Source organism: Erinaceus europaeus, chromosome 7, assembly GCF_950295315.1.
Source record: "Erinaceus europaeus chromosome 7, mEriEur2.1, whole genome shotgun sequence".
Taxonomy (NCBI): Eukaryota; Metazoa; Chordata; class Mammalia; order Eulipotyphla; family Erinaceidae; genus Erinaceus; species Erinaceus europaeus.
In genome coordinates, this window is record NC_080168.1 from 70,845,252 (window position 1) to 71,133,609 (window position 288,358).

Consider the following 288,358-nt stretch of genomic DNA (forward strand, 5'->3'; position numbering starts at 1 on the left):
GGCCTCCAGGAGCAGTGGACTCATGATGCAGGCACTGAGCCCCAGCAATAACCCTGGAGGCAAAAAAAAAAAAAAGATGCATCTGTGACTGTCCCACCTCAGTTTTCTGAGATGATAAATCTCAAGCACACACAAATTCATAAAAGCTAAAACAAATTCAAAGCTTTCCATGCTTGTTTCAGCTTTCCATGCTTGTTTCAAAAGTATTCAGCTTTGAGTCGAATTCTTATGCTTCAGGGAAAAAACAAGCATTGTGATAAAAAAATAATAATAATAAGACTCTCTTCGAACCTAACTAGTAAAGACACTATTGTCGTTATGTTTCTTATGTAGTTGCTATATGAAAAAAAAAAAAAAAAAGACTTATTCAACACCTGAGTCTTGAATAGGACACAAGAGATTCAATGCATATGTTCACACCCTACCGATATATTAAGATATTAAATTTAGTAAATGTAAACCAATCAGGGTTGAGGAGATAGTGTAATGGTTCTACAAAAGGCTTTCCTGCTTGAGGCTCTGAGGTCCCAGGCTCAATTCCCAGTGCCAGAGTTGAATAGTGTTCTGGTAAAATAAATAAGTAAATATTCTAAAAAAATAAATAAATAAAATCAAGTTAATCAAATTATCTAGAGAAAGAGTCTTCATGGCTCAAACTTGAGTTTCTTTCATTGGCTGAGGCCAACAAGGCCAACTCCACAAACTCTGACACAAACTCTGAGCTGCACCCAAACTGAGAGGCTTCAGACAGGTGGGAGAGAGCCACCTCTACCCTCACTGCCCCTGAGCCCAGGTTACTCTGAGGTCACTACCTAGTCCAGGGACCTGAAAGTATATGACTTCCTCAACCACATCCCTCCCCAAGTGCCAGCTTTTCAGTCATGGCATTCAAACTTGGGGTGGTGGAGCCAGGAGACTTCTCACTAGTAGGTGGTGTCTGGGGGGCTCCAAGGATGGTAGAGTGGTGCCATAGTATCTCCCCTCTCTCAGCACCATGGACAGCACCCAGGGAGCTCCATGGATGGTGGAGCAATGCTGTGGAGTCTCTCCTCTCTCAGCACCATGGACAGCACCCAGGGAGCTCCATGGATGGTGGAGCAATGCTGTGGAGTCTCTCCTCTCTCAGCACCATGGACAGCACCCAGGGAGCTCCATGGATGGTGGAGTGCTGCTATGGGATCTCACCCTCCTCTCCTTCCCTCTCTAAAATGATTTTAAAAAACATTGGGCTGGGGGTGGTAAAAGCAGTTCAGTTATCGGCTAGCAGCACTGAACATCTCTTACAGAAAGTGTGCAGCCAACCAACCGCCTTTGGGAATTCTCTTCACCTAAACCCTCCGCCATCACACAGGACAGAAACCGCCTTCTGTTTGTCCTTCTAGAAGATTCCAGGTCATCCTGCAGGCAGGACCTAGGGGAAGCCACAGCTCTGTTTATCTGAGGTGACAGTGGTTTAAGGAGACCCGCTGCTGATCTCCCTGGCTCTGTCAGGCTGCTTGTCATGAGGACACAGAGGTCAGTGTGGCCTTCTGTCAGCCCGGCCCTCTTAGGCGACATGAGCCCCACTCCCAGCCACACCGGCGCTAAAGTCCCTGGCCCTGAATGGTCATTGTTGCTCAATGAGATTAGCCCCAACTGCTGCACATGGCCCCCTCCATGACAAGGCTCCTGTGTCATTGTGGCCATTAGTGAAGGCTACTGGGAGACCCAAGATTTCCGGGGGGTAGCCTGCCCCCCTCGTGTGGAACAGCAGGGGCCCCGCTAATTTCCAAGCACCCAGCCATTAGGAGAGTGGAGCCCTCATTAGAGGCTTGGCCCTCTCAACTCCAATTACGCGGGGATAATAACAAGACAGCCACACACTCAGCCTCTGTGGGCTCCCACCCGCTCAGGCCTGAGCTCAGTGACTACTATCACAGAAATCAGTACCCCAGCTCCCTAAACTGGACTGTCCTTTCCCTGTCACCAGCCCCCAGAGCTCAGGTCATATGTAGTGAAAGGCAAAGCATGGGGCAGCAAAGACAGCATAATGGTTATGAAGAAGACTTTCTTTTTTTTATTTTTTTAAATATTTATTTATTTTCCCTTTTGTTGCCCTTGTTGTTGTTTTATTATTGTTGTAGTTTTTATTGTTATTGCTACTGATGTCGTCATTGTTGGATAGGACAGAGAGAAATGGAGAGAGGAGGGGAAGACAGAGAGAGGGAGAGAAAGACACCTGCAGACCTGCTTCACCTCTTGTGAAGCTACTCCCCTGCAGGTGGGGAGCTGGGGCTCAAACCAAGATCCTTATGCCAGACTTGCGCTTCACACCACATGCACTTAACCCGCTGCACTACCACCCGACTCCCCCGGAGAAGACTTTCACACCTGAGACTCTCAGATCTCAGGTTCAGTCCCCAGCAACATCTTAAGCCAGAGCTCAGCAGTACTCTGGTAAGAGAAGGGGAAAGAGGAAGGAGGAGGGAAGGAGATGAGAGGGAACGGGGAGGAGGAGAGGGGAAAGGAAGGGAAAGAGAGAGAGAGAGAGAGAGAGAGAGAGAGAGGCAAAATACTCCCAACTGCATTTGAAACTTTCAGAGACATAGGATAAAGTCACGTAGAAAGTTTGGTTGTACAGGTCCTGGAACATGATGACAGAGGAGGACGGGGTGGAGGGTGTATGAAATGTTATGCTTGTACAAACTATTTCATTTTACTGTTGACTATAAACTATTAATCCCCCAATAAAGAAATTAAAAAAGAAAAAAAAGTTTGGTTGTGATTTACTTGTTCATTTGTTTCCTAGTTTTTCTCTATCTTATGAGGAGAAAGAAAATCTTCCAGTAAAACAAGCCAACATCTCAGGGGATATGGTTACATAAGTTGTGGAGAAGTTTTTTTCGTTTTGTTTTGTTTTGGTTTTTGGTTTTGTTTTTTGTTTTAAATGGGAGAGATAAAAACACAGAACACCATTTAGTTCTAGCATCTAGCATCTGTACTGGGAATTGAACCTGGGACCTCAGGCATTCAGGTCCTCGTTCTGATGCTAAGCTATCTCCTAGTCCCTCTTTTTTGTTTGTTTGTTTGTTTTCACTTTTTTGTTGTTGCCTGCTTTTGATTTTTCTTTTCTTTTTTTTTTCCTTTTTTCTGTTATACTTGATAGGACAGAACAGAGAGAAATTGAGGGGAAAGAGAGGGAGAGAGAAAGATAGACTGCCTGCAGACATGCTTCACTGCTCCTGAAGGTGGGAAGTGGGGGCTCAAACTCAGCTCCTGGTGCGTGGTGATATGTGCACTTAACTGGGTGCTTCCAGCACTCAACCCCCTTGATTTTTTTTTTTTTTTTTTGCTTGTTTTGGTTATCACCAGGGTTTCATTGCTTAGGCCCACTTTTTCAGATAAAGATAGAAAAACTGAGAGAAAGACATTAGAGCATACTTCAGAGTGTAAGCTCATGTGTATGACACAAGTAGGTTTGACTTCCTTCAGAGTGTAGGTTCATGTGTATGAACTACCTTGCCAGTCCTTACATATTTGGCAAAGATTTCTTTTTATGTGCACATAATCAGAAGCTTTAATATCTCTTGCCTTTGCAGAAAACCTGAAGAACTTAAAGCCGACCTGAATATTGCTTCTCCCTGTGTCATCCTTAGGAGCAAAAAGTCAGTGGTGGAGAAGCCACAAGGGAGAGGGAATCAGTTCCCAGCAAAGCAGAGGGTTCCACCAGTCTCCTTTAGAACCTGGTCACCTGTTCTTAGTGTATCACACTGCCAGGTAGGGCAGTGGCGCTGGCCACCAAAACTGCTTCCCTTTGCTTTTATCTGGTGCCATTAAAACTTAATTTGGGAAGTTGGGCAGTTAGTGCAGAGGTTAAGCGCACATGGCGCAAAGCGCAAGGACCAGCAAAAGGATCCCGGTTCCAGCCCCCGGCTCCCTACCTGCAGGGAAGTTGCTTCACAGGCGGTGAAGCAGGTCTGCAGGTGTCTCTCTTTCTCTCCCCCTCTGTCTTCCCCTCCTCGCTCCATTTCTCTCTGTCCTATCCAACAACAATGACATCAGTAGCAACAATAATAATAACTACAACAACAATAAAAAAACAACAAGGGCAACAAAAGGGAATAAATAAATAATTTTTTTAAATCTTTTTAAAAACTTAATTTGTTATGGACCAGCAAGATAACTCACCTGGCTAGTGCACCATGAGTATATCCCAGGTTGAAGCCTATCACCCCCACTGCACTGGAGGAAGCTTTGGTGCTGGGGTGTCTTTCTCTCTGTCTTTTGTTCTTCTTTGTTTGTTCCAGATTTATTTATTCATCTATGATAAAAAGACCTACAATGCTGTGGATTGAACAGAGGACCTCATGCTTGAGAATCTAACACTCTATCCACTGTGCCATCTACCGAACCCACTTTTTCTCTTTTCTTTCTTTCTTTATTTTAGGTAGGAGAGTGAAAGAGGCCAAAGCTTCCTCTAGTGCAGTGAGGGCTTGAACCTTAGCCACTCACATGGCAAAGCAGTATACTATCCAAGGGAGCTATTCTGCCTGGTTCTTAACCATTTATTTTATATTTTCTTTTTTTTTTTCTTTTTCCTCCTCCAGGGTTATTGCTGGGCTGGGTGCCTGCACCATGAATCCACCGCTCCTGGAGGCCATTTTTTTTCCCCCTTTTGTTGCCCTTGTTGTAGCTTCGTTGTGGTTATTATTATTGCCCTTGTTGACGCAATTCGTTGTTGGATAGGACAGAGAGAAATGGAGAGAGGAGGGGAAGATAGAGAAGGGGAGAGAAAGATAGACACCTGCAGACCTGCTTCACCGCCTGTGAAGCGACTCCCCAGCAGGTGGGGAGCCGGGGGCTCGAACCAGGATCCTTACGCCGGTCCCTGCGCTTTGCGCCACATGCGCTTAACCCACTGCGCCACCGCCCGACCCCCTATTTTATATTTTCTAATGCAGTGCCTGGGCTTCCTACATACCTGATCTCAACGTTTCCAGGCCAACTTTTTTTTTCTTCTTTTTCAGATAGGCAAAGAAGATGGAGAGAGACAGAGAGAGACTAAAGCACCACTCCACTACCCAGGAAGCATCACTCATGCTTGTGGTGTTCCCAGGTGGTGCCAGGGCTCAAACCCAAGGCATACTATCTTGGGAGTGAACAACCTCCTGGCCCCATTGTATTATTTCAAGTGAATCACCCGCTTCTCTTCTGTACTGTGTAAGCACTCTTCCAAATGTGCAGATATGGATCAGGGTGGGGGAGGCTGGCTGTTGCTTACTGCCAGATCTTATTCATAAATGCTAAGGAAGGAGATCATTTTTACAAATAATCCAAACTACAAAGAATTCACACAAGCCCACCCCTACCCCCTAGACAAATACAGCCTGCACAATGCCGATGTCCTCTACTCATGGAGTCTAATACAGCTGTCAAATGGGTGTGAAGACAGCAACAACACAAGTCACTCTTTTGTTTCTGGGACGCCCTAGGGAAAATGCAAATTGATTACAAGTAGAAAAGAAAAAAGGAAGGAATATGGCGCCCCCTTGTGGACAGAGTCCACTGAAACACTTGAGAATAGCACTCAGGCCATTAAGTCAAAGAAAGCCCTGTGTGTCACCATGGCTCACAAGTCCTGATAGCAGCCTAGCTCAATTCAGGCCCTTTGGGGACACAGCAAAGCCTCCTAACCCTTGGGGCCACATGGCCAATGAAAGAGGTCCTGCACATCAATTTGATCTTCCCAATGTGGAAAAGAGAGCAGCATCTAGATGAATGACCCGTGTCTTCAGAGACCAACAGTGTTGCTCTGCTGTTCAGGAATGTACCAGGCAAGCACTGGACTGTAGCATTTAATTACAGCAGAACTAGGAGTGCTTAGGGCTTTGTATGGCTTAGACTCCACATGCTCTGAGGACAGAGACCAGTTCCCCTGTTGACTATTTAGCTCATAACTAGATGACACACAAACACACTCCATTCCAGCAGCCCAGAAAGTGGAAGGTAGCATAATAGATAAAGACTTGAGCTTTCCAGCATGAGGTCCTGAGTTCCAGCCCCAGCATTGCATGTGCCAGAAGGATGCTCTGGTTCCCTCTCTTTCCACCCTTTCAAAAATAAATCAATCAACCACTGACATCAAACTGAAAAGCTTCTACACAGCAAAAGGAACCATCACCAAGACAGAAAGACATCCTACAGAATGGGAGAAGATGTCTCTGTGCCATACATCAAACAAAGAGCTAATAACCAAGTTACATAAAGAACTTACAGAGTTCAGTAACAAAAATAAAGAAATAAGGGTGGGAGTTGGGAGGTAGCAAACAGTCCAAGTGTCCTATAACAGATGGTTAAAAAAAGTTATGGCATCTATACCAATAGAGTACTACACAGCTGTAATAAATGGCAATATGGAAGGAACTAGAGGGTATCGTGTTGAGTGAGATAAACCAGGAGAAGGATGAATAACAGATGAGCTCACCCACTGAAGGGCTCTAAGAAACCAAGCAAAGGACAATGTAGGATGATTCCTCAGTGGACTACAGTCTGTCACAGCAGATTTGGGGACTCAGAAAGAGGAAGGGAGAAGCACTAGGGGGAGGCTGGGGATCTAAGTTTCTGTGGTGGAATAAGATAATGGTTTGGTAGAAGGTGAAATGTGGGAGTCAGGCGGTAGCGCAGCAGGTTAAGCGCACATGCATGGCACAAAGCTCAAGAACCGGAATAAGGATCCCAGTAAGAGCCCCCATCTCCCCCACCTGCAGGGGAAGCAGGTCTACAGGTGTCTAGCTTTCTCTCTCCCTCTCTGTCTTCCCCTCCTCTCTCCATTTCTCTCTGTCATATCCAACAACAATGACACCAATAACAATAATAACAACAAGGGCAACAAAAGGGAATAAATAAGTAAATAATTTTTTTAAAGGTGAAATGTACTGACACCTATCTTGAGGAAATATGGACAACAACAATCCTATAAATCAACATTTCCTCAATAAAGCAATATTGGATAGTTGGAAAAACAAATTCCATTCCATTGAGTGAGCTTGGCTTGCTCAAAGTAGCAACGAGAGCCAGAGAATCAGCACATGTCCATGGTAACAGGAGGTACCAAAAATTATGATGAAGGTTGCAAGAAGTTTTCTTATGGCCAGTCACGGTGGTGGTGGTGGGGGGGAAACAGGCCAGAAGAGAAAGAGGTGAGGGGTGGCTAAGTCCTCTGAGGCTGATGTCTGGCATGTTCACCAAATGCAGATGGCCAGGCTCTGTGCCCAGGTCTCTGACTCAATAGATCTGGTGAAGGTCCAAGGGTGTGAATTTCTCCCCTGTGCTCATAGCTGCACTGTTCACAATACCCAAACTATGAAGTCAACATAAACAAAAACAGACAAAAGACTGGGTAAAGAAGTTATGGGAGGGGAGGGAGGCAGGCAGTAGCACACTCAGTTAAGCACACATATTACCATGCGCAAGGACCAGGTTCAAGCCCTTCTCCCTACCTGTAGAAAGGGGGATGCTTCGCAAGCTGTGAAGCAGGTGTTTTTCTTTCTCCCTCCCTCTCTACCTCTCCCTCACTCTCAATTTCTCTGTCCAATCAAATAAAAAATAGAAAGCAGTTTTTAAAAGAACAAATGGCCACTGTGAGTGGAGGATTCATAGTGCCGGCACGAAACCCCATCAATAGCCTGGGCATCAAGTAAAGAAAAATGTATGGGTTATCCATGCAATGGAATACTACTCTGCAATAAAGAAAGATAATATTGTGTCCATCAGAACAATAAAGGGAACTGGTGGAGATATAGCATAATGGTTATGCAAAGAAACTTTCACGCCTGAGGCTCTAAAGTCCCAGGTTCAATCCCCCACACCGCCATAAGCCAGAGCTGAGCAGTGCTCTGATTAAAAAAAAAAAAAAAAAAACAATAAAGGGAACTGGAAGTAATTATGCTAAGCAAAATAAGGAGATGAAAAACCAGATGGTTTTGCTCACATGTGGAATATAGATCAATGAAATACGTGATCCAGGAAGGTCAAAGAAGAATGAATACAAGCCTAAGTTCACCAAGACACACAATAGTTTTTGTTTATTTTTTATTTTTCTATTAGATAGGACAGAAAGATGAAGAGGGGTGGGGGAGTTTAAAAGGAAGAAAGAGAGATACCTACAGCACTACTTCACCACTCATGAAGCTTCCTCCCTGCAGGTGGGAACCTGGGGCTTGAACCCAGATCCTTGCACACAGTAATGTGTGTACTCAACTGTATGCACCACCACTTAGCCCCTAAGATACAGGATAATTAAAATGATAGACATCAAAGACAAAAAGAGGATTCTGAAGGCCACTAGACAAAAAGCAGAAGTCACCTGTAAGATAATTTTTTTCAATGTCTTTTATTGGGGGATTAATGGTTTACAGTAAAATACAATAGTTTGTACATGCATAACATTTCCACACAATACAACCCCCACTAGGTCCTCCTCTGCCACCATATTCCAGGACTTGAACCCTCCCCACAACCACCCCAAAGTCTTTTACTTTGGTGCAGTATGCCAACTCCAGTCCAGGTCCTGCTTAATGTTTTCCTTTCTGATTTTGTTTTTTCAAATTCTGTCTATGAGTGAGATCATCCTATAATCATTCTTCTGTTTCTGACTTCTCTCACTTAACATGATTCCTTCAAGCTCATCCAAGATGAGGTGAAGAAGATGAATTCACCATTTTTAATAGCTGAGTAGTATTCCATTATGTATATATACCACAGCTTACTCAGTCACTCACCTGATGTTGGACATCTAGGTTGCTTCTAGGGTTTGGCTATTACAAATTGTGCTGCTCTCAGTCTTTTTTAAGAAGAAATGTGATATGTTCCTGTGGCCATGAATAGTACTGCTCAAACTTTTGGAGAGTATTGAGACATTGAATGAATGACTCTTGGAGTCTTCCCTTTTGTTTTGCCTTATTTGAAACCTTATTTGCCTTTATTATAGAGAGGGAAGGGAGAGAAAGAAAGAAAGAAAGAAAGATACCTGCAGCATGATTTCACCACTTGTGAAGCTTTCCCCCCCCCCCCCGCAGGTGAGGGCTTTAACCTGGGCCCTTGCACATAGTAACAAATTGTGCTGCTATGAACATAGGCATACACAAATCTTTTTGGATGGGTGTGTTTTGTTCCTCAGGATATATCCCCAGGAGAGGAATCTCAGGGTCATAGGGTAGGTCCACTTCTAGCCCTTTAAGATAAATTTTATAAGACTATCAGTTGATTAGTCAATAAATTCTAAAGCAGGGGGTGGAGAATGTCCAGCCCACTGGCCCTAACAAGTAGCAAATGGTCTGGCCCTGCCAAGGCAACCATAGGCAGGACTCAAAATTCAATACATCTTTTTTCATATCAATACTAAGTACTCTTCCCCCACGACCACCACCAAAGCACTACTCAGCTCTGGTTTATGGGGGGGGGGGGAGAGAAGGGCTTGAATTTGGAGCTTTTGATGTCTCAGGCATGAAAGTCTTTTGCATAGCTCTTATCCTGTCTCCCTCACCCCAAGTGCTATCTTTTAAGTTGATGGCCTCTAGAATCGTGTTATAAATATCAAAATAGCCATTGGCAGTAGAAAGGCTCCCCACCCCAGCTCTAAAGATATAGAAAAGGAAAAAGACCTCTTATCCTGGGGAGATGGCATAACAGTTATGCAAATTGTTCTCATACCTGAGGCTCTGAGCTCCCAGGGTCAGTCCCTAACAGCATCAGAAGCTAGAAATGAGCAGTGCTCTGGTAAAATAAATAAATAAGTAAATAAATAAATAGATAATTTTTAAAATTTATTTTCCCTTTTGTTGCCCTTGTTTAGTTATTATTGTTTTTATTATTGATGTCGTTGTTGTTAGATAGGATAGAAATGGAGAGGAGGGGAAGACAGAGGGGGAGAGAAAGATAGACACTTGCAGACCTGCTTCACCATCTGTGAAGCGACTACCCTGCAGGTGGGGAGCTGGGGGCTCGAACCGGGATCCTTAAGCTGGTCCTTGCGCTTTGTGCCACGTGCGCTTAACCCTCTACGCTACCGCCCGACTCCCAATAAATAAATATTTTATCCTGCTAGGTTATTAGTCAAGTTTGAAGGAGGAATGACGATCTCTTCAAACAAGCAACAGCTAAAGGAATTCATTACAGCTAAATGACCTGCAAGAAATACTAAAGAAACTTTAAGAGAGGAGAAGGGAAGGGAAGAGGAGAGGGGGAGGGGAGAGAAGAGAGAGAAGAGAAGCGAAGAGGAGGGGAGGGGAGGGGAGGAGAGGGGAGGGGAGGGGAGGGAAGGGAAGAGGAGAGAAGAGAAAGGATCTGGGTAATGGCCTACCTGATTGAGCACACATATTACAGACCACAAGGACCTAGGTTCAAGCCCCTAGTCCCCACCAGCAGGGGCGGGTTTCATAAGTGGTGAAACTATACTGCAGGTGTCTTTCTCCTTCTCTAACTCCTCCTTCCCTCTCAATTTCTCTGTCTCTATAAAAAAAAAAAAAAACATATATATATATATAGATAGATACAGATACAGATACAGATACAGATATATAGATATTTTAAAGAGAAAGAAAGAAAACATAAAAAGGCCATACCCTTAGGGGAAAACTAATCACATCAAGGAAAAAAAACAAAGTTCAAGAAAGGCTCAGACAGCAGAAATAAGGTTTACAATGGAGATAGGGGGTGCAGTGTAGGGGGATGATGGTCCAATGGACTTGGTGCAGAGATTTTGATGCATTGATGGAGCTGGCTAACACATTTGAGGAGGTAAGAAATTGTACTTTTAAACATATTTAGGCTTGTAAACCAAAATTACCTCAAAAACAAATTTAAAATGTTAATTTTGAAAAAGTAAAATCTTTATCCAGAAGAAAGTACCTAACATTCAGCATCAAATCAGCAAGTCTGAGTTATATCACTAGATTCATTACAAAAACTCAGTCTCTGGGGTCATTTTATTTCCTTTGTAAAATGAGAAAGTTGAAAAAATTATTCTAATTCTAAAATTATATAATCCCTTTAAATTTGAAAGTCTCTCTCCCCCGCCTCCCCCCTCACCCCCCCCCCCCCCAGCACTGCTCAGCATTGGCTCATGGTGAACCTAGGACCTCTGGAACCTCAGGCATGAAAGTCTGACACATCAATCACAATGTCATTTCTCCAGAGGGGGGAAAACATGCCAGATTTCACCTTATCCTATCACTAACTCAAGTTTCTTTTAAAAAGTTGTTTTCTGGGTATTTTTTTTTTTATTTTTTACTTACTTCTTTGATAGAGACGGAGAGAAATTGAGGGGGAAGGGTGAGATAAGAAAGAGACTTCCAAACTGCTACACCATTTTCAAATCTTTCCCCATATAGGTAGAGACTGGGGGCTTGAACCCAGCTCCTTGCACATTTTAACATGTGTGCTCAACCAGGTGCACCACCACCAGGCCTTAGCTCAAGTTTCTGTATCCAATAGATCTTGCTTTTATTATGTATGTATCAGCCAAGTAATTGCTCACTGGAAATCAGTTGCCTGGGGAGGATTAGATTTCCAAAGAGCATAAAATTGACTTTTGAGCAACATGAGTACAATTAGACATGGTTTTTCTTGCGAACTGGTGACATTGTTAAGATAAATGTTCTTTCTTAAAGTTTTCTTAAAAGCAGTTCCTTCTCTCAAGCTTATTTTGTTGCAAGAATGTAGTATAAGATACAAATAACAGGGGCCAGGTGGTGTCTCACCTGGGAGAGGGCACACATTACCATGTATAGGTTCAAGTCCCTGACCCTGCTTGCAGGGTGGAGAGGCCAGGGAGGGAAGTTTCATGAGCAGTGGAGCAGAGCTGCATGTGCCTTCTCTTTGTCTTTCTCCTTCTGTCTATCTCTCACCCTCTATAAAAAAATTATTTCAGTAATGATGGAATCATGCAGATACCAAGCTTCAGAAATAACCCTGGGAGGGCAGGGGTAGAAAGCATAATGGTTATGCAAAGAGACTTGTGCCTGAGGCTCCAAAATATCTGGTTCAGTCACCTGCACCACCATAAACCAGAGCTGAGCAGTGCTCTGGTAAAATATATATATATATATATATATATATATATATATATATTAATTAATTTAATTAAAAATAAAAAACTGCTACTGCAGAAATATCCCTGGGGACAAAAATAAATAAATAATATGCAAATAACATAATGAATGTTCATCAGCTGCTTCTGTTATGAGTAGTTTGGGAGGTAGCCTAAAGTTCTCTGTGGATTTTCTTTCTTTTTATTTTATTTGATAGGACAGAAAGAAATTGAGAGGGGGGCAGAGAGAGAGAGAGAGAGACCTTCAGCATTCCTACAGCACTCATGAAGTCTTCCCCCCCACTCCCCCAGCAGATACTGTAGGTGGGGAGTGGGAGGTCAAACCCAGGTCCTGGTTACATGTGTGCTCAATCAGATGCTCAGACCCTCTCAATAGATTTTTTTATTAGTGATTTGATAATGATTAACAAGATTGTAAGATAACAGGGGTACAAATTCCATGCAGTTCCCACCACTAGAGTTCCACATTCCATCCCCTCCACTGGAAACTACCTTCTTTTTCTCCTTCTACTTCTCCTCTTCCTCCTCCTCCTCCTCCTCCTTCTCCTCCTTCTTCGTCTTTTAATTGTCTTCAGGGTTATCACTGGGTCTCGATGCCAGCACTACAAATGGCTCCTGGCAGCCATTCCTCCCCTTTTTTTCTATTTTAATCTTCATTTGACAGAACACACAGAGAAACTGAGGGGATGAAGAGAGGGAGGGAGAAAGACACCTGCAGAACTGCTTCACCACTCATGAAGCATCCTCACTGCAGGTGGGGAGTAGGGGCTTGAACCCAGATCTTTGTGCATGATTATATGTGCACTTAACTGAGTGAACCACTGCCCGGCCCCCAAGCTTTCCTATTGTTTATCCCTCTGGGAGTATGGACAAAAATTCTTAATGGGATGCAGAAGGTGGAAGGTCAAGCTTCTGTAACTGCTTCTCTGCTGGACATGGGCATAGGCAGGATGATCCATATTCCCAACCTGTTTCTATCTTTCCCTAGTGGGGTTGGGCTCTGGGGAGGTGGGGTTCCAGGACACAGTGGTGAGGTCATCTTCCCAGGGAAGTCAAGATGGCATCATGATAGAATCCGCAACTTGGTGACTGAAAGGCCCTCTCTGTGGATTTTCCAACCACAAAGGGGATAGTGCCCCTCACTCCCCCATTGCTCAGGAGTCATCTGTGTTCTGCTTAGTGCAACTACTTAGTTCCACTGAATGACTTTCTCCCAGAGCTCCACAGTTGAGATGGCAGCCTGAAATGTGACAGTTCCAGGACTACTTGTCCAATATCTCTGAGACTCAACCTGTCAAGCACAGTCAGTGACTTAATCTCCTGGGGCTTCTGTGAAGATTGACTGAGCTTCTTCTATGCGGTAATCATTACATCTGTGCCAGCAACATGGTGTCACTTGTATTGGTCATTAAAAAAAATTCATGGGGCCAGGTGGTGGTGCACCTCGTTGAGCGCACATTACAGTGCACAAGGACCCGGGTTCAAGCCCCTGGTCCCCACATGCATAGGGAAAGCTTCATGAGTGGTGAAGCAGGGCTGCAGATGTCTCTCTGTGGCTCTCCCTGTCTATCAACCCCTTCCCTCTCAATTTCTGACTGTCTCTATCTGATATATAAATAAAGATAATAATTTTTTTTTAATTCACTTAGGGGGTTCAAGTGGTAGTGCACCTGGTTGAACACACATGTTACCATGAGCAAGGACCTGGGTTCAAGCTCCTAGTCCCCGCCTGCTGAAGTTTCACAAGTGGTGAAATAGTGCTAGAGATATTTCTTCATCTCTCCCTCTCTACCTCCCCACCTCTCTCAATTTCTCTCTGTCCTATCAAAACAAAATATAATAAATAATAATTTAAAAATAAAATAAAAATTCATTTATTTTATGAAAGAGACAAGAGACCCAAGCACTGCTCAGTTCTGGTATATATGGTGACAGGCATGGAACCTGGGGCCTTAGGTTTCCAAGTCTTATTCTAACGCATGACAACTGAGCTATCACACCTGTCAATGTCCACCATGTTTTTTTCATCATATTTTAGTTCTAGAAGAAAATTTTTAATTTATGCTAGTTTGTTCTACAATGCATTTGCAGAATTCCATATTAAAAGTCATCATGAAAGTCATCATGAAAAGTCATCATGAAAGTCTTACAATTTTGAGTTGAATTAAGTAGTCATTTAAAAATAAAATTCACTTCCAGAGAATTCATACTTACCTATTTCTGTATATAATGTTCAAAAGGCTCATCTCTCTCACCACTAGGACAAATATTAGAATAATAATACTTTTCCTTTTTATTCACATCACACTTCTTTTCCCAGAGTTTGATGTATTTTTCATAAGTGTTTTCTTTAAATAGCTCACCTACAGGAAATAATCCTGGTTAAAACATGATGTGTTTTATAGGAAACAATAATTACAATGTAGCTTTACAACCTTAAACTTTATTGAGGGTTAAAGTACATACACTTTGTCATTTTCAGTATTATTTTTAAAAGCATCACATTTTAAGATAAAAATTTACTATTAATTATTATTATTAGCAATAATAATTATAATTATAATCATTAGTCCATGGCAGCTGTTCAGAGGAATCAGAGACTCAATAACTTCTCCAAACTTAGTAGTATTTTATGCATCCTATAATTTTTAAATACTGAAAATAGACTTAAATACTGATAATTCTACATTCATTTAGTTAATACTAGTGTGATGTAATAGATTTCTCTCCTACTTAAGCCATTTCTTCCAGTTTTACATATAGCAATTATTCAAAACTCTGTAGTAAGTCATACCAGAGCTGGAGTAAAATAGCCTAATTAACATTCTTAACCCTAGTGTGTGTGTCTGCTTCCTAAAAAGTATTGTGTGTACAATATCTATAAATGTTCTTATTATGGGGCTGGTGAGACACTATAATGGTTCTGCAAAAGTCTTTCATACCTGAGGCTCTGAGGTCCCAGGTTCAATCCAAAGCAGAACTGAGCAAGATTCTGGTCTTTTGCTCTCTGTGTCTTTCTCTCTCTGTATGTGTCTGATTAAAATAAACAAAATAAATTTATTTTAATTTTTTATTTGTAATTATTAGTAGTAGTTTATAAGATTGTAAATAAGCACAAGATTACAGTGTAAGGTAAATATCACACCCACCACCAAAGTTCTGTATCCCCACCCTCCCAAAAATAACGACCACAGTTCTCACAAGTCTTAGAATTTGTTTGCTTCCGGTTTTTTTGTTCTTCCCCAAGTTCATGTGTATCAGAGCTCAAGATTCCACTTATAGTTAATCTGGTAGTTGTCTCATCTCTTTTACTTATTTCGCTAAGCATAATCACCTCCAGCTCCAACCATTTTGTCCCAAAGGACACAACATCATCTTTTTTGATTGCAGAATAGTATTCCTGTTGACATATAATTTTGTAAATCAATATTAAATCACTATTAATTTTTTTAAAAAAGAATGATAGTCTATTTCTTTGCCAATTGTCGAATTGCTCTGGATAAAACTTTTAATATTAAATTAAATAGTAGTAGTTAGAGTAAGCAGCTTTTATCTTGTTCTAATTTTAAAGACTAAATTTTCAGGTTTTTTTCACCACTGACTATAACATTAGGTGTAGGTTTAGAATTTATGTCCATTATCATATTAAGTTATACTCCTGCCATTCCCGTTTTACTGAGAGTTTATAACATGAAGTGCTGAGTCTTGTCAAATGCTCATTTAGCACCTATTACTGTTACATGCATTTTGTCTTTCTTTTTATTAATGTGGTGTTTTGGACTGACTCACTGCATTTACAGAACCATCTTTATGTCCCTGGAATAAGCCCCACTTGATTATGCTGTATTTTTTTTAATTCAAGTTGCTAATGTTCTTATTGAGAATGTTATAGAATTTCTATCCCTACTTCTTACCACAATTTCAAGTGGGAACTCTGTGTTATCTGATATAACTGTAGCCGCCTTTTCAAAGGTATCATTTGCTTGTAAGATTGTTTTCCCACCATAACTTTGAGCCCATATTTGTCTTGTAAGCTATCAGCAGATTTTCTAGTTAATCATCATGGTGTACCCTCCCCCCACCCCCCTCCTACAGCCCCAAGAAAGCTGTAGTTAATTATGCCAAACAAAATCGTGTAGACAATTTAAATTCATGTTTTCAACAGGCCTTCCACCTCTAGGTCTACTCCCATTTTACATGGCTCTTCAAATTATCTATATTCTTCAGCATGGAATTCCTATCTTCAGGTATGTGGGAAATCTATACCTTCCCACTTACGGGGGCGGGGACGGGGGAGGGGGGGCTGCAAAAGTGAGATGCTTGTGTGCTAGCGCCACCTATTGCTGAAAAATATATGAGACTGTCTCTTGCGGTTGGGATTTGAGATTAGTAGTAGTGGCTTTAAATCTGGAATGAAATGGTAGTTATACTGACACTTTTTCTTTTTAAATTAAAGGGGGGAGTCGGGCGGTGGCGCACCGGGTTAAGTGTACACAGTACAAGCGCAAGGACCCAGGCAAGAATCCGGGTTGGAGACCTCGCTTTCCACCTATGGGGGGATGCCTCACAAGCAGGGAAGCAGATCTGCACCTCTATCCTCTCCCTCTCTCTCCCTCTCTCCCCGTCTCCCCCTCTCCTTCTCTCTCGTTCTATCTCCCCTTTCCCTCTCAATTTCTCTGTCTCTATTCAATAAAATGGAAAAAATGGCCACCAGCAGCAGTAGGTTCATGGTGCCGGCACTGAGCCCCAGTGATATCCTATTGAATCATAGAACCAGAATTTTATTTTTTATCTCTTAAAAAACACTACCATGGTAGAAGATCGGAATATTTTGTATAAATAGGGCCATAAAAGAATATTCAGGGCTGGGGAGATAGTATAGCAAGTTATGCAAAAGACTTTCTTTCATACCTGAGACTCCAAAGTCCTAGATTCAGTCCCCAGCACCACCATAAACCATAGCTGAGCAGTGCTCTGTGTGTGTGTATGTGTTTCTCAGCATCTCACTCATTAAAATAATAAGAATAAATAGGGCTAGAATGATAATGTAGTGGTTATGCAAAAAGAGCTTTATGCCTGAGGCATAAAAGGTCTTAAATTCAATCCCCCACACCATTATAAGCCAGAGATGAGTAGTGCTCTGGTATTTTAAAAAATAATATAAATAAATATTTAGTTGGACTAAATTTATAATAATAGTGTAAGCTCATATTCCTAGAATATAAATGTGGTTAAGATTTGATTTTTTTAATTATATTTATTTATTTTTGCATAGAGACAGAAATCCAGAGAGAAGGGGAGGAGATAGAGGTGAAGAGAGACACCTGTAGACCTTCTTCACCACTAGTGAAGCTCCTCCCACCTCCCCCAGGTTCTTGCATGTTACCATGTGCACTCCACAGAGTGAGTCACCACCCAGCTCCAAGATTCAATTTTTTATTAAATATTTTATTTATTTATTAATGAGAGGAAAAGGAGAGAGAGAAAGAACCAGACATCATTCTGGTACATGTGCTGCCAGGGATTAAACTCAGAACCTCATGCTTGAGAGACCAACGTTTTATCCACTGTGCCACCTCCTGGACCACCCAAGATTAAATTTTTTAATTAGCTAAATAATTAAGTAGACATTTATCTGTAAATGAGATCATCGGTGTCAATTTAAACCTTTTTTTGTTGTCCCCTGATAGAGACAGAAAAGTAGGGGCCAGGTGGTAACACACCTAGTTGAGCACACACATGTGCAAGGACCTGGGTTCAAATCTCCAGTCCCCACCTTCAGAGGGGAAGTTTGACAAGTGAAGTGATGCTGTAGGTATCTTCTCTCTCTCTCCCTCTCTACCTCTCCCTTCCTTTTCAATTTGTCTGTATCCAAAATTAATAAAAATAAAATAAATAATTAAAAAATAAATTTAGGGAGTGGGGTGGTGGCACAGTGGATTAAGCTTATGTGGCGCGAAGCACAAGGACCAGCATGAGGATCCCGGGGTCTAGCCCCTGGTTCCCCATCTGCAGGGGAGTCACTTCACAGGTGGTGAAGCAGGTCTGCAGGTGTCGATCTTTCTCTGCCCCTCTTTCTTCCCCTCCTCTTGCTATTTCTCTCTGTTCTATCAACAACTACGACATCAATGACAACAACAATAATAACTACAACAACAATAAAAAACAACAAAGGCAACAAAAGGGAAAATAAATAAATATTTTAAAAAATAAAATAAATTTAAAAGAAAGACTTTTAAAAAGAGAGAAACAGAGGGGAAGAGTCACTTGCAGCACTGCTTCACCACTCGTAAAGCTTCACCCCTGAAGGTGGAGACCTGGAGCCTAAACCCAGGTCCTCAGGCATGTGCATGAGCACATGTGTGTTCAGCCAGGTGCACCACTGCCCAACTCCTCAGTTTAAATGTGAAGGTATTTAATATTGCTACAAGTCTCCAACTATAATAACAGAAGTGCATATTGACAATTTCTTCCCATTTAAGTTCCAAGATTTGGTTGAAAATACAATTTTAAGGCTATAATTTCAAAACAAAGCTTCTCATTATGGCTGCCTTCAGAATTCATACACAACAAAACAACCAAGGAATGCTTCCATTCTTAATCTCCACATCCAGGAGCTTCAAATGTTTAGGAAGAAAAAGTGAGGGGATTGGGATTTTTAGAAAAGATGAAAAGACTCTCAGGTTGTTAACAAATCTTCATAAAGCTCTAGCTTCTAATGGAGCTGGGAACTGAACCTGGGACCCCCAGATATAAAGGTTTTTGCAGGGGGTCGGGCGGTGGCGCAGTGGGTTAAGCACATGTGGCGCAAAGTGCAAGGACCGGCATAAGGATCCCTGATCGAGCCCCCAGCTCCCCACCTGCAGGGGAGTCGCTTCACAGATGGTGAAGCAGGTCTGCAGGTGTCTATCTTTCTCTCCCCCTCTCTGTCTTCCCCTCCTCTCTCCATTTCTCTCTGTCTTATCCAGCAACGAACAACATCAACAATGGCAATAATAATAACCACAAAGAGGCTACAACAACAAGGGCAACAAAAGGGAAAAATTTTTTTAAATTTTTTAAAAAGTAGTAATAGTAGGGACTGCCCCATTCTCTGAAGGGAGGCTGGGTCAGTCTACTCTCCCACTCGAGGAAGGCTAGTTCTGGAATGAGTGTAGCCTAGAATGTTCCCAGCTGTGACCATGAACTGCAAGATCAAACTAACAGGGACTCAGAGGTTACACAGTCTCCTGTGCTAAATTTGAATATATATGGGTCCTAGGTCAGATCAAAGGGGTAAACAGTTAATTGTATTTATATGTTTTTATCATGTTTGGGAGCTGCTCTGTGCCCTAATCCAACTTTCAAGCCCTATTCTTAACTCTGACACTATCTTCACAGACAATTTTTTAGTCCACCTCCATGTTAGCTAGTAAGCTCAAGCAAAAATTACAAGTCATGGGACCCTAGAAACATAACTAAAATAGGCTTCCTAGCTTCTTTCTACCCTAAGATCCCTATTCTCATCTGGTCTCTTCCTACCTTTTGGTTCCTTTTTATTACACATTTTGTCCTGCTTTATATCTTACTGCCTTTCAGTCACCAACCTGCAGATGCAGCTCTGATTCCATCTTGAACTCCTTTAGCAGATGACCTCACCAGTGTGTCCTAGAGCCTTACATCTCCAGAGCCCTACACCACTAGGGAAAGACAGAAACATGTTGGGGGTATAGATCAACATGCCAACATCCATGTCTAACAAAGAAGTAATTACAGAAGCCAAAACTCCTTCCTTCTGTTCTCCAAAAAGAATTTTGGTCCATAGTCCCAGAGGAGAAGAAATATTAGGAGATGACCAGAGACCCTGAAACCCAATGCCATCAATACCTAGAGAGAGAAGAGGGAAAAAAGAAGGACATTCAGAAGTAGTCATAGGTATAGGTATGACTTAGAAAGGAAGAAAAGGCAGGACCATAGAATGGACAAATATAGAAATAACAGTCAACCCATATCTGTGATTTTGGGAGAGCCTTTGCAGTTTCCAACGGAGATAATGGGGACACAGAACTCTAGTGGTGGGACTGGTGGAACTGATACCTTTGTTATCTCATCATTCTATGAATCAATATTAAATTATTAATAATAAATAAATTAAATTAACCCAGAGCATTCAACAATGAGCCTTGATAAAATCCTTCAATAGGAAGAATTCCTTCAACCAATAACTAATTCTTTAAACAAATACTTGGGGTGAGGGGTGGGAACACAAATTTAACAGGATTAGAATGAAGGGTTTAAGCCAATTAGTTGAATTAAAATGCAGTTGCCAGCAGGCATACAGAATTGCCCCCAACCTTCTTCTCTGACTGGTTCTCAGAATGCTGACTCTAGGTTGTTTGGAAAAGATCAACTGTCCCAATGCATTTGTAACCTCCTAGGGGATATGCAAATGTCATTTGGAAGCCCTTTGATCACTTAATATATTTCTCCTTTGCTTTGGGGCTCAAAGAGAAGGGGTGACAGAGTGGCCTGGAAAGGGAAGGAAGGAGAGAGGAGAATGGAGGTTGAGTAGAGGGGGCAGGAGGGCAGAGAAGGCAGAGACAGCAACTTGAAAGGACCAGAGTGATTTACAATCTGTTGGGTGTCCAGGGTGCCCATCACCCTGCCCTAAGGGCCTGGGTCATCTTTGATCTTCCTCACAGCTCATCCCATCTGCTCCCTGGAGGAGTTGGAAAGACCAGGGGGTGTTGGAGAGATCTCATTCCTTCAGAGATGTCATTCCTTCTGCATTCAGTGTAATCCCACTTCCCTGCACCTTTTACTGGGGCTGGAAAATCAGTGGCATGGATATAGATTGATGAATATAGATACTTAAAGAAGTTGTTGTGGGGTAAACTGAGTCCTCCAAAGGAAAAAAAAAATGTGCAGGGTACAGTCCCCAGGGCTGGTGGTTGCAAAAGGGAAACAAAGTCTTTGCAGATAGAATCCAGTTTAGATGAGATCACACCACATGAACTCGAATCCTCAGCCAATGGTCGTGAGCTTGTAAGAGGGAGAAGAGAAGATCTAGGCAGAGCAGCACTGACACACACAGAGGGCACCCAGCCAGGTGCTAAGAGAACCAGAGATGGAAGAGGTACACAGCCAGTGGATAGAGAGTCACCATCAGCCATAAGAAGGTAAGAAGAAGGACCCCCAGGGCCAACTTGGCCCCGCTGAGTCCTTAACTGCAAGCTTCTTTATTTTTAAAGCTTTACTTAGTGAAGCTGGAAAGTGATGCATTCCAGTAGAACACACATATTATTACTATGTGCCAGGACCAAGGTTCAAACCTCTGGTCCTCACCTATGGGAGTAAAGATTTATAAGTAATGAAACAATGTTGCAGGTGTCTCTCTTTCTCTCCCTCCTGTGTATCTCCCTTCCCCTCTGTGTCTATCCAGAAAAGAAAAGAAGAGAAGAGAGGAGAGGGGAGAGAGGAGGGGGGAGGGGAGGGGAGGGGAGGGGAGGGGGAGGGGAGGGGAGAGGAGAGGGGAGGGGAGGGGAGGGGAGGGGAGGGGAGGGGAGAAGAGGGGAGGGGAGGGGAGGGGAGGGGAGGAGAGGGGAGGGGAGGAGAGGGGAGGGGAGGAGAGGAGAGGAAAAGGGAAGAAGTCTGTTAGGAGCAGTTGACTTGCTGTGCAGTCACTGAGCCCCAGAGATAACCCTGGTGCAAAAAAAAAAAATCTATTCCATTTTTTTTAAATAACAAGCTCAGTTTTCTTTTTTTTTAATATTTATTTAATTTATTTATTTATTTATTCCCTTTTGTTGCCCTTGTTTTATTGTTGTAGTTATTATTGTTGTTGTCGTTGTTGGATCGGACAGAGAGAAATGGAGAGAGGAGGGGAAGACAGAGAGGAGGAGAGAAAGACAGACACCTGCAGACCTACTTCACCGCCTGTGAAGCAACTCCCCTGCAGGTGGGGAGCCGGGGTTCGAACCGGGATCCTTATGCCGGTCCTTGCACTTTGCGCCACCTGCGCTTAACCCGCTGCGCTACAGCCCGACTCCCTCCATTTTTATTTTAAGAGCTGGAGAACAAAAGACCAGGGCTCTCCCACATAGGGACAGCAGAAATTGAACCTGAGCCTTCTAGAGTCTTGGGCCTGCAAGAAGTGTGGTCTAGCATTGATCTCCAATCTCTCACTGTAAGATCTCAGAGAGGATAGGTTTCTGTTATTTTAAGCCACTCTGTGTTGGGGCAGAAATCCTAAGTAAACCAGGCAGAGACTAAGAATGCTGAGTAATCACAGGGGATCTCAGACTCCAGATATGGCACAATGGATACAGCACTGAACTCTCAAGCATCAAGTCCTGAGTTCAACCCCTGCTACTATGTGTGTCAGAGGGATGCTGGGCATCTCTCTCTGTCTCTGTCTCTCTCTCTCTCTCGTCAGTTAAGCAATAAATAAAACAGTGGGTTAAGCGCACATGGCGCAAAGCGCAAGGACTGTCATAAGGATCCCGGTTCCAGCCCCCAGCTCCCCACCTGCAAGGGTGTTGCTTCACAGGTGGTGAAGCAGGTCTGCTGGTGTCTATCTTTCTCTCCCCCTCTCTGTCTTGCCCTTCTCTCTCCATTTCTCTCTGTCCTATCCAAAAACAACGACATGAATAGCAACAATAGTAATAACCACAACAGTGATAAAAACAACCAAGGTAACAAAAGGGAAAAAATGGCCTTCAGGAGTAGTGGATTCGTGGTGCAGTCACCAAGCCCCAGCAATAACCCTGGAGGCAAAAAAAAAAAAAAAGGAAGGAAGGAAGAAAGACAGGAAATCTTATCAGGTTTCTCATGTCACAGAAGAAGGCTCTAAGAGTTCTCTCCCCCTGAGAAACAAGTGAATCTATTTCACCCAGAATGCTAAGCAACATGGTTTGCTATACTTAGAAAATATTGGGATCAGGTGATAGCACATGCTACAATTGTTGGATGCACATGTTACAATGTGTGAAGACTTGGGTTCAAGCTCCTGGTCCAACCTGTAGGGGGTAAATTTCACAAGAAGTGAAGCGATGCTAAAGGTGTCTCTCTTTCTCCCTATCTCCCCCTTCCCTCTTAATTTCTCTCTAAAATAAGGCATTTAAAAAGAAAATATTTGCTAATCGATTGCACCACTGGAGGGGATAGGATACGGAGATCTGGTGGTGGGAATTGTGTGGAGTTGTACTCCTCTTATCCTATGGTTTTGTCAGTGTTTCCTTTTTATAAATAAAATTTAAAAAATTAAAAAAATTAAAAATAAATAAAAAATAATAAAATATTTTGTAATATAAATTCTAGCTGTATAGTCTCTTATTCATGTTTAAAGTCTCAAGAAGAAAGAAGCTATTACTGAAGAGAAGAAAGCAGAAGAGCCAATTGGTGGCTGGCACCAATGTTTATTAAGTAGTTGATGAATGAATGAATGAATGAATGAATGAATGAATGAATGAAGAATCATTTTTTAAAACAACCTTCAGCAAAAGGCACATGTTACATATGCAAAGATCATTGTTTAAGCTCACAGTCCCAACCTGCAGAGGGGAAGCAAAAGCATCTCTCCTTCTGTCTGTCACCATCTATCAAAGAAAATGGTCACTAGGTATGGTGGTGTCCAGTAGGCACTGAGCCCCATTGATGAGCCCAGTAACAAAAAAAAAAAGTTATCATCAGGCATAAATGCAGAACTTCTGTTTCTTATCCCTAAGCACCGGAGCAAGGAGCTTTTAAAAACTCAGCCAAGTGACACAAAAATATGTCTTCCACCAGAGAGCCACAAAAAAAAAGTTTGCAGAACACAAATACATACAATGAAAGCTTCCCAGGCACTGCCAAAAGCACTTTATGCTCCAGGAAATAAAAATGTTTCTCCCCACACAAAACAGAACTTGAACTAGAGTTAGTGTACTGCACCAAAGTAAAAGACTGGGGGGGGGGGGGGGGGCAGGTCCTGGGACATGATGGCAAAGAAGGACCTAGTGGGGATTGAAAAGTGAGAAATGTTATGCATGTACAAACCATTGTGTTTTACTGTCAAATTTAGACTTTCTAGCTTCTTTTCAACCTGAAATCCCTATTCTCATCTGGTCTACTCCAACTTTTTGTTTTCTTTTTATTAAACATTTTAAAACATATTTTGTTATTTATTTATTACTGGATAGTGATAGAAATTGAGAGGGGAGGGGAGATAGAGAGGGAGAGATACAGAGAGATAGCTGCAGCCCAGCTTCACCACTCATGAAGTTTTCCCCCTGCAGATAAGGACCATGGGCTCCTTTATTAAACATTTTGTCCTGCTTTATATCTTACTGCCTTTTAGCCATCAACTTGCATATGCAGCTATGATTCCATCTTGAACTCCCTGAGCAGATGACCTCACCAGTGTGTCCTGGAACCTCACCTCTCCAGAGCTGTACACCACTAGGGAAAGATAGAAATAGGCTAGGGATATGAACTGACCTGCCAATGCTCATGTCCAGTAGAGAAGCAATTACAGAAGCCAGACCTCCTACCTTCTGCTCTCCAAACAGAATTTTTGTCCATACTCCCAGGGGAGAAGAAATGTTAGGGGAAGATGACCAGAGTTATTTAAAATACAATGCCATCAGGACTTGGAAAGAGAAAAGAAAAAAAAAGGAAAGATATACAGAAGTAGTAATAGGTGCAGGTAGGACTTAAAAGGAAGAAGAAAAAGAAAAAAAAAAGGAAGGGAAGGCAGGACCATAGAAAAATGGGCAAAGATACATAAACATAGATAGATAGTTATATAAATAATAGTCAACCCATATCTGTGATTTTGGGAGAGCTGCTGCAGTTTCCAGTGGAGGGAATAGAGACAGAGAATTCTCCTGGTGGGAAAAATGCGGAATTATACCCCTGTTGTCTTATAATTTTGTAAATCAATATTAAATTACTGATAAAAAGTAAATAAAATTTTAAAAATTGCCAGGCAGCCCATTAATTATAAGAAAATATTTACACATCACACATCAGACAAATGATTGATGCCAAACATCTATAAAGAACTGGTACGGGGTGGGAGGGCAAGCGGTAGTGCAGCAGGTTAAGCACACCTGGTTATATTCATAACAGCTTAATGCAAAACAGCCCAAACTTGGAAGCAACTCGGGTGCCCAGTGATAGACGATTAGCTAAGAAAGTTGTGAGATATATATATATATATATATATATATATATATATATATATATATATATATTACTCAGCTGTTAAAATAGTGAAATCATTTCTTTTGCCTCATCTTGGAAGGAGCTTAAAGGAATTATGTAAAGTGAGATAAGCCATAAATAAATAAATAAATAAATACTGGATGATCTCACTTATAAGCAGAACTTAAGAAACAAGGACAGAAGGGGGAAAACTCAAAGTAAAGCTCAGATTGGGTGGGTTGTATTGCCCTAAAGCAAAAGATTCTGAGAAAGGAGGCAGAGAAGGAGGGAGTGGAAAGAAGGATTTGGGATGTTCGTGCATGATGGTGGAAAAGGACCTAAGCGTGGTCTGGGAGGTGGCACAGTGGTTAAAGCAATGGACTCTCAGGCATGAGGCCCCAAGTTCAATTCCCAGAAGCACATATACCAGAGTGATGTCTGGTTCTTTCTCTCTCTCTGCCTCGCTTCTTCATGAATAAATAAATACAACATTAAAAAAGGAAAGAAGGAAGGCAGGAAGGAAGGAAGGAAGAAAAGGATGTAAGCTAGAGGTGAGTGTTTTTCAGACACCTGTCATGAGGAGATGAAAAAAACTGTACCCATGTGTCAGCAACTGTCCTATAAGCCATTAAGCCCCCCACCCCAACCCCCAATAAGGAGGAGAGGAGAGCAGAAGACAGTGGAGGGACAGGAGGCAAGGTGAAAATAAAGAATGTGAAGCCCTTACAATCCTCAAATCCAGTGGCTTTGTACAATCAGAATTCTTTAAATTGCTGTGTCCTAGAGACTTGAGAAGGGCTTTGTTTAGACGCCTGCCTTTCAGAGAAAGTGGGGGGTTCCTTGAAGACTTTGTGCTTTACTTAAACGAAAACATGCTTGCAAGTTCATAAATGTCAACCTGCAGAGGCAACAAATCAAGCTATAATTAAAAGGGAGGGAGCCTTTTACACACACACACACACATCTTATTTTACCTCAGTATAAATACCAGAGAGCACAAGAGATGACAGGAATATGGAAAGCATATCTCTATGTTTCCTGCTATGTGTTTACTGAACAGGTTGGAAGAAGATAGTTATAACCATTATCTTACTATATTATTTCTATTTTCTATCATTTTATTGGGGGGAGGTTAATGGACTAAAGTACAGTTGTTGACACGGGGAAACAATTTCTCATCTTCCTATGACAGGTGTCTGCAAAACACTCTTACCTCCAACCTGGGTCCTTTCCCACCATCATGCACCAGGACCCCTTGGCCCTCTGCACTTCCTCCCTTCCCCTCTCTCCCCAGAGTCCTTTGCTTTGGGCAAATACACCAGCCTTACTATATTCCAGTATCTTTTCAAACTGCTCCACACAGGGATGGAAGTGAGGCCTGTAAAAATAACTCAAAATTCCTATGTCAAGTGGAGCGTGAAGATTTGGTTTAATTTTCAAAACCATTCCGGGTAGTTCTATGGCCTTAAAAAAAAAAAAAAAAAAAAAGTGGTTCTCATTTTACTCCATTACAGTTCTGACAGCTGCAGGAGGCGTTCTAAAATGTATCAACTGGGATCTGCAATTTAGAATTCTGATCTCAGAGGGAAAGCAGGTTTGAAGAGTGGCCCACAGGCTCGGAAAAAAAGGATTCAGAATCTTGATAAGTCTTCTCAAAGGCAGAAGAACTGTGAAATTTTAACAAAAGGCAGCCAGCTCCCTCAAACCCACCCTCCAAAAATGCTTCAGATCCACACTATACAACTTAATACTTTCCATGCTGTGTTATGTGTGGATCTACTGACTTTACTTCTGAATTTCACGTGCTCTGGACACATGTCTAACCATGTATAAGAAAGACACTTTATACAAACAAATTCAGAGAAACATGAGTGTTCAGAAATAAGCAGATATTATACCCACTTCCACAGTGTCAAATATGTTTCCTAGAAATTCACCCAGAAGAACCGTGCATTCTAGGGCCTGGTGGGTGGCTCACCTGGTAGAGTGCATGTTGTTAGCATGTACGAGAACCTGGATTCAAGTCCCCTGACCACACCTGCAGGAGAAGCTTCACAAGTGTTGGAGTGGTGCTGCGGGTGTCTCTCACATGTTTTTCTCTCCATCTCTCTCTTTTTTTCCCCTCCAGTCACTGGGGCTGGGTGCTGGCACTACAAATCCACCACTATGTGGTGGCTGCTTCTGGCGGCCTTTTTTAATCTTTTCATAGGACAGGACACAGAGAATTGAGAGGGGAGGGGAAGAGAGAGATAGAGAAGGGGAAAATAGACACCTGCAGACCTGCTTCACCGCTTGTGAAGTGACCCTCCTGCAGGTAAGGAGAGGAAGCAAAAACCCAGGTCATTGCTCATTTCCTTCTACATAAGTACTATGTGCATAACTGGTTGTGCCACATCCTCACTCCCTCTCCATCACTATCTCTCTGTCTCCCACCCTCTATCAAAAAAGAAACTAATGTCCCAGAGGTAGCGCAGTGGATAAAGCATTGGACTCTCAAGCATGAGGTTCTGAATTCAATCCCCGGCAGCACATGTACCAGAGTGATATCTGGTTCTTTCTCTCTCTCTCCTCCTATCTTTCTCATAAAAGAATAAATATTTTTTAAAAAAGAAGAAGAAAAAGAAAAAAGAAAACAAAGGGGATCAGGCAGTAGTGCATCGGGCTAAGTGAACATCGTGCAAAGTGCAAAGGACCAACATAAAGATCCCAGTTCAAGCCCCTGGATCCCCACCTGCAGGGGGTTCGCTTCACAAGCAGTGAAGCAGGTCTGCAGGTGTCTATCTTTCTCTTCCCCTCTCTGTCTTTCCCTCCTCTCTCGATTTTTCTCTGTCCTATCCAACAACAATGACATCAATAATAACAATAATAATCACAACAACAATAAAAAAGACTACTATGAACAATGTTCGGGGGAGGGGGCAAAGGTAAATAGCATAATGTTTGTGCAAAGAGACTCTCATGTCTGAGGCTCCAAAGTCCCTGGTTCAGTCCCCACCACAACCACCGTAAGCCAGAGCTGAGCAATGCTCTGGTAAAACAAAGACAAAACAAACAAACAAACAAAAACAGTACAGACAGCAAGCCCCAGCAATAACCTGGGTGACAGAGGATAGGAGAAGGGAGGGAAGGGGAGAAGAGGAGAGGGGAGAAGAGAAGAGGGGAGAAGAGGAGAGGAGAAAAGAATTATGCTTTCAAGCTCACTTTCTCTTTCCACTGCCACAGACAACTCTTTGAACATAGAGATTTTGTTTTTCCTTAATCTGCAGGTGTCTCTCTGTCTCTCTCCCTCTCTATCTCCCCCTTCACTTTTAATTTCTCTCTGTCCTGTCAAATAAAAGAATGGAAGGAGGGCAAGGAAATGGCCATTGTGAACAGTGGATTCACTGTGCAGGCATGGAGCCCCAGTGGAAATTTTTTAAATAATTTTAATTAAAAATTATATATATATATATATATTTCCATATTTTTTAACAAGACAGTATGGTGGCACAAGAAAATAAAGATAAGAAATCAGAATACCTCACTTGCAGGAGGGTCGCTTCATTCTCTCCCACTCTCTGTCTTCCCCTCCTCTCTCCATTTCTCTCTGTTCTATCCAACAACAGTGACAACAATGATAAACAACAAGGACAACAAAAGGGGAAAAAATAGCCTCCAGGAGCAGTGGATTCGTAGTGCAGACACTGAGCCCCAGCGATAACTCTAGAGGGGAAAAAAATCAGAATAATATATACAACAAATATAGACAATGTATATAAGACTAATGTATAAGACCAGGAGATAATTCATTGTATACATTATGTACCTTATTATACATGAGACCCTGGGTTCAAATCCCCAGCACCACATGGGAGCAAAAAGGGAAACTCATAGATGACAGAGTAGTGCTGTGGTTTATCTTTCTTTCTCTCTCTGTATCTCTGTATGTGAAACAAACGACAACAACAACAGGAAAAAAAAAAAGCCTAAAAAGACAACCTGGGAGCAGTGGACTTTCACATATCGAGGCTCCAGTATAGTTATCACCAAAAAGAAAAAAAAGATCATAATAATGTACTAGACAGAAGACACAACATTGCCACTGGGGGGAAAATATGATCAGTTTTGAGCAAAGAAGGCATACCTGGTGAGAGATGTTTCATTGTTACTGGAACAAAGACACATTCCCCCCACCCCCAGGAATACTAGCATATAAGCCAGGTTGGGAAAACAACATAGGGTTATGCAAGAGACTTTCATGCCTGAGACTCTGAGGCCCAAGGTTCAACCCCCAACACCACTCAAAGTCACAGCTGAGCAGTGCTCTGGGAAAAAAATTAAATAGCAGATAACCAGGGAATTAAGCAAAAGTCCTGACAATTTGTTGTTATACTCAATCACAAGATCTCCATAGCTTAACACAAGGTCTAAGTAAAAAAAGAAAGCTCAGCATCACTTGTTATTAGCAAAATGCACAGTAAAACCAGAATGAGATACTGCCTCACATTACTTGGATGCAAGTAAGAATGCCCTATATTAAAAAGATTGGAAACAACAGTGTCAAAGATATGGAGAAAGGGGTGCTCTGCTACATTGCTGGTGAGAGTAAAAACTGGTGAAGCCCTGTTGAAAGACTGTATGGAGAGTGCTTAAATAAATAAAAATGGAATTGCCTTATGATCCAGCAATACCACTCTTAGGCATTTATCCAAAGGACATATACACACCTATGTTCATAGCTGCATTATTCACAATAGCCTAAGAATGGAAGCAGCCTAAATTCCCACTGACATATGACTGGCTAAATAAATTGAACATATGTGAGGTGCACAGTCCAGGTTGGAGCCTGGTGCCTATAATACACTGCAGGAAGTTTTGATGTTGTGATCTTTTCCCTTCTCTCTGTCTCTATTTCTCTCTAACTGAAAAGGTCTACCTGAAAGGTGAAGCCCCAGATACAACAAAAAATAAAGGGATAAATACAAAATAAAATAAGTGAATAAGAAACTCTCTCAGGACCCAGGGTACCTTCAGATCAGAGAAGAACATCTCCGGGTTGCAGACCATGTGTCAGTCAAGACAGGTGGCCAAGGACTTCCACAGGCGGGGCTATGGAGCAGAAGCAGCTGTGTTTCTCTCCTCTCCTCTCCCAGGTCAACTAGGAATGCCAAAGGAGATCACCTGAGACCACAACAATACAGGACTGGAACAACTTCAGGAACCCACCAAATCAACAGTGAGTGCAAACACAAGTGACTCATGGCCAGAGAGGAGCCTAAGGAGAAACTGAGTGGCTGTTAACAGTACAGCAGTTTACCAGTTGAGGCACCACCTCCAGTCTGTTGTTGTTCTCCTGATGAGAACATGGTGAATAATTGCCTCAGAACATACAGACTATAAACGGTACTTGTTCAGAAACTCATAGGGCCCAGCAGTGCTGCCTGGCTTGGCAGAGAAGCTGAATTGAGCCTGGAGCTTTGGATCCTTGGGGTGTGAGAGTCTCTTTGCATACCACCGTATTATCTCTCCCCCACTCTGTTTTATCTCTTGGTCAAGAGTGAGTTACTAAGCTAAGAAGCCTACTTATAGTTTAAAAGCCTTCAGGCTCCCATAGCCTATATGGAAAAAAAAAAAAAAAAGAGCTAAAGAGGTGTTAACAGCACTGTGCTCCAACTCAGGGATTAAAATAATATTGAAAAAACTGTTAATTACCACAACTGTGAACTCTCTAAGTACCTTTCTTTGACACAAGTCAATTCAGGCAAGTGTGATCAGTAATTGTAAAAGTACTGAGAAAGAGACCTCATAACATACTATATAGAATAGTTAAACCAATAAGAAGAAATATAGGAGAAATGAACCAGGACAAAAGTCCAGCTAGAAGCCTCCCAAAGGCTGAAGCACAGAATAACGAGGTCAACATCCAAATGTTACTTAAGGAAATAGGAGTCAGGAAGAGTTTGAAAGAACTGTCATCAGAAATGCAGAAACAACAAATGAGACTTTGGAAGAAAACACTAATTATCACAAGGTTATTAGAGAGCTGAAAGCTGAAATAGCTGAGCTAAGAACACAACTAACTGAACAAGCTAAAACAGTATCGCAACAGGGTAACAAAATAAATGAAAAACAGAAAACATTAGAAGGGAGAGAGAATGGAATAAATGAGACTGAAAACAGAATTAGCAAGATCGAGAATAAATTACAGAAAACTAAGAAATAAGTAATACATCTCAAAAACAGATTAAGAGATACTGAAAACAACAACAGAGACATATGGGATGACTTCAAACGAAATAATATACACATTATTGGCTTACCAGAGGAAGAAAGAAAAGGAGGGGAAGAAAGCATTCTTCAGGACATAAGTGCTGAGAACTTCTCTAGTCTAGACAACATAAAAGACATAAAGGTTCAAGAAGCCCAGAGGGTCCCAAACAGAATTAACCCAGACTTAAAGACACCAAGACACATCATATTTAGAATGAAAAGTAATAAGGATAAAGAAAGGATCCTGACAGCTGCAAGAGAAAAACAAAGAGTCACCCACAGAGGAAAACCCATAAGCTTAGAAGTGGACTTCTCCACACAAACACTACAGGCCAGAAGAGAATGGCAAGATATCTATCAAGTGCTCAATGAGAAAGGCTTTCAACCAAGACTACTGTATACTGCTAGACTGTCATTCAGACTAGATGGAGGCATAGAAACCTTCTCAGACAAGCAACAGTTGAAAGAATCAACTATCACCAAGACTGTCCTGTAAGAAGTTTTGAAAGGTCTTCTATAAACATCCAGATCATCATAAATAGGACATATATCAGAACACTCTAAAAATCTATAATAATGGCACTAAAATATATTCAATCTATGATATCAATAAATGTCAATAGCCTGAATTCACCTATTAAAATACACAGAGTAAGGAGTCAGGCAGTAGTGCAGAAAGAGTGAACAAAATCGACAAACCTTTAGCCAGACTCACAAAACAAAAAAGGGAGAAGACCCAAATAAATCAGATACTAAATGAAAGAGGAGATATCACAACAGACACCTCAGAAATTCAACATACCATGCCACCCAGCTAGAGAACCTGGAAGGAATGGACAATTTCCTAGATACCTACCAAATTCCAAAACTAAGTCAAGAGGAAGTGGATAACATGAACAGGCCCATCACAGCTAATGAAATTGAAACAGTTATCAAAAATCTCCCCAAAAATAAAAGTCCTGGACCAGATGGTTTGACAAATGAATTCTAAAAAACCTTCAAAGAAGAACTAATACCTCTACTTTTAAAAGTCTTCCAGAAGATTGAAGACACTGGAATACTCCTTGCCAGCTTCTATGAAGCCAACATCACCTTGATACCAAAAGCAGACAGGGACACAAACAAAAAAGAAAACTACAGACCAATATCTCTGATGAACATAGATGCTAAAATACTGAACAAAATTCTAGCCAACCGGATACAGCAGTATATCAAAAAGATTGTCCATCCTGACCGAGTGGGGTTTATCCCAGGCATGCAAGGTTGGTTTAATATATGTATATCAATCAAGGTGATCCACCACATCAACAAAAGCAAGACCAAAAATCACATGGTCATATCAATAGATGCAGAGAAAGCCTTTCACAAAATACAACATCCCTTTATGATCAAAACACTACAAAAAATGGGAATAGATGGAAAATTCCTGAAGATAGTGGAGTCTATATATAGCAAACCTACAGCCAACATCATACTCAATGGTGAAAAACTGGAAGCATTTCCACTCAGATCAGGTACTAGACAGGGCTGCCCACTATCACCATTACTATTCAACATAGTGTTGGAAGTTCTTGCCATAGCAATCAGGCAGGAGCAAGGAATTAAAGGGATACAGATTGGAAGAGAAGAAGTCAAACTCTCCTTATTTACAGATGACATGATAGTATACATGGAAAAACCTAAGGAATCCAGCAAGAAGCTTTTGGAGATCATCAGGAAATACAGTAAGGTGTCAGGCTACAAAATTAACATTCAAAAGTCAGTGGCATTCCTCTATGCAAACACTAAGAAGAAATTGAAATCCAGAAATCAATTCCTTTTACTATAGCAACAAAAACAATAAAATATCTAGGAGTAAATCTAACCAAGGAAGTGAAAGACTTGTATACTGAAAATTATGAGTCACTACTCAAAGAAATTGAAAAAGACACAAAGAAGTGGAAAGATGTTCCATGTTCATGGGTTGGAAGAATTAACATCATCAAAATGAATATATTACCCAGAGCCATCTACAAATTTAATGCTATCCCCATCAAGATCCCAAGCACATTTTTTAGAATAGAACAAATGCTATAAATGTTTATTTGGAACCAGAAAAGACCTAGAATTGCCAAAACAATCTTGAGAAAAAAGAACAGAACCGGAGGCATCACACTCCCAGAACTCAAACTGTATTATAGGACCATTGTCATCAAAACTGCTTGGTACTCGAACATGAATAGACACACTGACCAGTGGAATAGAATTGAGAGCCCAGAAATGAGGCCCCACACCTATGAACATCTAATCTTTGACAAAGGGGCCCAGACTATTACATGGGGAAAGCAGAGTCTCTTCAACAAATGGTGTTGGAAAAAATGGGTTGAAACATGCAGAAGAATGAAACTGAACCACTGTATTTCACCAAATACAAAAGTAAATTCCAAGTGGATCAAGAACTTGGATGTTAGACCAGAAACTATCCGATACTTAGAAGAAAATATTGGCAGAACTCTTTTCCGCATAAATTTTAAAGACATTTTCAATGAAACGAATCCAATTACAAAAAAGACTAAAGCAAGTTTAAACCTATGGGACTACATCAAATTAAAAAGCTTCTTCACAGCAAAAGAAACCACTACCCAAACCAAGAGACCCCTCACAGAATGGGAGAAGATCTTTACATGCCATACATCAGATAAGAGTTTAATAACCAACAAATATAAAGAGCTTGCCAGACTCAACAACAAGACAATAAACAAACCCATCCAAAAATGGGGGGAGGACATGGACAGAATATTCACCACAGAAGAAATCCAAAAGGCCGAGAAACACATGAAAAAATGCTCCAAGTCTCTGATTGTCAGAGAAATGCAAATCAAGACAACAATGAGATATCACTTCACTCCTGTGAGAATGTCATCCATCAGAAAAGGTAACAGCAGCAAATGCTGTAGAGGGTGTGGGGTCAAAGGAACCCTCCTACACTGCTGGTGGGAATGTCAATTGGTCCAACCTCTGTGGAGAACAGTCTGGAGAACTCTCAGAAGGCTAGAAATGGACCTACCCTATGACCTTGCAACTCCTCTCCTGGGGATATATCCTAAGGAACCCAATACATCCATCTACACATATGTTCTTGGCAGCACAATTTGTAATAGCCAAAACCTGTAAGCAACCCAAGTGTCCAACAACAGATGAGTGGCTGAGCAAGTTGTGGTATATATACACAATGGAATACTACTCAGCTGTAAAAAATGGTGACTTCACCGTTTTCAGCCGATCTTGGATGGACCTTGAAAAATTCATGTTGAGTGAAATAAGTCAGAAACAGAAGGATGAATATGGGATGATCTCACTCTCAGGCAGAAGTTGAAAAACAAGATCAGAAAAGAAAACACAAGTAGAACCTGAAATGGAATTGGCATATTGCACCAAAGTAAAAGACTCTGGGGTGGGTGGATGGGGAGAATACAGATCCATGAAAGATGATAAATGACATAATGGAGGTTGTATTGTTAAATGGGAAACTGGTGAATGTTATACATGTACAAACTATTGTATTTACTGTTGAATGTAAAACATTAATTCCTCAATAAATAAATAAATAAACATCTTCAATGAAACAAATCCAATTACAAAGGAGACTAAGGCAAGTATAAACCTATGGGACTACATCAAATTAAAAAGTTTCTGCACAGCAAAAGAAACCATTACCCAAACAAAGATACCACTCACAGAATGGGAGACATAAGATAAGAGACTAATACCAAAATATACAGAGATCACCAAACTCAGCAACAAGAAAACAAATGACCCCATCCAAATATAGGGAGAGGATATAAACAGAATACTCACCACAGAAGAGATCTGAAAGGCCAACAAACATATGAAAAAATTCTCCAAGTCTTTGACTGTCTGAGAAATGCAGAAAAAGATAATAATGAAGTATCACTTCACTCCTATGAGAATGTCATACATCAGAAAAGATAGCTGCAACAAATGCTGGAGAAGTTGTGGGGTCAAAGGAACCCTTCTGCACTGCTGGTGGGAATGTAAATTGGTCCAACCTCTGTGGAGAGCAGTCTGGAGAACTCTCAGAAGGCTAGAAATGGACCTACCCTATAATCCTGCAATTCCTCTCTTGGGGATATAGCCTAAGGAACCCAACACACCTACCCAAAAATATTTAGTATGCCTATGTTCATAGCAGCATAATTTGTGATAGCCAAAACCTGGAGGCAACCCAGGTGTCCAACAACAGATGAGTGACTGAGCAAGTTGTGTTATACATACACAATGGAATACTACTCAGCTATTAAAGATGGTGACTTCACCGTTTTCAGCCCATCTTGGATGGAGCTCGAAGAAATCATGTTAAGTGAAATCATGTTAAGTCAGAAACAGAAGGATGAATATGGGATGATCTCACTCTCAGGCAGAAGTTGAAAAACAAGATCAGAAGAGAAAGCATAAAATAGAATCTGAACTGGAGTTGGTGTATTGCACCAAAGTAAAAGACTCTGGGGTGGGTTGGGGGAAAAGTACAGGTCCAAAAAGGATGACAGAGGACCTAGTGGGGATTGTATTGTTATGTGGAAAATTGAGAAATGTTATGCATGTACAAACTATTGTATTCACTGTCAACTATTAAACATTAATCCCCTAATAAAGAATTTTTTAATGAGTGAATAAATAATCTTTAAAAAAAATAGGTCCAGCAAAATAGTTCACCTGGATCGTGTACTCTTTTGCCATGTGCACAACCCAGATTCAAGTCAATCCTCCACTACACAGAAGGAAGCTTTGGTGCTGTGGTCTCTTTCACCCCCTTTCTGCCTATCTCTGTCTAAAATTTAAAAAATAAATAAATAAACAAAGGAGTAAAGCTTTTCACTAGCTTAATACCTTTGCCTTGTAAGATTTGGTTGTTTATTAATGGGAAAGGGGGGGAAGAGAGACAGTGAGAACCAGAGCATCACTCTGGCAGATGTGTTTCTGGGTATTGAACATGAAACCTCATGCTTGAGAGTTCAACAGTTTATTTATGTTCCACTTCCCAGTCATGATGCATTTGTGTCTTGAACAGCTAACGACAGACTATGATATTGTGAATGCCTTCATGCACATGTAAAAATATATAAATATAGGTATGTCATGACTCGTAAATTTCTGGAGAAACCTTGGGATCAAGGAACACTTCACTAGACTGGTTAGTTCCTATCCCTTTCTTCTCCTGTCATCTTTCTTTTTCTTTTTCTTTTTCTTTTCTCTACAAAATCACTTTATGGGGAGGTGGAGTAATGGATTATAGTACAGCTGTTGACCCATGGTAGAATTTCTCATTTCCCCATGATAAATGTCTGCAAATGTCTGTTTCCCCTCCAACTTGGGTCCTTTCCCACCATCATGCACCAGGACCCCAATGCCTCCCCCCTAACTCCCTACCCTCCTTCCCCACAATCCTTTGGTTCAATGTACCATACCCAGTCCAAGTTTCCTCTTTCTGTCCTTGCTTTTTAAGTTCCTCCTATGGGAGAGATTATGCAGTATCTGTCCTCATTTTGCCATCTTTCTACAGTTGTTAACTTTGATTTGCTTGCAGTGACCAGCTTCCAGTTGAAAAAAGGAAAGAAAGGTGTTAATATTCTACATACAGAACTTCAAAGGCAGTACAACTAACTGGAAAATCATCAGATTTCCTAGATATACACAGTCTGTTCCTTCAGCATACTTACAGAGAAAATTTTGTTTTACCACAATTCTTACATTAAGAGCACTTCGTTTGTAAGGGCATGTGACACAGACCACTCTAGCCCAGATGTGACAGTGGTCCCCAACACTCTCTACCTTTCTCCCCATACACTGGTGTCACCCCAACTTCCTAGCATTTTATGCAACAGATGCACCTTCTCTTCTTCCATCAAGTTTTGTGCATCCATTGTGTTACAGACATTAGGAAATACAAAGTCGACCAGGTGGTGGTGGTGCACACATTACAATGCTAAGTGCTCACATTACAATGCACAAGGATACAGGTTCAAACCCCTGGTCCCCACCTGCAGGGGGAAAGCTTTGCAAGTAGTGAAGCAGGGCTGCTGGTATCTCTCTGTCTCTCTCCATCTCCATCTTCCCTACCCCTCTCAATTTCTCTCTGTCTCTATCCAACAATAAATTAATAAAAAAAAAATATTAAAAAAAAAAGAAGGAGTCGAGAGGTAGCGCAGCAGGTTAAGCACACATGGCACAAAGTGCAAGGGCCCGGCTTAAGGATCCAGGTTTGATCCTCTGGTTCCCCACCAGGGAGAGTCACTTCACAAGCAGTGAAGCAGGTCTGCAGGTGTCTATCTTTTCCTCCCCTGTCTTCCCCTCCTCTCTCCATTTCTCTCCATCCTATCCAACAATGATGACATCAACAACAATAATAATAACTACAACAATAAAAATAAAACAAGGGCAACAAAAGGGAATAAATATTTTAAAAATTAAAAAAAAAGAAAGAAATACAAAGTCGGACAGGGGTAGATAGCAGGGCAGGGGTAGATAGCATAATGGTTATGCAAAGAGACTCTCATGCCTGAGGCTCCAAAGCCCTAGGTTAAATCCCCCACCACTACCACCACCATAAACCAGAACTGAGCAGTGCTCTGGTTAAAAGAAAAAAAATACAAAATCATGACTAGGGAGGTAGCTCAGCAGGTAGAACACAAAATTTGCACACATCAGGCCTGAGTTCAATTTCCAGCACCAAAAGTTTTGATAGAGATAGTGAATCAGTGAAACAGAGAAAGTAAGAGAGCATAGCACAGCACTGAAGCTTCTTCTAATGAGATAGGAACCCAGATTGTATGCATGGCAAAACAACACACTATCCAGGTGACTTATTTTGCTTGCTCTCCCTACAAATCTTTTTTAAAACTGAAATAAAAATTAATGGTTAGAGGGAGTCGGGCTGTAGTGCAGCGGGTTAAGCACAGGTGGCGCTAAGCTCAAGGACCGGCGTCAGGATCCCGGTTCGAGCCCCCGGCTCCCCACCTGCAGGCAGGTTCCTTCACAGGCGGTGAAGCAGGTCTGCAGGTGTCTGTCTTTCTCTCCCCCTCTCTGTCTTCCCCTCCTGTCTCCATTTCTCTCTGTCCTATCCAACAACAACGACATCAATAATAACTACAACAATAAAAAAACAAGGGCAACAAAAGGGAATTAATTAATTAATTAATTTTTTTTTAATTAATGGTTAGAGGGCACAGTGGTGGTTCACCTGTTTGATCACACACATTACAGTGCACAAGGACCCAGGTTACAGGCCCCCAGTCCCCACCTGCAGGGGGAAAGCTTCACTAGTGGTGAAGCAGAGCTGCAGGTATCTGTCTGTCTCTTTCCCTCCCTATCACCCCCTTCCCTCTCAATTTCTGACTGTCTCTATCCAATAAATAAATAAAGATAAAATTTTTTTTAAAAAATTAATGGTTAGGGAGTGTGGTGGCACACCTGACAGTCATATATTACAATGCTCAAGGATCCAGGTTCAAACAACACTCTTCATCCTCACTTGCAGAGGGGAAGCTTCAAGAGCAGTGGAGCAATGTTATAGGTGTTTGTTTGTTTGTTTGTTTGTTTATAAGAAAGACAGGAGGAGAGAGAAAGAACCAGACATCACTCTGGTACATGTGCTGCCAGGGACTGAACTCAGATCCTCATGCTTGAGAGTTCAATGCTTTATCCACTGCACCCACTCCCGGACCACTCTCTCTCCTTTTTTATCTCCCCCTTTCCTCTCAATTTCTCTGTACCTAGCTAATAAATAATACCAAAAACCAAAAAATGAATGCTTACATTAACTGAATATAGATTGGCTCATAAAAGCTTAAACCAAGGGTACCCAAGTAATGGCCAATGTAATAAGACTGATCTCACTAAAATATTAGCATTTTTAGAGAAAGCAAATTATCCATTGTCTCTTTAATAACAAAAGTGAATTTTATTTGATAAATAGTGATTATTTAGAACAGGTCCTGGAAAAGGATGACAGAGAACCTAGTGGGAGTTGTATTGTGTCCATACAACTCCCACCACCAGAGTACGATATCCCATCACCTCCATTGGAAGTTTGCCTATTCTTTATCCCTCTGGAAGTATGGACCAAAGATCTTTATGGGGAGCAGAAGGTGGAAGGTCTGGCTTCTATAATTGCTTCTCTGCTGGGCATAGGCATTGACAGGTTGATCCATACACCCAGCCTATTTCTATCTTTCCCTAGTTGGGGTAGGGCTCTGAGTAAGTGGCCTGCCCAGGGAAGTCAGGTTGGCTTCATGGCAGCAACTTGGCAGGTGTAAAACATTAAGATATAAAGCAGAACAAATGGTTTAATAATCAGGAAATCTAAAGGTAAGAATATAGCAGATGAGATTTGGGGTCTTCATGTTGGAAGAAGCTAAGAAGTCTATTTTAGGTGTATTCCAAGGGGCCCATGACTTTACTAATTTTTGCCTGAACCCAACAACTAATATGCGGATGAGCTGAGTACTGTCTGGGAAGATGGTGTCAGGGTTGAAAATAGACTAGAAGACTGGCTCAGGGCAGAGAGAAGCTCCCAAATATAGGAAAAGTATATAAATACCGTTAACTGTAAACCCCATCAGGCTGAGCTAGGGCCCATGTCTATTCATATTTAGCACAGGAACCTGTGTAACCTCTGCAACCTTTTCAGTCTTTCAGGATGAGCTTGAATTCCATGGTCATAACTAGGTACATTTTAGGCTGCACTCATTTCAGGACCAGTCTTCCTCAAGTGATAGAGTATGTTGACCCAACCTCCCTCTGGAGAGTGGGGTCATTACTACCACTGTTGTTCTACATTGAAGGCAATGTCCTGAGAAGCACACAAGAAAGTTTATGATGCTGTTCCTGATGGAGCTGACCAGTGATAGTGGAAAGAGGGATCTGTTAGAAGTATAGGCCCATCATATCTATGTGGGAATAAGGATTCCCTGACTGAGGCCCGGGATGATAGAGTGATGTGGTAGTGACCAAAGAGGCCATCATTAAACACTTGTGTTATTTTCAAAACATGTTTTGTAGTTACTCTTGCAATTTATTTATTTTTACCAGAGAACTGCTCAGCTCTGGCTTATGGTGATGTGGGAGATTGAATTTGGGACTTTGAAGCCTCAGGCATGAGAGTCTCTTTGCATAATCATTATGCTATCTCTTCTGACCTTCTCTTTCTTCCTCTCTTTCTTCCTCTTTCTTTCTTTCCTTTTCAGAAGCATTATGTTGCCTCCCCAGCCCACTTGCATTATTTCTAAGACATGTTTGTGGTTACACTTGCATTATTTTTAAAAGAACTGCCATGCACTGTTATATACTGCTGGCTGAACAGTATTTGTTATATCTAGCTGTTTTTTCACAATCTATTGTTTCTATCTGGGCTGGCTTCTGCCTGAAAATAGCAAAGCATGAGCACTACAACTGTCTTATCCAAGATGACTTCCATATGTTCTTTTTCTTAACTTCCACACTGAAAGATCCTGAAACAAATATGCCTCCTGATACTGCCTGCCCACACTCAGTAGGATTTCATCTTGACCTATTTCTCTGCACACACTGGTATCAATCATGACACCCAGATATTTTTACTGATGGCCCTAAGCTGCACAGAAAAAAAAAAAGACATAATTAGCAATTTGTTTGACTCATCCAGGACCTCCGGGAATGATTCATACCCTCAGCTGCAGAATCAGTCACCATAAATATAACTTAACCTCTGCAGTGTACAAGCCATGGTTCTCCACAATGTCTGTGTGTATACTGTCCACCTCACTGTTAACAGTATTGAGTCCAACCTCTTTTCTTTTTAGATTTAATTTATTCATGAGAAAGACAGGAGGAGAGAAAGAACCAGACATCACACATGTGCTGCCGGGGATCAAACTCAGGACCTCATGCTTGAGAGTCCAAAGCTTTATCACTGCGCCACCTCCCGGACCACAAGTCCAACCTCTTTATCATCTCACTCTTTCATATTTTTTTCAACCCCCACCCCCAGGAAACAATCAGTCTCAGCTCATATGACTCTGTCAATGTGAAAGCCATTGAAGAAATGTCTTTGAAAGGAAAAGGTGGTTCTCTCTTTAGTCCAAGACTAGCAACACAGAGAAATCAATATGTTAGTTGTTGAGAGGAAAGGAGGCCATTTACAGGAGCCCATGAGCAGTAAGTGAAACAGACCAAAGAAAACTGACTGACAGAAGACAATCTTAGGGCCATGGGTAAAACTATCTGAGTATCATGATTGATACCAGCGTGTGCAGAAATAGGTCAAGCTGAAATCTTACTGAGTGTGGGCAGGCAGTATCAGGAGTCCCTTTTTTTTTTTTTAAAGGGTCTTTCAGTGTGACTGACAGAAAACAATCAGTGGCAGGGGGTGGGGTGAGGATGGATGGCTGACTAGCAGAGCAAAGCTAAGAATAAAGATACATAGGGGCAAGATAGCTGACTGCACTCTACCTACTGGTGAAAAATGTCAACATGGCCTCTGGTCCTTCTGCAATAAACCATGTAGTCCTGATTTCTTTCTTTCTTTTTTTTTCTTTCGTTTTCTCTCTTTCTTTCTTTCTTTCTTCCACCAGGGTTATCACTGAGGCTCTGTGCCTGCCTAATGACTCCAACATTCCTAATGGCAGTTTTTGATGTTGTTGGTCCTGTTGGATAGAATAGAGACAGAGAATGATTATATATGTGTGTGTGATTTATTCATTATTTATAAATGAGAGAGAGAGAAAGAAAGAAAGAAGGAGAGAGAAAGAACCAGAGAATCTATCTGGCAAATACCATGCTGGGGCTTGAATCCAGGACCTCACTCTGGAGGATCCAGTGTACTGTCTACTGCACCACTTCCTAAGCTTCAAAAAGACATATAGGGGGCTGGACGGTAGCACAGCAGGTTAAGCGTGCAAAGCGCAAGGACCAATGGAGGGATCCCAGTTCGAGCCCCTGGCTCCCCACCTGCAGGGGGGGGGGTCACTTCACAAGCGGTGAAACAGATCTGCAGGTGTCTGTCTTTCTCTCCCCATCTCTGTCTTCCCCTCCTCTCTCCATTTCTCTCTGTCCTATCCAGCAAAGATAAACAAGAAGGGCAACAAAAAGGGCAAAAACTGGCCTCCAGGAGCAGTGGATTCATAGCGCAGGCACTGAGCCCCAGCAATAACCTTGGATGCAAAAAAAAAAAAAAAAAAAACATATAAACACATCCTATTTGTCATTCTCACCCACATTTTCAATCTGGCTGTCCCTCCCAACCTTCTCAAATTCTGCCTACCCAAACCTTTCTCACTTTCCAGGCCCCAGCTTGAGTTGTCTCCCTCTCTCTTAGACACCTCTCTGGGTGCTTCAATGCACCCCATTATTCCTGCTCTGTACACCACAGTAGTTAAAACCTGTTTTCCATTGGTCTGAAATTCAGGCTGAGTCTCTCCAGTAATAGTAAGGCCCCTTCCAGGAGAGTTTTTCCACAATATCACTTTTTTTCCCTTTCTACAGAAAATGAGCTCAGTAAAAGAATAAAGAATGGTGCTTTGAGCTTGCCAGAGGATAGCTCGCCCAGTAGACTGACGCTGAGGAATTATTCTGATGCAGTCTCCGCCCCCAGGTTTTACCACACCCCGCGAAATCCTAGCAGTGCCCCCTTCAACCAATCCTGGCCCCACATGTCACCCCTGGTTGTCGCCCAATAAAAGCCCCCTCACCCCCCCCCCACTCTCTCTGGGCTCTTGGCTCCCCCTCTCTCTCGGCTCCTTCAGCTTTCTCTCAGATCTCTCTCCCTTCTCTCGCCCCGTGGTCAGGTAGTGGGGACGGCCATTGTCGGCTGACTCCACGTGGCCTGAGCCCCCCCCATCCTATAATAAAGATTTGTGTACCCCACTTGCTCTGGACTTCCTTTCTCTTCTCCGCAGTACAGCCCGACACCTGACCTTAACAACATCTGGTGCCCCACATTGGCCGCCATTTGTTGTTAATGTTCAGAGGCTCCAGCTGGCCGGGCTAGCATCACAGTGGTAGACAGAGACAGACTCGGGGACACACGGCTGGGCTGGGAAGCTGTATATCTTTATTCTCCAACGGGCAAATCACCACACCATGTGCTTCCCCATGTTTCTTCCTCCGCAGCTGCTGCTGGGACTCTGGACGTCCTTAGCATACGGGGCAGGGAGAAAAAGGGGCGCGAAACTAGCAAGGACCAAACCATTTCTCTCAGAGGTAGGGGGAAGGGGGCCAAACCAACACGAAGAATACCAACAGTAGACTGCACACTATCCCACATGCAAGGATCCAGGTTTGAGTCCTCAGCCACCACATAGGAACATCATGCAAAGGGGAAGCTTTGTGAGCAGTAGAGTGCTACTGTGGTATCTCTCATTCTCTATGTGTGTCTCTCTTTTCTTCTCTGTCTCCAACCATCTAATATGGAAAAAAATAATAATAAGTCTGCTAAGAGTGGTAGAATTGTGCAGGCACGGGGAGTCAGGTGGTAGCGCAGCGAGTTAAGCGCATGTGGTGCAAAGCACAAGGACCTGCATAAGGATCCTGGTTCGAGCCCCCGGCTTCCCAGCTGCAGGGGAGTCGCTTCACAGGCGGTGAAGCAGGTCTGCAGGTGTCTATCTTTCTCTCCCCCTCTCTGTCTTCCCCTCCTCTCTCCATTTCTCTCTGTCCTATCCAACAACAAATGACATCAACAACAATAATCATAACCACAACAAGGCTACAACAAGAAGGGCAATAAAAGGGGGGGGGGGGAATGGCCTCCAGAAGCAGTGGATTCATGGCTCAGGCACTGAGCCCCAGCAATAACCCTAGAGGCAAAAAAAAAAAAAAAAGAATTGTGCAGGCACAAAGCTCCAATAATGGCCCTGGTCGAAAGAGACAAAGAAGTTTTGAAACCATCCTTGTTTCAATTTTGTTTGGCTCAAAATATCATTTCAAGCAGCATAAATCTTAACAGCGTTAGCAGCAGGTCCTTATTTGGGGATTGAATTAGAAGCAACATAGTTGAAAATACACCCAGCAAAGGACTTTCTCTACAGCTGGTGAAGAAGAAATGAACAAAGCTGGAGACGAAGCAAACCAATATAGTCAGCAAGCTGAGACAAATGGCAGCAGCTGCCAGAGACGATGTCATACTTAGAATGACTTGCTGGCTAGAGATTGGTTCTATTCTGAGAATTCGTTTCCTCTGCAAAAATGAAAAGTTTGAACACAGTGCATCTTAATTAGAGTTCTAGGGGCCTGTGAATACAATACAAAAAAAGGATTTACAGCCCACAATTTTCCAAGAAGGTCCTAAGATTTCTGGCAAGGGGGAGTCGTTTGCAATGAAGTTTTCATCTTGGTAAAGAAATGATACAAAGGAATCATGTGTTTCTGCATGTCTTATGCTCAAAGGATGAAAATAGGCATCCCCAAAGTTTCATCTGTGCCTTCTGTTAAATCACTTACTCATGTGTTCAGTCATTGAATTTCTGATTGTGCTGAGCATTGTGCTAAACACTGAAGAAGAAAAAAAAAAAAAAACAGAAATCCTCGCCTACAAGAAAGCCAAACTGTAAGAGAAACACAGTGCCTTTAAATAAGCCAAATCCTGTAATAAGAATTTGCATTATACAAATAGCTCACTTGGACAGTTTTGCCATGTGTGAGACCCAAATTCAAACATGGCCCCCAGTCCATTGAAGGGAGCTTCAGTGCTGTGGCTTCTTTGACTTATCTCTCTCTGTGCCTCTCTATATTTAATTTAAAAAGAAAGGGCTTGGGAGATAGCATAATGGTTACACAAACTCTCATGCCTGAGGCTCCAAGGTCCTAGGTTCAATCCTCCACACCATCACAAGCCAGAGCAGAGCAGTGTTCTGATAGCAAAACAAACAGGAAGAAAGAAAGAAAGAAAGAAAGAAAGAAAGAAAGAAAGAAAGAAAGAAAGAAAGGAAGGAAGGAAGGAAGGAAGGGAGGAAGGAAGGAAGGAAGGATCAGGAGAGCAAAAAGTAAGATCAAGTCATGGCTAAATGATTCAAGGAATTAAATAATCAACTTAGATTGAGTGGGATACTTGGTGGGTGTTTTTTTGTTGTTGTTTTTGTTTTGTTTTTCAAAACTTGAAGATGACAATGATTTCTTTTCAAACTGTTGACACATAGGTACAATTTCTCATCTCTCCTTGATAGGTATCTGCACATCACTCCCACCACCAACTTAAATTCTTCTCCATCATCATGCACCAGGACCCCAATGGCCTCTCTACCTCCTCTCATCTCCCCCTCAACTAGAGTCTCCTGCTTTTGGTGCAGTATACCACACCCAGGTCAACTTTCACCCTGTATCTTCCCTTTCTTTCCTTGTTTCTGAAGTTCCACCTGTAAATGAAATCATCCGGTGTTTGTCCTCCTTCTGGCTTACAGTGATTTTTATGGTGTGAACTCTTACTACCTTTGACTTGGTTGTAGATCACTGCAGACCCAAGCAAAGCTTTGAATGGTTAGTGGCATATCTCTGAGGCTGAACAAAGTATATTATGGAAATGTACTCTGAAAGGGAAAGATCAAGGAATGGAGGGTCAGACCTGACAAAATAAAGGCAAATCATCTGCCTAAACTACATCATTTCTTACCAGTAATAGCACAGCCAGGGGTGAGATATCACTCCAAGGTGCCCTGAGAAAAAAATCTGGGACCTGTCAGTGGGGATAGAGGACAGAGGAGCTTCTCAGATCAGCAAATGCCCAGATGGGAGAACAGGCAACATCAGACACTTCACAGGAACAGAGTTTAAATTCAACAGTCAGCACATTCTCAAAATACTATGACTTTAAGCTGTCACAAGGACATGTAGTTTATCAGCTAGAAGTCTAGGTTAGGGTAAAATCTAACACACACACACACAATGCCAGCTTTTGACAAATGAAAAAAAGTTCTGGAGAACATCCTTCATGCTCTGTTGACATACTTAAATATCAATGAGCTGTATTCTTTAAAAAAACAGTCAAAAGGGCATTTGTGACTTTTTCACCAAAATTTAAAAATATCTTTCCTTATCTGTTAAAGTGCAAGAAGTAGAAGACACATATTTTAAAAAAGAAGATTCCAGGGGCCAGGTGGTGATGCACCTGGTTGAGTGCACATGTTACAGTGTGCAAGGACATGGGTTCAAGCCCCTGGACCCCATCTGCAGGGAGAAAGCAAGCTTCACAAGTAGTGAGGCAGTGCTACAGGAATCAATCAATCCTCTCTCTCTCTTTTTCTCCTCCCTCCCTCTCTTTTCCCCTCAATTTGTCTTTATCCAATAAATAATTTTTTTTTCAAAATATTCCACCTCACACCTGTGAGAATGGCCTACATCAACAAATCAAGAGATGACAAGTGTCAGCCAGGTTGTGGAGAAAATGGAACTTTGCTGCACTGCAGGTGGGAATACAAACTGGTGTGGTCCCTATGGAAATCAGTATGGAGAATCTTTAAACAAGTGAAAATGAAAATACCTTCTGATCCAGCAATACTACTCCTTGGTATTATTCAAGAACATAACGGTAAGTTGAAGGAGCATAGGCAACATAACTGCATTGTTCACAATAGCTTAAGAATGGAAGCAGCCTAAATACCCACTGGCAAATTGTTAAAGGATTTTGGAGGAGGTGGTCTGGGAGGTGTCAGGCATAAGGTCCCGGATTCATTTCTCCTCAGCACATGTACCAGAGTGATGTCTGGTTCTTTCTCTCTCTCCTCCTACCTTTCTAATAAATTAATCAGAAATCTTTATTTTTAAAAAAAAGGATTTTGGAGGTGTATATTCTTTAGAGTACTACTCTGCAATAAAAATGACATTTTATCTTTTGGGACAAAACAGATGGAACTGGTGTTAATTATGCTTAGCAAAAAAAGTAAAGAGGTGGGTTGAGCAGCGCAGTGGGTTAAGCGCACATGGCGCAAAGCACAAGGACCCGCGTAAGAATTCGAGTCCGAGCCCCAGCTCCCAGCTCCCGCTTGCAGGAGGGTCGCTTCTCAAGTGGTGAAGCAGGTCTGCAAGTGTCTATCTTTCTCTCCCCCTTTCTGTCTCCTCACCTCTCTCAATTTCTCTCTGTCCTATCCAACAACAACAACAATAATCACAACGACAAAACAACAAGGGCAACAAAAGGGAAAAAATGGCCTCCAGGAGCAGGATTCATGGTGCAGGCACCAGCATGGAGCCCCAGCAATAACCCTGCAGGCAAGAAAATAAAAAATAAAAAATAAAAATAAAAGTAAAGAGGTGAAAGACAATTACCAGATGATTTCACTCCTATGTGGACTATAGAGAATTGAAACACATGAATTTGACCAAAAAAAGTTTTTTTTAATTAGCCAAATTGCACACTGTATCTCTAAGACTTTGTGAACTATGGTATGGTTGGGGAAAGAGTGGTTATACATAACTCTAGTGGTGGGTGCAATGTGGAACTATATATACCCTGTCATCTTAGAACCTTGTAAACCATTAATAAAAACTACCAAAAAATTTAAATGAACTAAAAACAAAAAAAAAAGGAAAAAAAAAAACAAATGAATGAAATGTTTAGGAGAGCCTGGTTAAGCTAATTATTTTCATTTATTTTTAAGTGTATTATATTTATTTTAATGATTGTGTGTGTTTGTCCGTCCAGACCACTGCTCAGCTCTGCTTTATGGTGGTGTGAAGGATTGAACCTGTGACCTTGGAGTCTCAAGAATGAACCTTTTTGCATAGCCACTATGTTATCTCTCCCGCCCTCATTCATTTCATTTAAATAGCCCTTGAGAACACACCTAAGTATTATGATGATTTGTCACTGTTGTTATTCGGAAAGCATGCTCTACACAGTTTTGTAACCACATTTAAAGGGTGGGCTTAGAGGGATCTGGAGCAACCAGCATTGTGGGCAATGCAAAGCCGGCCCACCTGGTGGGGGGCGTCCCCCTAGCACCTAGCCCCAAGTGTCACGGGCTCCCGCAGGGTATTCAGGGTCTCGCTCTCACAGGGGAACTTCTTATCTCAGAGGTACTTGGGGTTGGGGGCAGCCCGTCCCAGTCCCAGGCCCAGCAGCCCCGGGCCCCGCAGCCCCGCGCCGCGGCCAGTCCGCAGACAGGAGGGGGCGGAGCCAGCGGGTGTCGCGAGAGCCGCCGTCACGGTCACGCGCGCGGTGTCGCGCCGTGGGAAGCGCAGCGCTTCCGCAAAGATGGCGGCGGCGAGAGGCGCTCGGCTGCTGGGCTGGGGCGGCCGGCAGCTGCGGCGGGTACTGGAGGCCGGGAGGCAGGCCTTGCCGGAGCCCGGCCCCTCGTCGGCTGCTGTGGCCGGAGTAGCTCTGGCGGCAGCCGGCGTGGCCTGGTACCACGGCCGCAAGAGCGTGGCGGCGCCCGAGGGCGGCCCGGCAGTGCTGGCGCAGGTAGGGGAGCGTCATCGCTGCGACCTCGGTGGCCCGGGCGGGGGGCAGGTGCCCGAGGCCCGCCTCCCCGGAGCGCTCATCATCTCCACTGGGTCTGGCTGACTCAGGAGGGCGTGCCTGCCTCTCTCTCCTCCCCTCCCTCTGCAGTCCTGCTGGGGTCCTCACCCCGCCCCGACCAGCCTTTCTGGTCTCTCTCCCCAAACCCTTGCAGCCCCTGATGCTTCTTTGCCCGCCTGGTAGAGTGGTCCCGTTATTATTATTATTGTTGTTATTATTATTCAGATATTGCTAAAAATTAACTGACGACTCCAGACTCGCTGGTCTCCTGTAACCAAAGCTGCCACTTGATCGCAAACCTTAATGTTACCAGAGTGTCCCAGAAAACTTTTGAGACTGTAGGGGAATTACTTCTCTGTCGTGGATAGTCGATAAGTTTTTTGTTTTTTATTTTTTGTTTTGGGGGGGTAAATTAAATGTGGTGTTTTGTTCTTTTTCTGTATGTTAGATGTAGGCCTTTTTAATGGAACACTCGGAACAGTGAAGTGCAACAAAAGAGTAAAAAGCCCACTTTGTGAATTAAAACCAAGTCTTGGCAAGTGATACGTATTTTACTTATATTGAGTTAAGACAATACATGCAAGGAGCCGGGCGGTAGCACAGAGGGTTAAGCGCAGGCGGTGCAAAGCGCAAGGACCAGTGTAAAGATCCCGGTTGGAGCCCTCGGCTCCTCACCTGCAGAGGCAGCACTTCACAGGCAGTGAAGCAGGTCTGCAGGTGTCTTTCTCTCCCCCTCTCTGTCTTCCCCTCCTCTCTCCATTTCTTTCTGTCCTATCCAACAACGACATCAGTAACAACAACATTAACTACAACAATAAAAAAAAAAAGAGCAACAAAAGGGAATAAATAAATTTTTTAAATGTTAAAAAAAAAGACAATACATGCAATCACTCTTCCTCATTCCTACACCATTTCTGATTACAGAAGGAGCAATTCTAAGAGTTTATAAGATTGTTGTTGATCATGTGCCTTGGCATCATCACTGGTTTCTCTTCTCAACCCCTTAATTCATCCTGTTTAGAACCTGTGATTTAATATTCCCAAGAGTATTGCTTCACTCATGTGAATTAACCTTTCTTCAGAAACTATAGTGCCTCATTCTAGGATAAAATGCACTTTTTAATTTTGTCATTCAGAGCCTTCTATAATAACACTCAAGCACACCTTCCGATTCACTCTCCGTAGGCTCTAAGGCCTCGGGTTCAATCCCCAGAACCGCCATAAGCCAGAGCTGAGCTGGCCTCTGGTAAATTAAAAATGATTCATTCACTGTCTCCTGAACACAACTTCTTTTTCCCCTTTAGCATTGTGTAGGTTATGATTTGATTTTATCTATGAATTGGTTTCTTTTTCCTGGCCTATTTCAGGAGTGGCACACTAAACACACACGCATACACACAAAAGGTTGCTTATGTCTTCCTCCTTTGAAATTAGTGTGTCTATGAAACCTGCCCTCCCCGTCATGTTATTGACTAGAGAAGTTCATATATTTATGTCACAAATTCAGCTTTGACCCATTAGTGAATGGGTTGAAATAAATACTGGATTTAGAGAACTGTTACAGTAATTCAGGAGAAAATTGATAGCTGTGTTGATGGGTGAATTTGAAAAGAATTAAGAAAGGTGTGTAAGACGTGTGAGGTGCAAAAAAGTAAAAGAAAGAAAAGAAAACTGAGTTGCAAAACTCTTGTGTAAAATGTTAATTGTCCTCTTTGAGAAAATATATGTCTACACTGTGCAGCAGAATACTGCCTCCTATAGGAATCCTTTGGGAACTTGTTTTAGAGCATATCAGCATGACAGTTTATGTGAACAGTTTCTTCTGAAGCACTTAAATATATTTTAAAACTCTTCTATAATGTCAGTACAGTAGTTTTCCCCCACCCTTATCTGCATGAGATGTGTGCCAGTATCCCCTGTGGATTTCTGAAACCACAGAATAGTGCTTTTTTTCCCTTCCATACTTGACAGTGTTGTATTTATATGATAAATCACTTTACACTTTATATGATAATTTCATTTATATATTAGACACAGTAAAAGATTAACAACCAGAGTAAAAATATAAAATAAACGTGGTCCAGGAGGTGGCGCAGTGGCTAAGGCACTAGACTCTCAAGCATGAGGTCCTGAGTTCAATCCCTGGCAGCACATGTACCAGAGTGATATCTGGTTCTTTCTCTTTCTCCCCTATCTTTCTCATAAAATCTTTTTAAAAAAATAAAAATAAAAAATATATATATATAAAATAAACATAACAGTTCTATGGTAAAGGTTATATCTTAAAATATTTTATAGTATCTAATTCTTTTTAGAAGACAGTTGGCCACCAGTAACAAAAAACAGTGGCCAAGGAAGGAGGAGTGCATTACAGGCACAACATCTATACTTTAGGCTCCACTCCACACTACCCCTGTTGTTGTGGAGAAGAGAAAGAGGAGGTCCGGAGCGAAGAGGGAACACAAATCTTTATTTGCGCTGGCACCTCAGAGTTGGGTGCTAGAGAAGCAGGTTGGGCCACGGCAGTAACCTTTCCTGCGTCTGAACACCTGAGTGAAGCGCTGGTGCGGAAGAGGAAGGGCTTTTATAGGAGCAGCTTTCGTGAGAATGGGAAGGGGGAGGAGTAACCATAGCACTCCAGGATAGGATAATAACTCTCATGAGAATGGGAAGGGGGAGGAGTGACCAAAGCACTCCAAATATCCCGGGGGAAATAGACAATGCCCTGAGGGCACAACATGGCGGAAACAGGCACTCTGAGAATGTCCCAACTCTCGCAGGAACTAGCAGTAGCCTGAGGAGACAACATGGCAGATGTTACTGCATCTGCACAATTTCCTAGCATACCCCCAAGAAAGCAAGTTTCTCAATAAAGCTGTCCTACAAAGTGTTCAGTTTCCCAGTACATAAAGTATATATATATATATATATATATATATATATATATATATATATATGTTTTCGGGGGCTGGGCAGTAACACAGCAAGTTAAGCACACATTCCCTGGGCGACCTGCATAAGGATCCCGGTTCAAGCCACTGGTTCCCCACCTGCAGGGACATCACTTCACAGGAGGTGAAGCAGGTCTGTAGGTGTCTGTCTTTCTCTCCCCCTCTCTGTCTTCCCCTCCTCTCGATTTCTCACTGTCCTATCCAACAACAACAAGGGCAACAAAAATGGGGAAAAATGCCTATCGGAGCAGTGGATTCAGTAGTGCAGGCACCAAGCCCCAGGGATAGCCCTGGAGGCAAAAAAAGTTACATTTTCACTGCATTATACTTTATTTATTAAGTGTACACTAGGTCTTGAAAACAATATCTATACATTAATAAAAAACAATTTTTTAAGTGAATAACACTGGGAAGGCAGTGCAGTGGGAGAGCATGAGGTCCTGAGTTCGATTCCTGGTAGCACTTGTGCCAGAGTGATACTCTGATATCTCTCTCTCTTTCCCTCTCATTCATTTGTTAGCTGGGGAGATAACTCAGAGCAGTAATTCAGGCATTCCTGAAGTTCCAGAGGCCACACAGGTTCAGTCTTTGGCAATATCTTTCTGCAGAACATGAGCAGGGTTCTGGTCTTCTCTTTCCTTCTGCATGCCGCTTCCTCCTCTCAATCTCAATCTCTCTCTCTCTCTCTCTCTCTCTCTCTCTCTTGTTCTCTCCCTCTCTCTGTCTCTCATAATAAATATCAAAAATCAGTCTTAATGGCTTTGTTGCTAAAAGGCTATTTATGACCAGAGCCTCTGAGCCCTAATCTTCATGCTTGCCAGAGGATTCTCACCTCCATGTTGATGGAAGCTGATTGATCATCATGGTAGTTGCTGAAGCTTGTGGTGGCCTTCAGCTCTCTGTAACCTTGGGAGCAAGGGGGAACACAACTATGAAGTTCATTTTTCCTTTTATGAAAGACTTCTCTGTGGCATGTGATGCCACTTGATTGTATTTTGCCCACAGTAGAACTTTCCAAATTGACATCGATCTCAAACGTCTGCTGCTGCTGCTTCTGCTGCTTTATCAGTGAGGTTACGGTATTTTCTAGATCTTCTGGTGATGTGCTCAAAGCATTTTCAAGACTAAGTTTCATCTCCAGGAGCTTCTTTTCTTTTTGATTAGTGATTTAATATTGATTTACAAAATGGTAAGGTAATAGGGGCATAATTCCATACAGTTCCCACTACCAGACCTATATGTCCCATTCCCTCCACTGGAAACTACAGTAGTTCTCTTAAGATCACCAATGTGGACTGATTCTATAACTGTCTGTCTATATCTATATCTGTGTATTTATATTTTCCCATTTTTTTAATGGTCCTGCCTTCACTTCCTTTCTTTCACCCCTACATCTACTACTACTTTCTTCCCAGTGTGTTTAATTTTTTTCTTCTTCTTTCTTAGATAAGTGAAACAGTGCCTGGCTTCCTCTGGCATTTTCCAGATTCATTTCCCATTCATTGATGGTATGAAAACAAGATTCCTGTTGACTAATGCCTCTGGTCCTGGTAGAATGGGGATACAGAGCCCTCTTGTCATCTTCCCCTAGCATTTACCCCTCTGGGAGTATAAACCAAAGTACTTTTTGGGGAAGTTCTGTCTTCTGTAATTGCTTCTCCACTATACATGGACCCTCAGGGAACTTCTTTCTTTGCTCATTCATAAAAAGTAACTCTGCTTCTGTGAGATTTTATCAGTAGATTGCATTGATTCCATTGTTTCTCAGCCTCCACTTTCCATTCTAGTTCTCTTGCTATCCTACCACATCTACTGTTACTTCCTCTTCTGCATTATCCATGAGACATGGAATTGACTTCTATGTGCCTGATAATATTAATGCTGTGACCCCCCCCCCAGAAATCATGAGCATTTTTTTTATTTGAAAAAAGGAGACATTAACAAAACCATAGGATAAGAGGGGTACAACTCCACACAATTCACACCACCAGATCTCTGTATCCCATCCCCTCCCCTGATAGCTTTCCTATTCTTTATCCCTCTGGGAGTATGGACCCAAGGTCACTGTGGGATGCAGAAGGTGGAAGGTCTGACTTCTGTAATTGCTTCCCCAATGAACATGGGCGTTGACTGGTGGATCCATACTCCCAACCTGCCTCTCTTTCCCTGGTTGGGCTCTATTCTTGATAGCATTTGAAATGGTGAACACTTCCAGAGGTTTTCAACTGACTTTGCCCTGATTCCCTAGAAGATTCACTATATGTGGTAGTGATAGCCTTAAGGAATGCACTTCTTATGTAATGAAGCTTGGTAGTCAACATTGACCGCCATCATCCCCTCCACCCCCGCCATGGGGGCTGCAGAATGGATGTTGGTCAGCAGGCATGAAAACACCATCCATTGCCTTATACATCTCCATCTTGGGGGAACAGGTGGATTGTAATCAAGCAATGATATTTTGCAAAGACTTATTTTCTGAATGGCAGGGCTTTTTCCTCAACTGTGGATGTAAAATATTCAGTAAGTTCAGGAATGAGCTTCAGTTCACTTCATACTGATAACAGTAGTGCAGTGGGGAGGCCTGAGTGCCTTGCACCTCCCACCACTGCATAAACATTTTTTATTATTATTTTTTAATTTTTTTTTATTTAAGAAAGGAAAAATTAACAAAGCCATAGGGTAGAAGGGGTACAACTCCACACAATTCCCACCACCCAATCTCCATATACCATCCCCTCCCCTGATAGCTGTCCCATTCTCTATCCCTCTGGGAGCATGGACCCAGGGTCGTGGGTTGCAGAAGGTGGAAGGTCTGGCTTCTGTAATTGCTTCCCCGCTGAACATGGACGTTGACTGGTCTATCCATACTCCCAGTCTGTCTCTCTCTTTCCCTAGTAGGGTGGGTCTCTGGGGAAGTGGAGCTCCAGGACGCATTGGTGGGGTCTTCAGTCCAGGGAAGCCTGGCCAGCATCCTGATGGCATCTGGAACCTGGGGGCTGAAAAGAGAGTTAACATACAAAGCCAAACAAATTGTTGAGCAATCATGGACCCAAAGTTTGCAATAGTGGAGAGGAAGTGTTGGGGGGGGTACTCACTGCAAACTCTAGTGTACTTCTGCTTTCAGGTATATATTTTGCACTGTGTATGGATACGTGTGAACATATGCTCTCTCTCACAGAACCTGGTATATATCTAGTTTTGGGGACTTTGTTAGAAAGTGATCCACCTGGGATGGAATTAGAGAATGCTATGAAAGGAAAGGTCTCACCTGAGTAATGAAGCTGAAGGGTTGTCATTCCACACCTGAAGTCTCTGGACACAGTCTGAGCTGAAGCGTGTTGAGGTGGCAATCATTGCATTGATTAGGTTGTGATCAGCTGATGCAATATTATTTGGTATGGATTGGGAGAGGCATGTGGGAAAGTGGGCCCTATCCTAAGGTTCCAGGACTGGGTAGGCTCTATAATGGAGATGTGAGGTTCCTGCTGTCTTAGGGTTCAAAAAGACAACCGATAGTTAATGTTATCACATTATTTGGTAATTGGGTTAACTTTGAAAAGTCCTTTTGTTAGGGTTTGCTGTATAGTACCCAGTATCTTGTAAATAGCTGTGCCACAGGTTGCCTCTGATCTACTTGGTCTAGGCTTTTGAGAGAGTCTGCATATCAAATACACAGCCTATATATTAAGAAGACTCAGTCTGTGTTTTAAAAACTTCGAGACATACGATTAATTTTTCCCCTCTCATATTAATTAACTACTGATTTACATGACTACACTTTACTAGGAGTGTACATAAACACCATTCCCACCACCAAAATACTGTATTCCATCACACCCACCCACCCCCACCCCCCACCGGCCCAGGAAGCTGCATGTCTACCCCTCACCACAGGGTTTTTACTTTGGTGCCCTACTTTCAATTTAGTCAGATCCTGCTTTTAGTTTCCCTTTCAGATCTTCTTTCTCAACTTCTGTTGATGAGTGGGATCATCCCATACTCATCTTTATCTTTCTGACTTAGCTCACTTAACATAATTCCTGCTAGCTCTGTCCAAGATGGGTCAGAGAAGGTGGGTTCATTGTTCTTGATAGCTGTATAGTATTCCATTGTGTATATATACCACAGCTTTCTCAGCCACTCTTCTGTTGTTGGGCATCTGGGTTGCTTCCAGGTTTTAGCTATTATGAATTGTGCTGCTATGAACATAGGAGTATACACCTCTTTTTGGTTGGGTGTTATGGAGTCCTTGGGGTATAGCCCCAGGAGAGGAATTACTGAATCATATGGAAGGTCCATGTCTAGCCTTGCAAGAGTTTTCCAGACTGCTCTCCACAGAGGCTGTACCAATTTACATTCCCACCAGCAATGCAAAAGGGTTCCTCTGTCCCCACAGCCTCTCCAGTATTTGTTACTGCTGTCCTTTTTGATGTATGCCAATCTTACAGGAGTGAGGTGGTATCTCAGTGTTGTCTTAATTTGCATTTCTCTGACAATCAGTGACCATAAACATTTTTAATGGCATCTATAATGGTGGTCTCTCTAGTGGCCCACTAGTTATCTACCAATCTAGTATTCTCTCTGTGGTCCCTTGTCATAAAATAAATGAACATTTTAATAAAGAAAAGGAATCTGGGTATTTGAGCTTAGCACATATAATATACTGCCTTGAAGTATTATGTTTTTGGTTTTTTTTATTTTTTTTTTATTTAAGAAAGGATTAATTAACAAAACCATAGGGTAGGAGGGGTACAATTCCACACAATTCCCACCACCCAATCTCCATATCCCACCCCCTCCCCTGATAGCTTTCCCATTCTCTATCCCTCTGGGAGCATGGACCCAGGGTCATTGAGGGTTGCAGAAGGTAGAAGGTCTGGCTTCTGTAATTGCTTCCCCGCTGAACATGGACGTTGACTACTCCCAGTCTGCCTCTCTCTTTCCCTAGTAGGGTGTGTCTCTGGGGAAGCTGAGCTCCAGGACACATTGGTGGGGTCTTCAATCCAGGGAAGCCTGGCCAGCATCCTGATGGCATCTGGAACCTGGTGATTGAAAAGAGAGTTAACATACGAAGCCAAACAAATTGTTGAGCAATCATGGACCCAAAGCTTGGAATAGTGGAGAGGAAATGTTAGGGAGTTACTCACGGCAAACTCTTGTGTACTTCTGCTTTCAGGTATATATTTTGCAGTAGTTTATGGATACGTGTGAACATAAGCTCTCTCTCACAGAAACTGGTGTATATTTAGGTTTTGGGACTTGGTTAGAAAGTGAACCACCTGAGATGAAATTAGAGTGTACTATAAAAGGAAAGGTCTCACCCGAGTAATGAAGCTGAAGGGTTGTCATTCCACACGTGAAGTCTCTGGACACAGTCTGAGGTGAAGCATGTTGAGGTAGCAATCGTTGCATTGGTTAGGTTGTGATCGGCGGATGCAATATTATTTGGTATGGATTGGGAGAGGCATACGGGAAAGTGGGCCCTATCCAAGGGTTCCAGGACCGGGGGAAGTAGGGGCTCTATAGTGGAGATGTGAGGTTCCTGCTGTCTTAGGGTTCAAAAAGACAATCGATAGTTAATGTTATCATCACATTATTTGGTAATTGGGTTAACTTTGAAAAGTCCTTTTGTTATGGTTTGCTGTACAGTATCCAGTATCTTGTATATAGCTGTGCTATTGGATGCTTCTAATCTACTTGGTCTAGGCTTTTGAGAGAGTCCGCATATCAAATACACAGCCTATATATTAAAAAGATTCAGTTTGTGTTTTGAAAAACTTTGAGACATACAATTAATTTTCCCCCTCTCATATTAATTAACTACTGATTTATATGTCTACATTTTGCTAGGAGTGTACATAAACACCATTCCCACCACCAAAAGACTGTAACCCATCCCTCCCACCCACTCCCACCCCCCACTGGCCCAGGAAGATGCATGTCTACCCCCTCACCACAGGGTTTTTACTTTGGTGCCCTACTTACAATTTGATCAGGTCCTGCTTTTAGTTTCCCTTTCAGATCTTCTTACTCAACTTCTGTTGATGAGTAGGATCATCCCATACTCATCTTTATCTTTCTAACTTAGCTCACTTAACATAATTCCTTCTAGCTCTGTCCAAGATGGGTCAGAGAGGGTGGGTTCATTGTTCTTGATAGCTGCATAGTGAAGTATTATGTTTTAAAGATTAACATTCTAAACTAGTAAAAACACCTAAGATGGATTCTCTTTGATATTTTTGAAAGCATATTGTACATCTTGTGAGTCTAAACAAATGGTCACAAACTCTTAATAAGGTAAAGCAAGAAATATGGATTGTGAGGCCAGGTGGTGGTACACCTGGTTGAGAACACATTCTACAATGCGCAAGGACACAGGTTCAAGCCCCCGGTCCCCACCTATAGGGGAAAAGCTTCATGAGTGGTGAAGCAGGACTGCAGGTGTTTCTCTGTCTCTCTCCCTCTCTATATCTCCTTCTGACTATATCCAATAAATAAAGCTAATAAAAAATTTTTTTGAAAAAGGAATATGGGTAATTGGGTTGTAAATGATCAAACAGGGAAAAATGTAGTAACTTTAGCAAATGTGCAAAGTTTGATCAGATGTAAAATTTTTAAAATATATTTTACCTATTTTTATTTATTTTGGATAGAGACAGAAGCTGAGAGGGAAGAGGGAGAGGGAGAGAGAGCCACCTGCAACACAGCTCCACCACTTATGAAGCTTCCCTCCCTGCAGGTGGGGACTGGCATCTTGAACCAGGTCTTCACACATTGTAGTGTGTGCACTCAACCAGGTGTGCCACCAACTGGCCCAGTGTAAAATTCTTTTTTCTACTGCATATCAGTAAATGTTTTAAAACCTTTAGTAATGAATTAATAAGATACAGCTATTTTAACTTGCTCTAAATGCCCTAGATAATTCATCAGATCAGTTTAGCCATGATCTCTTTTGAGTTGACTGGCAATATGACTGGCAGTTGTTTTTTGTACAAAGGAGGAGGACTTAAAAGACATTCGCAGTGGGTGAATCTAGAACTTGCTGCCATGTGTTTGGATTAGAGTGTATTTTTGTGCAGTGCATTGGGTTTCATAATAGCACATTTAAGATCGGAATGGCAAGGGCAGTTAACTTTACAGCAACATATAGAAGCTTGATAACCATAAAACATTGTAAAGCCCAGTAAAGTCTGAAACTTTCCTGCAACAGTAATGCAGGAATGCAAAGAAGTCTTTATACTTTATCGCCTTGGGTAAAAATGTCTCTAGAAGCACATGAGGGATGACAAAGCTTTGATGTTTATAAACCCAGCTGGAAATAAAAAAAAAAAATCAAAGTGTGTAAATGACTAGATTATGAAAAGGAAAGATGACAAAGTGGTACCCTGTAATTAGAGGTAATTTGCGCTTTTGACTTAACTATTTGTCCTGTTTGAATGAAAGGTTGTCGTACTTTCCTTCCTTGTATAATAGAAGAACAGTACTTACATATCCGATCGTAAATCTATGGAGGTACTTTGTGGGGGGCTGGCAGGCAAGAAAGAAAAGAAAAACAAATTGTAATGTAAAAGCAGATGCATCTTTTCATCTTCCCTTCTGCAATTATATTTATTTAGCTGAACCCAAGTTCAAAATTACTGTTTGCTTTGATTTCGTAAAACATATGTTCTAGTAAATGATACATACAAATCAGTGCTTTTGCTACTGTGAGTTTGGGAATTTTATAAATTACAGCAGAGTAGAAGCATGTCCTAAGTAACCAGTAATAGCAACATGTAAGTGTTAGAGTCCTAGTTTTTAAATATATGAGAGATATTTGATAAAGTAAATCAATAACAAATATATTCTCTTAAGTAACATATTCCTCACAAATGATATTACCAAGTATTTAAAATTATAAACTCAGTATTAAATAATACTTATGAATTATATATTTAAATATACCTTGGTCTACAAGAGAGTTGTTAATTTATTGATAAATAAGAAAAAAATCTGACACATGTGGTACCAGGGGTCAAATTCTGGACCTCATGCTTGAAAGTCCAATGTCTCACCCACTGCCCCACCTCCTGGGCTGTAAGTAGGAATGTTTTTATTAAAATTGCCTTAAAACTTTGCAGGACACTATTGATATGTTAATAAGTGTTATTCATTCAAATAATAGAAAGAAAGTTAATGACTATGAAGTTAAGAAGTTATTATGGTGATTCCAGTGGGCTTCTCTTAGAGAAAGTGAGCTATTCTTGCTCTTCTCAAACCTCTCTTAACCATCTCTCCTTATGCTCCAGCCTCTTTTCATTCATATTTTGCTCTAGCTGTTCCTCTGCTAAAACATGTGTTTGGTGAATACCTGTATGGTAAGGCACTTTACCATGACTTCAGTGCCACATCCATAAAAAGAACAAGGGCTGGCAAAATGGATAATGCATTGCTTTGCCATGTGCATGACCCAGGTTTGAGCCCAGCTCCCACCACACTGAAGTAATCTTCAGTACTGTAGTCTCGGTCTCTCTGTCTCTCTCTCTCTCTCTAATTGGATAGGACAGAGAGAAATTGAGATGGGAGGGGGAAATAGGGAGACAAAGAGAGACACCTGCAGACCTATTTCACCACTCGTGAAATATCCCCCCTGTACATGGGGAGCTGGAGCTCAGACCCAAGTCCTTGCACTTGGTAACGTGCACTTAACCAGGTGCAACACCAGCCAGGCGTGCCCCTCTCTCCCTTATCCACTTAGCCTACTTTCTTATCTCCTTTCCTCTCTCATCAATTCTGTTGCCAGAGCCTTAAAAGTTTTGTTTTGTTTGTTTGGTGTTCTCTTTCTGGCTTATTTCACTTAGCATAATTTTCTCAGGGTTCCATCCATATTGTCTCAGATGCCAAGATTTCATATATATTTATATATGTTGTTGTGGCCGTTTTTTCCATTTTGTTTTTGTTATTATTGCTGTTGATTTGTTGGATAGGACAGAAAGAAATTCAGAGAGGGGGGTAAGAGAAAGATAACTACATACCTGCTTTACCGCTTATGAAGAAACCCTTCTGCAGGTGGGGAGCCGGGGGCTCAAACTGGGATCTTTATGCCGGTCCTTGTACTTTGTATGTGCGCTTAACCTGCTGCATTACTGCCTGACCCCCAAGATTTCATCTTTTTTTTATAGCTAAGTAACAGTCCATTATGTGTATATACCATATCTGTATCCATTCATCCATTGACGGACATTTAGGCTGTTTCCACATTTTAGCTGTTGTGAATAATGTACAAATCTTAACTTGAATCTTTTCAAATTTGTGTTTTCTATTTTTTGAGAGTTCAGAAATAGCCAGTATAGCATTTCTTCTTCAAATACATTTATACAGTTAAACAATTTTTATCTGGATTTATTGAGCTCCAAGCTGAAGCAAAAAAATAAAAATAAAAATCCATCAAGACCTAACCACGCCTGGTGCTGGGCCTGAAATGCATTGTATCATTCATTCCAGTTTATACAAGAGTGTGAAACAGCTGGTGTGATCCAATTTCATAGTATTCTGTTTCTGAAATTCCATTATGTCTGCCATGGGAAAAAAGAAAAATCAATATGCTTGGTACAGTTCACACTGAACCACCTGTCATTAGTTTTTACCTCTTTCCTCTTGTTATGAAAGTTTATAACTAAAGTAGACAATAATTTGTAGTTATAATAAAAGAGTCAAGAGCCTTTCCCCCCTCACTTGTATGCATATTTAGTATAGTTGGACATATATAAAAGTCTAAAGCTAATTTAATAATTTTTGTTTGTTTGCCACCAGAGTTATCTCTCAAGTTCAGTGCCAGATCTATGAGTCCACTACTCCTGGAGACCTTTTTTTTTCTATTTTTTTCTATTTAATTTAATAGAGACAGAGGGAAATTTAGAGGGGTAGAGGAGATAGAAAAGGAGAAAGAAAGACACCCAAATACCTGCTTGTGAAGCTTTCCCCCTGCCGGTGAGAAGCAGGGGCTTGAACCAGGGTCATTATGCATGATAATGTGGGCACTCAACCAGGTGTGCCACAGCCCGGCCTAAATTGTTAGTAGGAAATTCACAGCTGTCACAGCTGTTAGTAGGAAATTCACAGCTGTCCTGTGAACCATTACCTCTCCCAGGAAAATGATTTGGAAACAAAATTAATAGGACTTAAAATATATAAGGATAAAATCCAGCCTTTAGCATAGTAGTTCAAATATTGAAATCTTATTATTTATTATTCTGTTTAACATTTTACTATGAGTTTAGAGTTGATTGCCATTCATAAAGCTATATTCCTTCTGAGCATACCTTTCCCCCCTTAACCATTTCACAGTCATAACCATGTGGTAAGGACTCGAAGTACAGAAACATGTGTAGGCTGGGGACATAGCATAATGGTTGTGTAAAAAGACTTTCAGGGGGCCAGGCAGTGGTGCACTGGATTAAGCATACATAGTATGAAGCACAAGGACCCGCACAAGGGTCCCGGTTGTGAAGGTGTCTTTCTCCATATCTATCTATCTATCTATCTTCCCATCTTCCCCTCCTCTCTCAATTTATCTATGTCCTATCAAAAAAAAAAAAAAATAGTCGCAGGAGCAAAAAGAAGAAGAAGGCTTTCATGCCTGAGGTTCAATCATTCCAGTTCAATCCCTGGTACCACCATAAGCAAGAGCTGAGTAGTTATTTGGAAGAGAGGGAGAGGTGTGGAAGAGAAGGAAGAAGAAAGGGATGGAAGAGAGAGAAAGAGAGGCATGTGATACTTGAGGAAGTCATTGTTGTTAGACAATTTCAGTGGAGTTTTTAGGACTTTGAGAAATTTTTTATTTATTTATTTATTTATTTTTGTTGCTCTTGTTGTAGGACTTTGAGAAAATTTATCTAAGATTCTGGGAGTTTACACTTAGAAGAAACAATTCAAAGTGAGCACTTAGGGTAGTGTAGCTAACAGAATTTATCTTTCTGCTAATAAAAATAAATAAGTAAAGTATGATCTTACCTGCTGAGCCTCTTCTTAGGCCCCCAGAATTAATTCTTTTTTTATTTTATTTATTGATTCATGAGAAATGATAGGAGAGAGAGAACCGGACATCACTCTGGTACAGGTGCTGCTGGGGATCAAACTCAGGACTTCATTCTTGAGAATCCAGTGCCTTATCCACTACACCACCTCCCGGACCACCCAGAATTAATTCTTATCAAATAAACTCATGAAACTAAAAAGAAAGGAAAAGTGGTCTGGGAGGTGGTGTAGTGGATAAAGCAATGGACTCTCAACCATGAGGTCCTGAGTTCATGTACTACAGCACATGTACCACAGTGATGTCTGGTTCTTTCTCTTCCTCCTCCTACTGGTCTCATTAATAAATAAATAAAATCTTTTTTTTAAAGATTTTTATTTATTTATTTATGAGAAAGATAGGAAGAGAGAAAGAAAGAACCAGACACCACTCTGGCACATGTGCTGCCGGGGATTGAACTCATGACCTCATGCTTGAAAGTCTAGTGCTTTAGCCACTGCGCCACCTCCCGGACCACATCTTTTTTTTTTTTTTTTTAAGGAATGAAAAATAAACTGTATCCCATGTTTATCTTGGTGATGAGTTCAATTTGTCGTTAGAAGCAGTAAATGCGGGCAGGGGTAGATAGCATAATGGTTATGCAAACAGTCTCTCATGCCTGAGGCTCCAAAGTCCCAGATTAATTCCCCTACGCTACCATAAGCCAGAGCTGAGTAGTGTTCTGGTAAAAAAAAATAAATAAATAAGGCAGTAAATGCTTATTTAACCCATCTTCTGAAAAGGTATGCAGCAGAGGTTTACTGAAGTTCACCAGGGGTGTTCCATGAGGACACTACAGCCAAGGCGACCCAAGTTGACAGAAAATCATGTTCACCATGAGCAAAAACCAGGGCTGACTTTTTTTTTTTTTTAAGTCCACATAGTAATGCTTCATGCAATGCCCACCTCATTAACAGTTGGAGTAGCCCTTATTTTCCATAAGCGGAGGAAGAATATAGAAGGGGCCACCTTCACTGGAACTTGGGAACATGAAAATCTGCATGGTTTACAGAGAATGGGGTGTGGGGGTAGGAGCAGGGCCGAAAACTGTGTGAATGAATCACTTTGCTTGTGCACTCCCCATGAAGTGCAGCAACAGGGTGCAGCTGTTCGAGAAGGGATGGCAGGAAGGAGAAAGGAATCCTTTAATCCAGCCCTCCTTGCTATTACGCTGTGTCATATACCGTGGGATAAAAACCCTCAAATGCCGTGCTATCCCTAGTGGAAGCCTCTGTTTAGATTCAGCCCTGTGGTGGCCACCCTGTGGCCAGAGTGACATAAAGTTCTCAGTCTCAAGGAGATCTTGTCACATGGGTGTGTCAAGTACTCAATATGAGATCAGACCTTCTGTCACAAAAAGTTTCTTGTCACAACCACTGTTCTTTTTCTTAGTCACCCAGAGAAGAGTGGTCACAAACCAAATAAATGTATTGGTATCAGGCTGTTCAAGGTTTCCTGTGTAAATCTCATCATATACTCTCTTTTTTTATTTATTTTTTATTTAAGAAAGGAAAAATTAACAAAACCATAGGGTAGGAGGGGTACAACTCCACACAATTCCCACCACTCAATCTCCATATCCCATCCCCTCCCCCTGATAGCTTTCCCATTCTCTATCCCTCTGGGAGCATGGACCCAGGGTCGTTGTGGGATGCAGAAGGTGGAAAGTCTGACTTCTGTAATTGTTTCCCCGCTGAACATGAACATTGACTAGTCCATATTCCCAGTCTGCCTCTCTCTTTCCCTAGTAGGGGGGGTCTCTGGGGAAGCTGAGCTCCAGGATACATTGGTGGGGTCTTCAGTCCAGGGAAGCCTGACCGGCATCCTGATGGCATCTGGAACCTGGTGACTGAAAAGAGAGTTAACATACAAAGCCAAACAAATTGTTGAGCAATCATGGACCCAAAGTTTGGAATAGTGGAGAGGAAGTGTTGGGGGGTACTCACTGCAAACTCTAGTGTACTTCTGCATTCAGGTATATATTTTGCACATACTCTCTCTTTTTTAGTATTCTTATTTTCTTAATATTTTATGTATTTTTGTATAGAGACAGAGAACTTGAGAAGGAAGGGGAAATAGAGAGGGAGAGAGAGTCACCTGCAGCACTGCTTCGCTGCTTGTGAATCTTTCCTCCTACAATTGGGGACCAGGGTCCTTGTGCACTGTAACAAAAGTGCTCTGCTGGGTGTGCCACTGCATGGTCTAGTCCGGTGCCTATTTCACTTTGAGAAGGAAGTCCAAGACTGGCTATATAATAAAGAGAAGGAAATCCAAATATTAATGGTTGGCAGATAGGATTGAAAAAGTAACAATCAGAGCCAGGCAGTGGCACACCTAGTAAAGTACACAGTTAAGCACTAAGCTCAAGGACCCGGGTTCAAGCCCCCATCCCCACCGGCAGGGAGGGTGCTTCATGAGCAGTGAAGTAGGTCTACAAGTGTCTATCTTTCTCTCTCCCTCTCTGTCTCCCCTTCCCTATCCTCTCAATTTCTCTCTGTCCTATCCAATAAAATAGAAAAAAAAAAAAAAAAAAGAACAATCAGACTTTGGGATTTCTTGTGTTTACTGAATCTTCCTTGCTTATTTCACACTCTGTCTCACTCTGCCTTCTCTTATGCCTCCCTCAACTGGAGAGTAGAGTAAGAATCTCTCTACTTATCATTTTCTTGGCCCTGAGTAACACATGTATTTATCAAATAAGTCGCTATGGAGTGTTGGTAGTGTTCACAAATGTTTTATCTTCTCCATGGGAAAATAAGCTGACGTAACCCAGTCTTTCTTAAGAAGAAATGTGATATGTGGCCATCAATGTTACTGCTCAAACATTTGGAGAGTATTGAGACATTGAATGAATGACTCTTGGAGTCTTCCCTTTATTATTTATTATTATTTACCTTTATTATTAGAGAGGGGAAGGAGAGAGAGAAAGAAAGATACCTGCAGTACTGTTTCACCACTTGTGAAGCTTGGAGCTTGAACCTGGGTCCTTGCACATAATAACATGTGTACTCAACCCAGTGCACCACCACCCAGTCCCACAAATAATCTTTTTTTAAAGAGTGCTAGAAGATGCTTTTTTTTTTTTTGGCCTCCAGGATTACTACTGGGGCTCAGTGCCAGCACTACAAATCCACTGCTCCTAGGGCTATTTTTTCCCCCATTTTATTGGATAGGAAAGAAAGAAATTGAGAGGGGAGAGGGAGAGAAAAAGATAGACACCAGCAGACCTGCTTTGGCGCTTATGAAGCGTTCCCCTGCAGGTGGGGAGGTGGGGGCTCAAACCCAGATCCTTGCACAGATCCTTACACTTAGTATTATGTGTGCTTAACCAGGTGCACCACTGCCTGGTCCCCAGCAGATGCTTATTTCTCACCTCAGCATCTCCTGAGATAACCTCTTTTCCCCAGTTCTTCAACAGAACCTGTGGTGTTTAAAGAGATACATATCTATATGCATGTAGCTTGAATTTATACATATAAATGCATATTCTTCTTCTTCTAGCGTTTGCCCTTCTTCCGTAGCCAGTCAACAGCGTCAGGTTGAGCCTGATGTAAAGTTTCGAGACCTCCTTTGAATCTGGAGAGGTGGCAGTCATTGACTATGTGGGTCATAGTCTGTCTGTAACTGCAGGGGCAGTTCGGGTCGTCTCTGGCTCCCCAGCGATGGAACATAGCGGCGCACCGGCCATGGCCTGTTCGATAGCGATTGAGGAGGGCCCAATCATAACGTGCTAGGTTGACGCTTGCAGGGGTCTGTGATGAGGTGTTTGTTCTTTACCTCAGCTGACTGCCAACTCTGTTTCCAAGAGTATGGAACAGAGAAGTTCAGTGTAGGCGTAGGGGACCAGATTGGGTGACGAGACGTCAAGCGTTGGACAGGGTGGGCGAAGATATCCGCGTATATTGGCAGGTCCGGTCGAGCGTAGACGTGGGAAATGAACTTAGATGATGCCGCATCCCGACGAATATCTGGCGGGGCGATGTTGCTAAGAACTGGCAGCCATGGAACCGGGGTGGAACGGATAGTTCCAGAAATTATTTATGCATATTTATCTATGCTTACCTAAGAAAAGCCTATGATGCTACTTCTGACCTCTCAGCAAAAGTCTAGACTAGTACCTGTGAAATAGGTCACTTGGACAGTGCACTGTTTAGACATGTGTGACCCAGATTCGAGTCTAGCCCCTACAACATTGAAGGAAGATTTGATGCTGTGGTCTCTTTCCTTCTCTTCTCTTCTCTTCTCTTCTCTTCTCTTCCCTCCTCTCCTCTCCTCTTCTCTGCCTCTCTGTCTCTATCTAAAAAAAAAAAAAAAAGTCTAGACTAAACCATTACTTGATCTGACAGTATTCAGGAACCAGTGAGAGAATAGTTACCAGAATTTGCAGTTTTTTAGAATGGCATTTGTCTCCTTGGTTCACACTCAATTATTTTATAGAAAAATAGTTTATGTAGTTGAATGTTTCTGATTTAGTCTAGCAGTATCTTGTTTCATGTGTGATAAAATCTCCCTGGTTCAGAACAAAATGACAAAGTTCTGTCCAATTCCAAAATAAAGGCCTCAAGTCAGTACACTTATACTACGTTTTATATTGTGCAATGCCTGAACATTGGAAAGAAGGCCCTTTCTTTTAACATCTGCTTCCTGAGAAATGGAGCCAGCAAAGAATGTGCCTGGGAGAACAGAGAACTAACTTCTTTCCCACTCTGTGACTTCATGGATAAAAAGTAGAGACAGCGTGGTGAAGCACCTGTTGCTTTAAAGGCAATAAACCAGTGAAATGTTTTAACAGAAGTCATCAGCTTTCAAAGATTGCTTTTATCCAGATCCCATCACTCACTGCTCTTAATTCCTTTGTCACATTTTTTGCTGCATTACCAGTAATCCTTGAAATCCACGGAGCTTTTTCTCCATAACCAGAACCATGTGGATGGCTCTCACATGTCCACCCGAGCCCAGGCCCCTGCATCTCTTCATCTCCTCTCCCACGCATTTAGCTTTGGAGGCAGGTTTGAGAACTGCGACCCTCTGGTGGACTCACCCCCACCCCCAACCCCTGTCTGCCTCCCTGCTCCCAGGCCTCTAAATGCTTAGGCGACTACAGCTGCTCCCCTAGGGTCAGTCCAGTGGCTTTCATTTTTGACAGTGTATAAAGGAGGTCTGTGGAGGTGCTTCCTGAAACACCATTATTTGGATGGAGGGTCAGGTTAACATTATTACCACCAGGGGAGGTGGCTCAGCAGGTAGAGTCAGGCCTTGCTTGTGTGAGGCTCTGGGTTTGATTCCTCCATACCACATATGCTGGAGCCATGTTCTTTCCTTCTCCCCCTACCCCATCATCTTTTTTTTTTAATGTCAATATCATTTATTCCATTCCTACAGGGATAGTTCTCCTGAACTGTAATACAAAAAAAAAAAAAAAGAAATGAAGAAACAAAGATTCTTTGGAGTCTTCCCAACTGAGTCACTGAAAACTGCCCCTACCCCCATTGTCTGCTTTCATTTCACATGTAATACATGACCATGAAGCATGTAATTCAAGAATAAACTGCAGAGAAATTGTGTCAGATCCTTAAGCTGAATCATTTTTGTAACTCCTTGGAGAACAGTGTTTAAGGTCTTGAATAAGCTCATAATAGTTCTAACCTTATTCAGATTTGCAAACATCTAACTGATAAGTATTTAGATTTTCCTTTTTCTTTTTTTTTAATTTCTATGGTTTACAGTTGACAGTAAAATACAGTATTGACAGTACAGTACAATAGTTTGTACTTATATAACATTTTCCAGTTTTCCACATAAAAATTCAACTCCCACTAGGTTCTCTTCTGTCATCATTATCCAGGACTTGCAGGGTCTTTTACTTTGGTGCAGTACACCAACTCCAGTCCAAGTTCTGCTTTGTGTTTTCCCTTCTGATCTTCTTTTTTTTTAATATTTATTTATGCCCTTTTGTTGCCCTTGTTGTTTTATTGTTGTAGTTATTATTGTTGTTATTATTATTGTAGTCATTGTTGGATAGGACAAAGAGAAATGGAGAGATGAGGGGAAGACAGAGAGGGGGGAGACAGACACCTGCAGACCTGCTTCACCACCTGTGAAATAACCCCCCCTGCAGGTGGGGAGCTAGGGGCTCGAACTAGCATCCTTGCACTTTGCGCCACCTGCGCTTAACCCATGTTACCGCCCGACTCCCCCTTCTTATCTTTTTCAACTTCTGTGAGTGAGATCATCTCATATTCATCATTTTATTTCTGACATATCTTACTTAACATGATTTCTTCAAGCTCCATTCAAGATGGGGTAAAGAAGGTGAATTCACCATTTTTAATTATGTATATACCACAAATTACTCAGCCACTCATCTGTTGCTGGACACCTGGGTTGCTTCCAGGTTTGGCTATTACAATTTGTGCTGTTTTGGGCATAGGTATACACAAATCTTTTTTGGATGGGTATGTTTGGTTCCTTAGGATATATCCCCAGGAGAGGAATTGCAGTGTCATAGGGTAGGTCCATTTCTAGCCTTCTGAGAGTTCTGCAGACTGCTCTCCACAGGGATTGGACCAATTGACATTCCTACTAGGAGGAATGCAGGAGGGTTCCTTTGTCCCCACAACTTCTCCAACATTTGTTGCTACTATCTTTTCTTATGTATGTATGACATTCTCACAGGAGTAAAGTGGTATTTCATTGTTGTCTTTATTTGCATTTCTTTGACAGTCAATGACTTGGAGCATTTTTTTCATGTTTTTTTGCCTTTCAGATCTCTTCTATGGTGAATATTCTGTTCATATCCTCTCCCTATATTTGGATGGTGTCATTTGTTTTCTTGCTGCTGAGTTTGGTGATCTCTTTATATATTTTGGTTATTAGCCTCTTATCTGATGTATGTCATGTAAAGATCATCTCCCATTCTTTTTTTTTGGGTGGTGGCTTCTTTTGCTGTGCAAAAGCTTTTTAATTTGATGTAGTCCCATAGGTTTATACTTGCCTTAGTCTCCTTTGTAATTGGATTTGTTTCATTGAAGATGTTTTTAAAACTTATGCGGAAAAGAGTTCTGCCAATATTTTCCTCTAAGTATCTGATAGTTTCTGTTCTAACATCCAAGTCCTTGATCCATTTGTGATTTACTTTTGTGTTTGGTGAAATATACTGGTTTACTTTCATTCTTCTGTATGTTTCAACCCAGTTTTTTCAACACCATTGTTGAAGTGACTCTCCTTTCCCCATTTAATAGTCTGAGCACCATTGTCAAAGATTAGATATCCATAGGTATGGGGAGGTTTTCTTTCTTTTTTTAAATTTTATTACCTTTATTTATTTATTTATTGGATAGAGACAGCCAGAAATTGAGAGGGAAAAGGGGGATAGAGAGGAAGAGAGGCAGAAAGACACCTGCAGCACTGCTTCACCACTCGCAAAGCTTTCCCCCTGCAGGCAGGGACTGGGGACTTGAACCTGGGTCCTTGCACATTGTAACATGTGCACTCAACCTGGTGTGCCACCACCCGGCCCTCTTTTTTCCTTTTCAAAGATGTATTTGTTTATGAGGGAAAGAAAGAGAACCAGAGCATCACACCAGCACATGAGATACTGAGAATCAAACTATGGACTTCATGTTTGAATGCTTTGTCCATTGCACCACCTCCTGGGAAGAGACTAAAACTTACCAGTCTCCTCTGAGGTCTTCTGGGATTACTTATCTTAGAATACACAGAGCAGGGACAAATAGAGCAGCAAATCCGTGTCTATGTTTGAACTGTTTAGTGAGAGGGTTTCTCATACAATGCTTTGTAAATTGATTTGTGCTTTCTTTCCCTGAGGCATGGAAGTTCTTCATATGTGAAATCCTTGTTGTCTGTCTTTACATGTGAATAGTTTTTTCCTACTTGCTTCTCTTTGTGCTTAACTTCTGCCTGCTCTGATTCTTCCCCCGTTACATAGTTAATATACTTTCTGCAGTGTTGAGTGTAGTATTTGTGTTTCTTGAAGATATATAATATATTTTGCTATTTTTCTATTTTATTTAATCAGACTAGCTCCTTTTTTCTTTTTTTAAAGGAACTTTTATTTTTTATCTTATCCCCTTGTGTTGCCCTTGTTGTTATTGCTGTCATTGTTGTTGGATAGGACAGAGAGAAATCAAGAGAGGAGAGGAAGACAGAGAGGGGGAGAGAATGAGAGACACCTGCAGACCTGCTTCACTGCCTGTGAAGCAACCCCTCTGCAGGTGGGGAGCTCGGGGTTCGAACTGGGATCCTTACTCCTGTCCTTGTGCAACCACCCAACTCCCTCCTTTTTTCAAATAGTTCTATCATCTTAAAACATTTTGCTTTGATATAAATCTGTCGCCTCTTTTGGTTTATCTTTTTCTGTTTAGAAGGTGATTGTTGTCATTGTTTGTTTCTTTATTCCTTCTTGTTGGTATGCTTCTAATTCTGCTTCTAAAAACCACTCCTGTTTCATTGGTTTAATCCCCCCCTGCTTAACACTGTATTCTATTTACATAACCACTGTTAACTAAGCACCAGCATGCCTGCAGGGCATTGGTTTAATCCCCACTAGTTCATGATGTCTTTTTGCTCCACCCCTTCTTGTAGTACACCCTGATTTGCACCAGTCACTTTTCACTCCACCCTCTCTACATCACATCCTGTTTACACCCTACTTGGCAAGTATATTAGTTTAGTTTAGTTTAGTTTAGTTTAGTTTAGTTTTAGATGGCTTAGATTGTGCTGTGTTCCACATGAATAAAGACTGATCTGCATACCACTCAGCCATGAGTCCCTGGTCATCTGTCTCCCGTCAGTGATGCTCAGTCCTGCATAATGGCGCCCAAACAGGGACTGGCACCAACGTGGGACCTAACCTGCCCATCCCCCAGATAAGTAAACCTGGCTACCCATCCACCATGGGTTGCCTTTCTACTTATGAAGAGGTTTGCCAAAGCCTCTACTCTTTCATCATGAGACAGTTTCTCTGTCTCTGGAACATTTTGCTCTGGGCCACACTTTGGTTCCCTGACCAGGAACTTTGGTTTCTTATGACTGTGATCGTAGAGCTTGGAAGATGCACGGAGATTTCTCCTTGGACTTTCTGGATTCCCTCTCCCATGTTTCCCGAGGAGAAGGACTACATTTTGCTCTGGGCCACACTTTGGTTTCTTATGACCGTGATCATAGAGTTTGGAAGATGCACGGAGATTTCTCCGTGGACTTTCTGGATTCCCTCTCCCATGTTTTCCGAGGAGAAGGACTACATTTTGCTCCAGGCCACAATTTGGTTCTTTATGACCATGATTGTAGAGCTTGGGATATGCATGGAGATTTCCCCTGGGACTTTCTGGACTTCTTCTCACATGTTTCCCGCTGAGAAGGACTGCTCTAATTTGAGGAGCATTCTCCAGTACCCTGGCAGTCCCCAAGAATGGAGACACGTGGTTAGCTCTACTCTCCTGATTGGATTCTTTCTTCAGTGGGAAGACACTTTTAAAAATGGGTGTCTGCAATCCTGCAGGAACAGTCAGAAGCACCCTAAATGGAATTTCGAGGAGCTTTTTGGACTAGGATGCCCTCCGGGGACTCATGATGCTACATGGTGAGACCTGGATAATCTAGTTCAAGTTGCATTTCGTAAGAGAGTGATTTGAATGACTGAATTTTTGTATGACATTGACTTAAAAAAAAAATGCTGAACACAGCTATAATTTCTAGAGATATCCAGAAACAATCAAAAAAATATTTTTTTTCCTCCTTTGATTTCTTTTTTTATGTCTTGGCATAAATCTGAAACATTTAATCCTGAAAATGGTATAAGTTATGGGTGGGGCAGATAGTGCAATGATTATGTTAATAATTCTCAAGCCTGAGGCTTCTAACCATGGTTCTTTTGTTTACCTTTCCACATTTTATTGAGTTTAGACAACCTTGAAATCATACTAGAAAGGACTTCCAATTGTAATGGAGTTATCAATTATAGTAAACTTCTAATCTGCTACAAGTTTTGTTTGACAAGTAAGTGAATGTCAGCTGTCAAGTCTTCACATGAAAAAGCATCTGCTCAAATGAAATCCCCGGAAATCCATTTGGACCCCTGTTCTCTGACATCGCCCACAAGATGGCATGACAACAACGCACCCCCGGAAAACCAATGACGTGACCTGGCACGACCTGAAGAAACAGATTCACAGACTCCAAAGCTCACTCTCTACTGAAAAGCAGAATTCCAGTGGCTTCCCTTTACGCTGCTGGGTTTCTCAAAGACTGACTGCACCCAGCTGCCTTGGGAATCTATCGGCCATATCCCCTCGCCTGCAGGCCCTGGCCCCAGAGGTAGAAAACTCTCCCTCCTTACTAGGGCATGCCCACAGAGGCAGGAAATGCCCTTTGAGGCAAGATATGCCCACAGAGGCATGAAATGCCCCCAGAGGCAATAGATGCCCCCAGAGGCAAGAAATGCCCTTTCGCCTGCTAGTCCTTGCCCTTTGAGTCAGGAAACGCCCCCTTCAGGCCTCCCCTTGGCATCACACTGGTTCTTGCTGCTCTCCTATTTTGTTCCTCCATGTCTTGTGCCAGTTCTTTTGAAAATGCCTATACGATATAGGTTTCTGTTCACCCCACACTCCTGATACTATGGCCATTAGTTAAAAAGAGAGGGGAAATTATTGGTATGCTTCTAATTCTGCTTCTAAAAACCACTCCTGTTTCATTGGTTTAATCCCCCCCTGGTTAACACTGCATTCTATTTACATAACCACTGTTAACTAAGCACCAGCATGCCTGCAGGGCATTGGTTTAATCCCCACTAGTTCATGATGTCTTTTTGCTCCACCCCCTCTTGTAGTACACTCTGATTTGCACCAGTCACTTTTCACTCCACCCTCTCTATATCACATCCTGTTTACACCCTACTTGGAAAGTATATTAGTTTAATTTAGTTTTAGGTGGCTTAGATTGTGCTGCGTTCCGCATGAATAAAGACTGATCTGCGTACCACTCAGCCATGAGTCCCTGGTCATCTGTCTCCCGTCAGTGATGCTCAGTCCGGCACCTTCCTTCCTTTTTTTTTTTAAATAGAAATAGAGAAGGCAGATAAAGAGAATGAAAGAGACTGCAGCACCAAAGCTGCCTTTAATGCAATAGGCCAGGCTTGAACCTGTGTTGCATACACTTAGCAGAGCAGTGCACTGTCCAAGAAAGCTACTTCACCAGCCCTCATCACTGTTTCTCCTTGCTTACCTTCTGCCCCCTACCGCAACCTGCATAGGCCCAACATTAGATCTACTGACCCCGTAGACTGTTTGCCCCAGTGTAAATACATAGCCTTGAACCTGTCCCATCTTGCTGTGAGTGCTCCTTTGATCTTCACACTAGGATCCTAGCCAAAGAGCACATTGTAAACTAATATTCTGTGCCAACTGCTCAGTCATTCCAGCCATCCAAGGGATTTGAAGATGGGCTAGGCTATATGTGGCAGTCTAGAAGCATGTCTGCCCCAAATCTCTAGGTGTTCCCCCTGTTCTGTGATGTTGAGGTATTTCCCATACCACCAAAGTGGCCTCCGGGTTTTCTCCTTTTTTTTTTTCCTTTCTCTCCCTCTTTTCAGAGTGCCCTTCTTTGGGGAGAAATGTGTTCATGATTCATAGGTTTTAGAGCCACATTGTCGATGAAGGCAGTCGTTCCCCCTGCCCTGCACGGTCAGACCAGAAGTTTCCCATACTAGTACCACCTTTAACAGGACCTGGGAGGATAAAAAGGTGTTGGGTGCTGCCCCTTTGGTGAATGCAGGTGCATACATGGGGGCCTTCTTTCCCCCTGGCCCATATATAGCTTTGTGCAAATTAGGAGAAGCTAGGCTGTTCCTCACACACATCACTGCCATTTGCCCTCCACAGGTCTGTGTTACCTCCAGCCACCCAGGATAACCACCATCGTTTTCACAGTCTTAGCAAAAGTTTTGTTTTTTTTTTTTAATAGTACACATAGGAACAAAACTACCCTGTAGCTGTCTTTCAGAGAAATGTGGGTTATTTGGTAACAGTTATAAACTATAGCAATAAGATTCCTTGCACACAGAGAATTCAAAAGAATAAAATTTCTTGAATTTACCTTCCTCTCCCAACACATTATTTTTAAATGCAGATCCAGGGTATGAGGACCAGTACAATCCAATAAGGGATTGGGGGAGGGAGGAACTTGCAGCACCATTTCCCCACTTGTAAAGTTTTCTCCCTGCAAGTGGGGACTGGAGGCTTGAACCCAGGTTCTTGTGCACTAATGTGTACATCGAACCAGGTATACCATCACCCAGCCCCATAAGCAAATCTTATAAACAACTAAACTTATCCTGTGTGTAAGTAAAGAAAAATCTTCTATGAATAATTTTTATTTAAAACTTAAACTACATCTTATGTGTTCCTACATTTTTAACAGCATATTCCCTACATAATTGGCAATTTCTCAATGAATCTCATCATTGTCAATAGACCTAGAGACTACTAATGGGTAGTGATCACATTCATTGGCCCAGGTTATTATAGTCAGGCCTGTTTGGTAATATATTTCTCTATTTCATTGTCAGATTATTAGATAGCCCTTCTGCCTTTTAATATGGCAGAGGGTTGAAGTTCAGTCACCAAGATTAGCTGATTACCATGCAGATTGGGAGTATTGCTGGATCGTGGCATGAGCTATCTGGTAGAATCAGCCAAACCTCACATTAGATGCATTGCAGGTTGGTTGGCTATTGCATAAATTGACAAAATATTCAAAATGGCCTTTCCAGTATAGTATGTCACTATTCTCTTGTATCTGTTTGACCTACCCCAGTGGCCTTCTGCACCAGGAATCTTTCTGCCCAGATTTCAGACTGAGTTTAGTAGTTTTGTCCTGTTTGCTAAATGCCCACTCATTCTTTCAGATCCCAGTTGTATATCTCCTGCTCTGTGATGCCTTTTTTACACCTGCCAATTAATAGGGCAGTTCATTGATCCTCTGCCTTCCTCTGCCTTTCTATCTTTCTGCCTCAGCATTTTTTTAAAATACTATCTTAATAACATAAGTTTTCTTCTGGAGCACTTTATGTGAGTCATTGAGTGCTCATTTTCTAAAAGACCCTTTGAGGGAGGTCCTACCATTTTCCCCTTTGTAGATTGTCTAACTAAAAGAGAAGAACTTGCCAAGTACCAGAACAGGAATTTAACTTGAAGCAGTTTGAGTCCAATTTCCTCCTCCTTTCTATGAGTGAGCTGAGGTGCAGAGAGGTAACTGATCCACGGTCATATAGCTAGAAAGTGACACAACTGGAATTTGTGTTAGAACCAGTGGTGTTTATTATTTATTTGCTATCCATAATTCTACTTTTTTAAACTCTCATAAAAATTCTCATAGCATTCATCCATAGGCCTCAAGGATAGTGATAAGCTCTTAAATGAGAATAAACCAGAAATGTTTTCACTGCCTGATCCATAGCATTACTAATCTCGGCACTAAATAGTTCCATATCACAGATGTCCCCTTAGCATTTCTTGCAGGTTCAGGGCAGTGAGTGATAGTGCAGTTTGGCATGGTCTTTCTTGGCTTATGTTTTCTGGTTGTGCTGAGGATATAATGCTAAGAATATTTAGTTGCAGTGTTTTGTTTTTGTTTCTGTTTTTAGAAAGATGTCAACTATGGAGAGATGATAGAGAAAATATCTCTTCGTAAGCAACGCTTCATGCAGTTCTCTTCACTGGAACATGAGGGCGAGTACTACATGACCCCAAGAGACTTCCTCTTCTCAGTCATGTTTGAGCACATGGAACGTGAGTTGGTTCTGTTCTTTGTAAGCTAAAAAATAAACATCTAGCATAAGACACAAAATTCTGTTTTTCAATATTTTTCCCTTTTCTTCATTCACATTCTTGTCATTTGTGCCTTCATTGTTTTGGTAGGCTTCTCATGCAACATAAACATGGTAGCTTTTATCTGTGTTCATCTTTAAGAAAAGTTATTTTATATAGTTTTCTGTAAAAAGACAGAGGAAGATGCCACTCAGTATATTATTAATAGGATAATGATTTGTATCTCCAGTGTTGGTCTGGTCTTACATTGGAAAAATAAATGAAAGTAAGTTAAAACAGTTAAACGGCCTTGTAATGCAGTTATGATGCCATGACTGAAAAGGCAGTGAGAAGCAAAAAACTAAATGCAGATATTAGGTGCAAATGCCACAATGCCAGTATTTTGCTCTTTTTCAGGCCAGAAAGAGAGAGCTATAGTACCGGCTCTCATGCCTGAAGCTCCAGGAGTCCCGGGTTTAATCAAGGGAACTTCCATATGACAAAGCTGACACCTCCCCATGAGAAAATTTAAATATAAAAAAAATATACAGCCTTACAAATATATACACATCATTTTTGCTTCTGTAGTTTCTTTGGAGGGAAGTTTGACATAGCTATCAAAAACCTTAAAAAAAACCTTGTTTTATGTAGTAAATTCACCCCTAAAGAACAAGTCTAAATAGATGGGGGAAACACCAGAAGATTTATTTTAAACAGTACTTTAACAGTTCTAACAAACAGAGAAATTATTCATCATCACTAGTATCCTCACAGCTAGAAAAAGTGGAAAAAACTTAGGATCAACTCTTAGATCTACCAAATAATTGAAACTGCACAGCACACAGACCTGAAAACACTAAAGTAAACAGGAAATATCAGACCCTGTGTTGAGGAGGGAGTTTATATCCGTAGTTCCTACTACCCTATATTATCTTCAATGTCTACTTCCCCAAAACAATTGACATGCAAAAAAATGGGGTGGGTGAGGGGTTTGACTGAAGAAAATGTAATCAACAAGAATGAGAGTGATAGACTCAGTCTCCTTATAAATAATTTGTTAAGATATTCTTTTTCTTTATGTTTCGATCTTGGTAGGTAGTATGTAATGCCCCTTTTTAATAATGAATATAACAACTAGATAGAAAACCAAATAGAAAATAGATTATTTTTACCAACATTATAATGCAGCTTGACCTAGCAGACAGATATAGGAAGCTCCGAATGAAAGGATGTATGTTCTTCCCAAGTGCATGTCTAATTTTCTCTAGGATAGACTAGATAATAATAAATGTAACATGACAATAATGTAACCTTCTCCTAAATAACCAGTGTGTCATCATCAGAAAATGATTTGTCATTAATGAAAAGAAGTACGTGGAGGAGATTGGGCTGTGGCACAGCCAGTTGAGTACACACATTACCATGCAGAAGGACCTGGGTTTGATCCCCCACTCCCCACCTATAGGGAGGATGCTTAATGAGTGGTGGAGCAAGTCTGCAGGTGTGTCCCTCTCTATCTCCCCACCTTTCAATTTCTCTCTGTCCTTTCCAATAAAATAGAAAGATTTTTAAAAGTGGAAAAAAAAATGGCCACTAGGAGCAGTGGATTCATAGTGCCAGCACTGTATATGTATGATGAGTACATGTGTGTGTGTGTGTGTGTGTGTGTGTGTGTGTGTAGTTTTTTTACTATATATCACAAACTCCACAGCAATTAACCCTAGTGGCAAGGAAGAAAAAAAAAAAAGTACATGGCACACAGAAAGATTATGGAACGCAGACAACTTTTTACCTTAAGGCACCAGAACAAGAAAAGTAAGCTATGCCTTGAGCAGCAGAAAGAAGAAAATAATATAGTAGGGGTACAGAATACAAAGTAGAAAAATGGAGAACAATCAAAGAAATCAAGGTCTGGATTTTTTGAGAAGGTGGCAAAAATTGAGGAAAGTATAGCTAAATTTAAGGTTTCAAGAAAGCTCAAAGAATGAACATGGAAGCATTAGTACAGAATGTCCAGCAGTCAAAAGAACTGTAAAGCAATAAGGACAACTATGTGTAAGTGAAGCGGATAGATCTCTGATCTTATAGCTTGTCTTTTTTACTCTCTTCATAGCATCCTCTGCAGTACTGTATTTTTATTTTCATGAAGTCAGATTCATCTTTTTCCTTTCATTGTGTTTTCAGTGTCAAAGGTACAAAAACCATTGCCAAATTCAGAGTCTTGAAATTTTGCCTGTTCTAAGTTTAATGAGTTTTGGCTTTTTAAAAACATATATTTGGGGAGTCAGGGTAGTGGTGCACTGGGTTAAGTGCACATAGTATATAAAGCACAAGGACCTGCACAGGGATCCCAGTTCGAGCCCCTGGCTCCCCACCTTCAGGGGACTCGCTTCACAAGTGGTAAAGCAAGTCTGCAGGCATGTATCTATCTGTCTATCTGTCTGTCTGTCTTCCTCTCCCCTCTCAGTATCTCTCTGTCCTATCCAATAAAAATGGAAAATGGCCACCAGGAGCAGTAGATTCATAATGCCTGCACTGAGCCCCAGTGATAATAACCCTGGAAGCAAAAAAAAAAAATTCCAGGGGGGAGATAGCATAATGCTTATGCAACAAGACTCTCATGCCTGAGGTTATGAGGTACCAGGTTCAATCCCCCACACCACCATAGAGCCAGGGCTGAGCAATTCTCTGGTAAAAAATAAGCATATGAGAGTCAGGCAGTAGCGCAGCAGGTTAAGCACATGTGGTGCAAAACACAAGGACCGGCATAAGGATCTCGGTTCAAGCCCCCAGCTCCCCACCTGCAGGGGAGTCGCCTCACAGACAGTAAAGCAGGTCTGCAGGTGTCTATCTTTCTCTCCTCTTCTCTGTCTTCCCCTCCTCTCTCCATTTCTCTCTGTCCTATCCAGCAACGACATCATCAATAATAGCTACAACAATAAAAAAACAATAAGGGCAACAAAAGGGAGTAAATATTTTTAAAAGTAAAAATAAATAAATAAATAAATACAGGAGCCAGGCAGTGGTGTACCTGGTTAAGCACATACATCACATCACAGTGTGCAAGGTCCTAGGTTCAAACCCCTGGTTCCCACCTGCAGGGAGAAAGCTTCATGAGTGGTGAAGCAGGGCTGCAAGTGTCTCTCTGTTTCTTCCCCTCTGCAAGTGTCTCTCTATCTCCCCTGACCCTCACAATTTCTCTCTGTTTTAACCAATAATTTACTAAAACATAGGTATATTTGTGTGTGTGTGTGTGTGTGTGTGTGTGTGTGTGTGTGTGTGTGTGTGTGTATTTATTGGGTAGTTACCAAAACTGAGAGTGAAAGGGTAATTAAGGAGAGAGAAAAAGAGACACCTACAATGCAACTTGACCATTTGTGAAGCTCCCACCCCACAGGTGGGGACTGGGGGCTTGAACCTGGACCCTTGTACATGGTAACATGTACACTCTAATGGGTGTGCCACTGCTCTCCCTTAGTTTGGACTTTAGATCCATTTTTATCTAATTTTTGTAAATAAAACAAGACTAAAAGGGTGTGACTTGATTGATTTGCATAGGAATCTCTAGTTGATTCTGTTTGATTTGTTAAAAAAGCTGTTTTCCCCCATTAACTAGTATAGGCTATTTCTATGAAATAGTACCACTGAAATTGTGATAAGGATTGCATTGGCCTGTAGATTGCGTTTGGCAGTATCTTAGTAATAATATCAAGTCTTCAAGGCCATTAATACAAGTTGCCTTTCCATTTATTTATTTATTTATTTTATTGAATAGAGACAGCCAGAAATCAAGAGAGAAGGGGCAGGGAGGGAGGGAGGGAGAGAGACAAAGAGACATCTGCAACACTGCTTCATCACTTACAAAGCTTTCCCCTCTGCAGGTGGAGACCAGGGGTTCAAACCCGGGTCCTTGCACATTGTAGCATGTGTGCTCAGCCAGTTGTGCCACCACCTGACCCCTCTTTCCATTTATTTATTTATCCCATTTATTTTAAACTTACTTAGCTTACCTCAGCAATGCTTTGTATTCTTGGTGTACAATTTTTACATTTTTTGGTTAAATTGATTCCCATTTTTTTTCATGTTATTGAAAATTGGATTGTTTAATTTCCTTTGGATTTTTTTTTCTCTTCCTTATTCTCCTTTCCCTTCCTTGTCCCTAATTCACTGCTCCAGGCTGACATTTTCAGATACATCCATACAGAGAGAGAGATAGTAACACCAACCCCAACCCCACAGCACTGAAGTTTCCCTCAGTGCCTTGGGGCCAGGGCTTGAACCTGGGTTGTGTGCTTTACAAAGGAGGCACCAGATGAGCTACTCTTCCAATCCTGAAGTCATCTTTTTTCAATGCTCATACTTACTAAGCAGTAGATTGTCTCAATAGTAGTGCTCTTCACTGCATTTCATAGTTTTAGTGTGTCAAGGTCTCATCTCCATTCTTCACTATTCCATTTCATTCTTTTCTAACTTCCTTTGTGATTTTTTTGACCCATTGATTATTATTTAAGAATGTGTTTTTAATTTCTGTCCTATACAATAAAATTAGATTATGTGTGTATTATAAAAATGTATCTTTTTTGATTTCTTTATTAGGGATTAATGTTTTATAGTCGACAGTAAATACAATAGTTTATACATACATAACATTTCTCAGTTTTCCACATAACAATACAATACCCACTAGGTCCTCTATCATCCTTTTCCAGAACCTGTACTCTACACACACACACACACACACACACACACACACACACACACACACACACACACACACCAGAGTCTTTTGCTTTAGTGCAATACATCAATTCCAGTTCAGGTGTTTTTAATTTCACATACTGTGAGCTTTCCAGTTTTATTTCTATTATTCCTATTATTCTATTATTCCTGCTCAACTTCTCTGTGGTGGTCCAACTCATTGTTAAAATGGGGTATTGAAATCCCCATTATTGTCTAACTCTGTTCCCTTCAGTTCTGTCAGTTAGACAGGTGTCTTTAAGAGATATGTAAAGAATGTTAATACTTTTCTCTTAAATATGTGTGTGAGTAAAATATAGTCTCAGTGATATTTTGAATTGTCAGTGTTGCTATTTTCTCTGTTGATGTAACTTTCTAATTCATCTGTAATAAACCTGTTTTAGATGTATAAAAACAGATACCTTCTTAAATATACCTTTAGTGGGCAGGGGAGACAGCATAATGGTTATGCAAACAGACTCATGCCTGAGGCTCTGAGGTCCCAGGTTCAATCCCAGTACCACCAGAGCTGAATAGTGCTCTTTTACAAAAAGGGGGGGTGGAAAGAAATATACCTTTAAGAGTTAAGTGAAACAAAGATTTTTTTATTGATCTAATAATTATTGACAAGATTGTAAGATAAGAGGGGTACAGTTCCCACCACCAGAGTTCTGTATCCCATCTCCTCCATTGGAAGTTTTCCTGTTCTTCATCCTTCTGGGACCATAGACCCAGGATCATTATGGGGTGCACAGGGTGGAAGGTCTGGCTTCTGTAATTGTTTCTCTGCTGGACGTGGGTGTTGGCAGGTCAATCCATACCCCCAGCCTGTTTCTCTTTCTCTGGTGGGGCAGGGCTCTGGGGAGGAGAGGCTCGAGGACACATTGGTGAGGTCGTCTGCCCAGGGAAGTCAGGTTGGCATCATGGTAGCATCTGCAACTTGATGGCTGAAAAAGCATTAAGATATAAAGCAGAACAAATCACTTAATAATCAAGAATCTAAAAGTAAGAATAAAGCAGATGAGATTTGGGGTCTCCATTTTGGAAAAAGCTGGTAAGTCTATTTTCGGTATATTCCAAGGGGCCCATGACTTTCTAAGATGGGTTCTGGATGAAGGATGAGAAGCAATGTAGTGGAAGAAGGAAGTGTCTAGCCAGCAATGTGGTTGTTCCAGAAAGGTCAAATAGAATGAGGTTAACTAGACTGGGCTGCTGGCTTGGGTCTTTGGGATAATTGACAGATTCGTTTCAAGAGAGTGGTGGGCATCAGAAGATTAAGAGGGAATGAAAATGGTAACTTTTCCTAAAAATTCTGATTGTCAAGGGGGCCAGATGGTAGTGCACCAGGTTAAGCGCACTTAGTGTGAAGTGCAAGGACTGACATAAGTATCCCAGTTCCAGCCCCTGGCTCCCCACCTGCAGGGGGGTCACTTTGCAAGTGGTGGAGTAGGTCTGCAAATGTCTGTCTTTCTCTGCCCCTCTGTCTTCCCCTCCTTTCTCAGTTTTTCTCTGTCCTATATAATAATAATAACAGCACCAGCAACAACAATGGAAAAAAGATGGACGCCAGGAACAGTGGACTAGTACTGCAGGCACCAAGCCTCAGTGATAACCCTGTAACCCTGCAGGCAAAAGAGAAAAAGTCTGATTGTCAGTGGCATGAGATGGAGAGGATGAGTGTGTGAGAGACAATGAAAGACAATGGAAGAATTCACTAAGAATATTTTATGACCACTAATCTCTTTTTTCCCAGTTGAATCTAATTTTTGCTTTACCTTATTTTAACCACAGGTCCATGCTATTATAATCAAGTTCAAAGTTTACCAGGCTTTTTTCATTATATCATTGCAATTCTTTATTTAGCCAATTTAATTTCTTATAATGTTTTCACTCTTATTATTCATTGGAATGCAATTAAACTTCATCAGCAGGCACTTAGCTAAATCAATAATTTGGTAATTTCGTAGGCCAAATAATAACCTCTTTATACGTATAAAATGCAGCCTCAGTCTCACTTTTCATCATGGATAAAAAGTGTAATCTCAGTCGCATTCCTACAGGTCATGATGAACAGCAAAACAAGGAATTCTAGAGCCAACCCAGTGACCCATGGCCTGCATGTAAAAAATGAAAAAGCCAAAACTTTCTGAGATTTATTAGATACTTAGCTCATCTTTACTGAGTGTTTCTCTTCCTGAACTTTCTGCAAATACTGCACTTTACACTTTATCAGTAGTAGTGGAGGGAACTGACTAAACCATCTTCCACGCCTCTTTCCAGTGGATGCTGGCTGCACACCCGCCTCCATTCTTTGCTGGCTCAAGAACGATAATTGTCATCCCCAGTCCCTCATTGCTTACACGAAAATCCATTAAAGTGAGACCAGCAAACTAGCTCCCTTAGATAGTGCGCTGCTATGCCATGGGCACAGCCCAGGTTCAAGCCTAGTCCCCCACTGCCTTGATGGAAGTTTTAGTGCTATGGTCTCTTTCATCCTCTCTCTGCCTCTATCAGTATCAAAATAAGTAAATAAATAAATAAATAAAATTCATAAAAGTGATGCCTTTGGGAAATGGATTATGTAACTGAGACTCTGGTCTCCCTTACTTAAGTTCTTTTTTATTGAGTTCTGAAGTAGTGTTATGTTTTCCTTTCTTTGTCAGGGTTATCGTGCTGGGGCTCAGTGCCTGCATGCTGAGTCCACTTCTCCTGGCAACCACTGTTCTTTTCTTCTATTTGACAGAGAGAAATTGAGAGGATAAAGGAAGATAGAAAGAAAGGGGCAGGGGTAGATAGCATAATGGTTATGCAAACAGACTGTCATGCCTGAGGCTCCAAAGTCCTAGGTTCAATCCCCCCGCACCACCATAAGCCACAGCTGATCAATGTTCTGGTAAAAAAAGGAAGGAAGGGAGGGAGGGAGGGAGGGAGGGAGGGAGGGAGGGAGGGAGGGAGGGAGGGAGGGAGGGAGGGAGGAAAGAAAAGAAAAAAGAAAAGAAAAGAAAAGAAGAAAAAGAGAGAGACCTGCAGTATTGCTCCACTGCTCATGAAGCTTCTCCCCTGCAGGTGGAAACCAGGGGCTTGAACCATGCTCCTTGCTCATAATGTGTGTGCTCTCGATGAGTGTGCCACTACGCAGCCCCTATAATATTTTCTATAGGCTTTATCATTACTGTTCTTCCATTCTCAGTTCTACCAAACTTCCTGTAATTATTCATCACTCATGTTCATTACTTAGAATAGTTTGTTCCAGCCCTGAAATCTCAATTCACAAAATACTGTTCTCTGCCAACAACTCATTATTCCCTCACCTTCCCCACTTTCTAAATCTCAGTACTCATGATCTCAAATATTTCTGTTCTCAATTTTTTCTTTCCAGAGCACTGCTCAGCTCTGGCTTTAGGTGGTGTGAAGGACTGAACCTGAGACCTTGGAGTCTCAGGCACGAGTGTCTTTTTGTATAACCATTAGACTGTCTCCCCCACATGCAATTAACAATGAAAGTGCAGTGAAGTTGCATGTGCAGAGCTACAAAAAACAAAAGTAATGATTGCTTTGTAGTATTTCCCCTTTGTCCTGCTCTTTGAGCCACGCCTGCTGTGAACTGTTGAAGAAAGTCATGTCGCTGTACAGCTCAGAGCCACTGAGTTCTTTGTCTGTAGCTTCACGTAGATTCCTCAAAGCCTCTTTCCCACCCCAGACTAGCTTCCTCACTGTGGCGCTCCTTACCCTGCTGCAGCAAATCCCCATCATGTCCTCTGGCTCTGCCTTTCTTTTTTTCTTTTCTTTTTTTTTTTTTTTTTTTTACTTTCAGTTACATTTATTTTATGCTCAATTTATTCCCGGGCCATAAGTTTTTGTTTCTTTAGTTTCTTCTGGGATATATTTTTCTTCTGTGCAACCTCCTCCTCTGGTTTAGGAACAATCTGCTCTTTTTCAGTGAGGATCATCATCTCAATGTGGCAGGGAGAGCTCATGTAGGGGTTAATCGGACCATGAGCTCTGTAAATTCAGCACCTCATCTTCAGGGCTTTGTTCACCTGGATATGCTCAGTGACCAGGGAATCTACATCTAGGCCCTTAAGTTCAGCATTGCTCTCTGTTTTTCAGCATGTGCAGCAGAAACTCAGCACTCTTCTTGGGCCACCGACCTTGAGTCCAGCCCCATTGTTTAGCCTGGGCACACCTACCAACGCCACCATTGTAATGATAGAACGGCACTTCTGTAGAGTGACATCCTTCAGACACTTGGTGGCTTTTTGGATATGCATTCCTTTGATGGCCTGGGCAATTTCTCGAGTGTTCTTAAAATGCACACGAAGCTTTGAGCCTATTGGCTTGCATGATTTTGTTGGATTTTCTGGGTCAAGCAAGTAGCAGACCATTGTGAGGGGTCTTCTAAGGCCACTTGTGGGAAGAACTCTCTTTCTTTTTATTGTCTCTCCACTGTCTCTGATGCACACCAGTAGTCTCGTGCCTTTATTTGCTTGAGTAATTTCCTCACATAGCTTTGATTCTCCCTGGTTCTCCTGCCAGCCAGCTTTCAGTCACCCACATTCCTTTTTTTTCCCAATCTGTTTGCATACCACCACTCAGCTGCTTCTCACTTCTTCATAGAACATTCTAGAAAGACAGACACCTGCAGACTTGCTTCACCGCCTGTGAACACACACACCTTTTCTCTCATTAAAGTAAAAACAAAATATAAAAAGAAATTATCTTTGCTGGTGAAAATTAGTGAACTACATAAAATTAGCATTTAGATTACAAAAAGATAAAGCAGAGATACAAGTGATTGCCTTTTCATGCATGTTTTCTCTTTCTCCTGAATTATTAAACTTTTTTTCCCTCTCTCTCTAAGTTAGAGAAGGAGCTTTGGTCTTTTAAACCCAGAATGCTCTTGCAGGGTTCCTTCAACAGGTAGCTGTCTCTCCAGGTGTGCCGACTCAGGCCTACCTATGATTCTGCTGTGGTAGAAATGAGCCTAGAGCAGAGAAATGAAGGCCCTGGGCCTTATCTGCTGCTACTTGAGAAACCATGGTTTCTCTCTGTCTTTCTGACAGGAACAATATGAAGACATACTGAATATACCTCAGTATTTTTGGTTGCATTTTTTTCTATTTCACAACATAATACATCTACAAATAATCTGATGCTTCCCTCAAGTTTTTATTTTTATTTTTATGGAGGAATGTCAGCTTCCTTTTCTTTGGCTTACACATACATGAAAAAAAAAAAAAAGCAATGTCATTTTCATAGTTTTTTTTGCCCAGATACATTCATGGACTCACATATGACTTGGCAGACAGGGGTAGATAGCATAATGGTTATGCAAACTGACTCATGCTTGAAGCTCCAAAGTCCCAGGTTCAGTTCCCTGCACCACCATAAGCCAGAGCTGAACAGTGCACTGGTAGGAAAAAAAAAATTTTTTAACTTGGCTAAAATTGCCCCACCCCCCAAATTTACAAATACTTAGTTGATTTTTTGTTGTTGTTGTTGTTGCTTCCAGGGTTATTGCTGGGACTTGGTGCCTGCACCATGAATCTACTGCTCCTGGAGGCCATTTTTTGTTGCCCTTGTTGTTATTGTTAGTAATGCTATTGGATAGGACAGAGAAAAATGGAGAGAGGAGAGGAAGACAGAGAGGGGGAGAGAAAGACAGACACCTGCAGGTGGGGTGAACCGAGAAGACCTGTGTCCTTGCACTTCACGTAGTGTTCGTTGTGCTCGTTTAACTCACTACGCTACCGCCCAATCCCCATTGATTGATTTCTAACTAGAGCACTGCTTAGGTCTGGGGGATTGAACCTAGGACCTCAGAGCCTCAAGTCTTGCATAACAATTGTGCTATCTCCCTAGCCTTTGAATCTTCTTGATTAACAGAAGCTGATTTTCCTGGGAGTCAGGCGGTAGCACAGCGGGCTAAGCGCACATGGCACAAAGCGCAAGGACTGATGTAAGGATCTGGGATCAAGCCCCCGGCACCCCAGCTGCAGGGGAGTCGCTTCACAATGAAGCAGGTCTGCAGGTGTCTATCTTTCTCTACCCCTCTCTGCCTTCCCCTCCTCTCTCCATTTCTCTCTGTCATATCCAACAACAACGACATCAATAACTGCAACAATAGGGAGTTGGGCAGTAGCACAGAGGGTTAAGTGCACGAGGCACGAAGTGCAAGGCACAAGCACAAGGACCAGCGTATGGATCCCGGTTAGAGCCCCCTGGCTCCCCACCTGCAGGGGAATTGCCTCACAGGCGGTGAAGCAGATCTACAGATGTCTTTCTCCCCCCCCCCCCCCCCGTCTTCCCCTCCTCTCTCCATTTCTCTCTGTTCTAACTACAACGACATCAGTAACAACAATACTGCAATCTTCTTCTAGCGTTTGCCCTTCTTCCGTAGCCAGTTAACAGCGTCAGATTGAGCCTGATGTAAAGTTTTGAGACCTCCTTTGAATCTGGAGAGGTGGCAGTCATTGACTATGTGGGTCATAGTCTGTCTGTAGCCGCAGGGGCAGTTCGGGTCGTCTCTGGCTCCCCAGCGGTGGAACATAGCTGCGCACCGGCCATGGCCTGATTCGACAGCGATTGAGGAGGGTCCAATCATAACGTGCTAGGTCAAAGCCAGGTTGACGCTTGCAGGGGTCTGTGATGAGGTGTTTGTTCTTTACCACAGCTGACTGCCAACTCTGTTTCCAAGAGTCTGGAACAGAGAAGTTCAGTGTAGGCGTAGGGGACCAGATTGGATGACGAGACGTCAAGCGTTGGACAGGGTGGGCGAAGATATCTGCGTATATTGGCAGGTCCGGTCGAGTGTAGGCGTGGGAAATGAACTTAGATGATGCAATAATACTGCTATAAAAAAGAGCCACAAAAGGGAAACTAAATAAATATTTAAAAAATTAATAATAAATAACTACAACAATAAAACAACAAGGGCAACAAAAAGGGAATGAATAAATAAAGTTTAAAAAAGGAAGCTGAGATTCGACTTCCGGAGGCGGAGCTACGAGCAGCAGATCGCTTTCTCTCCTCTCCCCTCCTCTCCTCTCCTCTCCTCTCCTCTCCTCTCCTCTCCTCTCCTCTCCCAGATCAACTAGGAATACCAAAGGAGACCACCCGGACCGAAACAAGACAGGACTAGAATGACCACAGGAACACAGTAAATCACCCGTTTAAAAATTCTACAATGGCACATGTTGTCTTGGGAACACTGAGTATTCTTTGGGCAAAGCTATGAAAAGGAAGAAAATACTGAGCAGATTAAAGTACTGGAAATTTCCATTTCAAGATACAGAGTTACAACATTACTTGGCTTAACAGAGAAAATAAGTACTTGAGAAAATGTGGACAAGGGAATACCAAAGGAGAACACCCGGACCGAAACAAGACAGGACTAGAATGACCACAGAAACCCAGTAAATCACCCGTGAGTACAAACACGCGTGGCTGGTGACAGAGAGGAGAGAGGGGCCTAAGGAGAGATTAAGTGACTGCTAACAGTTCGACAGTTTGTCAGTGGAGACACCACCTCCACTCTGCTCCACCAACAAGGGGACAGCTGAAGGGAGGAAAGGACTCCCCAGAGACTCACCAAGTGCAACTCTGAGTCTCCATTGCTACTACCCTCAGAATCTGGAGCAGCAACAGGGAGGGACACCAGGGTACAGAGATCTAACCGGGAAACTCAGGAGAAGACCTATACCTCGGTGGCATAGCTGAGGGGCTGTGAAAGTCTCTTTGCATAACCACTGGATTATCTCTGCCACACCCTGCTTTATCTCTTGGTCAGGAGTCAGTGATTAAGCTAAGAAGCCTATAAAAGCCCTCAGGCTCCCATAGCCTACAGGGGAAAAGAAAAAAAAAAAGGCTTTTACACCACTGAACTCCAACTCAGGGATTGAAAGAACTGTTAACTTATATAAAATGGTTAAAACAACAAGAAAAAATATTGGAGACTCGAACCAGGACAAGAGTCCAGCTAAAAGTCCTCCAGAGGGTGAAGCACAAAACAATGAGTTCAACATCCAAACATTAGCTAAGGAAATAATAACAGGAGTGAGTAAAGAATTTGAAAAAATTGTAATCAGAAATGCAGGAACAACAAATGAGAATATGGAAGAAAATTCTAATTATCTCATGGTTATTAGAGAGCTGAAAGCTGAAATCACTGAGCTAAGAAGGCAACTAAACTGTTTTAGCTGAACAAGCTAAAACAGTATCAGAGCAGGGCAACAAAATAGATGAACTCCAGAAAGCAGTAGAGAGAATAGAATCAATGAGGCTGAAGACAGAATTAGCAAGATTGAGGATGAATTAGAGACAACTAAAAAAGAAGTAAGAGATCTCAAAAAGAGATTAAGAGATACTGAAAACAACAACAGAGTCCTATGGGATGACTTCAAAAGAAACAATATACGCATTATTGGCTTACCAGAGGAAGAAAGAGAAGGGGAGGAAGAAAGCGTTCTCCAGGCCATAATAGCTGAAAATTTCTCTAGTCTAGACAACACCAAAGACATAAAGATTCAAGAAGCCCAGAGGGTCCCAAACAGAATTAACCCAGACCTAAAGACACTAAGACATGTCATACTTAGATTGGAAAGGAATAAGGATAAAGAAAGGATCCTCAAGGCTGCAAGAGAAAAACAAAGAGTCACCTACAAAGGAAAACCCATAAGATTAGCAGCAGACTTCTCCATACAAACACTACAGGCCAGAAGAGAATGGCAAGATATCTATCGAGTGCTCAATGAGAAAGGCTTTCAGCCAAGAATACTATATCCTGCTAGATTGTCATTCAGACTAGATGGAAGCATCAAAACCTTCTCAGACAAGCAACAGTTGAAGGAAGCAACCATCACCAAGCCTGCCCTGAAAGAAGTTCTGAAAGGTCTCCTATAAACAACCAGACCACCACAAATAGGACATATATCAAAACACTCTAAAACTCTACAAGAATGGCGTTAAAATATCTTCAATCTTTGATATCAATAAATGTCAATGGCCTGAATTCACCTATTAAAAGACACAGAGTAGGAAAATGGATCAGAAAACACAACCCAACAATATGTTGTCTACAGGAAACTCACCTAACGCAACAAGACAAACACAGACTTAAAGTGAAAGGATGGAAAACTATTATACAAGCCAATGGCCCACAAAAAAGGGCAGGAACAGCTATTCTCATATCTGACATGATAGACTTTAAAATAGATAAGATTAAAAAAGATAGGAATGGACACTAATTAATGCTCAGAGGATCAGTCAATCAAGAGGACTTAACAATTATTAATATCTATGCACCCAATGAGAAGCCATCTAAATACATCAAACTTCTACTGAAAGAGCTACAGCAATATATTAACAGTAACACAATCATAGTAGGAAACTTCAACACCCCACTATCTCAACTTGACAAATCATCCAGGCAGAAAATCAGTAAAGACATAAGGCAGCTAAATGAAGAGATAGATAAACTAGAACTATTGGACATTTTCAGAGTCATTCATCCCAAGAAACTGGAATACACATTTTACTCAAATCCACATGGATCATTCTCAAGGATAGACCATATGTTAGGCCACAAAGACAGCATCAGCCTATTCAAGAGCACTGAAATCATCCCAAGCATCTTCTCAGACCACAGTGGAATTAAACTAACACTTAACAATCAACAAAAGGTTAGTAACAGTGCCAAAATGTGGAAGCTCAACAGTACACTTCTTAACAACTTCTGGGTCAAAGAGGAAATAAAGGAAGAAATCAAAATGTTTCGAGAGTTCAATGAAAATGAAGACACAAGCTATCAAAATATTTGGGACACAGCTAAAGCAGTCCTAAGAGGGAAGTTCATAGCTATACAAGCACACATTAGGAAACAAGAAAAGGCACAAATAAACAGCCTGATTGCACATCTTAAAGACCTAGAAGAAGAACAACAAAGGAATCCTAAAGCAACCAGAAGGACAGAAATTACTAAAGTTAGGGCAGAAATAAATAACATTGAGAATAGGAAAACCATACAAAAGAACAATGAAAGTAAATGTTGGTTCTTCGAAAGAGTAAACAAAATCGACAAACCTTTAGACAGACTCACAAAACAAAAAAGGGAGAATACCCAAATAAATCGGATAGTAAATGAAAGAGGAGAAATCACAACAGACACTGCAGAAATTCAACATATCATGCGAGGCTTCTATGAACAACTATATGCCACCAAGCTAGAGAACCTGGAAGAAATGAACGATTTCCTAGATACCTACCAACTTCCAAAACTAAGTAAAGAGGAAGTGGATAACATGAACAGGCCCATCACAGCTAATGAAATTGAAACAGTTATCAAAAATCTTCCCAAAAATAAAAGTCCTGGACCAGATGGTTTTACAAATGAATTCTACAAAACCTTCAAAGAAGAACTAATACCTCTACTGTTAAAAGTCTTCCAGAAGATTGAAGACACTGGAATACTCCTTGCCAGCTTCTATGAAGCCAACATCACCCTGATACCAAAAGCAGACAGGGACACAACCAAAAAAGAAAACTAGAGACCAATATCTCTGATGAACATAGATGCAAAAATATTAAACAAAATTCTAGCCAACCGGATACAGCAGTATATCAAAAAAATTGTTCATCATGACCGAGTGGGGTTTATCCCAGGCATGCAAGGTTGGTTTAATATACGTAAATCAATGTGATCCACCACATCAACAAAAGCAAGACCAAAAACCACATGGTCATATCAATAGATGCAGAGAAAGCCTTTGACAAAATACAACATCCCTTTATGATCAAAACACTATAAAAAATAGGAATAGATGGAAAATTCCTGAAGATAGTGGAGTCTATATATAGCAAACCTACAGCCAACATCATACTCAATGGTGAAAAACTGGAAGCATTTCCACTCAGATCAGGTACTAGACAGGGCTGCCCACTATCACCATTACTATTCAACATAGTGTTGGAAGTTCTTGCCATAGCAATCAGGCAGGAGCAAGGAATTAAAGGCATACAGATTGGAAGAGAAGAAGTCAAACTCTCCTTATTTGCAGATGACATGATAGTATACATGGAAAAACCTAAGGAATCCAGCAAGAAGCTTTTGGAAATCATCAGGCAATACAGTAATGTGTCAGGCTATAAAATTAACATTCAAAAGTCAGTGGCATTCCTCTATGCAAACACTAAGTTAGAAGAAATTGAAATCCAGAAATCAGTTCCTTTTTCTATAGCAACAAAAACAATAAAATATCTAGGAGTAAACCTAACCAAAGAAGTGAAAGACTTGTATACTGAAAATTATGAGTCACTACTCAAAGAAATTGAAAAAGACATGTTCATGGGTTGGAAGAATTAACATCATCAAAATGAATATATTACCCAGAGCCATCTACAAATTTAATGCTATCCCCATCAAGATCCCAAGCACATTTTTTAGGAGAATAGAACAAATGCTACAAATGTTTATTTGGAACCAGAAAAGACCTAGAATTGCCAAAACAATCTTGAGAAAAAAGAACAGAACCGGAGGCATCACACTGCCAGATCTCAAACTGTATTATAGGGCCATTGTCATCAAAACTGCTTGGTACTGGAACATGAACAGACACACTGACCAGTGGAATAGAATTGAGAGCCCAGAAATGAGGCCTCACACGTATGGACATCTAATCTTTGACAAAGGGGCCCAGACTATTATATGGGGGAAGCAGAGTCTCTTCAACAAATGGTGTTGGAAACAATGGGTTGAAACATGCAGAAGAATGAAACTGAATCACTGTATTTCACCAAATACAAAAGTAAATTCCAAGTGGATCAAGGACTTGGATGTTAAACCACAAACTGTCAGATACTTAGAGGAAAATATTGGAAGAACTTTTTTCCACATAAATATTAAAGACATTTTCAATGAAACTAATCCAATTACATGGAGGACTAAGGCAAGTATAAACCTATGGGACTACATCAAATTAAAAAGCTTCTTCACAGCAAAAGAAACCACTACCCAAATCAAGAGACCCCTCACAGAATGGGAGAAGATCTTTACATGCCATACATCAGATAAGAGTTTAATAACCAACATATATAAAGAGCTTGCCAGACTCAACAATAAGACAACAAATAACCCCATCCAAAAATGGGGGAAGGACTTGGACAGAATATTCACCACAGAAGAGATCTAAAAGGCCGAGAAACACATGAAAAAATGCTCCAAGTCTCAGATTGTCAGAGAAATGCAAATCAAGACAACAATGAGATATCACTTCACTCCTGTGAGAATGTCACACATCAGAAAAGGTAACAGCAGCAAATGCTGGAGAGGGTGTGGGGTCAAAGGAACCCTCCTGCACTGCTGGTGGGAATGTCAATTGGTCCAACCTCTGTGGAGAACAGTCTGGAGAACTCTCAGAAGGCTAGAAATGGACCTACCCTATGACCCTGCAATTCCCCTCCTGGGGATATATCCTAAGGAACCCAACACATCCATCCAAAAAGATCTGTGTACACATATGTTCTTGGCAGCACAATTTGTAATAGCCAAAACCTGGAAGCAACCCAGGTGTCCAACAACAGATGAGTGGCTGAGCAAGTTGTGGTATATATACACAATGGAATACTACTCAGCTGTAAAAAATGGTGACTTCACCGTTTTCAGCCAATCTTGGATGGACCTTGAAAAAATCATGTTGAGTGAAATAAGTCAGATACAGAAAGATGAATACGGGATGATCTCACTCTCAGGCCGAAGTTGAAAAACAAGATTAGAAAAGAAAACACAAGTCGAACCTGAAATGGAATTGGAGTATTACACCAAAGTAAAAGACTCTGGAGTGGGTGGGTGGGTGGGGAGAATACAGGTCCATGAAAAATGATGAATGAAATAGTGGGGGTTGTATTGTTAAATGGGAATCTGGGGAATGTTATGCATGTAAAAAAAAAAAAAAAAGTAGAAACGCAAAGCAGAAATTGACTGAGTTTAGGGAGGACAGAAATTGACTGAGTTTGGAGTATGACACCAAAGTAAGAAAGCAGAAGTACACTAGAGTTTGCAGTGAGTACCTCCCTAATATTTCCTCTCCACTTTTCCAAGCTTTGGGTCCATGGTTGCTCAACAATTTGTTTGGCTTTGTATGTTAACTCTCTTTTCAGTCACCAGGTTCCAGGTGTCATCAGGATGCCGGCCAGACTTCCCTGGATTGAAGACCCCACCAATATGTCCTGGAGCTCAGCTTCCCCAGAGACCCACCCTACTAGGGAAAGAGAGAGGCAGACTGGGAGTATGGACCGACCAGTCAACGCCCATGTTCAGCGGGGAAGCAATTACAGAAGCCAGACCTTCTACCTTCTGCAACCCACAATGACCCTGGGTCCATGCTCCCAGAGGGATAGAGAATGGGAAAGCTATCGGGGGAGGGGTGGGATATGGAGATTGGGCGGTGGGAATTGTGTGGAGTTGTACCCCTCCTACCCTATGGTTTTGTTAATTAATCCTTTCTTAAATAAAAAAAATAATAATAAAAAAATAAAAAATAATAATTAACATGAAAAAAAAAGGAAGCTGATTTTCCAGGAAAAAGGACTAAGTAATTTTTCTTTGCTACAGGTAAAACTTCAGTCAAGAAGCTGACAAAAAAGGTAAGTGATATGTGGATTTCTTCTCTCTTCCTCCCCTTTCTTCCTTCTTTCTAAGATACAAAATGAATTTTTATAAGTCAAATTGAAAACTTTTATTTATCTGATTATTATTGTTATTATTTATTGTTGTTACTATCATTGTATTCAAAGGATATTGCCGATACACTATCAGGAATCCAGAAAGCTAGCTATGGATGTACCTTTTTTAGAGACCTGGGCGATAAAGGTAATTTTGATTTGTTGTGAAATTTTTGTGCGCCTTATTTAACCAAAGTATTACTAAGGACTTCTGCTATAAGATTTGCAGCTGTATGGTAGAGAACACAATGTTGATAATCTACATTGAGAATAGGCACCATTACCATGTAGGGGCTAACTCAGCCAGTAGAGTACATACCTTACCATGAAAGAGATCCTGAGTTCAGGCCCCAGCACTACATGGAAGAGAATATCCATTGACAGTGGTGGACCCATTTTTAGTGTCTCTCCCTTCTTTCTGCCTGAAATAAAGAGAATGAAAAAGTCAGCCCAGTAACAGTGGAATTACACATACACAGACCCCTGAACAACAACCCCCATCCCAAAAAAAGTCTCATTTTATAGGAAAATTTTTTTTTAATTCTGGTAAGTATAGTTAAAAAAAAATGTTTAAGGATTTTTTTTTCTTTAATAAAAAAGTGAGAAAGATTCTAGAGAACTACTTAGCTCTGACTTATGGTGGTGCTGGGGGTGGAACCTGTGGCTTTTGAGACAAGAAGGAGTGGCTCCCCAAAGGAAAATGATTTTATTATTTCATTTTAAGTGACAAAGTCTGACCTCAGACATAGCCATATCTGAATCTTCACGTTTGCTTTACTTGAGATGTTATGAATAGTGCAGTTTCAATAAAAATGACATGAAGTACCTCTACTAGTGAGCATCTAATCTGATGAAGAAACATTTCCACTCATAAAAGTTCTCCATTCTGGGCAGAAGGTAGTAGGTCGCATAGTGATTATGAAAACAGACTCACGCCTGAGGCTCCAAAAAAAATAAATAAGTTTTTCTCCATTCTAACAGAGAAGTATTTGGAAATAAGCATGTATATGTGGGGTTTTTATTATTTTTTTATATAGTTTATTTTTATTTTTCCTTTTGTTGCCTTTGTTTTTTATTATTGTTGTAGTTATTATTGTAGCTGTTATTGATGTCCATGTTGTTGGATAAGACAGAGAGAAATGGAAAGAGGAAGGGAAGACAGAGAGAGGGAGAGAAAGACACCTGCAGACCTGCTTCACCGCCTGTGAAGCGAGTCCCCTACAGATGGGGAGCCGAGGGCTTAAACTGGGATAGTTACGCCAGTCCTTGCGCTTCACACCACGTGCCTTTAATTTTTTTTTTTTTTTATGGTGGTACAGGAGACTGAACCTTGGACTTTGAGCCTCAGATATGAGAATCTCTTTACATAAATCATTAATCATTATGCTGTCTCCCCCCCAACCCCCACCACACTTGTACATGTGCTTTTAGCCAATGAGGTTCCCATATTGTATTTAGATAACATGATTTCTAGACCATCTAAAACATTTTCTGGTGTTCATATTTGATCTCTTTCAGGGTTGATTTCATACACTGAATATCTTTTCTTGCTTACCATCATCACAAGTAAGTCTCCCATCATTCTCTCAACAATCATATAGAATTCTTTTTCTTTATTTTTTTTTCTTTGCCAAACAGGATTTTCTAAGTGTGACATTTTTTTTTAAAAGATTTTATTTATTAATGAGAAAGATAGGAGGAAAGAGAGAAAGAACCAGACATCACTCTGGTACATGTGCTGCCGGGGATTGAACTCAGGACCTCATGCTTGAGAGCCCAGTGCTTTATCTACAGCGCCACCTCCCGGACCACAAGTGTGACATTTTTTACACTATTATTAAAACATTACTGGTACATTAGTTTCTGTCGACAAAATAACTATATTCAATTAGATTATCCCTCTCAGTTTATGTATTTACTCAAATAGTTTCTAGTAGATTATTTCAAATGTGAAGATACATAGGTTTGAAAGTACTTTGTATTTCACCAACATTTTAGTCATTACTCATTTTCATTTGATTGCAGAACCTCATTCTGGGTTTCATGTTGCTTTTAAAATGCTGGATACAGATGGTGATGAGATGGTTGAGAAGAAGGAATTTTACAAGGTAACACTCCAGTTATTTTGGGTTTATAAAGAACTAGGATGCCTGTGTGATCATTTTCAATTTCCGTAAAATTTGAAAGTATGTCCTTTGCTTAGTTATGAAATTTCAGCTGGCTTTTTTAAAACGATATTTTATTTATTTTAATGAAACAGAGAGAGGAAGGGAGAGAGAGGCCCCACAGCACTGCTCAGATCTGGCATATGAATACGCTGGAGATTGAACCTGGGACCTCAGAGCTTCAGGCATGAAAATCTTTTGCATAACTATTATTATGCTGTCTCCTCACCCTTCCAAGATCTTAGGCTTTTATGCATTCAAATACTTTCCCTACTACAATCTTGAGGAAACCATAAAGAACAGAGCAAAAGATCCCAGAGGAGAAATATGCTTAAACACCTACATTTTCTTTTTTTTTTTTTTTTGCCTCCAGGATTGTGGCTGGTGAATGGTGCCAGCACTACGAATCCACTGCTCCTAGAGGCCATTTCTCTTTTCCTTTATTTTCTTTTCTTTATTTATTTTCATTTTTACTGGATAGGACAGAGAGAAATTGAGAGGGAAGAGGAAGATAGAGAGGGAGAAAGATAGACATCTGCATACCCACTTCACCGGTTATGAAGTGATGCCCCTGCGGGTGGGAACCTCAGGCTCAGAACAGGATCCTTGCACAGGTCCTTGTGCTTCACACTATGCTTGCTTAACCTGGTATGCCACTGCCCGACCCCCAAACATCTACCATTTTCTCAGGCTTTATTTTTTTTCTTTCAGTAAATGACAGTACAGTAGGAAGGACTTCATAGATATGTTAAAACTTCTTACCTCCCCTACAACAATAGAAATAAGGGCCAATGAAATAGCTCACTTGGATAGTGTGCTGGATTGTCATATGCACAGCCCAGGTTCAAGCCCAGCCCCTGCCCCCCCCCACACACACACACACATTGAAGGAAGCTTCTATGCTATAGTCTTTCTATCTCAAAAAGGAGGAGGAGGGAGAAAACTTTTGCCTAGAAGTGGCCCTGGCTCAAAAAAAAAAAAAAAAAAGCAAGCAGTATTGTAATGTAGATGGATAAATGACAGGGCAGTGCTTTGGGGTCTTTCTCATAAAAGATTGAACATATTTAGAGACCTAAGCATCTCTAAACATCTCTGAGCAGGCAGTAAAGTAGCAGATAAAAGGTAAAGAGAGATCTAATTGGATTTGGTCAGTAGCAGTAGTTGTACACTTCTTTTTTAAAAGTCTGTTAAAGTGGGGAATCTTTTTTTTTTTTTTTTGCCTCTAGGGTTATTGCTGGGGCTCAGTCTTGCACCATGAATCCACTGCTCCTGGAGGCCTTTTTATTTTCCCCTTTTGTTGCCCTTGTTGTGGTTATTATTGTTGTTGTTGATGTCATTCATTGTTGGATAGGACAAAGAGAAATGGAGAGAGGAGGGGAAGACAGAGAGGGGGAAAGATAGACACCTGCAGACCTGCTTCACAGTTTGTGGAGCGACTTCCCTGCAGGTGGGGAGCTGGGGGCTCGAACCTGGATCCTTACGCTGGTCCTTGTGCTTTGCGCCACATGTGCTTAACCTGCTGTGCTACCACCCAACCCCCAGAATCTTTTTTTTAAATTAATTTATTTATTTGATAGGACAAAGAGAAATTAGGAAGGCAAGATAGAAAGGAAGAGAGAAGTGGTCTGGGAGATGGTGCAGTGGATAAAGCACTGAACTATCAAGCATGAGGTCTAGAGTTCAATCCCGATAGCATGTATACCAGAGTGATGTCTGGTTCTTTCTGTCTCTCCTCCTATCTTTCTCATTAATAAATAAATAAAATCTGAATGAAAGAAAGAGAGAGAGAGAATGAAAGAGAGAGAGAGAGAAAGGGAGAAACCTGCAGCACTGTTTCACTGCTTGTGAAGCTTCCTTCCTGCTGGTGGAGACCAGAGACTTAAACCTGGGTTCTTGCACATAGGAACGTGTGTGTTCAACCAGTGAACCACTGCCTGCTCCCCCCCCAGGGCATCATTTTTAAATAAAGCTATTGGGGTCAGAGGGAGAGTGCACCCCTGAAAGAGTACCTGCTTTAACACATAGGTGATCCAGGTTCAAGCCCCCAGTACACCACAGGGCAGTACTGGAGCATTGTGTTAACTTGTGTGCTCTAACAGATACACCAATACCAAGCCCCACAATTGAATCTTTTTTGAAGTCACATCCAACAAAATACTACAACAGATACAAAGATTCAACATATATCGGCAAGTTAAAACCACCATGCAATAATGTTTTCCTCCCAACACAAGGGCTAAAATTAAAAATGATGACACCAATGGCTCTGGAGAAATCGGAATTCCCTCTGGAAGACATTTTATCAGTTTCTTAGAAAGTTAAACAATTCCCTTCCTAGTTAATTGTGGTGGAAGGGTGCCAGGGGTTAAACCTAGGGCCTCATACATTTGAAACATGCATTGTTCCACTGAACAATGTGTTTCTAGCCCCTCCCTGGGAAATATGGGAGATATATGTCAACAAAAAATAGCTGTACAAGAATAAGGTGTATAGTTAATCATCTGCTATGCAACATGCAGTGCATATAGTTAACATAGTGTTAGGAAAGGCTGAAATTCAAGAAGACTGGAGCTAAATTGGTGAAGGAGACAGGTAGCTTTATTCTCATGTGCACACTGAGCCCCAGTCACTCTGTGGACTCTGGCCCGGAATGGGCATTGTAACAGTATTTTATACTGGTACGTGGAAGCAAGCTAAGTGAGCCTTGGGTTACAGAAGCAGTACAAGGGGTTATTGCAGTTACATACTCACTGGAGTCAGGGGACAGGGGAATCTTGTCTTTCAGCACCAGAAATTAGGGAGTGGGTAGTCTTACTGGAATTCCCCTCAGCTAAAATTTTCTGAATTCTTTGATTCCCTCTCAGTAGGAATATGCACATAGGTACTTATTAAGAGAGCATCTCTCATGCCAAGTATTCTTACCACCATAAGAAAAAGAAAAGAGGGAGTCGGGCTTTAGCACAGCGGGTTAAGCTCAGGTGGCGCTAAGCTCAAGGACTGGCGTCAGGATCCCGGTTCGAGCCCTCGGCTCCCCACCTGCAGGCAGGTCCCTTCACAGGCGGTGAAGCAGGTCTGCAGGTGTCTTTCTCTCCCTCTCTGTCTTCCCCTCCTCTCTCCATTTCTCTCTGTCCTATCCAACAACAACGACATCAATAATAACTACAACAATCAAACAACAAGGGCAACAAAAGGGAATAAATAAATAAAATTTAAAAAAAAAGAAAAGAAAAAACGTCAAAGGGGTACAGCTATTTTGGTGGTGGTAGATGGCAATGTGTGTGTATGGCCAAATTCATCAAAATCCTGACACTGGGGCAGAGGTAGATAGCATAATGGTTATCCAAAGAGACTCTCATATCTGAGGCTTAAGGTCCAAAGTTCAATCCCCTGAACCACCAAAAGCCAGAGCTGAGCTGTACTATCGTAAACAAAAAAACAAAACAAATCCAGGCATTAAATGTGTGCAATGTTTTTTCTGTGTTAGATATACCTCAGTAAAGCTGGAAAACAAAGTTTGCTTCACAGTAGTTAGGGACAGTGTAAAAATTAGCAGGTGGGGAGATAGTCTCATGGTTATGCAAACAGTTCTTATGCCTGAGGCTTCAAGGTCCCAGTTCAATCTCCCACACCAATGTAATTCAGAACTGAGCAGTGCTCTGGTAAAAAAAAAAAAAATCATGATTTTTTTTTTTTTTTTACCAGAGCACTGCTCAGCTCTGGCATATGGTGATGTGGGGGATTGAACCTGGGGCTTTGGAGCCTCAAGCATGAAAGTCTCTTTGCATAACCATTAAGCTATCTATGCCACCCTAAAATTATTTTTAAAACATCAGCAGGTGCAGGCTAAGACTATAGCATAGAGGTTCTGCAAAAGACTTTATACCTGAGTTGCTGAGGTCCCAGATTGTTCAGTTCCCAGCATCAACAAAAGCCAGAGCTGAGCAGTGTTCTGGCCCCACCCTCTGTCTTTCTTTCTGTGTCTTTTCCTCATTTAGTAAATTTTTTAAAAAATTGTGCCTCCAGGGTTGTTGCTGGGTCTCGGTGCCTGCACTATGAATCCACTGTTCCTGGAGGCTATTTTTTCCCTTTTGTTGCCCTTGTTGTTTATCATTGTTGTTGATATTATTATTGTTTGTCATTGTTGTTGGACAGAGAGAAATTGAGAGAGGAGGGAAGACAAGAGGGGGGAGAGAAAGATAGACACCTGCAGACTTCCTTTACCGACCCCTGCAGGTGGAGGGCGGGGGACTCGAACCAGGATCTTGAACCCAGATCTTTGTGCCGGTCCTTATGCTTTGCACCACGTGTGCTTAACCCACTGTGCTACTCACCAGCCCCTAATAAATAAAATTTTAATGTTAAAGGACTGGGATTATGCTAGGGATAAGTGTTGGGGTATTGAATTTGGTATCTTATTGTCAACATAAAAAATAAATAGAAATAAATAGAAAGCTTTTGGTAGATAGCATAATGGTTATGTAAAGAGACTCTCATGCCTGAGGCTCGGAAGTCGCAGGTTAAGTCCCCTGTACCATCATAAACGAAAGCTGAGCAGTGCCCTAGTTAAAAAAAGGAAGGGAGGGAGGAGAAGAAAGAGGTCTGGAAGGTGGTGCAGTGGATAAAGCATTGAGCTCTGAAGCATGAGGTCCTGAGTTCAGTCCCCACCAGCACAGTGGTGTCAGGTTCTTTCTCTCTTCCTTCTCTTCCTTTCTCATTAATAACTAAATGAAATCTTTCAAAACATAAAAAGTTTTCTATGTTTTCTCCATAGGTAAAGTATGGAGGGAGGAGTTACTCAAATTTAACTAAGGGATTTAGAGAACTAGAATTATCCTAAACAAGCATAATAGAAGCAGCCAAGTCAGAAAGAATTCATTTGGGATATAGTTACAATTGTCAAGCCACTAACAAAGAAATAGTCTAGAATAAAATGTTATAAGTTTGTCTCCTAATTTATTTGAATCCATAGTATGAGATGTCTTCATTTGATTTCTATAAACCTCTTATCTTTAATTTGCTTTCCACATGAGGATCGGCACAAATGACTCTAAAAGGTAGGTAAGGTTTTTCAGTGTGCTCAGTCTCACAGTGCAATTGAAAATGTTATGATTAGCTAAAATGTGGTTCGTGATGTCACTATAATGCTTTATAAATGCATAAGGAGAAGAGGAAGAAGACTTATGAATAGCTTTTTACAGATTATGTATGTGAAAATGTGACTATAAGTATCAGTGATGCAAAACATTAATGATGAACAAAGGTTTTTATTATTATTATTATTATCTTTGTTTATTGGATAGAGGCAGCCAGAAATCAACAGGGTGATAGAGAGGGAGAGAGACAGAGAAACCTGCAGCACTACTTCACCACTCACAAAGCTTTCCTCCTGCAGATGGGGACTGGGGGCTCGAACCTGGGTCCTTGTGCATTGTAACATGTGCACTCAACCAGGTGCGCCACCACCTGGGCCCCGGTTTTCTTTTTTTCTTTTTTTTTTTTTTATTTCTTTATTGAAGGAATGAATGTTTTACATTTGACAGTAAATACAATACTTTGTACATGCATAACATTTCTCAATTTTCCACATAACAATACAACCCCCACTAGGTCCTCTGTCATCCTTTTCCAGGACCTGTACTCTCCTCCCTACCCACCCCAGTCTTTTACTTAGATGCAATATGCCAACTCCAGTTTAAGTGTTTTCTTGTGTTTTCTTTTCTGATCTTATTTTTCAACTTCTGCCAGAGAGTGAATATCATCCCATATTCATCCTTCTGTTCTGACTTACTTCACTTAACATAATTTCTTCAAGCTCCATCCAAGATGGGCTGAAAACGGTCAAGTTACCTTTTTTTTTTTAATTCTTTATTGAGGAATTAATGTTTTACATTCAACAGTAAATACAATAGTTTGTACATGCATAACATTCCCCAGTTTCCCATTTAACAATACAACCCCCACTATGTCATTTATCATCCTTCATGGATCTGTATTCTTCCCACCCACCCACCCACCCCAGAATCTTTTACTTTGGTGCAATACGCCAATTCCATTTCAGGTTCTACTTGTGTTTTCTTTTCTGATCTTGTTTTTCAACTTCTGCCTGAGAGTGAGATCATCCCATATTCATCCTTCTGTTTCTGATTTATTTCACTCAACATGATTTTTTCAAGGTCCATCCAAGAACAGCTGAAAACGGTGAAGTCACCATTTTTTACAGCTGAGTAGTGTTCCATTGTGTATATATACCACAACTTGCTTAGCCACTCATCTGTTGTTGAACACCTGGGTTGCTTCCAGATTTTGGCTATTACAAATTGTGCTGCCAAGAGACTGGGAGTATGGACCGACCAGTCAACGCCCATGTTCAGCGGGGAAGCAATTACAGAAGCCAGACCTTCTACCTTCTGCAACCCACAATGACCCTGGGTCCATGCTCCCAGAGGGATAGAGAATGGGAAAGCTATCGAGGGAGGGGTGGGATATGGAGACTGGGCGGTGGGAATTGTGTGGAGTTGTACCCCTCCTACCCTATGGTTTTCTTAATCCTTTCTTAAATAAAAAAAAAATTTTTTTTTTTAAAAACAAATTGTGCTGCCAAGAACATATGTGTACACAGATCTTTTTGGATGGATGTGTTGGGTTCCTTAGGATATATCCCCAGGAGAGGAATTGCAGGGTCATAGGGTAGGTCCATTTCTAGCCTTCTGAGAGTTCTCCAGACTGTTCTCCACAGAGGTTGGACCAATTGACATTCCCACCAGCAGTGCAGGAGGGTTCCTTTGACCCCACCAGCAGTGCAGGAGGGTTCGGAACAAAGGTTTTCTTGAAGGTAACCATGAAATGTTTACAGAGTAATGCTTTCAACGTACATATATGAGAAAGCCAACTTTTGTTGGTTTCTTCTCTGTGACTCAGATAATACTGTTGTTAGTATTTGCATATCCCTTTTTACTTTGATGCTTACATAATCTGAGAAAACAGCAATGTTAGAGAGTATAATGCAGAGGGCCCAGGTGGTGGCGCACCTGGTAGAGTGCACACGTTGCACTGCACAAGGACCTGGGTTCAAGTCCCTGGTTCCCACCTGCAGGGGGAAAGCTTTGCAAGTAGTAAAGCAGTGCTGCAATGTCTCTCTGCTTCTCTCCTCCTCTGTTTCCCCATTCCCTCTCAATTCCTGGCCTTCTCTAGCCAATAAATAAAGATAATAAAAAATTAAAAAAGAAAAAAATTATAATGCAGAAAGTCTAAGTTGCTGTTTAACAAATAACTATTAGAAGTATTTTTTTAAGGTTTGAGATAAGTTTTTTGTTTGTTTACTAGGGAAATGTTCGCTAGACAGTTATTGTCATGTAAATACAAATTTTTTAAAATATTTTATTTTATTTATTTATTCCCTTTTGTTGCCCTTGTTGTTTTATTGTTGTAGTTATTATTGTCGTCGTTGTTGGATAGGACAGAGAGAAACAGAGAGAGGAGGGAAAGACAGAGAGGGGGAGAGAAAGATAGACACCTGCAGACCTGCTTCACTGCCTGTGAAGCGACTCCCCTGCGGGTGGGGAGCCAGGTTCGAACCGGGATCCTTATGCCGGTCCTTGTGCTTTGCGCCACCTGCGCTTAACCCGCTACGCTACAGCCCGACTCCCAGAATACAAATTTTTTAAGTGAGATTTTTTTTTTAATTGGAGGTAGTTCACAGTACAGTTGTTGGCACATGGGTACAGTTTCTCATCTTACCATGATAGGTGCCTGCAAAGCACCCTCACCTCCAACTTCGGTCCATTTCCATCATACACCAAGGCCTGAAAGGCTCCCCTCTCCCCACCCCCATCTTTAGCCTCCTTTCCCAGAGTCCTTTGCTTTGGTGCAATATAAAGGTATTTTTCCATTAAAAAAAAAGAAAGTATGGGTTCTTTGGGATTTTTTTTTAATTCAGTAGAGGTTGGTTTCATTCATATGCAAACTGTAGGCAACTAACACAGATAGACTGGTAAAACCAATAACTAAACTGACTCCTATATTTTGAAGACTGATAGTTAACAGAAAGATGTGGCATGTTACAGGTTAGGTAGAAGGTGCATTTGATGAGATACTACAGGGACTTTGCTGGTGGGTGCAGTGAGGGTGTGTGTGTGTAGCTGTCCTAAAATTCGATAATATTGTAAGTAAATGCTAATTCAGTAAGAGTAGGAAAAATGTATTTAAAATTAACATTGGATATAAATGTATCTAAACTAATGTCTGGAATTCTTTTAGCTGCAGAAGATCATAAGTAAGCAAGATGACTTGAAGATTATAGGTGCTAAAAGAGAATGCCAGATACCTCAGGCAAGTACAACAGTCTTCCTGCACAGGGATATTGAAAGCAAATGCTGTTTCTCTTTGTTCAATTGAGTATTCCCAAATAGCTGGGGGGAAATGATCAGTAAGTTAATTTTTCTAGGTATTTTAAATAAATGTACTACAGTCACTTGCCCAGACTTCAAAAGATACACAAAGAGCATGCACATGGGGCAGAATTTCTTCCCGTTCCGCTAGTTCTTCTCCCTGAGCAATGGATACTGTCGCCTGTGTCAGAGTAACTAAAGACATGGTTTTTCCCATGTTTGTGCAAGTGCAGGATCCTCTGCATTGCCTCACATTCTCACTATAGTATCTAACACCTATGTGATTGTCTCATTTTTGGTAATGGCCTCATAATATAATACTTTGCTGTATGGATACAATACCCACTCCCCTTTGAAAAGCATCTGACATATGTCCAGGCTTTTGCTATTACAAAGAATGCAATAACTACTAAAACAGCATCAATTGCATATGTGAATGTAGCTGAAGGAGAAATTGAGAGTTGGGGTATGGGGGGAACGGGGTAGAAAAGCTCCAGCAGACTTTGCCTGGAGGATATTGGTACTTTGGTGGAGTGTGTGGTGTGATAACATCATTTGAAGAGGCATAAAAATGTAGTTCTAAAACAGTTTTCTAAGCCAAGGTCATCTATAAAACAAAATAAAATTTGAAAATGACAGCAAAATTTTTGTTTACTGCTGAAGTCCACCTAGAGCTGTTTTTTAATTTTACTCTTTATTATGTTTCTTCTCTGTGAACAAAGATGGTCCAGATTATATTGTGTTAAGCAAGTTAGCAGAGATGTTATACCTCTCTCTTGAAAAAAATGTATTTAGAATTTGAATTTGTTTCTTTTTTCCCTTCCAGGGTTACTCTGGGGCTACACAGTTCTACTGATCCCAGCAGATTTTTTTTCCCCAGATAAGACAGAGAGAGAAGGCGGAGAGAGACAGCACAACATTGCTTCACTGTTTGCAAAGCTTCCATTTTGGATGGTGATCCCATGTGGTGGCTGGGGGCTTGAACCTAGGTCGTTATGCATGGCAAAGTGTGTGCTTTAGTGGCTGAGCCATCTATCAGACCCATATATCTATCTTTGTTGTCTACTGTGGTGGTATTTGTCACAGAATCTTCTGTGGATAGTTCAGAGAATAGGATCCATTTATGTTCTTCGTTGGAATTACTTGAAATTACTGTGTATTTTTTTTATAGGTGCCAGCAGAAAAAGAATCTGAAATTAACACCACCCTTCAGATACGTTTCTTTGGGAGAAAAGGAGAAAGGAAACTTCATTATAAAGAATTTCGAAGGTAGGGTGGGGTTAGATAGCATAATGGTTATGCAGAGACACTCATGCCTGAGGTTCCAAAGTCCCAGGTTCAATCTCCCACACCACCATAAGCCAGAGCTGAGCTGAGCAGTGCTTTGGTTAAAAAAAAAAAGGGGGGGGGGGCTGAGCGGTAATACAACAGGTTAAGCGCACATGGCACGAAGCATAAGGATCCCTGCCCCCACCTGAAGGAGGAAAACTTCACAAGTGATGAAGCCAGGCTGTAGGTGTCTCTTTGTCTTTCTCCCTCTCTATCTTCCCCCCCTCACTCAATTTCTTTCTGTCTATCCAATAATAAATAAATTAAAATATTTAAAACTTTAGGGGGGCTGGGCAGTAGCATACCCGGTTCAATGCACATATTACAAAGCACAAGAAACTGGGTTTGAGCCCCCACTCTTTACCTGCAGGAGGGATGCTTCATGAGTGGTGAAGCAGATATACAGGTATCCCTCTAGCTCCCCATCTTCTCTCAATTTCTCTCAGTCCTATCTAAGAAAAATAAGAAAGAAAAAAAAGTATAAAAAATGACCACCCGGAGTGGTGGATTCGTAGTGCTGGAGCCCCAGTGATAACCCTGATGGCAATAAATAATAATAATAATAAAGATTAAAATTAGTTTAAATCAGATATGCTGTGCACTCACTTGCACATAAAGTTTTCTTTTTTATTTATTTTCCCTTTTGTTGCCCTTTTTTATGGTTGTTGTAGTTTTTATTGTTTTCATTGTTATATAGGACAGAGAGAAATGGAGAAAGGAGGGGAAGACAGAGGGGGAGAGAAAGATAGACACCTGCAGACCTGCTTCACCACCTGTGAAGTGACTCCCCTGCAGGTAGGGAGCTGGGGGCTCGAACTGGGATCCTTTGCACCACGTGCGCTTAACCCACTACGCTACCGCCCAACTCCCCTAAAGTTTTCTTTTTAACAGTCCCAATAAGAGTAGATTAAGGGGCAGGGGAAGTAACATAATGGTTATGCAAAGAGACTTCCATGCCTAAGGCTCCAAAGTCCCATGTTCAGTCCTGTATATCATACTTCATTGATTAAAGAAAACTTACTTTCCATGTAGTTATATTTTTATGTATGGATGTATCAAAGTAACAGCTCACATAACTTTTTAAAAATCTTTAGCTTTCTCAGATGGTAGGTCAGCAAGTGTAATTTGCACAAACAAGTTGTGTAGTGTTAGAAAAATGACTCATGTAGGCACTGAGCCCCAGCAATAACCCTGATGGCAAAGAAATAAATAAGTTGGGTAATTCACTGCTTTGTTGTGTGCAAGACCCATTTTCAAGCCCAGCTCCCACTGCACTGAAAGAAGCTTCAATGATATGGCCTCTTTCACTCTCTGCCTCTCTGTCTCTTAAAAAATAAGTAACAAGTTGTGTATATACAATCACTAATGAAATAAGTGTGAGACTCAGTAGTCATCTCTACACCTTCCTCTCCCCACACACGGACTCCCTACCCTCACACTGCCCCCTGGGTGGCTGGCACTAAAGGCTGGCACTACAGTGCAGAGGCTAGACACTGCCCACTGCTTATGCCATTTTGTGTTTTAACATTTAGGTTTATGGAAAGTTTACAGACAGAGATCCAAGAAATGGAATTCCTGCAGTTTTCAAAAGGCCTGAGCTTCATGAGAAAAGAAGACTTTGCAGAGTGGCTGCTTTTTTTCACTAACACTGAAAATAAAGACATTTACTGGAAGAATGTGAGAGAGAAGTTTACAGCAGGAGAGGTTGGTGTGCCTTTTTTGTTAATGTTCATGAGAAATGAAAATAAATTAGTTTTACAAAACTAAAGTAACTTCCAGATTAAATAAGACTAAGAGGCTCTCTTAAGTGTAAAATCAAGTAGGAGAATGTGCTCCACATTGCATTTTCTTTTTTTTAATTTTTCTTAATTTTTATTTATTGATAGAGACAGCCAGAAATTGAGAGAGAAGTGGGAGATAGGGAGAGAGACAGAGAAACACCTGCAGCACTGCTTTACCACTCGCAAAGTTTTCCCTCTGCAGGTGGGGACTGGGGGCTTGAACCTGGGTCCTTGTACATTGCAACATGTGCACTCAACCAGGTGCGCCACCATATTCCATTTTCTTACGAACAAACTACTGACTAAGAGCAGCCATAGCAACTGTAAATTTTGCATTTCTGGTAAATCAGAAATGAGATAAGAATGCTCACTATGACATTCTAATCTGGAACTCTTAGCCTGTGATAAGAGAATATAAATATCTGAAAGGAGGTGACAGCTGTCTTCGCATATGATAGTATTATATGACTGGAGAACTCAAAATTAAATTGAAAAAATACTAGAAAGAATAAAATTTCTACAAGGATGCTAAGATCTTCAAAGGAACTGTGCTATGTATAAATGACAAGTCTTTTTGATACCTCCTCTGGCTATGTGTTCACGTAGCCTTTTCTCTGAACTCCCTAGAGAATGAGAAAGCACTGTAGTGTGTGCCTTCCCCTTCTGAGGACACCAAGTGTGTAGGGTTGGGGCCTCACCCCTATGATCTCACTCACCTCCCTGAAGATCCTGCCTCTGGATACAGCCACACTGGGGGTAAGGATTTCAGCACAGGAGTTTTGATAAAGTTTTGTCTGTAACACAGGGTCTTAAACTGCACAGTTCCATGGCCCCAGTCACAGAAGATAGTCCGAATAAGCCTACACAATGGTCCTCCTCATTACTTATTAGACTTTTTCCTGATCTGTCAGATTCACACTGCTAATACTATTCTGTATCTCAAATTGCCAATGAGCTTGCTCAGAAAGATAGAAGCCCATAAGCTTTGTGACAGAAAAGAGGACTAATACTTGTATTCATAAGATTATTCACTGTATTTACAGAACTGTAATAGAAACTCACTTTCATTTTGTTAGAGCATTAGTCTGGATGAATTCAAATCATTTTGTAATTTCACAACACACTTGGAAGACTTTGCTATTGCCATGCAAATGTTCAATTTAGCTCACCGCCCTGTAAGGCTCGGTAAGTTATCTATATCATTTAATTTCTTTGTCATCTGCAGACAATACCACTTACTTCTTCCATCAGATAATTACAGTCATGAGTCCAGTAATGAACAGTTCATTGTCCTGCTAATTCATTTAATGTGATTATCCTCATACAAAAGTATATTAGAATAAAACTATACAAGTCTACTAGTGTATGGCACTAACAGATTTAACAATGACTTGAAATAAATATGCATTTAAATCAGTGAGTAGATTAAAATAGTCGTAACACCCTTACTTCCATGATATTTTTCAGCCAGATTTACACCATGAGTACATTCTTTCTTTATTTTTTTATTATTGGATAGAGACAGAGAAATTGAGGAGGAGATCTAGAGGGGGAGAGACAGAGAGACACCTGCAGCCCTACTTCACCACTAGTGAAGCTTTTCCTCCTACAGGGTGGGGCCGGGGGAGACCGGGGACTTAAACCTGGATCTTTGCGCACTGGAATGTGAGCAATTAACTGCCATCCCACATGAATATATTCTTGCTGGATATTTGTATTTTGTTTTATCTATCACATAATGAAAATGTAAATAAATTTCACTTAAGCCTATTTCATATGGTTGATGACTTGCTTTATATTTTCCTTTTCCAGCGGAGTTTAAGAGAGCCGTGAAAGTAGCAACAGGACAGGAACTCTCAAATAATATTTTGGACACTGTCTTTAAGATCTTTGATCTGGATGGTGATGAGTGCCTCAGTCATGAGGAGTTCCTCGGAGTTTTGAAAAACAGGATGCATCGAGGTTTATGGGTAACAAGAGCTTTTGAGTTTTTTTAAATAACTTATATGTTGATGTGTTGTTCTTAATGTATGTAGAAGATATTAACCCTAGAAGTTGAACAAATATAAGTCTTTTTTTAATTTCTTTATTGGGGAATTAATGTTTTACATTCGATAGTAAATACAATAGTTTGTACATGTATAACATTTCCCAGTTTTCATATAACCCCCACTAGGTCCTCTGTCATCCTTCTTGGACCTGTATTCTCTCTTCCCAGCCACCCCAGAGTTTTTTACTTTGGTGCAATATGCCAATTTCAGTTCAGGTTCTACTTGTGTTTTCTCTCCTGATCTTGTTTTTCAACTTCTCAAATATAATTCTTAAATGGAGTAAGAAACTGGAAACTATTATTACCACTAACACCAAAATTTTTGTAGATGTTATCTAACATTTTTCCTCACTCTTCTATAATATTTAAAGTATAAGTAGTATCAAAATATTATCAAATATATAAATTAAATAAAGCATTGGATTTTCTCATCACTGCACTCATTTGCCAGAGTGATGCTCTGGCTCTCTCTCCTCTTGTTCCTTTCCTCTCTGTCATAAGTGAAGGAAAAAAGGAACAAAGGGAGGCAAGGGTCCAAAGAGAACTACATGGCAGGAGAACGACAGGGAGCACATGCCAGCTTCATAAAGACAAAAGACATTAGAAAAGCAGATCGGCTCCTGCTTCAAACATTATTCATACCAAGTGAACAGTTAGAATGTCCATTAGCAAATATGGCGTTGGTGGTATAGTGGTGAGCATAGCTGCCTTCCATTAGCAAATATGTTTTCAAGTTTTATAGTTAGTGGTCATGTTCCTGGGAATTAAAGCAGCCTCTATAACTAACAGTACTCTACCCTGGAACCTCTCCATTGTTTGGGGTTTTTTTTAAATTTTTTTTATTATCTTTATTGTTATTGGATAAAGACAGTCAGAAATTGAGAAGGGAGGCAGAGACAGGGAGAGACACCTGCAGCCCTGCTTCACTCGTAAAGCTTTCCTTCTGCAGGTGGGGACTGGGTGCTTGAACCCGGCTCCTTGCACAATGTAACATGTGCACTCAACCAGGTGTGCCACCACCTGGCCCCCTCTCCATCATTACTTAACTTAAAGGCCAGACCTATTACTTAGTGATATGAAAAAAGACACTTGCAAAGTCTAAAATAGACATAAAGAGAGAGACCCAGCACTGAAGCTTCCTGAGCTATAGTGTAGACTTTTAGACTATATTCTGCTGTGCTCCTATGGCCATCTGGGTCCAAATACTTGGCTGGCCTTTATTTCCTGAGTCAGTTAAAACTACACTGTGCTTTTCATTCACAGAACACCTCCATTATACTCCCTCTGCTTCTGGCTACTCATCAATATGCTGCAATCTGTATTGGCTACTTTTCCATTTTAGCAAAGTTGAAAAGGTTTTTTTAGGTTTGTGGTTAGAGCTTATGATCTGAATGCGTGATGTGTGAGGGCCACAGTTGAGCCCTGGCACCAGAGAGGACGCATAAGCATAAAATATGATTATAAAATAATTAAAAAGCACAAGACTTTGGGTTCATAGTTTTTCTTTCAAATCTTTGTGCCTAGGAGTGACAGTAGGTCACAACATGAAAGCTCATCCCTTATATACAAAAACCCTGATTTTTTTTTTTTTTTCCTTGCCAGAGCACTGCTCAGCTCTGGCTGATGGTGGTGTGGGGGATTGAACCTGGGACTTGGAAACCTCAGGAAGGAGTCTCTTTGCATAACTGTTAATGCTATCTACCCGCCACTCTGATTTTTTTTTTTCTATTACACCACTGGAAAATGAACCCTTGGGCTTGGTGCTGTGTGCTATCCATGGTGCTCCTCTGTGGTAATGGGAATTGAACCCAGGGCCTAACACATGCTAAGGCATCCACTCTGTCTACTGAGCCAACTCCAAAGACCCTAGGCTTAAAGCTTTCATCTGGCATAACTAAGTAAAGTTTACCCCCCCCAAAAGGAAAATGTTATAAAATGGAAACATTATGAAGTAAATGTGCTTTTAAACCAACATATGAAAGAAGATTCCAAAACTTTCATACCATCTCAGGGAGGAACCTGCATTCCTATGCCTAATTACTTAGCCTGCCTCAATTCCTTTGGATGTCCTTACATCACATTATTTTTTTATTTTTCACACTTTTTTGTTGTTTGTTTTGTTTTGTTTTGTTTACCAGAACATTGCTCAACTCTGGCTTATGGTGGCTGGGGGATTGAACCTGGGACCTCAGAGCCTCAGGCATGAGAGTCTGTTTGCATAACCATTATGCTAGCTCCCCCACCCTTTTCACACTTATTTTATATTTCTGTTTCAGTCCTATTTTACAACACAGCTCACCTCAAGTTTATCTGGAGAATTACAGGAAGTAGACCACAACCAAGTGTGCATAAACTGTTTATGGTCAGCGAAACAGCTCACTTGGTTAGTGTGCTGCTTTGCCCTGTGTTTGACCCAGGGATGAGCCCGGCCCCTGTGCATTGAAGGAAGCTTCAGTGCTGTGGTCTCTTTCACTTGCTCTATTTCTGCCTCTCTGTCTCTGTCTAAAATAAAATAGAATGAAAGATAAACTCTATTGAAAATGACCCCTTGCTACTTTCAACTTAACAGGTGCCACAGCAACTAAGCATCCAAGAATACTGGAAATGTGTGAAGAAAGAAAGCATTAAAGGAGTAAAGGAGGTCTGGAAACAAGCTGGAAGAGGTCTTCTGTAGAAAAAAAAATTAAAACAACTTGAGAATCCTGTTACTCCAAACATCAGAATTGGGGGCTATTTGAAAGTACTAAATGCTTATCTTCTCTAAGTCTTCATTGATTTCTTTTGTAAGATGATGATGCCTTTTATTTACTTTCCAATTCTGTCATTTCCAATAAGATTTCACTCAAAATTACAGAGAATAGGAAAGTTATTCTTTTATGAAAACAGATACTGGATTCTGTCTAAAGGCACAGACTGAAGTTATGCTTTGCACTTTGTCAAGACAGAAAACCTTGTTGTTTACTGATTGCACGGACATAGCATTGTGTCATGCACTCTGGAAGGGTAGCTACGTATGCAGGGAAGAAGGCCAGTGCAGATTTCACAAGTCCTGATTCTCCTAACAGGGCAAATTAAAACATTTGAGGTTTCCCACCGAGGATATCTTATACCTCAAAAGTTTCTTGTATTTGTTATGTCATTTAGCTGTATATTAAATGTTTTTGAAATGGCATGTAAATTTCAATATTGTACCTGGGAAGAGAATAAAGTAATTATGGTGATACAGAAGTCACCGAGGTATGTTTTGTTAGTTTGGGGTGTGTGTGTTTACGTATGTGCGTACCTGCATGCGTAAGTATATATAATTTCACACCTCTTCAAAATATGTTTCAGGTCTGGGTGGTGGCACACCTGGTTGATGGCATGTATTACAATGCGCAAGGGCCCAGGTTCCAGCCCCTACTCCCCACCTGCAGGGGGAAGCTTTGCAAGTGGTAAAGCAGTGCTGCAGGTGTCTCTCTGACCCTCTCCTTTTCTATTACTCCCTTCCCTCTTGATTGCTGGCTGTCTCTATCCAATAAATAAATATTTTGCAAAGCGCAGGGACTGTGGTAAGGATCCCGGTTCAAGGCCCAGGCTCCCCACCTGCAAGGGAGTCGCTTCACAAGCGGTGAAGCAGGTCTGCAGGTGTCTCTCTTTCTCTCCTCCTCTCTGTCTTCCCCTCCTCTCTCCATTTCTCTCTGTCCTATTGACGACATCATTAACAACAACAATAATAATCAACACAACAATGATCAAACAACAAGGGCAACAAAAGTGAATAAATATTTTTTTAATTAAAAAATAAACAACAAATGTTTATGTTTCTATACCATGCCTACCACCAAAGTTGGCTGGACCAATTTTGCCCTGACAACCTAGTCCTCCCCCTCAACTCCAGTCCTCTGTGGTGACCTCATTTCCGTTGTCCCAGGCTGCAGGTATATCTTCATTACACTTTGCTTGCTTTCCCTTGCTTTGAGTATTTACTCCTATGGATGAGATCATCCTGTGTTTTTATTTTATAGAAGTCCTTTTAGGGGCCAGTGAGATAGTTCATCTGCGGGGGTGCTTCCTTGCACATGGCCCAGGGTCATGTTCCTGGTACACTACATAGGAATACAATGGCACTAGGGAAGCGTCAATACTATGGAGTCTCCCCCCTCCTCTGCTTCTCTGTCTCACCATCTGAAAGTCAGTCTGGAGCAGTGGAGTCCCAGTGAAAATAAGGTGTCCCTTTCGTATTTCTAGTAATACTGTCCACAGTAGTAGTTCTCTAGCTGTTGTTTGTCTGACAAGCATTCTGTCACTCCTTCAAACCTGAGTGATAGCTGGGTAGATATTCTTGGGTGGAAGTCTGCTCCATTCAATACTGTAACTATATCCTGCCAATCTTTTCTTGCATTTAGAGTTTCTGTTGAGAAATCAGCTAGCTGGCAGTCTTTTTTTTTTTTTTTTTTTTGCCTCCAGGTTTATTGCTGGGGCTCAGTGCTTGCACTTTGAATCCACAGCTCTTGCTATTTTTTTCCCTTTTGTTGCCCTTATTGTTTATCACCGTCGTTATTATTGTTGTTGTTGGATAGGACAGAGAAATCAAGAGAGGAGGGGAAGACGGGGTGGGGGAGGGAGAAAGCTAGACACCTGTAGACCTGCTTCACCGCCTGTGAAGTGACCCCTCTGCAGGTGAGGAGCAAGGGACTCAAACTGGGATCCTTATGTCGGTCTTTATGCTTCATGCCATGTGTGCTTAACCGACTGTACTACCACCCAGCCCCCAAGAAATCAGCTGGCAGTGTGTGTGTGTGTGTGTGTGTGTGTGTGTGTGTGTTCCTTTGTAGTTGACTCTGGTTAGGGTATGTGTGTGTGTGTGTCTTTAAAAATTCTCTATCCAATAATAAAGCATTTTAAAAAGTTCTCTCTTGCCATTTTAACAAGTGTGTCTTGGTAAGCTTTGGTTCAGATTTACTTTATTAGGAACACTTAGAACTTCCTAGATCAGAGGGCCTGCCCCCTTCACCAGTAAAAAGCAAGTCTCCGGGAGTCAGGCACAGTGGGTTAAGCGCATGTGGCACAAAGCACAAGGACTGGCATAAGGATCCAGGTTCGAGCCCCTGGCTCCCCACCTACAGGGGAGTCGCTTCACAGGTGGTGAAGCAGGTCTGCAGGTGTCTATCTTTCTCTCCCCCTCTGTCTTCCCCTCCTTTCTCCATTTCTCTCTGTCCTATCCAACAACAACTACATCAATAATAACTACAATAATATACAAGGTCAACAAAAGGGAAGATAAATATATTATATATACACAAATCTCCATGCAAAGACTGGTATGGCACAGGTTAGCTATCTGGCCTCAGGCAAAGGGCCAAGTTGACCTTCAAGATGATGTTAGGGTGATAAAGAGAGATGGGAAATTGAGATGGTGTGTACACAGTTGACCTATGATCATCTGGCAACCTGTAGCCAGCCACCTGGGGGACTCAGGACCACACCTGGGAGCTAAGACCTACCACAGTGCCCACTCACCGATACCTACTTGACCAGCAGGTCACAGAGTCCACTTTACCCTGAATAGACACAGCTCAAACCACAGACGGTGGGAGAGAGGAGCCAAGAAAAATAAAACCTGGAGAACTTGGGTGTGTGGGTCATTTCTCCACTCTAGAGACTGCCCACAGTCCTCTCTCACATTTATTTCATTATTCTCTCAATAAACTAGGCCCACATTTTCTATTTTGGATAGAGAAATTGAGATGGAAGGGGAAGGCAGGGAGAGCGATAAAGCAACACCTTCCCCACTTGTGAAGCTTCCCACCCTGTAGGTGAAGGGCCAGGGGCTTGACCCCAGCTCCCTGTGCACTGCAACGTGTGTGCTCTACTGGGTGCACCGCCACCTTTCTCATTAATCACCTTTTTGTGATCCGGGAGGTGGCACAATGGATAAAGCACTGTACTCTCAAGCATGAGGTCCCGAGTTCAATCCCTGGCAGCACGTGTACCAGTGTGATGTCTGGTTCTTTCTCTCCTATCATTCTCATTAACTAAATAAATAAAATAACTTTTAAAAAATCACCTTTCTCATGATACATGAATGGTGCCTGTACTTGATAAGTGTTCCCAAGACATGGGTAAAACTTGAGGGATCCTAAAGGGGGCCTACTCCCCACCAACAGGGAGATACTGATAGTAGGTGGACAGACAGGAATCAGCCAGATCCTTGGTCACCAGTCTTCAGAATCCTTGGTCTTCCTTTTCTTGGACCTTTAGGGGCTTATATTCCCACCACTTACCTCTGCTCACAGAAGCAAAGACAGAAGAAGCCAGGTCAGGTGGTGACGAACTTGGTTGAATGTACATGTTACAGTGTGCAAGATTCAAGTCCCCCACCTGCAAGGGGAAAGCTTTTCGAGTGTTGAAGCAGTCCGTTCCTGTTCTCTCTCTTCTCTCTCCTCTCTCCTCTCTCCACTCTCCTCTCTCCTCTCTCCTCTCTCCTCTCTCCTCTCTCCACTTCTTCTCTCTCTCCTCTCTCCTTTCCCCTCTCTCCTCTCCTCTCTCTCTCTCTTTCTCTCTCTCCTCTTGATTTCTGGCTGTATATACAATAAATAAAGGCAATACAAAAAATAATAACGGGGTTGGGTAGTAGTGCAATGGGTTAAGCACACATGGCATGAAGCACAAGGACCAGCATAAGGATCCTGGTTCAAGCCCCCGGCTCCCCACCTGCATGGGGGTTGCTTCACAAGTGGTGAAGCAGGTCTACAGGTATTTGTCTTTCTCTCCCCTACTCTGTCTCTCTCAATTTCTGTCTGTCCTATCCAACAATAACATCAATGGCAACAATAACAATCAGGACAACAACATGGGAAAACAATGGCCTCCAAGAGGATTCATAGTGCAGGCACCAAGCCCCAGCAATAACCCTGGAGGCAAAATAATAATAAATTAATAATAACAACAAAAATGAAGCCCAGCCTGGCGCCTTCTCTCAACGATCTGAACCATCTCCCTCCAGTTTCCAACCTCGGCCATACAGTAAAGAAAGGTCCAATATAGGACACTAGGGGAATTGCAGAGTCTTGCAGTCAGCCATGGAAATAAAACAAAGTTTTCCCTTTGGGACTGTGAAGAGAACTCCCCTCCCCATCTACACAGATTCAATGGCCCCTCCCCATTGCAGGAAGAGATGGCCACAGTGCTTTGAAGACCACAACCCAGGTGAGTAGCTTACATGGACAACACTCCATTTGGCCGTGTGCACAGCCCAGATAGGAACCCAGCCCCCCACTGCACTGAAGGAATGCTCTGGTGCTGTGGCCTCTCACTCTCTTTCCTCTAATAAACAAACACCATAGACCATAGCTAAACAATCATGATTGGTTTTGTTTGGTTTGGTTTTATGTTTTGTCTTCTTTTCCAGAGCACTGCTCAGCTCTGGCTGAGGGTGGTGCTGGGGATTGAACTTGGGACCTCAGAGCCTCAGACAGGCAGGGAAGTCTTTTTGCCTCATCACTGTGCTATCACCCAAGTCTCCTACACTCACACCTTCAACTTGGATTTCTTGACACCTTGGATGTCTATCTCAGAGATAAGAGATCTCTTGGGTTCAACACAGACATTTTCTTACTCAGCCAGAATGTCTTGCAAAGACAAATGCCAGTTACATTACCTTGTGACTGAATCAAAGCTTCAGATTTCTTTTCAGGCAGAGACCAGTCAACTGAAAGATAAGAGCTAGTGTACAAAAAACGCAGCACTGGTCAGCTCTTGAGAAGAAGTTTCAAAGACCATCAATGATGAGGCCAGGGTTCAGAATAGAAGCCCAGTCTGGCAACTATCCATCCATCTGGAGGGTCCTGTCATATGTCTGTCTGTCTAGCTGTAAAGAGTACTATCATCGGGAGTCGGGCAGCAGCACAGCGAGTTAAGCCAGGTGGCGTAAGGCGCATGAACCAGCACAAGGATCCTGGTTCAAGATCCTGATTCGAGCCGCCGGCTCCCCACCTGCAGGGGAGTCACTTCACAAGCAGTGAAGCAGGTCTGCAGGTTTCTGTCTTTCTCTCCCCCTCTGTTTTCCCCTCCTCTCTCCATTTCTCTCTGTCCTATCCAACAGTGATGACATCAATAACAATAATAACTACAACAAGGGCAATAAAAGGTAATAAATAAATATTTTTTTAAAAAGAGTACTATCATGATACACTTGTTGAGTGCACTTTACAATGCAAGGACCCAAGTTCAAGCTCTCTGGTCCCTACCTGCAGGGGGAAATCTTTGCAAGTGGTGAAGCAGTGCTGCAGGTGTCTCTTTGTCTCTCTCCCTATCTTCCCCTCCTCATTTTCTCTCTGTCCTATCCAATGAAAATGAAAAACGGACGCCAGGAGCAGTGGATTCATAGTACTGGCACCAAACCCCAGAGAAATATGATATAACCAGACCACAGAGTGTCGTGCCTGTTAGAGCACGTATGTTACCATGCACAGGGCCTGGTTCAAACCCCCAGTCCCCACCTCCAAGGGGGAAGCATCACAAACAGCGGAGCAGTGCTGCAGGTGTCTCTGTTTCTATCCCCCCATCATACTCTATCAAAATAAAATCAATCTGAGATAACATTGCTAAGGATACATTTTCCTGGGAAGGTTCTTAATAATTTCTTTTCCCAGGGATCTATGTAACTGTTTCCTAGTTTCTATGTGGAGAACAAGATGGAGTCTGTAATGCACACCACTTACAGGATGGTCACTATGGTGGTGTTTTGTTTTGTTTTCCTGTGGCAGCCTAGGGAGTGGGGTGGGGGTAGTACAATGGAGAAAATGTTGGACTATCAAGGATAAGGTCGAGAGTTTGATCCTTGGCATTACATGTGCCAGAGTGATGCTCTGGTTCTCTTCCTCTCTTCTCTCTTCCTCCTCTCTCACTGATAAGTGGATAAATCTTTTTTTTAAGTTTTTCCATATTGGTCATCTTGATAGTATGCTGCTTTTTCATGTGTGTGCCAGGTTCAAACCCAGCCCCCACTGCACCGAAGTTTCAGTGCTGTGGTCGCTTTTCTTCTCCCTTTTTTTTTTGTCATTATATGTTGATTTGATTCTGTGACTTCCTTAAGAAGAATTATATACTTAGCCTCTAAAATTCTTAATTAAAATATTTTTTCTCAGGAGCACACCTGGTTAAGCATACACATTGCCATGTGCAAAGACAACCAGGTTCAAGGCTCCTATACCCACCTGCAGAGGGCATCTTTGTGAGTGGGGAAGCAATTACTGCAGGTGTCTTTGTTTCTCTCTCTCTATCACCCCACCCCCTCTCAATTTAGCTCTGTTCTATTAAATAAAAAAAGGAAAAAATTGCCAGTGTGAGAGGTCATGCAGGCACTGAGTCCCAGAGATAACTCTGGTGACAATAAAAAAGTAAATATAAAAGTATTTTCCTCTGTTAAGAATATCACTTTGTATCAGGTGATAGTTCATCGGGGAAAGGGCACAGCTTATCAAGCATGAGGCCCTGGGTTCAAGTCCCAGCACCACAAGGGAGCATCATGGATGCCACTAGAGGTGTTGGCGAGTGAGTGTTACAGACTCCAATTTGCTCTCCACATATCTAACAATGACCAGGGGATTGAACCTGGGTCCTTGCACATTATAACTTGTGCGCTCAACCAGGTGCACCACCACCCAGCCCTAGCACTAAACCTTTCTTTCTTAATATATAGATGGTGAAGCAGTGCTGTGATGCCTTTCTCTCTCTGCCTGTCTTGCCCTCTCTCTTTTCTCTATCAGAAATTAAGAATGAAAACACAAGGTCAGGAGGTCGGGCAGTAGTGCAGTGGATTAAGCGCACATGGTGTGAAGCACAAGGACTGGTGTAAGGATCCTGTTTCGAGCCCCTGGCTCTCTACCTGCAGGAGGGCATCACTTCGGAAGTGGTGAAGCAGGTCTGCAGGTGTCTATCTTTCTCCCCTTCTCTGTCTCCCTCTCCTCTCTCCATTTCTCTCTGTCCTATCCAACAACAATGACAACAATAATAATAACAACAACAACGATAAACAACAAGGGCTACAAAAGGGAAAAAACAGCCTCCAGGAACAGTGAATTTGAAGTGCAGACACTGAGCCCCAACAATAATCCTGGAGGCAAAAAAGAAAGAAAGAATGAAAGACAGAAAGAAAGAAAGAAAGAAAGGAGAAAAGAAAAGAAAAGAAAAGTAAAGAAAAGAAAAGAAAAGAAAAGACAGGGCCAGGAAGGATTCTCAGCAGAAATATTGCACATTATGTGAGCTCTTGGGCTCATTCCTTGTCACCAGATAAAGAAAAAAAGTTTTAAAAGTGGGGGGGGGGATATGGAGGGGGTAGCTACCTTTTCCACCCCAGGAATATTGGAGCCCATCCTGGAAAGCAGAAAACAGCTTATCAGAAAGGAAATTTTGGTGCCCGGCAACATGCACCTGCTTGAGCACAGACATTACCATGTGCAAGGACCCAAGTTCAAGCTTCCACTCCCCACCGTAAGGGGGACACTTCATAAGTAGTAAAGCACATCTGCATGTATCTTTCTCTCTCCCTCCTTATCTTCCCATCTCTTCTCAATCTCTCTCTGTTCTATCGAGTAAAATAGAAAGGGGAGGAAAAAGGGGGAAATGACTACTGGCAGTGGTGGTGGATTTATCATGCAGGCACTGAGCCTCATGAGTGATAACCCTGGTAGCAATAAGAAAACAGAAAGGAAGGAAGGAAAGAGAGAGGGAGGAGGGAGGAAGGAGAGAAGGAAGGAAGGAAGGAAAGAAGGAAGGAAGGAAGGAAGGAAGGAAGGAAGGAAGGAAGGAAAAGAAGGAAGGAAGGAAGGAAGGAAGGAAAGAAATTTCCCAGAGGAGAAAGCACAAGGCAAGGAGTGTGAAATAAATGAGAAAGTAGATAAAAGGAAGACAGCACAGGGGCTGGGTGGTGGCACACCTGGCTGAGTACACATGTTACTATGCACAAGAACGTGGGTTCAAACTCCCACTCCCCACCTGCAGACGGTAAGCTTTACAAGCAAGAAGTGAAGTAGTACTGCAGGTGTTTTTCTTTCTCCCTCTCTTTTTACTTAATTTAATTAATTGATTTATTATTGCATATAGACAGAGTAATTGATAGAGGAGGGGGAATTAAAAAGGGGAAAGAGTCAGACACTTGGAGCCCTGTTTTACCACTCATAAAGTTTTCCCCCTACAGGTGAGGACCCCGGAGCTTGAACCCAGGTCCTTGGGCACTGTAACATGTGCACTTAACCAGATGTGCCACCACCTGGCCCACTCTCCCTCTTCCTATTCTTCCTTCTCTACTTCTGTCTTCCCTCTAGATTTCTCTCTGTCTCTATCCAATCCAATAAAAGATTTTACCTAAAAAAAAAATTTTAAGGCAATATAGAATGGATAAGGGGCAGTTTACCTGATCGTCAACTGCGTGGCCTCAAAGCTGGGGTGCCCATCAACACCAGAACCACCCAAAGCCACGAAGTTCAAGGAGAAAAGTCCTTTTCAGCAAAGCTCAGAAAAGCTGCAAATCACGTAGGCGTGGGAGACAACTACTCCACAAGGTGGCGCTCTTGCTTTACCAACACACATTTTCTTAAAAACCAAGCAGTTTTCATGGAGTGGAAAAAATTACAGAAATTAGAAAATAATTTGAAAAGTGAATTCCTGGGGACCGAGTGGTGGCGCACTTGGTTGAGTGCACATGTTACAGTGTACAAAGACCTGGGTTCGAGACTCTGGAAAGATTCACGTGTGGTGAAGCTGTGTTGCAGGTGTCTGTCTCTCTCCCTCTATATCTCCCCTTCCTCTCAGTTTCTGGCTGTCCCTATCCAGTAAAAATAAAGATAATTTAAAAAAAATTTTTAGGGGAGTTGGGTGGTAGCGCAGCGGGTTAAGCACACATGGCGCAAAGCACAAGAACCAGCTCAAGGATCCCGGTTGGAGCCCCCAGCTCCCCACCTGCAGGGCATCTCTTCACAAGCAGTGGAGCAGGTCTGCAGGTGTCTCTCTTTCTCTCCCCCTCTCTGTCTTCCCCTCCTCTCTCCATTTCTCTCTGTCCTATCCAACAACGACATCATTAACTGCTGGGAAATTGTGCACTGCCATGTTGTCCCCTCAGGCTATCGCTAGTTCCCAGGAGAGTTGGGACATTCTGTTCCGCCATGTTGTGCCCTCAGGGCATTGTCTATTCCCCGCAATAGTTGCAGTACTATGGTTATTCCTCCCCCTTCCCATTCTCGGGAGAGCTACTCCCATAAAAGCCCTTCTTCTTCCGCACCTCTCTCTCTTGCTGGCCCTTCACTTCGGTGTTTAGACTCAGGAAAGGTTGCTGTGAGAGGTGGCCATTTTTGCTACCTCCACGTGGCCCAACCTGCTTCTCTCTCACCCAACTAACTCTGAGGTGCCAGCACAAATAAAGATTTGTGTTCCCTCTTCCCTCCGGATCTCCTCTCTCTCTTCTCCACAGTGCAGCTTAACAATTAACAACAATAATAATAACCACAATGATGATAAAACAAGGGCAAAAACAAAAAAATAGCCTCCAGGAGCAAAGGATTTGTGGTGCAGGCATGGAGCCCCAGCAATAACCCTGGAGGCAAAAAAAAAAAAAAAAAGAATAGGAAAGTTTCCAGTGGGACACAGAACTCTGGTGGTAGAAACTGTTTGGAATTGTACCCTTGTTATCTTATAATCTTGTTAATCATTATTAAATCACTAATACATTTTTTAAGTTTACAGTTCAGAAAGTGTGTCTAATAAAAATACCCACACAAAGGAAGGGTATCTGGTTGTACACTGGGGTTTAACATAGACAAACTGAGTAGCTGCAGGGCAGTTCTAACTGCTGATTTCTCTCTCTCTCTCTCTCTCTCTCTCTCTCTCACACACACACACACACACACACACGAGCTTGGCATCTCACCCCGTCTTGTCTACAATAACAGCAGGATCTCTCTGCATTTGTCAGCTATCACTCGAAAGTGTTGGCCAGAGCAGAGGTGAGCAAGTTCTCTTGAACACCTGACCTTCTCCAAAAAGGATCCCACCCTTGCTTCCAGCAGCCAGTGGGTGGCAGGAGAGGGCACACATCTACACCTGTTGGGGAGCTAGGGACAAGTAAACTGTCTTGGAGGGGGTAAGCCTCCAGAAGTCTTGCAGTGAACAGACAGAGAGGCTCTTTGTCACCCTAACACAGCAGCTTAATCTTGGAACTTCCCTTCAGGGTTTCAATAGTTAGCCTGAGGGTAGAGAAATTAAAATATGCCTTTCAAATGACAATTTATCATGGCAGTGAGCTTGCATGATCTCTACCAAGAAGATTCTCTGGTGAAAAGTGAGACACTAGAACGTACATCAAGCAGCCCCAATAATATTGGAAAAAACTGAGAATATGTGTGTGTATAATTTTAATATACCTCATATTTTACTATATACTGCCACTAGTTATGGTTATAGTCCAATGCCTGAATAATTCCACCAGTCACCCAGACTTTTTTAAATTTATTCCCTTTTGTTGCCCTTGTTGTTTTATTGTTGTAGTTATTAATGTCTTCATTGTTGGATAGGACAGAGAGAAATGTAAAGAGGAGGGGAAGACAGAGAGGGAGAGGGAAAGATAGACACCTGCAGACCTGCTTCACCACCTGTGAAGCGACTCCCCTGTAGGTGGGGAGCCAGGGGCTCGAACCTGGATCCTTAAGCCGGTCCTTGCTCTTTGTGCCACGTACGCTTAACCCGCTAAGCTACCGTCCGACTCCCCCAGACATTTTTTTTAACCCATATTAACAGTGAAAGATGGGGCCAGGTAATGGTGCACCTGGTTGAGCGCACATGTTACAATGCACAAGGACCCAGGTTCAAGCCTCTGGTCCCCCACCTGCAAGGGAAAAGCTTCTCAAGTGGTGAAGCAGTGCTGCAGGTGTCTGTCTCTCTCCCTTTCTGTCTCTCCCTCCCCTCTTGGTTTCTGGCTATCTCTATCCAATAAATAAATAAACATAATAAAAACTTTTTAAAAGAGAGTGGAAGATGAAGAGAGAAAAAAAGAGACAAAGTGAGAAGGAAAGGCCACAGTCACGCTCCACAGCTCATGAAGCTTCCCCACGGGCAGGTGCTCCCATTTGGTGGCCAGGAGCTCAAAGCTGAGTCCCTGTGCGTGTTTCTCATTAATAAATAAATAAAATCTTTAAAAAAAAAAAAAAGAAAAGAAAGAAAGAAAGGGAGAGAAACAGAGAGATACCTGCAACCCTGCTTCACCACGTGTGAAGCTTTCCTCCTGCAGATGGGGACTGGGGGCCTGAACCTGGTTCGTTGTGCATTGTAACATGTACGCTCAACCAGGTGAGCCACCTCCCAGTCCCTGATTGAATAGGCTTCTCAGCGGCTCCACAAGCTTGGATGAAATCAGGACACAGATACACTTTCAGTTGTTTTTTTCTTTTTTTAATTTGTTTTTGTTTTGTTTTTGTCACCAGGGTTATCACTGGGGCTCAGGGCTTGCACAATTCCACCATTCCCTGTGGCTAAGTTTCTTTCTTTTTCTGATAAGAAGCAGAGAAATAGAGAGGGGGAAAGAAAGGAGAGACCCCTGTAGCACTGTTCCACTGCTCGTGAAGCTTCCCCTCTGCAGGTGGGGACTGGGAATTTGAACTCAGGTCCCTTGCACAGGATAATACATGTGCTGTACCAAGTGCACCACTGCCCAGTGTCCTACCTACTGAGCTCTTAATTTACCAACATTTCATTGTGTTGCAGACATCAAAATGGCTAATTTACAAGCCCACCTATCCTCTTTGGTTTTATCATTTGGCTTCTTTCAAAATGTACTTTTCTACTGTTCGCTTCAGCAGTATAGATACAAAATGTACAATTCTGGGGCTGGGTGGTGGCCCACCTGGTTGAGCGTACATGTTACAATGCACAACGAACCAGGTTCAAGCCCCCAGTCCCCATCTGCAGGAGGAAAGCTTCACACGTGTTGAAGCAGTGTTGCAGGTATCTGTTTCTCTCCCTTTCTTCCTTTCTTTTTTAAAGATTTTATTTATTTATTAATGAGAAACATAGGAGAAGAGAGAAAGAGCCAGACATCACTCTGGTACATGTGCTGCTGGGGACTCAGGACCTCATGCTTGAGAGTCCGATGCTTTATCCACTGCGTCACCTACCGGAACACTGTCTCTCTCTCTTTCTATCACCTCTTTCCTTCTCGATCTCTCGCTTTCTCTATCTAATAAATAAATAAAGATAATAAAAAAATTTTAATGTACAGTTCGAGGGGCCAGGTAGTGGCACACTTGGTTGAGTGCACACGTTACCATGTGCAAGAACTCAGGTTTCAAGCCCCCAGTCCCCACCTGTAGGGGGAGAAGCTTCAAAAGCCATGGAGCTGTGTTGCAGGTATCTCTGTCTCAGTTTCTCCACTTCCCCCTTCCCTCTCCATTTCTCTGTCTCTATCTAATAAGTAAGTAAATATAGTTTTAAAAATATATTTATTTATTCCCTTTTGTTGCCCTAGTTGTAGTTATTATTGTTGTTGTTATTAATGTCATCGTTGTTGGATAGGACAGAGAGAAATGGAGAGAGGAGGGAAGACAGAGAGGGGAAGAGAAAGATAGACACCTGCAGACCTGTTGCACCACTTGTGAAACGAATCCCCTGCAGATGGGGAGCCAGGGGCTTGAACCGGGATCCTTATGCCAATCCTTGTGCTTTGCGCCACGTGTGCTTAACCCACTGCTCTGTCGCCCAACTCCCAGTAAATGTTTTTAATGTCCTGTTCTTTTTTGATGGCAAGTATTTCTTCCTTTAACAAGTACTGTCCTGTTTTTAAATTTGTTTGTTTGGTTGGTTTTATTTATTTGATAGAGACAGAAGAAACAGGAGAGTAGGAGAAAGACATCTGCAGCATTGCTTCACTGCTTACAGAGTGCCCCTCCCCCATACACACACAGGTGGGGACTGGGGACTTGAGGGACTTGCCCAGGACCTTGAGCATGGTAACATGTGTGCTTGGAGAGGTTGTGGAGGGAAAAGGTCATCTCCTACATTGCTGGTAGGAATGTAAGTTGGTCCAGGCCCTGTGGAGATACATCATAACTCTAGAAATGGACCTGCCTTAGAACCCAGAAGTCCCTCTCCTAGGGATTTACCCAGGGAAAACAAAACACACCTATCTGCAAAAACTTATGAACATCAATGTTCATAGCAGCATGATTTGTAATAGCCTAAACTTGGAAGCAACCCAGATGCCCCACAACAGATGAATGGCTAAGAAAGTTGTGATATATAGATCATTCTAGATTTCTTTTTTAAAATTAATTTCTTTTTAAAACAATTTTTATTTATTTATTATTGGACAGAGACAGAAATTGAGAGAGGAAAGAGAGATAGAGAAGGAGAGAGACAGAAAGATGCCTGCAGCCGTGTTTCACCATTTGTGAAGCTTTCCCTCTGCAGGTGAGGACCGGAGGCTTGAACCCCCAGGTCTTTGTGTACTGTAATGTGTGTGCTCAACCAAGTGCGCAACCACCCTGCCCCTAAATTAATTAATTTTCACCAGTCCTATCACCAAAGGTCTGTGTCCCCATGCCCATCCCCATGGATAACCATTATAGTTCTCCCACAGTTTTAGAAATAGGTTGATATTTTTTTCCCATTTGTACACTCAATTCTCTATATTCGGCATATGAGCGAAATCATTCTGTATTTGTTCTTCACCTCCTTGCTTGCTTCACTGAGTGTAATCTTCTCAAACTCCATCCACTTTATCCCAAAGGACTTTTTTTTTTTTCATACAGTCAAGTACTAGATTTCTTTATGCATTTGAAAGTTGTTGCTTTATTCTGAAGCTGTGGGTTTGGATTCTTTTCCTTCCACATTCTTTCCATGCCTGCATCTGCGTAGCTTTTGTAACACTAATGCTTTTGCAGCTGCCTCTTATGGTCCGCTTCCCACAGGGCCCTAAGCTCAGAATTAGACTGTTGGGGGCCAGGCGGTAGTGCTCTGGGTTAAATGTACTGTAAGTTAAGTATACGGCAAGCACATGGACCCAGGCAAGGATCCCTGTTGGAGCCCTGACAGTAAATACAATATAGTTTGTACATGTATAACATTCCCCAGTTTTTCATATAACAATACAACCCCCACTAGGTCCTCTGTCATCCTTTTTGGACCTGTATTCTGCCCCCACACCTACCCCAGAGTCTTTTACTTTGGCGCAATACACCAACAATAGAACCAAGCTCAGGTTCTACTTGTGTTTTCTCTTCTGATCTTGTTTCTCAGCTTCTGCCTGAGAGTGAGATCATCCCATATTCATCCTTCTTTTTCTAACTTATTTCACTCAACATGAATTTTTCAATCTCCATCCAAGATCGGCTGAAAACGGTGAAGTCACCATTTTTTACAGCTGAGTAGTATTCCATTGTGTATATAGACCACAACTTGCTCAGCCACTCATCTGTTGTTGGACACCTGGGTTGCTTCCAGGTTTTGGCTATTACAAATTGTGCTGCTAAGAACATATGTGTACACAGATCTTTTTGGATGGGTGTGTTGGGTTCCTTAGGATATATCCCCAGGAGAAGAATTGCAAGATCATAGGGTAGGTCCATTTCTAGCCTTCTGAGAGTTCTCCAGACTGTTCTCCAGAGGTTGGACCAATTTACATTCCCACCAGCAGTGCAGGAGAGTTTCTTTGACCCCACAACCTCTCCAGCATTTGTTGTTGATACCTTTTCTGATGTATGACATCCTCACAGGAGTGAGGTGGTATCTCATTGCTGTCTTTATTTGCATTTCTCTGACAATCAGAGATTTGGAGCATTTTTTCATGTGTTTCTCGGCCTTTTGGATCTCTTCTGTGGTGAATATTCTGTCCATGTCCTCTCCCCATTTTTGGATGGAATTATTTGTTTTCTTGTTGTTGAGTTTGGCAAGCTCTTTATATATGTTGGTTATTAAACTCTTGTCTAATGTATGGCATGTAAAGATCTTCTCCCATTCTGTGAGGGGTCTCTTGGTTTGGGTAGTGGTTTCTTTTTAGCTGTGCAGAAACTTTTTAATTTGATGTAGTCCCATGGGTGGATGCTTGCCTTAGTCTTCTTTGTAACTGGATTCATTTCATTGAAGATATCTTTAAAATTTATGTGGAAAATAGTTCTGCCAATATTTTCCTCTAAGTATCTGATAGTTTCTGGTCTAACATCCAAGTCCTTGATCCACTTGGAATTTACTTTTGTATTTGGTGAAATATAGTGGTTCAGTCATTCTTCTGTATGTTTCAACCCATTGTTTCCAACACCATTCGTTGAAGAGACTCTGCTTTCCCCACTTAATAGTCTGGACACCTTCATCAAAGATTAGATGTCCATAGGTGTGGGGTCCCCCATCAGTTTTTTTTTTTTTAGATTTTATTTATTTATTGATGATAAAGATAGGAGGAAAGAGAGAAAGAACCAGACATCACTCTGGTACATGTGCTGCCGGGGCTTGAACATTTATCCACTGCACCACCTCCCAGACTACCCCCCTTCAGTTTTTTTTTTTTTTTGATATTTATTTATTTCCTTTTGCTGCCCTTGTTGTTTTATTGTTGTTGGTGTCGTTGTTGGATAGGACAGAGAGAAATGGAGAGAGGAGGGGAAGACAGAGAGGGGGAGAGAAAGACAGACACCTGCAGAAGTGCTTCACTGCCTGGGAAGCGACTCCCCTGCAGGTGGGGAGCTGGGGGCTTGAACCGGGTTCCTTGTGACAGTCCTTGTGCTTTGCGCCACATGTTCTTAACCTGCTGTACTACAGCCAGTCTCTCCCCCTCCCCCCACCATCAGTTTTAAAGGGAGTGTGGGACAGTTCTGATCTTTGAAAATGTACTGGCTGGACTGAGGAGATAGCATAATTGTTATGCAAATGACTTTCATTCCTGAGGTTCCTATGGTCCCACCTTTAATCCCCAGCACCACCTTAAACCAAAACTGAGCAGTGCTCTGGTCTCTTTCTTTCTTTTTCTCTCTCACTAAAAACAGAATATTAAAAAAAAAAAAAAAAAAGGGCCTGGATAGTGGTACACCTGGTTGAGTGCATATGTTACAGTGCACAAAGACCAAGGTTTGAGCCCCCCAGTCCCCACCTACAGGGGAAAAGCTTTGTGAAAGGTGAAGCAGGGCTGCAGGTGTCTCTCTGTCTCTCTCCCTATGTCCTCCTTCCCTTTTGATTTCTGGCTGTCTCTATCCAATAAATAAAGACAATTAAAAAATTAAAAGAAAAAAGAACATGTACTGGCTGACAAAATAGCTCACTTGGATAGTGCACTGCTTTGGCATGTGAGCAGTGCAGCTTCGCACCCAGTGCTAACAGCAACAGAGGAAGTTTCAGTGCTGTGTCTCTTGCTCCCTCTCACACAAAATAAATGAATAGTAGGGGCTGTGTGGTGGCCTGCTGAGCATACACCTAGCCATGTGCAATGACCCAGGTTCAACCTCCCAGTCCACACCTGCAAGGGGGGAGCTTTATGGATGGTGGAGCAGTGCTACAGCTGCCTCTTTCTCTCTCCCTGTCTCACCCTCCCCTCTCAATTTCTCTCTGCCTATATCCAAAATAAATAAAACTTTTAAATATACTTAAGTCACACACGTGGCATGGCTCCATGATAGACTAACCTAAGACTTATCCCCAGGCCTTAAGCATGCTAGTAATGCCCTCTGCCTGCAGAGCTCTGAAGGGTAGCTAGCTTTGAATTGCAGAGGGTGTGGGAAGGACAATGGCCTTCAGCATTGTCAATCCAGATTCCATCTGGAAGGTGTTCGAACTCCCTGTAGCAGTCTCTCTGGACCAGCAGTTGAAATGTATCCACTTTAACTTGGATAAACTCACCTTGCCACTGAGATAACTTTCAAGGCCTAAGATCTAGGAGACTAAACTATCTCACAGTCTTTGTTATTTCCAGGAGGTGGTACAAAGGATTAAACATTGGACTGGGGAGTCCAATCCTGAGCTCCTGAGTTCAGTCCCCACATGGAATGTGCTACAGTGATGCTCTGCTTCTCTCTCTCTCTGGCTGATGAACAAATCTCTGTGTGTGTGTTTAATAAGGCTTCTGTTATTTCCAGTACTAATGTGCAGCTGCTAAGTATTTTAATATATATATATATATATATATGTATGTGTATATATATATATATATTTAAATGAGAGAGATAGAGAGAGAAAGATACAGACACCAGCTCTGCTCAGCTCTGGTTTATGGAGGTGCTGGGGATTGAGCCTGGGACCGCAAAGCCTGAGGTAACAAAGTCTTTTGTATAACCATTATGCTATCTTCCCAGTCTACATATTATTATTTTTTTATTCCTTTAACTATCTTTATTTACTTACTGGATAGATAGAAATTGAGAGGGGAAGGGGAAGGGGAAATAGGAAGAGAGACACAGAGACATCTGCAGTCCTGCTTCATCACTTGTGAAGCTTTTCCCTTGCAGGTGGGGACAAGGGGCTTGAACCCAGGTGTGTGCACTCAACCAGGTGCACCACCACCCGGTCCCCATATTATTTTCTTTGACTAGTGAAACTGGACAGCAAAAGACTCAAGTTTTTCAAAAATGTATCTTTATCTATTGGATAGAAAGCCAGAAATTGAGAGGGTAGGGGAGATAGTCAGACAGAGAGAGAGGTACGTACCTGCAGCACTGCTTCACCACCTGCAAAGCCTTCTCCCTGCAGGTGGGGACTGGGTCTTCAACTGTGTCCTTGCATATTGTAACATATGTGTCAACCAGGTGCACCACCACCAGGCCCCTCAAAAAACCCTGAACTTTTTAGGGAGGTAGGGTGCTCTGACAGGTGTGAGGGAGGGGAAAATGTTGGCAGACACAGGAGACTTAGGGACCAACCTTCTAGTCTATGCCCCCCTCCATAGATATAAAAAGATAGCTCATTACTGCAAAGGGGGTGGGGGGGGCTGAGTAGGAAAGCTACTGGTCTCAGATTTGCATAAAACTTTTTTTCCCTCTCTCTCTCTTAAGGTAAAAGGCTAGTGTGGCAGAGTTGTACTTTCATTGGCAAAAGCTTAAAAAAAAAGTACCAATGTGTGTCCATGTTCATTACCTCTGCAACACACTATTAAGGAGGACACTTGCTTCCTGGCCTCCTTAGTGATAATAGCAGATTGAAACCTCAGTGTCAGGGACAAGTGGAGGCGCACCTGGTTGAGTCCACATGTTCCACTTCACAAGGACCTGGGTTCGAGCTACTGCTGCTCAACTGAAGAAGGGAAGCTTGGAGAATAGTGAAGCAGTGCTGCAGGTCTTTTTCTCTTGATTTCTGGCTGTCTCTATCAAATAAAGAAAAAAATATTTAAAAAAAAAAAGGGAGTCGGCTGGTAGCAGTGGGTTAAGCGCAGGTGGCAGCAATGGCGCAAGGACCAGCATAAGGGTCCGGGTTCACTGATGGGGAGTCGTTCCCCAGGGAGTGAATCTAAGAATGCTTTAGATCACACTCAGCGCTTAGCGTTGTATGGTGTGAATGCTTCTAGAGTCACAGGCACTCTTTCTCCAGCAGTGAAGCTTTCCATATAAGGGGCGGGGAGGGGGCTGCTGTTCACCTTCTCTTTCAAGCTGAAGTTTGGGTTACCAATGGAACCTGCTGACAGTGAGTCTCCTCTCCGGCAGGGGTTCCCAGGAAACAATCAGGCAGGTGCAGCGAGATGCCTGAGGGAAGGGCTGGGGAGACAGCTCAGCGGCGGAGCACAGGTCCTGCAAGACCGGGCCCCAGCTCCCAGGTTCGAGCCCCGGCACTGTCAACCACCAGAGCTGAGCAGGGGGACTCAATTCCCTGTCATACTAACACAAGCACTGGGAGCTGGCTGGGAAGGTGGTGAGGCAAGGCTCGCAAGCATGAGGTCCTGGTTGGTCCCGGGCAGCGCGTATCCTGGAGTCTGTCGAGCAGAACTCTAGCCCGGCGGCGGGGATCTTGATCCACCCTGGGGCGAGGTCCTGCTCCCAGAGAGAGAGGGGCGGCCCCAGGCAACGCCCAGAGGCCTCTGGAGGACAGGTTTGTACGTAGAGCCCCTCGCGGGGGCACACGGAGATGCAAGTCTTTCCACGGCCCCCGGTTCCTGAGGCCTCACTCAGCTCACAAGTCAAGCACCGGCGGTTATCAGCCATCCCGGGAAGTGTCTGCGCCGGTGTGAACCCCAATGCGCTGGCGCAGCCCCTGACGCAACCCCGCCCCTGCTGACGCGAAGCCCCGCCCCGATAGAGCGCAAGGCACGCCCCTGTGGATGCGGAAGCTCTAACGCGAAGGCCCCGCCCCCTCCGGAATGCCTTCGTAGCACGGGCCCCGCTCCCAAATGTAGGCCCCGCCCCCTACGACGCCCTTTCACAGCAAGGCCCCGCCCCGACGCGCTGGCTCCGCCCCCGGTGGCGCGACGGGGCGGGGCCGCGGGGATGCGGGGCGCGGGGTTGGCCTGGGACTTCCAGGAGCCTTGGGCGGTCCCTCCCGGGGGCCGCGCCAGGGAGGCGGAGCGCAGGGCCGAGGAGCCACCCGCCGCCCGCTCGTCGCCGCCTCCGGGGCCTCGTCGCGCCCCAGGCCCCACGGGTGCCGAGAGCCGCGGGCCGAACATGGCGCCGTGGACGTTCTGGCGCGGCTGCCAGCGCGTCGTGGGCTGGGTGCCGGTGCTCTTCATCGCCTTCGTGGTTGTCTGGTCCTACTACGCGTACGTGGTGAAGCTGTGCGTGCGTGAGTACCGCGGCGGCGGCGGGCGGGGCGCGGGGCTCCCGGCCTGTTCCGCCCCCATCCTGGCAGAGCCTCGCTTTGTCCTCCGGGCGGGGGGGGGGGCGCCACGGGGGGCGCCTGCGGTGGGGGGGGGGGCGGGCAGGTGGCCGCCTGCTGTACGCGCGGGGACAGGCAGGTGTCCTAGTTGGGCTGGTCTTTTTCTGCCCGCTGACACCAGGCAGGTGGTCTCTTCCTATTGGATGGCGATAGGTGGACTTTTCCTTGTGTCCCGCTGGAGGCATGTCACTAGAGAGGAGGCATGGACACCTGCTTCTGAATTTTGGTGATACCTGACCCATTTTGTCGTTTCAGATCTGAATCCAGTAACATGAAATATTGTAAGACAAGGGGTGAAACTACATATGCGTTTCTGGCTAGTTACTCTTAAGTTTATGTTGAATTTGGAGCCTTAGGAGAGAACTGTGGAAACTTAATTTTCTGTCATTGTCAGCTCTGAGATCTCAGTTTACTTTTCTCATTAATCTCTAGCACCCGGTTCCTCATCTGAGCCCCCGGAAGGAAGGACTAATATTGCGTTCAGGACACTAAGAGAATTTCAGGTGCTGGTTTGCATAGATTGTCATTAAGATTGAAGGAAATTGGTGATCCGGAGGTGGCTCAGTGGATAAAGTGCTGCACTCTCAAACATGAGGTCCTCAGTTTGATCCCTGGCATTTCAGGGATTGCCAGAGTGATGCTCTGGTTCTCTCACTAGTAAACAGATAAATCTTAAAAAAAAAAAAGAAAAGAAAAAGAAAAAAAGAAAAGAAAGAAAAAGGAAAAAAGGCTGGGCAGTGGCATACCGATTGAGTGAACACATTATCATGTCCAAGGATTCCTGTTCGAGCCCCACTCCCCACCTGCATGGGGGGACACTTCATGAATGGTGAAGCAGGTGTGCAGGTGTCTTTCTCTCTTCCTATCGCCCCCTCAATTTCTCTCTGTTCTGTCAAATAAAACAGGGGTGGGAGGATAGGAAATGGCTACAGGGAGTGGTGGATTTGTCTTGGCAGGCATGGAGCCCCAACAAAAAAAGGAAATTGTTAGTCACAACATTGGGTGTTTTGGGCAGGGATAGATAGCATAATGTTATGCAAAGAGACTCTCGTGCCTGAGACTCTAAAGTCCCAGGTTCAATCCCCCCACCACCATAAACCAGAGCTGTGCAGTGGTCTGGTAGAAAAATAATGATGATAATAATAATAAAGCATTGGGTGTTACTACTATGTGAAACTTTTTGAATACCGTCTTAGGTTAATGACTCATATGCTTGAGTTATGCAGCTTTATTAGACTGTAACATCTCCAGGTTGTCTGTCGTGTCCATTGTCCTTGGCTTCTGTTAACTCCCATTGAAACCTGAAGATCAAATGGCAGTCCCCTTTTTTTCTTTATTTCTTTATTGGGAGGATTAATAGTTTACAGTCAGCAGTAAAATACAGAGTTTATACATGTTAACATTTCTCAGTTTTCCACATAACAATTCAACCTCCTCTAGGTCCTCTGCCATCATGTTCCAGGACCTGAACCCTCCTCCCCTCATCCCAGAGTCTTTTACTTCAGTGCAATACACCAAACCCAGTCCAAGTTCTATTTTGTGTTTTCTTAATTTTTCAGCTTCTCTTTTTATAAAAAATTTTTATTTATTTCCTTTTGTTGCCCTTGTTTTATTATTGTTGTAGTTATTATTGTTGTTATTGATGTCCTTGGATAGGGCAGAGAGAAATGGAGAGAGGAGGGGAAGACAGAGAGAGGAAGAGAAAGACAGACACCTGCAGACCTGCTTCACCACCTGTGAAGCGAACCCCTTGCAGGTGGGGAGCTGAGGACTCGAACCAGGATCCTTATGCATGCTCTTGTGTTTTGTGCCACCTGTGCTTAACCCGCTACGCTACCGCCCGACTCCCCAGCTTCTCTCTTTTTAAAAAATTTTTTAAATTATCTTTATTTATTGGGTAGAGACAGCCAGAAATTGAGAGGGGAGGGAGAGATAGAGAGGGAGAGAGACACCTGCAACACTGCTTCACCACTCATGAAGCTTTCCCTCTGCAGGTGGGGACTGAGGGTTCAAACCAGTGTTGATGTGCAATGTAACATGTACCCTCAAACAAGTGCACCACCACCTGGCCCTTCAGTTTCTCTCTCTCTCTCTCTCTCTCTCTCTCTCTTTTTATTATTAGTGATTTGATACTGATAGACAAGATTGTGGGTTAAGAGGGGTACAATTCACAGAATTTCACCACCAGCATGCCATATCCCATCCTCTTCTTTGGAAGCTTCCTTATTCTTCATCCCTCTGGGAGTATGATCTGAAGATCTCTATGGAGCACAAAAGGGGAGGTCTGGCTTCTGTAATTGCTTCTCTGATAGACATGGTTATTGACAGGTCGATCTGTACCCCACCCTGTCTCTTCCTTTCCCTAGTGGGGCAGAGCTCTGGGGAGGTGGGATTCCAGAATACATTAGTCAGGTCATCTGGCCAGGGCAGGAAGGTTGGCATCCTGCCAGTATTTTTCAACTTCTGTTTAAGAGTGAGATCATCCCATATTCATCCTTCTCTTTCTGACTTATCTCACTTAACATTATTCCTTCAAGCTCTGTCCAAGATGTGAAAGCAGTCCCTTCTATCCCAGTTTCTAGACCAAATCCATGTTTTTTTGAAAGCTGTCATCATTACATACCCTTAAAAAAATCTGTATGAATTTTTAAAAAGGCCTTGCCCACCCACTTCACTTAAAGTAACAAAATGGGGGCTGGGTGGTGGTGCTCTAGGTAAAGTGCACGCATTACCGTGCACAAGGACCTAGGTTTGAGCCCGTGGTCCCCACCAGCAGGGGGAAAGCTTCACAAGCAGTGTAACATGTCTCTCTCTCTCTCTTTTTCTCCCTCTCTTCTTCTTTCTCTCTCTCTTTTCCCCTGTGCCCCCACCCCCAATTTCTCTCTGATATGGCAAGTAAAATAAAGTTAAAAAAAAAAAAAAGAGGAACAGAATGAAACAAAGTGCCTTAACTATAACTGGGTTTGTACTGCTCTCGAGTAAGTACTTGGCAAAAACCTAGTTCTGCATGCACTTCAGAAGACTGGAGGGTAGGCTTTCCAATGAACTTGACCACCTTTAAGAAAGTCATTTGTTATTTTATTATTATTATTTTAACCATAGCACTTATCAGCTCTGGCTTGCTTCACCGTGCAGGTGAGGAGCTGGGGGCTCAAACCAGGAGCCATATGCTGGTCCTTGGGCTTTGCGCCACGTGTGCTTAGCCCGCTGTGCTACCGCTGCTACCGCCCAACCCCCAATTAATAGGTTTTTTTTTTTTTAGTCAATTATCAAAAGGTAAAATCAAACAAAATAGCAATGCATATGAATTGAGAAGTACCGTGTACCGCTAGATTGAGTGGAAGAGACATATCATTCATTCTCTCCTTTAATCCTCTATCTCTGAGCATGGGTATGTCTATAAATGAGGAGGACAATGTTGAGTGGTGTTGGAATATGCCCTTCATTTTTTCCACTCTTTAATTTTTTTTTTCTTTTTTTTGCCTCCAGGGTTATTGCTGGGGCTCGGTGCCTGCACCATGAATCCACTGCTCCTGGAGGCTATTTTTTCCCCCTTTTGTTGCTCTGGTTGTTTTATCATTGTTGTAGTTATTATTATTGTTTTATTGCTGCCATTGTTGTTGTTGGATAGGACAGAGGAAGATAGAGAGGGGGAGAGAAAGACAAGACACCTGCAGATCTGCTTCACCGCCTGTCAAGCAACTCCCTTGCAGGTGGGGAGCTGGCGGCCCGAACCGGGGATCCTTATGCTGGTCCTTGTGCTTTGTACCATGTGCACATAACCCGCTGTGCTACCGCCCGACTCCTCCACTCTTAAAATTTTAGTGAGCCTGAGGTCAGTAAGAGGGTAAATGTTTTGTCCATAACCTCCTTTGTAAAGCCATTAGAAACTGCATTAGCAAGATATGTTATTTGGTTTGTAGAGGATCTTGGAATTCAAGGAAATTTTAGAGTTCCAGTTTCTTTATTTTCCATCTGTGAAAACTATTGCTTGGAAGTGTGATGTATGTCCAAGAATAAAAACATTTTATTTCTTTATTGGGGAATTAATGTTTTACATTCAACAGTAAATACAATAGTGTGTACATGCATAACATTCCCCAGTTTCCCATATAACAATACAACCCCCACTACATCCTTCATGGACCTGTATTCTCCCCACCCACGCACCCCAGAGTCTTTTACTTTAGTGCGATATGAAAACCTTTTCTTTTTAAGAGAAATACATAGAGTAGTACTGTACCGTGGGTCCATGTATCTCCTAATTTCTCCTTCATAATGTGTTCATGTCTTTGAGACAGAATGGCTTGCTTCCTCCCTTCCCACCTCTTGCATAAGCCAACACACCACACATGTACAGTTTTATTGTTCCTAGACTTCCTTTTCATTCCAAAGGTATCACAGCAGCAGAGCTTTCCCTGGTACTGTGGCATTCTCTTGTGCTGGCACTCAAACCTGGGCCATTATGGGCTGGTCCCCTGCCTGGTGAACTAGTCTCCATCTCCCAAAAATGAACAGTTTAAGCATCAGCATGAAGCACACTGTCAGGACACAGTTGATTCCAGAGTATTTTATTGATTTCAAAAGAACCAGCTTTTGGGTTCATTTTTTTGGTTCCTGTGGCCTGTATTATTGGTTTCTTGTATGATAATAATTATTTCTTCTTTTCCTTTAGGCTTAATTTTTTTCTTTTCCTACTTAATGTGAAAACTGAAATCATGATTTGAGACCTTAGATGTCCAGTGATATAATTCTGTGCTAAGTACTATTTATATTCCATCAATTTTGCTACGCTGTATTCTCATTCAAGCCAAATAGTCTACCTCTAAAGTAAGCCCAGAGGCACACAGATGAAGCAAGCAAACCAACTAGGTGGCGCACCCAATTGAGTGCATATGTTACAGTGCATAAGGACCTGGGGTTTGAGCCCCTAGAGCCCACCTGCAGGAGGAAAGCTTCATGAGTGGTGAAGCCTGCAGGTGTTTCTCTGACTCTCTCCTCTCTATCTCCCGCTTCCTCTTGATTTCTGGCTGCCTCTATTTAATAACTAAAGATGCACCACCTAGTTTGTTTCATCTGTGGTTCCAGGCTTACTTTAGAGGTAAACTATTTAGCTTACAGTTATTTGGAGGGTTATTCCTGATTTTTTATTGTTGTGATTGACTTCAGAGTTGATTCCATATGATCAGAGGACGCACCTTGTTTGACTGAAGTCCTTTAAAATGTATTCAGGCTTGTTTTATGACCCCGATTGTGATCTGTCTTGGAAGTGTTTCATGTCCCTTGAAGGAAAAGTGTGTTCCCTCTTGAACAATGTGGGTTGGGTAGAATATTCTATTATGTCATAATGCTCCATAGTGTCTGTTCAGGCAGCTGGCTGGTCGTGTTCTTTCAGTCTGTATTCTTGCGTATTTCTAGTCTGCTGTGTAATGAAAGAGGTGTATGACTATAACTGTGGACTTGTCTTTTTCGCCTCGTACTTTTATCAGCTTTTGTCTCATGTATTTTGAAACTCTCTTGTTATATAAAATGTTTAGTATTTTTTTAAAAAATATTTTTATTTATTTACTGTATAGAGACAGAAATTGAGAGGGAAGCAGGAGAGAAACAGTGAGACACCTGCAGCCCTGCTTCACCACTCATGAAGCTTTCTCCATGCAGGTGGGGACCAGGGGCTTGAACCTGGGTGCTTGCACGCTGTAATATGTGTGCTTAACCAGAAGAGCCACCACCTGACCCCAAAATGTTTAGTATTGTTGTTTTCTTGATGAGTTGACTATCATTATGAAATTTGTTTCTTGGGGTCGGGCGGTAGTGCAGTGGGTTAAGCAAATGTGGCATGAAGTGCAAGGACCAGTGCAAGCCCCTGGCTCCCCACCTGCAGGGGAGTTGCTTCATAAGCGGTGAAGCAGGTCTGCAGGTGTCTATCTTTCTCTCCTTTCTCTGTCCTCCCTGCTCTCTCCATTTCTCTCCATTCTATACAGCAACAATAACAATAATAACAACAAGGGGAACAAAAGTGGAAAAAGTGGCCTCCAGGAGCAGAGGATCATGTTGTAGGCACCGAGCCCCAGCGATAACCATGGAGGCATATAAAAAAAATTATTTTCTTTTAAAAAAAAAATTTTACTTATTTATTACTGAGAAACATAGGAGAAAGAAAGAACCAGGATCACCCTGGTACATGTGCTGCCTGGGATTGAACTCAGGACCTCATGCTTGAAAGTCTAATGCTTTATCCACTGCGCCACCTCCCGGACCACTCTTTTTTATTTTTTTTCTCCAGAGTACTGCTCAGCTCTGGCTTATGATGGTGCTGGAGACTGATTTTTTTTTTTTCCAGGTGCTTTATGATTCTACTATTCTTGAGAATGACTGGTATGCTTTTTTCTAAGTATTCAAAGAGCAAGGAGACACAACTGTGACAATCACATACCCATAGACAGTAGCTTTCTAATAGGATTTTCAGATTCTCCCAAGAGTATATTCTCTCATCCCCTCAAAGCCAGAGCAAATCCTGTCAAACCCAAGTCAAGATTACTACCCCTGTGCTCAGTACCCATCAGTGATCTGCTCCTGGCCTGGGATGAAATTGAAGATTCTTTCCCAGTCTGTAAGGCCCCAGGCCCTTTTCTGCACCTTGGACCCTTCTGCTTGAGCCAGACATGCCTGCATTCCATTTCAGGTGTAGTTCCCACCTGAGGGAACTTTGTTCTTCCTACCCCTTCTGCCAGATCTCTTAGATTTCCACATGGCCTGAGCTTGCATAACTCCTTTAGCAGGTGTGATTCATCTAGAGTTCTCTTTGAATGTTCCTCAGGGCAGCTGTCCCTGCTGCATTGTGTAAAACAAGTGATTCCTCTTTCTCTTTCATCTCTCTCTCTCTCTCTCTCTCTCTCTCTTTATTTATAAAAAGGAAACATTGACAAAACCATAGGATAAGAGGGGTACAACTCCACACAATTCCCACCACCAGATCTCCATATCCCATCTCCTCCCCTGATAGCTTTACTATTCTTTAACCCTCTGGGAGTATGGACCCCATTGTGGGATGCAGAAAGTGGAAGGTCTGGCTTCTGTAATTGCTTCCCCGCTGAACATGGGCATTGACAGGTTGATCCATACTCCCGGCCTGCCTCTCTCTTTCCCTAGTGAGGCAGGGCTCTGGGGAAGCAGAGCTCCAGGACATATTGGTGGAGCTGACTGTCCAGGGAAGTCTGGTTAGCATCATGCTAGCATCTGGAACTTGGTGGCTGAAAAGAGAGTTGACATACAAAACCAAACAAATTTCTGAACATCTCTTTCATCTCTTGCCTTGTGTCCTTTAGAGCTGATTGCTTCACAGAGTGATTTGTGTCTCTTTCTTAAGTAGTCCATACTACATAGGACCTCTTTAGATTCTAGAAATAAGGCAGTAGACATACCACCCCGTTCTCTCCAAACAAATGTGTGAATAAATGATTCCCAGTTTTAAAAGTTGACTCTAAAGGCCATACATATGGAACAATAAACAACAATCAGGAAACCCCTGAGAAAGAGAGGGAGGGATAAGGAAGGCAAATTGGACTGAGGACAGAGTCACATGTTTCAGAGTGAAACTCTTATTCTTTCTCTCTCTGTCTAGTTAATTTACACACACACACACACACACACACACACACACACACACGCACACTCTGTTGGACTTGCAAGTAGGAAGTTCTAAATTCAATCCCTGGCATTGCATGTGCCAGAGTGATGCTCTGGTTCTTTCTGGGGTTATTGCTGGGGCTTGGTGTGAATCCACTGCTCCTAGAGGCTATTTTTTCCCCTTTTGTTGCCCACATTGTTCTGTCATTGTTGTGGTAATTATTGTTGTTGTTATATTATTGTTACATATTATTGTTGTTATATATTTTTTTAAACTTTCTTTTAAAAAATGTGAGGACAGGGTGATATTTATGAGAATTTTTCAGTTTTTGCTGTGAACCTAAAACTACTCTAAAAATAATGAACAGTTTTGTGGTATGGTGTATGGACAGATGTATTGCCGAGCAGAACAGAATAGACTCCCCAGAAGTAGAGTGTAATTGCTGCAATTTAGAATGTGATCAAAGTAGCATCTCAAAATACAGAGGAATGATGGGACTAGTTATTTGGAGAGAGAGAAAATTGAGTTCATTCCTCAAACTGTATTCCAAGACTAAGTACATACAAATGGATGCAATCTTTCTCTTTCTCTCTCTCTTTTTAATATTTATTTATTTATTCTCTTTTATTGCCCTAATCTTTCTCTTTTCATACTTTTCATAGCTGAAAGTAATTTCAGACATTTGAAAGAGAATACACAGAATTTTCACCTTTTCTCCACCCAGACTCCTCTCTTTCTGTTTGTTTGTTTGCTTGCTTTTTTAAAAAAAATTTATTTCTTTATTGGGGAATTAATGTTTTATATTCAGCAGTAAATACAATAGTTTGTACATGCATAACATTCCCCAGTTTCCCATTTAACAATACAACCCCCACTATGTCATTTATCATCCTTCATGGACCTGTATTCTCCCCACCCACCCACCCACACCCCAGAGTCTTTTACTTTGGTGCAATACGCCAATTCCATTTCAGGTTCTACTTGTGTTTTCTTTTCTGATCTTGTTTTTCAACTTCTGCCTGAGAGTGAGATCATCCCATATTCATCCTTCTGTTTCTGACTTATTTCACTCAACATGATTTTTTCAAGGTCCATCCAAGATCAGCTGAAAACGGTGAAGTCACCATTTTTTACAGCTGAGTAGTATTCCATTGTGTAGATATACCACAACTTGCTCAGCCACTCATCTGTTGTTGGACACCTGGGTTGCTTCCAGGTTTTGGCTATTACAAATTGTGCTGCCAAGAACATATGTGTACACAGATCTTTCTGGATGGATGTGTTGGGTTCCTTAGGATATATCCCCAGGAGGGGAATTGCAGGGTCATAGGGTAGGTCCATTTCTAGCCTTCTGAGAGTTCTCCAGACTGTTCTCCACAGAGGTTGGACCAGTTGACATTCCCACCAGCAGTGCAGGAGGGTTCCTTTGACCCCACACCCTCTCCAGCATTTGCTGCTGTTACCTTTTCTGATGTATGACATTCTCACAGGAGTGAAGTGATATCTCATTGTTGTCTTTATTTGCATTTCTCTGACAATCAGAGACTTGGAGCATTTTTTCATGTGTTTCTCAGCCTTTTGGATCTCTTCTGTGGTGAATATTCTGTCCATGTCCTCCCCCCATTTTTGGATGGGGTTATTTGTTGTCTTGTTGAGTCTGGCAATCTCTTTATATATGTTGGTTATTAAACTCTTGTCTGATGTATGGCATGTAAAGATCTTCTCCCATTCTGTGAGGGGTCTCTTGGTTTGGATAGTGGTTTCTTTTGCTGTGAAGAAGCTTTTTAATTTGATATAGTCCCATAGGTTTATACTTGCTTTAGTCTTCTTTGTAATTGGATTCGTTTAATTGAAAATGTCTTTAAAATTTATGCGGAAAAGAGTTCTGCCAATATTTTCCTCTAAGTATCTGATAGTTTCTGGTCTAACATCCAAGTCCTTGATCCACTTGGAATTTACTTTTGTATTTGGTGAAATACAGTGATTCAGGTTCATTCTTCTGCATGTTTCAACCCATTGTTTCCAACACCATTTGTTGAAGAGACTCTGGTTTCCCCATTTAATAGTCTGAGCCCCTTTGTCAAAGATTAGATGTCCATAGGTGTGGGGGCTCATTTCTGGGCTCTCAGTTCTATTCCACTGGTAAGTGTGTCTGTTCATGTTCCAGTACCAAGCAGTTTTGATGACAGTGGCCCTATAATATAGTTTGAGATCTGGGAGTGTGATGCCTCCGGTTCTGTTCTTTTTTTTCAAGATTGTTTTGGCAATTCTAGGTCTTTTCTGGTTCCAGATAAACATTTGTAGCATTTTTTCTATTCTCCTAAAAAATGTGCTTGGGATCTTGATGGGGATAGCATTAAATTTGTAGATGGCTCTGGGTAATATATTCATTTTGATGATGTTAATTCTTCCAACCCATGAACATGGAATATTTTTCCACTTCTTTGTGTCTTTTTCAATTTCTTTGAGTAGTGACTCATAATTTTCAGTATACAAGTCTTTCACTTCCTTGGTTAGATTTACTCCTAGATATTTTATTGTTTTTGTTGCTATAGTAAAAGGAATTGATTTCTGGATTTCAATTTCTTCTAACTTAGTGTTTGCATAGAGGAATGCCACTGACTTTTGAATGTTAATTTTATAGCCTGACACGTTACTGTATTGCCTGATGACTTCCAAAAGCTTCTTGCTGGATTCCTTAGGTTTTTCCATGTATACTATCATGTCATCTGCAAATAAGGAGAGTTTGACGTCTTCTCTTCCAATCTGTAAGCCTTTAATTCCTTGCTCCTGCCTGATTGCTGTGGCAAGAACTTCTAACACTGTGTTGAATAGTAATGGTGATAGTGGGCAGCCCTGTCTAGTACCTGATCTGAGGGGAAATGCTTCCAGTTTTTCACCATTGAGTATGATGTTGGCTGTAGGTTTACTATATATAGACTCCACTATCTTCAGGAATTTTCCATCTATTCCCATTTTTTGTAGTGTTTTGATCATAAAGGGATGTTGTATTTTGTGAAAGGCTTTCTCTGCATCTATTGATATGACCATGTGGTTTTTGGTCTTGCTTTTGTTGATGTGGTGGATCACCTTGATTGATATATGTATATTAAACCAACCTTGCATGCCTGGGATAAACCCCACTTGGTCATGATGAACAATCATTTTTATATACTGCTGTATCCGGTTGGCTAGAATTTTGTTTAATATTTTTACATCTATGTTCATCAGAGATATTGGTCTCTAGTTTTCTTTTTTGGTTGTGTCCCTGTCTGCTTTTGGTATCAGGGTGATGTTGGCTTCATAGAAGCTGGCAAGGAGTATTCTAGTGTCTTCAATCTTTTGGAAGATTTTTAAAAGTAGAGGTATTATTTCTTCTTTGAAGGTTTTGTAGAATTCATTTTTAAAACCATCTGGTCCAGGACTTTTATTTTTGGGAAGATTTTTGATAACTGTTTCAATTTCATTAGCTGTGATGGGCCTGTTCATGTTATCCACTTCCTCTTTACTTAGTTTTGGAAGTTGATAGGTATCTAGGAAATCGTCCATCTCTTCCAGGTTCTCTAGCTTGGTGGCATATAGTTGTTCATAGAAGCCTCGCATGAAATGTTGAATTTCTGCAGTGTCTGTTGTGGTATCTCCTCTTTCATTTACTATCCGATTTATTTGGGTCTTCTCCCTTTTTTGTTTTGTGAGTCTGGCTAAAGGTTTGTCGGTTTTGTTTACTCTTTTGAAGAACCAACATTTACTTTCGTTGATCTTTTGTATGGTTTTCCTATTCTCAATGTTATTTATTTCTGCCCTAACTTTAGTGATTTCTGACCTTCTCGTTGCTTTAGGGTTCCTTTGTTGTTCTTCTTCTAGGTCTTTAAGATGTGCAATCAGGCTGTTTATTTGTGTTTTTTCTTGTTTCCTAATGTGTGCTTGTATAGCTATGAACTTCCCTCTTAGGACTGCTTTAGCTGTGTCCCAAATATTTTGATAGCTTGTGTCTTCATTTTCATTGAACTCTCAAAACATTTTGATTTCTTCCTTGATTTCCTCTTTGACCCAGAAGTTGTTAAGAAGTGTACTGTTGAGCTTCCACATTTTGGGACTGTTACTAATCTTTTGTTGATAATAAGTGTTAGTTTAATTCCACTGTGGTCTGAGAAGATGCTTGGGATGATTTCAATGCTCTTTAATTTGCTGATGCTGTCTTTGTGGCCTAACATGTGGTCTATCCTTGAGAATGACCCATGTGGATTTGAGTAAAATGTGTATTCCAGTTTCTTGGGATGAATGACTCTGAAAATGTCCAATAGTTCTAGTTTATCTATCTCTTCATTTAGCTCCCTTATGTGTTTATTGATTTTCTGCCTGGATGATCTGTCAAGTTGAGAGAGTGGGGTGTTGAAGTCCCCTACTATGATTGTGTTGCTGTTAATATATTGCTGTAACTCTTTCAGTAGAAGTTTGATGTATTTAGATGGCTTCTCATTGGGTGCATAGATGTTAATAATTGTTAAGTCCTCTTGATTGACTGATCCTCTGAGCATTAAGTAGTGTCCATTCCTATTATCTTTTTTAATCTTACCTATTTTAAAGTCTATCATGTCAGATATGAGAATAGCTGTTCCTGCCTTTTTTTGTGGGCCATTGGCTTATATGATAGTTTTCCATCCTTTCACTTTAAGTCTGTGTTTGTCTTGTTGAGTTAGGTGGGTTTCCTGTAGACAGCATATTGTTGGGTTGTGTTTTCTGATCCATCTTCCTACTCTGTGTCTTTTAATAGGTGAATTCAGGCCATTGACATTTATTGATATCAAAGATTGAAGATATTTTAATGCCATTCTTGTAGAGTTTTAGAGTGTTTTGATATATGTCCTATTTGTGGTGGTCTGGTTGTTTATAGGAGACCTTTCAGAACTTCTTTCAGGGCAGGCTTGGTGATAGTTGATTCCTTCAACTGTTGCATGTCTGAGAAGGTTTTGATGCTTCCATCTAGTCTGAATGACAGTCTAGCAGGATATAGTATTCTTGGCTGAAAGCCTTTCTCATTGAGCACTCAATAGATATCTTGCTATTCTCTTCTGGCCTGTAGTGTTTGTATGGAGAAGTCTGCTGCTAATCTTATGGGTTTTCCTTTGTAGGTGACTCTTTGTTTTTCTCTTGCAGCCTTGAGGATCCTTTCTTTATCCTTATTCCTTTCCATTCTAAGTATGATATGTCTTGGTGTCTTTAGGTCTGGGTTAATTCTGTTTGGGACCCTCTGGGCTTCTTGAATCTGTATGTCTTTGATGTTGTCTAGACTAGAGAAATTTTCAGCTATTATGGCCTGGAAAATGCTTTCTTCCTCTCCTTCTCTTTCTTCCTCTGGTATGTCAATAATGCATATATTGTTTCTTTTGAAGTCATCCCATAGGACTCTGTTGTTGTTTTCAGCATCTCTTAATCTCTTTTTGAGATCTCTTACTTCTTTTTTAGTTGTCTCTAATTCATCCTCAATCTTGCTAATTCTGTCTTCAGCCTCATAGATTCTATTCTCTCTGCCCTCTACTGTTTTCTGGAGTTCATCTATTTTGTTGCCCTGCTCGAATACTGTTTTAGCTTGTTCAGCTAGTTGCATTCGTAGCTCAGCGATTTCAGCTTTCAGCTCTCTAATAACCATGAGATAATTAGTATTTTCTTCCATATTCTCATTTGTTGTTCCTGTATTTATGATTACAATTTTTTCAAATTCTTTACTCACTCCTGTGATTATTTCCTTAGCTAATGTTTTGATGTTGAACTCGTTGTTTTGTGCTTCACCCTCTGGAGGACTTTTAGCTGGACTCTTGTCCTAGTTCGATTCTCCAATATTTTTTCTTGTTGTTTTAACCATTTTATATATTATGTTATGAGTTCCCTTTATCATTACTTTTCAAATTATTGATCACTATTGCATGGATTGACTTGTGTCTAAGTAAGTTAATTAAAGGGTTCACAGTGGGGGAAGTTAACAGTTGTTTCAGTAGTATTTAAATCTCTGAGTTGGAGCTCAGTGGTTTAAAAGCCTCTTTTTTTTTTTTTTTCTTCTCTGTAGGCTATGGGAGCCTGAGGTCTTTTAATCTATCAATAGGCTTCAGCTTAATCACTGACTCCTGACCAAGAGATAAAGCAGGGTATGGCAGAGATAATCCAGTGGTTATGCAAAGAGACTTTCACAGCCCCTCAGCTATGCCACCGAGTTATCCGTCTCTCCTAAGTTTCCTGGGTAGATCTTTGTCCCCTGGTGTCCCTCCCTGTCGCTGCTCCAGATTCTGATGGTAGTAGCAATGGAGACTCAGTTGCACTTGGTGAGTCTCTGGGGAGTCCTCTCCTCCCTTAAGCTGTTCCCTTGTTGATGGAGCAGACTGGAGGTGGTGTCTCAACTGATAAACTGCTGGAATGTTAGCAGTCACTTAATCTCTCCTTAGGCTCCTCTCTCCTGTCACCAGCCACACGTGTTTGTACTCACTGGTGATTTACTGGGTTCCTGTGGTCATTCTAGTCCTGTCTTGTTTTGTTCCCGGGTGGTCTCCTTTGGTATTCCTAGTTGATCTGGGAGAAGAGAGGAGGGGAGGCGAGGGGAGGGGAGGGGAGGGGGAGGGGGGAGGGGAGGGGGGAGGGGAGGAGAGGTGAGGAGAGGAGAGGAGAGGAGAGGAGAGGAGAGGAGAGGAGAGGAGAGGAGAGGAGAGGAGAGGAGAGGAGAGGAGAGGAGAGGAGAGGAGAGGAGAGGAGAGAAAGCGATCTGCTGCTTGTATCTCCGCCTCCGGAAGTTGAATCCTCCTCTCTTGTTTTTTGCAATTCCTTTGTCATTTATTCACTTTCTGATACTAAAATGCCAGCAATTGAGATAATGAATGCCTATCTACCCATTAAGACCTCAGTGATATTTTCTGAAAACAAAGCTATCTTAGTGTGTTTGGACTGTAACAGAATAGTATAGCAATATTACAAATTGGGTGGCATAAACAAATATATCTCACAGTTCAGGAAGCTGGGAAGTCACTGCAGGCTTGGCATGTGGTGAAGGCTCGCTGCTTGGTTTGTAGGCAGTGTCTTCTGGGGGCTCCTCTTTGAGGGCACTGATTCTACGCTGGGGTTCCTTCCGAGCCCATGGTTAAGTCCCCTCCCCAAGGCTTTCCACCCTAACCTCATCACACTGAATGTTAGCATTTAACATGTGCACTTTGAAGAAATGGATCCACTTTCTAGGGAAGAGGCTTGGCTCTCACAGTTTACACTACTAGCAAATTCAGCAAACCAGCCTGGAAAGACTGTAGCTCTCTGGTCTGTACCCTTCATCCAGACCTCACCACTTTTACCAGTAGTGGTCACTCTTTCTGCCTGGCCCACCAGTCTGGACTCACACATTGAATTTAGCTGCCCTGTCTCCTTATGTCCCATAGGTGGAAAAGCACCTCAGACTTCCTTTATTTCCCACAAGCATGGCATTTTTGAAGAATACAGGCATGTTATGTAGACCATCTCTCAAATTAGGTCTATCTGGCATTTCATTAGGCTCAGGGTGGACATCTTTTACTGCTGCCTTGATGCTGCGTCACCTATGGCACCACTTTAAGAGCAAGTAGTTGACCTTGGTTCCCAAAGCAGTTGCTGTCTGTTGGGGTGTTCCACTCTCTAGAAGTCCTCCTGGTCCCTGTCATCAGTGTGTCCCTGTAGATACAGCACACAGACCACCCTCAGCGGAAGGACTGTGGTGAGTGTGGGCAGCAGAGCCACTTGCTTCATGTGCTTGGGGCTGCGAGGTCACACCCTTCCGGGGAGCCCCCAGCCCCCTGGACCACTGCAGGGCTTCCTGTCTGCTTGCTTCCCATACACTTCTGCTGCTTCCTTCTCGTCCTCCCACACACTGTATTCCAGGAAATAACATGCACCACAGTTCCTCTCAGCATCTGTGTCCGCTCTTGGTGGAGGATTGTCTAAACCCACTGTTCCTGATTAAAGTGACTTGTGTACACACACACACACACACACACACACACACACACCTGTACTCTTAAAATCTTAGAATATTGCAAGCTAGTGTTATACTAGTTTAAAAAATCTGTTCCTCATTACTTGCACTTTTTTTTTTTTTGCATCTGTTGAGGATTCTTGCCTGTAACAGTTACTGGTTATTATACTATGTTATAAGATTGCAAGATCACACCCACCAACAAAGTTGTGTTTCCCCACTCTCCTACCACCCAAAGATAACCACCATGCCTCCATAGTTCTCACAAGCCTTACAGTTTGCTTTCTTCTTCTTCTCCTTCCCCTCTTCCTCCTTCTTGCAAGTACATGTGAATTAGATTTCTAGATTCCACATTTGAGTGAAACTATCTAGTAGTTGTCTTTCATGTCTTTTTTTATCTTTATTTATTGGATAGAGACAGTCAGAAATCAAGAGGGTAGGGGAGATAGAGAGGGAGAGAGAAAGAGAGACACCTGCAGCCCTGCTTCACCACTTCCAAAGCTTTCCTTCTGCAGGTGGGGACCAGGGGCTCGAACCCAGGTCCCTTGTGCATTGTAACATGTGAGCTCAACCAGGTGCACCACCACCTGGTCCCGTCTTTCATCTCTTTATTTCACTAAGCATATTCACCTTCAGTTCCATCCATTTTGTCCCAAAGGACGCATGTCAGCTTTTTTTGATTGTAGAGTGGTTATTCCATTGAATATGTATATCTCATAACTTCTTTAGCCAGTAATCTGTTGACAGGCATTTAGGCTACTTCCACTCTTTGGCCATTGAGAATAATATAGCTGTAAACATAGAGGTGCATATCTCCCTTCTAATTAGTGATTGAGTGTCCACTGGGCAATTACCTAAGAGTAGTACTATTGGATCACAAGGCAATTCCATATTTATTTGTTTAAAGACTGCCCATACAGACTTCCAGAGGAGCTGCACCAGCTTGCATTCCCACCAGTAGTGAAGCAGAGTTCCCTTTTCCTCACAAACTCTACAACACCAGTCACTTTCTGGTTTGTTCATGTAAGCCAATCTTTCATGTGTTAGATGGTTTTAATTTGCATTTCTCTAATTATAAGTGAAGTGGAACATTTCTTTGTGTGTCTGTGATCCGTGTATTCCTCTTTAGAAAACTATTTAGTTCTTTGGTTCACTTTTTAAAAAAATATTTATTTATTTATTCTCTTTTGTTGCCCTTGTTTTATTGTTGTAGTTATTATTGTTGTCGTCATTGTTGGATAGGACAGAGAGAAATGGATAGAGGAGGGGAAGACAGAGAGGGGGAAAGACAGACACCTACAGACCTGTGCTACTGCCCGGCTCCCTAGTTCACTTTTTTACTGGGTTATTTTGCTTCATTTGTAGATCTGTACCAATTCTGTATAGATGTTTGATATCAGTCATTTGTCTGATGTGTGATGTACAAGTATCTTCTTCCATTTTCTGGGTTGTCTAGTTATCCTTGTATAGTTTGCTTTTGAGGTGTAGAAGTTTTTTAGTGTCATAAGCCCCCCCTTTTTTTGCCTCCAGGGTTATCTCTGGGCCTTGGTGCCTGCACTATGAATCCACTGCTCCTGGTGGCCATTATTTTTCCATTGTTGTTGTTGCTGCTATTGTTGTTGGATAGGACAGAGAGAAATTGAGAGAGGAGGGGAAGAGAAAGATACCCGTAGACCTGCTTCACTACTTGTGAAGCGACACTCTCCTCCCCCTACCCCTGCAGATGGGGAGCCAGGGACTCTAACTGGTATCTTTGCTTGGGTCCCTGTGCTTTGCACTCTGTGCGTTTAATCGGGTGCACTACCACCTGCCCCCCCAGTATCATTTTTTTTCTCATGTTTTCATTTCCCATGCCCAGGGAATTGAATCTCCAAATACATCTTCAATGTCCTTGTAACAGTTACTCTTATGCTGGCTGTCAAATGGTGATTTTTCTCTCTACTGGAACAGAATTTTTTTCTACATTTAGTAGAATTCTATCGGGTGGAGGTATAGCATAATGGTTATGCAGAAAACTTTCATGCCTGAGGCTCTAAAGTCCTAGGTTCAATCCCCCACAACACCATAAGCCAGAGCTGAGCAGTGCTCTGGTAAAAAAAAAAAAAAAAAAAAAAAGAATTCTACTGGAAGGAATTGCTTCCCTGTGCATTTGTTCTTTCATTCGCATCAGCATACACTGCATGGACTCTTTTCATGTGGGTTGTAGTCATTTCCTTTGTTTCTCCAATTGTCCCAGATTTGACCAGTAGGGACCTCTTCTGTTTGGGTCCTATGTCATTTTGACCTGGCCCCATCATTCTGACTACTTCCTGACTTGCTGACCCCACAACATTTTTTCAGTCTTATCTGTTTCTCCTGTCCCTGGAACTTGCATTTTTTTTATTATTCATTTTTTAATAATTTGTTGCAAGGGGACTTGTATTTTCAAAATGCACCAAATCTGAATATAAAGCAAAGGTATTCAGTACATAGCAGAAAGCATGGGTGTGTGGACTGGTGACCAGGGAGTAGGGAAGGCCTAACTATGTGGCTTAGTGACATGAACAGATAGTTTACAGAGAAAATGGAAAAATTATTTACAAACATATGAGAAAATACTTCCCTTGCCTTCTAAATCCAACATAAAATTACCCTAGTTTTTTTTTTTTTTAGACACTACAACCTCTCTAATAGATTTGCAGGAAAGTAACAAAAAAATTACTTTTGGTTCATTGATCCCACTGTTAGGAATCTAAACTGAAAAGAAACTTCCACAAATAAATAACACATGCATAAGGTTTTTCATTGTTACGTTGTTTGTAACAACGGAAGATTGGAGACAACACAAGTATCTCAATAAAGGCTCTTTATGTTACTAGAACATCCACACAATGGAATACTGTGCTGCCCTTATGAAAAAAAAACAATGATTGTCTCTGTGTATTAATGTGTACTTGTTTTACTTCTATCATATGTCAAGTAAAAAAAAGCACAGTGTAAGACAGGATGTATAAAGGAGATTAGAACTACTTATTTTTCTAAAAGAAACTGTGAAAGGTTAATACACAGTAATAAAATGATGACCTGTGGTGAGGGAGTGAAGAATGACAGGCCTTTCTAAGTTTCTTTTTATGTACTATCAACTTTTAAACCATTTAGGCTTTAATACTTCATAAAAATACTTTTATGAAGAGGAAAAGGAGAACTAAAATCATGAAACATTAACTTAATCTTCTTTTTCATCAGGGCTTCACCACTCCTTTCCTACTCTTTTGGATAGAAGGAGAGAGAGAGAGAAAAAAACAGAGAGAGAGAGAGAGACCGACCGACCGACCGACCGACCGACTGACCGACCACAGCACCTAAGTAAAGGGAGAAAGTGAGATGCCTGCTGCACTGCTTCACCAGTTGGGAAGCTTTTCTCCTCAGGTGGGGGAGCAGCCTGGACCTGAGTCTGGAAGGCTATAGACTGGCAAGAGAACAAAGGAGGCAAGGGGCCTAGTGATCATTGGGACCATTTGTCTGCCAGGAGTTAGCATTCTGGATTAATTTATTTCAGCCCTCAGGTAAACCTGCTGGTGGGGGGCTGGTGGGGTTTTGTCTGGAATCTGCCCCAGAGTCAGTTACCATGGAGATAGAATTCCAGTATGGCAGCCACCCACCCTGCTCTCAGGGTGGCAGAAGTCTTTAGAAAGACTGCTGTGGTGATTCACACCTGATTTGCCACATGTGTTGCTTACCTCCTGTTACATTGTAAGCATAGGACTGAAGTAGGATTGGGGTACTGGGCAATAGGTAAAACCCACCCCTTGCTCCTCAGATTAAAGCTCTTCATCTTAGACATAGATGTCTTCCTTTTTGCAACTTGTCTGAACGAACCATATCACTCTGGTATTTTGCTGCCAAGAATCGAACTCAGAACCTCATGCTTGAGATTCAACACTTTATCCACTTTCCCACCTCCCGGACCACATGTTGAGCGGTTCTTTCTTGGGGGAGGGTGTGTCTCTGTGTCCTCATCACCTGTTGTACCTTGCTGTGGCAGGTCATCTAGTTCTCAGGCCTGTCACTGTACACTGCTCCATGTCTTAGTGCATTTTTCTGTTATTATAGGAGGATGTAAACACAGATTCCCCCACCATCTTCATGCCCCTTAACTCTACCCTAAATAAGTCTTAAAAATTATAGTTGTATCCTCAGAAAATAGAAAACCATGTCTTCCTCAAAAAGTCCTGTAGATAACCCAGTGTTTGTTGTCCTTAACCATGCCTTTGTGTCTGTAGGGGAGTGGCAGTTAGCAAATAATGAGAGTTTATCCTGTACCATACTTCTTAGGTTCTTGTGAGCCAGTCATGTCATCTACTGCCAAAAAAGAAAAACAAAACAAAACAAACAAAAAAACACCACAGAAAGCACTTCAGCTCATAAGCCAGTGACTGCAAGTGCCAGGTATATTGTAAGAAAGGAAGTGGAAGGTGATGAGGGCATGCATGCTAAAACAATTTCTGTAACCCACCCTGATCTGCAGAGCCCTCTATGAGGAAACCATTTTGTGTGTTGGCCTGTCTAGCTTTGCTCTGGACAAGGACCAGTTTCGTTGTTTACTGTTGTTGCATGAGCATCTTACTGGAATGTTGGAGGAGGCAGTCGCCACAAACTTAGGCAGATGCATCTCTGAATCTGAGCTCTCCACTTGAGAAACGTGCAACACAATATTAGCAACCTTTGAGCTATACCCAAGTGATTCTTAAATATGGTACCCTTTTGAGGTATTCCTTTGAGTTTCCCTTACACATGAGTTTGTCTTTAAACTTGAGCTTAAACTTCCTTTCCTATGAAAAAGGTGGGTTTTTCAGATCTCTTGGTTTGTGGATTTGAGAGGTGACTCAGCTCAGAACTTGAATGTTTGCCCTGGAATCATCCTCTCTTGTAACATAAGTGAATTTTTCTGAAATGTTGATTTACAGATGCTCTTTAGAAAAGTTAATTGTTGGGAGTCGGGCTGTAGCGCAACGGGTTAAGCGCAGGTGGCGCAAAGCACAAGGACCGGCAGAAGGATCCTGGTTCAAACCCCGGCCCCCCACCTGCAGGGGAGTCGCTTCACAGGCGGTGAAGCAGGTCTGCAGGTGTCTATCTTTCTCTCCCCCTCTCTGTCTTCCCCTCCTCTCTCCATTTCTCTCTGTCTTATCCAACAATGACAACAACAATAATAACTACAACAATAAAACAACAAGGGCAACAAAAGGGAATAAATAAATAAAAAATAAATATTAAAAAAAAAAGAAAAGTTAATTGTATAATTGTGAGTGTTGTTCCCACTTGGTTGGTAGTTTTGCAAAGATTTTTGTCAAACATTTTAATTTTAATGTAGTTAAATAGATCATTCTTTTAATTTTTTTCTTTATTGGGGGATTAATGGTTTTTAGTTAACAGTAAAATATAGTAGTTTGTACATGTGTAACATTTCTCAGCTCTCCGTATAACAATCTAACCGCCTCTAGGTCCTTCTCTGCCATCATGTTCAAGGACCTGAATCTTCTCCTCCACCCCAGAATCCAACTCCAGTCCAAGTTCTGCTTTGTGTTTTCCCTTCAGTTCTTATTTTTCAACTTCTGTTTATGAGTGAGATTATCCCATATTCATCCTTCTCACTTAACATGATTCTTCAAGCTCTATCCAAGATAAGGTAGAGAAGCTAAATTCATCTTTTTTAAGAGTTGAGTATTCCATTGTGTATGTACATCACAACTTTCTCAGCCACTCATCTGTTGTTGGACACCTGAGTTGCTTCCAGGTTTTGGCTATTACAAATTGTGCTGCTATGAGCATAGATATACACTAATCTTTTTGGCTGGGTGTGTTTGTTTCCTTAGGATGTACCTGCAGAAGAGGAATTGTAGGACCATGGGATAGTTCCATTTCTGGCCTTGTGAGAGTTCTCCAGACTGCTCTCCACAGGGATTGGACCAATTGACATTCCCACCAGCAATGCAGGAGGGTTCTTTTGTCCCCACAACCTCTCCAGCATTTATTGCTGCTATTTAGTCTAAAGTATGATATTCTCACAGGAGTGAAGTTGTATCTCACTGTTGTCTTTATTTGCATTTCTCTGAGCATTTTTTCATGTTTGTTGGCCTTTATGTCATTCACTGTTATAACTGGTAGGTTTTGTGTCTTATTCTGAAAGCCCTTCTCAGCATTATATTAAAATTTGTTATTATATTAAAATTTGTCCCTGGTTTCACCTAGTACATACATGCTTTGGTTTGGCTTTGCATTTAAGAAGTTTATGCAGTGTTTGGGGAGATGATGCAGTGGATAAAGCTTTGGATTCTTTTTTTTTTTTCTTTTTCTTTTTTTTTTAATTATCTTTATTTATTGGATAGAAACAGCCAGAAATTGAGAGGGAAGAAGGAGATAGACAGAGAGACACCTGCAGCCCTGCTTCACCACTCGCAAAGCTTTCCCCCTGCAGGTGGGGGCCAGGGTCTCAAACCTGGGTCCTTTCACACTGTAACATGGCTCAACCAGGTGTGCCACCACCCGGCCCCAAAGCTTTGGATTCTTAAACATGAGGTCCTGAGTTTGGTCCCAGTAACACATGTACCAGAGTGATATCTGGTTCTCTCTCTCTCTCCTCCTATCATTCTCATTAATAAATTAAAAAAAATCTTTTAAAAAAAGTTTATGCATTTGCAGTTCTGTTTATTTTGTAAATCACATGGTATCTTTTTTTTTCTACATTGTTAGCCCAATTGTCCCAACCCTATTTAATGGATCTTCCTACAGTTGCTTTAAAAATCCTGTATTTTTTAAAAAGATTGTATTTATTCATGAAGGAGCTAGGCAGAGAAAAAGAACTAGAGATCACTGTGGTTCGAGTGCTGCTTGACAGTCCAGTGCTTTATTTAACATGGTGTGCTTTAATGTTTGGCATGACTTAGTCTTTTTTTTTTTTTTTAAATTTCTTTATTGGGGGAATTAATGTTTTACAGTTGACAGTAAATATAATAGTTTGTACATGCATAACATTTATCAGTTTTCAACATAATAATACAACCCCCACTAGGTCCTCTGCCATCATGTTTCAGGACATGAACTCTCCCTCCCACCCACATCAGAGTCTTTTACTTTGGTGCAATATATCAAGGCGTGACGTAGTCTTATTTTGCTTTATTTTTCAGAATTTTTCCACTTCTTCATGTTTTTCATGAACAAAGTCTAGAATCAGATTCATTAAAAAATAAAGCTTTTATTGATGTCATAGTATAAAAATTTATAGGATTAACTTAAGGATATTTATATGTTAATATGAAGTATATGAAAATATATCTTTCAGCATGTTTAGAGTTTGAGTGTTTCTCTATAGGGTCAGCAAGATAACTCACCTGGGAGTGTGCTGTGTATAGTGCCCTGTCTCTGTCTCTGCCTCTTTATGTCTGAGAAAGTCAGCTCCGAACAGTGAAACTCTTGACAACAGTTAATTAATTATCTTTCCTATGTGTACATCTTCTTTGAGGTATATATTTATTCTTAGAAATTTTATTTTTATTTATTCCCTTTCATTTCCCTGGTTGTTTTATCATTGTAGTTATTGTTGTTGTTATTGATATCATTGTTGTTGGATAGGACAGAGAGAAATGGAGAGAGGAGGGGAAGACAGACGGGGGAGAGAAAGATAGGCACCTGCAGACCTGCTTCACCACCTGTGAAGCGACTCCCCTTTAGATGGGGAGCCGGGGGGGCGAACCTGGATTATTGCACTGGTATTTGCACTTTGTGCTACGTTTGCTTAACCCGCTGCACTACCGCCCGACTCCCCAAAATTTTACATTTTTAAGGTTGCTCTGTAAGTGAAACTTGTCTCAGATTACAACTTCTACATACATTTGGATATGTATTAAAAACCTACAGATTACTGTATGTGAGTTTTTGGAAATTAAAATTTTTGTTTTGTTTTGCTCAGTGCCAGCACTACAAATCCACAGCTCCTGGTGGCCATTTTTTCCATTTTATTGGATAGGACAGAGGAAAATTGAGAGAGGAGGAAAAGATAAAGAGGGAGAGAGAAATATAGACATTTGCAGACTTGCTTCACCACTTGTGAAGTGTTCTCTCTGCAGGTGTGGAGCAGGGGCTGGAACCTGGATCCTTGCATGGGTCCTTGTGCTTAATACTGTGTGCACTTAAGGAGTCAGGTGGTAGCGCAACAGGTTAAGCACGCATGATGTGAAGCGCAAGGACCGCTGTAAGGGTCCTGGTTCAAGCACCCGGCTCCCCACCTGCAGAGGAGTCGCTTCACAAACGGTGAAGCAGGTCTGCAGGTGTCTTTCTCTCCCCCGTCTGTCTTCCCCTCCTCTCTCCATTTCTCTCTGTCCTGTCCAACAATGATGACACATCATTAACAACAATAATAACTACAACAATAAAAAACAATAAGGGCAACAAAAGGAAAAAATAAATAAATAAATAAAAAACTATGTGTACTTAGCTGGGTGTGCCACCCCTTAGCCTCCTATACCATTAATTTTTCACTGGTTTTCTTTGACTGTCAAAGAATATTCAAATTTGCAAATAGTAATACATTTGCCTTTTTTCAGTTTCACACCACTCATTTATTTCCTAATCATTTCCATACCTACCATAGCATATAGTGAAATTTCTACTTTTCTTTTTTATTTTTTTAATCTTTATTTACTTATTGGATAGAAACAGCCAGAAATGGAGAGTAAGGGGGTGATATAGAGGGAAAGAGATACCTGCACCACTGCTTCACCACTCACAAAGCAGGTGGGGACCGACCAGGGCCTTGAACTCTGGTCCTTGCGCATTGCAACATATGCACTCAACAGGTGCTCCATCACCTGTGTATGTCGGCATACAGGCAGAATACTTTGTGAGGCCTCAGGGACCAGCACAAACTGCCACCAGCTCAGACCCTCTGTGGCTGACCCGAGAGGACTGTAGAAGTCCCATAGCTTTCATTTAAGGTGTCTTTTACTTCCTGGAGTTCTGACTGAAGTTCTTCTTTCGAGATTTGAAGATTCTTAGTGATCTCTGTTACAAGTTCCTCACTCATGTATTTTAATTCCATAGTAACTTGCTCTTTTAATTCTTGCTTAATTTCTTGGAGAGTCCTCATAATGAGCTTTCTGTAGTCTGTTTCTGAGAGTCTAAATCTGTAATTCCTTGGATTTTCTGTTTCATTTCTGTCTGGCATAGTTGGCTGTTGAGTTCTGTTTCTCTGCTTGTGCGTTTTTTGTGCTGGTTATTGATGGCCAGCAGGTGGTGCTGTTGTGACCTCTAGGTTTCTCTTGTTTGTATGATCTGCAGCAGGTGGGATGGAGTGGCAGGTGCTTGCTTTGGGCTGTCTTGTGGTCACAAATGCCCTGTTTTATATTGTGTCCTTGCCTTAAATTCAGAAGGCTAAAGCCCCCCTGAGTTGAAGACTCAGAGGTTTTAAGCCCCTGCCTCTTTTCTTCCTGCACAAGGAGCAATGTTGCTTGCTGTGCTTAAAAGTGAAATCACCAAAATGGCACGGCTCAGTGCCTGTGCAGCCCAAAGCTCTGATTTGACTTTGTTGTTCTTCAACCCAGGCCTGTGCCCCTTTACACTCCAACCAAACACAAGCACCCACCTGAGGCTGCAGAAATTTCAGCTGTAGATTGTGACTTCAATTGGCTCTCTTGTATTTATTTGTTGTCTTGCAAGGAGAGATGATTTGGTCCGAGTTATTCTGTGGCCACGCTTCCTGGAAGTCCCGTCCCATGGCTTTCTAAAGCAGCATTGTTTGTGCCGAATTGGGCCCTTAAACATAATGCAGGTTCACCACTCCTGGGCTGACTTGCTTCATTCAGAAAAGATGCCCAAGTCCCAGAAGTACCCCCCCACCCCGCCATGCTATGATACTCACATGTGTAATGGTGTTGCCTGGGCTGCATGTCTGGCAGTGTGGGCACCTCACCTGGTCAACTGACTCTCTGGCCCTGGTTTTGTTTCTTTTTGCCTCCAGGGTTATCACTGGGGCTCAGTGCATGCACTACGAGTCCACTGCTCCTGGAGGCTAATTTTTCCCTTTTGCCCTTGTTGTATCGTTATTGTTATTGTTATTGCTGTCATTGCTGTTGGATAGAACAGAAAGAAATGGAGGGAGGAGGGAAAGACAGGGGGAGAGAAAGATAGACACCTGAAGACCTGCTTCACCGCCTGTGAAGCGACCCCTCTGCAGGTGGGAAGCCCGAGGCTTGAACCAGGAACCTTAACGCTGGTCCTTACTTTGCACCTTGTGCACTTAACTCGTTGCACCACTGCCCAGTCCCCACTGGTTTTGTTTGTAGTTAAAGACTGACACCTTATTTGTTTTGGTCCTGGCTTTAGTGGGAGTATTCCAATAGTGTCTCTTCATAAATTTCTTCTGGCTTGGGGACTGAAGTGGACATGTCTTAATTTATTCATAAAGTCTTCATGTCTTCACTCTTTCTGAAGAGATCTTAGTCAAAAAATGGAGGTTGAATTCAACATTCCTGAAGCACTGCTGCTGTGAGCCAGACTTTGGGACTGGAGCAGTGAATGAGATGAGAGGGAAGAAGCTGAAATTGAAATTCAGAATTTATCTCTACTACTTAGATTTGCTCTGTGACCTTAGGCACATCATTTTATTATCTGGAACTTCCCCTGCTTCTCAACAAAAGGCAGTCCACAGTAACTTGTGGGGTTGTTATTGTTCCAAGATGTGGTTCCATGTTTAGGCAATTGAGGGTGACACAGATCTGTCAGTTAGTATTGCAAAATGAAACAAGGTGGTGTGATAGAGATTGGGAAAGACTGAGGTATGGTGGTATATAGGAGTGATCTGCTCTACCTGCTGAGGAACATCAGGGCTATTGAAGGCCAAGTAGGAGAGTCACACTGCAGGGTGGCACCCTTATGAAGCTATGCCAGGCAGCTGTGATTTGTTGAGAATGGCCAGCCTTATCGTTGGTGTGGGTCACAGAGCACCTCAACAGTGTTTACTACTCTGCAGACTGTGGACTTGACTCTGTAAGTTACTGGGAAGTATTAAAGAATACTTATCTGCCAGGTGTTCTGGGAAGGAGGAAGGAGACACAGTGACTGTATTCAATGAAGCCCTTGAAGTAAGGCAGTGGGAAAACTGAAAAGTGGTGACAGATTTGGAGTAGTGGAATCAGTATGGAACCCACTTAAGTAGCGGAATCCGTAGGGCCAGGCTATCACTGGACTATCTGGAAGAATTAAGAAGCAATTCCTGGGAGTTGGGCAGTCGCGCAGTGGGTTAAGCGCAGGTGGCGCAGTGTTCAAGGACTGGCATAAGGATTTGTGTTTGAGCCCCCGGCTCCCCACCTGCAGGAGAGTTGCTTCACAAGTGGTGAAGCAGGTCTGCAGGTGTCTATCCTTCCCCTTCTCTGTCTTCCCCTTCTCTCTCAATTTCTCTCTGTCCTATCCAACAACATCAATAACAATAACTACAACAATAAAACAAGGGCAACAAAAGGGAATAAGTAAATAAATATTTTAAAAAAGAAGGAATCCCTCAGGATTTGGAAAAACTAGCATTCTAAAAAATTATTTTAAAAATTTTCTCTACCTTCTTTTCTATTAAAAATGCAATTTATCTTGAGTAAAACTTACACACACATTTTTTTTTTTTTTTTTGCCTCCAGGATTATCACTGGGGTTGCTGCCTGCACTAGGAACCCACTGCTTTGGAAACCATCTTTTTTCCATTGTTGTTTTTGTTGCTGCTGTTGTTTTTGGATAGGATAAAGAGAAATTGAGAGGAGGAGAGAAAGATAGACACCTGCAGACCTGCTTCACGGCTTGTGAAGCAACCCCCCTGCAGTTGGGTAGCTTGGGGCTCCAACTGGGATCCTTGCACTTCATACTATGTGCGCTTATCCTGGTGCGCTGCTGCTCACCCCCACACACAATTATTAATGAACAACAAATGCCATAGAAGAGACTTCTATTGGGGGCCAGGCAGTGGTACACCCAGTTAAGTGCACATAGTACGAAGTGCAAGGACCCACACAAGGATTCAGGTTTGGGCCCCAACACATACACTTGCGGGGGTGGGGGGGCGCTTTACAAGTGGTGGAGCAGGTCTGCAGGTGTTTATCTTTCTTTCTCCCTCTGTCTGCTCTTCCTCAATTTCTCTCTGTCGTATCCAATAAAGTGAAAGAAAATAAAAAAGGCCACCAGGAGCAGTGCATTCATAGGGCTAACACCAAGCCCCGGCAATAACCCTGGAGGCAAAAAAGAGAAGAGATTCTATTTATCCTGCCAGCAACATAAAGGAAAGAAAATGCCCCAACTGTTATCATACTGATGAACCTTCAACTCACAAAGCTTCACCCCTAAGAAAAAAATTAAATACTACTGCACAATTAATGAGAAATTGATTTTTGTTTTTGTTTTTGTTTTTCACTGTTTTGGGAGTATCCAATTCTGTTTTCAGTAGTTTGTTTTTTGTTTTTTTTTTCTTTTTCCTCCTCCAGCGTTATTGCTGGGCTCGGTGCCTGCACCATGAATCCACCGCTCCTGGAGGCCATTTTTTCCCCCTTTTGTTGCCCTTGTTGTAGCTTCGTTGCGGTTATTATTGCCATTGTTGACGTTGCTTTGTTGTTGGATAGGACAGAGAGAAAGGAGAGAGGAGGGGAAGACAGAGAGAGAGGGGGAGAGAAAGATAGACACCTGCAGACCTGCTTCACCGCCTGTGAAGCGACTCCCCTGCAGGTGGGGAGCCGGGGGCTCGAACCGGGGTCCTTACGCCGGTCCCTGCACTTTGCGCCACATGCGCTTAACCCACTGCGCCACCGCCCGACCCCCAGTAGTTTGCATTTTATAACTAATTTTTATTTTCTGTAAGTATTAAAATGAGTAGTCAACTTTTAAGTAAAATTTATGTACAAAATGCTTAATGTGGGTGGGGGAGAGAGCATAATGGTTATGTAAAGAGACTGATGCCTGAGGCTCCAATGCTCTGATAAAAATAAAAGTAAAAAAAAATGCTTAATATTTATTTATTTTTTCTTCTTCCTCTTCTAGTTATTCTTTCTGGAAATGGAGAAATTGGTAAGACCCATGATTCTACCTAGTGACAATTCTGTGTTTTTATTTTCAGGAGGAAGTATATCCTTAAAATTTAACTAATGTGTGGTCCGGGAGGTGGCACAGTGGATAAAGCATTGGATTCTCAACCATGAGGTCCCGAGTTCGATCCCCGGCAGCACATGTACCAGAGTGATGTCTGGTTCTTTCTCTCCTCTTATCTTTCTCATGAATAAATAAATAAATAAATTCTTTAAAAAATTTTAATTAATGTACAGGAGATACAATTTTGTGTTTATTCTTTATCCAACGTATTCTCATTTATGCAAATGGAAAAGCACCTAAAGGGAGGTCCATCTGGTAGACAATGCATTAGGAAGACTTTCGTGGTTCAGACCACTGAAGGGAGCTGAGGATGATTTCAGGAAAACAAGACTTTTATTTATTGATTTAATAATGATAGACAAGACTGTAGGATAAGAGGGTACAGTTCCCACCACCAGACTTCCACATCCCATCTCCTCCCTTGGAAACTTCCCTATTCTTTATCCTTCTGGGAGTATGGACCCTTGATCATTGTAGGGTGCAGAAAGTGGGTGAAGAATGTCTGACCTCTGTAATTGCTTTCCCACTGGACATGGGCGATGGCACGTCGATCAGAACTCCCAGCCTGAAAGCAAGACTTTTAATATGAATAGCAATCAGTTTTAATAGAAGTGATAAGAACACAAATGTGAAATGAGAAGGAAGCAATGGTTAGGAATTTATCTTGACATCATTAGATGTTAGTTCCAAAGCATGACCTGACCACAAAAATGATGGCTTAAAAAGTGAAGGGGGGGAGGGTAGGTAGCATAGTGGTTATGTGAAGAGACTCTCTTGCCTGAGGCTTCAAGGCCCCAGGTTCAATATCCTACCCGCCCCCACCCCACCAAAAGCCAGAGCTGAGCAGTGCTCTGATGAAAAAAAAAAAAGTGGAAAATAGAATTTGAGGTATGTCTTAGTGGGGAAAAAAATTTCTTGGAATTATTTATTTATTTATTTCCTTTTTGTTGCCCTTGCTTTTATTGTTGTTGTAGTTATTGTTGTTGATGTTGTTGTTGTTGGATAGGACAGAGAAATGGAGAGAGATGGGGATGACAGAGAGGGAGAGAGAAAGATAGACACCTGCAGACCTGCTTCATCGCCTGTGAAGCGAACCCCCTACAGGTGGGGAGCCGGTAGCTCGATGTGGGATCTTTATACCAGTCCTTGCGCTTTGCGCCACTGGCACTTAACCCGCTGCGCTCCACCCGACTCCCAGTTCTTGGAATTTTTGCAGGCAGATGTTGAAGGTTTTTGTTTTTGTTTTTGTTTTTGGTGGGAGGGAAGAGCACTAGGGCTGCTAACTTTTTTTGGTTTGTTTAGATTTTATTTACTTATTTATTTATTAGTGAGAAAGGAGGAGAGAGAGAAAGAACCAGACATCACTCTGGTACATGTGCTGCCAGGGATTGAACTTGAGACCTCCTGCTTCCCAGACCACGGCAGATACTGAGTTTGTATTCTAATTTTTTTTTTTTTTTTTTTTTACTTAAGTGACTTTTTGACATTGTGCAAAATAGTAAATACTCTGAGCCTTAGTTTGTACATTGGTAAACTTAAAGAATACCTTACAGGAATATCACGAGGAGTAAACATAAGGTTTGTTATTACGTACCTTCTAGTAGTTGTTCAGTAGATAGAGTGGTGATTTGAGTAGCAATAGTCTGTTGTGGTTACTTGAGAAGTCCCCAAGCCAATAGTCATGTAGGTATAGTTACTTCCCTGGGACTTTATAGTCAAGAAGAAGAAACTGTCAACAATACATTTTACACTGACTCTTGAGATGGTTTGTGCAAAAGTACTTTGGCAGTAACCCAGATAATATAGTCAACTGCCTAAACTACTACACGGGGCATGAAAATAATCAGGGTCACTGTGAAAGAGACTCTGAGAGTTAGAATTCCAAGTGCTTTTTGCTGGTCAGCTGTGTGGTGTGAGCTGCCATTCACCCCAGGGCCCCTGGGGCAGTCCAATGTGTGACTGGGCATTCTGTGTTCCTAGGTTAATGTGACCTACATAACTGTTAAAACAGAACGTTGGGGTCCAGTGGATTGTCAATCTTTCTGCCTTTATGCTCTTTATCTCTCTCTCTTTTTTATTGTTCTTTTTTTATTCAAGTTCCTCTTTTAGTTAGCTATGTTCATGCACCACTTTTTAAAAAAAATTTTTTTATATTTATTTTCCCTTTTGTTGCCCTTTTTTTTTTTTTTTTTTTCTCTCCTCCAGGGTTACTGCTGGGCTCGGTGCCTGCACCATGAATCCACCGCTCCTGGAGGCCATTTTTCCCCCTTTTTGTTGCCCTAGTTGTTGCAGCCTCGTTGCGGTTATTATTGCCATTGTTGACGTTGCTTTGTTGTTGGATAGGACAGAGAGAAATGGAGAGAGGAGGGGAAGACAGAGAGAGAGGGGGGAGAGAAAGATAGACACCTGCAGACCTGCTTCACCGCCTGTGAAGCGACTCCCCTGCAGGTGGGGAGCCGGGGGCTCGAACCGGGATCCTTACGCCGGTCCCTGCGCTTTGCGCCACATGCGCTTAACCCACTGCGCCACCGCCTGACCCCCTCCCTTGTTGTTTTTTATTGTTGTAGTTATTGTTGTCGTCGTTGTTAGATAGGACAGAGAAAAATGGAGAGGAGGGGAAGACAGAGAGGGGGAGAGAAAGACACCTCCAGACCTGCTTCACCGCCTATGAAGCGACTCCCCTGCAGGGGCTCGAACTGGGATCCTTAATGCTGGTTCTTTCGCTTTGCGCCACCTGCGCTTAACCAGCTGCGGTACTGCCCGGTTCCCTCTCTCTTTTTTTTTAAACCAGAGTACTGTTTACTCTGGTTTATGGTGGTGCAGGGGATTGAACCTGGGATTTTGGAGCCTCAGGCATGAGAATCTCTTTGCATAATCATTATGCTATCTACCCCCGCCCCTTTATTCTCTTTTAAAAGAACATTTTAAAAACAAAAATACATAAAGGAAAATGTCTTCAGATCTAAAGGATTGCACTTCAAATTGACTACCGAACACTAACCATTTAGAAACTTTTCTACGTGGCTCTTAATGTTTCCATATCTCACTGCAGAACAGCAAAAATATTATCAGCCCTTGGGCTTGGGAAATATTTTAATAGGAAGTACACAAGAAGCAAGTTTTGAGAAGAAATCAAAGTGCCTACATAATAATGCCAGTGTTTATTAAGGAGTTAATATGTGATACTATTCTAAGGGTTTTGCATCAGTTCATCAGTGTTAAGTAACTTACTTAATTTTTTTAAAAAAAGATTTATTAATTAATGGGAGGGATGAGAACTAGAACATCACTGGCACATATAATGCCAGGGATTGAACTAAGGACCTCGTGCTTGAAAATACAATGCTTTCTCTACTGCACCACCTCCCAGGTCATAAGCAACTAATTTTAATGAAGCAAGAGCCTTAACAGAAGTCTGAGCACATTATTTGGTGAATGTGGAGGTAGTGAATTCTGAAAGTAATAGAGCAAGCTCTTGTGGGAGAAGCAGTATTTGGTATTTCCTCTTAGTATAAGTAGAATTTCAGATTTATGATTATTTTTTTAATTTCTGATTTTCATGCTTACTCTTTGGGTTTGTGGTTCTGCACTTCAAACTGAAAAGGTGTTGAAACACTTATTAATAATTCTTGTTTCTTAATGGAAACTAGCCTGCCTCTTCCAAATTAAAAAAAAACCTATACAACACAAAAAAGCTTAAATTATATCACTGAATTAATATTTAGAAATAAAGATGTTGAAAGTTATACTAACAAGTTTGAGAAACAGTTATGTTTTCAGCAGGTTGATAATCCATAAGTGCAAAAGCGATATTTTTTTATGTCTGTATTATTGCTTCATGCTAAGTAAAGAGTGTGTATATTTGATGTTTTCAGTATATCTTAACTTTTATTGGATTAATCATCTTGACCCTAAATACTGTTTTATTGTAATGCTTTTTCCAGCTTTTACCTACACTGAACCAAATATTTTTTGTTTTTATTTACCAGGAAAGGCCGTTGTTTACCTTGTGGCTTTCCATGTGTTTTTTGTTATGTTTGTATGGTCCTATTGGATGACAATTTTCACATCTCCTGCCTCCCCTTCCAAAGAGGTAAAATTAATATTGGTTAATTACCAAGTGCTGTAACTAATTATTAAATTGTTTTCTCTATGTAACCTTTGTTAAAACTTTATGACATAATGCATTTACCCCCACCCCTAAAAATGCTATTATTGGAAATCAGGCGGTAGCGCAGCAGATTAAGCACAGGTGGCACAGCAGATTAAGCGCAGGTGGCACAAAGCGCAAGGACTGGCGTAATTATCCAGGTTCAAGCCCCTGGCTCCCCAGCTGCAGAGCAGTGGCTTCCCAAGCAGTGAAGTAGGTCTGCAGGTGTCTATCTTTCTCTCCCCCTCTTTGCCTTCCCCTCCTCACTCCATTTCTCTCTGTCCTGTCTAACGACAACATCAACAACAATAACTACAACATTAAAATAAAAAAAGAACAAGGGCAACAAAAGGAAAAGTAAATAATAAACAATTTTAAAAAAGAAAGTAGATTCGATTTTTAGAAACCTTTTAAAATATTTACTCGTACTTGAACAAATGTGCTACAATTAGATAAAGGATTTTGATTGTGGCCACAATTTGTCTAGACCATTGCTTATTAAATCTTAAAAAAATTTTTTTTTATTTTCCCTTTTGTTGCCCTTGTTTTTTATTGTTGTAGTTATTATTGTTGTTATTGATGTTGTTCTTGTTAGGACAGAGAGAAATGGAGAGAGGAGGGGAAGACAGAGAGGGGGACAGAAAGACACCTGCAGACCTGCTTCACGGCCTGTGAAGCGCCTCCCCTGCAGGTGGGAAGCCAGGGCTCCAGTGGGATCCTTACGCCGGTCCTTGCGTTTCACGCCATGCGCACTTAACGCACTGCAATACCACCCGACTCCCTTGCTTATTACATCTTAATATGGCCTGCTTCTAGTTGGAGATTCCACTTGGAAAATAATATATAAATATTTATGCAGAGTAAGCTTACCCTCCCCCCACCTGGTCTCACACATGAACAGTTCATCATTCCCAAGTTAACTTTTCATTCAGAGAGAGGCAGAGGAGAAACACCACAGTTCCAGAGTTTCCTCTGGTGCTTTGGTATCTGGGCCATGTATGTGATAAGTCAGGTACCTTATCCCGCTATCTCTTTGGCCCAGTATAGAGCACAACCAGTATTTCTTTCTTGCTTTGATGTAGGTGACTTGAATTCTTCTTTCACCTAAAACTGAGTGTAGCTAGATGGTTAAGATTATATTCTAGAGGGAGTTGGGCGGTAGCACAGCAGGTTAAGTGCACGTGTACCAAAGCGCAAGGACTGGCATAAGGACCTTGGTTTGAGTCTCCGGCTCCCCACTTGCAGGAGAGTCGCTTCACAATCGGTGAAGCAGGTCTGCAGGTGTCTATCTTTCTCTCCCCCTCTCTGTCTTCCCCTTCTCTCTACACTTCTGTCTGTCCTATCCAACAGTGACATCAAGAACAACAATAACTACAACAACAACAAAACCAACAAGGGCAATAAAAGGGAATAAATAAATATTGAAAAGAAATTTTTTTAAAAATTATATTCTAGGGCGATAGCATAATAGTTATGCAAAGAGACTCTCGTGCCTAAGGCTCCAAAGGCCCAGGTTCAGTCCCCTGCACCACCATATGCCAGAGCTGAGCAGTGCTCTTGTAAAAAATAAAAAAATAGGGAATCAGAAGGTAGCACAGCGGGTTAAGCGCACATGGTGTGAAGTGCAAGGACCCACTTAAGGATCCCAGTTCAAGCCCCTGGCTCCCCACCTGCATGAGAGTCCATTCACAAGCAGTGAAGCAGGTCTGCAGGTCTCTTTCTCTCCCCCTCTGTCTTCCCCTCCTTTCTCCATTTCTTTCTGTCTAACAACGACGACATCAACAACAACAATAACTACAACAATAATAAAAAACAAGGGCAAAACAAACAAACAACAAAAAAAACAAGGGCAACAAAAGGGAAAATAAATAAATTATAAAATTTTTTTAAACATGTTCAGCGGAGAAGCCAGACCTTCTACCTTCTGCAACCCACAATGACCCTGGGTCCATGCTCCTAGAGGAATAGAGAATGGGAAAGCTATCAGGGGAAGGGGTGGGATATGGAGAATGGGTGGTGGGAATTGTGTGTAATTGTACCCCTCCTACCCTATGGTTTTGTTAATTAATACTTCCTTAAATAAAAAAAAAATTTTTTTAAACAGTGGTCCAGGAGGTGGTGCAGTGCAGAAAGCATAGGACTCTCAAGCATGAGGTCCTGAGTTAATTCCCCGGCAGCACATGTACCAGGGTGATGCCTGGTTCTTTCTCTCTCCTCCTGTGTTTCACATTAGTAAATAAAATCTTTTAAAAATAAATAAATAAATAAATAAACAAGATTATATTCTTAGCATTTTGTCATCTGATTTTCATTTTTTACTTGTGCATGTTACCTGTTGTCTGTAGATAGGAACCAGGGGTTTAAACACAGGCCTTTGCACATGGCAACACGTGTGCTCAACTGGGTTCGATACCGCCTAGCCTTGAGACTTAATTTTATTTAATTAATTAGTAGTAGTAATGATGATTGGAAACATGGTGTGTATAAAACTAAATTTCATTATTATGAGATGAAAAAGAAAAGAAATGATGAGTAATACTTTAAGAAATAGTTCAACATAGAAGTTAAGAACTCAGACTCTGGGGCCACACTGCCCCAGTCCCTTTTGCCACTTACCAGCCGTATGACATTGGAGATTTTTTCCTGCTGTCTGCACCTTATCTCCCTTTGTAAAATGAGGATGACAGTAATATGTCCCATAAGAGATATTGAAAAGTTTGATGAAAAGAGTACTACTTACAGTTGATGTAACTAATGATATATGTGGAATGATTAGAAGAATGCTAGCACATAAAAGTGCCATAGTTTTTTGTTTGTTTGTTTTTTCCTTTTTGGTGGTGGTTCTTAGTATGTCACATCCGTTTAACATCCAGGAGATGGCTCAATGGCTAAAGCACTGGATTCTCAACCATTTAGCATTCACTCGGGGTCCTTGTAAACCTTTATACAGCTCTATCCCTCCTGTTTCCCTTTACTGTGAGTTTGGCCTGTATCTCTGGCGTGCTCTGTCTTTTTGTAATAAAACCTTCCCTTTGGTATCATAATTGTCTGCCTGTCTGTCGTCACTGTATTAAATTGTCAGGTTTTGACAACTGGTTTTCTCTGTCATGCTTTCCACTATGTGCCTCTCCCCACTTTATAGCATATGACAGGCTTTTAGTAACTTTTTAATGGAATTAACTAGTAAACTGTCAGCCAGCTAAACCAAGCTGCAGTATTTCTCTCACTTCCTCAGCAGTCTGTTGCCCACCAGTTACAAAATCAACACCAAACTCACTTGCCTGGCACATGCAGGTCTATGCTTATTGTGAGGAAGAAATGAAACTTCCTCTGTCAAGAACAAAAGTGTAGTTATATCTCATACATCTCATACATGTTCTTTGCCATCATAACTATGGAGGGCAGCTGCTTTTTATTTTTATGTATATATTTACTCACTTACTTGATAGGACAGAAAGAAATGGACAGGAAAGAGGGAGAGAGAAAGAGACACCTGCAGCCTTGCCCCACCACTCATGAAACTTCCCCCCATACACACACACACCATGCAGGTGGGGAGTGGGGACTTGAACTCAGGTCCGGTCCTTGCATACTATATTTGTTCAGCTGAGTGCACCACCACCCAGTACTGCAGTAACTTTTTATTCTATCAAAGGTCTTGCTAAAATCTATTTAATTAGCTTGTTAAAGTAATCTGAAAGCAAATTTTGCCTTTATAGGAAGTATTGTTTTTGTCATCTATTCTGCATGGAATTTTGTTTTTCTGAGTGTGATAATGAACATGGGACTTTAATAATGCTAAGTTCTTTTTGTAGTTCTACTTGTCTCAATCTGAAAAGGAACGTTATGAAAAAGAAAGCAGCCAAGAACAACAGCAAGACATTTTGAGAAGAGCAGCAAGAGAATTACCTATCTACACCACATCTGCTTCACGTGGTAAGAAAAGCAAATCCTAAACTTCCCAAGACTCTTTAAAATATCGTCATTTCCGGGAGCTGGGCGGTAGCATAGTGGGTTAAGTGCACATGGCGTAAAGCGCAAGGACAGGTGTAAAGATCCTGGTTCGAGCCCCTGGCTCCCCACCTGCAGGGAAGTTGCTTCACAGGCAGTGAAGCAGGTCTGCAGGTGTCTATCTTTCTCTCCCCCTGTCTTTCCCTCTTCTTTCCATTTCTGTCTGTCCTATCCAACAATGACAACAACAGTAATAACAATAACTACAACAACAATTTTTAAAAAAGGCAACAAAAGGGAAAGTAAATATAAAAATAAATTTTAAAAATATCGTTATTTCCGCCAAGATGTATCTACCTGACTGAACTACTAAGTGATTATCATACTTACAACAAATAGTATCTGCATGAACATAGTTCTGATTCCTCTGTGGCATTTTCAGATACACATGAGAACTTGCATTTATCCTTACATTGATATTGAGGTCTAACTTTAATATGAGTTTCTTTTCTCTCAATGCTCTTTTCTTTCTCAGTTCAACCTTCATAACTAAGTAATTCCACTGTTAATTTTCTTTTTCCACCAGGGTTATCACTGGGGCTCAGTGCCTACACAGTTCCACTATTTCTGGTGACCCCCCCTCTTTTTTCCCCCTCTTTTTTTTTAATAGAGAGAGAGGAGGGACACTTGCAGTGCTGTTTTACCACTCTTGAAAATGGGGAGTGGAGGAAAAAAAAAAAGAAAATGGGAAGTGGTGGGGAGACGTCCTAGGTTCAATACCCTGCACTACCAGAAGCCAGTGCCTTGGTTAAAAAAAAGGGGCCGGGGGTGGGGTGGGAGTCGGGCGGTCACGCAGCAGGTTAAGCACACCTGGTGCAAAGCACAAGGACTGGCATAAGGATCCAGTTTCGAGCCCCTGGCTCCCCACCTGCAGGGGAGTCGCTTCACAAGTGGTGAAGCAGGTCTGCAGGTGTCTTATCTTTCTCTTCCCCTCTCTGTCTTCCCCTCCTCTCTCCATTTCTCTCTGTCCTGTCCAACAAGGATGACAACAATAATTACAACAATAAAACAACAAGGGCAACAAAAGGGAATAAATAAATATTTTAAAAGAGGGGTAGGGGAATGTTGGTGGCACACTTGGTTAAGCTCACATATCACCATTGCAAGGGTCTGGGTTCAAACCCCTGCTCACCACCTGTAGGGAGGATGTTTTATGAGCATCCTCTGTCTCTTCCTGTCTTCCTCTCTGTCTCCTCTTCCCTCTCAATTTCTCTATCTTATCAAATAAAAATAAAGTAGAAAGAAAAGAAAAAAAAAAAAAAAAGGCCACCAGGAGCTGTGGATTCCTAGTGCCAGCACAGCCCCAGCAACAACCCTATAGCAATTAAAAAAAAAAAAAGTAATCATTAAAGAAGTAGGGTCTCTGCCTTAATTTCTGGGGGAATGTAGGTGCCTTTTTTTTTTTTTAGTGAAAAAAAAACCCTCTTTGAAAAGACAGATGTCCCAATCACAGTGGTCAGCCTCACTTGGTAGTGTTCTCTGATATTTTTCTTTTTTTTTTTTAAGATTTTATTTATTCATGAGAAATGATAGGAGAGAGAGAAAGAACTAGACATCACTCTGGAACATGTGCTGCTGGGGATTGAACTTGGGACCTCATGCTTGAGAGTCCAAAGCCTTATCCACTGTGCCACCTCCTGGACCATTTCTCTAATATTTTCCCACCAGTTTCAAAATCTGTTTTTTCATTCAGTGAAGCTGAGTCCGATCTATTTCTCCAATTATAAGAGTTTTAAATAATACTCCTTTCTGTTTTCACAAATGTCCTATTCTTTTTACTTTTTATTTTTATTTATTTTTTTTTTTTACCAGAGCACTGTTCAGCTCTGGCTTATGGTGGTAGATTGAACCTGGGACTTCAAAGCCTCAGGCATGAGAATCTGTTTGCATAACCATTATGCTATCTACCCTCCACCCCTCTTTTTACTTTTTTTTAAATTGTTAAGACCAAACACTACTTAAACTGGGCTGAGGAGATAATGGTTCTGCAAAAGACTTTTATGCCTCAGCTCTGAGGTTCCAGGTTCAGTTCCCACCACCATAAGCCAGAGCTGAGTAATGCTCTGCTCTCACTCTCGCCCTCTCTCTCTTTCTTCTCCTCCTCCTCCTTTTTCCTCTCTCCTATTAGGATGGATGGATGGATGGATGGATGGATAGATGGATGGATGGATGAAAATGGGGGTTGGGAGTTGAACGCAGATCTTCACGCACGGTAATTTGTGTGTGCTGCTGGGTGAGCTGCCAGCTGACCAGTTTGCCATTACTCTTAGCAGACCGTCATTTGGCAATTCAGATTTGAATGTTATCTGTGAATATTTTTTTTAAATAATTGCATACTTTTTAAAAAAGATTTTATTTATTTATGAGAAAGATAGGAGGAGAGAGAAAGAACCAGAAATCACTCTGGCACATGTGCTGCCCGGGATCGAACTCAGGACCTCAAGCTTGAGTCCAAAGCTTTACCACTGCGCCACCTCCCGGACCACTGTGAATATTTTTTATTCTTATATTTTTGGTCCTCACCAAGGCTTCACTGCTTCAGGATGACTTTCAAATAGAAACAAAGAGCCAGAGAGATCACAGTGAGATCACAGCACCAAAGCTTCCTTCTATGTGGTGGGGGTCAGGCTCCAACCTTGGTCGTAACACAACAGTGTAGTGTACTATTTCACCAAGTGAGCTATCTCACCAGTCCAGGGAGTCATTTTTAAAACCAAAGAATGTACTAGCTCAGGGGAAGAAACTTGCTCAGGGCTTTAGAGCTAATATGCACAGTCGGAATGAGTCAGGAGTGTCTAGTCCCAGAGTCACTGGTTTTCTCACTGTCCTCTTTCCTCACTGGTTTTCTCACTGTCCTGTCCTTCCATAGAGATTTGTTGCTTCACCTGCAACTTTTCACAGTGTCAGGGCCTTGTGAGTGGTCATACTGGTCATTTAAATACAGAAAGGTATCTTCAGTTACGTACTATCCATCTCATTAATTCATGTAAGCATGAGATCACAGTAACAGCTAACATTTACTTCAAACATTTTACACCTTTGAATGCATTTAAACTTCACAGTCACCTGTGAGATGGACACTGCTGCCTACATTTTATAGATGAAGAGACTGAGATATGGAGAGTGGTGAAGTGACTTGGTCAGGTGGACAGATAATTACTGGAACATGTAGGGATTGAAGTCTAGGTATTCTTGACTATAGACCCCACTGCATTTTCAGCTCCTAGGGCACATAGCAGGGCTTTTATCTTTGGTTACATTAGGATTTTGACTTAAAAATATTTGGGCCTGGTCGCTGGTGCAGCTAGTAAAGGACACATGTTATCATGTGCGAAAACCTGGGTTTCAGTTCCCATTCCTTACCTGCTGGGGTGGGGAGCTTCATAAATGGTAGAGCAGGCTGCCTTTGCTCTCTCTCCCTCTCCTGACCTCTCCCTCTCCCTATTTCTGTCTCTATAATTTTTTAAAAACAAAAAACCAAAGGCCTCTGGGAACAGTGCAAATACTGAGCCCCAGTGATAGCAACCCTGATAGCAATTAAAAAATCTAAAGTTTGTGCAAGTTTTTAGCAGATATTTGACTAGTTGTTAAAATTCTCATGCATTTAATTGTGTCCTTTTGTCTACATAATATGTTACCATATAAAATGAAGGCAGGGGAGTCAGGCGGTAGTGCAGTGGGTTAAGTGCAGGTGGTAAAAAGCGCAAGGACCAGTGTAAGGATCCCGGTTCGAGCGCCTGGCTCCCCACCGGCAGGGGAGTCGCTTCACAGGCGGTGAAGCAGGTCTGCAGGTGTCTCTCTTTCTCGCCCCCCTCAGTCTTCCCCTCCTCTCTTCCTATCTTCCTATCTTTCTCTCTGTCCTATCTAACAACTACACCAATAAAACAACAAGGGCAACAAAAGGGAATAAATAAATAAATAAATAAATATTAAAAAATGAAGGCAGTTTCAGGTTTCAGAATTTCAGGTCAGACTGAGCTTCTCTACTTTATACTCAGCCTCGGTCAGTCAGGAATTTTAGCCAAGGTTCCTTGTTGTTAAAATTTGGAAGGCTCATCTACAAATTTAATGCTATCCCCATCAAGATCCCAAGCACATTTTTTAGGAGAATAGAAAAAATGCTACAAATGTTTATCTGGAACCAGAAAAGACCTAGAATTGCCAAAACAATCTTGAAAAAAAAGAACAGAACCGGAGGCATCACACTCCCAGATCTCAAACTATATTATAGGGCCACTGTCATCAAAACTGCTTGGTACTGGAACATGAACAGACACACTTACCAGTGGAATAGAACTGAGAGCCCAGAAATGAGCCCCCACACCTATGGACATCTAATCTTTGACAAAGGGGCTCAGACTATTAAATGGGGAAACCAGAGTCTCTTCAACAAATGGTGTTGGAAACAATGGGTTGAAACATGCAGAAGAATGAACCTGAATCACTGTATTTCACCAAATACAAAAGTAAATTCCAAGTGGATCAAGGACTTGGATGTTAGACCAGAAACTATCAGATACTTAGAGGAAAATATTGGCAGAACTCTTTTCCGCATAAATTTTAAAGACATTTTCAATTAAACGAATCCAATTACAAAGAAGACTAAAGCAAGTATAAACCTATGGGACTACATCAAATTAAAAAGCTTCTTCACAGCAAAAGAAACCACTATCCAAACCAAGAGACCCCTCACAGAATGGGAGAAGATCTTTACATGCCATACATCAGACAAGAGTTTAATAACCAACATATATAAAGAGATTGCCAGACTCAACAAGACAACAAATAACCCCATCCAAAAATGGGGGGAGGACATGGACAGAATATTCACCACAGAAGAGATCCAAAAGGCTGAGAAACACATGAAAAAATGCTCCAAGTCTCTGATTGTCAGAGAAATGCAAATAAAGACAACAATGAGATATCACTTCACTCCTGTGAGAATGTCATACATCAGAAAAGGTAACAGCAGCAAATGCTGGAGAGGGTGTGGGGTCAAAGGAACCCTCCTGCACTGCTGGTGGGAATGTCAACTGGTCCAACCTCTGTGGAGAACAGTCTGGAGAACTCTCAGAAGGCTAGAAATGGACCTACCCTATGACCCTGCAATTCCCCTCCTGGGGATATATCCTAAGGAACCCAACACATCCATCCAGAAAGATCTGTGTACACATATGTTCTTGGCAGCACAATTTGTAATAGCCAAAACCTGGAAGCAACCCAGGTGTCCAACAACAGATGAGTGGCTGAGCAAGTTGTGGTATATCTACACAATGGAATACTACTCAGCTGTAAAAAATGGTGACTTCACCGTTTTCAGCCAATCTTGGATGGACCTTGAAAAAATCATGTTGAGTGAAATAAGTCAGAAACAGAAGGATGAATATGGGATGATCTCACTCTCAGGCCGAAGTTGAAAAACAAGACCAGAAAAGAAAACACAAGTCGAACCTGAAATGGAATTGGAGTATTACACCAAAGTAAAAGACTCTGGGGTGGGTGGGTGGGTGGGGAGAATACAGGTCCATGAAAAATGATGAATGAAATAGTGGGGGTTGTATTGTTAAATGGGAATCTGGGGAATGTTATGCATGTTCAAACTATTGTATTTACTGTTGAATGTAAAGCATTAATTCCCCAATAAAGAAATAAATTATTAAAAAAAAAAATTCGGAAGGCTCTAGCTGGCTGGGCTAGCTTCACGGGCGGGTAACAGAGACGCGGAGACAACGGCTGGACAGGGAAGCTGTATTTCTTTATTCAGGAACAACGATTCATAAACTAAACCAAACTAATAACCAAACAGAACTCTGCTGTCTCTTTGCGGCGGTGCAAGCACTCTCTCTTACTCTCGAACTCAGGAACCATCTGAACTCTGGAACTCTCGCGGGGTTTCTTTGGGGCTGGGCCAAGCAGGCCCGCGAAACTAACTGGACTGATCCAATTCTCTTGGCGGGGGAGAACTACCCAATGTAAAGCATACAACAGTTCCTGATACATTGCCCCATTAAAAGGCCAGGAGTGGAATGTGTGCTGAATGAATCTGTTCCTGCTGTTATCCAAAATGGCTTTTTCTGTACTTATTATTTTTTTAAAATATATACTTGAAAATATTTTTCTGTTTCTCATTCCTTTGGTAATTTTTTCCATTGAAGAGTCAACTTTATATTTTATTCAAGATTTCTATAATGAGACTAATGAGGATCTTATATATTTCAGAAGATTTAGTTTTAACCTGTGCTATCATCTTTTGACAATTGGTACTGCCTATGTTTAGAGAAGAGGAAATTGAGGTGCATAGAAAGCAAATTAGGAACAAGCTATTGATAGTAAGAGAGGGAGTGATAGAAAACAGGTAACACCTGAAATATGGAGTGTACACTCCATGAAGGCAGGAATTTGTGTCGAGAACAATACTGGGCACCTGGTAGATGTTCTTTCTGTCTTGAATGAACACATAGATTGGATACCAGTTGCATATGTTAAAGTTTAGTAAGAGGTTTCTTAGAGTTTTGTTTAATGTTATCAATCTTGCAGTTTATCTGGGATAGGAAGAAGAGATAAAGGTTGTATTTTTGTTTTATTTAATGAAGCTATTTTATAATTTCAAAATCAAAATCCCATAAGATGCCTTCAAGTTCAGATACATTATTTTTTGATACACATATAATTTAAATATTTTAATTTGATAAGACAGAGAAATTGACAGCTATGGGGAGAGGGAGAAAGAGAAAGAGACACTTGCAGCACTGCTTTACTGCTCATGAAGCTTCTGCCCTGCTGGTGAGGGACTGGGGACTTGAACTCCGTGTTCTTGCACATGGCAACATGTCTTCTCAATCAAGTGTGCCACTGCCTGGATCTCTCTTCTTGATATTTATTACAGACATTGTGCTTGATTTCTTTTTTTTAAAAATATTTTATTCATGAGAAAGATAGGAGGGGAGAGAGAGAAAAGAGGGAGAGGGGGTCGGGCGGTAGCACAGCGGGTTAAGTGCACGTGGCGCAAAGCACAAGGACTGACGTAAGGATCCCAGTTCAAGCCCTCTGGGTCTCCACCTGCAGGGGAGTCGCTTCGCAGGCAGTGAAGCAGGTCTGCAGATGTCTGTCTTTCTCTCACCCTGTCTATCTTCTCGTCTTCTCTCCAATTTCTCTCTGTCCTATCCAACAATGAATGACATCAACAATAACAATAATAACCACAACAAGGCTACAACAACAAGGGCTACAAAAGGGGGAAAATGGCTTCCAGGAGCGATGGATTCATGGTGTAGGCACTGAGCCTGGAGGCAATATATATAGATATATAGAGATATATAGATATAGATGACATAGATATATAGAGATATGTAAAGAAAAGAGGGAGAAAACCAGACATCACTCTGGTACATGTGCTGCCACGGATTTAACTTGGGACCTCACACTTGAGAATACAGTGCTTTATCAATTGTGCCACCTCCCAGACCACGACATTATGTATAGTAGGGTAGAAACACAATTTAGGACTTAGTACACCTGAGTTCTGTTATTGCTTTTATTTTTTTTGTATATATATATATATATATATATATATATATATATATATATATATATGTATTTTTAAAATTATCTTTGCTTACTGGATAGAGACAGCCAGAAATCCAAAAGGAAGAAGGAGTTTGAGAGGGCAAGGGACAACTACAGCATTGCTTTACCACTTATGAAGCTTTCACCCTACATGTGGGAACTAGGGGCTTGAACCCAGGTTTTTTGTGCACTGTAACATTGCACAGCCCCCTGAGTTCTTTTATTAAACTCTATTAAACTCGTTGTTTGACCTTGTATAAGTCACTTTACTCAGTTTGGAATTATTGTTTATGTACAGGTTCCTGGGAGTCTCTGTAGTCTCTTGAAAATTTAATTTCAGAAGTTCTCCAGTTCATTCTGACAGAATCTTAAAACCAACTGTATGCCTATTTTATAACTGTTTATAAAAGAATTGAAAGCAGATTTGTATAGTTACATTGACTAAACTTGTATATCCCTCAACAACTCCTTTTTACTTCTTCAATGTAGCAATCAGATATTGTGAAAGATGTCAGCTGATTAAGCCTGACCGTGCACATCACTGCTCAGCGTGTGACATGTGAGTCTCACTCATTTGCTTTCACTTAACCCCAGCCCTGGACGTTAATGATGGAACTGATACTTTATAGAACAAAAACACATTATTTATTTGCTATTGTGCAAGACCAGCAAAAATGTTATTATGAGTTAGAACATACTTTGAAGTGATCTTTAATACCGATTCCTATAAGGAAGATGAGTCGGCGAGGTGTGTGAAGTAATGCTGACACCTATCTGGGGTACATGTGGAACTGCACCCCTGTGACACCAGTAACCCTGAAATCAGTTCTCCCTCCTTCAAGTGATACTGAAATTGAAAATCAGTAAGTGTGTAGGGCACTAGCTCCCGCTACCCCCACAGAATTTCTTAATACCTTTATGATTAAAGATGGGCAAGTAAATAATGATCCCTTTCTTGGGAAAGAAGACTTTACTCTTGTATTTAAGACTAGCAATGACAGTTTTCTTGTTTTCATTATTAATGTTGCTAATGAGGACTAGTAGATCACAAAAATGTTTTCAGTTATCATCAGTGACACTGGTTCCTTGAACATTTTGAGAGACTTGATGTCTTTTACACTTGTGAGAAAGTAGTCTATTGGAGGAATTGAATGATTCCTAGTATGGAGATTCTGACCACTCCTAAACTTTAGTTAGACAAACTGTTTAACCTGTTAGATATTAGTTAACTAATTTGCTATATTATTTGACTTTTATCAGTGATCTAATAATATATATATATATGATATAAGCTTATACATATAAGCAAAATTTGGGGATTTTCCCCTGATTTTATTTATTTTTTATTTTAATTTATTATCTTTATTTTTATTGGATATAGACAGCCAGAAATTGAGAGGAATGGGGAGATAGAGAGGGAGAGAGACAGAGTGACACCTGCAGTCCTGCTTCACCACTCGTGAAGCTTTCCCCCTGCAGGTGGGGATCAGGGGCTTGAACCTGGGTCCTTGAGCACTGTGACATATGTGTTCAACCAGTTGTGCCACCATCCTGCCCCCCACCATCCTGCCCCCCAATCTACTGAATATGTGGAGGGAAATAACCTGCAAGCCTATCAGTGTTAATATCTTAACATATTTAATTCTAAAATTTTACTTTTGTGACTTATACATGTTTAAAATAACAAGGATCATTTGTATTTCATTTCCTCTCTGTCAGCTAATTTGTAAGCCAGACATGCCTATTGTACTGAATGCATCGTGTGTGCATATTAAATGTGGTCCAGGGCAGCTGGCTGTATGCTCTATTGAATTTGACATGGAGGGAAAAGAATTATTGTCTCTCCCTTAAGAAAGTAGTTGTAGAGGGAGTCGGGTGGTAGTGCAGCGGGTTATACACACGTGGCGCAAAGCACAAGAACTGGCGTGAGGATCCCAGTTCGAGCCCTAGGCTCCCTACCTGCAGAGGAGTCGCTTCACAAGTGGTGAAGCAAATCTGCAGGTGTCTATCTTTCTCTCCCCCTCTCTATCGTCCCCCCCTCTCCATTTCTCTCTGTCCTATCCAGCAACAACAACATCAGTGACAACAACAATAATAACTACAACAATAAAACAAGGGCAACAAAAGGGAATAAATAAATATTTAAAAAAAGAAGAAGAAAGTAGTTGTAGAAATGGCAGAAATTTTCCCTAAGCTTATGCTTACTGAGTGGTTTTTCTAACATGTATTTATGAATAGAAGATTTTGAGTAAGAAAATAAAATATGGGGGGGGCCCAGAGGTAGATAGCATAATGGTTATGCAAAAAGACTCTCATGCCTGAGGCTTCTAAGTCTCAGGTTCAGTCCCCTGCCCCACCATAAGCCAGAGCTGAGCAGTGCTCTGGTAAAAAATACAAAAAAAAAGGGGGGGGGGCTGTTGGGCGGTAACACAGCAGGTTATGCGCAGGTGGAGCAAAGCAGAAGTGCCGGCTTAGGGATCCCAGTTTGAGCCCCCAGCTCCCCACCTGCAGGGGGGTTGCTTCACAGGTGGTGAAGCAGGTCTACAGGTGTCTGTCTTTCTCTTCCCCTCCTCTCTCTGTTTCTCTCTGTCCTATCCAACAACAGCAACATCAATAACAACAACAATAATAACTACAAGAATTAAAAACAACAAGGGCAACAACAGGGAAAATAAGTAAATATTAAAAAAAAAAAAAAAAGGAAGAAAATATAGGGATCCAGGCAGTGGTGCACCCAGTTAAGTGCACATAGCAGTGAAGCAGGTCTGCAGGTATCTTATCTTTTTTATTATAATTATTTTCTTTATTTATTAGATAGGAACAGTCAGAAATTGAGAGGGGAGGGGGATATAAAGAGGGAGAGAGACAGAGAGACCTGAAGTCTTGCTTCACTGCTCCTGAAGCTTTCCCCCTGCAGGTAGGGACCAGGGGCTTGAACCCAGGTCCTTGTGCACTGTAATAGGCATACTTAACCAGGTATACTACCGTCTGACCCCTGTAGGTATCTGTCTTTCTCTCTCCCTCTCTATCTTCTATCTCCCACTCCTCTATCAATATCTCTTTGTCCTATCCAATAAAATAGAAAAAAAAAATGGCTGCTGGGAGTGGTGGATTTGTAGTGGTGGCACCAAGCCCCAGTGCTAACCCTGGAGGCAAAAGGAAGGAAAGGAAGGAAGGAAGGAAGGAAGGAAGGAAGGAAGGAAGGAAGGAAGGAAGGAAGGAAGGAAGGAATAAATATAGGGACCAGGTGGTTCCACACCTGGTTAAGCACTCACTTTATAGTGTATGAGGACCCAGGTTCAAGCCCCTATTCTCCACCTGCATGGGGGCTGCAGGTATCTATCTCCACCTCCTTTCACATTTTCTCTCTGTTTCTATCCAATAATAAATAAAATATTAAAGAAGAAAAATATATACAGCATATATTCTAATATATAAATTAGATTAAAAAGGTTTCTACATGAATTTTCTTACATTTGTTTGTTTCTTAGATGCATTCTTAAGATGGATCACCACTGTCCCTGGTATGTATAAAAAACAGGAAATGACTTGTAGAGGTGCAGAGAGGGAAGGAATTTAGAGTGATTTACCTCTGTATCCCCAAACTTTGAAGCCTACTCCTCAATGTCGAGACTGATCTAACTACATATATGCAATATATATGTTGATATATTGTATTCTCCCTGACCATACATTTTTATTAAAGCAAATAATTAATACAGTAAGAATTACCATTAAAATACAAATCCCATTTACAATTAAAAATGCAAATTTATTAAGACACTGTTCCCTATTTCCCAAATGACCCATTTGTAAGCAATAATGGTTAAGTTTCATTATCTTTAATACTGGTACAGTAAAAGATGAACCATCTTAGCCATTTCTGAGTTCAGTAGTGTTGAGTATGATCACATTATTGTGCAACCACTGTCTACAGCGTTTTAATCTTATAAAACTGCGACTCTGCTTAAAAAAAAATTGCTCATCTCCCCCTTCCATAGCCCCTGGCTAACACCATTCTGTTTTTGGTTTCTCTGAGCTTTTGACTTATATTGTTTTCACAGTGTTTTTTCTTTATTCTTCTAGGGTGAATAACTGTGTTGGATTTTCTAATTACAAATTTTTCCTGCTGTTTTTACTGTATACCCTATTATATTGCTTTTTTGTGGCTGCAACAGGTTTACAATACTTTATAAAAATCTGGACGGTAAGTCTTTTTTCTACCTTAAAATATTTTAAGAATTTTTAAAATGCCATATTAATGAAGAATTACATAGTTCTTTATTGTAAATAGATATACTTAAATTTTATTAGAATTCATAATGAATCAGAACAAATGGATTTATAATATACCTTCATGAATATTAAATAGGGTATAGTGACTTTTTCTTCTAGAGATCCAAAAATATTCTACCAATAGACATATCAATTTTAGGTGAGTAATTCCTTTTGAATTGATGAAACTTAATTTAATTTTATAATCATTAAAATTAAATCCCTAATCCTGCATGACTAAATCAGCATATAAAATCTGTTTTGTACTCTGATGTTAAATTATTAGTAAAATTAGGGGAGATTGTAGAATTATAGAATAAAATACCTAAGCATAAGTTTGGCCAAAGAGGCAAAAGATGTACATACTAAAAACTATAAGCCATTGATAAAAGAAGTTAAAGAAGGGGTGTTGGGCAGTAGTGTAGCAGGTTAAGCACACGTGGCACAAAGTGCAAGGACCAGCATCAGAATCCCAGTTTGAGCCCCCAGCTTCCCACCTACAGGGGAGTCGCTTCACAAGCGGTAAAGCAGATCTGCAGGTGTCTATCTGTCTCTCCCCTCCTCTCTTCATTTCTCTCTGTCCTATCCAACAACAATGACATCAAGAACAACAATAATAACTACAATAATAAAACAACAAGGGCAACAAAAAGGAAAATAAATATTTAAAAAAATGTTTAAAAGAAGTTAAAGAAGACACAAATAAATTAAAAGATATTCCAGGGGACCAACAGTGGTACAGTTGTTAAACACACATATCACCATGCACAAGGGCCCAGAATTAGAGCCCCTGCTCCCCACCTGCAGCGGGGACAGTTCATAAGTGATAAAGCAGATCTGCAGTTGTCTATCTTTCTCTCTCTCTCTCTGTCTCTGTCTCCCACTCCCCTCTCAATTTCTCTCTGTCTTGTCAAATAAAAATCAAGTAGGCAACAAGGGCAACAAAAGGGAAAATAAATAAATAAATATTAAGATAAAAAAAAAAAATAGGAAGGAGCCATGATTCATAGTACCAGCACCAAGCCCCAGTGATAACCTTGGTGACAAAAAAAAAAAAAAAAGATATTTCATGTCATCTGTTATTTTTTATTTTATAAATAAATTAAATTTTAAAGAAAGTTCAAAGGAATTTTTTCCTCTTTTTTTACCAGAGCACTGCTCAGCTCTAGCTTGTGGTGGTGCTGGGGATTGAACTTGGGACCTTTGTTACCTCAGGCATGAAAGTTTTTTGCATAACTATTATGCTATCTTATCAGCCCTCAGTGGCATTTTTTTTTTTAATTTCTTTACTGGGGAATTAATGTTTTACATTCAACAGTAAATACAATAGTTTGTACATGCATAACATTTCCCAGTTTTCCATACAACAGTACAACCCCCACTAGGTCCTCTGTCATCCTTCTTGGATCTGTATTCTCCCCACCCACTCACCCCAGTCTTTTACTTTGGTGCAATACACCAACTCCAGTTCAGGTTCTACTTGTGTTTTCTCTTCTGATATTGTTTTTCAACTTCTGCCTGAGAGTGAGATCATCCCATATTCATCCTTCTGTTTCTGACTTACTTCACTTAACATGAATTTTTCAAGGTCCATCCAAGATCGGCTGAAAATGGTGAAGTGACCATTTTTTATAGCTAAGTAGTATTCCATTGTATATATAGACCACAATTTGCTCAGCCACTCATCTGTTGTTGGACACCTGGATTGCTTCCAGGTTTTGGCTATTACAAATTGTGCTGCCAAGAACATATGTGTACACAGATTTTTTTGGATGGGTGTGTTTGGTTCCTTAGGATATATCCCAGGAGAGGAATTCCATGGTCATAGGGTAAGTCCATTTCTAGCCTTCTGAGAGTTAGTGGCATTTTTTATAGATATAGAACAATCCTAAAATTTATGCAGCACCAAAAAAAGATTCCGGGTAGCCAAAGCAGTATTAAGAAAGAAGAACAAAGCTGGATGAAATATGCTTTCTGAACTCAAACAGTATTACAAAACCCTCGTGATAAAATTTCATAATATTTGCATTAAAACAGAGATAAAGGTCAAAGGAACGTAATAGAGATTGTAGAAATAAACCCATATAGTCAATGAATTTATCAAAAGGAACCAAGAACAGACATTGAGGAAAGAACAGTTTATTCACTAAGTAATGTTGGGAAAATTGGATGACTATATTTAAAAGAATGAAGTCAGAATGTTTTATGATCTACAGTACAACAAAAGTACTCCGAATAAACTGAGAACTTGAATGTAAGACCTGAAACTATAAAGAAATGAGAATAAATCATAGAAAGTAAGCTCCTTGACTTTGCTACTGACAGCAGTATTTTTGGTTTAACACCCAAACCAAAGAAGGAAAACAAAAAAAATAAACATGAGACTAGAAACTTCTGCACAGAAAAGGAAAAGGCTGAATTGGAGAAAGTTATTTGTCATGGATCTGATATTTAAAATATGTAAAGAATCGGTTCGAGCCCCGGCTCCCCACCTGCAGGGGAGTAGCTTCACAGGCGGTGAAGCAGGTCTGCAGGTGTCTATCTTTCTCTCCCCCTCTCTGTCTTCCCCTCCTCTCTCCATTTCTCTCTGTCCTATCCAACAATGACAACAACAATAATAACTACAACAATAAAACAACAAGGACAACAAAGGGAATAAATAAATAAAATAAATATTAAAAAAAAATTTTTTTTAAATATGTAAAAAATTCAGGCAGCTCAATAGCAAAGATTAAATCTGATTTTTAGTGTGAGTGATTTTTTTTTTTTCAACAAGGATTATTCCTAGGACTTGGTATCTTCACAACTTCACCATTCCCAGCGGCCATTTTTTTAAAGTTTTTTTATTGTCTTTATTTATTTATTTATTGGATAGAGACAGTCAGAAATTGAGAGGAATGGGGAGATAGAAAGGGAAAGAAATGGAGAGATACCTGCAGCCCGGCTTTACCACTCCCCCTGCAGGTAAGGACTGGGGTTTGAACCAGGGTCCTTGTACACTGTAACATGTGCGCTTAACCAGGTGTGACAGGGGCCATTTTCTACAAAGATGGGGGGAGGGGGAGAGAAACACCTGCAGCACTGCTCCTCCCTCCCCTCGTAAAGCTTTGCCCCTGCAAGTGAGGACTGGATGTTTGAAGTCAGATCCTTATACATGGTAAGGTGTGCACTCTACTGAGTAAGCCACCAACTGGCCCCCTGACTTGGCATATTTCCATAGAAGATATGTAGATGGAGGGGCTGGGCATAGGTTAAGCACACAAGGCGCAAAGCGCAAGGACGGGCGTAAGGATCCTGTTTCGAGCCCCAGGCTCCCCATCTGTGGGGGTTGGGGGTGAGGGGGTCACTTCACAAGCGGTAAAGCAGGTCTGCAGGCGTCTTTCTCTCCCCCTCTATTTCTTCCCTTCCTCTCAATTTCTTCTTCACTCTGTTTCTGTCTCTGTCAAATAATAAAATAAAATAAAATGATTTTTTAAAAAAAAAGTTATTTAAAAGAAGATTATGTAGATGGGCAAGGACCCTGATTCAAACCCCTGGTTCCCACCTACATCAGGAAAGCTTCATGAGTGGTGAAGCAGGGCTTCAAGTATCTCTCTCCCTCTCTATCCCTCCTCCCTTCTCAATTTCACTGGGTCTGTATCCAATACAAAATAAATAAATCGGGAGTCGGGCTGTAGTGCAGTGGGTTAAGCGCAGGTGGCGCAAAGCACAAGGACCGGCATAAGGATCCCGGTTCGAACCCCGGCTCCCCACCTGCAGGGGAGTCGCTTCACAAGTGACTCTGTCTTCCCCTCCTCTCTCCATTTCTCTGTCCTATCCAACAACGACAACAACAATAATAACTACAACAATAAAACAACAAGGGCAACAAAAGGGAATACATAAATAAAATAAAATATTTAAAAAAACATTAAAAATAAATAAATAAATCATTACAAAAATGTCTTTTTTTAAAAAAGACATATAGTTAGCAGATGCATGAAAAAGTATTCAACATCACATAGTCATCTGGGAGCTATAAATCAAATCTCCAAAGAGATATCTCACAGTAGTTATTATTTTATCTTTTAGATAAAGGGTGGGGAACACCCAGCCTGCATAGTATATACAACCCAGGAAATTTGGTCTGTCTCTGCCAAGGCAACCAGAACTTAATTAATTGATAATTTCAAAAAAAAAAATTTTTTTATTTGGGGTGGGTTCAGGTGGTGGCATACCTGGTTGAGGGCACATGTTACAATGCCAAAGACCTGGGTCCAAGCCCCTGGTTTAAGCTCCACCTGCAGGGGGAATGCTTTGCGAATGATAAAGCAGTGCTGCAGGTGTCTCTCTTCCTCTCTGCCATCCCCTTCATTCTCAATTTCTGATTGTCTCTACCCAATAAGTAAATAAAGATAATAAAAAATATTTGTTTTATTTGGTAGTACAGAGAAATGTTGAGGAGGAGGAGGGTGGTAGAGAAAGATACCTGCAGCACTGCTTCACTGCTCATGAAGCTTCCGAACCTGCAGGTGTTAAACGGGGGCTTAAACCTGAGGGAGCAAATCAAGAAACATAGCAAGAAAAGACAAGCAAGGTTTCAAAGACAAACTTTTTTATTTGTACTGAAGAACTGAGGTTATAGCCATAGGTTGCAAGGCTGAAGTGGGTCCAGTGGACTCTGTTGGGAGAATATTGGTACTCTGGTGGTGGGTCTGGCATAGTGACATAATGTTGAATAAATATGAGTATGCTTTTTTTAATAAATTCTTTTTATTATTTATTTTTTAACCAGAGCACTGATCAGCTCTGGATTATGGTAGTGCAGGGATTGAACCTGGGACTTTGGAGCTCAGGCATGAGAGTTTCTTTGCGTAACCATTATGCTATCTACCCCCACCCAAGAGTATGCTTCTAAAACATTCATATTCTTTTTTTTCTTTTTTTTATATTTATTTTATTTTATGTATTCCCTTTTGTTGCCCTTGTTTTATTGTTGTAGTTATTATTGTTGTTGTCGTCGTTGTTGGATAGGACAGAGAGAAATAGAGAGAGGAGGGGAAGACAGAGAGGAGGAGAGAAAGATAGATACCTGCAGAAGTCTCTAGGAGAGTAGATCTTAAAGAACTCTTGTCAAGAATGGAACAGTTTGTAATTTGTGTTAATAGCCATTAACAGAGTGTGGTGATCATTTTGCCACATGTATGGAGTCATAATGTATACCTGAAACTAATAGATTATTAATTTGTGTCAGCTAGATCTCAAGAGTGAGTGGTCAAGGTTGACCTCAGTAGGAATGTAAGGTTTGAATAGAGTAGATATGAGTCAGTGGCCATCTGAAAGAAAGGCAGCTCAGACAGAGGAAATAGCCAGAGCCTCCAAAGGCAGCAAAGTGTGGACATCTGGATCAAGCTTGAGTCTCACTGAGAAGGTGGGTGTGGTGGGATCAAGATGAGCAGCAGGGAGGCCAGGGGACAGTCCAGTCTGTGAACCCTATGCTGGAGAGCCTGGGGGAATGGTGCCAGCATTGTGGCTTTCATTCCAAGTGAAATGGCAGTAGAGGAATGACTCGAACTGGCAGGAAGGCAGCACTCGGATGGCTAAGGTGAAACTCACGTGCCACTCAGTGCCGTCCCAGTCAGTGTGGGATCAAGTCACCCACTGTGGTTCCAGCACACTGTCCCACTGAGCCTGGTATGGAGTCAGCTGTCCCGTGGAGGCCTGTGTAAAGGACACAGTGGTGGAGATCAAGGTGTACATTTCTCAGAATGTTCCCCCACTTGTAGAGGAGGCATAACCATAGCCCAGGGAACCCCGAGATTGTACAACAGAGATGGTAAATAATGGCATTGTTTTAGAAAATACTAATCAGGGTTTTAATAAGATGCTTGCATTTAAAAAAAATTCTCCTTAGGTCTGTTTTTTTTATAATGTATGTATTTAAGCTGCCCCTGAAATGAGCTCAAAGAACGAAATGTTCTGCCTGGCTTTTCCTGTTGTGTCTTTTGAGAATTTGTCAAAGGTGGCCTTGAGAGAGCAGCAACTTGGGATTCCTCCTAACACTTATGCAATTTATGTTCAGGGGGGTTTGTATGCAAATTGGTTTCTTACTACATTGTCTCTATTCACACAAGCTTTGCCGCAGGAAATCTACAGAGAGTTGTCCAAAGGTAAAACATAATGCTGTGGTATTCTTGTCATCTAGCTTTTATGACTTTTTTTTTTTTTTTTTTTTTTTTTTACCAGAGCACTGCTCAGCTCTGGTTTATGGTGGTGCGGGGGGGGGGGGATTGAACCTGAGACTTTGGAGCCTTGGACTTGAGAGTCTCTTTGCATAACCATTATGCTATCTACCTCCCTGCCCCCAAAGCTTTTGTGACATTTATAACAAATGCTTATAATGCTTGTTTGCTGTACAAACTGGGGAAGTAGAAGAATCACTGGGCGTGTCTAAAAAGTATTGTGGGGGCCACAGTCATCTCACCATTTAGGGTTCAGGCCTTGCCATATGTATAGTCCTGGTTCAAGACCCAATGCTCCATGGGAGGTACTATGGCATTGGAGAGAGTTCCAGTTCTCCTGTGTCTCTCCCTCTCTCTTTTGTCTCAATCTGAATGAAAAGAGCCCAGCATGTGTGAAGGTCTGACTCCACCAAAAAAAAGGGGGGGGTTCTCATAATCTCATGTTAGCCTACAAGTAATGTTAAATCAAGTTGGTTCACCTTCTGTTTTACTGGACTGATTATTTGCCCTGTAAGGTTTTAAGAGGTAATACTTCAAAGTGGCTTTCTTCTCTTAAAGTGATAAGAATGTCTTCTAGGTTATGATCTAGGCTCTATTAAACAAAGAAGCTGTTTTTATTTATTTTTGTTGTTGGTGTTGTTGTTCACTAAAACCTTGTGGCTTCATCTACCAAAAAAATTTTTTTTTAATTTTTTTATTGGATAGAGACATCTAGAAATCAAGAGGGAAGGGGAAGAGAGAGACACCTGTATCCCTGCTTCACCATTCATGAAGCTTTTCCCCCTGCAGGTGGGGACTGGGGGATCGAACCCCGGTCCTTGCACAATGTAACATGTGCGTTCATCAGGTACATCACCACCAAGCCCCCCAAAAAGTTGTTTATTATCTAAAAGAATGTTGTAGTTATTATTGTTGTTATTGATGTTGTTGTTGAAGGAAAGAGAAATGGAGAGAGGAGGGGAAGACAGAGGGGGAGAGAAAGATAGACACCTGCAGACCTGCTTCACTGCTTGTGAAGTGACTCCCCTGCAGGTGGGGAGCCAGTGCTTGCGCTTTGCACCATGAGCGCTTAACCCGTTACCCTACCGCCTGACTTCCTTACCTAAAAGAATGTAGGAGTAGATGAAGGATAGAGAAGGGAGGAATCTAAGGAGTTGAAGGCATGGACAAGCTTGCAGTGGTATTCCAAAGAAGAGACTGAAGAACAAAAGCATAAGGGCTGGCAAAATAGCGAAATAGCTCGCTTTTTGCTATGTGCGCAACCAAGGTTCAAGCCTGGCCCCTTGTTACATTGAGGAAATCTCTGGTACTGTAGGCTCTGTTTACATTCTGTCTGTCTGTTTCTCTCTCTCTATCTGCCTCTCTGTCTCTATCTTAAAAGAAAAAAGACAGGGCTGGGGAGACAGCATAATGATTATGCATAAATTCCTTTCATGCCTGAGTCTCCAAGGTGCCAGGTTCAATCCCTGGCACCACCATAAACCAGGCTTGAGCAGTGCTCTCGTCTCTGTCTCCCTCTCTCTCTGTGTATGTGTTTGTCTCTCTCTCTCTCTTCCCCTCTCCTTTTCTTTCTTTCTACATATATGTCATTAAAATTAATTAAAATATTTTAAAAAGACAATAGCACATTTAATTGTATCACAACTAGCATATGTAGTTAAAATAAGACATTTTTTTTACCAAAGAAGAGGGAAACTTCTTATGTCCTAGATGTGAAGAAAGCTGGAATGTATTATGTACAGAGGAAAAAGTTTAAGTAAAAGGGTCCTTTTTTATCTTAGTAGTGAAAGTATTACTAAACCTTCTTAATGTGTGGGTGACTTTCATTATGACTTTTTGACCTGTTATATAAGCAGAACCCATTGATAATGACCTACCCTCTCTGTTCTGGGAGTTGTTTTTTAGTATTTCATCTGATTCATATTCCTCCTCATATCTGGCACATTTTTTGGTATACTCAGTCTCTAGGAAGAAACAAATAAGAAAATTGATGACCTTCAAAAATTGATTTTTCTTTTTCTTTTCCTCAGAATGAACTCACAGATACACGTGCCAAATTCCACGTGCTTTTTCTTTTCTTTGTGTCTGTTATGTTCTTCGTCAGCGTCCTGTCACTTTTCAGCTATCATTGTTGGCTGGTTGGAAAAAACAGAACAACAATAGGTAAGGATAAGTGAATTCTGTATTTTTTTGGGAAATGACCTCAAATAAATATGAAATATAAATGTCAGATGTCAAGGAAATGGAAAATAATTCTGTGTTAAAATTAATTGTGGCACAATGGATGTATATGTACTGTTAAAGTTTTTTTAAGACTAAAACATTTTTATTTATTTAAATGTATTTTTTTTTTTTTGGACAGAGAAATTGAGAGAGGACAGCAAGACAGAGAGGAGAGAAAGATAGACATCTGCAGACCTGCTTCACCGTCTGCAGATGGGGAGCTGGGGGCTAAACAGGGATCCTTATGCCAGTCCTTACGCTTTGCACCATTGTGCCCTTAACCCGCTGTGCTACCACCCAGCCCCCCAAATATTTTTATTTAATTATATTTGGATAGAGGCAGACAAATAGAGAGGGAGAGAGACAGACCCTTAAAGCACTTCCTGTGAAGCTTCCCAGCTGCAGAGGGGGGCAGGGGCTTGAACCAGGTCATTTTACACTGGAATATGTGCACTCAATCAGGTGTGCCACTGCCCAGCCTCCAAAGGTTTGTTATTTTGAGGAAATGATACTGTCTTGTGTATATGTATATCTATTTTTAATTTTTATATATTTACTTTCCTAAGAGAGAGATCAGAGCATTGTTCAGTCCTAGTTTATGGTGGTGCCAGGGATTAAACCTGACACCAATGGGACCTCAGGCATAGTAGTCTGATGTGCTACTTCTGTACTAGCTCCCCAGTCTGGCATGTATATATTTTAATGGTGTATCATATGTAAAGAAAACTGATTTCTACATATTTTAATACGAGCTATTTCTTGCACTTATACATGTTTTCTGAAGTCATCTTGTGAAAGATAGCAAAAATACATGTGATGAGAATGTCCATTTTCAGATTGCAAATTAAAATGTTTAATCCTTCTAGCTTATCCTTTAGCTAATACACACACACACACACATGAGCACATGGGTTGTTGGGAAAGTCGTGATGAGTTTTTTTTTAATTTTTTTAGTCTTTATTTATTAATTGGATAGGGACAGCCAGAAATTGAGAGGTAAGGATAGAGAGAGAGAGGGAGAGAGACACCTACAGCCCTGCTTCACCACTTGTGAAGCTTTCTCCCTGCAGGTGATGATGGGGGCAGGCTTGCACCGAGTCTTTCTGCATGTAATGTGCGCGCTCAGCCAGCTGCGCCACTACCTGCTCCACCACAGATTTTTGTATAGACAACTACATCATGGTTTCCTCGATAACCCAGTATATTTTTTCAACCAGAGCACTGCCCAGCTCTGGCTTATAGTGGTGTGCTGGGGACTGAATCTGGGAACTCAGAACCTCTGTCATGAAAGGTAATTGTATAACTGTTATGCTGTCTCCCCAGCACTAAAACATAATTTTTTAAAAATCTTTTTATTATTATTATTTTAATCTTTATCTGTTGGATAGAGACAGTCAGAAATTGAGAGGGAAGGGGCGATAGAGAGAGAGACAGAGAGACACCTACAGCCCTGCTTCACCACTTGTGAAGCTTTCCCCCTGCAGGTGGGGACCAGGGGCTTGAACCTGGGTCCTTGCTCACTGTAACATGTGCGCTCAACCAGGTGCGCCACCACCTGGCACCAAAAAAGCATAAATTTTTTACCCACACAACTGACACACAGTTGACTAACATATCCTCCATGACTGTAGTTAAGGACTTGTGTTTATCACATGAGAAATTATTTTCATTTTTCAGTTGACAGTGAAACATCTTGCATGACAGTGTCAGCCTTTATTCCTCCTTTTTGCTCATTTTAAGTGAAAGTACAAGTCCAGTGGTATAGCTTACTTGAATAGTGTGCTGTTTTGCCTTGTGTGTGACCCAGGTTCAAGCCTGGCCCCCACTACATTGAAGGAAGATTTGGTGCAATGGTCTCTCTCATTCTCTGTCTCTATCTTTTAAAAAAAAAATATATATATATATATATATATATATGAAAATATAAGGGGAGAATTCAGAAAGCTATTCAAATAATCAAAGATTCTTAGCCTGAGCTTTTAGCATGTAAGTTTATGACTCAGAATATTTAGGTATCAGTTAATGTACCACAAAACAAAGTAGGGGGTTGCCATAATGATTCCTAAACACTTGTAAGGCTCTTAACCATCTAAAGATTGGTATAAGCTGGGATAACTGGACATTAAATAAAAAAGAGGGAGTCAGGCGGTAGTGCAGCGGGTTAAGTGCATGTGCCACAAAGCACAAGGACCAGTGTAAAGATCCCGGTTCAAGCCCCCAGCCCCCCACCTGCAGGGGAGTCGCTTCACAGGTGGTGAAGCATGTCTGCAGGTGTCTTTCTCTCCCCCTCTCTGTCTTCCCCTCCTCTCTCCATTTCTCTCTGTCCTATCCAACAATGACATCAATAACAACAACAATAATAATAACTACAACAACAATAAAACAACAAGGGTGGGGAGTCGGGCTGTAGCGCAGCAGGTTAAGCGCAGGTGGCGCAAAGCACAAGGATCCCGGTTTGAGCCCCTGGCTCCCTACCTGCAGGGGAGTCTCTTCACAAGTGGTGAAGCAGGTCTGTAGGTGTCTGTCTTTCTCTCCCCCTCTCTGTCTTCCCCCTCTCTCGATTTTTCTCTGTCCTATCCAACAACGACAACAATAATAACTACAACAATAAAACAACAAGGGCAGCAAAAGGGAATAAATAAATTAAATAAATATTTAAAAATAAATAAATAATTTTAAAAAGTTAAAAAAATGAAACAACAAGGGCAACAAAAGGGAAAATAAATGTAAAAAAATTAAAAAAAAAAAAAAAAGAAAGCAGACTTTCTGTCTGTTCAAATTTGATGAATCTATTCCCAGTGAGCCTGTTTTCATCTGGCACCATAGATTCAGAGCTGAGAGCAGCTGACTGTGTTAGGAAGGGCACCACCATTGAAAGCTGCATTACTACATGGCTCCTCTCTGTTAGCTGCACAACCTCCAAAATGAAACAAGAGGCTAGTGCTCCAGAGGAAGTCCGATGTGCTTTTGAAACACATAATATGTGGGTGGTCATGGGACAACCACCACAAGAAACGCATTGGGAGCCAGGCAGTAGTGCAGTGGGTTAAGCACACGTGGCACGAAGTGCAAGAACCAGTGTAGGGATCTCGGTTCAAGCCCCTGGCTTCCCACCTGTAGGGAGGGATCCCTTCACAAGCGGTGAAGCAGGTCTCCAGGCGTCTTTCAACAACAATAGCAATGACAATAGCAACAAGGACAACAAAAATGGAAAAAATGGCTTCTAGGAACAGTGGATTTGTAGTACAGATGCTGAGCCCCAATGATAACCCTAGAGAAAGACACTCAATAGGCAGAACACATGCCTTCCATGTATGCTGGCCCAAGTTCCAGCACTGGCACTATCTGGTAGTGTCACAGTGCTGGGGAGAACTCTGGTGTTGTGGTATCTCCTTCTGCATGTCTTCCCCTCATACACACATCCTACAGCCCACAACACCCCCTGTGAAAAAAGCAACTGTGGGGGCCAGGTGGTAGCTCACCTGGTTGAGTGCAAATATTATAGTGCACAAGGAGCCACGTTCAAGTCCCCGGTCCCAAACTGCAGGGAGAAAGCTTCACGAATGGAGAAGCAGTGCTGCAGGTGTCTCTCTGTCTCTCTCCCTCTCTATAACCACCTTCCCTTTCAATTTCTGGTTGTGTCTATCCAATAAATTAATAAAGAGTTTTTTAAAAATATTTATTGTCTTTTGTTGCCCTTGTTGTTTTATTGTTGTAGTTATTGATGTCATCGTTGTTGGATAGGACAGAGAGAAATGGAGAGAGGAGGGGAAGACAGAGAGGGGGAGAGAAAGATAGACACCTGCAGACCTGCTTCACCACCTGTGAAGCGACTCCCCTGCAGGTGGGGAGGTGGGAACTTGAACCGGGATACCTGCGCCGGTCCTTGTGCTTTGCGCCACCTGCGCTTAACCTGCTGTGCTACCGCCCAGCTCCCTTAATAAAGAGTTTTTTTTAATGCTTTAAACAGTTTTTTTTAAATGCTTTCACCCTATCTAGTGAACTCTCTTTTGGTCCCAGATCAATCAGTATCTGTCTCTATATCTTTCTCTCTTTTGTTCTTCTTCTTCTCCTTCTCCTTCTGCTTTTTTTTTTTTCATTGCCAGAGCCTTTACTCCAAACTGACTTTTTCAGAGAGAGAGAGAGATGGGGGGTAGAAGGAGACAACACAGCATCAAAGCTTCCTCCAAAGCAGTGGGGGCAAGGATTGAACCTGGACCCTGCACATGGCAAATCAGTAGTACACTGTTGAAGTGAGTTTTTTGTTATGTTTTGTTTTTCAAATTCAGCCCATATGCTTTGTAATGTCTTTTTTCACTTTTAATAATTAGTGATTAATAATGATTATTATTAGTGATTTAATAATGATATATATTATTATTTCATTTTATTTTATTTTTTGACCAGAGCACTGCTCCGCCCTGGCTTATGGTGGTGCCAGGAACTAAACCTGGGACTTTGGAGGCTCAGGCATGAGAGTCTCTTTGCATAACCATTATGCTGTCTACCTTTTGTTTTGTTTTGTTTTCCCTCTTTTTTAAAAATGTTTTATTTATTTATTTATTTATTAGAAAGATAGGAGAGAGAGAGAGAGAGAAAGAACCAGACAACAGTCTGGTACATGTGCTGCCAGGAATCGATCTCAAGACCTCATGCTTGAGAGTGTAGTGCCTTAGACACTGCACCTACCACCTCCTGGACCACCTATCTACCTCTTTGTATAACCATTATGCTACCTACCTCTGCCCATGAGATCATAGTCCCTTTCCTTTTTATAAATAAAAAAATTAAAATATGTATTTTTTTTAAAAAAATCATACTCTTACAGGGAGGTAGTCCCATACTCTCATGCACTACCTACCTACTATAGCTGCTCACCCCCCCCAAGTGTAAACCATCATAGTTCTCACAAAGTCTTAGTAATAGTTTACTTTTTTTTTAAAAAAAAATTATATTTATTTATTTTCCCTTTTGTTGCCCTTGTTGTTTTTCATTGTTGTTGTCGTTATTGTTGTTGTCGTTGTTGGATAGGACAGAGAGAAATGGAAAGAGATGGGGAAGATGGGTGGGGGGAGAGAAAGACAGACACCTGCAGACCTGCTTTACTGCCTATGAAGCGACTCCCCTGCAGGTGGGGAGCCGGGGGCTCAAACCTGCATCCTTACGCTGGTCCTTGCGCTTTGCGCCACGTGCGCTTAACCCGCTGTACTACCGCCCAACTCCCAACAGTTTACTTTTTTGTTTTTGCAAGTTCATGAGTTTCAATTCTCTGTGGTCCACGAATACGAATAAGCAACCATCCTTTCACCTCCTTACTTCACTAAGAACAATCACCTCCAGTTTATCTCTTTTGTCCTAAAAGACACGGTATTGTCTTTTTATTATTATTAGTGATTCAGTATTGATTCACAAAGTCATAAGATAACAAATATAATTTCACACCATTCTTACCAACAGAGTTCTGTGTCCCTGTTCCCTCCATTAGAAACTGTAGTAGTTCTCCCAAGGTCACAGATATGGGTTGACTGTTATTTCTATAACTGTCTCAGAACTCAAAACAATTTACAAATTTAAAATGTTAAATGCTTAGACTAAAGCAATATATATTCAAAACTAAAATTAGGCAGTTAAAGAACTTCAAATGTCCCACCTATTTTTCCCCCTGACATATTGAATTAATAGTCATTTATAATATTATAACTTAATAGGAATATAGTTTTACACTGCTTCCATCACCAAAGGTCTGTGTCCTTATTTCTTTTCCCTACAGTGGATCTGAATCCCCTGCTCCAGAGTTCTTTATTTTGGCACAATACACCAAACCTAGTGCAAGTTCCACTTTGTTTTTCCCCTTCTGTTATTTCTCAACTTCTTTTTTTTTCTTTTTAATTTTAATTTTTTTATATTTATTTATTTTCCTTTTTGTTGCCATTGCTGTTTTTCATTGTTGTTGTAGTTTATTTCATTGTTAGATAGGACAGAGAGAAATGGAGAGAGGAGGGGAAGACGGGGAGAGAAAGACACCTGCAGACCTGCTTCACCGCCTGTGAAGCGACTCCCCTGCAGGTGGAGAGCCGGGAGCTCAAACCAGGATACTTACACCGGTCCTTGCACTTTGCGCCACCTGTACTTAACCTGCTGCACTACCACCTGACTCCCTATCTCTCAACTTCTGTCAGTGAGTGAGATCATCCCATCTTTATCCTTTTTCTGGCTTATCTCACTTAACATGATTCCTCCAAGCTTCATCCAAGATGAGGTGAAGAAGGTAAATTCATCATTTTTAATAGCCAAGTTGTATTCCATTGTGTATATATACCACAACTTACTCAGCCACTCATCTGTTGTTGGACATCTGGGTTGCTTCCAGGTTTTGGCTATTAAAAACTGTACTGCTATGAACATGGATATACATAACATATTTTTGGATGGGTGTGTTTGGTTCCTTAGGATATATCCCCAGGAGAGGAATTGCCAGGTCATAGGGTAGGTCCATTTCTAGCCTTCTGAGAGTTCTCTAAGCTGGAAGTGACCCCTTTTACTACCCCTGAATGAATCAATCTTTCTTTTTATTTTTTCTTCCTGTCTTTCTTTTTTTCTTCCTTTCTTAAGAACTTTCTGGTCTGAGGAGACAGCAGTTTTTACATGAGAAGATATTATGCCTAAGGCACCAAAAGTTCAATCCTCAACACCACTATAAGTCACAGCTGAGCAGTGCTTTGGTGAGAGAGAGAGAGAGAGACACACGCAGAAAGAGAAGAGGGGGGAAGGGAGAGAGGAGGGGAGGGAGAGGAGAGGAGAGGAGAAAAAAATCTGAGACTTAAAAAAAAAAAGTAACTTTCCCTGTGAAACTTTTCTCCAACCACCACTTTATTTCCTTTTGTAACCAACGTTAAAATAATAGTCTGTAGGCCTATTTGCTTCTTCACTGTCACTCATGGTTCAAGATAATGTAAAAAACAACAACAACATGTTTAGCTTCACCTCCTCCATATCCCTGCTTCCCTTGTTCCATCCATACACACACCTTTCTTAGTCACATCCTAACTTTGTTAGACTGTGGGTTCTTTGGTAGGAATTCATCTAATTTCTCTCTGAATTGTATACACCTGGTACTGGGCCATACGATTTAGAGTAGGAGATAAATATGTAAATAATGAATGAGGAGGACCAGGTGGTGGAGCACCTGACTAAGTGCATGTTACAGTGCACGAGGACCCAAATTCGAGTCCCCAGTCCCCACCTGCAGGGGGAAGGCTTTGCAAGTGGTGAGGCAGTGCTGCAGATGTCTCTCTTTCTCCCTATCTCCCCCTACCCTCTCAATTTCTGGCTGTCTATCCAATAAATAAAAGATAATAAAAATAATTTTTAAAAAATGAGGGGCCAGCAGTAGCTCACTTGATAAAATTCATACTACCATGCTGAGAGATCCAGGTTCAAGCCCCTACCACCACCTGAAAGCACCATGCAAAGGGGAAGCTTCGCCAGCATTAGAGCAGGACTATGATGTCTTTCCTTTCCTCTCTTACTGTCTTCTGTGGGAAGTGGGCTTAACCTGTAGCAGTGGAGTCATGCAGGCTCAAAATCCAAGCTAAGCCCAGGTGGCAATAAATAAATAAATAAATAAATTTATAAGAGTTAAACTAGACTGTCATTTAAAAAACGTAAGCTGGGGAGTCGGGCTGTAGCGCAGCGGGTTAAGCGCACATGGTGCAAAGCACAAGGACCGGTGTAAGGATCTCGGTTCGAGCCCCCAGCTCCCCACCTGCAGGGGAGTCGCTTCACAGGTGGTGAAGCAGGTCTGCAGGTGTCTATCTTTCTCTCCCCATCTCTGTCTTCCCCTCCTCTCTCCATTTCTCTCTGTCCTATCCAACAACGACATCAATAACAGCAACAATAATAACTACAATAAAAAAACAACAAGGGCAACAAAAGGGAATAAATAAATATTAAAAAAAAAAAGTAAGCTGGAAGGTCAGCGGTAGCTCAGCCGATTACCCGCAGTTGGCGCAAAGTGCAAGGGCTGGTGTAAGGATCCGGGTTTGAGCCCCCCCGGGTCCCCACCTGCAGGGGAGTCGCTTCACAAGCGGTAAAGCAGGTCTGCAGGTGCCTGTCTCTCCCCCATCTGTCTTTCCCTCCTGTCTCCATTTCTCTCTGTCCTATCTGACAACGACAACATCAATAACAACACCAATAATAACTACAACAACAATAAAAATAAAAACAAGGGTAACAAAAGGGGAAATAAATATTTAAAAAATGAAAACAAAACATACGCTATATTGAACACTCTTCAGTATCTTTTCCTTAATGTTAGTTATTTTGACACATTAGGCTGATGAAATGTTGAGAGATGGTATTTTCCCCCCAAATAAGTTTCAGAAATTTCTTTCAGTTGTTAATAGATAAATTACTTACTGTAAATCGTAGCTTTTTATATCAAAGATACATCAAGGGGACTGAGTGGTGGCACACCTGGTTGATCGTATATGTTATAATGCACAAGGACCCAGATTTAAGCCCCCGGTCTCCACCTGCCAGGGGAAAACTTCACAGGTAATGAAGTAGGGCTGCAGGCGTCTCTCTGTCTCTGCTTTCCTCTCAGTTTCTGGCTGTCTCTATCCAATAAATAAATAAAGGTAGCAAAAATTATAAAAAAAAAAAAAAGAGGAAGCAAGAAGACTGTTTTATTCACCAGTTCTGTAATTTGTAAATAGATTAACCCTTCTTGTGTATGTAACAGAATCATTCCGTGCACCTACATTTTCATATGGATCTGATGGAAATGGTTTCTCTCTTGGATGCAGTAAGAATTGGAGACAAGTTTTTGGCGATGAAAAGAAATACTGGCTACTTCCAGTTTATTCAAGGTAATTTCTAAAACGCAGACCTCAGACATTATGAAATCTATGTCAGTCTCTCATGTTAAATGTCTTCAAATTCAGAGACTGTAAAATGTGGTGGAATTCTTAAGAGCCTTGAAAATGCAAAAAGATTATCTCAATTTTATGAAAGATTTAGTTTTTTCATGTGTTTTTCTTAAGGTAAAAGAGAGTTGGGGCATATATTTGAATGGAAAAGTAGAGGAGAGGTGGTAATTTGTTTAAATAATGATAAAAATAAAAGAGTTGTTCACCTGGAAAGTTGCCTACGTAGTCATGCATATGAACCAGGTTCAAGTCTGACCCACAACTGCACTGGAGGAAGCTTCATTGGTGTATTGTCTCTGACCTGTCTGCAGAAGTCAGTCCAGAGCAGTGAGAGCTCAGCAACAACCCCCCCCCCCAAAAAAAAAAAACACTTTTGTTTTCAAAGTAAAAATGATTATTTTAAAGTAGAAAATAACAAGCATTTACAATTATGAGCCCTATCTTCAAAGATTCTATTACAAGTTTTGTATTCTGTTGTCTCCTAAGTTAAAGACCCAACATAGAATTCAATTTATATCTGGAATTTAGATGAGAATGTATGTTCTAAATGTTTCCCCCCTAAAATCCCAACCATCCATGGCTACCTATATAGCAAAGTCATAGAAAAAGGGAAAACATTTGTGGTCTGGGAGGTGGCGCAGTGGATAAAGCATTGGATTCTCAACCATGAGATCCTGAGTTTAATCCCTGGCAGCACATGTACCGGAGTGATGTCTGGTTCTTTCTTCCTCTCTCTCTCTGCCTGTCTTTCTCGTGATTAAATAAATAAATTCTTTTTTTAAAAAGGGGGTGGAGGCCCCACACCTATGGACATCTAATCTTTGACAAAGGGGCCCAGACTATTACATGGGGAAAGCAGAGTCTCTTCAACAAATGGTGTTGGAAACAATGGGTTGAAACATGCAGAAGAATGAACCTGAATCACTGTATTTCACCAAATACAAAAGTAAATTCCAAGTAGATCAAGGACTTGGATGTCAGACCACAAACTATCAGATACTTAGAAGAAAATATTGGCAGAACTCTTTTCCGCATAAATTTTAAAGACATTTTCAATGAAACCAATCCAATTACAAAGAAGACTAAGGCAAGTATAAACCTATGGGACTACATCAAATTAAAAAGCTTCTTCACAGCAAAAGAAACCACTACCCAAACCAAGAGACCCCTCACAGAATGGGAGAAGATCTTTACATGCCATACATCAGATAAGAGTTTAATAACCAACATATATAAAGAGCTTGCCAGACTCAACAACAAGACAACAAATAACCCCATCCAAAAATGGGGGGAGGACATGGACAGAATATTCACCACAGAAGAGATCCAAAAGGCTGAGAAACACATGAAAAAAATGTTCCAAGTCTCTGATTGTCAGAGAAATGCAAATCAAGACAACAATGAGATATCACTTCACTCCTGTGAGAATGTCATACATCAGAAAAAGGTAACAGCAGCAAATGCTGGAGAGGGTGTGGGGTCAAAGGAACCCTCCTGCACTGCTGGTGGGAATGTCAGTTGGTCCAACCTCTGTGGAGAACAGCCTGGAGAACTCTCAGAAGGCTAGAGATGGACTTACCCTTTGACCCTGCAGTTCCTCTCCTGGGGATATATCCTAAGGAACCCAACACATCCATCCAAAAAGATCTGTGTACACATATGTTCTTGGTAGCACAATTTGTAATAGCCAAAACCTGGAAGCAACCCAGGTGTCCAACAACAGATGAGTGGCTGAGCAAGTTGTGGTCTATATACACAATGGAATACTACTCAGCTGTAAAAAATGGTGACTTCACCGTTTTCAGCCGATCTTGGATGGACCTTGAAAAAATCATGTTGAGTGAAATAAGTAAGAAACAGAACGAAGAATATGGGATGATCTCACTCTCAGGCAGAAGTTGAAAAACAAGATCAGAAAAGAAAACACAAGTAGAACCTGAAATGGAACTGGCATATTGCACCAAAGTAAAAGACTGGGGTGGGGAGAATACAGGTCCATGAAGGATGATAAATGACATAGTGGGGGTTGTATTGTTAAATGGGAAACTGGGGAATGTTATGCATGTACAAACTGTTGTATTTACTGTTGAATGTAAAACATTAATTCCCCAATAAAGAAATAAATTTAAAAAAAAAAGATCACTAAATAAAAAAGGGGGGGTGGGTGGTGGCGCACCTGGTTGAGCCACATGTTGCAGTGCGTAAGGACCCGGGTTCAAGCCCCTGGCCCCCACCTGCAGGGGGAAAGCTTTGCAAGTGGTGAAGCAGGGCTGCAAGTGTCTTTTACTTGAGTCATTGAGGGGAGATCTGGAAATCTCTGGTAGTCTCTGCTAAATCCAGATGTTCAACAAAATCTCTACTCCGACTCGTCAAATTGGAATGCCAGTCACTGTTCCATTTATACTTCCTAGTTACTCTTTCACGAGTGTACCTCAGTAGTCACTCAGTGACTCAAGTAAAAAAACCCTGTGCAGATTTCCCTGTGTATTCCCCCTCTTCTTCAGCTTTCTCTAACGGACTCAGGCCACCTCTGCTTCTCCAGAGTACCACCTCTGTTGCAGCACCCCAGTTCAGTGCGAAGAGTATCTTGCTCTGCTTTTCCCTCTTGGAGCTCAGGTTCTAGGAGAAAGCTAGGACACACTGCTTTCTGTTTCTGAGACCTTTCTCAGTTGCTGTTCTCTCAGAGATCACAGTTTTGTGATGTTGCTTTGAAACAATTGCTTATACTGTCCAGCTGTCTGGTTGTGTGAGAACAGGAAATAAAATTTACCAGTTAGTGGTCCAGGAGGTAGCACGATAGATAAAGCATTAGACTCTCAAGGATGTCGACCCCTAGCAGCACATGTACCAGAGTAATGTCTGGTTCTTTCTCTTTCTCCTCCTCCCTTTCTAATAAGTAAATCATCTTTTTAAAAAAATTACCAATCAGTCTATCTTAACTGAAAGTGGAAGATTCTATTGTATACAATCCTAATGTTTTAAAGTAAAATACAAAAGTAAAATTCTATGATTATTTTATTATAAACTTCTTGGGGATAGAGATTTTCTTCTCTTTTGTTCACTTGTATCTAGCTTAAGACAGTATCCACAGTCATTCAATAAATATTAATCTCATGATTGTTTAGTGAATATATATGTGAAACTTACATGTTATATTACAGTTTGAACCATTACAGTATCTAGTGGTTGAGATAAGTAGGTCAGTTACTCAAATATTTGATCCTAGTGTTTCAGTTATTCTCATCTTAATAAGAATCAAGATTTTAATATACCAGGAAGATACTGCTTTTAATATATGTCAATGGTAAAAGGAAAGTTCTTATTTCTTCAATGGAGGCATATAGCCCCCTACATTAGAAATATTATTGGGGCTGGGTGGTGGCACACCTGGTTGAGTGCACATGTTATAATGCTCAATTACCTGAGTTTAAGCCCCCAGTCCCCACCTGCAGGAGGAAAGCTTTGCAAGTGGTGAAGCAGTGCTGCAGGTATCTGTCTCTCTCCCTCTCTATCACCTCCTTCCCTCTCATGTTCTGGTTGTCTCTGCAATAAAGATTAAGAAAAAAAAATAAAGTCTTAAAAAAATATACTAGCAATTGTTTCCTAAAATGACAGGTTGTAATTTATCTATATACCAGCCCTCTGGGGGAAAAATGGGTATTAAATGTAGCAATTTTGATTTAATTTAATGTGATTTAAATTGTTACTGAATATATATATATATTCTTTTTTTTTTTTAATGCAGCTTAGGTGATGGTTGCAGTTTCCCAACTCGTCTTGTGGGGATGGATCCAGAGCAGGTTTCTGTTACAAACCAACAGGAATTTTGCAGAAGGTGTGCTTGTTGTCAAGATGTTTGGTATCATTACAAAGCAGAGTGTGTGTGTATGATATACACACAGCTTATGGATAAATGCCATAATGATTTAGTAAGGCAACACAGATAGGGAAATGGAAATTCTATGTAATTTTTTTAAAGTAAGATCTGATTTGTGTTTGTACCCACTAGTGTAACCATATTTTTTATTATTCAACACAGAACACAGAAGAGAGAATGCTAGGCCAGGACAATCACATTTAGTTGGCAATATCTGGGCAAGCTTGGATGCATGGCAGCCATAGTCTCTCAAAAGTTGATAATTTGGTTTCTGTCAAATTTCTAAGAAATTTTCCATAGTAGTATTCACCATTTTATTTTGATGAGCAGATTTCAACTGCAGTGAGAAAACAATGTTAATGACAATTCATAAATATAAACCTGTTTCTTTCTTTTCTTTTCTGTTTTTTCTTATTTTACTAGAGCACTGCTCAGCTCTAATGGTGGCACTAGGGATAAAAACCTGGAACATTTGGTGCCTCAGGCATGAAAGGCTTTTTGCACAACCATTATGCTATCTTCGAACCCTTTTCTTTCATCTCAAGACATTTTAGTCTTGACAGGACAAGCAAACAGCTTTGCAAATTTAGATAGTTTTCTTTTTCTTTTTGAAAGGGAGGGGGAAGGGAAGACAGACAACAGCAGACATGCTTCACCTCTTATGAAGCAGCCCCCCTACAAGTGAGGAGCCAGGGGCTCGAAACCGGGATCCTTGCATGGATGCTGTGCACTTAACCCAGTGCATTACTGTCCGGCTGCCCGATAGTTGATAGTTTAATTTTAAATGAATATTTAAAAAGGATAGAAATATTTCTGTCAGAATGAAACAGTTAAAAGTGATCACAGAAAGAATTTTTGGTGGAAGGATTATCAGTTCCAAGCTATCATATTAGTATCACATGAATGAGGCTCTAGAGCATCGAGCCTTTGAGCACTGACTTTTTTGTGAATGTGAAAAAGTCATTTCAACCCCCTAAGTGTTAGCTGTAGCTGTAGCTCTGTAGCATAAGACTAGCCTTGCCTGCCTTGGAGGGTTTACTGTGTAGGTACTCTAGTCATGTGACTAGAGTACCCAGCAAGAGTGACTGGTCCTTTCTCTACCCTCCCCTACCTCCCTCCCTAGAACTCTTAGCTAGAAAAACTGAGTCTACACTAAATCACTGAATCATTTTTTCCCCTTAGATCTAAACTGCTGAGGTAGAAAGCAGAGAACTTGGGAAATGACAGGTAACTTTTTTGTCCTGGCGAACAGACCTAGATCCTCACCTGTCCTTGTGCTATCTATGGTTCCCGATTAACATATATTACCATGTTTCACAGTGGCCTCAGAAGCGTTTTTTTCATTTGTCTAATAGTTTTCACTGATATTATTGGACTATAGACTGATATTATTGGACTATGGGGCTTAGAGTTTTTTGGGTTTTTTTTTAATGATACAGGTGGGTGGGGGTATATTTTTCTTTTGATGAGAGATTTTTTTCAGAGTGCTGAGATAGCATGAGTTGCCTTCAGATATGTAGGAAAACTACTAATTTGCTGCTTATTAATTAAATTTCCTTAATTAAGCATCAAACTATTGGCTCAACAATCCACTCCTTTTTTCAGTATTGGCTCAAATCAACCCTTTCCGATCAAACCACTTAGTGAATCAAAAAACCGGTTGTTGGACAGTGAGTGTCAGTCACTAGAGAATGGCTCGGAGGACAGCATCCTATCAGGTAACTCCTGTCATCTGAAAACACTGCTTTATCTGGTTCACCAGTGGATGTAACTAGATTATTAAGTAGGGGGGGGTGGAGTACATAGTATGGTGTAAAATATAACAGAGTGTATGTAACAGATCTTAATAAAATGCCCTATATGTGGGTGGGTGTTAGTAACTCTTGATAGTTTCATGGAGAAAGGGATTGAGTGAGGAGGTATAGTACATGTGATATGGCTGGTTTTCACTCTGTTCACAGTTGAGCTTTTGCTTTTGCTGTAACCTAGCAGTTATCTTTCCTAACTTCAGCCATAGAAAGTTCTTTTGCCATTTGGTGCTCTGAATGTTCAAATAAGGTTATTCTAAGAGACTTGTCTACTTATGGGGGGGGGGGGGGGCGGAGAACATCACTGACACATATGAAACCAGGGCTCAAACTCAGAACATCATGCTTCAGGGTCCAACTCTTTATCCGCTGTGCCACCTCCCAGATCACTGTGATCATATGTTAAACTTGTCTTAGTGACTCTTAACTACTTGTGAGTTATGGATGGCAATGCAGAATACTACTAGTAGGCTTTTTATAACTTAGCCTGGCCACTTACTAGCATTATCCTAAGATACAGTGTTAGATAGCATTGTCTTTATTTTACTGCACTGTAGAAAAATTGTTTAAACAATCTGATCGATTTTTACTAACCCTAGGGAATACCCAAAACTTGGAAACTTGTGGTCAGAATTGCTGATTTTTGTGTTGTTGTTCAGCAGCATTTAAATGATTCTTTGACTTAGGATCAGTTAGATCCATGTTCTTTTGTGCATTCTTAATTATTACTGCTTGAAAGCCAGTGGATATTCTCTAGGCTTTTAACTTTTTTTTTCACGGTTTTCATAAAGGAAAAATATGGAACGCTTCACAAATTTGCATGTCAAATTTGGCTTTTAACTTTTAACACAGCTCTACTTACTTTGGGATTTAAAAACTTGGGGTTGGCACCATAAGCCTACTTAATGCTTACATGAGACTTGTTTTTACTGTAATCATCACTTTTACCATTTAACCAGAAACCTAATGCTTCTTTTGTGTTTTTTGTGTCATATATACTTATGTGCTTACAGGGACAAATAGCCAAGTTACAGTGGCAATAGAAAACTGAGCACCACTGACTCATAACTAACCATTTGAATAAGAGAAAGGTAAGGCAGTGTAAAGGTATTTCCCTTGAACAAAGTAGAGGATTTGCATACTTCATTATTTCAACACAATTATGGTTCATTCTTTCACTCTTCTCAGTTACATCAGCATGCACTCACTATTAAAGAAACATGATCCAGAGGAAAACTTAAAGATTGAATAAAAGACTTAGAAGGCTCGCTCGTGTTGTTCAGTATATAGAAGACACCAAAGAAAGAGTTTGGGGAGTTGGGCGGTAGCGCAGTGGGTTAAGCACAGGTGGCATAAAGTGCAAGGACCCCCAGCTCCCCTCCTGCAGGGAAGTTGCTTCACAAGCGGTGAAGCAGGTCTGCAAGTGTCTATCTTTCTCTACACTGTCTTCCTCTCCTCTCTATTTCTCTCTGTCCTATCTAACAACAACAACAATAATACAAAGTCAACAAAAGAAAATAAATATTTTTTAAAAAGAAAGAAGTTTGCTGCAGCCAGGGATATTAAGCAACTTCTCTTTATCCATGTACTCAGAGTGGCCAGAGAAAATTACTATTGTTACTTTTTTTTTTCTTAGAGAGGTTAAGAGGGTGAAAGAGACCACAGCACCAAAGCTTCCATCAGTATGGTAAGGGCCAGGCTCAAACCTGGGTCTCACACATGGCAAAGCACCTCACTGTCCAAGTGAGCTATTTACCTGCCCAGAAAATTAATTTAAAAGCAACAAAAGCCATTCCAGATAGAGTAATCTTATCTGGAATCTCATTATGGAAAAGGGAATTGCTCTCTTGCTCAGTGTTTGTTATAAGCATTCAGGGCTTGGGGTCCATGTCCAGTGCTCCAGTCTGAGGCGGGATCAGCATAGAGGCACTCACAGGGTGAGAGGAGGAGGCTTAGTGAGGCAGGGCAGGGGGGTCTGAAGACTGGCAGAGGGAGCCACATGTGCTGACCACTTGGTGCCACCAACCTCTGTGGCTGTGGGGTATCGATGAGCCTTCAGAAAGGGGTCCTCATTCCTGCCTCTGCGCTCTTACCCTGGCTGGCTGATCTGAACAGAAGTTCTGTGGCTGCTGCTGTGGCCTCTCCCCGTCCTCCAGCAGGCATCAGAAGGGACAGGATATCTCCTTAGCTCTGCTCATGTTAACAGGAAGCACTACAGTAGTCTGCGTCTGCTTATGTGTGCTCACACTTGCTACAGGGGAGGAAGGCCAATACTTTCTCAGATTTACCACTTATTAAAATATTTTTTTGGATTTTTAAAAATATTTACTTACTCCTTTTTGTTGCCCTTGTTTTATTATTGTAGTTATTATTGATGTCGTTGCTGGATAGGACAGAGAGAAATGGAGAGAGGTGGGAGAGAAAGATAGACACCTGTAGACCTACTTCACCACTTGTGAAGCGACTCCCCTGCAGGTAGGGAGCCAGGGGCTCAAACCGGGATCCTTACTGTGGTCTTTGTGCTTTGCGCCACTTGTGCTTAAGCCACTGCACTACCACCCGACTCCCTAAAGTATTTTTTGTTCAGTGCTAGCAAAATAACTCACTGGACAGTGCACTGCTTTATCATGTACAGAACCCAGATTCAAGTCCAGCCCCCACAAGAAAGCTGCAGTGTTGTGGTCTCTTTCACTCTCTCCCTCCCTTTCTGCCTGCCTCTGTGTCTCTATCTAAAAAATATAATAATAGGAAGTAATACATAAACATATATAGTTTAGACTCTATTATAGTGCATAAATATTTTATTATTATAATCTTAATTGCATTAGTAGTAAAATCAGCTATCATGTTTTAGCCAATGACTCAATGGTTTCTGTTCTCAGGTTTATGCAAGCAAATCGTCAACTGATATTTTCAATTTTATTTGAAAAAAAAATCAATGGACTGAACTGATTGAAGCCTAACAGAAGATAAATATTTTCTACGAAGGCAGCCCCCAGAGAGTTGGCCAGGCCCACAGAGCACACTCCAGAGTAGGGAGATGCCTTAACCTCATGCCCCGTCCTACAGCACTGGCTTCGCCTACATACGCTCCCTGCTGCTGGGAGACAGCCCCGCCCGCTGGTGCCAGGTGCTGGCACAGAAGCTGCCTGCCATGCACTAACATGGCACCTGTATTCTTCTGATACCCATGTCACACAATTAGAGTAGTTCCATCAGAGTCATAGACATTTTCACTCCAGAAATACATGGGAAGAATTCATCCTGAGTGGAGTACATCCTAAGCAGTGCAGAGCCAGAAAGTACATAATATACAAATAACTATCACTTGTACTGTGTAAGGAAAAGAAAAATGACTGATTTTTTTTAAATTGGATGTTTGCTAATTTATAATTACTGTTTTATACTTTTCAACATTTTTAATAATAAAGTTTTCTTATGTTGGCTATAAAGTAACACTCAGAAGGATTCAGATATCTAAATATAATCATTTAAGCCATGGAAAACTTGTATAATTCATTAAAGGCTTAATTGTAAGCATTGCTACAACCATTGTAAGCTAGTTAATTGTCCCAATGAAGGAAACTTGCCAGTGTAAGAAATATTTTCAGTTATTTTTGGTTGAACTTCCATGGTTGAAGTGAGCAGGGAAACACAGTGGATCCGAACTGTAGAAATAATAGGTCCCAGTAGGACTCAGTGGAAGAAAGACAGGCAGGCTCTTGTAAATTGTTAAAATGCATTTCAGTCCTAAAATATTTAGTATTACAACTCCCGTTGAGTTGGTTTTCACATTTCAATCTAGGTAGTGGCTGAATGATACATGGTCACTTTTACAATCCTCCTGCATAAGCTTAGAGACTCAAAAGTATAGTTTGAACTAAGGTGAAGCTGTATCTGGCATACTGTTATCCTCAGACAGGAACATGGGACCTGAGCAGTCATTTAGAATTTCCCAACCTCTGAGGAGTGGACTGTAAAAAGAGAGAAGCTGATAGGGTAGGGGGAGATTAAAAAAAAAGGGGGGGGAGACACCTGTAGCATTGCTTCACTACTTGTGAAGCTTCACCCCTGCAGGCAGGGACTGGGGGCTTCAACCTGGTCATAGTCCTTAGTCATAGTAACCTGTGCTCTACTAGACATGCCACCACCTGGCCCAGTAGTTTCCCTTTCTATAAATGGAATTGGGCAGGGGGATGACAAGTGAGTTGGACTGGATGACTTATATGTAACTGAGATTTTTGTAAAATTTTGGAAAATAGCCTTATTTCATCCAGCCTTCTTATACAAGACAAGATGTATTAGAGATTGGTCTGTCAGTTCCAAGTGTAACTCAAATTTCATAAATAGCTATCCCTAGTTTACAAGTTGAGCATTTGTCTAATTCCACTGGTTATGTGAATATTAGATTTTGAAAGGAAGTGACTCCTCTCCCCACCCTTGAACTAAAGGAAAGAATGAGCTTTGGAAATATAGTTTGGAACACTATATCTGTATTTCAACTCTATCATCTTAATAATCTTGATTCTAGAAAACTTTCTAAGCATGACAGTTAAAGGGTATCAGTGACCAGCCAACTACCACTTTAGTTTGGCAGATTGCTTAATATAAAGCAGTAGTAAACCTTTAAGCTTGCTTGACTCCTTTCAGAAATAATATTTTTACCTATTTAGATCCAAGGATTTGCATGCTCCCAACTAACTGAAGAAGCTTAATCCCCCCCCCACCCCCCCAAAATCTGTTCAGGCATATTTGTGGTATCTGACCTTCCTCTGATTTTTTCATTTCTGTGCTTTCCCATCTTTAATAGGAATCTTTTTTCTGAAATTATTAGAGAAAGCACTTTTTTTCTAGTGACCTTCTATTTAATTTATAGCCAACATTTTTACCATAGCTTCAGTAGTTGGCAGCTGAATTTATTCCTACATATGAAATACCAGTTCGGCAAAGGCTTACACTTAGCATGGCATTTCAAACGGTATTGATTAGTGCCAGCAACTCTACCGGGAGAAAAGGTGTAAAGGAAGCTGTCAGATAACATCACTGTCTTGGGTGCTTCAAACACCTAAGTGCTTGTGATTAACACTTAAGGAAAATGAAGTTGGATTCAGGTCTTGCCATTGCCACTAAAGACAAAACAGAGAGGAGACTTGTCTTCACCTGAGTGCAAATGCACCTGCATCTCCCATGCCTGAGCTTCTGAGCAGCAGCACCACACCCAACCAAAGAGGAGCAAAGAGCAGCGTGCAGTCCATTAGTTACTCAACACCAACATGTTTACAAGGCGTAGCTTCATCTTTAAGGATGGACATCTTTTCTAATCTTGTGACAGATTTAGTGGTTGTAATCCAGTGTTTCATGGGAGTATTTCATTGTATGAACCCAATATGCAATGTTTACTTGAATTTTATTTCTGCTAGAAATAATTTGACTATGTTTACAGGAATTGCTTAAAAGTTTTAAGCCATGTGAGTTTCCCATTGAGAAATCTTGAAGGTCATTAAGGGGATAGTGTTGGGCTCTATGTACCTGCAGCCCTGAATGGACTCAGACAGATTTTATTTATGCTTTGCCCCAGGACTCACTGAGTTGTGCTATCAATGGAAAGTGTTTTTAATGAATCTGTAATTAGGAAATTAATCATATTTTTGCATTTCAGCCAAAATAAAGATCCTAATAATCTGTAAAATGCAGGCAATATATAAGCCTGAAACCTATGTGTTCCACATGATCTAATCTATACTTCCCAATTTGAGTGAAAAACAGAATAGATTTAGAAAGGTCCATATTTTTCTAATGACTTCACTTTATTTTGTCACATTGCATAATTAAGCAAGCAATGGCATTTGTACTCAGATTAAGAAAGCTATTAGGTTTATTATATTTGTACATGATGGCAAATGAGTTTGCCCATTTAAAAGATGGCCTCTATTTTCCAGTGATCTTTAGTATGTTTTATATGAACAAAGTTGAAATACAATTTACTTTCTTATCAACTCCTAAGTATAATTGTTTTTCCTAAGTATAATTCTGGACCATGAGTTAACTCTGCTTTGTCTTTGGCCTAACCTACATTAACATAAAGACTGAACATTTTCAACTTTTCTTTTTAAAAAAAATCATAATGGTTTACTTTACTAATAAATAAGTAAAAATAAAGCCCTGCATCTGTACAGTTTTTGTTGTCTTAAAAAGTGGTATTTGCCTAGTTGGAGAGTTATTTTGGTCATCTTGAAATGCTAGTAAAATAGTGGGCCTGGGATGTGGCTCAGTGGATGGTGCTGGACTTGACTTCAATCCCTGACATGTCATACGCTATGGTTCTCTCTCTTTTCTCATACATAAATTTATCATTTAAGAAAGGAAGAAAGAGAAGGAAATCTGACCACATCTAAAGATAAGTTTTACTTGAATGAAACAGCAGTGGAGTACCCAGGTGAGAGGTTTGGATTGATTTAAAAAGCCTTCACTGAAGGCCAGCTGGTGCACCTGATAGAGTATATATATGTGGGTTAAGCGCACATGCCGCAAAGCCCAAGCATAGGCATAAGGTCTCGGTTCCAGGTTCCAGCCTCCGGCTCCCCACCTGCAGGGAAGTCGCTTCACAAGCGGTGAAGTATATCTGCAGATTGTATCTTCCTCTCCCCCTCTGTCTTCCCCTCCTCTCTCCATTTCTCTGTCCTATCCAACAAGGGCAACAAAAGGGAATAAATATTAAAAAAAAAAAAAAAAAAAAAAACTTTTCACTTCTAGGACTCGGTGCCCCACTAAAGAATCCACTGCTCCTGGGGCCAGGCGGTAGCGCTGCGGGTTTAGCGCACAAGGCGCTAAGTGCAGGGACCGGCTTTAAGGATCCTGGTTCGAGCCCTCGGCTCTCCACCTGCGGGGGGTTGCTTCACAAGTAGTGAAGCAGATCTGCAGGTGTCTGTCTTTCTCTCTCCCTCCTCTCTCCATTTCTTTTTGTCCTATCCAACAACAGCAGCTACGACAAGGACAACAAAAATGAGGAAAATGGCCTCCAGGAGCAGTAGATTCATAGCACAGGCACCTAGCCCCAAACATGACTCTGGAGGCGGGGGGAAAAAAAATCCACTGCTCCTGGCGACTTTTTTCTTTAAGTTGGATATGACAGAGAGAAAGTGAGAGGGGAGGGAAAAGAGACAGTGACACCAGCAGATCTGCTTCACTTGTGAGGCAACACCCCTCCCCCCCGCAGGTGGGGATTTTTAGAAATTCTAAACCAAAGATAAAGCCTTATCAAGTCAACGATAATTAGCCGTAAAGAGCCAAACCAGTTTGTAATTTTATTCCCTCTTACATCCAAAATACATTTTCCTGTGACGTCTGACCCAGGAAACCCTGCAATCTTCGTATCAAGGTAGAGGGGTGGAGAATCACAGGCGCCTCCAAGCGGAGCCTTAGCTACCCGCTAGTGTGGAGCCGCGCATTCTGCACGCGAGGCCGGGCGCTCGCCTGGTTCTCCCGGCGGCCACGGCTTCTCAGGTCCACTTCTTGCTGATGTTGAGATGGTCGAGCTGGTCGCGGACGAACCTGTGCGGCGGGAACTTGGAAGTACAGGCCTCCCGGAGCTGCTGGAAGGCGAGCGCGCGGCGGGCGGCGGCGTGGCCGAACTCCTGTTCCGAGGTGAGGTAGGGCGCGCTCAGCCAGTACTGGTTCTCCGCCTCCACCTCCAGGCGCCGCCGCAGCTTCTCCTCCGCGTGCACTGACACGGTGCGCGGCCGCTGGTGCTTCCCGATCCACTGCCGGCCCGGGATGTGGTTGCGGAGGAGGAGGGCGGTGAGGAACATTCTGCCTGCGGGGGGGACAGAGGGAGCGCGGCGTCTGCGGGAGCGCGGACAAGGGGGACCCGCCGCCCGGCACGGGGCCGGGCTCAGGGCACCGGGGCCGCCATGCTGCGCAGGGGGAGGGGGCGTGGGCAGTTCGGCGACGGCACGGTCGGGTGCGGAGCCGTCTCGAGCGCCAGCTGCGGCCCGGAAGGAAGTGCGGCGCCTCCCGAGGCTGGACTGGCCAACACGGGCGCACTAAGTACTTTCAACCTGACGCTGTTGACTGGCTACGGAAGAACGGCAAACGCTAGAAGAAGTACCGAGAGACATTAATATACTCACCGGCACCGCACCCCAAGATGGGCTTGCTCCGGCACGCCCTTCCACAGCTCGTCGGAAGTGCGTCTACTGACACGCGCCGGAAGCGCGCCCGCCCGCGGGAGCTGTCTGGGAGGGCCCCTTCGAATAAGACTTGTACTCTCGCGAGAGATAACTGGAGCGAGTTCGCGGGATCAGTGGCGCTTCCGGAGCGCAAGTTTAAACGCGGGGCGGGCTCTGGAGTGCAGGTTTTCTGTCCGCTTGGTTGTTGAGTGTTGCCGCTCAGGGCGGGTCATGGATCCTATCCGGAGCTTTTGCGGGAAGCTGCGCTCGCTCGCCGTCACCCTGGACAAGGAGACAGCCCGGCTGCAGCGGGCGCTGGAAGGCGAGGAGGACGGTGAGTGAGGCGCAGGCGTGGACGCCCCAGGGGGCTGCTTGTGGTGACCGGGGTGGGGGGGGGGGGCAGTGCTGGCCCTGCAGCCTTGCGAAGCCGCGGTTTCTGCTGCAAGTCGCTGCTAAGTTGACTGAAGGGGCTGGAGGTCGATGCCGTGACGCCCTTCAGGGACGACTCATGAGTGACATTCAGAACAAACAGCCGTCACACCTGAGGAGGTCTCCCTTCCCGCCTGAGGTTTTGGTCTCTGTTGTATACGGCTGGTGGTGTGCACAGAAAGACACGCCCGGAACTGCAAGCAGAGATGAAGGGAGCCACCTGGTTACACGGAACAAGAAGAATGTCATACATCTGATGTGACCCCTTTTGTTATCACTTTATGGGGGCTAATGATTTACAGAACAGTTGTTGACACATGGGGGCAATTTCTTATGTCCCCGAACAGTCTCACCCCCAACTTAAGTCCTTTTCCACCATCAGACACCAAGACCCCAAAGCCCCCCCCAGGACACACCCCTTTACCCTCCTTTCCCAGAGTCCTTTGCTTTGTTGCAATACATCCTACTCAGCTGTATTGTCCAAGTCCAGAAAGTGATTTCTCCTGTCGAGTCAGGCATCAGCTCTTTTGTGTAAGTAGCGCAAGAATGGGGGCTTTTATTATTTATGATTCGGTGGAGGTGAAGGCTGGGCTGTGCAGTTTCATCCACCAAGCTTACCACGTGACAAAAGGTTGCAGACCTGGGTGCAGGGTATTTCCACAACAAACGTGTGAGAGCTTTGTTTTATTGACTTAAGGCTTCTGACCCACCTCAACAGTTTCTGAAAGGACAGCTCAATTGCAGAGTATGAAGCTTCTTCATTTCTGCAAGTAGGAACCAAGGACTTGAACCTAGGGCCTTTCACACGGTAACATGTGCACTCACCTGGGTGCATCACAGCCCAGCCCCAAGAAATGGTTTTATTATTTTAAAAAAAATTAGATTATTTTTTAAAATTTTTTAAATTTATTACCTTTTGTTGTTTTATTGTTGTAGTTATTATTGTTATTGATGTTGTTGGGCAGGACAGAGAGAAATGGGGAGAGGAGGGGGAGAGAAAGAGACACTTGCAGACCTGCTTCACCGCTTGTGAAGCGACTCCCCTGCAGCAGGTGGGGAGCCTGAGGCTTCAACCAGGATCCTTACACCAGTCCTTGCGGCTTAGCGATGCATGCGCTTAACCCGCTGCGCTACGGCCCAACTCCTTTGATTTTTTTTTTTTAATTGTAGTAGTGACTTAATATTGACTTACAGGGGTTGGGCGGTGGTGCACCTGGTTGAGAGCACCAGTTAAATGTGTAAGGACCTAGGTTCGAGCCCCAAGTCCCCACCTGCAGGGGAAAGCTTTGCAAATGGTGAATCAGTATTGCAGGTGTTTCTGTCTCCCACTGTATCTCCCCCTTCTTCTCAATTTCAGGCTGTCTCTATGCAATAAAGAAGTAAATAAACCAGTTCGAGCCTCTGGCTCCCCACCTGCAGGGGAGTCGCTTCACAGGCAGTGAAGCAGGTCTTCAGGTGTCTGTCTTTCTTTCCCCCTCTTTGTCTCCCCTCCTCTCTCCATTTCTGTCCTATCCAACAACAGTGACATTAATGACAACGATAATAATAATTACTACAACAAGGGCAATAAAAAGGAAAATAAATAAATTTTTTAAATATTCTTTTTTTAAAATATTGATTTTAGGGGGGCTGGATCCCCCCAATCCAGTGTGACACTGGGTTTAATCCAGTGTCACACTGGATTAAACAAAAGCACATACTACGAAGCACAAGGACCTGCACAAGGATCCAATTCAAGCCTCCTAGCTCCATACCTGCGGGGGTGGGGTGGGGGGGGGTAGTAGTGGTCACTTCACAAGCCATGAAGCAGGTCCGCAGTGTCTTATCTTTCTTTCCCCCTCTCTTATCTTCCCCTTCCCTCTCAATTTCTCTCTGTCAAAAAATTGGGGGTAGGGGGTGTGGGCGCAGGAGCAATGGGTTTGTAGTACAGGCACCGAGCCCCAGCAGTATCCCTGGAGGCAAAAAGAAAGAAAAATTGATTGACAAAATTATGAGATAACAGGTACAATTCCACACCATTCCCACCACCAGAGTTCTGTGTCCCATTCCTTCCGTTCGAAATTGTAATTCTCTCAAGGTCACTGATAAGAGTTTACTATTCTATATATGTGTGTGTGTGTGTGTATCCTTTATTTTTCCCCTATGGTTCTGCTTTCTATTCCAAGTCACACCTATACCTATTGCTACTTATGAATGACCCTCCTTTTTTCCTCTTCTCTTTCTGGATCCTGATGGAATCAGAGCTCAGAACCCTCTGGTTATCCTCTAACATTTCTCCCTCCCTAGGAGTATGTATGAACCAAAAGTTGTTTTTTGTTTTTTTTCATTCAATAGGAAGGAGATATTGAGAGGGGAAGAAGAGGAGAGAAAGATAGACACCTGCAGACCTGCTTCACTCATGAAGTATCCCCACTGCAGGTGGCGACTAGGGGCTCGAACCCAGGTCCTTGTGTGTATCCTTGCGCATAGTACTATGTGCACTTAGCCAGGTGCACTACTTCCAGCACCCCATGACCAAAATTCTTTATGGGGTACAGAAGGTGGAGTTCTAGCTTCTGTTACTGCTTCTCCTCTGGACATGAGCATTAGCAAGTCTATCTATACCCCCCAGCCTGTTTCTATCTTTCTCTAGTGGGGTAGGGCTCTGGGAAGGTGGGGTTCCAAGACACAGTGGTGAGGTCGTCTGCCCAGGAAAGTCAAGGTGGAATCATAGTAGCATCTACAGCTTGGTGAATGAAAGGCAGCAAGATATAAGGTAGGAGAAAATGATTAATAATCAGGAACCCAAAGGTAAGATAATAGCAGGTGAAAATAGAGATCTTGGGATGGAAAGAAGCTAGGAAGTCTATTTTAGGTATGTACCTAGGAGTCCATGACTTAGTAGTTTTTGCTTGAGTTTGAAGCCAACATGCAAGTGGACTAAAAATATTGTCTGGGAAGATTATGTCCGAGTTGAAAATAGAACTAGAAAGTTGGAATAGGGCAGGCAGTACCTTCCAAACCTGAAGAAAATCTGTAAATAAAATTGTTTACCCCATCAACCTGACCCAGGGCCCATGTATTTAGCACAAGAGCCTGTGTAACCTCTGGGGCCCTGCCAGCCTGAGTTCACAGTCTCTGGTCACATCTGGGAACATTCTAGGCACAATCATTTCAGCACGACTGTTCCTTGAGTGGCAGGGTAGGCTGACCCAGCCTCCCTTCAGAGAGTGGAGAACAGTCCACTTTAGAGTGAGAACAAGTTTCTTGAGTGGCCCACAAAAGGGCTTATGATTACGTTCCTGATGGAAGTGACCAGTGATGATGGAGAGACATATTTGATTCTTTTTTTCTTTAGAGGCAGAAAATTTGAGAGGTGGGGAGGTAGACAATGGACACATCCCGTCCCGTACTATTCCACCACTTAATGAAGCTTCCTCCCTGCAGATGGAGACCCCTCAGTGACTTGAACCCAGGTCCTAGCACATGGTAATATGTACACATCTCCACATATACCACAGCCTGGTCCTGCTTCTAGATTCTTTTTTTTTTTTTAATATTTATTTATTCACTTTTGTTGCCCTTGTTTTCTTTTTGTAGTTATTATTGTTGTTGTTGTTGGCTAGGACAGAGAGAAATGGAGGAGAGGAAGACAAAGGGGGAGAAAAAGATTGACACCTGCAGACCTGCTTCACCGCTTGTGAAGCGACCCCCCCCTGCAGGTGGGGAGTCGGGGGCTCGAACCAAGATCCTTACGCTGGTCCTTTTGCTTGGTGCCACATGCGCTTAACCTGCTGTGCTACCACTTGACTTCCTTATCTTTATTTTTTATTGGATAGAGTCAGCCATAAATCGAGAGGGTAGGCAGTGATAGAGAAGAGAGAGAGACAGAGAGACACCTGCCACACTGCTTCACCACTCACAAACCTTTCCCCTTGCAGGTGGAGACTGGGGGCTCAACCCCAAGTCCTTGCACATTGCAACATGTGTGCTGCCAGGTGCGCCACCACTCGGCCCTGCTTTTGGATTCTTGACATATAACTGAATTGTTTTCCACAATTCTTGTGCTGATTTACCATTTTACCAACATATTAGCTGTGTACACAAATTTCAGGTTTTGTTTTGCTTTTGCCACCAGGATTATCACTAGGACTCAGTTGCTGCACAATTATCACCACTCCCAGTTGCCATATCTTGCTTCTTTTTAGACAGGGAGAGAAAGACAGAGGAGAAAAACTATAGCACAACTCCACTACTTGTGAAGCTTCTCCCCTGCAGATGTTTCTGGTGACTTGGGGCTTGAGTCTGGGTCCTTGCATATAGCAGTGTGTGTGCTTTACTGTTGAGCTATGTGACTGACTCCACAAATTGCATTTCTTCTATTAAAAAGACTTGGAATAACTTTTCCACTTCTGTATGTATGTTATAGTTTAGTAAAAGTTCTAAAGAATGACCTTATCACTTCTTTGTGATTGATGGGATATGACTAATAAATGTTTGTATGGATTTTATGATTCTATGAAAGCATCTTAAATTTCCTTTCCCATTTTTCCTCCTCACTGTCTGTTGTTCCTCTCAATGTTCACATCGAAGACTTTGAAGATAATCCTCTGAGAACTTTAAATGATCTTTGCTTTGAAGTTCAGACTCTAAAGGTATATTGCTTTTACAATATTTATAATTTGATTTGTGACTTAGAAAACCTAAAGAGACTCAGTAAAAAAAATTTTAAAAAAAACTTAGAGAAATCATGTGCACTCTTTCCTCATAAAAGGACGATGTCAGTGTTCTTGTTGATAAAGCATGTGTGACAAGTCGAGAAAACAGTGGTTTCATGAAGGCTGCAAAAGTACTGATGGAAAAAAATTCAACGGACATCACAAAAATAAAAGAGTTCTTCCAGAAATACGGATATAATCCACGTGCCAAAGGAAATTCAGGTGTGAATAATTTACACTGTATGGCATTTGCTTTAGTATTAAAGGAAGAAGGGGGAGCCTGGGAGGAAACACAGTGGATAAAGCCTTGGACTTGAGGTCCTGAGATTGACCCTTGGCATCACATGTGCCAAAGTGTTGCTCTGCTTTTCTCTTCCTCTCCTTGCCCTCATAGATAAATATTTTATTCTTGTTTTTTGACCAGAGCACTGCTTAGTTCTGGCTTATGGTGAAGATTGAACCTACAACTGGAGCCTCAGGCATGAGGGTTTTGTTTGTTTGTTTGTTTTATTTGCCAAACCACTATGCTGTGTCCTAGCCCTAAATTAATATATATGAAAAAAGATGGTATGAGAGTAATTGACCTTGTATTTGTTCTGGCTGTGCCATTGTGTGACCCTCATTTGATCATAGTTTACTCAAGTCACTGGGTACAGTGCTAGTCAGTGGTGCAATATAAAGACACTTCTTTTTCTCCTTCCCAAAACATTAGGTACGAGAAAAGTAGAGGTGAATCTGTATGACTTGAGAAGAGTTGGTTTCTAGTCAGGTCTGCCAGCAAATAGCCTCAGAAAACATCATCAAAGTATGAGGCTTTGTTTTTCTCCCTATCAATTTCCCCCTCTGTAGAATGAGAGTTTGGGGTTTGGAGATAAGTCCTAGTGAGGGGATTGTAATGTATTGCTGTAGAATTTAGAGCCACCCGGCCTGAGCTCATGTCTCTAATTCTGCCTCTTCCTGTGTTTGATTTTGACCAACTAGTTATTCAGTCTTAAAGTAGAGCTATTTAATTAATCTCTGAGGACACATAGGGATAAAATATGCTTAGTATAGTGCCTGACATGATTTAATTTTAAATTTATTTAACATAAGGTGATACTTATTTATTTTTGCCACCAGGGCTATTGCTGGGGCTCAGTGCCTGCACTACGAATCCACTGCTCCTATGGCCATTTATTCGTTTTTTTTTTTTTATTTTTATTTTTTGATAGGACAGAGAGGGGGAGGGGAAGCTAGAGATGCAGAGAAAAAGATAGATACCTGCAGACGTGCTTCATTGCTTGTGAAGCAACTTCCCTGCAGGTGGAGAGCCGGGGGCTCGAACTGGGATCCTTGCATGGGTCCTTAAACTTTATACTATGTGCACTTAACCTGGTATGCCACCACCCGGCCCCCATATTTTTATTTTCTTTCTAGAGCACTGCTTAGCTCTGGGTTTATGATTGTGTGGGGATGGAATCTGGGACTTTGGAACCTCTAGCATGAGAGTCTCTGCTTAACCTTAATGCTGTCTACCCCCACTCAAGTTAATGCTCTTGATGTAACAAGAGTGTGATTTCACACATTTCTGTGTGTGATGAGTCACCACCCCCACCATCAAAATTCCTGCCATCACACTAGAGATCCCTTCCCATTTCCTCCACCTATAGCCACCAGTTTTCAGAATCTCAGTTTTGGGTTTTGTTGTTGTTTTGAAAAGTCTTTTGTTTTGTATATTTGTATTCTGCAAATGATTAAAACCATCTGGTAATTGTCTTCAGCTTCCTCATTTCTTTGACATAGCAAAGTTACCTCTTAAGTTCCAGCCATTTTGTCCTGAAAGCCATCTTGTTAATGACCACATAGTATTCCATTTATATACAGTCTTGTAGTTTGTCCTGTCACCTGTGGATGGCCATTTAGATTGGTTCCATATCTTGGCAATTGTGAGCTATGCTGCTATGAGCATGCTAGTAATTATTTAATCTAAAATGCAAAGGATAGTGAACTAGAGCCAGATATAGTTTATTAAAGATCAAGAAATTATGTATCTTTCTAATTTTCATCACAACCTGATGAGAATCTGCTCCTTTTTTCCCCCCGTATTGGATAGAGACAGAGAGAAATAGGGGCGGGGGGAATACAGAAAGGTAAAGTGGGGCTGGGTGAAGCACACACATTACAGTGCACCAGGCCCCAGGTTCAAGCCCCAAGTCCTCACCAGCAGGGGGAAAGCTTTGCAAGTGGTGAAGCAGGGCTACAAATGTCTCTCTATCTCCCCCTTTCCTCTCAATTTCTGACTATCTCTATCAAATAAGTAAAGATTATTCAAACATTAAAAAATAAGTTTACAACAAGGGCAACAAAAGAGAATAAATATTTTTTTTTTAAGTTTAAAAGAGATAGAGCAAGAAACAGACAGACTTCTTCAGTCCTTCTTCATCCTTTGTGAAGCTTTTCCAACTGTAGGTGGGGATCAGAGGCTTGAACCTGGGTCCTGGCCCCCAAGTTTTTGGTTTTTACTGAGTACTGCTCAGCTCTGGCTTACGGTGATGCTCGATATTAAACCTGGAACCTTAGAACCTCAAGCACAAAAGTCTTTTGCATAGTAACTGTGCCATCTTCCAGGTCCAGTACTTAAGTTTTCTTCCATTTCAGCAAGTCATCAGAATGGGCTATAGTTGAACAAAAGCTACATGCTACAACTTAACTAGTGGGATTGAGGAGAAATTCAGGGCTTTTGCTGGTTTGAAACATTTCAAATGACATAGTAGTTTTATGTTGTCTCAGTATATGAGTTTTTCCGGTTTGGTAATTGACTACATTTGACCTTGATTTTTTTTTAAGCTCCAGTGAGTGAGCAAGAAGTCACTGACTCAAAACCAGAGTGTGCTGAGCATGAAGCCTCTCAGGTATCAGAGTTGAAAGCCGAGTCGCTGGATTCTGCTGTTCCAAGCAATGCTGTTTCTGAGAATTTTCCACGCAGCCCGCAGCTTGCAGATTTTGGACTTGAGCGGTACATGATATCCCAAGTTCTGCCAAGCCCTCCACAGGCCGTGAACAATCAGATGGAAGAACCAGAGATTCTAAATCCATCTTGCAGTGCTCTAATCACAGCACCAAAAACTCCAAAGTATACTCTCAGGATGGACGATTTTGAGTGTGTGACTCCCAAGATAGAACACTTTGGTATTTCTGAATATACCATGAACATATGTTTAAACAATGATTACACTGTGGAACTCAAAAATCTAAAGATTAAAAGGTAAACTGGGTTTTATTTTTTTTAAGTATCTTTATTAATTGGATAGAGACAGCCAGAAATTGAAAGGGAAGAGGGTGATAGGAAGAGAGACTGGGAGTCTGGCGGTTGCGCAGTGGGTTAAGCGCAGGTGGCACAAAGCGCAAGGACCAGTGTAAGGATCCCGGTTCGAGCCCTCGGCTCCCCACCTGCATGGGAGTCACTTCACAAGTGGTGAAGCAGGTCTGCAGGTGTCTATCTTTCTCGCCTCCTCTCTGTCTTCCCCTCCTCTCTCCATTTCTATCCTATACAACAATGACGGAATCAATAGCAATAATAACTACAGCAATAAAACAACAAGGGCAACAAAAAGAGGGAATAAATAAATATTTTTTAAAAAGGGAGACAGACACCTGCAGCCCTGCTTCACCACTTGCAAAACTATCCCCCTGCAGGTGGGGACCGGAGGCTAAAATTGTAATACGTATGCCTCCATTTATAATTTTTTTTTAAGATTTGTGTATTGAGAGAGAGAACACCAGAGTATCCTTCTGGCACATGTGACACCAGGGATCGAACTCAGAACCTCATGGTTAAAAACCCAGTGCTTTATTCACTACATCTCAGGCCACAGTAAGCAGTTTTTGTTTGTTTTTTATTTTGCTTTTCTTTTTTCTTTTTTTTTTTTTTTTTGCGCCTCCAGGGTTATTGCTAAGACTCAGTGCCTACACTACCAATCCACTGGTCCATATTTTTTCCGTTGTGGTTGCTGCTGGTTGTTGAATAGGACAGAGAAATTGAGAGAAATGGGAAAGAAAAATATAGACACCTGCAGACCTGCTTCACTGCTTGCAAAGCGACTCCCTTAAAGGTGGGAACTGGGGGCTCAAACTGGGATCCTTACATGTGTCCTTGTGCTTAGCACTATGTGTGCTTTACGTAGTGTGTCACCGCCCAGCCCCAGTAAGCAGCTTTTTTTTTTTAATATTCCCTCCTTTTGTTGCCCTTGTTTTTTTGTTGTAGTTATTGTTGTTATTGATGTCATTGTTGTTAGATAGGACAGAGAGAAATGGAGAGAGATGGGGAAGCCTGGGAGAGAAAGACAGACACCTGGCAGACCTGCTTCACCGCCTGTGAAGCGACTCCCCTGAAGGTGGGGATCCTTAATTCGGTCCTTGAGCTTTTTGCCACGTGCGCTTAACCTGCTGTGCTACTGCCCAACTCCTTGTAAGCAGCTTTTTTTAAAAAAAATTTTATTGGGGAGTTAATGTTTTACATTCGACAGTAAATACAATAGTTTGTACATGCATAACATTTTCTCAGTTTTCTTTATAACAATAAAACTCCCACTAGGTCCTCTGTCATCCTTCTTGGATCTGTATTCTCCCCACCCACCCCAGATTCTTTTACTTTGGTGCAATACGCCAATTCCAGTTCAGGTTCTATTTGTGTTTTCTCTTCTGATCTTGTTTTTCAACTTCTGCCTGAGAGTAAGGTCATCCCATATTCATCCTTCTGTTTCTGACTTATTTCATTTAACATGAATTTTTCACAGTCCATGCAAGATCAGCTGAAAACGGTAAAGTCACCATTTTTTACAGCTGAGTAGTATTCCGTTGTGTATATATACCACAACTTGCTCAGCCACTCATCTATTGTTGGACACCTGGGTTGCTTCCAGGTTTTGGCTATTTCAAATTGTGCTGCTAAGAACATATGTGTACACAGATCTTTTTGGATGGATGTGTTCGGTTCCTTAGGATCTATCCCCAGGAGAGGAATTGCAGGATCATAGGGTAGGTCCATTTCTAGCCTTCTGAGAGTTCTCCAGACTGTTCTCCACAGAGGATGGACCAATTGACATTCCCACCAGCAGTGTAGGAGGGTTCCTTTGACCCCACACCCTCTCCAGCATTTGCTGCTGTTACCTTTTCTGATGTATGACATTCTCACAGGAGTGAAGTGGTGTCTCATTGTTGTCTTTGTTTGCATTTCTCTGACAGAGACTTGGAGCATTTTTTCATGTGTTTCTCGGCCTTTTGGATCTCTTCTGTGGTGAATATTCTGTCCATGTCCTCCCCCCATTTTTGGATAAGCAACTTTCTTAAAAAGCAAGTTTTACATGACTTTCTAGATTTTATTTTTCCTTCAAAAACATAATGTTGTAGAATTTTTTTCCTTCAAAGGGTTTTCAGTTACTTCACACTGATTATTTCATACTTTTCTGAATCACTGATTCCAGATATTGTTTCCTCAGACCACATGCTAGCTAGGAGTCCTGAAAGATGATAGTTGGTAGGATAACAAAGAAAGGATAAATCAAATGTGTCAGTTGCAGAAAATTTGTTGTTAATTTGGTATGACAATATGAGGAAAGAAGGGAATCTAGGACAAATTACAACTTTCTGTCTCATTGCCTGGGATAATGGTTAGAAAAGTAAACAGGGCTCAGGTGATAAATTCACATATTGATTTTGAGGTGTCTATAGAGGTTCTCTTAAGTTAGGTATTTGAATTAAACTTGAAGCTCAGCAATAAATGTTGCCCTGGACAGGATTGAGAGTGACCAGTGGAAATGATAGTTACAACAAAAGAGCCAAGGAAATGACTAGATATAATTTTTTTGTATTATTTATTGGATAAAGAGAGCCAGAAATCAAGAGGGAAAGGGATGATAGAGGGGGAAAATACAGAGAGACACCTGTAGATCTACTTTACCACTCTCAAAGCTTTCTCCCTGTAGATGGGGAACAGGTTCAAACCTGCATCCTTGTGCACTGTGATGTGTGTGCTTAACCAGGTGCACCACCACCACCTGGCCCCCTAGATGTCCTTTTTATTTTATTTTATTTTATTTTTCCTCCTCCAGGGTTATTGCTGGGCTCGGTGCCTGCACCATGAATCCACCGCTCCTGGAGGCCATTTTTTTTCCCCTTTTGTTGCCCTTGTTGTAGCTTCGTTGTGGTTATTATTATTGCCCTTGTTGACGCAATTCGTTGTTGAATAGGACAGAGAGAAATGGAGAGAGGAGGGGAAGACAGAGAAGGGGAGAGAAAGATAGACACCTGCAGACCTGCTTCACCGCCTGTGAAGCGACTCCCCTGCAGGTGGGGAGCCGGGGGCTCGAACCGGGATCCTTACGCCGGTCCCTGCGCTTTGCGCCACATGCACTTAACCCACTGTGCCACCGCCCGACCCCCTAGATGTCCTTTTTATGCAGGTGTCAGTCCCTCACTTGGGGACCTTTACTCTCAAAGTATTCCCCCCCTTTTTTTTTTTAGATTTTATTTATTTATGAGAATGAACCAGACATCACTCTTACACATATGCTGCCAGGGATTGAACTTGGGACCTAATGCTTGAGAGTTCAAAGCTTTACCACTGAGCCACCTCTCAGACCACAAAGTATTCCAGTTTTTTCACTAGTAAAGTTAATATGATCTTATCCATCAACTTTGGACATAGTGAGTATAAAGGGTGTAAAATTATAAACTGCCTATGGGCCAGGTAGTGGCGCACCTGGTTGGATGCACATGTTATAGTGCACAGGGTCCCAGGTTCGAGCTTTACAAGTGAAGTGGTGCTATAGGTCTGTCTTTCTTCCTCTCTCACTCTCCCCCCTCAATTTCTGTCTATCCAAGGTTGGCCAAGGGATACCACTCCGGAACTGCACAAGACACCCCCCCACACACACACACTAAACACACAACATGGAGCTCCAATAAATACAACAGTTAGGGGGGCCAGGCAGTACAGTGGGTTAAACGCACATGGTGTGAAGTGCAAGGACCTGGGTAAGATTCCAGCCCCCAGCACCCCCACCTACAGGAGTGTCACTTCACAAGCAGTGAAGCAGGTATCTGTCTTTCTCTCCCCCTCTCTGTCTTGCCCTCCTCTCTCCATTTCCATCTGTTCTATCCACAACAAAAACAAAGGGCAACAGAATGGGAAAAATGGCCTCCAGAAGCAGTGGGTTCATAGTGTAGGCACCAAACCCCAGCAATAACCCTGAAGGCAAAAAATAAATACAACAGTTAAGACTATCACAAAATGGCTTTACCACTGAGACAGTAATAGCCCAAGAACAAACTTTAGTTTATATAAAATTTAATATATACTATAGGTGTTTTTGTTGAAAACATTATTTAGTAAATTTTGCTGGTATACTCATGAACCATCCTGTAGTACTCAGCAGTACCCTTCTTTATAACTGTTTTTTCAGACAGCTAGGTCATTGACTAGAACATCCCATAATGACTGGGTCAATTTATTACTTGCTTTTTTATTACAAATCCACCACTCCTAATGGCCATTTCTTCCCACTTCTTTCTTTCTCTCTATTTTATGATAGAACAGCGAAAGATTAAAAAGGGGAGGGAGAGGAAGATAGACACCTGCAGAGCTATTTTTACCACTCATGAAGTGTCCTCCTGCAGGTGGAGAGTGGGACTCAAACCTGGGTCTTTTTGTTGTTCTGGTTGATAGAGATAGAAATTGAGAGAGGAGGAGAAGATACAGAGGGAGAGAAACACCTGCAAACCTGCTTCACCACTTGTGAAGCTTTCCCCATACAGGTGGGACCAGGGACTTGAACCTGGGTCCTTGTGAACTATAGTGTGTGTGACCTTAACAAGGTGTGCCAAACCTGGGTCTTTGAGCATGATATTTGTTTGTTCATTTATGAATTTTACCAGAGCACTGCTCAGCTCATGCTTATGGTAGTACAGTAGCCTGAACCTGGGACCTTATAGCCTGAGGCATATGAATGTTTTTGCATAACCATTACACTATCACCCCCACCTCAATCTTTTATTCTAAAGAGAAAAATCCTTAATCTGTATAATGGTTATGAAATTCTACTTTACAATTTGAAGCCACGAACTTTACAATTCTGTGTTTGAACTAATGAGTTAAACTTAAGGCTTTCTGTAAGCAGAGATTCCTAGTCCACTTCTCAGTCAAAGTTATCAATCCTAACTTTTGTTTTACCTTATCTCCCTAAATCATGCCAGTGATGAGAACATAGAAACAGAACCTGTGATAAATGGTAATTCCATTGCTTCTCCTGGCCTTGTAACCCAGCAGATGGAAAAAAATGGTGAGTGTGAAAATCAAGCTGTTTCTTAGTTATATTTTTTCTAGATGATACATGGTGGCTCAAACATCTCCTATGTCTTCTCATTTTCTAACACTAGTAAGTACCATTTAGTGTCAGGAGCATTTGCTACAAGGCTAAGATAACATTTCCTGATGTTTCCTGTACTCTGGTTGGTTGTATTGAGCATTTTTTGTTTGTTTGTTTCAGAGGCAGAGAGAGAAAGAGAACACAGCACCAAAACTTCCTTTAGTGCTGTGGAGGACAGGCTCAGCTGGGTTGCCCACTTGACAAAGCAGCACACTATCCAAGTGAGCTATTCTGCCAGCCCTGACTTACTGATTTCATTTTAGAAAATTATACTATTGAATTAATCTTGCCACAGACATAGCGAGCTTACAACTCACAGAATATGATGTGGGGCCAGGCAGGGATATGTGCAAGGATATGTGCAAGGAACTGGGTTTGAGTCCCTGCTCCCCACCTCAGCAGGATGCTTCATGAGCAGTGAAGCAGGTCTGCAGGTGTCTGTCTTTCTCTCCTTTCTATCTCCCCTTCCTCTTTCAATTTCTCTGTCTGGTCAAATGAAAAGAAAGAGGAAAAAAGGGGGGTGGGGTGGGCACCAGAAGTTGTGGATTTATAGTGCCAGCACAGCCCCAGTGACTGGAGGGGGGGAAATATATACGAGATGTATAAACAAGTATCCTATTAAGCAAGCAAAACTAGCACACCACCTCATTCTAACTCAGGAATCCATTCCTAATGTGTCATGTATATATATATATAGCCTCCAGGGTTATGCCTGCACTAGGAATCCACTACTGCTCTCATTATTGTTGAATAGGACAGAGAGAAAACGAGAGAGGAGGGGAAGACAGAGAGGAGGAAAGAAAGACACCTACAGACCTGCTTCAGAACTTGTGAAGTGACCCCCCTGCAGGTGGGAACCGGGCCTCGAACCCGTATCCGTATGTTGGTCATTGTGCTTCCTGCCATGTGGTCCTAACCCACTGTGCTACCGCCCTACCCCCACTTTTTTTTTTTTTTTTTTTACCAGAGTGCTGCCCAGCTCTGGCTTATGGTGTTGTGGGAGATTGAACCTGGGACTTTGGAGACTCAGGCATGATACTCTCTTTGCATAACCATTATACTATGTGCCATATGTTATAAGCTTTATAGGAAAAAAAGAATTTTCATGACTTCTGACTTTATTTTGCTTAATTTTATTTTATTTATTCCTTTTTGTTGCCCTTGTTGTTGTATTGTTGTAGTTATTAATGTTGTTATTGATAACGTCGTTGTTGGATAGGACAGAGAGAAATGGAGAGAGGAGGGGAAGACAGAAAGGGGGAGAGAAGGGGGTCAGGTGGTAGCGCCGTAGGTTAAAAGCACATGATGCGAAGCACAAGGTCCCACATAAGAATGCTGGTTCGAGCCCCCAGCTCCCCATCTGCGGGGGAGTCATTTCACAGGAGGTGAAGTGGGTCTGCAAGTGTCTATCTTTCTCTCCCCCTCTCTGTCTTCCCCATCTCTCCATTTCTCTCTGTCCTATCCAACAATGGCGATATCAGTAACAACAATCATAACTATAAAAACAAAAAAACAAGGGCAACAAAAGGGAAAATAAACATTTTTTTTAAAAAGTGGGGGAGAGAAAGATAAGACACCTGTAGACCTGCTTCACCACTTGTGAAGCAACCCCCCTGCAGGTGGTGAGCCTGGGGCTCGAACTGGGATCGCCTAATCCAATGTGCTGCCGCCCAACTCCCTCTTTTTTACTTAATGTCTAGTTTTCACCAGACATCGTATCATGCCTACTCAACCTCCCACATACACTCTTCCCCCTCTGGGAACCACTGTTCTGGTTACTGTATTTATTACTGGCTTTTTACCAGAGTACTGCTCAGCTCTCACTTCTGGCAGGTACTGGGTTTAGGACCTGGGATTTCAGAGACTCAGGCATGAAGTCTTGTAGAACCACTTTGCTCTCTCCCCAACTGGGTAACCACTATTTTTTTTTTAATTATCTTTATTTATTTATTGGATAGAGATAGCCAGAAGTCAAGAGGGAAGGGGGGATAGAGAGGAAGAGAGACAGAGAGATACCTGTAGCACTGCTTCACCACTCATGAAGCTTTCCCCCTGCAGGTGGGGACCAGGACTCTAATCTGGGTCCTTGCGCATTGTAACATGTGCGCTCAACCAGGTGCACCACAACCCAGCCCCTTCCACTGTTCTGATATCAGAATCTGAGAGTTCATTTGCCTTGTTTCTTAAAGGTCTTAAGTGGTTTTAATAGATTTACATGTAATTATCTTCTGTGTTGTTATTTGTTAAAATATATATAATCATACGTTGCAAATTATGTTTATTTAGATAATTTTTAATTGAGAAAATATTCTATGAGACTGTCTTAGGCATCAAACTGGTTTAAACTGTTTGCTGCTTTTATGTTTAATCTGATCTGTTCACGATATATTGCTTATATATCTCACATACTTCTAAACTTTTATTACTACTAATGATAATTAGGTAATTGAACATGACAGCTTTGTTTTTCTCCTATCCAGACAAGCACAGACTATCATAATTTCTTAAGTTATTAAGAGCAAATTAAGTTCAGGATCAAAATCTTTCAGTTTTGTTTTTTTTTTTTCATACCATTGCTTGTCTTCTAGATGCTGAATATCTAAATTCCCCTGTGGCACCTACGTTCTGCACTCCTGATTTGAAAATTCCTTCTACAAAAAATGATACAGCTCTGGTAAATTTCCATAAAACTGAAAGTTCTAATTTTTTCTCCCCAAATGACACAGATACACTATTATTTTCAGACTCAGTTTACTTAAAAAAAAAAAAAAAAAACTAATGCAGTCAATAGGTATATATTTACAGTATATTTATCTCAAGAGTCATTTAGCAGCACATATTGTGAACTTAAAATTTTATCATGTCCTTTAAATATATGTAAGATCTTCTAAGGCACATTGAGACAGATTTATAATTATAATAAGGAAGTTATCAAAAGGAATACCATTATTTATAATAATGATTATAAATATATATAATTTTGTTCTTATTATTTATAATAATAAGAACAAAATAGAGAAAAGCAATCCAAATGTCAAATAATCTATGACATGCAAAATATATTTAAGCACAAAATCTAGCTTACCTAATGACCGTTTTGAAAAACATGGAAATTTTTCAAGAATTATTTAACAAAGGAATGGGGTGGTAGCACACGCGTAGAACACAGATCACAGTGCACAAGGACCTCAGTTCAAGCCTCCAGTTCCTACCTGCAGGGGGGAAGCTTCACAAGTGGTGAAACAGTGCTGCAGTTATCTACTCCCTCCTTCCCTCTTTGTCTACCCCTTTCCTCCCAATTTCTATTTGTCTCTACCCAAAAGTAAATAAATGAAAAATGTTAACAACTTTGAAGAAATATTTAACAATACAGATAACAATATGTATATTAAGCAAAATGAATAAACATACCAAATTGAGATTATCTGTAGGTGGTAGAGATATGGATAATTTTTAATGCTTTTATTCTCCAAATATTTCTCAGTGAGTGAATTTTCTATAGTCAAACCTTGTTTCTTTTAAAAGTTAGCATGTTTGTATGTTGTACCAAAGCAGAGGACTCTAGGAAGGGACGAACTATCTAACAACTTTCTGCTGTGATAATAAAACACTCTGGAGAGTCGGGCGATAGTGCAATGGGTTAGGCACACGCAAAGCACAAGGACCAGCACAAGGATCCCAGTTCGAGCCCCCGGCTCCCCACCTGCAGGGGAGTCGCTTCACAGGTGGTGAATCAGGTCTCTCCCTCTCTCTGTCTTCCCTCCTCTCTCCCTTTCTCTCTGTCCTATCCACCAACAACAACATCAATAATAACTACAACAATAAAAAAACAAGGGCAACAAAAGGGAATAAATAAATAAAATAACACACACTCTGTTTGGTAGTCGGGCGATAGCGCAGCAGGTTAAACGCACTTGGCGCAAAGCGCAAGGACCGGCTTAAGGATCCCAGTTAGAGCCCCGGCTCCCCACTTCCCAGGGAGTCACTTCACAGGCGGTGAAGCAAGTCTGCAGGTGTCTATCTTTCTCTCCCCCTCTGTCTTCCCCTCCTCTCTCCATTTCTCTCTATCCTATCCAACAACAACGACAACAATAATAGCTACAACAATAAAACAACAAGGGCAACAAAAAGATAAATAAAAATAAAAAATAGTTAAAAAAACACAGTTCTCTGTGCTGTTCTGTTTGGTAGCTCCCAGTCATGTGCTGCTAATCACACACAGTTATTAAGCACACTGTACTCCTGGTGCATTCAAGGAGCTAATCTTTTTTTTTTTTTAATAATTTACGTTTATTTATTTTATTTTTATCAGAGCACTGCTCAGCTCTGGCTTATGGTGGTGCAGGGGATTGAACCTGGGACCTTGTAGCCTCAGGCCTGAGAGTCTGTTTGCATAACCATTTGCTGTCTACCCCTACCCATCTTTCATTTTTCTACATCTGAATCGCCTCATGTGACTTGTGGCTAATATAAGGGACAGCACAGCTGTAGACAAAAGGCTGGGTTATAAATTTTAGTATCGGGAGTCAGGCGGTAGCACAATAGGTTAAGCGCACATGGCACAAAGTTCAAGGACCAGCTTAAGGATCCCGGTTCAAGCTCCTGGCTCCCCACCTACAGGGGAGTCGCTTCGCAGGCGGTTAAGCAAGTCTGCAGGTGTCTTCCCCCCTCGTCATTTCTCTCTGTCCTATCTAACAACGATGACATCAATAACTACAACAAACCAACAACGATGACAACAACAATAACTACAACAATAAAACAAGGGCAACAAAAAGGAATAAATAAATAAAATAAAATATTTAAAAATAAAACAATAACTACAACAATAAAAAATAAGGGCAACAAAAGGGAAATAAATAAATGAAAAAAATTTTTAGTATCAGGGTTGGTTGGTTACCAGGGCCCAAGTTTAAGACCCCTGGTCCCCACTTTTAGAGGGGAAGTTTTACAAGTTGTGGAACAGTGCTGCAACTATCTCTCCTTCTGCCTCTCACCCTGTATTTAAAACAACAACAACAAAAAAAAAAACTGCCAGCAGTAGTAGTGGCAGAATTGTGTAGGCACTGAGTCCCAGCAGTAACACTAGTGGCAAGAAAAGGAAAATAAATGTTTAGTACCAGTTTATCTGTTTGCTCCTATTCACCATTTATGGGTGTTCAAGTGCTTGTGTTCCTGTGACTTGGAACTATTCTACTCTGCATTAGCTCTGATCATCAGGAGTTGAAGCAACTTACCAACTGGTCAAGTCACAGGGGGTTATTTAAATTAGGAAAATGCTTGTTGAGCTTGCCTCCTATCTGCTTTCTCCCTCTTGGGAGTGATGGCATCTGGTGACACTTCTGTGCATTAGTGTTACGGCTCTTAGCTAGCCAAGTTTAATGTTGCCTGAGACTGGGTATGTTAACCTGTATTGTCATCAAATTAATTTAGTTTTCATATTACACTCTAGCACATCCTTTATTTGTAATAAGGATAGTGTTTTGTTACCCATTTGTCATTGCTTTATTTCATTTAGTAGTTGGTCATGGAACGGGCGGGGGGGTCATTTTTTGGACCTACTTTATGTTTCAGTGAGGAAAAGAGGAGAGGGGGTTTGGGAGAAAGACCAGAGCACTGCTCAGCTCTAGCTTATGATGGGCTGAGGATTGAACTTGGGACCTGGGAACCTTAGGCATGCAAGTCTTTTTGCATAACCATTATGTTGTTGTTCCAGCACTCCCCCCCCCCCCTTTGTTTCTCAAGTCTGGCGCCTGAACTACAAATCCATCACTCTTGGTAGCCTTTTTCCCCTCATTTTTTCTTTTCCTATTTTCTGATAGTAAAATTGAGAGGGGTGGTAGAGATAGGGAGAGAAAGAGGGGCCAGATGTTGGTGCACCTGGTTGAGCACACATGTTAACAATTCAAAAGGACTTGGGTTCAAGCCCCTGGTCCCCAACTGCAGGGGGGGAAGCTTCATGAGTATTGAAGCAGTGCTGAAGGTATGTCTCTGTCTCTAACCCTCTGACTCCCCCTTCCTTTCAACTTCTGCCTGTCTCTATCCAATAAATAAATGGATAATTGGAAAGGAAAAAAAATAGGGAAAGACACCTGCAGCCCTGCTTCACTGTGTGTGAAGCTCCCCCATCCCCCAGGGACCTGGGTCTTGAACACATGTCCTTGTGCATTGTAACGTGCACGCAGTGGAGTGCAACACTGCCCAGCCCCCTGACAATTTCAGTTACATTATTCTGCCATCATAATATAACAATTTGTTTTTACCCAATAGGTCTCCACAAATTATCTACCACCAGAAACAAATTGTTCAACAAATGACTTGAAACTGAGAGACTTCACATCCTTAGCTTTAAATTCAGACAAGTGCTTTCAGAATCTTGAAGCCCCCTCACTTAAAATGGCTTCTTACGAGGATCTGCTCCGAACACCAACCCCTCCAACAATAACTACAATTCCAGAAGACGTTCTCCAGGTTATTTCCCCAGACCGTTTTTTTTTTTTTTTCAGATGTATTCTTTGCAAAAGGAGATATTTATCTTTAGAGGCCTGGGATGTACACAAATGGTCTTACTTGTTTATGGGCTGGCTTGGATATTGAGAAAATCTGAATTCTCATCTTTGGCAAAGGCTCTGGGCGTAAGCTAGTGACTTCATCCTGTCTTTATACCTTTAAGGAGCATATCTTCTCTTCATCTTCATGTTCTGAAACTCTTCTAATATATTCTGATGCACTGTGTACCTGTGATGGCCATACTCACCATAATTTCCTTGAGAGCTGCCTCTGGCAAAGTCAGAAATCCCAGAGGAGAGTGCTGTGAATAACTTTCTCTCCTCTATACAGTATGTGGTCAGAGAGTGTCTTTCTCCTTCAAATTGACCTCCCTCTTTGTGGTTGCTTTTATAATCCTGGACATAGAGGGCAGGATTAGAAATTTAAGACCCAGAATTTCCCGACTCAGAGCTTTTTCTTTTTTTTTTTTTTTTTGACTCAGAGCTTTTTCTATCCTGATTCCCATCAGAGGAGGGGTGAGGGGATACTCTACTGCCCCCTTCCTGCCATAGGACCTTGGCTCCTCCCTGCCTCCTATAGTCAAAACCCGTCCTTCTGAGGTTCAGTTTCACCTCTTTCTATATGAAAGTTAGTCTTCATCTTTACAGTTGATGGTCATTCATTTGAGCATTCATTTCTCCCATTTCCTTGATGTCTTTGTAAAGGCATCCACCTTCTGAGGTATATTAACCTCAGATTTTACAAGGCTTCAGAAATCAGTCCCCACATCCAAGTTAACTCTTTAATCTCCCCCACCCTTGGTAGTTAAAGCCTGTCCACTGCTCAGAAGTTCTATTTCAAATAACCGTATCTTCAGATTTTCCTTGAATGTTTTATAACACCTTCCAGATATGCATTATGTTGTTCAGGTGACTTAATTTAAAAAGAATTGTCTTTGTTTCAGATGTTAGCAAGATACAACTCAAATCTAGCTACTCCAGAAGTGGTAAAAGCTGTGCCCCCTAGCCCTAGCCAGGAGTTTACTAAATACAGAAAATGGAGCAGCCACCATATTGGAAAAGAGAACTATTAAAAGTGAGTATGCTGCTGTTTGTCAAGGAAGTGGGTGTGCTGTTTGAGAACACTTAAAAACCGCTAGTTAAAAGCTAGTAATTTTTAAATTTTATTTATTTATTTGATAGAGACAAAGAGAAGCTGAGATGGAAGTGGAGATAGAGAGGCACCTGTAGCACTGCTTTGCTGCTCTTAAAGCTGTCTCCTACAGGTGGGGAGCTAAGGCTTGAGCCTGGGACCTTGTGCATGCGTGCCACCACCCAGCCCTGCTAGTGAGAAATTTTAATATTAATTTAAACTGAATATTTATGATAGTAACATAACAACCTTTTTTTTTTTTAATTACCACCAAAGTTATTGGTGGGGTTCTTTAGTTCTGTGCCTGCACAGTAAATAATTAATAATTCACTGCTCTGTGGTCTGGGAGATGGAGCTCCTAGCAGCCTTTTTTTTTTTTTAGAGAGGGAAAGAGGATAGATGATAGGGAGAGTGACACCAGTAGCACACTTCACCACTCATGAAGCTCCCACACACACACACACAGGTGGGGACCAGGCCTTGAACCCTAATCCTTGTGCATGATGAGGAGTTTGCTTTACCAGGTCCTCCGCCACCCATCCTGGTTGATGGTAGTATGCTCAGTATATCACACACTGTTATGTGGCAGTACGTAGCCACAGTCTGGGTCACTTGTTTTGCTGTTGGCTGTGGAATAGGCTTAATTTTTTTCTTTTTGCAGAACTAGTGGATCCATCCGCTGTAGACTTGTTCACATTCTGTCCTCTGCGCCCCCCCCCCCTTTTCTTCTCTAGGGTTATCACTGGGGTTCAGTGCCTACACTACAAATCACTGCTCCTGGAGGCTTTTTTTTTTCCTTTTGTTGGCCTTGTTTATTGTTGTTGGATAGGACAGAGAGAAATCAAAAGAGAGGGAGAGAAAGATAGACACCTGCAGACCTGCTTCACCGCTTGTGAAGTGACCCCCCCTGCAGGTAGGGAGCCCGGGGCTCGAACCAGGATCCTTATGCCAGTCCTTGCACTTTGCACCAAGTGCGGATAACCCACTGAGCTACTGCCCGCCCCCCTTAAGAAAAAACCCACTCTTAAGAAGTGTGAACATTGTTGTCACAATTTGTTAAACTTTGACTTAGTTTAGCCTGTCCTAAGTCAGTTTCTAAAGATTATTACTATTTCATTGTGTTTAATTATGTCCTGCCTAACCTAATAGAATGGCTTATGTTAGAAGAAACAATACATTATCTTTTTTTTTTCCCTACCAGGATTATTACTGGAGCTTGGTGCCTGCATGACTCCACCACCCTCAGTGGCCAATTTTTCCTTTTCTTTGCCAGATGGTAAGAGAAAGTCATCTGCAGCACTGTTCCATCTTCCCCCCTGCAGATGGGGACTGGCAACTTGAACCAGTAGCCTCGAACATGGCAGTGTGCAGTGTGCACCGCATCAGACCTCAATCTTGCAATTTGAACTTTGAACAATTTTAAAAAGAAATCTGCAGTTCCTATTATTACAGTAAGATGGCCTCCAGTATTTCTGGGGCTAAGTACTTATCACTCCCTAGTAGATCTGGGCTGCTTCCTTAACTATAGCTGCATCCTTCTGCCTCCTCATGACTCTCCCAGCAGTCCTTTATCCTTTTTATTTCAACAATATTCTTTTCAATGACAAGCTTATATTAATTTGGGAAAAGAAGTAGTTACAGGCCTGGGTCACTGCGGTGTCATAGCAGACCTCAGGCATTTGGAAACAAGGGCTCGAGTTGTTCTTGGGACATGTCTCCCTTCTTCTGTGTCCAGCTTCTTTCTGAGGGCCAGCTCCATCCTCTTCAACCAGTTCTTTCCACCATGGCAGCTGACCCTTTCCAGCCCCCCTCCACAAGACCACTCAACAGAGTGTGATCTGTACTCTTTGGAAGGTGCTGAGGACTCTTCCCAAGTTAGACATCTTTCTGTAAACTGTTGCCTATGGAAGCAGAAACTTCTAAAACTTTGACAGGTTCAGACTGTCCAGACCATCCAATCTGAGGCCCTTCCCCTTTAAGCATGACTGAGATGCAAATTTATCTAATTACATTTGTGAAAGTACTCTTGGTCAGCTTTTCAGATTATGGCCAAAGGGAAAGCAAGGAACTAACATACTATGGAGATGGGTTTAAAAAAAAAATGAGAAGAAGTATTTAACAAATCTTATGACAGGATGCTTCAAAAGCTTAGTGTTGAGAAATCTGGTGCAATAACCATTACTTTTCCAAATTGTGCTTTGAAATGAAGGACTTCTGTTACATTGTTTTCTTCATTGTATCAGCAAATTGTCACTAAAACTTTACTCATTCTTAATTTTGTGTAGTTTTTTTTTTTTTTTAAGTGTGATACAAAGCAACTTATTTCTGATATATTTTGGTTTTTCAAGGTAAAACTTTGGTCACCCTTCTAGATGATGATGCCTCCCAAGTTCCTATCAACCTTGTGTTCACTGTTTATCGGAGCTGTGTGTATGTCATCCACAGGACAATCAAGATTGCATAAGCAGGGAGTCAGTGTGTTAGTACACCAAGGATTGAATCCTTCAGGGGATGGGAAGAGGCAGAGAGAGCATTGAATATAGGAGACTGGCAAGAGGCCAGTCATCTCACTGAGTAATACTGCTGTCAGTATTGCTGAAAACCCGAATAAGAAGAGAATATTTTGTAGCTAAAAAAAAGGAAAGAAATAGGAAAAGAGGAAGGGCACTGGCATACTGGTTGAGTGCACACTTCATCAAATGCAAGGATCCAGGTTTGAAGCCTTGCTCCCCCACTACAGGGGGGCATGCTTTGGATGCTTTATGAGTGTTGAAGAAAGGCTGTAGATATCGGTCTTTACCTTCCCCTCCCCTCTCAATCTCTGTCCCATCAAAACAGAAAGGAAGAAAATGGCTACCTGGAGAGATGGATTATTTTTATAGTCTCATAAGGCTTAGATCATTCAAACAAAAATCACCAAGGTATTGATTATTAAAACAAAAACCACCAAGGCTTTGATTATTGAAACAAAAATCACCAAGTAAGAACAACACAGGTAGGGAACACCTCCTGCTTTGTGGAACATTCACATTCCAGGGGCACTTTCTGCCCTAGAGATCACATCACCATTTCTGTGTCTTTTGTTTTTCCTGTACCTGTGTGCTAGGCAAATGTCCTATTGATTAAGATTAATATTCTACCTTTTATGCCATTCTCTTGGCCCTGTGCATCAGAAGACAATGGTTTATAGAAAATTCAAGTTTGTTATGTTTCTAGGGGCCTTAAACAAATTGAGCGGCCCATTTTTCACAAAATCTGTTACATTGTTTGATCAAGGAGTTTTGTTTTATTCTGTTCCAAGTTAAACTCTCTAGCTAGAATCCACCTTCTGTGTATGCTCACTATGTGACCTAGGTTCTTGTGTACTATTCTTGCATAAGGAGGTGGGAGCATAGTGGTGGGTGGTAGATTAAAAGGCCCATTGTATTTAGGCAGGTACCATAACTTTCCATTAATTATTTGTTATGTAAGGTGGCCCCTCCAATGTGGGAACCACCAATCTTTATATTTTAGGGGGAATACTAAAGGAAGTGGTGTAGATAAAGGGGAAAACATTTCTTCCTATTGGGGCCTCCTGAAAAATTCTGCATTACTGCTATTGCTTATTCCATTATGATCAGTCTTACGCTGGCAGTGCAGGTTTTGTCATTATTTTTGTCATTTGGTCAGGCTCTGAGCCTGGCCATAGGTAAATATTATTAAGACCACACAGAGCTGAATCATGGCAAAAAGTGAGATGGTTTCAGTTTGTCCTGGAGAGTCCAGCCGTGCTGAACTTCCTGCGAAGCTGGTACTGTGTCAAGCAGCTCGCATGACGGTGCCTGCTCCAGTTTTCAGTTTTGTAAATAGCTAGTATGCATATTTTAGTTAAATTCTAAAGGGCCTGTGGCTATAATAGTTGTTTTATTTTATTTATTTATTTTGCCTGAGCCTGAAATCTGATATGCAGGTGGAATCCTAATTATTGTCTGGGGAGATGATGTCATGGCTGGCAGAAGGACCAGAAAGCTGGATCAGGGAAGAGAGTAGCTCCCAAATATGGGAGAGGTGTACAAATATTGTTGATTGTAAACCCCGTCGATTTGATGTAATCTGGGGCCCATATTCAGCTTAGGAGCCTATGTGACTTCTGCATCCATGTAGATCTGAGCTCAAATTTCTGTGGTCATAAGCAGGTAGATTCCAAGCTGCCCCAATATCAGGACCCATCTTCCTCAGGTGTAACATAAGAGTATATTATCCAGCCTCCCTTCAGAGAATGGACCATTCTCTACCATTGTTGATTCAAGTTGAGGGCAAGGTCCTATGGCGGCCCACAAAGGGGTCTGTTGCGTTGTTCCTGACAGAAATGACTGGTAACAATGGAGAGAGGGATTTATTCGAGGTCTAGGCCCATCATGTGTGTTTGGGAATCTCAGGACTCCCCAACTAGGGCCCCAGCTGATGGGGTGGCCTAATAGTAACTAAAGAGTCATCATTAAAGTATGCCAGTCTGATGGGACTATGTGTAAGCGTGATAGAGCTTAGGGAGAACTACCCCCATCCTCAGATGGAGGTCTGAGAAGATACCCTCTTGGTTAGTCTCTCTCAACCAAGGTGAGCAAAGGGGAGAAGCTCAGACTTAGTTCTTTCCTTCTTGACTCTCAGGCCTACAGAAACCCCAATACTTCTCCCCATTAACTGCAGGCCACATGATTCACTTACTCAAAGTTCACAGAGGAGAACACACCTTATCACACACTCCTAGCAGTGCCCTTTGATGTCCTTAATTTGCTCATCTTCTAGCTTGCCTTAACTGGTTCAACCCCTCTCCTCCCCTCAAACGCCTTTGGGTAATTAAATGCCTGCATCGGGAGATTAATTATCTTGACCTTTATGTATCTGTATCAATTCTTGTCATACCAGCCCCCTACCATAGGGGCAATCTGACCATTAAGAAACCTGTAATTTCTGACAAATTCGAATAATGTTCTTTGTTTGGTTTTCTACTTAAACCTTGCCCACCTGCTAATAAACAAGACCTGAGACTTGAGATCTGAAGTCTGAGCACGCTGCAGGTCCCCCCGATGTCTCTTGCGCGAGGGAAAAAGAACCGGTCCGTTACCTTTCCCCTGGAGATCACCCCGCCAGAGACCCCGACACCAGTCTCTTGCCCTTATTCAGCTTTTGAAGTCCTTGCTTTGATGAGGTTTGCTTTGGAGTGAGAGAAGTGTAATAGGAAGTAGGTGAGGAGGATATAAGTCTAAGTAGACACTATTTCATTATGAACTTTATACTGACTCACTACAGACTATTGTGTATTTTTGCTTTCAGGTGTATATTTTGCCCTAATTTATGGATACATGTGAACATATGCTCTTACAGGACCCAGTCTATATCCAGGTTTTGGGACTGAGGAAGTGAACCTCCTGGAATGGAATGAGAGAATACTATGAAAGGAAAGGTCTCACCCAAGTAGTGAGGCTAAAGGGTTGACATTCCATGTCTGACGTCTCTGGACACAGTGTGAAGTGAAGCATGCTGAGGTTGTACTCATTGCGTTCATTAGGTTGGGATTGGCAGATGCAATATCATTTGTTATGAATTGAGAGAAGCATGCAGAAAAGTGAACCCCACCATAGAGGTTCCAGGACTGGGGGAAATATAGGCTCTATAGAGGAAGTAGGAGGTTCCTGCTGTCTTAGGGTTTAAGAAGACAATAGATAGTTAATACTATAATCACATTATTTGGCAATTGGATTAACTTTGAAATATCCCTTTGTTAGGATTTGCTGTATCATACACAACATCACCATAATTTATGTCTTTTGACATTATTTGTAAATAGCTGTGCCGCAAAAAGACTTCATGCCTGAAGCACCAAAGTCCCAGGTTCAATCCCCAGCACCACCATAAGCCAGAGGTAGTAAAAATAAATAAATAAATAAAATAGTAAAAAATAAAAATAGTAAAAAAATAAATAATAACACTAATTCACTGAGTGCTGGGGAACACCCTGGAGTGACTGGAGGGAAAAGGAAGGAAGCAGATAGTGGAGAGAGACTGCTCTTGTAAGACTGATTTATTTAATATGAGTTACATAGAAACCAGAGCACTGCTCCTGACATGCAGTGTTAGGAATTAAACCGGGAGCCTCAGGCACACAAGTTCAAATAAGGTATGACTAAACAGCAACCGAAATAGTAAATACATAAGGAATCTTTATTAGTAGTAGTAATTTACAAAATTTTAAGATAATGTGTAATTCCACCCTGTTCCCACTGCCGAGTTCTGTGTCCCCATCCCCCTCCAGTGGAAACAGCAATAGTTCTCCCAAAATCACAGATACTGATTTACCATATTTTTTTTCTCTTCATTTTTTTCTATGGCCATGCATTCACTTCCCTTCTAAGTTGCATCTATTACTTCTTCCGAGTGTCCTCCCTTTTTTTTTCTCTTCTCTTACAAATAAGCAAAACAGTGCCTGAATTCCTCTGGTGGTTTCCAGATTCACTTCCTTTTCATTGATGGTATAAAAACAAACATTCCTGGTAACAAAGATTTCAGATGCCAGTGGAATTGGGGTCCATCCACAGCCCTCTCTGGTCATCTCCTCCTATCTTCTTCCTCTGGCGGCAGAAGGAATCTAATGAGCAAACGTCTGCCCAGGAGTGTCATGCAGTTTTGTACAATGGTGTTAGTTGTATACTAACCTCTGAAAATCGCCCCAAAATAATAGTCATTGAATGGGTGCTTAGGGGAGTGCCTGGTAGACTGCAAATATTCACATAAAAGCACCTGTAATCTCTTCACTTTGTGCTCTTAGTTGTTCAGAATCTCCTGCCCTACTGAGCCTAGCAAGCCAGCAGTCAGAAACAACTCATAAATTTCATGAGAGGATTTGGTGAAATTACAGCAATTTAAAAATGAGCTGATCCTCTTGGGCACAGTCTGGCATTATAGGCAACTATCAGTTTGCAGTGTTCCAGACTAAATCCTCACAAATTCTGATACTTTGCCAGGGGTTAAGATGTAAACCTATAGCAGATAGATCCTTGCTCAGGATGAATGGCATGTGGTGTAAATACTGATGACAAAAAGTGTCACAAGACGGTTTGCTACTGAACATATCATTTGAGCTTGTCCAACTCCTACAAGCAGGATTGGACTAATACTCCAGATAAGAGCATGAGCAAGAGGGAATGACAGAACTCCCATACTTATGGCTGGAGTTCATGATAAAGAGGAATGCCACTAAATTATTTCAAGGCTTAAATTTACGGTGTTGCTGTTTCACAGAAGCAAAGCCTGAGATCTGTGTTTGAACATAAATGGCAGGCTTGGTTTCTTCAGCTTTTTTTTTTAAAAAAAAAAAAAAAAAACTTATTTATTGGCTAGAGACAGCCCATCGAGAGGGTAGAGGAGAGACAACTGAAGCTCTGCTTCACCACTTGCAAAGCTTTCTCTGCAGGTGGAGACTGGGGGTTGGAACCCAGTGTCCTCAACCAGGTGTACCACCACCTGGCCCCCCAGGCTTAGTTTTCTACTCTGCAGGAATGACTTTATTTACAGAACTTTGCTCAGCTGTGGTTTAATGTGACACAAGTCTTGCATAATCACTACAGAATGTAAAACCTGGCCTAACAGTTTAATGGCTTTCTCTCCACATCTGCTCTTCTCATGGCCATACAAGATTTGCATCTAAAACATGACCAGAGGCAATGGTCCCTTTAGGTAAAGTGGTTCCATCTGGTGTTGTTTTCGCTGGGCTAGGTTGTTTTCGCAGGGCTGGCTTCACGGGCGGGTAACAGACGACCAGGGATTCATGGTTGAGCTGTAGGCAGTATCTCTTTATTCATGCAGGACGCAGCACAATCTAAGACGAGCTAAGTTAAACTCAAAGTAAAGTACTCTAAAACTCACAATGCTGTCTTTATATATACTTCCCAAGTAGGGTGGAAACAGGATGTGACATAGAGAGGGTGGAGAGAAAAGTGACTGGTGAAAATCAGAGTGTGACAAAGAGGGGGCAGATTAGGCAAGAATCCTATCACTGAACCACAAATGCCCTGGAGGGAGGGTGGAACTTGTTAACAGTGGTTATGTAAATAAAATAGTGTTAAGCAGGGGGGATTTAAACCGAATGAAACAGAAGGGGTCTCATGCATACCAACAATCTGGTTTTTTATAGACAAATGACTCTGGCAGATAATTGAAAATACTTTATATAGGCATAGAGAAAATATATTTTGCAGGTGGTGTACATACTACAACTCGTGTCTACAAGTTTTGACACCAAAATGCCTTATGAGCAAACACCAAATACACATTTCCTATTTATCTATTGATCATTTCTTTTTAAAAAAAATTCCCTTTTGTTGCCCTTGTTGCTTTATTGTTATAATTGATGTTGTTGGATAGGACAGAAAGAAATGGAGGAGGGGAAGACAGAGGAGAGAAAGACACCTGCAGACCTGCTTCACCGCTTATGAAGCGACTACCCTGCAGGTGGGGAGCCAGGGGCTCAAACCGGGACCCTTACGCTGGTCCTTGCACCACCTGCACTTAACCCACTGCACTATCCGATTCCCTTGATCATTTATTTCTATTTCATACCTGAAGAAACATCTTGGTTATCAGAGCCCAGAGGTCAATTAAGCACTGTCTTTTGATTCTTGTAATTGATTGAAAACTAAAAATTCCATGATGAAACCAAGCAAATCTTTTATTTTTATTTATTTTGAATAGACAAACTGAGAGGCAAATAGAAAGGAAGAGAAACACCTGCAGCACAGTTTAACTGTTCATGAAGCTTAACCCCTGCAAGTGGAGACTGGAGACTTGAACCTGGGTCTTTGGGCACTGGTCTCTCCAAACAAATCATTTTAAATAGCATGTCATTGTCAAGTTCACATCATAATAGGCACGAGGGCCAAGGAGGCAGACCAGCAGCAGAGCTTGCCCTATATGATTGAGGCCCCAGGTACAATCCATAGAATATCTTTAAAAAAAAAAAAATGGTTACAGGTCCATTTATTTGCATCTTTTTTTATTTGTGTGTTATATTTTTCAGCAGTCAACATTCATTACCCTTTATTTTTTTTTTTTTTTCCCAGAGCACTGAGCAGCTCTGGTTTATGGTGTTGGTAGGGATTGAACCTAGAACATTAGAGCCTCAGGCATGAGTCTCTTTGCATAACTATTATGCTATCAATCCCTGCCCTATTTTTTTTATTCTGTACAATCAGTTTCTTGCCCACAAATAGGGAGGTAATCATGGCTTCTCGTCTTTTTTTTTTTTTTTTTAAAGCCTTTAACATGAAAATTTCAAGTCCACTCTGAATGAATCTAAAGGTCAGAAGAACTAGAGGAAGCCCTTATCTACTGACTGGACTTGAAACAGGGCAACAATGCTGTATGTAAGCTAATTAAATGTTAAGACTGCTTTACAATGTACAAGGTGAAACTCCATTTTATTATGGAAATCATTTTGAAATATCTATTTTAGATGTGTCTGACTGCTCCACTAGAACTGTACACTTTGTGTGTGAAGGGAGGAGATAGAGGGGGCTTCACCACCTCAGATCATTCGGATGACAGATACCAAAGCTGCCTCCACTGCTATAGGTCTGACTCCCTCCTGTGTGGTACCAGGGCTGGATCCCTGGTACCACATGGCCCAAATTTTCAATTCTGTTGTGACAAAAGTAGTCACTCCATATTGCCCTGCTGTTTATAAACTTCAGAATGAACATGGTGTGGTAGTTCCATGGAGAAATGGTCCCAGTTTATGATTTTTTTTTTGCCAGAGTACTGCTCAACTCTGGCTTATGATGGTACAGGGGATTGAACCTGGGTCTCTGGAACCTCAGGCATGAGTCTCTTTGCATAACCATTATGCTATCTACCCCTGCCCATGACTCTCTTATTTTTTAAATATTTATTTCCTTTTGTTGTCCTTGTTTTATTGTTGTAATTATTATTGATGTCATTGTTGTTGGATAGGACAGAAATGGAGAGGAGGGGAAGACAGAGGAAGAGAGGATGATACACGCCTACAGCCCTGCTTCACCGCCTGTGAAGTAATAACTCCCCTGCAGGTGGGGAGCTGGAGGCTCAAACCGGGATCCTTGTGCTGGTCCTTACTCCACCTGCGCTTAACCCACTGTGCTATCGCCCGACTCCCCCCTTGACTCTCAAGAGTCATCAGCTACTACTGGGCTGTCTGAAGAGGCCAGATGTATTTTCCCTCATGTTTTTCTCTGCAAAAATGTGTCATGACTTTTTGGACAACCCAATAGCATTTCACATGTCAGGTTATGCTAAGGCATTTGCAAATAGTCATCACCTTACATATTTAATTTTTAAAATCCTAAACATTTAATATTCAGCACTGCAGAGATGCTGGTACAAAAAAAAAAATACCTAGTCTTTATGTCAACTCTCTGGATCTATGCCCCAGTAAAGGTTTCTTCTCAAGATGTGATGTTCCCCAGAGTGGGGAGGAGAGCATAATGGTTATGCAAAAAGACTAGTGTCTGAGACTCCACGATGTCTTAGGTTCAATCCCCAGCACCACCATAAGCCAGAACTGAGCAGTGTTTTGGTCTCTCGTTAAAGTAATTTTTTTTTTTTCTAATGTGATATTCCCAACTTCAGCTTGGCCTCATCAGTGGCTCTTCTGTTTCCTCTTTCAAGCCTACCATCTTCAGTTCTCCAAAGCACCCCTTCTGACCATGACCTAAATCGTAACGCCTGCTTCCAAAAATCCCAATTCCTGTCTTCAGGTGCACTTATTTCCACCTGAAACTTTCCTTTTGTGGTGACTTTTACCTTTAAACAGGCAGGCCAAAATCTCTTCAAACACAGCTTCTACTTTCCTCAGGTCATACTGACTGTTCCAAAATGCTTCTTCTTCTATGCTGCTGTCTCATTCATGTGGGTCTTTCTAGACAGACACACTCATAATCTAGGCCACAAATTCCTGCTCCATTTTAATATAACCTGTGGTTTTTGTCTATTTTCTGATCCATTTAGGCTTAAACAGACATGCCTTTTGTTGCTACTCAACATGGACCCCAAATGCTAAAATCCATTCCTATGCCTCCATGGACTTTCACACTCAGGCTGATTGCACACATGTATTTAACCATACAGTTTCCCATAGACTGCTAAGAGCACTTTTCTTCATATTTTACAAAAGGGAGACTTGAAACATAGGACTTTCTATTAACTACCATACCACAGCACAGCCAAACCTAACTCCTAAATAGATGCATTAGTTTGTTTAAAGGCTTAATGGCAATGATTGGGGGGGGGGGGGGGGAGGAGGAGTTTATTTTATAGAACTGAATGCAAAATTCAAGACACAGTAAAAATTCAGTAGGGTCTCATGCGCCCTGAAGTAGGTGGTGCCCGGTTTGGAGGGGTGATTGCTATGTCCAGATAGTCCCCGATCTGGAATTTCTGCGACTGCAGGGTCATGGAATCGTCAGTCCCCTTCCTCCCAGACATTGTGCTGCCAATCTCCTTCACTCTGCAGGAAAGAAGATCAACTGTTAATACCTCACGCATAGACACACCTTTAATGTGGACCACAAAGAATATGGGACTGGTGCCAGGTGGTGGAGCACCTGGTTGAGCACACGTGTTACAGTGCACAAGGACCCAGGTTCAAGCCCACTGGTCCCCACCTGCAGGGGGAAAGCACTGCGAGTGGTGAAGCAGTCTCTCTCTCTCTCACACACACACACACACCCCTCTCTCTCGATTTCTGGCTATCTCTAGCCAATAAATAAAGATAAAGAAACAGAAATATGGGACTAATTTTAAGCTGCACCAAATACTAAGATAAACCTCTACTAAAGGGAAAATGCATCAAAACCATGAAATCACAGAAAGTAACAAAAAGCTACCTACCGATAGCCAGGTCTTTTAAGATCTGTGAAAACTATTGCAAAATTGAAATGTGTGCCCTTCTTTCTAGCTTCTGGGTAGACTTCTTTTACTAAACTCGTCAGCTCTTTCAAGGTTGCATCCATCCTGAATTAAAAGAGAGGGACATTACAATTGATTAAGCAACAGCGATAAAATAGATCCTAACATATTTTGAGTTAATTACATGTGCATAAATTACAATTTATAAGAAACACTTTTTTAAAAAACTATTCAACAATGAGCTATTTCAAGCTAATTGCTTCTTTTTTTATATTTATTTTCCCTTTTGTTGCCCTTGTTTTTCATTGTTGTTGTAGTTAATTGTTATTATTAATGTTATTGATTTATGGGAGTCAGGCGCAAGGACCAGCTTAAGGATCCCAGTTCGAGTCCCTGGCTCCCCACTTGCAGGGGAGTCACTTCACAGGTGGTGAAGCAGGTCTGCAGGTGTCTATCTTTCTTTCCCTCCTCTGTCTTCCCCTCCTCTCTCCATTTCTCTCTGTCCTATCTAACAATGATGACATCAGTAACTACAACAATAACAAAAAAACAAGGGCAACAAAAGGGAAAATAGATAAATATAATTTAATTTGTTAATTTATTATTGGATAGAGACAAATTGAGAGGGGTGAGGGAGAGGAAGATAAAGACCTGCAGCCCTGCTTCACCATTTGCAAAGCTCTCCCCCCTGCAGGTGGGGACCAGGGGCTTGAACCCGGGTCCCTTGCATATTGTAACGTGTGCGCTCAACCAGGTGTGCCACAACCTCCCCCCTTTTTTATTAGTGATTTAACAATGATTAACAAGGTTGTAAGATAACAAGTACAATTCCATACAGTTCCCACCACCTGAGTTCTGTGTCCTATCCTATCTCCTCCATTGGAAGCTTCCCCATTCTTTATCCCTCTGGACGGATGGACCAGAATTCTTTAGGGAGTGCAGAAGGTAGGAGTTCTGGCTTCTGTAGTTGTTTCTCCTCTGGACATGGACACTGGCAGGTCAAGCCTTTACCACCACCACCCCCAGCCTAAAAAACACCTTTCTTTTATTTTACTTAATTGTAAAGTAGGCCAGCTCTTCCAGTAAGGCTGGGAAGCCTCAACATTTTTGAAACTTTCAAGAATTAATGTCAGGCTATTGGTGCTAAAAGGAAGTACAAAGATCAAATTATTTATAAAGAGCGCTTTTGCTGTGTAAGATCTTTTCTTTGGGACAGGCAAAATAGCGTCCCTGGATAGTGTGTGCTCCTTGCCCCGTGTGCCACTCAGCTTTAAGTTTGGCCCCCATCACACTGAAGGAAGCTTTGGTGCTGAGGTTTTCTTTCTCTCTCTCTACCATGCTGCCTCTCTGTTATCTTAAAAAATAAAATTGGGCTGGGGAGAAAGCATAATGGTTATGCAAAAGACTTTCAAACCTGAGGCTCCAAAGTCCCAGGTTCAGTCCCCAGCACCACCAGAAGCCAGAGCTGAGCAGTGCTCTGGTAGTTCTCTGTGTATCTTTCTCTCTGTATCCCTCTTTCACTAAAAATAAATATATTTTTTAAAAAATGAATAAAGTTAAAAATATTACACAAAAACATCTTTTTCCTGATTGATAGACAGTAAGGGTGAGAGAGGAGAGACACCACAGCACCATCTGTGAAGCTTTCCCCCATACAGGCTCCCATGTGGTGGCTGGGCCCAAACCTAAACCCAGGTCCTGCATGGAAATGGAGAAGCACCTGCAGCCCATTAACATCTGATGGGCACTACGCTTCACCTAAGGTTCACCTTAATCCAGATTAAAAAAAATAACTGTACTACATTTCTAAGACATTTTACCACTTCTAGACATATCCCACATTTCAGCATCTCCAAAGTTGGAATGTGTCTGAGAATCAATGTAAAGTGCAGCGTTTTTCTTTTTTCCTAAGAATTTATAATGAGCTTTATAGTAGATAAAGTCAATGGAACAGGTAAGATGTTCTCAAGACTAAGCACAGCCCCCTTTCTCAGTGTGCATCACTGCCTTGCAAATGTTCATTCGAACTCACAACTCAACGTTAGTACTCTGAGCAAGTATGGCACAAAAAAAAATCTCTAAAGATCTTGGAGACGGTAAACTAGAAAATAAATAATTTTCTTTCATAACTAGCGAAAGGAAATGGATGATTTGGAACTTGAGAAAGGCTGTTTTTATTATTTGACACACACACAGAGACCACAGCACTGGAACCTCCTTCAATGTGGTGGAGGCCAGTCTGGAACCTGGATGGCACACAGGACAAAGCAGTGCACTACCCAAGTGATCTGTTTCACCCCAATTTTTTTTTTCTTATTGCCATCAGGTTTGTCTCTACAGCTAGGTGTCTGCACAACAAATCCATAGCTCCAGGAAGTTATTCCTCCCCCCCTTTATTCTTTGATAGGACAGAGAGAAATTAAGAAGGGACAGAGATAAGACACCTGTAGCACTGCTTTACCATTCGTGAAACTTCCTCTCTGCAGATGGGGCCCAGAGAATTGAACCCAGGTCTTTGTCCCATCTGGCCCCAAGAGGAATGCTTTTATGAGCCCTATAATAAATAAGGATACCAGGCAGTATCATCCGGGAGTCAAATGCCCAAGAGGTCACTTAATAGGAAGCGCACACTATTTGCAAATCTCCACGTCACACTCAAGTAAAACCATGGCTTCACCTGCACTGAGGCCAATCAATCACTTCATTCTTTACTGCTGCCACCATCTATATCAGCAGAGCTCCCCACACCCCAAAATGTGTCCTTCCTCTCACATCCCCACCAAATCCATCTCCACCTACTCAGCCACCAGGTGGTAAGTCTAAATATTGCTCAGTTGTTCACATCCACACCCTGCAGTTCCTCTCCACCCCCACCATCAAGAGGCATGACTCAGACACAGGATGGAGCACCATGCAACTTAAATGTAAGCCTGAGGCTCCCAGGGCCAGTGCTCACTCCAAAGCTGCCAGGTGTGGGCTGTAAAGATGCCAACCCCACTGGGAACAGGCCTGCAATGAGGCTGTCAGGTGCCATATGATGCTCAACATAAGGAAAGACACCCCCACACAAGCCTCAGCACAGGCTAAGAGAGGCAGGATTCTCTTGGCAAGGAAGCTTTCGAGGCCTGAGCACACTGCAACTGTACAAAGGGTGAGGGACTATGCATGAAGGGAGGAGCTAGAAGGAAGGATGCAAGAAATAAGCACCCAGTTCTCCCCAACCAGAAATAACCAGTGATGTTACTATAAGCTTTTATTTATTTTTCAATATGCACACAATGGTACAGGGGAAAAAGACATTTATCAAGCACTAAACATGCTTAGAGTGCAATACAAAAATATTCTTTCTGGGTTGGAAGAATTAACATCATCAATCAAAATGAATATACTGCCCAGAGCCATCTACAAATTTAATGCTATCCTCATCAAGATCCCAAACACACTTTCTAGGAGAATAGAACAAATGCTACAAATGTTTATCTGGAACCAGAAAAGACCTAGAATTGCCAAAACAATCTTGAGAAGAACAGAACTGGAGGCATCACACTCCCAGATCTCAAATTGTATTATAGGGCCATTGTCATCAAAACTGCTTGGTACTGGAACATGAATAGACACACTGACCAGTGGAATAGAATTGACAGCCCAGAAGTGAGCCCCCACACCTATGGACATCTAATCTTTGACAAAGGTGCTAAGACTAATATTAAATAAGGAAAGCAGAGTCTCTTCAACAAATGGTGTTGGAAACAATGGGTTGAAACATGCAGAAGAATGAAACTGAACCACTGTATTTCACCAAATACAAAAGTAAATTCCAAGGGGATCAAGGACTTGGATATTAGACCACAAACTATCAGATACTTAGAGAAAAATATTGGCAGAACTCTTTTCCACATAAATTTTAAAGACATCTTCAATGAAACAAATTCAATTACAAAGAAGACTAAGGCAAGCATAAACCCATGGGACTACATCAAATTAAAAAGCTTCTGCTTGAGTGAAATAAGTCAGAAACAGAAGGATGAATATGGGATGATCTCACTCTCAGGCCGAAGTTGAAAAACAAGATTAGAAAAGAAAACACAAGTCGAACCTGAAATGGAATTGGAGTATTACACCATAGTAAAAGACTCTGGGGTGGGTGGGTGGGGAGAATACAGGTCCATGAAAAATGATGAATGAAATAGTGGGGGTTGTATTGCTAAATGGGAATCTGGGGAATGTTATGCTTGTAAAAAAAAAAAAAAAAAAGAAGTAGAAACACAAAGCAGAAATTGACTGAGTTTGGAGTATGGCACCAAAGTAAGAAAGCAGAAGTATACTAGAGTTTGCAGTGAGTACCTCCCTAATACTTCCTCTCCACTTTTCCAAGCTTTGGATCCATGATTGCTCAACAATTTGTTTGGCTTTGTATGTTAACTCTCTTTTCAGTCACCAGGTTCCAGGTGTCATCAGGATGCCGGCCAGACTTCCCTGGATTGAAGACACCACCAATGTGTCCTGGAGCTCAGCTTCCCCAGAGACCCATCCTACTAGGGAAAGAGAGAGGCAGACTGGGAGTATGGACCAACCAGTCAACGCCCATGTTCAGCGAGGAAGCAATTACAGAAGCCAGACCTTCTACCTTCTGCAACCCTCAATGACCCTGGGTCCATGCTCCCAGAGGGATAGAGAATGGGAAAGCTATCGGGGGAGGGGGTGGGATATGGAGATTGGGCGGTGGGAATTGTGTGGAGTTGTACCCCTCCTACCCTATGGTTTTGTTAATTAATCCTTTCTTAAATAAAAATAATAATAATAATAAGGGCAACAAAAATGGGAAAAATGGTCTTCAGGAGCAGGGGTTTATAGTGCAGGCATCAAACCCAAGCGATAACCTTGGAGGCAATAAATAAATAAAAATAAATAAAATCTTTGGGGCTAGGCAGTGGTGTACCAGGTTAAGTGCACATATTACAGCGCACAAGGGCCCCTGGTCCAAGCCTCTGTTCCTTCCACCTACACGAGGAAAGCTTCACAAGTGGTGAAGCAGGGCTGCAGGTGTCTCTCTCTCTCTTTCTCTATTAAAAAAAATAATAAAAATAAAAAAGCTTCTGCACAGCTAAAAAAAAAAAAAAAAAAAAAAACTACTACCCAAACCAAGAGACCCCTCACAGAATGGGAGAAAAATCCTTACATGCCATACATCAAACAAAAAGGCTAATAACCAGAGTATATAAAGACCTTGCAAATCTCAACAAGACAACAAATAACCCCAACCAAAAATGGGGGGAGGAGGACATGGACAGAATATTCACCACAGAAGAGATCCAAAAGGCCGACAAACACATGAAAAAATGCCCCAAGTCTCTGATTGTCATAGAAATGCAAACAAAGACAACAATGAGATAACCACTTCATTCCTGTGAGAATGTCATACATCAGAAAAGGTAACAGCAGCAGATCTGTTTCTTCTCCTCTCCCGCATCAACTAGGAATACCAAAGGAGACCACCTGGGACCAAAACAAGACAGGACTAGAACAACTACAGGAACCCACCAAATCACCAGTGAGTGCAAACACACGTGGCTGGTGACAGAGAGGAGCCTAGGGAGAGACTAAGTGGCTGGTAACAGTCGGGCAGTTTTATCAGTTGAGACACCACCTCCAGTCTGTTCCACCAACAAGGGGACAGCTGAAGGGAGGAGAAGACTCCACAGAGACTCACCAAGTGCAACTTTGAGTCTCCACTGCTCTACCAATGCCCTGGAGGGAGGGTGGTGCTTTATGTAAATATAAAAGTGATTTATGTAAATAGACCACAGCTTTCAGTGGGATCAAACCAATCCCTATACAGGCATACCAGTGCTTGGTTAAGCAGAAGCCAGGGGGAGCTGGCATACTACCCAACAACCCAACAATATGCTGTCTACAGGAAACCCACCTAACTCAACAAGACAAACACAGACTTAAAGTGAAAGGATGGAAAACTATCATTACAAGCCAATGGCCCACAAACAAAAGGGCAGGAAAAGCTATTCTCATATCTGACACGAAAGACTTTAGAATAGATAAGATTTAAAAAGATAGGAATGGACACAACTTAATGCTCAGAGGATCAGTCAATCAAAAACAAAAAAGGGAGAAGACCCAAATAAATCAGATATTAAATGAAAGAGGAGATATCACAACAGACACCGCAGAAATTCAACATACCATGCGAGGCTTCTATGAACAACTATATGCCACCAAGCTAGAGAACCGGAAGAAATGGACAATTTCCTAGATACCTACCAACTTCCAAAACTAAGTCAAGAGGAAGTGGATAACATGAACAGGCCTATCACAGCTAATGAAATTGAAATAGTTATCAAAAATCTCCCCAAAAATAAAAGTCCTGGACCAGATGGTTTGACAAATGAATTCTACAAAACCTTCTTCTTCTTCTTCTAGCGTTTGCCCTTCTTCCGTAGCCAGTCAACAGCATCAGGTTGAGCCTGATGTAAAGTTTCGAGACCTCCTTTGAATCTGGAGAGGTGGCAGTCATTGACTATGTGGGTCATAGTCTGTCTGTAGCCGCAGGGACAATTCGGATAGTCTCTGGCTCCCCAGCGATGGAACATAGCAGCACACCAGCCATGGCCTGTTTGATAGCGATTGAGGAGGGCCCAATCATAACGTGTTAGGTCAAAGCCGGGTTGACTCTTGCAGGGGTCTGTGATGAGGTGTTTGTTCTTTACCTCAGCTGACTGCCAACTCTGTTTCCAAGAGACTGGAACAGAGAAGTTCAGTGTAGGTGTAGGGGACCAGATTGGGTGACGAGACGTCAAGCGCTGGACAGGGTGGGCAAAGATATCCGCGTATATTGGCAGGTCGAGCGTAGATGTGGGAAATGAACTTAGATGATGCCGCATCCCGACAAATATCTGGCGGGCGATGTTGCTAAGACTTGGCAGCCATGGAACCGGGGTGGAACGGATGGTTCCAGAAATTATCCTTATAGAGGAATATAATTTGGAATCGACCAAGTGGACATGGGGGCTACGGAACCATACTGGGGCACAGTATTCTGCAGTGGAATAGCATAATGCCAGAGATGATGATCATCTGTTTTCCATCTACACCATGCCTCGGCCACGAGAACTTAATGTGCAGCTTGGCAGTACGAGAATCCAGCATGAAGCCCAGCCAGTCTATCTTGGTGTTACTCTCGATCACACTCTGTCATTTCACAAACATCTCATAAAAACTACAAAACCTTCAAAGAAGAACTAATACCTCTACTTTTAAAAGTCTTCCTAGTGAAATAAGTCAGAAACAGAAAGATGAATATGGGATGATGTCACTCTCAGGCAGAAGTTGAAAAACAAGAGCAGAAAAGAAAACAGAAGTAGAACCCGAAATGGAATTGGCATATCGCACCAAAGTAAAAGACTCTGGAGTGGGTGGGTGGGGAGAATACAGGTCCATGAAGGATGATAAATGACATAGTAGGGGTTGTATTGTTAAATGGGAAATGGGGGAATGTTATGCATGTACAAACTATTGTATTTACTGTTGAATGTAAAACATTAATTCCCCAATAAATAAAAAAATAAAATAATAAAAGTCTTCCAGAAGATTGAAGACACTGGAATACTCCCTGCCAGCTTCTATGAAGCCAACATCACTCTGATACCAAAAGCAGACAGAGACACAAACAAAAAAAGAAAACTACAGACCAATATCTCTCATGAACATAGATGCTAAAATACTGAACAAAATTCTAGCCAACCGGATACAGCAGTATATTCAAAAGACTGTTCATGACAAAGTGGGTTTATCCCAGGCATGCAAGGTTGGTTTAATATACGTAAATCAATCAATGTGATCCACCACATCAACAAAAGCAAGACCAAAAACCACATGGTCATATCAATAGATGCAGAGAAAGCCTTTCACAAAATACAGCATCCCTTTATGATCAAAACACTACAAAAAATGGGAATAGATGGAAAATCCCTCAAGATAGTGGAGTCTATATATAGCACACCGACAGCCAACATCATACTCAATGGTGAAAAACTGGAAGCATTTCCACTCAGATCAGGTACTAGACAGAGATGCCACCAGCACCATTACTATTCAACATAGTGTTGGAAGTTCTTGCCATAGCAATCAGGACCAAGGAATTAAAGGCATCCAGATTGGAAGAGAAGAAGTCAAACTCTCCCTATTTGCAGATGACATGATAGTATACACAGAAAAACCTAAAGAATCCAGCAAGAAGCTTTTGGAAATCATCAGGCAATACAGTAAGGTGTTCAGGCTACAAAATTAACATTCAAAAGTCAGTGACATTCCTCTATGCAAACACTAAGCTAGAAGAAATTGAAATCCAGAAGTCAACTCCTTTTACTATAGCAACTAAAAAAATAAAATATTTAGGAGTAAACCTAACCAAAGAAGTGAAAGTCTTGTATACTGTAAATTATGAGTCACTACTCAAGGAAAATGAAAAAGACACAAAGAAGTGGAAAGATATTCCATGTTCATGGGTTGGCAGAATTAACATCATCAAAATGAATATACTACCCAGAGCCATCTACAAATTTAATGCTATCCCCATCAAGATCCCAAACACATTTTTTAGGAGAACAGAACAAATGCTATAAATGTTTATCTGGAACCAGAAATGACCTAGAATTGCCAAAACAATCTTGAGAAAAAAATAACAGAACTGGAGGCATCACACTCCCAGATCTCAAATTGTATTATAGGGCCATTGTCATCAAAACTGCTTGGTACTGGAACATGAATAGACACACTGACCAGTGGAATAGAATTGACAGCCCAGAAGTGAGCCCCCACACCTATGGACATCTAATCTTTGACGAAGGTGCTAAGACTATTAAATGGGGAAAGCAGAGTCTCTTCAACAAATGGTGTTGGAAACAATGGTTTGAAACATGCAGAAGAATTGGAAACAATGGTTTGAAACATGCAGAAGAATGAAACTGAACCACTGTATTTCACCAAATACAAAAGTAAATTCCAAGTAGATCAAGGACTTGGATGTTAGACCACAAATTATCAGATACTTAGAAGAAAATATTGGCAGAACTCTTTTCCGCATAAATTTTAAAGATATCTTCAATGAAACGAATCCAATTACAAAAAAGATTAAGGCAAGTATAAACCTATGGGACTACATCAAATTAAAAAGCTTCTTCACAGCAAAAGAAACCACTACCCAAACCAAGAGACCCCTCACAGAATGGGAGAAGATCTTTACATGCCATACATCAGACAATTTTAATAACCAACATATATAGAGAGCTTGCCAAACTCAACAACAAGACAACAAATAACCCCATCCAAAAATGGGGGGAGGACATGGACAGAATATTCACCACAGAAGAGATCCAAAAGGCTGAGAAACACATGAAAAAATGCTCCAAGTCTCTGATTGTCAGAGAAATGCAAATAAAGACAACAACAAGATACCACTTCACTCCTGTGAAAATGTCATACATCAGAAAGGTAACAGCAGCAAATGCTGGAGAGGGTGTGGGGTCAAAGGAACCCTCCTACACTGCTGGTGGGAATGTCAATTGGTCCAACCTCTGTGGAGAACAGTCTGGAGAACTCTCAGAAGGCTAGAAATGGACCTACCCTATGACCCTGCAATTCCTCTCCTGGGGATATATCCTAAGGAACTCAACACATCCATCCAAAAAGATCTCTGTTCACATATGTTCTTGGCAGCACAATTTGTAATAGCCAAAACCTGGAAGCAACCCAGGTGTCCAACAACAGATGAGTGGCTGAGCAAGTTGTGATATATATACACAATGGAATACTACTCAGCTGTAAAAAATGGCGACTTTACTGTTTTCAGCCGATCTTGGATGGACCTTGAAAAATTCATGTTGAGTGAAATAAGTCAGAAACAGAAGGATGAATATGGCATGATCTCACTCTCAGGCAGAAGTTGAAAAACAAGATGAGAAGAGAAAACACAAGTAGAACCTGAACTGGAGTTGGCGTATTCACCAAAGTAAAAGACTCTGCGGTGGGTGGGTAGGGAGAATACAGGTCCAAGAAGGATTCAGAGGACCTAGTGGGGGTTGTACTGTTATATGGGAAACTGGGGAATGTTATGCATGTACAAACTATTGTACTTACTGTTGCGTGTAAAACATTAATTCCCCAGTAATAAAAAAAAATTAAAAAAAAAAAAAGGTAACAGCAACAAATGTTGGAGAGGCTGTGGGGTCAAAGGAACCCTCCTGCACTGCCAGTGGGAATGTTAATTGGTCCAACCTCTGTGGAGAACAGTCTGGAGAACTCTCAGAAGGCTAGAAATGAACCTACCATAAGACCCTTTAATTCCTCTCCTGGGGATATATCCTAAGGAACCTAACACATCCATCCAAAAAGCTCTGTGTACACATATATTCTTGGCAGCACAATTTGTAATAGCCAAAACCTGGAAGCAACCCAGGTGTCCAACAACAGATGAGTGGCTGAGCAAGTTGTGGTCTATATATACAATGGAATACTACTCAGCTATAAAAAATGGTTACTTCACTATTTTCAGCCGATCTTGGATGGACCTTGAAAAATTCATGATTGGAGTCAGGCTGTAGCGCAGCGGGTTAAGCGCAGGTGGCGCAAAGCACAAGGACTGGCATAAGGATCCCGGTTCGAACCCGGCTCCCCACCTGCAGGGGAGTCGCTTCACAGGCGGTGAAGCAGGTCTGCAGGTGTCTATCTTTCTCTCCCCCTCTGTCTTCCCCTCCTCTCTCCGTTTCTCTCTGTCCTATCCAACAATGACGACAACAACAATAATAACTACAACAATAAAACAACAAGGGCAACAAAAGGGAATAAATAAATAAATAAATAAATAAATAAAATAAATATTTAAAAAAAAATTCATGTTAAGTGAAATAAGTCAGAAACAGAAGGATGAATATGGCATGATCTCACTCTCAGGCAGAAGTTGAAAAACAAGATCAGAAGAGAAATCACAAGTAGAACCTGAACTGGAGTTGGTGTACTGCACCAAAGTAAAAGAATCTGGGGTGGGTGGGTGGGCAGAATACAGATCCAAGAAGGATGACAGAGGACCTAGTGGGGGTTCTATTGTTATATGGAAAACTGGGGAATGTTATGCATGTACAAACCAATGTATTTACTGTTGAATGTAAAACACTAATTCCCCAATAAAGAAATTAAAATATATATATTTTCTTTGGGGTGGAAGGGCAGTCATTGCTTGGCCTTCACCATTCCAGGCTGACCTTTCTGGAGATACAGACAGACACATCATAGTACCAAAACTTCCTCCAGTGCAGTGGGAGCTGGGCTCCAACCTAGGTCATACGGCAAAGCAGACACCCTACGCAGCTGAGCTATTTTTGCCAGTGTGTCTACACAAGTTTCAACAAAATTAAATTTACTTGAATTTAACAGAATAATGAAAAAAGCAGCAGATCTGTTTCTCTCCTCTCGTCTTCTCTCCTCTCCCGGATCAACTAGGAATACCAAAGGAGACCACCTGGGACCGCAACAAGACAGGACTAGAACGACTTCAGGAACCCACCAAATCACCAGTGAGTGCAAACACACGTGGCTGGTGACAGAGAGGAGCCTAGGGAGAGATTGGGTGACTGGTAACACTCCGGCAGTTTACCAGTAGAGACACCACCTCCAGTCTGTTCCACCAACAAGGGGACAGCTGGAGGGACTCCCCAGAGACTCACCAAGTGCAACTCTGAGTCTCCATTGCTACTGCCCTCAGAATCTGAAGCAGTGGCAGGAAGGCCCTGGGCTGACACCAGGGGACAGAGAATTAACAAGGAAATGCAGAAGACCTATACCTTGGTGGTATAGTGGTGGGGCTGTGAAAGTCCCTTTGCATAACCACTGGATTATCTCTGCTACACCCTGCTTGATCTCTTGGTCAGGAGTCAGTGATTAAGCTAAGAAGCCTACTTATAGTTTCAAAGCCCTCAGGCTCCCATGTCGATGCACATTGTCACCCTTCCTCTCACCTAAATTTGTAACTTATTTGTGCTTTCTCATCCATCAAAGCCTTTTCTCTAGACAGAGAGAGATGTGGGTGGGGAATAGCACAGGTGCTTTGCATGTAGTGCCCACCCAGACCCTTGAACCACCTGCAGTCCCTAATTCTATTCCTGACAGACAGAGGGAGACAACATGGGGCCCGGCAGACTCCCACCTGTCAGCAAGTGCACCCCATATAGTGCGAGACAAACATTCCTCCCACTTGATTCTCTCCCAGTCACCACCCAAGGGCAAGGGGTGTGTGGCTCCACTGGCGGTCAGGCCTTGGACAAACTCAACTTTCCTTCTAAAGGCGCCTCTGGACTTCCACACCCTTTTGCCAGATTTATCCTTAAGCTGCATGCTTTTCTGAGCTGTAAACCGGGGACGTGTGGGGCAATCTCACCCTGCCACCTGCCTGGCCCTGCAGCCTTGCTTTTCACTCGCCCGCTTTTCCTACCAGACTGAGCTCTCTACACAGAGGGGCAGCGCCATCGACCTGTTTTGGGGGTGTAATCACTGCCTCTGGCCAGGCTTCACACTCACTCAGAGCTTCCCCATGCAGCGCTGGCTAGGGGCCTGGTCTGCGCTGATGGAGGGCCGCTCTTGCAGAACAACAGTCACCACTGCTGCGTCTCTCCCGCTGACTTCCCGCCCCAAGTTCCCAGCAAGCAACCGGGACAGCCACGATCGCCACTCTCTACAGCCCCAAAGCCTCGACACAGAACGTAAAAAGCACGATTCCTCCACTCCGCTTCTATCTAAAAATTAACCACTGCAGTTTGGAGGTAGATAGCAAAAGGCCAAGACTCTTTTGACTGAGGCCCCAAAGCCCCAGGTGGTTGAATCCCCCGCACCACCATAAACCAGAGCTGCAGTGCTCTGGGGGAAAAAAAAAAAGGATCCCGGAGCCGGGTGGTGGTAACTGCTTAAGTGCACACACATTACAGTGCTCAAGGACCCGGGTTCAAGCCCCCGGTCCCCACCTGCAGAGGGGGAAGCTTCCCAAGTGGTGAAGGAGGGCTGCAGGTGTGTCTCTCTGCCCCTTCCTCTCCATTTCTGGTTGTCTCTACCGAATAAATAAATATAATAAAGTTTTAAAAAACCTGCGGAGGACTGCACCCCAGGCCGCGCCGATGTCTTTCCGAGAGGCAATGAGACCCTGGTGGCCCCCCAGCCCTCCGCGGCCCGTCCTCTCGGCCCGCCTCACCAGGTGTAGATCTGCAGCTCGCTGGACGGCACGTTTCCGCGGGAGAACTCGTCCATGCGGTGGTGGCGCCCGTTGTTGGTGGTGAAGACGCGCAGCAGCAGCGGGCAGGTCTGCGGGGAAGGCAGAGCGTCAGGGGCCGCCGCCGCCACACCGCCCTCCGCCGCCCACCCGTCCCGCGCCCCCGCACCTTTTCCCGGTCGATCGGCTTCTCCGGCTCCTTCTTGATCTCCTCCTGGGTGACGCGCGACTCTACCGCCATCTTCCTCCTGTGGCCTGGGAGACGCTCGCTCTGACCTCCGACCCCGGCGGCGAGCATGAAAACACTGCCTCTCGCGAGGAGAGCGAAGGCTTTATGGCGGCCTGCCGGTGGGCGGGGCGCTCCCTGGCGCAGGCTCCCCGTGTGGCGCGGGATATCCGGGAAGGGCGGGGCCTGTAGTCGCTGGGAGGAGCCTCCGCAAAGCCCACACCCCCTCCTCTCGCGCCTATGGGCGGGGCTTCTGTGGAACCGCCCCGTCTGTGGGCGGGGTCTCTGTAAACGCGGCCGTAGGTGGGCAGGGACTCTACCTTGGTGGCGAGGCCGCTCCCTAGCTAATCCTTGGACTGTTTATCCTGAGCGCCAGGTCAGGTGCACCAACACAGCCTTAGACACATCGTGATAACAAGCTAGTGCTCCTGAGACGCTTGCAAAAAACTATGGAAGTGATGAGCTTGCAAAAGGCTCTGGAAGTGATGAGCATAGGCATCCCTTTATTAGCAAACAGCTTTTCATCTCTGCTGAAAGAACAGCAAGTTATGAGTCTTCTGTGCATGGACCTGCCTGCTGCCAGAGTTGACTCCAGAAGCAGAAAGAAGAAAAAAAAGATACATCTGACTGAAGTTTTAAAACAAATCTGATTTTCAGAATGCATCATAAAGGAGAAGGTCCGCTTCTCACGGACCTCCCCCGCCCCTTTTTTTTTCTTCCTTCCTTCCTTCCTTCCTTCCTTCCTTCCTTTCTTTTTTTCCTAATAATTTTATTGGGTGGTTAGTGTCTTGCCGTTCAGTTGTTGACAAATGGGTACAATTTCTCATCTCCCCATGACAAGTACCTGCAGAACACTCTCAACTAAGGTCCTTTTTCACTACTTGCACCAGGACCCTAAACTCCTATCCATCTCCTGCCTTTCCTTTCAGTGGTGCAATACAACAAACTTAGTGGAAATTCTCTTATTTTTTTTATTAAACTTTCTTTGAATATTTATTTATTTATTTTCCCTTTTGTTGCCCTTGTTTTATTGTAGTTGTTATTGATGTCGTCATTGTTAGATAGGATAGAGAGGACTGGAGAGAGGAGGGAAGACAGAGGAAGAGAGAAAGATAGACACCTGCAGACCTGCTTCACAGGGAGTAGTAGCCTGTGAAGCGACTCCCCTGTAGATGGTGGGGGGGGCTCGAACGGGGAACATTAGGCCAGTCCTTGCGCTTCACCATGTGCGCTTAACCCGCTGCTACCGCCCGACTCCGGAATTCTCTTATTTTATTTATTTATTTGGTTATTTATTTTTTTACCAGAGCGTTGCTCAGAGAGCTCTGGCTTATGGGAGATTGAACCTGGGACTTGGGAGCCTCAGGACAAGAGTCTCTTTGCATAACCATTATACTATCTACCCCTGCCCTTCTTTTTCTTTTTTAACATGCACTTTTTCTTTTTTATATCTTTTAAAATTTTTATTTATTATTAGATAGAGACAGAAATTGAGGGGAGAGGGAGGTAGGGAAAGAAAGAGAGACATATGTAGCACTGCCTCACCACTCGTGAAGCTTTACTCCCAGGAGCTCGAACTCAGATCCTTGCTCACTGTAATGTGTGCACTTAACCCAGTGTACCACCACCTGATTGCCTGAAATTTTCTAAAACTGATGGTGAGAAAACTGCTTCAACCACTTGGGAAATAACCTTATTCAATAAAGGTGAAAATATGTGTACTTTAGCTCTAACAGTTATGCTTCCTCGTATATGCCCTACAGAAAATCTTGGCACATGTATCCAAAGTCATCACAAGAATCAGTAATGTCCTTAGCAGTGCCACAGCCAATTGATACTTGATGTGAACACAGGGATGCATAATTTGCTAACCATTGCAGCCATAAAATCTGCTGAGATCAATTTAAGAATGTTAATTCCAGGGCGGAGGGTAGATAGCATAATTGTTATGCAAAGAGACTCTCAAGCCTGAGGCTCCAAAGTCCCAGGTTCAAATCTCCCCCCACCACCACCACTATAAGCCAGAGCTGAGCAGTGCTCTGGTAAAAAAAAAAAAAAAAAAAAAAAAAGAATGTTAGTTCTGGCTTTACCTCCCCCTTAGCAGTGGTGCCACCATGAGATTTCCCCACTCTGTTTGTTTCTGTTATCTTCATGCTGTGGGTTGGTGTCACTCACCTTGGGCTCCTAAAAGATTAGAGTCTTTAGGACTATTCATTGTTCATGCATGGGAGACTTCTATTCACCCCACAGACCATGAGATAATACCACAAAAAGCAGGAATGTGGTCACCATTGAAAAAAGAAGATGGGAATAGGGCGGATTAAGCACACATGGTAAAGGACATTGTCTCTAATTCGTCCTCGATCTTGCTAATTCTGTCTTCAACCTCATTGATTCTATTCTCTCTCCCCTCTACTGTTTTCTGGAGTTCATCTATTTTGTTACCCTGTTCTGATACTATTTTAGCTCGTTCAGCTAGTTGTGTTCTTAGCTCAACTATTTCAGCTTTCAGCTCTCTAATAACCTTGAGATAATTAGTGTTTTCTTCCAGAGTCTCATTTGTTGTTTCTGTATTTCTGATGACAATTCTTTTTTTTTATTTTTTTTTTATTTAAGAAAGGATTAATTAACAAAACCATAGGGTAGGAGGGGTACAATTCCACACAATTCCCACCACCCAATCTCCATATCCCACCCCCTCCCCAGTAGCTTTCCCATTCTCTATCCCTCTGGGAGCATGGACCCAGGGTCATTGAGGGTTGCAGAAGGTAGAAGGTCTGGCTTCTGTAATTGCTTCCTCGCTGAACATGGGCGTTGACTGGTCGGTCCATACTCCCAGTCTGCCTCTCTCTTTCCCTAGTAGGGTGGGACTCTGGGGAAGCTGAGCTCCAGGACACATTGGTGGGGTCTTCAATCCAGGGAAGCCTGGCCGGCATCCTGATGACACCTGGAACCTGGTGGCTGAAAAGAGAGTTAACATACAAAGCAAAACAAATTGTTGAGCAATCATGGATCCAAAGCTTGGAATAGTGGAGAGGAAGTGTTAGGGAGGGTACTCACTGCAAACTCTAGTGTACTTCTGCTTTCTTACTTTGGTGCCATACTCCAAACTCAGTCAATTTCTGCTTTGCGTTTCTACTTCTTTTTTTTTTTTACAAGCATAAAATTCCCCAGATTCCCATTTAACAATACAATCCCCACTATTTCATTCATCATTTTTCATGGACCTGTATTCTCCCCACCCACCTACCCACCCCAGAGTCTTTTACTTTGGTGTAATACTCCAATTCCATTTCAGGTTCGACTTATGTTTTCTTTTCTAATCTTGTTTTTCAACTTTGGCCTGAGAGTGAGATCATCCCGTATTCATCCTTCTGTTTCTGACTTATTTCACTCAACATGATTTTTTCAAGGTCCATCCAAGATCGGCTGAAAACAGTGAAGTCACCATTTTTTACAGCTGAGTAGTATTCCATTGTGTACATATATCACAACTTGCTCAGCCACTCATCTGTTGTTGGACACCTGGGTTGCTTCCAGGTTTTGGCTATTACAAATTGTGCTGCCAAGAACATATGTGTACACAGATCTTTTTGGATCGATGTGTTGGGTTCCTTAGGATATATAACCAGGAGGGGAATTGCAGGGTCATAGGGTAGGTCCATTTCTAGCCTTCTGAGAGTTCTCCAGACTGTTCTCCACAGAGGTTGGACCAATTGACATTCCCACCAGCAGTGCAGGAGGGTTCCTTTGACCCCACACCCTCTCCAGCATTTGCTGCTGTTACCTTTTCTGATGTGTGACATTCTCACAGGAGTGAAGTGATATCTCATTGTTGTCTTGATTTGCATTTCTCTGACAATCAGAGACTTGGAGCATTTTTTCATGTGTTTCTCGGCCTTTTGGATCTCTTCTGTGGTGAATATTCTGTCCAAGTCCTCCCCCCATTTTTGGATGGGGTTATTTGTTGTCTTATTGTTGAGTCTGGCAAGCTCTTTATATATGTTGGTTATTAAACTCTTATCTGATGTATGGCATGTAAAGATCTTCTCCCATTCTGTGAGGGGTCTCTTGATTTGGGTAGTGGTTTCTTTTGCTGTGAAGAAGCTTTTTAATTTTATGTAGTCCCATAGGTTTATACTTGCCTTAGTCTTCCTTGTAATTGGATTCGTTTCATTGAAAATGTCTTTAAAATGTATGCGGAAAAGAGTTCTGCCAATATTTTCCTCTAAGTATCTGATAGTTTCTGGTCTAACATCCAAGTCCTTGATCCACTTGGAATTTACTTTTGTATTTGGTGAAATACAGTGATTCAGTTTCATTCTTCTGCATGTTTCAACCCATTGTTTCCAACACCATTTGTTGAAGAGACTCTGCTTTCCCCATGTAATAGTCTGGGCCCCTTTGTCAAAGATTAGATGTCCATAGGTGTGGGGCCTCATTTCTGGGCTCTCAATTCTATTCCACTGATCAGTGTGTCTGTTCATGTTCCAGTACCAAGCAGTTTTGATGACAATGGCTCTATAATACAATTTGAGATCTGGCAGTGTGATGCCTTCGGTTCTGTTCTTTTTTCTCAAGATTGTTTTGGCAATTCTAGGTCTTTTCTGGTTCCAGATAAACATTTGTAGCATTTTTTCTATTCTCCTAAAAAATGTGCTTGGGATCTTGATGGGGATAGCATTAAATTTGTAGATGGCTCTGGGTAATATATTCATTTTGATGATGTTAATTCTTCCAACCCATGAACATGGAATATCTTTCCACTTCTTTGTGTCTTTTTCAATTTCTTTGAGTAGTGACTCATAATTTTCAGTATACAAGTCTTTCACTTCTTTGGTTAGGTTTACTCCTAGATATTTTATTGTTTTTGTTGCTATAGAAAAAGGAACTGATTTCTGGATTTCAATTTCTTCTAACTTAGTGTTTGCATAGAGGAATGCCACTGACTTTTGAATGTTAATTTTATAGCCTGACACATTACTGTATTGCCTGATGATTTCCAAAAGCTTCTTGCTGGATTCCTTAGGTTTTTCCATGTATACTATCATGTCATCTGCAAATAAGGAGAGTTTGACTTCTTCTCTTCCAATCTGTATGCCTTTAATTCCTTGCTCCTGCCTGATGGCTATGGCAAGAACTTCCAACACTATGTTGAATAGTAATGGTGATAGTGGGCAGCCCTGTCTAGTACCTGATCTGAGGGGAAATGCTTCCAGTTTTTCACCATTGAGTATGATGTTGGCTGTAGGTTTACTATATATAGACTCCACTATCTTCAGGAATTTTCCATCTATTCCCATTTTTTGTAGTGTTTTGATCATAAAGGGATGTTGTATTTTGTCAAAGGCTTTCTCTGCATCTATTGATATGACCATGTGGTTTTTGGTCTTGCTTTTGTTGATGTGGTGGATCACATTGATTGATTTACGTATATTAAACCAACCTTGCATGCCTGGGATAAACCCCACTTGGTCATGATGAACAATCTTTTTGATATACTGCTGTATCCGGTTGGCTAGAATTTTGTTCAATATTTTCGCATCTATGTTCATCAGAGATATTGGTCTGTAGTTTTCTTTTTTGGTTGTGTCCCTGTCTGCTTTTGGTATCAGGGTGATGTTGGCTTCATAGAAGCTGGCAGGGAGTATTCCAATGTCTTCAATCTTCTGGAAGACTTTTAAAAGTAGAGGTATTAGTTCTTCTTTGAAAGTTTTGTAGAATTCATTTGTAAAACCATCTGGTCCAGGACTTTTATTTTTGGGAAGATTTTTGATAACTGTTTCAATTTCATTAGCTGTGATGGGCCTGTTCATGTTATCCACTTCCTCTTTACTTAGTTTTGGAAGTTGGTAGGTATCTAGGAAATCATTCATTTCTTCCAGGTTCTCTAGCTTGGTGGCATATAGTTGTTCATAGAAGCCTCGCATGATATGTTGAATTTCTGCAGTGTCTGTTGTGATAGCTCCTCTTTCATTTACTATCCGATTTATTTGGGTCTTCTCCCTTTTTTGTTTTGTGAGTCTGGCTAAAGGTTTGTCGATTTTGTTTACTCTTTCGAAGAACCAACATTTACTTTCATTGATCTTTTGTATGGTTTTCCTATTCTCAATGTTATTTATTTCTGCCCTAACTTTAGTAATTTCTGTCCTTCTGGTTGCTTTAGGATTCCTTTGTTGTTCTTCATCTCTGTCTTTGAGATGTGCAATCAGGCTGTTTATTTGTGCCTTTTCTTGTTTCCTGATGTGTGCTTGAATAGCTATGAACTTCCCTCTTAGGACTGCTTTAGCTGTGTCCCAAATATTTTGATAGCTTGTGTCTTCATTTTCATTGAACTCTCAAAACATTTTGATTTCTTCCTTGATTTCCTCTTTGACCCAGAAGTTGTTAAGAAGTGTACTGTTGAGCTTCCACATTTTGGCACTGTTACTAATCTTTTGTTGATTGTTAAGTGTTAGTTTAATTCCACGGTCGTCTGAGAAGATGCTTGGGATGATTTCAGTGGTCTTGAATAGGCTGATGCTGTCTTTGTGGCCTAACATATGGTCTATCCTTGAGAATGATCCATGTGGATTTGAGTAAAATGTGTATTCCAGTTTCTTGGGATGAATGACTCTGAAAATGTCCAATAGTTCTAGTTTATCTATCTCTTCATTTAGCTCCATTATGTCTTTACTGATTTTCTGCCTGGATGATCTGTCAAGTTGAGATAGCGGGGTGTTGAAGTCCCCTACTATGATTGTGTTACTGTTAATATATTGCTGTAGCTCTTTCAGTAGAAGTTTGATGTATTTAGATGGCTTCTCTTTGGGTGCATAGATATTAATAATTGTTAAGTCCTCTTGATTGACTGATTCTCTGAGCATTAAGTAGTGTCCATTCCTATCTTTTTTAATCTTATCTATTTTAAAGTCTATCATGTCAGATATGAGAATATCTGTTCCTGCCCTTTTTTGTGGGCCATTGGCTTGAATGATAGTTTTCCATCCTTTCACTTTAAGTCTGTGTTTGTCTTGTTGCGTTAGGTGAGTTTCCTGTAGACAACATATTGTTGGGTTATGTTTTCTGATCCATCTTCCTACTCTGTGTCTTTTAATAGGTGAATTCAGGCCATTGACATTTATTGATATCAAAGATTGAAGATATTTTAACGTCATTCTTGTAGAGTTTTAGAGTGTTTTGATATATGTCCTATTTGTGGTGGTCAGGTTGTTTATAGGAGACCTTTCAGAACTTCTTTCAGGGCAGGCTTGGTGATGGTTGCTTCCTTCAACTGTTGCTTGTCTGAGAAGGTTTTGATGCTTCCATCTAGTCTGAATGACAGTCTAGCAGGATATAGTATTCTTGGCTGAAAGCCTTTCTCATTGAGCACTCAATAGATATCTTGCCATTCTCTTCTGGCCTGTAGTGTTTGTATGGAGAAGTCTGCTGCTAATCTTATGGGTTTTCCTTTGTAGGTGACTCTTTGTTTTTCTCTTGCAGCCTTGAGGATCCTTTCTTTATCCTTATTCTTTTCCATTCTAAATATGACATGTCTTGGTGTCTTTAGGTCTGGGTTAATTCTGTTTGGGACCCTCTGGGCTTCTTGAATCTTTATGTCTTTGGTGTTGTCTAGACTAGAGAAATTTTCAGCTATTATGGCCTGGAGAATGCTTTCTTCCTCTCCTTCTCTTTCTTCCTCTGGTAAGCCAATAATGCGTATATTGTTTCTTTTGAAGTCATCCCATAGGACTCTGTTGTTGTTTTCAGCATCTCTTAATCTCTTTTTGAGATCTCTTACTTCTTTTTTAGTTGTCTCTAATTCATCCTCAATCTTGCTAATTCTGTCTTCAGCCTCATAGATTCTATTCTCTCTGCCCTCTACTGCTTTCTGGAGTTCATCTATTTTGTTGCCTTGCTCTGATACTGTTTTAGCTTGTTCAGCTAGTTGCTTTCTTAGCTCAGCAATTTCAGCTTTCAGCTCTCTAATAACCATGAGATAATTAGAATTTTCTTCCATTTTCTCATTTGTTGTTCCTGCATTTCTGATTACAATTTTTTCAAATTCTTTTTTTTTTTAATTTTATTTTATATATATATATTTTTATATTTATTTTATTTATTTATTTATTTATTCCCTTTTGTTGCCCTTGTTGTTTTATTGTTGTAGTTATTATTGTTGTTGTCGTTGTTGGATAGGACAGAGAGAAATGGAGAGAGGAGGGGAAGACAGAGAAGAGGAGAGAAAGATAGACACCTGCAGACCTGCTTCACCGCCTGTGAAGCGACTCCCCTGCAGGTGGGGAGTCGGGGTTTGAACCGGGATCCTTATGCCGGTTCTTGTGCTTTGCGCCACCTGCACTTAACCCACTGCGCTACAGCCCGACTCCCTAATTTTTTCAAATTCTTTACTCACTCCTATTATTATTTCCTTAGCTAATGTTTGGATGTTGAACTCGTTGTTTTGTGCTTCACCCTCTGGAGGACTTTTAGCTGGACTCTTGTCCTGGTTCGAGTCTCCAATATTTTTTCTTGTTGTTTTAACCATTTTATATATTATGTTATGAGTTCCCTTTATCAGTACTTTTCAAATTATTGATCACTATTGCCTGGATTGACTTGTGTCTAAGTAATTTAATTAAAGGGTTTACCATGGTGGAAGTTAACAGTTTTTTTCCAACCCCTGAGTTGAAGTTCAGTGGTGTAAAAGCCTCTTTTTTTTCTTCCCTGTAGGCTATGGATGCCTGAGGGCTTTTAAACTATCAATAGGCTTCTTCGCTTAATCACTGACTCCTAACCAAGAGATAAATCAGGGTGTGGCAGAGATAATCCAGTGGTTATGCAAAGAGACTTTCACAGCCCCTCAGCTATGCCACCGAGGTATAGGTCTTCTCCTGAGTTTCCCGGTTAGATCTCTGTACCCTGGTGTCCCTCCCTGTTGCTGCTCCAGATTCTGAGGGTAGTAGCAATGGAGACTCAGAGTTGCACTTGGTGAGTCTCTGGGGAGTCCTTTCCTCCCTTCAGCTGTCCCCTTATTGTGGAGCAGACTGGAGGTGGTGTCTCCACTGATAAACTGCTGAATGTTAGCAGTCACTTAATCTCTCCTTAGGCCCCTCTCTCCTCTCTGTCACCAGCCACGCGTGTTTGTACTCACGGGTGATTTACTGGGTTCCTGTGGTCATTCTAGTCCTGTCTTGTTTCGGTCCGGGTGGTCTCCTTTGGTATTCCTAGTTGATCCTGGAGAGGAGAGGAGAGGAGAGGAGAGGAGAGGAGAGGAGAGGAGAGGAGAGGAGAGGAGAGGAGAGGAGAGGAGAGAGAAAAACCTCATGACAATTCTTTCAAACTCTTTGCTCACTCCTGTGATTATTTCCTTAGCTAGTGTTTGGGTGTTGACCTCCTTGTTTTGTGCTTCACCCTTTGGGGGGCTTTTAGCTAGACTGTTGTCCTGGTTCATTTCTCCAATATTTCTTCTTGTTGGTTTACCCATTTTATATATTATGTTATGAGTTCCCTCTCTTAGTACTTTTCAAATTACTGATCACCATTGCCTGAATTGACTTGTGTCTAAGTAAGGTAATTAAAGGGTTCACAGTTGTGGAAGTTAACAGTTGTTTCAATAGTATTTTAATCCCTGATTTGGAGTTTAGTGGCTTAAAAGCCTCTTTTGTGCTTTTTCTTCCCTGTAGGCTATGGGAGCCTGAGGGATTTGAAACTATAAGTAGGCTTCTTAGCTTAATCACTGACTCCTGACCAAGAGATAAAGCAGGGTGTGGCAGAGATAATCCAGTGGTTATGCAAAGAGACTTTCAGAGCCCCACTGCTATGCCACTGAGGTATAGGTCTTCTCCTGAGTTTCCTGGTTAGTTCTCTCCCCTGGTGTCAGCCCAGGGCCTTCCTGCCACTGCTTCAGATTCTGAGGGCAGTAGCAATGGAGACTCAGAGTTGCACTTGGTGAGTCTCCGGGGAGTCCCTCCAGCTGTCCCCTTGTTGGTGGAACAGACTGAAGGTGGTGTCTCAGCTGATAAACTGCCGGAGTATTAGCAGTCACCCAATCTCTCCCTAGGCTCCTCTCTGTCTACCAGCCACAAGTGTTTGCACTCATCGGTGATTTGGTGGGTTCCTGAAGTAGTTCTAGTCCTGTCTTGTTGTGGTCCCAGGTGGTCTCCTTTGGTATTCCTAGTTGATCCTGGAGAGGAGAGGAGAGGAGAGGAGAGGAGAGGAGAGGAGAGGAGAGGAGAGGAGAGGAGAGGAGAGGAGAGAAACAGATCTGCTGCTGCTCATAGCCCCACCTCCCTATTTCTTCTTTTAACAATCATTTTTTATTTATTAATTTTTTTACCAGAGCACTGCTCAGCTCTGGCTTATGGTGGTGCAGGGGATTGAACCTGGCACTTTGGAACCTCAGGCATGAGAGTTTCTTTGCATAATCCTTGTTCTATCTACCCCTGCCCAATTAAAAAAAATTTATTATCTTTACTTATTTATTGGATAGAGACAGCCAGAAATTAAGAGGGTAGGGGAGATAGAGAGGGAGAGAGAGACAGAGAGATACCTGCAGCAGTGCTTCACCACTCACAAAGCTTTTCCCCTGCAGGTGGAGACTGGGGGCTTGAACCAAGGTCCTTACACATTGTAACATGTATGTTAAACAAGGTACACCACCATCTGGCCACCTTTTTTTAATTAGTGATATTTTATTTTATTTTTTATATTTTATTTATTTTTTATTAATGAGAGGGATAGGAGGAGACAGAAAGAACCAGATATCATTCTGGTATATGTGTTACCAGGGATCAAACTCAGGACCTCATGCTTGTGAGTCCAGCACCTTATCCACTGCGCCATCTCCTGGACCACTGATTAGTGATTTTTTTTTTTTAGTAGTAATTAAAAAAAATTTTTTTTTTCCTTATTGGGGGATTAATGTTTTACAGACAACAGTAAGTACAATAGTTTGTACATGCATAACATTTCTCAGTTTTCCACATAGCAGTACAACCCCCACTAGGTCTCATTTTTATTTTTATTTTTTAATGCTTATTTATTTATTTATTCATGAGAAAAATAGGAGAGAGAGAAACCAGACATCACTGTGGTACATGTGGTGCCAGGGACTGAACTCAGGACCTCATGCTTGAGAGTTCAATGTTTTATCCACTGCACCATCTCCCAGACCACTCATTTAAATTTTTTTATCAGTGATTTTTAATTAGGGAGGGATAAGAGGAGAGAGAGAAAGAACCAGAAATTATTCTGGCATATGTGCTGCCAGGGACTGAATTTGGGACCTCATGCTTGAGAGTTCAACACTTTATCCACTGCAACACCTCCTGGACCACTTAGTGATTTTTTAATTTTTTTTTTGTGATTTAATAATTACTGAGGGGCCGGGTGGTGGTGCACCTGGTTGAGTGAATGTATTATAATGCGCAAGGACCCGGGTTCGAGTCCCCAGTCCCCACCTGTGGGGGGAAAGCTTCATGAGTGGTGAAGCAGGTATCTCTGTCTCTCTCCCTCTCTATCACCCCCTTCCCTCTTGATTTCTAGCTGTTTCTATACAATAAATAAAGATAATAATTTTTTTTTTTAAATTACTAACAAGATTGTAAAATAACAGGGGTATAATTCCACACAGTTCCAAACATCAGGGTTCTGTGTCCCACACCCTCTATTGGAAACTTTGCTATTCTTTATACCTCTCTGGGAGTAGGGGCCAAAATTCTTTATAGGGTGGGGAGGGTGGAATGTTTAGCTTCTATAACTGCTTCTCCACTGAACATGGACATTGGCAGTTCAATCCATACCCCCAGCCTGTTTCTGTCTTCCCCTAGTGGGGTAGGGCTCTGGAGAGATGTGGTTCTGAGACACATTGGTGAGGTTGTCTTGCCAAGGAGGTCAAGATAGTTTCATCTGCAACTTCCTGGCTAAAAGGCAGTATGACAGAAAGCAAATCGTTCAATAAACAGGCATCGAAAGGTGGGAATAGGGCAAATGAAACTGGGAATCTTCATGTGGGAAGAAGCTAGGAAGTCTTTTTTTTAGGTATGTTCCATGCGACCCATAACTTTAGTAATTTTTGCCAAAGCCTGATAGTTAGCATGCAGGTAGACTAAAAGTATTGTCTGGGAAGATGGTATCAGAGTTGAGAATAAGACTGGAAAGATGGATTAGGACAGAGACTAACTTCCAAATATGAGAAGAGTTAATAATATAAATGTCATTAATTGATAACCTCATCGATCTGACCTACTGTGCATGTCTATTCATATTTAGCACAGGAGCCTTTGTAACCTCTGAGTCCCTGTCAGTCTAGGTTCACAGTCCATGGTCACAGCTAGGAACATTCTAGGCTGCATTCATTACAGGACTAGTGGAAGCAGATGTATTTCTTTGTTGGACTACAATAAGAAAAATATTACCGGTCGGGCGGTAGCAGAGGGTTTAGCGAACATGGCGTGAAGCACAAGGACTAACATGGCGTGAAGCACAAGGACTAGCGTAAGGTTCCTGGTTCAAGCCCCCAGCTCCCCACCTGCAGTAAGGTCGCTTCACAAGTGGTGAAGCAGGTCTGCAGGTATCTATCCTTCTCTCCCTCTCTCTGTCTTCCCCTCCTCTCTTGATTTCTCTCTGTCCTATCCAACGACAACGACATCAATAACAACAACAATAATAACCACAACAACTACAACAAAAAGGGAAATAAATAAATAAGTAAGTAAGTAAGTAAATACTAAAAAAGAAAGAAAAATATTTCCGGGGGCCGGGCAGTAGCACGGTGGGTTGAGCGCACATGGCACAAAGCATAGGATTGGAGTAAGGATCACGGTTCAAGTCCCCAGCTCCCCACCTGTAGGGAAGTCGCTTCACAAGCAGTGAAGCAGGTGTGCAGGTGTCTATCTTTCTCTCCCTCTCTCTGTCTCCCCTCCTCTCTCAGTTTCTCTCTGTCCTATGCAGCAACAACAGCAGTAACAATAATAACTAGGGCAACAAAAATGGGGGAAAAAAAAGAGTTCTAGGAGCAGTGGAGTCTTAGTGCAGGCACCGAGCTCTAGTGATAATGATGGAGGCAAAAAAAAAAAGAAAGAAAGAAAAGTATTTCCACCTGCCTTCTAGATTGGGGAGGGGGGCTTGAATTATAGTTCTCTGAGTCTAATTTGGGAGTGCTATTTTAAAATCATGTTCCCAAGCCCTTGGACCTATATTTAAGTTCCCCCAGGCTGCCCACTCTGTACCTTGTATGTGATCTCCATGGCTGTTTTCAGGAACTACAGGAGCTGCCTGAGCCCATGAGGTTTGCCTGCCACCCTCTGGGCTGTTAAGCACTCGCTTTGCTGGAATGTTCCTTTGAGTCCTCTGTGTTAATGTGGTTCCATTAGAAAGCATCCTGCCATTATTTCTTTTCTGTGCAGGATGCCCCCTTCTTCCTGCTCCTTCTCTTTGCACTAAAGCACTTGATAAATGCAACTGGCTACCTTCCAGAACTTTCTAGTCTTGCTAGAGGGGCTCACCTCCAGAAACTGAGCATGACACTGAAGTCCTGGAAATTTAAAAAAAATATGTATTAATTAATGAGAAATACAGGAAGAGAAGGAACCAGGTATCACTCTGGTATATGTGCAGCCAGGGTCTGAATTTGGGATCTCATGCTTGAGAGTCCAGTACTTTATCCACTGTGCTACCTCCTGGACCACGGCATTTTTTTTTTGATGAGAGAGAAAAAGAGAGAGAGAAAGAGAGATCAGAACATTGCTCAACTCTGGTTTATAGTGGTGCTAGGGATTGAATCAAGCACCTCAGAGCCTCAGGTGTGACAGTATTTTGCAGAACCATTATGCTGTCTCCCCAGCCCCCCTGGGCATTTTTTTAAAAAACATTTTATTTATTTTTCTTTATGAAAGAGAGACAGAGGGACAGAAATACAGAAAGAGACCAGAGCACTGCTTAGCTCTGACTTACAGTGGTGCTAGGGATTGAACCTAGCACCTTGGAAACTCAGGTATGAAAGTCTTTTGCAGAACCACTGTGCTATCTCCCCAGCCAATCCAAGGCATTGTAATGAATGTGCTAACTACACTGGGGAAGCTCAGAGCCCCAATAGAGGGTTCAGTGACAATCCCTTGATTTATGCCTTGCCTCGCCCAGGCCAGAGCTGGTTGTCAGCTCAAGTGTGACATTCTTACATTCTTTTTCAGCTGAACAGACAAGTATTGGTTGGCTTCTCACACAATCTCAGGCCAGCAAATTGGTGCCTTTGCCAGCTGTGCCTTTTTTTTTGGTAGATGACATGTGATGACTTCATGGCAAAGCCATGTTCCCCACTGCCAGGAAATCTGCAGGCTGAGCCCCTCAGCCTGGCATCTGTTCAAAGCTGGCCCATTCCGTATCTGGGATAACACTCAGGAGACAGAATTGTTTTCTGGAAGCAAAAGAGCAAATTCCAACCAGTCTTCTTGAAGTGATGAAGCTAGACAGATGGGAAACAGAAGGGGCAGATGATAGCATGGTCATCAAGAATGTGGCTAATCAGGGCCAGAGGAACAACTCACTTGGACAGTGCACTGCTTTGTCACATGCATGACCCAGGTTCGAATCTGGCCCCCACCACTTTGAAGGAAGCTTCAGTGCTGTGCTCTTTGACTCTCTCTCTCTGCCTCTCTGTATCTACCTAAAAAGTGGAGAAATGGTGAAAATACTATGTCCTGACAACAGGCTTGAAGTCATCATCTGGCAGCTTAGTAAATCTTTTTTCCTTAAATTCATTCATTCACTCATTCATTCATGTATTGGATAGAGACAGAAACAACTGAGATGGAGTGGAGGAAGTAGTGAGGGAGATAAAAAGAGACACACCTGCAAGATTGCTTCACCACTCATGAAATCCCACCCACAACTACTGCAGGTTAGGACCAGGGTCTTTAACCTGGGTCCTTGGCCATGGTAATGTGTGCACCCAACCGAGTGTGTCACTGTCTGGCCCTTTGGATAAAGCCTTCATCTCTCAAGCATGAGGTCCTGAGTTCAAGCTCCAGCATCACATGTGCCAGAGTTATGCTCTGCTTCTCTCTCTCCCTTTTTTCTTCTTTCTCATTAGTAAATAAATGTCATAAAAAGTCATTCTTTAAAAAAAATTTTTAAGTCATTCTTTGTATATCTGCACTCTAACCTGTAACTCCCACATTTTTTTTTCTTTGTGTGATAGCACTAAAAGCAAGGGAGCACCCAGTTGAGTGCATATATTAACATGCGCACAGATTCAAGCCTCCATACCATACCTGCAGTGGATTTGTAGTACAAGCACCGAGCCCCAGTGATAACCCTGGGTGGGGGGCAGGAAGAGAAAGAAAGAAAGGAAGGAAAGAAGGAAGGAAGGAAGGAAGGAAGGAAGGGAGGGAGGGAGGGAGGGAAAAAGGAAGGAAGGAAGGAAAAAAGGAAGGAAGGAAGGAAGGAAGAGAGAAGGGGAGGGGGAAGGGAGAGGGGGAGGGGAGGGGTGAGGGAGAGGGAGCGAGAGAGGGAGAAGAAGAGGAAAGATGTCACTAGGAGCAGTAGAGTTGTCATTTAGGCACCAGATCCCAGTGATAGCCTTTGTGGCAATTAAATAAAAGAGAGATGAGTAGGAATACCCCTGAACCCATAAGAACTCCAGATTTCAGAGTCCACCCCTCCCCTACTATAACCTGTTGCTGTCTTCTCTCCAAACAATATCTTGGCCAGGACCTCAAATGAGGGGCAGGCAGGAATGCTATTCAACTTGTAGTGTCCCTGCCCCATGTTTGGGGAATTCCACTCAAAGTTCCCAAATTCTTGTACTGTTTCCAGCATGCACAGCTTACAGAATTTAACAGGGCTCAGTGAATTCATTTCAAAAAGCTATTTAGTATCTACAGGATACTGGTCACAGTTGTGCCTGACTTAAAGTCACCATCAGAGTCTCTCTCTCTCTCTCTCTCTTTTAAAGATGTTCTGTTCATGCTTCCTGAGAACATACAGTTATGGGCTCTAATTGGCAGCATATGGTGCTATTGCCTTCTGCATAGATTCATCTCCCTTCCTGAATTTGACATTAATAATCTGACTCATTGTACTGAAAACTCAAGGAGAGATTATTGGTTCCATTGTCATTTTTAGAACATTCTTTAGAATTTTTTTCAAGCTCTAACTCTTAAAATTTTTCTTTGGAGGGCCAGACAGAGGCACATCTGGTTGGATACACGTTACCATGCACAAGGATCCAGGTTCAGCTTCATGAGCGGTGAAGCAGGGCTGCAGGTCTCTATCTATCTCTATCTCCCCTTCACCCTTTTACTCTAAATTTCTCTGTCTCTATCTAAAAATAAATAATTAGGGCCAGGTGGTGGTGCACCTGGTTGATTGCACATATTACAGTGCACAATGACCTAGGTTCAAGCCCCCCCCTTCCCACCTGGAGGGGGAAATCTTTACAAGTGGTGAAGCAGGGCTGCAGGTGTCTCTTTTTATCCCTCTCTATCACTCCCTTCCCTCTCAATTTCTGACCAGTAAATAAATAAAGATAAAACAATAAAAAATAAATAAATAAAAATAAATAAGGAAATAATAAAAAATTAGACATTTAAAACTCTTCCTTGGATAAAAATCTTAGCTATTCAAGAAATATCTATCATCTGCCAGGGACTACAGTATCTTATGCAGACCTCAAGACACTAAGAGACATATAATCTCTGCTCCAGAAGCAACCGGTAGCATTACTCTATAGGACACAGCTATACACAAATAATATCAAAGGACATAAATTATGGTGATGCTGTGTATGATATAGGAAATCCTAACAAAGAGATTTTCAAAGTTAACGCAATTGCCAAATAATGTGATTACAGCATTAACTATCTATTGCCTTTTTTTTTTTTTTTTTTTACCAGAGCGCTGTTCAGCTCTGGCTTATGGTGGTGCAGGGAATTGAACCTGGGGCTTTGGAGCCTCAAGCATGAAAGTCACTTTGCATAACCATTATGCTATCTACCCTCTGCCCTTTTTTTTTGTTTGTTTGTTTGTTTTTGGGGTTTTTTGTTTTGTTTTTTCTATTGCCTTTCTTAAACCCTAAGACAGCAGGAACCTCCCGCTTGCTCTATAGAGCCTATATTTCCCCCAGTTCTGGAACCTCTAGGGTGGGGCTAACTTTCCTGAATGCCTCTCTCAAGTCATACCAAATGATATTGCATCTGCTGATCCCAACCTAATCAATGCAATGAGTATCACCTCAGCATGCTTCACTTCAAACTGTCCAGAGACGGCAGTCATGGAATATCAACCCTTCAGCCTCACTACTCGGGTGAGACCTTTCCTTTCATAGTATTCTCTAATTCCATTCCAGGTGGTTCACTTCCTAACAAAGTCCCAAAACCTAGATATAGACCAGGTCCCATGAGATAGGGCATATGTTCACATGTATCCATAAATTAGGGCAAAATATATACCTGAAAGCAAAAATGCACAGTAGTCTGCAGTGAGTCAGTATATGCAGCAAGCCTGTAGAAAGACCTAAAAAGACACCACAAAGTTCCTAATGAAATAGTGTCTACTTAGACTTAGATACCCTCCTCACCTACTTCCTATTATACTTCCCTCACTCACTCCAAATCTAACCTTATCAAAGCAAGGACTGCAAAAGCTGAATAAGGGCAAGAGACTGGCATACTTTAATGATGACTCTTTAGTCACTATCAGGCCACCCCATCAGCTGGGGCCCTAGTTGGGGAGTCCTGGGATTCCCAAACAGACATGACAGGCCTAGATCTCGAATAGATCCCTCTCTCCATTGTCATTGGTTGTCTCCATCAGGAACAACACAATAGACCCCTTTGTGGGCCCCATAGGACCTTACCCTCAACTTGGATCAACAACAGTAGAGAGAATGTTCCATCCTTTGAAGGGAGGATGGACAACATACTCTATGTTGCACCCGGAGGATGATGGGTCCTGATATTGGGGCAGCTTGGAACGTTCCTGCTTATGACCACAGAATGTGAGCTCAGATCTATAGGGATGCAGAGGTCACATAGGCTCCTAAGCTGAATATGGGCCCCGCATCAGATCAAATCAATGGGTTTTACAGTCAACAATATTTATACACCTTTCCCATATTAGGGAGCTACTCTCTTCCCTGATCCAGCTTTCTGGTCCTTTTTTCAGCCATGACATCATCTCCCTAGACAATAACTTAGATCCACCTGCATATCAGATGTCAGGCTCAGGGGGAAAAAAAAGCTAGTATAGTCATGGGCTATTTGGAATATAATTAAATAGGTCTACTACCTATCTACAAAATGGAGACCCCCAGCTCTTCATATGAATTTTTCCAGCCTTTAAGTTCATGATTAGTCAACATTTTTTTTGGCTCTCTATGTTAACTGTTTTTTCTTCAGCCACCAGGTTCCAGACGCTGACATGATGCCAACTAGACTTCCCTGGGCAGACAACCCCACCAATATATCCTGGAGCCCTGCTTCCCCAGAGTCCCGCCACACTAGGGAATGAGAGAGACAGGCTGGGAGTATGTATAGACCTGTCAATGCCCATGTTCAGTGGGGAAGCAATTCCAGAAGCCAGACCTTCCACCTTCTGCACCTCATAATGACCCTGGGTCCACACTCTCAGAAGGGTAAATAATAAGAAAACTATTAGGGGAGGGGATGGGATAACGAATTCTGGTGGTAGAAACTGTGTGGAGTTGTACCCCTCTTATCCTATGATTTTTGTCAGTGTTTCCTTTTTATAAATAAAAATTTAGAAAAAAAATCTCTGCTCCAGTGGTCCAGATGGTGGCGCAATGGATAAAGCACTGGACTTTCAAGCATGAGGTCCTGAGTTTAATCCCTGGCCGCACATGTACCAAAATGGTGTCTGGTTCTTTCTCTCATCCTATCTTTCTCATTAATAAATAAATAAGGTATTTTAAAAAAGAATCTCTGCTCTAGAGTACAGGAGGTGACACTGTAGATAAAGTGCTGAACTCTCAAGAATGAGGTCCTCATTCCAAAGCTAACCTTAGCAAAGCAAGGACTGCAAAAGCTGAATAAGGGCAAGAGACCGGCATACTTTAACTATGACTCTTTAGTCACCATCAGGCCATTCCACCAGTTGGGGCCCTAATCGGGGAGTCCTGAGTCTCCCAAACAGACCTGATGGGCCTAGACCTCAAATAAATCCCCCTCTCCATTGTTTCCAGTCATCTCTATCAGGAACAACAAAATAGACTCCATTGTGGGCCCCCATAGGACCTCGCCCTCCATTGGATCAACAATGGTAGAGAATGTTCCATCCTCCTTTCTTTATTGGGAATTAATGTTTTACATTTGACAGTAAATACAATAGTTTGTACCTGCATAAGATTTCTTAGTTTTCCATATAACAATATAACCCCCACTAGGTCCTCTGTCATCCTTTTTGGATGAGATACCTCTTCACTCTTGTGAGAATGTCATACATCAATTTTTTTTTTATGTAGTCCCATAGGTTTATGCTTGCCTTAGTCTTCTTTGTAATTTAATTCATTTCATTGAAGATGTCTTTAAAATTTATGCGGAAAAGAGTTCTGCCAATATTTTCTTCTAAGTATCTGATAGTTTCTGGTCTAACATCCAAGTCCTTGATCCACTTGGAATTTACTTTTGTATTTGGTGAAATCCAGTGGTTCACTTTCATTCTTCTGCATGTTTCAACCCATTGTTTCCAACACCATTTGTTGAAGAGACTCTGCTTTTCCCATTTAATAGTCTGGGCACCTTTGTTAAAGATTAGATGTCTATAGGTGTGGGGGCTTACTTCTGGGCTGTCAATTCTATTCCACTGGTCAGTGTGTCTATTCATGTTCCAGTACCAAGCAGTTTTGATGACAGTGGCCCTATAATACAATTTAAGATCTGGGAATGTGGTGTCTCCAGTCCTGTTCTTTTTTCTCAAGATTGTTTTGGCAATTCTAGGCCTTTTCTGGTTCCAGATAAACATTTGTAGCATTTTTTTCTATTCTCCTAAAAAATGTGTTTGGGATCTTGATGGGGATAGCATTAAATTTGTAGATAGCTCTGGGTAATATATTCATTTTGATGATGTTAATTCTTCCAACTCATGAACATGGAACATCTTTCCACTTTTTTTTAAATTTATTTAAGAAAGAAGACATTAACAAAACCATAGGATAGGAGGGGTATAACTCCACACAATTCCTACCGCCCGATCTCCATCTCCCATTCCCTCCCTGACAGCTTTCCCATTCTCTATCCTTCTGGGAGTATGGACCCAGGGTCGTTGTGGGTTGCAGAAGGTGGAAGGTCTGGCTTCTGTAATTGCTTCCCCGTTGAACATGGGCGTTGACTGGTCGCTCCATACTCCCAGTCTGCCTCTCTCTTTCCCTAATAGGGTGGGGCTCTGGGGAAAAGGGGCTCCAGGACACATTGGTGGGGTCGTCAGTCCAGGGAAGTCTGATCGGCACCATGCTGGCATTTGGAACCTAGTGGCTAAAAAGAGAGTTAACATACAAAGCCAAAAGAATTGTTGAACAATCATGGACCTAAAGGCTGGAATAGTGCAGATGAAGTGTTCAGGGGTACTCACTGCAGACTCTTGTGTACTTCTGCTTTCAGGTATATATTTTCCCCTGGTTTATGGACATATGTGAACATATGCTCTATCTCAGGGGACCTGGTCTATATCTAGGTTTGGGGGCTTTATTGGGAAGTGGACCACCTGGAATGGAATTAGAGAATACTATGAAAGGAAAGGTCTCACCTGAGTGATGAAGCTGAAGGGTTGTCATTCTACACCTGAAGTCTCTGGACACAGTCTGAAGTGAAGCATGCTGGGGTGGCACTCCTTGTGTTGATTAGCATCTTTCCACTTCTTTGTGTCTTTTTCAATTTCCTTGAGTAGTGGCTCATAATTTTCAGTATACAAGTCTTCCACTTCTTTGGTTAGGTTTACTCATAAATATTGTTTTTGTTGCTATAGTAAAAGGAATTGGTTTCTGGATTTCAACTTCTTCTAGCTTAGTGTTTGCATAGAGGAATGCCACTGACTTTTGAATGTTAATTTTATAGCCTGACACCTTACTGTATTACCTGATGATTTCCAAAAGCTTCTTGCTGGATTCCTTAGGTTTTTCTATGTATACTATCATGTTATCTGCAAATAGGGAGAGTTTGACTTCTTCTCTTCCAATCTGTATCCCTTTAATTCCTTGCTCCTGCCTGATGGCTATGGCAAGAACTTCCAACACTATGTTGAATAGTAATGGTGATAGTGGGCAGCCTTGTCTAGTACCTGATCTGAGTGGAAATGCTTCCAGTTTTTCACCATTGAGTATGATGTTGGCTGTAGGTTTGCTATATATAGACTCCACTATCTTGAGGAATTTTCCATCTACCCCCATTTTTGTAGTGTTTTGATCATAAAGGGATGTTGTATTTTGTGAAAGGCTTTCTCTGCATCTGTTGATATAACCATGTGGTTTTTGGTTTTGCATTTATTGATGTGGTGGATGACTTGATTGATTTACATATATATATTTTTTAAAATTTATTTTCCCTGTTGTTGCCCTTGTTTTTTTTATTATTATTCTTTTTATTGAAGTCATAGTTGTTGGATAGGACAGAGAGAAATGGAGAGAGGAGGGGAAGACAGACGGGGTGAGAGAAAGACACCTACAGACCTGCTTCACTGCATGTGAAGCGATTCCCCTACATGTGGGGAGCTGGGATCTTTAAGCGGGTCCTTGCGCTTTGCGCCACATGTGCTTAACCCGCTGCGCTATTGCCTGACTCCCGATTTACGTATATTAAACCAACATTGCATCCCTGCAATAACCCCCACTTGGTCATGATGAATAATCTTTTTAATATACTGCTGTATCCAGTTGGCTAGAATTTTGTTCAATATTTTAGCATCTATTTTCATCAGAGATATTGGTCTGTAGTTTTCTTGTTTGGTTGTGTCCCTGTCTGCTTTTGGTATCTGCTTTTGGTGATGTTGGTTTCATAGAATCTGGAAGGGAGTATTCCAGTGTCTTCAATCTTCTGGAAGACTTTTAAAAGTAGAAGTATTAGTTCTTCTTTGAAGGTTTTTTAGAATTCATTTGTCAAACCATCTGGTCCAGGACTTTTATTCTTGGGAAGGTTTTTGATAACTGTTTCCTCCACTTTTAAAACAAATTTTATTTATTTATTCCCTTTTGTTGCCCTTGTTTTATTGTTGTAGTTATTGTTGTTATTGATGTGCTCAGTGTTGGATAGGACAGAGAGAAATGGAGAGAGGAGGGGAAGACAGAGAGAGGGAGAGAAAGATAGACACCTGCAGACCTGCTTCACTGCTTGTTAAGGGACTCCCCTGCAGGTGGGGAGCTGGGGGCTCGAACCGGGATCCTTACTTGGGTCCTTGCAATTTGCCCCATTTGCGCTTAACCCGCCATGCTACTGCCCGACTCCCTTGATAAGTGTTTCAGTTTCATTAGCTGTGATGGGCCTGTTCATGTTATCTACTTCCTTTTTACTTAATTTTGGAAGTTCGTAAGTATCTAGGAAACTGTTCATTTCTTCCGGGTTCTCTAGCTTGGTGGCATATAGTTGTTCATAGAAGCCTCGCATGATATGCTGAATATCTGTGGTGTCTGTTGTGGTATCTCCTCTTTCATTTATGATTCAATTTATTTGGGTCTTTTGACTTTTTTGTTTTGTGAGTTTGGCTAAAGGTTTGTCGATTTTGTTCACTCTTTCAAAGAACCAACATTTACTTTCGTTGATCTTTTGTATGGTTTTCTCATTTTCAATGTTATTGATTTCTGCCCTAGCTTTAGTGATTTCTGTCCTTCCGGTTGTTTAGGGTTCCTTTGTTCTTTTTCTTCTAGGTCTTTAAGATGTGCAATCAGGCTGTTTATTTGTGCTTTTTCTTGTTTCCTAATGTGTGCTTGTATGGCTATGAACTTCCCTCTCAGTACTGCCTTAGCTGTGTCCCAAATATTTTGATAACTTGTGTCTTCATTTTCTTAAATATTTATTTATTCCCTTTTGTTGCCAATGTTGTTTTATTGTTGTAGTTCTTATTGTTGTTGTTACTGAAGTTGTTGTTGGATAGGACAGAGAGAAATGGAGAGAGAAGGGGAAGACAGAGTGGGGGAGAGAAAGATAGACACCTGCAGACCTGCTTCACTGCCTGTGAAGAGACTCTCCTACAGGTGGGGAGCCAGGGGCTCGAACTGGGATCCTTATGATGGTCCGTGGCACAAAGTGCCATGTGCGCTTAACCCGCTGCACCACCCCTGGATTCCCATGACTTCATTTTCACTGAACTCTCAAAATATTTTGATTTCTTCCTTTATTTCCTCTTTGACCCAGTAGTTGTGAAGAAGTGTACTATTAAGCTTCCACATTTTGGGACTATTACTAATCTTTTGTTGATTTTTAAGTATTTTAAGTATTTTTAAGTTTAATTCCACTGTGGTCTGAGAAGATACTAGGGAAGATTTCAATGCTCTTGAATTTGCTCATGCTGTCTCTGTGGCCTAACATATGGTCTATCGTTGAGAATGACCCATGTGGACATGAGTAAAATGTGTTTTCCAGTTTCTTGGAAATGTCCAATAGTTCTAGTTTATCTATCTCCTCATTTAGCTCCCTCATGTCTTTATTGATTTTTTTGCCTGGATAATCTGTCAAGTTGAGAGAGTGGGGTGTTGAAGTCCCCCACTATGACTGTGTTGCTGTTAATATATTGCTGTAGCTCTTTCAGTATATGTTTGATGTATTTAGATGGCTTCACATTAGATGCATAAATGTTAATAATTGTTAAGTCCTCAGGGAGTTGGGTGGTAGCACAGCGGGTTGAGCTCACATCATGCAAAGCATAAGAATCCTGGTTCGAGCCCCCGGCTCCCCACCTGCAGGGGAGTCGCTTCAAAAGTGGTGAAGCAGGTCTGTAGGTGTCTGTCTTTCTCTCCTCCTCTCTGTCTTCCCTCCTCTCTTCATTTCTCTCTGTCTTATCCAACACGGACCACATCAATAATAATTACTACAACAATAAAACAACAAGGGCAACAAAAGGGAATAAATATAATAAAATAAAATTTAAAAAAATTGTTAAGTCCTCTTGATTGACTGATCCTCTGAGCATTAAGTAGTGTCCATCCCTATCTTTTTAAATTTTATTTATTTTAAAGTCTATCATGTCAGATATGAGAATAGCTGTTCCTGCCCTTTTTGGTGGGCCATTGGCTTGTATGACAGTTTTCCATCCTTTCACTTTGAGTCTGTGTTTGTCTTGTTAAGTGGGTTTCTTGTAGACAGCATAGTGTTGAGTTGTGTTTTCTGATCCATCTTCCTACTCTGTGCCTTTTAATAGGTGAATTCAGGCCATTGACGTTTATTGATATAAAGACTGAAGATATTTTAATGTCATTATTATAGATTTTTAGAGTGTTCTGATCTATATCATATTTATGGTGGTCTGACTGTTTATAGGAGACCTTTCAGAACTTCCTTTAGGGCAGGCTTGGTGATAGTTGATTCTTTCAACTGTTGCTTGTCTGGGAATGTTTTGATGCCTCCATCTAGTCTGAATGACAGTCTAGTAGGATACAGTAGTCTTGGTTGAAAGCCTTTCTCATTGAGCACTCGACAGATAGCTTGCCATTCTCTCTCTGGCCTGTAGTGTTTGTGTGGAGAAGTCTGCTGCTAATCTTATGGATTTTCCTCTGTAGGTGATAGTTCGTTTTTCTCTTGCAGCCTTCAGGATCCTTTCTTTATCCTTATCCCTTTCCATTCTAAATATGATGTGTCTTGGTGTCTTTAAGTCTGGATTAATTGTTTGGGACCCTCTGGGCTTCTTGAACCTTTATGTCTTTTTTAAATATTTATTTATTTATTTTCCTTTTTGTTGCCTTTGTTTTATTGTTGCAGTTATTGTTGTTGTTATTGATGTTTTCATTGTTAGATAGGACAGAGAGAAATGGAGAGAGGAGGGGAAGACAGAGAGGGAAGAGAAAGATAGACACCTGCAGACCTGCTTCACGGCCTGTGAAGCGACTTCCCTGAAGATGGGGAACCGGGGGCTGAAATTGGGATCCTTATGCCGTTCCTTGTGCTTTGCATCACATGTGCTTAACCTGCTGCACTACCTCCCAATTCCCAAAACCTTTATGTCTTTTATGTTGTCTAGGTTAGAGAAGTTCTCAGCTATTATGTCCTGAAGAGTGCTTTCTTCCCCTCCCTCTCTTTCTTCCTCTGGTAAGCCGATAATGTGTATATGATTTCTTTTGAAGTCATCCCATAGGTCTCTGTTGTTGTTTTCAGTATCTCTTAATCTCTTTTTGAGATCTCTTACTTCTTTTTTAGTTGTCTCTAATTCGTCCTTGATCTTGCTAATTCTGTCTTCAACCTCATTGATTCTATTCTCTCTCCCCTCTACTGTTTTCTGGAGTCCATCTATTTTGTTACCCTGTTCTGATACTGTTTTAGCTTGTTCAGCTAGTTGTGTTCTTAGCTCAGCTATTTCAGCCTTCAGCTCTCTAATAACCTTGAGATAATTAGTGTTTTCTTCCAGGGTCTCATTTGTTGTTTCTGTATTTCTGATGACAATTCTTTCAAACTCTTTGCTCACTCCTGTGATTATTTCCTTAGCTAGTGTTTGGGTGTTGACCTCATTATTTTGTGCTTCACCCTTTGGGGGGCTTTTAGCTGGACTGTTGTCCTGGTTCATTTCTCCAATATTTCTTCTTGTTTGTTTACCCATTTTATATATTATGTTATGAGTTCCCTCTTTTAGTACTTTTCAAATTACTGATCACTATTTCCTAGATTGACTTGTGTCTAAGTAATGTAATTAAAGGGTTCACAGTTGTGGAAGTTAACAGTTGTTTCAATAGTATTTTAATCCCTGATTTGGAGCTCAGTGACTTAAAAGCCCCTTTTTTTCTTCCCTGTAGGCTATGGCTTTTAAACTATAAGTAGGCTTCTTAGCTTAATCACTGACTCCTGACCAAGAGATAAAGCAGGGTGTGGCAGAGATAGTCCAGTGGTTATGCAAAGAGACTTTCACAGCCCCACAGCTATGCCACTGAGGTATAGGTCTTCTCCTGAGTTTCCTGGTTAGTTCTCTGTCACACAGGGCCTTCCTGCTGCTGCCCCAGATTCTGAGGGCAGTAGCAATGGAGAATCATAGTTGCAATTTGGGAGTCCTTGGGGAGTCCTCTCCTCCCTTCAGCCGTCTTTTTGTTGGTAAAACAGACTGGAGGTGGTGTCTCCACTGGTAAATTGCTGGACTGTTACCAGCCACTTAATCTCTCCCTAGGTTCCTCGTTGTCCAGGAGCCACACGTGTTTGCACTCACCAGTGATTGGTGGGTTCCTGAAGTTGTTGTTGTCCTGTCTTGTTGCAGTCCCAGGTGGTCTCCTTTGCTATTCCTAATTGACCCAGGAGTAGATAGGAGAGAAACACAGCTGCTGCTGCTCCATAGCCCCTCCTCCTATTTTTACTTTTTAATGAAAATTTAACATATTTTATTATTATGTACTTTGGATAGAGACACAGAAATTGAGAGAAAAGGGGGAGGGTAGAGGGTAGATAACATATTGGTTGTGCGAATATACTCTCATGCCTGTGGCTCCAAAGTCCCAGGTTCAATTCCCTGCACCACCATCAACCAGAGCAGAGCAGTGTTCTGGTAAAGAGAGAGAGAAAGAGAATGAAACACTGCTTCACCATTTATAAGGAGCTTCCTCCTTGCTGATGGGGACTGGGGACTTAAATCCAAGTCCTTAGGCACTGTAATGTGTGTGTTCAACCAAGTGCACCACCACCTGGACCCTCTTCTGACCTTCTTTTCTTTAATAAATAAGTCTTGGGGGCCAGGTGGTAGCTCAGTGTAAGGATCCCGGTTCCAGCTCCGGGCTCCCCACCTGCAGGGGGATTTCTTCCCCTCCTCTCTCAATTTCTCTCTGTCCTGTCCAACAACAATAACAAAAACAACAATAACAACTACAGCAACAACAACAAAAAGGCCTCTAGGATCAGTGTATTTGTAGTGCAGGCACCAAGCCCCAGCGATAAGCCCTGGAGGCAAAAAAGAAAATAAATAAATCTTTAACAATGGAAGAAGAGGAAAATAAAGCTTTCACCCTACTTTTTTTTTTTTTTTTTTTTACCAGAGTACTACTTAGCTCTGGCTGGTGGTGGTACAGGGGGTTGAACCTGGGACTTCAGAGCCTCTGGCCTGAGAGTCTCTTTACATTGCCATTATACTATCTACCCCCACCCTCTTCCTTCTTTCCTCCCTTCCTCCCTCCCTTCCTTCCTCTCTCTTTCCCTCCCTTCCTTTCTCCCTCCCTCTCTGTTTCTCTCCTTTATCTTTCCTCTATCAAAGAAAAATGGCCACTGGGAGCACAGCAGTTATGCAGGCACCAAGCCCTAATGATAACCCTGGTGTCAAAACCAAACATAACTTTTTAAAAATACATTTTATTTTTTTTTATTTATTTATTGGACAGACAGAAAGAAACTGAGAGGGAAGGGGAAGACAGGGAGACACCTGCAGTCCTGCTTGACCATTCATGAAGCAGGTAGGGACTGGACACTTGAACCCAGGTCCTTGTGCACAATGCTGTGTGTGCTCAACCAGGTGTGTCATGGCCCACTCCCTAAAACACTTTTTTTTCTATTTTTTTATTTCTTTACTGGGGGATTAATGGTTGACAGGTGACAGTAAATACAATAGTTCGTACATGCATAACATTTCCCAGTTTTCCACATAACAATACAACCCCCACTAGGTCCTCTGTCATCCTTTCCCAGGACCTGTACTCTCCCCCACACCCACCCCAGAGTCTTTTACTTTGGTGAAACACACCAACTCTAGTTCAGGTTCTGCTTATGTCTCATCTTATTTTTCAACTTCTGTCTGAGAACATCCCATATTCATCCTTCTGTTTCTGAGTTATTTCACTTAACTCAGAAATAACTCAGTTATTTCTTCAAGCTCCATCCAAGATAAGCTGAAAATGGTTTTTAATAGCTGAG

The 288,358-nt window shown here is 41.8% G+C and overlaps 5 protein-coding genes, 2 long non-coding RNA genes and 1 pseudogene across 16 annotated transcripts; 3 read left to right on the forward strand and 5 right to left on the reverse strand.

Annotated features, from left to right (window-relative positions):
- Positions 1–41,665: 41,665 nt before the first annotated feature.
- On the reverse strand, positions 41,666–48,588 carry LOC132539289 (uncharacterized). Its single transcript, XR_009550548.1, has 3 exons — positions 48,307–48,588; positions 46,137–46,179; positions 41,666–42,180 (listed from the first exon to the last, which is right to left on the reverse strand). It is a non-coding gene; the product is annotated as an uncharacterized LOC132539289 (long non-coding RNA).
- Positions 48,589–48,687: 99 nt separating this feature from the next.
- MICU2 (mitochondrial calcium uptake 2) lies at positions 48,688–114,200 on the forward strand. 3 transcript variants are annotated; one of them, XM_007529483.2, is made up of 12 exons: positions 48,688–48,923; positions 76,645–76,789; positions 95,151–95,182; positions 95,333–95,408; positions 96,779–96,826; positions 97,286–97,368; positions 105,682–105,757; positions 106,991–107,081; positions 108,674–108,845; positions 109,999–110,107; positions 110,735–110,892; positions 113,542–114,200. In XM_007529483.2, exons 1-12 carry the CDS (start codon positions 48,717–48,719, stop codon positions 113,644–113,646), a joined length of 1,302 nt encoding a protein of 433 aa, XP_007529545.1. In that variant the 5' UTR covers positions 48,688–48,716; the 3' UTR covers positions 113,647–114,200. The 3 variants fall into 3 exon arrangements, with proteins under 3 accessions (XP_007529545.1, XP_060050699.1, XP_060050700.1); XM_060194716.1 differs by lacking the exon at positions 105,682–105,757 and having other exon boundaries at positions 48,689–48,923; positions 106,984–107,081; XM_060194717.1 differs by lacking the exons at positions 96,779–96,826; positions 105,682–105,757 and having other exon boundaries at positions 48,689–48,923; positions 106,984–107,081.
- Positions 82,365–133,124, reverse strand: LOC132539449 (uncharacterized). 2 transcript variants are annotated; one of them, XR_009550737.1, is made up of 5 exons: positions 132,550–133,124; positions 132,151–132,279; positions 117,239–117,335; positions 95,585–95,682; positions 82,365–82,491 (listed from the first exon to the last, which is right to left on the reverse strand). It is a non-coding gene; the product is annotated as an uncharacterized LOC132539449 (long non-coding RNA). The 2 variants fall into 2 exon arrangements; XR_009550736.1 differs by lacking the exons at positions 82,365–82,491; positions 95,585–95,682; positions 117,239–117,335 and having other exon boundaries at positions 131,965–132,279.
- Positions 84,540–86,749, reverse strand: LOC132539448 (large ribosomal subunit protein uL22-like; annotated as a pseudogene).
- A 259-nt stretch (positions 133,125–133,383) lies between the features above and the next one.
- On the forward strand, positions 133,384–211,761 carry ZDHHC20 (zinc finger DHHC-type palmitoyltransferase 20). 5 transcript variants are annotated; one of them, XM_060194718.1, is made up of 13 exons: positions 133,385–133,685; positions 162,434–162,460; positions 166,531–166,634; positions 170,507–170,627; positions 178,758–178,827; positions 181,760–181,792; positions 182,355–182,475; positions 190,795–190,927; positions 199,731–199,857; positions 203,663–203,752; positions 205,400–205,512; positions 206,616–206,693; positions 208,485–211,761. In XM_060194718.1, the coding sequence occupies exons 1-12, from the start codon at positions 133,394–133,396 to the stop codon at positions 206,651–206,653; spliced, it is 1,269 nt and encodes a 422-aa protein (XP_060050701.1). In that variant the 5' UTR covers positions 133,385–133,393; the 3' UTR covers positions 206,654–206,693; positions 208,485–211,761. The 5 variants fall into 5 exon arrangements, with proteins under 5 accessions (XP_060050703.1, XP_060050704.1, XP_060050701.1 ...); XM_060194722.1 differs by lacking the exon at positions 133,385–133,685 and adding an exon at positions 134,211–134,281; XM_060194720.1 differs by lacking the exon at positions 162,434–162,460 and having other exon boundaries at positions 133,384–133,685.
- A 1,132-nt stretch (positions 211,762–212,893) lies between these two features.
- On the reverse strand, positions 212,894–213,860 carry MRPL57 (mitochondrial ribosomal protein L57). Its single transcript, XM_007529475.3, has 2 exons — positions 213,732–213,860; positions 212,894–213,415 (listed from the first exon to the last, which is right to left on the reverse strand). Exon 2 carries the CDS (start codon positions 213,408–213,410, stop codon positions 213,102–213,104), a length of 309 nt encoding a protein of 102 aa, XP_007529537.1. The 5' UTR covers positions 213,411–213,415; positions 213,732–213,860; the 3' UTR covers positions 212,894–213,101.
- A 53-nt stretch (positions 213,861–213,913) lies between these two features.
- Positions 213,914–239,010, forward strand: SKA3 (spindle and kinetochore associated complex subunit 3). 3 transcript variants are annotated; one of them, XM_060194725.1, is made up of 9 exons: positions 213,914–214,104; positions 218,772–218,833; positions 218,953–219,118; positions 221,723–222,140; positions 227,129–227,214; positions 229,890–229,975; positions 233,572–233,772; positions 234,755–234,885; positions 236,216–237,231. In XM_060194725.1, the coding sequence occupies exons 1-8, from the start codon at positions 214,002–214,004 to the stop codon at positions 234,881–234,883; spliced, it is 1,251 nt and encodes a 416-aa protein (XP_060050708.1). In that variant the 5' UTR covers positions 213,914–214,001; the 3' UTR covers positions 234,884–234,885; positions 236,216–237,231. The 3 variants fall into 3 exon arrangements, with proteins under 3 accessions (XP_060050708.1, XP_060050707.1, XP_060050709.1); XM_060194724.1 differs by having other exon boundaries at positions 213,915–214,104; positions 236,144–237,228; XM_060194726.1 differs by lacking the exon at positions 213,914–214,104 and adding an exon at positions 214,165–214,730 and having other exon boundaries at positions 236,144–239,010.
- A 5,698-nt stretch (positions 239,011–244,708) lies between these two features.
- Positions 244,709–260,451, reverse strand: SAP18 (Sin3A associated protein 18). The gene is made up of 4 exons (XM_007529471.3): positions 260,292–260,451; positions 260,105–260,214; positions 246,841–246,963; positions 244,709–246,457 (listed from the first exon to the last, which is right to left on the reverse strand). Exons 1-4 carry the CDS (start codon positions 260,418–260,420, stop codon positions 246,301–246,303), a joined length of 519 nt encoding a protein of 172 aa, XP_007529533.1. The 5' UTR covers positions 260,421–260,451; the 3' UTR covers positions 244,709–246,300.
- Between the last annotated feature and the right edge of the window lie 27,907 nt (positions 260,452–288,358).

What these genes read in the sequence shown, in the direction of transcription:
- MICU2 (XM_007529483.2), top strand. Translation starts at nt 48,717, where the DNA reads ATGGCGGCGGCGAGAGGCGCTCGGCTGCTGGGCTGGGGCGGCCGGCAG. An exon ending in AGAAGAAGGAATTTTACAAG is followed by an intron (nt 97,369 to 105,681) that starts GTAACACTCCAG and finishes GAATTCTTTTAG; the next exon opens with CTGCAGAAGATCATAAGTAA. An exon ending in GGATGCATCGAGGTTTATGG is followed by an intron (nt 110,893 to 113,541) that starts GTAACAAGAGCT and finishes TCAACTTAACAG; the next exon opens with GTGCCACAGCAACTAAGCAT.
- ZDHHC20 (XM_060194718.1), top strand. Translation starts at nt 133,394, where the DNA reads ATGCGGGGCGCGGGGTTGGCCTGGGACTTCCAGGAGCCTTGGGCGGTC. An exon ending in CGTGGTGAAGCTGTGCGTGC is followed by an intron (nt 133,686 to 162,433) that starts GTGAGTACCGCG and finishes TTCCTCTTCTAG; the next exon opens with TTATTCTTTCTGGAAATGGA. An exon ending in CTACTTCCAGTTTATTCAAG is followed by an intron (nt 199,858 to 203,662) that starts GTAATTTCTAAA and finishes TTTTTAATGCAG; the next exon opens with CTTAGGTGATGGTTGCAGTT.
- MRPL57 (XM_007529475.3), bottom strand. Translation starts at nt 213,410, where the DNA reads ATGTTCCTCACCGCCCTCCTCCTCCGCAACCACATCCCGGGCCGGCAG.
- SKA3 (XM_060194725.1), top strand. Translation starts at nt 214,002, where the DNA reads ATGGATCCTATCCGGAGCTTTTGCGGGAAGCTGCGCTCGCTCGCCGTC. An exon ending in AAAAATCTAAAGATTAAAAG is followed by an intron (nt 222,141 to 227,128) that starts GTAAACTGGGTT and finishes AAATCATGCCAG; the next exon opens with TGATGAGAACATAGAAACAG. An exon ending in TTCCAGAAGACGTTCTCCAG is followed by an intron (nt 233,773 to 234,754) that starts GTTATTTCCCCA and finishes TCTTTGTTTCAG; the next exon opens with ATGTTAGCAAGATACAACTC.
- SAP18 (XM_007529471.3), bottom strand. Translation starts at nt 260,420, where the DNA reads ATGCTCGCCGCCGGGGTCGGAGGTCAGAGCGAGCGTCTCCCAGGCCAC. An exon ending in AGCCGATCGACCGGGAAAAG is followed by an intron (nt 260,215 to 260,291) that starts GTGCGGGGGCGC and finishes CCTTCCCCGCAG; the next exon opens with ACCTGCCCGCTGCTGCTGCG. An exon ending in CTTAAAAGACCTGGCTATCG is followed by an intron (nt 246,458 to 246,840) that starts GTAGGTAGCTTT and finishes TCTTTCCTGCAG; the next exon opens with AGTGAAGGAGATTGGCAGCA.